Source organism: Camelus ferus, chromosome 10 (assembly GCF_009834535.1).
Source record: "Camelus ferus isolate YT-003-E chromosome 10, BCGSAC_Cfer_1.0, whole genome shotgun sequence".
Classification (NCBI taxonomy): domain Eukaryota; kingdom Metazoa; phylum Chordata; class Mammalia; order Artiodactyla; family Camelidae; genus Camelus; species Camelus ferus.
In genome coordinates this window covers 2022100-2310457 of record NC_045705.1, presented here as the reverse complement: position 1 = coordinate 2310457, position 288358 = coordinate 2022100, and the positions used below count along the sequence as shown (strand labels likewise).

Genomic DNA, 288358 nt, shown 5'->3' with positions numbered 1-288358 from the left:
TATCCTTTGAATGACTGTTCTGCTCTCATAATAGTCATTTAGCAAAGTCATCAGGGGACCACACTATCCTCATGATGGACGGTTCAGGGGCATACATGGCAGTGCGCCAGGCATACTGAAAGCCACAGGATAAACACTGCACATCATCCAGGAGTTTTAACTCCACCCTGAAACTTCGAGGTGAGAATTCAGGTAATTTAATCTAGCATGAAATTTAAGCCATTTTTACAGTGAAACAGATAAAGACACGTTATGGGAGGGTAATCACAATTTGCCTGCTTTTTTAAAGATAAAGCTTCAGGCTTCAAAAAATGTCCCATTTTTATCTAATCCTTTTGGGGATTGTGCTCCCAGACCCCTTACACAGTCTTCTTGGGTTATGCATGTACCTTCCATTGCTTTGATGGAAAAAGTTTGAGACACACTGCCCTAAGCTATTCCAGGATTAGAAGAAATGAGATATTTTTCAAGGATGAGTCTGGGTTGGTGTGCAAAGGGACAAGCCAGGGCGCTCCAAAGTGTTGATCCTGAATGGAAATTGACTTACTACTGTAAAATAACCTTTCCTTTTTTTCTGCACTAGGAATCACTTTACTTCAAAAATTCTGTACACCTGAGCTCATGGATAGTTAACAGGAGGTGAGAGAAGATTTTTACCTTACAGTAGGCATGACAGGAAGGAAAACGTTTATTTACGGAAGTTAAGTCCTAAAAGATCTTCTTAGCAAGTGAGCTAGGATATAGTATGGGGTAAGCTTTTCAGGCAGGACAAGGCAACCCATGACACACTGTGTGGACAGAGGTGTGTTCTGCCTCGGTCCAGTGGAGGCAAGAAAACAGTCTATTTGGAAGAACCCAGGGTTATCGCATGTCAGGGAATGACAAGATATGGCCTGTCATGGGTCAGGGTCAGGAAACAGACCACAAAGCTGAGCCAAGATGATTGATTGATGAAAAAACCGACTTACTGGAAGAGAAGAACCATCAAAAACAAATTATTCAAGACAAATGAAATGGTTTGGGGCAGAAATGGAAGCAGTGGTGCCTGCATCTCAAATTCCTCAATTATAAAATGGGATAATGCCTCCTTTGGAGCCATGTGGTTTAAAGAGAGAATTCAGATCATCTGGGATGGTGTCTGGTACTAAGCAGTCATTCTGGAAATGGAAGCTACTGTTATTATCATTGATATTTACTTATATGAAACCTACATTGGCTTATATGTGGCAGAATAAACCCAAGGGTTTAGTGATGCATGTAGGAAAAGTGCGAAAACTGTCAATAAGATACCAGCTATGAGTCACCAGAAGGGCTCTGTAAAATTCGTTGCAATAAGGACCAGTCACTTGCCGAGTCTTGTGTGGCCCAGTCTGCAGCCAAAAATAAACTGGAAGATGCTTTCTTCTCGGCTGCTCAGTCCTCAGGTGGCTTCCTGCAATCACCTCTACTGAACCTCAGTGATACATAGATGTTCATCCTTAAAATTCCCAAAAGTCTAAGCATAGTTTTATCTACAAATGAAGTCTCCCTTTTACTTACCAAGGTACCTCCCTATCAAGTTATCCACCCTCTATGAACTTCTTGGTGAGAAGGGCTGTTAAATTTTTAATGGCTCACCTGTGCTTCACATTTATTTCCAGTTGCAGGTCATTGTGCCACTTTTTTGATACTTCTTCCTGGTCACAGGGATGGCTTTGAGAGCCCAGGCTTGTGGGCACCACATGCTTAGACCAGAACTTCTCAAACTTCCCCATGTGTGCAAGAATTACATGGCATCTGGTTAAAATTTGGACTGTGACTCTCAGAATGAAACCTGAGAGTCCACAATTCTCACAAGATCTTAGGTGTGCAGAACACACTTTGAGAGCAAGGCCCTGGACTCAAGAAGGCAGGTGAGCCATGCCTGTGGCTCGTCAGCTGCTGGAGAGTAGGTTCCTCTCTGGCCCAAGAAAGCATCCAAGAGCGAGCCATTAGTAAAGTGAAAGCAAGTTTATTTAGAAAGATACACACTCCATAGATAGGATGTGGTCCAGCTCAGAAGAGAGTGGCCCCAGGGCATGGGTTATCTGGGAAAGTAAGAGCGGCCTGAGGTGTGGGGCTGGTTAATTTTTATGGGTAGGGTAATTTTATATACTAATAAATGAGAGGATTATTCCAACTGTTTTGGGGGAAAGGGCCAGAGTTTCTAAGAATTAGGCCCTGGCCCAATTTTTGACATTTTATGATCAGCCTGGGAACAGTCATGGCACCTGTGGGAGTGTCACTTAACACACTGTTGTATCACAGTGAGCGTGTCATGAGGCTCAAGGTCTACTGGGAGGTGAATCTTCCACCATCTTGGGCCCGGTAGGTTCTAACCAGTTTTTGTCATATCCTCAACAGGCTATGTCATTCCTTTCATGATTGTGCCCTGCCCCCTCCCCTCCTGTCTCAATTCCTCACTTTGTGAATTTTATGTCATCTGTGAGCAGCTCAGCAAAATTCCTACATTGGCCCCCAGAGAGTCCTACCGGGATGCAATATTTAATCATTATTCAAAGACCCAGTTTTAAATTTAAAAAAAGGCCTGTAACTCATGCGGAAGGGATTTACAGATGCACAGTGGGTTAAACCTGTGAGAATGCGGATTTTGCTAATTGGTAAGGTCTGCCCTTATGCCAGTTTACAGGAAAAATGACATGCATATTTTATGAAAGTACATTGAATTATGTATCTGTGATTATAAAAGATTAAGAAGAAAGTCAATTCCAAAGAAAATTCTGTTTGTTAGCTACCAAGAATTTAGCTGACTCACTTTGTCATTCTTTTTTTTTTTTTTCCTTGTATCTTTTGGAAAAACTTGCCCAACCGACCACAAAATGGCTCTGGGAGACTCAGCTCCCAGCAGGACAAGGAGACAAATATTCTCCTCTGTACAAAATGCCCTTTCTTTCAAAGGTATTTATTTGAAATGTCTCTTTGCTGTTTTCACATCAACCCTGAAGTTATTTTCCAGCAGAGTGTATATACATTTTAATCAGCATTATCTCAAGAGGAAATGCTATACTCTAATTAATGGCTCAAGGATTGTGTTCAGTATAACAATTGCCTGACAGTTGAAGTTTTGTGTTAACCGTATGATTGCTGTTTGCGCTTCGTATATTCAAAAGTCATGTTATTATCATCTCCAGATAATCAGCATTCAGAGCCTAAGCAAGGGAGTGCCACGTCGGCCCACGATTTTGTTTAACATGCCGCATTGCAGCATCTCAGGCTTCGGTGCAAGGAGGTCTAGCCCATTTGCTATTTCTCTGGATGATGGAGATTAAGATGATAACAGGTTACATTTTGTGATGCTTTAGGGAAATGTAACAAATTAAAGGGAAATCATGGTGTGCTCAATATATTCTACCAAACAATACTTGCCCTGTCTCTGTTCTTATTCTTCCTGTATTTCAGCTTCACATGAGAGAAACCACCTCTGGCTTATAGAGATTATTATATGAAAAAAGAATATTGAAGCATAAAGCATCAGAAGGCAGCGTCATTTACCAGTGATGTGCCATGACACATAGAAGTCCACAGCAGAAAGAGAAGTAATACTGATACTGTTTTTATTTAAAATATCGCCATTTTAGTCCCTTTTATAAGGGGTTATTTTTGGCATTAATTTTGATTTTTAAAGATATCACATTAAAACATTATCTTGATGTTAGGTTTTTGTTTTTTTTTTTTTAATACCCCTTTAAATTTTGCGCCCAAGACTAGTCCCTCACCTTGATCTTGGCCCTTTCATTAGAGAGGAGGTAATATATTTAACAGCCAAGAAAAGAACACTTATCAAAAGTGCTGAGCTAATGTCATTACAGACCAAGCAAATGGGGAAAAAGAAGATGACGAGTTGGGTTTTCATGAACTAAAAATCAGAGCTAGTAGTGTGTCTCATCCTTGAAGCTGAGCGAGCAGAGGAAGTGCTGTGAGCTCCTTCTCAAAAGGTTCTTTTGGGTTTTAACTTAAAATCATCTCCTAAGAGAAAAGTCTTTGTTGCGATTTGACTTCATTAGTTTATTCTAATTTTCTTTGGCTTAAAAGGTCTTCTCTATAGTAATTCACAACTTGTATCAAAGCCGGCTTGTAATGCGCGTGATTTAGAGGCTGAGATCCAACGGAGGTGGTTACAGGAGGTAGCTATTCCCCCCAAATGCCAGGCGATAGGATTGCTGTGTGATTACTTGGAAACTGAAGACTTCATCTTGGCAGTTGCGGCCTCCTTTTCCATTTTCATCTTGAGCTAGTCCTTAGCACAAGCTTAGTGAGGAAGCTGGGCTCGGTGGAAGAAACACAGGCTTCTGACTCACCGTTCATGTGATGCATAGCAAGTTAACCTCTAAGCTCACTGTGTCTGTTTTCTCTTAGGTTAAGTGGCAGGAGTAATATGTGACTGACACACATATCTCATCGTGTTGTTTCCAAAATAATTCACATGCAGTTGCTTTGTAAATTAAGTATTGCCTCATTTATTATCGTGGGTTGACCATGAAGTCACTAAGCTGTACATTGAAAACACTCCTCCAGATTTATCCATATGTAGTAGGTTGTAATTAAGGAGTACATATGGTTGCAATAAATGGATAGTAATTTTATGTACCATCCTTCACCACCTCCTTTCTCTAATTAGTCAGGAGAGACACAGACCACCCCAGTTAAGCAGAGTCAATTTCTACCTAATCAGTTTACTGACCAAGCCACCCCTGCCCTCTTCCCTTACATGGATTATTGCAGTGGCCTCCTGGTCCACCTGGCTCTGCCCTGATGTACACAGCCCTTCTCTCCCCACCCCAGCCCCCAGCCCTGCTTACAGTTTCTTCTCAGCCCAGCAGGCAAAAGAATGATTTTTAAATGTGAGTCAAAACACATCACTCTTCTGCTCAAACGCAGCCCATGGTCTAGCATCTCACTCAGTGTGAAAGCCACATTTCTTACAAACCCTAGAAGATCCTCCAGACCCTTCTCTCTCATCACTTGTCCAAATTTATCTTCCATCACTTCCCACTTGTCTCCTATGTTCCTGCCACATCGGCCTCCTCTCTGTTCTTTGTCCCTTGGACAAATGCTTAAGTTCTCAGTGGCTTGGTTTCCTCATCTTTAAAATGGACATAATAGTAGCAAGGACTTCAGAGGACCATTGTTAGGATTAAGTCAGTTAAAATACTTAGGACAGTGTTGACACAGTTACACGTAGAATATTTGATATATATTATTTCCGTAATTTTTATTACCTTCCTCTGACTTTTTCAGAGTGTCTAATGTTCTGACTCCTGAATGGACAATAATCTCTGAGGAGGTCAAATTACCTTGTTCTTATTCATAAGAAGCATCTTTAAGAGTTCCCACTGCAGATAAATAAAACTCAGAAACCTCATATAAATACTGTCGGATTTTCCTGGCCCTTGCTGCCATGTCTTATGAGCACACAGTTTTCCCTTAATTTTCCTTTAATTATTCTTTGGGGAAAGTTTTTTTTTTCTGTTTTATCTTGTGTTCCTTCTCTCTATTTCAGTTTAATGTCATTTTCCACTTTGCCTTCATATTTATAATCCAGCCCCCCCCCAACACTGGGCACCCTGCCTTTCACAGTTTATGCTCAGTTCTTCCCACAATTTTCCCTATGTCTTCTTTGCTCTCTCACATGGAGCCAGGGCGTGTTTATTTAACCTCTCTGGAAACCCTGTGTTTTGGTAGGAAAAGACTGGCTTTCTGGCAGTACTAAAAATAGAGTAGTTTCTAAAAGGAATGCACGTTGGGGCCAGATTGTAATCTGATAAATGGAACTTGAAGACAAGGTAAAGCTGTGGTCACAAGGAGAGCAAAGACTCGCACACCTGGGTCCAGGGTGCTGGGTCAGGACATACCCAGCAGCTAGGATGAGTTAATTATGAGCTTCCAACCACAGCTCCACCAGTCCTCGTATCTTCTGAGCCTGGAAAAGAGCCTGGAGGTGGGTAGGACCCAAGCCGGCCGGTGACACTGAAGCATCCTCAAATGTGAGACAGGCAAAGCTGGGGAAGGTAGTGGGTGTGGTAGGGACAGGCTGGTGCAACCGAGCAGGACCCTGTGGGGCCTTTCCAGGGTCAGAGCCCCTCATGCCCCGCACCTACTGTTTAGAAAGAAAGCTCTAGGCTCCTAGGCCTTCCCAGAGCTCCAAAGAGTAAATGTAATCAGAGGAGTGAGAGAGAGCAGAAACAAAAGAAAACAGTCAAGCAGGAAAATATTAACCGTTTAGCCATAAACACAGTCAAGGGCTTTAGTTCCTCCTCAAAGGCCAGAAATAATATCTGAGCCTGTCCTTGAGTTGTTTTGCAGATGCTAAAACCCCGGCCAGGTGGAAGGAGTTAACTACGTGAGGACCGTGAGCACATAGCCCCCAGACTGGCTGGATCCTGAGGACTGACTCTGCTGCACCCTGTGACATCACCCTGACCTCACCATCAACCCATCTGAACTGTGCACAAGCTGATCAGGCACCCTGCACCCCACACTCCTAACCTTACCTTTAAAACCCCTTCCCTGAAAGCTATCAGGGCACTTGGGCCTTTGGAGCATGAGCCGCCCATCCTCCTTGCTGGGCACCTTGTAATAAATGCTATACTTTCCTTCACCACAGCCTGGTATCAGTAGACTGGCTTTGCTGCACATTGGAAGCGCAGACCTGAAATTTGGTTTGATAACAGTGGGAGCAGTGAGCAGTCACTTATTAGTGCCTTTTCATGTTTTAAATAGGAAGAACAGAGCTATCTTATTCAAGTTATACTTTGTGAAAGAGTTTAAGCTTAATAATTTTAATGCTCAAGTCTCCATTTGCCTTTCAAAAGCAAAATTAAATGGAAAACAGCCTCCTCAGTGGCTCAGAACTATAAGACGCCAAATGGTTTGGATCAAAATACTTTTACCTCATCACCAGCATCAGCCTGTGTCAATACAATTATAAGAACAGAAAGAGCAGTTCAGAAGAAAAAGCATAGCTTAAGGACCAGTCTTAGAAATTCAAAAAAGTGAGAGTGAAATCTACAGTATGTAGGGAATCAGTTCTCTTGTTCACTGAGCCAGGCTTCAGTTTTCTTGTGCTAGCAATGTACCTGGTGATTACCTCAAGAGTTGTGGTAGGAATTAGATGAGACGATACAAGGAATGTCTTTGCTGTAATGTCCAGCATGTGGATGAGTGACTATATTAATTTTCTGCTGATATGTAACAGATTATCATAAACTCAGTGGCTTAAAGTCACAGACATTTATTATTTCACAATTCTGTCGGTCAAAACTCCGGGCACTGCATGGCTGATTCTTCTGCTCAGGGTCCCAGGAGGCTAAAAATCAAGGTGTTGGCTCATTGCACTGCCCTCTAGAGACTTAACTAGAAAATAATTCCTCTTCAGGCTCATTCAGGTTGTTCAGCAAATTCAGATCCTTGCTAGTTTCGGCTGGGGATTGTTCTCAGCAACTAGAAGCCACTCTCAAGTCCTTATCACGTGCCCCTTTCATATTCAAAGCCCACCGCAGAGACTTCCCCCTCACAAAGAATCTCTCTCATACTTTCAAATTTGTGACTTCCAAAAGAGCACACCTGATTAGGTCAGGACCACTATCCATTTTGGTTAGCTCAAAGTCAACTGATTGATAACCTGGTCACCATGGGAGTGATATCTCATCATATCACTGTGAGGTCCACCCACACTCAAGAGAAAAGAGATTATACAGGCAGATATGAGGGAATGGATGTGGGGGTAGGCAGATATCTTAGAATTCTGCCCACAACAGTGCCCATTCAATGACTGGTTTTTTTTTTTTTAAATCTTTTATTGAGTTATAGTCAGTTTGCAATGTTGTGTCAAATTCCAGTGTAGAGCACAACTTTTCAGTTGTACATGAACACACATATATTCATTTTCACATGACTGTTACAGTTTTTTTGTTATTGAGGTATCAATTAAGTAGACTCCCCAGGTGGGGGCAGTATTTCTAGTCAATAGGAATTCCATATTGATGGTGAGGGATTCGACAGATGTAAAACATGTATTAACAGAGTCTCGTAGGTAAAGATGCTTGGAAAAAGTTAAGGGGGATAAGGCTTCTTAACTCAGAGGTCTGAGAGATGATTTAATGATGACCCAACAAGCAACCGTATGTGAAATCACATTTGGCTTTAAATCCGCCTTGGGCAGGAAAGGAGAAGACATAAACTGGAGCACACGGTTCTTAGCTGGAGCACAGCAGAGGGGAGGAAAAAGCTAAGGGTAAAGACCGTAAAACTAAATTCAGTTGTCAAGGGGGCTCTTCAGTGTCTGTGTCCGGAAATCTTCTAAACTAGGGCAAACCCTCCTGTGCTTGAGGTGGATTTAGTAAGCGCCTGCCTGAAGCCAAGTGGGAGACTAAGTGTTCCCTCCCAGCCTTGTGACTCTGTACCCAAGGGGGCAACACACCTATTGAATCAGGCTCTCCCCGGATCCATCCGCACGTTGAACTGCGTCTGCGAGAAGGAATGAGTTTAAGTCAGGATTCCCTGATGAAGGCCAGCGAATGTAAACACTGAAAAGCCCACGTACTACCAGCACAGCTTTTGGCAAGACCAACAGAAAGAATAACAATCAAAAGGACTTCCAATCTTGCCTCGCCTTCTCCTCCCCTCCAGCCCCATTTGCTGCCTGAGGATCAGAACTGCACAGCACTTGGATGCTTTGCTGTTTCATGTTGCTCTTGTATCGACCTTTTCCAGGCAAGTACACAGATGATGCTCAGGAGGTTAATTTTCCAAAGCCAAAACGTTTGACCAACTTGAAATCTGTTTGAGGAATTTATTATTATTTCCATCACTGAACCATGAAAAATCAGTTCAACAAACAGCGTTCTAATACCCCCGCCCATCTTGAAGTGTCTCTAACTTCTTAAAGTGTTCAAGAGTTAGAGCTGAGAGATGTGTCATTTCCTTAGTCTCTTTGCATATATTCTTTTCCTCTTTTTTTCTTTTTTAATATCTGTGATTTTTGATTTGAGACAAAGGAATTTCTGGTCTGATTACTGTCAGTGTCTTTGGCTAATGTGGTTTTCTTACTTGAAGCCTTAAATAGTTTTCTTTTTAACTTGATAGCAAACAGAAAAATTGTTTTCTTTGACATGACTTGGACAAAAAAAGAATCCACAAATTAGTAGAATAAGGAGACAAGATGACACTGTATAAAAAAACCGACTATGTTTGAGTTTGGTTTTTGTTTTTGTTTTTGTGTTTTTCCGTTGGAGGACAAAGAACCTAATTTGTTCCTTCTGAGAATTTTTAGTATTTGGAAAACAAATGGCAACTCCTGGATGAATACTGAGAATCATCTTGAAAGGGAACATTTTATAGTCATTTTATAAATACGGTGAAAGCAAAAGATTAAAGTCTATGTGTATATATATATATATATATAAATATATTTAATTGTGGTATAATTAACATATAATATATTAGTTTCAGGAATATAACATAATGATTCAATATTTGCACGTATTGCAAAATGATCATCACAGTAATTCTAGTTAACATCCATCACCACACATAGTTACAAAATTTTTTTTTATCTTGTGATGAGAACTTTTAATATCCACTCTCTTAGCAACTTTCAAATATGCAGCACAGCATCATTAACTAGAGTCACCGTGCTGTACATTACATCCCACGACTTATTTATTCGTAAGTTTGAACCTTTGGAGCCCCTTCACTCATTTTGCTCATTCCCCCAACCCCCTGCCTCTGGCAACCACCAATCCGTTCTCTGTGTCTATGAGCCTGTTTGTGTTTTTATATTCCACATGTAAGTGAGATCATATGTTTCTCCATGTTCTTGACTTTAACGACGTACATGATTTTCTCCTACCATTGAAAATTCAAATATCTGGTCTTGAACTTCAACAAGCATTTATAACTTGTTGCTCTACTCACAGAACTAAAGGAAGCTGTAACAAATATCACCCTTGCCTTTAAGTAACTGACTAAAGACTTACAGAAAATGGAATGTTAATATGAACATGACAATCAGTAAGAATTTGTGAACCCTGAAGAAAACCCCCTAGATAAATGACCCAACAATGGGTTCCAAATGAAAACTAGCTAACATTGGTAAAATATCTACAGCCTGTAAAATCTCTTTTACTTGGACCATCTCACTTAATGGAAGGCTGGTGGAGAGAAGGCATGTTTATTGAGAGTCAGTGATGTGCAGACACATTGTGAGGAACTTTTCAGATACCATCTCAGGTGCCACCAGGTTCTCACAATGACCCTGTAAGAGTGGTCATTACTTCGATCTTAGAGAGCATCTCCCAGAGCCTCAAAGTCGTCGAGTTGCTCTGATTACTACTGCTGCATAAGAATTTGCCCCCAGATTTAGGAGTTTAAAATCACTTTTCTCTCTCTCTCAAGATTGGTTGGTCAGAAATTTGGAAAGAGGTTGGCTGGGTGATCTCACGTGGTCTCTTGGGTCATAACAGACAGATGGCAGTGGGGCTTCAGTTCTTTGAAGGCTACGCTGGGCTGGACCTCCCAGTTGGCCCACTCGTGTGACTGGCAGAGGCTACTGGTTGTCAGCTGGGAGCTCAGAGAGGACTACTGACCAGTAAGCCTACATACAGCCTCTCTAAGTGTGGTGGTCTCAGTGTAACTGGACTTTTTCCAGGTGACTGGCTCCCCCCAGAACAAGGGCTTCACAGGACCAGTGTAGAAGCTATGTGACCCTTTCTGATTGGCCTCAAGAAACGCTGGCATCACCTCCGCCATATTCTATTGGTTCAAGCCATCAGAAGCCCATTGGGACTCCAGAGAAGAGGATATAAATCCTACTTCTTGATGAAAGAAATGTCAGAATGTGTTTTAAAATGACCATACTTGCTCTAAAACAGCCACAAGAGCCCCCAAAATTTATTATAAAGAGCAAGACCTCCGATTGCAACTTCGGATGTAGAGTAAAGGGGTATTTTAATTGACAAATAATAAAAACTTAATGCTAATCAGGGTGAGGCTAAAACTGGTTAGAGGTTTGTGGGTCAGATGACGGGAAAAGCAGGGAGAATCTGGCTTCAGTCAAGAGCGGTACCAGTACCACTGTGGGAGCTTTATCTGTAAGCTGCTTCTGCTTCCGCCTGCATGTTGGCTGCTTGTCATGCGCTGGAGATAATGATCTTTCCAATCCTCCTAGCATCAGCCAGTGCCACCCAGAATGAAGGATTTCCTGCCCCTTGGTTCAAGTCTGGCATATTTCAGGGAATGGTCACACCTGTTCAGCCCCTCTGGTAAATCCTATTTGAATCATGTGGTTAGAACAATCATTACTAGAGGATTGAGAGTTGGTTGGAATGGGAAGAAAGACTGAAAAATTGTTCACTGTATAGGAATCAAGAGAGTTTGTGGTAATTAATGAGCTGCTGACTTCTTTGGAAGAGAACTGCTTTGGGAAACTTCTGGAAACCTTGCACAGAAAGGAATCAGCCTGCAGCTCTCACTACACCTTCCCTTGTCCACAGAACCCCTGGAAAACTGAGTGTGAGGCTATATGATTTAGCTGGTGGAGAAATGAGCCAGAGGCAGAGCTGACAGACGTGCCTTCATCTACACGTCGTTTTTCACGTATGTTCACTCCATTATCTCTTTTATCCACACATCAGCTAAGCACCATGAGGCAGGTTTTTTCTTCACTTTGCAGATAAGAAACCTGAAACCTAGGGATTTTAAGTGACTTCGCCCTAATCACACAGGGAATAAATGATAGAAGTAGGATTTAAGCTCAGATTCCCTTCCTAGTCTAGTACAATTTCCACTTTGCCATTGAGGCTCCTGATGCAAAAGTTCAGGCTCCTGGATGGCATGATAGATGGAGAAAGTCTCCTCTACTGGAGGGTCCAACCACTCAACTCTTTAATCTCGGGGTGGCTGCCCATTGGGGCATTTTGGCTTCTATAGACCAGAGAAATCCTGCCATTTTCATGGATGTGATTTTTAAAAGTAAATTTCTCTTGCCAAGATTATCCATCTCAAACATATCACCCCCTTTCGTAGACACTGTTGACAACCTCCCTTTGTGCACAAGCTAGGATCCAACCTCCTTAGCAAGGTGTAAACCATGGTAGACAGCCCTTCATCATCTGATCATAGCCCACTGTCAATCTTGTTCTCTTATCCTCACCTCACCCTCTTCAATGGCCCAGTCATGCAATCTAACATGCCAAGGGAAATTCTAGGCTTTCTCTTTATACCCTGTCAACCTCCTTAGCTCTACCACCTAGGGAAAAGACCTCTGTATAAGTCAAGAATTGAATAGGCGTTCAGGGAAAACACTGGACACCATGCTTTGAGATAGATCTTCTAGTAAGAAGAGTAAGGATTTTACCATTTCAACTGAGGGCAATGCTTTCTTGACTCTTGTGGATTGCTTACCTTCTCATCTATTTTTTGTTCACATTTGACTCTGGTGGTAAGATGTGCCTTGGACACCTGCTGCCTAGGATGGGAATCTGCAAGTCCTAATAGGACCAGGGTAGAATGTAGGGGAGACGGCATGGAGATCATTTCTTAAGGTAGCTTTTTCTAGGTCTCACAGAAAACATAAATAAACTTTCTTTCTCCATTCCTTTGCCTTTTCTTTCCTCACCAAAAGAGCAGTAAGACCCGGAGGACCAAAGCCTGAAGAGAAGAGCCCAAGGTGCGGTCATTCAGTCCTGACCTAGTTATAAACTCTGCTAAAGGGTCAGAAGGAGGCCCATGGATGTTTACAGACAGAAGAGTTCACTCGAGTTGGAACCACAAAGGGCATTAAGGGCCAATATAGAGCTACAAAAAAAAAAAAAAAAACAAGTTCTTTCATTTTTGAATGTACTATGTGCATATATGTTTCTCTGGAAAATACAGAAACAGCTGTTTTTTTTTTTTTAAAGAAAATGAAGTAAAGAAAGATGCAGCAATTTTGATTCACGACGTGTTTATGATTCCAGACACCCAGTGCTTCAGTGTGTGTGGGGGTGTGTCCCAGAATATAGTCCAAAACTGATTTGTGTGACTTATAAAAGTTTGTTGGATGTATGAATCAACAAATAGCAAATAAGTAAAATGCAGTTGCTTCAGCTTCTCTTTGCCTGGTCCCCCAGCATACCAGATCTGGTCAGTTGGTTTCCATGGCAAGGTGAGAACCTGGACTTGGGCAGACCTGTCAAGGTATCTGTAGCTCCTGAAGTCAGATGCTGTTGGCTGAGGACCACTTCACAAGTTCTTAGGTTCTTAACCAAAAATGAAACCAAGAGATCCTCTAAACTTTCTGTGCTCAAATTAAGGAACAAGCTCTCAAAACACTTTATTTGCTTGTGAAGACACAATGAAAAGAATATATAACTGCTTTTGCTCCCACGGGTTATAGAAAAACATAGACTATGTTTTATTTTCCTTTGGAAAGATTTCTTAAGAATCAAGTGATTAAAAAGTGACACATATGTATGTATATGTACAATGGAATCACTTTGCTGTACACCTGAAACTAACATTGTAAATCAACTACACTTCAATCAAAAAAAAATTTTTAAGTGATTGATGGCAACTTTGATAGAAACACAATTATCATTGAGGCTTTCTTAAGCTCAAGTGATTTTATAAAACTTTTAACCCATGAATCTATAAGAGTGTTAGTTTGGTTAACATAAGCCAGACTAATGACCTGCCAAACAATGAAGTTTTTCTCTGGTGTTTCAAATCTCCCTTTTCTGCAAACCACTGTCCTTATTTCTCTCTTCTGTTACTGCAGGCCCATTCTCCACTGGGGAGAAACTGTTCCAATTAAACTCATGCACAGGAATGATGATGGTGGTGGTGGTGGTGATGGTGTTGGTGATGATGGTGGTGGTGATAATGATGGTGGTGGTGGTGATGATGATGTTGGTGGTGGTGATAATGATGGTGGTGGTGATAATGATGGTGGTGGTGGTGATGATGATGTTGGTGGTGGTGATAATGATGGTGGTGGTGATGATGGTGGTGGTGGTGGTGGTGGTGATAATGGTGCTGGTGATGATGTTGGTGGTGGTGATAATGATGGTGGTGGTGATGATGGTGGTGGTGGTGGTGGTGATAGCACCTACTTTTTATTTAGTGTTTACCATTGACATGTTATTAACTCAAAGCTTATGAGCCAGGTCAGGCTTTACCTGCACTATTTCACTTAATCCTATCTACTCTATGAGATCAATAATCTATTTTCCCTTTTTCAGATGATAAATTGACACTGCCAGATGGAAATGATTTGTAAGAAGGCCCACAGCTGGTGGGTGGTAGTGCTGAGATTCAGTCTCCTATTTATGTGACTCCTGAGTCCATTTCCTTTATTATTCCAGTGAAGGTAACAATGGGCTGCTATGTCCATCTATTACCTGTCCTTGCAACATTTTCATTTTCAAAAGAGGACCAGTAGTAGAAAGTGGTGCTTGATGGGAAGTTAAGAGTTAGAAGTGGTGCAGCTCCGAGCACGAGTTAACAGGCTAGTGTAGAAAATATTTTCAAATTGCTGAGAAAGAACTTTTCAGACTCTTCCAAATTACAAATCACACCATGTAGAGAAATTTTCTGTGCTTTCCGTGACTGAAACGGGGATTAGGAGGCGTAAATGATGGCACCAGTTGTGCTGTTACCTAGCTCCAGGCTTTGAGTGTCTCATCTGTAACAGGAAGAAGGGAGACTAGGTCATCTACAGGAGTTGTTCCAGCCCCACCACCCCAGTTTTGAAGGACTGATTGCATATTGTGAACCAATCTTAGGGTTTTCTGGTAATCCTAAAACCCTAGTTTCCTTTCCTTTCAGAACTCCAGTTTTTTAGCCTTATAGAAGTCTTCTTGGAGGTGAAAGATATCCTGTAAAACACAATGAAGGCAATTCTTCAGTGAATGTCATTACAGCCCTGAAACTAACTCATCTCTCAATCTACTTTCTTAGGAATTGGTAGTAAGGACTCAACTGCTGTTTCCAGCCCCTTTCATCTTGAAAGCTCTTACTAAAACATCTAATTAATCTTCAAAATATCCCTAACATAGGCACAGCGCAAATGACCCTCTTGCATTCCCTTCATATTTCCTTGTCAATCGTGTTCTTGGAGTGTTGGCATCAGAGGATACCCGGAAGGTCATTCAGTTGAAAATCCTATCTGATGCTTGATTCTTACAAATAATCATTCTTGCAAAGTGCTCATCCAGTGTAGTGGATATTTTTGGGGTGTAGTCCCAGAACAAGGACCAAGAATTTTCCCCTCTGCCTATAAATTGTCATCCAGACCAAGTAGAACTCCAAGCAGCTTAGTGAGGACAACACAACTCCTTGCCTAACTGATATTGGTTGGACTTAGGCTGAACACCTCCAGCGAGCTGGGTCAGAGGACCCCCCTCCATAGCGAGGAATGGGAATGAAGCTACTACCATCTCAGTCTGAACCATTTTCTAGAATGGAGTTGATAACCTTGGAAGTGGTGGTACATCGCCCTTCTTCTGTGAGCTAATCTGCAAAAGTAGAAAAAGTGAAGCCAGCTGTGCAACAAAGAACAGAGGCGGGATCTGGAGAAAAGCGTAGTCCCTGAATTTCTAAGTACTGTTCATTTACTGGTTCCAACTCTTGGCTGAACCTTTGGATTCGTGTCAAATTAGTACCTCATAACTATTCTCTGCAGAACTGTAATAGAAAATGTCAACATAAACCCACAGCCTAATTGGTTTGCAGATAGTCATATAAGTAGAGAGAATGGAAATTTTAAAATAGTAATGAATACTAAGATTTTCTCACATTTCCCAAATTATGCTTTGACCTTTCTACTTAATTGAATCAATCCTTTATGTTTTTAGGTTGTGCTAAACCATGTCTTAAAATTATGGATGGTCCAACTAAATCAAAAGCGGAACATTATTTAAAGTGTACACAACTGTAAATAATCCCTTTCTAAGTCCCCTGCCTGATGCAGCTTGGAAATGGCTATCAATAAAGTCTGCAACTGGCAGCATTGACATCTTAATGGAGACTGGAAATTTAGTACTTAACCAATGGTTAGGTTTTGGAATGCCCGTTTCCCTGACCTGAAGGGAATTGTTCCCTGCATCTCTGATTTACCACTTCCACCTCCATCCTATCCCTGAGGGTGGCCTAGGGGGCCAGGTCTGGGTGGTACCACTGTGGGAAGGGACTGGGTAGCATGGGACTAAAGGATGTCAGGAAAGGTAGGGGATGGTGGAGGGGAACGCTAAAGAGGAGAGGCCTCTGATGTCGCTCCTATGTGGAATCTAAAAAAAAGAAAAAAGAAGACTCTAATGAATTTATCTACAAAACAGAAACAGACTCACAGACAGAGTGAACAATTTTATGGTTACCGGTGGAGAAGAGGGGTTGGGGAGGGATAAATTGGCAGTTCAAGATTTGCAAATATTAACTACTATATATAAAATAGATAAAAAAAAAACAAGTTTCTTCTGTACAGCACAGGGAACTATATTCAATATCTTGTAGTAATGTATAATGAAAAAGAATGTGAAAATGAACATATGTATGTATATGTATGACTGAAATATTATGCTGTACACCAGACATTGACACATTGTAAACTGACTATGATTCAGTTTAAAAAATTAATTAATTAAAAGAAACGAAAGAAGCCTCTGAAGCCAAACTGAAATTCAACGTCTGTCATGGTTATGCCCTGTGCTAGAGCACTGTCCCCAGTATCTGTCTAAAATGTGTCATCTTGTACTGGGAAGTCGAGAGTTAAGCCTACCATGAAGTGTTTCTTAAAAAACAAAGGGTAAGAAATTCACCTACAATTATCCCCTCAGAAGACACTAAAGGATTTAGCATTATGACATTCCATTCACTCACTTGGCTCATCAAAGTATTCTTATTTTTTTAATTTAATAACATTTTAACTTGATAACTCATTTATTACACTCACATTTCTACCTGGGCTTCTTGATTTGTAGTTTCCAAAGGGGATCTGACTTGAGAATCTATGACAGTTTTTTTTTTTCTCATTTGTTGAATGGGAAAGTGGTTGAATTTTATTTTATTTTATTTTTTATTGAAGCACAGTCAGTGTACAATGTTGTGTCAATTTCTGGTGTACAGCACAATGCTTCCATCATACATGAACATACGTATATTTGTTTCCATATTCTTTTTCACCATAAATTACTACAAGATATTGAATATAGTTCAATGAAGTTAGAACACTCCCTCACACCATACACAAAGATGAACTCAAAATGGCTTAAAGACTTAAACATAAGACACTATAAAACTCTTAGAAGAAAACATAGGCAAAACATTCTCTGACATCAATCTTAGCGATGTTCTCCTAGGGCAGTCTACCCAGGCAATAGAAATAAAAGCAAAAATAAACAAATGGGACCTCATTAAACTTATAAGCATTTGCATAGCAAAGGAAAAACCATAAACAAAAGTAAAAGACAACCTATGGAATGGGAGAAAATACTTGCAAAAGATGAGACTGACAAGGGCTTAATTTCCAGAATATATAAACAGCTCCTACAACTTATTAACAAAAACAAACAACCCAATCCAAAAAAGAAAAAGATATTTTTCTTCAAGTGAGCACTTACCATGGGCCCTATTGGCTTCTTACTGATAGAACTGTCTTATAGTTCTCCAAGCGTGGTCCCTGCATCAGCAGCAGCCCCGTTAGAACTTGGTAGAGATGCAAATTCTTGGGGCCCATCTCAGAAATTCTGGGTGTGGGGTTGAGTCATCTGTGTCCCAACAAGCCTTCCAGCTGATTTCGACGCCCCCTGAAGCTGGAGGCCCGCTGCCCTGCTCCAGAGACCATCGGTTTCAGGCAGGAAGTCTGTTTCATCTTGTCCCTTGAAATGAAACTCCTCCTCTTCAGCAGAACAATGATGAACTCTATGTTTCAGGCAAAAATGGAAATCAATAAATTGACTCCGTCTTTATTTAAAATTTAGATATTTCGTTCACCGTCCAAATTTTGCCTTAGTTTTGATTTTTAAACATATTTGTCTTGGGTTTTTTGGTGACCACCCCTCACCCTCCACTACATTTTGTCCCCGGAATGAATGCCTCGCTTGCATACCCTGGCCTTACCCCTGCAAAAGCCGTTCGCATGCAGGAGAGAGAAAAGACCTTCAGAGCAGTCAGCTTCATGTCGCCCTGGATTGTGATGGAGATTGGGACAGTCTGGGAGGGGCCTTGTGCACACAAACCTCAGAAAGCCCTCAGCTAGGGGCACTCAGGGTGAAACTTTGATAGAATTGCAAGCGCAGGAGATTTTTTTTTTTTAATTTCAAAGATTTAAAGAATACTTTCAAATGTGGTCATAACATCCCTTAGACCTCCCTACTCATGAGCACAGTTTCAGCCAGAGGTGATGGTTAATTTATTTGCTTCTGAGTGACCCATGCTAATCAGGACGAACTAACCTGATTTAATGTGAGTGTCATGTGTGCCTAGAGTTACTTTCCATTTTCTTCTGTAGTCATGGCTGATTAATCACTGAACTGTGACAAGAGGAAGGTAACTCATGCTGTGGGCCTGGAACTCACAGCCACCTTGACTTTTACCTACAAAAGGACACAGTCACCAAGGAGCGGGCCTGACTGCCCAGTGCTCAATAAACCAACCACCTGTCTTCCATCTTCCGTCTTTTCATTCCTCTTTCATTCCAAACGGGAGCAAAATGAAGACAGAAGCCATGCATGTAAAATTTATAATTTAATTACATTCTGTGACTCTTATATGAATTAAATGATTCGTTCTTAATAAGTTTTATTTGGAAAAGATGCAAGCTGTCAGTCCCTCATTTACCCAGCTAAGCTCACCTGTGGGCCCTGAGGACATCAAACCTACTGGCTTATTCTAGAGCCATTTCTGATCCAGACGGGCAGAAAATGTAGTAGGACCTGGCTGGGCAGCTGCTGGAGTAGGAAACACTGGGCTGCTCCTCCCAGACCCCTCTTTTAGGTCTAATTCACTCAGTCCCTGAATTCCGGGACTATTGGCTACTGATGGCTTGTGGCTAATCGCTCACTGGAATTGCCCTCAGTGTCCGGGATCAGCCTTGCCTGAAGTTATATCACCTCCCAGGAAACATCCTACGGCCCAAAATCTGCTGAAATAAGGAGACAGAAGCCTTCCTGGAACTCAGTGTAGGACACTCTGAAATTTAGGACACATCTCAGCTCCAAAGCTCTCAGCAGAATCAGCCGAGGCCTCAACTGCACATCAGCAGCTCTCCTGCCCAATCCTGCCTGCCTCACTTCCTTAAAATTATGTCTCCTGAGAGTCTCTGTCCCCCTATCCACACTGACCCTCACTGTATGGCCAGAGAGAGAATTTGGGGATAAACTGAGCCCGTGGCGAATCAAATTTGAACTAAGACTTCGCCTATTATTTGACCACTTTAAGCCCCCACTTGTGACCATCGGGCCATAGTAACATCCTGAGTCTCCAGGAATTAGCATCAATTCAAGTCTCACAATCTCTCAAAGACCAGATATATTCCCCAGTTCACTCCCACTCTCATAAATGGCTGCAGAGTCCTTTTAATGGTAGGTAATTGCAGCAGTGGCCAGGGCCCCACATCCAGTTTGCTTGGCCTCTCCCTCCATCAAAGGTCTCTGGATCTGTGAATTGACTGTGGGCTGGAAACTCACTGACAGGCCATGATTATTCATTACGGGGGCTCAAGTCAGGGTTTTGGCTCCAGCTCTAGAATTTCTTTCCTGTTATGTCAGTCAAAAAAACATGTTAGTAGGTTATCAGTCTTGTATAATTCCTAGGCACACTGTGACCAATCAGCTCACTGCTGAAAATCCTTGTGGATGAAGCATTTTGATTACTGTACATATGTGCTACCCTTTATGGATAAAATTTTCCACCTTGTCTCTGTGGTCAAGTTCTGCACTTGGTCTAACACCCTCAGAATTCACTCTTGCACATCTTCCCCACAATTTCTGCCCATAGGTAATAGCAGAGCCTTGCAATTCTTTGACTTGCCAGCTGTTGTCTCCTGGTTTATAGTGTGTCCTGGCTCTTCAGAATATGATGAGATTTGGCCAAGGATCTAATGGCAACAGAGCATGGTTGTGGTGAGTTCTGAGGCGAATGAGAATCCATTTTCAAGGTTTCTGTCCCATGTGAGGTTATCACAGCTTTTCAAGGAAACGTGGGCTATTCTTCTTAGACGCTGAAGACGAAGCTCATTCCTTTGGCAAGTGAGGCCCAGAATGACATGGGGACTCATAATTGTCAGCTTTATCTGGGTCCAAGCAGCGGTCCCCCTTCTAAGTTTCATGATTCCATTCTTTCCTAATCAATGTCCTAAATTTCACATGAGAAACTTGATGAGACGGTGAACTTAACTACTGTTGTAATTCAGCACCCCAGATGGCTAAGTGCTGCATTTTACTTTCAGGTATAGTAGCCCTGTAGCTACAAGAAAAGAGATGTCCTTTCAAGGCTGTCATGGGTGATGCTGAGACAGTAACTTAAGCTAAAAGGTAAAGAAACTGAGAACGTCATTTTCTTTTTGTAACTGCTAAAGTGCACTGGGAAAAAGTCAACCCTACATCGCAGCCCCTGTGTCATCATTACTGCCATCTCCAAAGTCAAGTGCACCGACCGTTTGGGACCCTAAGGCACTTGTTTCCGGTGGTGCGTCATCAAACTCAAACACAGGTTGTAACCTGATTAATTACAATGATACCGTAGGCCATGGATTACTGGTATTCTGTTCCCCCTGGTCAAAAAGCCCCACACTGCACTTCAACCCAAGACCATGACCAAGCGAATCCCCAGTCCCCACGTTTGTGGAACTCCTCTACTAAATCTTTATCAACCGCGTTCCAGTTAGAAGGCAGAAACCACACAGGGGAAGTGTAATATAAAGCATTACTCATTGTAATAGAGGAACAATTAAAAATACGTAAAAAGAACTCTAAAGAATCCCTTCGGGCTGAGAAACAGCACCTAGTGAAGAACAGAGAAGGAGGGTCTTCTCCCCAAGCCTAGGATTTGGACCTTGTTGGAGGCTGAGGTGTGGTTCCCATCCACTGGGTGGAGAAGTTCCCTGGGTTGGTCCAGTACCAGGCAAGCAGGAGACAAAAACAAAGAATCTACAACAGGGACCCATTCACCAGTGGGGCAACGTGAGGCCTGGGGTGCACGTTGTCCACACTGATATATCCATGGAAAGCTGATCACCCGACCAGGGTCAGGGCAGAGGCTACAAACTTGCCAGGTGACTGGGCGCTCCAGGAAGTGGCTGAGGAAGAGTGCCACTGGATTTGCCTCACACGTATCCTTGCAGCTAGGTGACAGAACAAGAAAGAAAAGAAGTCAAAGTACTACAGAACCAGAAGGAGAACCCCTGCCTCCTCCAGTACCCTCCCACCCCCAAGGCTCTCTACAAACAAAAGGGAAATGCTTAATAAGGGTCTAGTTCCATTATTACAGAAGCAGGTGATAAATGATGGATTTAGAGCTGAGAGGCAATAAATTGATAACCGGAGTAGATTTCTGCCTTTCCTGCTTTGACCTTGACCTTTGAGACTTTCCCTTGCTTCCCTCCCCCTTCCTCCACTCCACTGTGACCTTGGTCTAGCCGCACACACTATATACTATCAATGCTCTAGTTTTCTGAGTCCAATAACTCCTCACCTGAAAGGGGAGGTTAGAGGGGAAGTGGAAGTAGGGAGGCCCAACACATTAGCTTATTTCTTTAAATATATATTTTCATTATGTGATACTGAGACCACATTCAGTGGTAAAAATTCGGTTGCAATCTTAATTATCTCTTTCCATGACTCTTACGTTGTACCACAGGTAATGCAGTTCTAAAAACTGGAAGATGTCTTTCCCATTCCTTCTGATTTGCAGTAGCAATGGTTGGAATTTAGCCCAGAAATAGTGTTACAATTACCTGGTTCCCGGCTGGCCTGTGGAAGTGTTATCAATTTAACAAGAGGGATTTTCCTAACTCTGGATGCCTGTTTAAGTAAGTCCCAAAGGACTGGTAGGAGTGTTTGTCCAGCAAAACTGCACTTGAACTTGGCCTGGCACAAGCCACTCATAAACCTTATAGGAATTATTTGTGGGCGGTCACAATTGAGAAGAGTTTGCCGAAGATTTCTGGGACATGTCTTTTCTGTTAAACTGTGTTCAAGGTGAACTTGAAATCAACAATTTCCAGTTTCTGAGTCAATAAGCAATATGGTTTTCTAGTGACGGAAACCATTCTCTCTGATGCCCAAGCTGAACTCTTATTTCTATGTGAGTGAATTGTATAGAGATTTCAGCACTGTACTTATGTCACTAGATAGTGTCTGACAATTGATCTAGAAGGTAAAAAAAAAGAAGTAAGATAGGACTCTGGGTGCTGTTTTGGCTTTTATGGCAGCTAGGGTTAATTACAAAGCCATTTTCTCTCACTGCTCTTTGATTTCAAGGGACTCACACAATTTGGATCAGTCAGAGTTCTTGATAGCAACCTACAGAAAATACCTGGCAATCTTCAGCCATAAAGGGAGTATGCTGGAGCATAATTAGGACTCCCAGAACTAAGAGAGGACTGGAAGACCAGACGGAGAACATGGGTGGACACCACGGATACTCTGGAGGTCTGCAGCAAAGATTATGCAGTAGATGCAAGCTGATCTGCTGCTCCTGAGAAGACCTCCAGCCAGCTGTGAGTCCCCATGTCGCTCATTTCAGACTCACGTGATAGGAGAGTGAGTCTGAGCGGCTGAACTTAAGAGAAACATTGCCACTGGCTCCAAGGAAGTGGACCGAGCCAAGGGGCTTGGTGTCTTCCTCCGGAGAGAAGGGCACCTGCTCACTGAAACTGCCCTTAGTGTGGGATTACTAAGAGACTTCAGGTGCTAACAGGCATGGAGAATTGGATGCTAGACAGTGAAAGAATGATATAAACCCCTTAAGATGTCTCTGTTCACTCTACCCCCATTCAGGTGACTAGGAGATAAAGGTTCCAGGAATTGTTCAGTTAAGTCAAGGTGTGGTAGACACAAAAAAAGTCAGCTGAGGTGAAACAGTTCCTCAGGGGTCACCGGTCAGCCAGCCAGACAGTCAACAAACATGCAGTCAACATGGACATGGTGTCAAATCCTGGGTCAACTGAGCCCCAGGGCACCTGCTAAGCACACGCCTGCCCTCATTCTTCTCATTCCTGCTCTTAGACTTTTAAAACCTTATATAACAGGGCCAACAACTTCTCAGTTATCCAAGTGCTTCTGGATATCATTAAAGTCCCTTTCTCCCCCCGAGACTCGCCCTCAGCCTTCGCCCTGTTGTCCAGCTTGGTCCTTTGGGGGTTGGTTTGACCCTCTGTTCCAGGAAGGACAGGAAGGGAAATGAAGTAAAGCCAGGCGCATCTCCAGGATGCCTTTAGACAGTTTTGGCAGGATCTGTTAGCATGGGACACTGCATAAAGGAGTGTTCAGGGGTTATTTTGGGATTTCAGTGACCTGTGTTCTCTGTGGTCCCTGTCGTCAGAGTTCACTGAGAACTCGTGTTGATGCAGAGTTTGTTGGTTAAAGCCACAGCTGGAAACACAGCTGGAAGCCCTCAGGAGGGCTCCAAGGTGTCATGATGAGTATTGTTGCATGGGATGTTTTATTGCTTTTTGAAACACAGTCAAGTGTAGTGTGCAGACACACACACATTCACATGCATGAGCACATGCATGCACGCAGGCATGCTTATTTAGGGACAAAAGCAGTAACAGATGGTCTCAGTTAAGCATGTGGGGTCTGGATTCAGATGCACCTGTGCTCAGCTACTCTGGGCAAATGATTTACCTTCTTTATGCATTCATGTCTACAGATACAAAATGAGAATAATTATAGTACCTATTTCACAGGGTTGTTGTAAGAATTACAAGATAGAATGCATGCAAAGCTCTCGTAATTGCTTGGTACATAACAAGCATTTAAGAATAAACAGTAGGTACTGTTACATGCATACACATACCTGTCCTTGAATTACTGACTTCTAACCTTGAACAATCCCCTGAACCTCTCTGAGCTGCCTTTACAGTTTGGCATTAATAACTACCTGCCAGGTTTGTTGTCAGAATTAAAGAAAAGAGTAGCTCCCATGTACTGAGCTCTTATTCTTGGCCATGAAAGGGCTTCACACAATACAAAGTGCTAGGAGGTAGAGGGTATCATTGTGCTCAGCAGCTGGTTAGAGGAGCCTCAACAGAAGAATGAAAACCACATTCATCTCACAATCACCTCTGATTAAAATGGCACTTGGGAAGTACAGACCTTTCGTTCGGAAATGATCCACGTTCCAAACAAAAGGTTAAGTAGGAAGTCACCACTCTGACGTGGCAATCAAAGATTAGACCAGTCTGTCCGCCCGTCTTTATGAAGAAGAGAGGGAGCAATGACAATACTCCGAAATGATGTTTGTTCATTTCGCTTGTTCAAGTGGCATGTTCCTGTGGAACACCGAAAACAGTCCGGGGAAGTCTCTGGCATTTTGAACTCTCCCGCCAGGTGACAGGGACAGCACCGCTTAGGGGCAGTGCAAAGGTCTGAGTGGGCCTGGGGGAAAGATCCTGAAAGCAAAACAGGCCTTCTGTTGATAATTCAAGTTATGAAGCACTGTCACCTCCCAGGTCACTGAGCTGGGCCCCGGAGCTGTGCGGGGCAACATGAGCCGCATCAGATACAGGGACTGTTAACGGATGCTTATGGACTGGATGGGCCATTAGGAGAGCTATGAAATAGTGTCTTTGTCTTTTTTTTTCTAATGAACTCATCTACAAAACAGAAACAGACTCACAGATATAGTAAATAAACTTACGGTTACCGGGGGAAAGGGGGTGGGAAGGGATAAATGGGGAGTTTGAGATTTGCAAATACTAACTACTATATATAAAATAGATAAACAACAAGTTCATACTGCAGAGCACAGGGAACTATATTCAATAGCTTGCGGTAACCTATAATGAAAAAGAATATGAAAAGGAATATATGGAATATATGTATGTACATATATGACTGAAGCCTGCTGTACACCAGAAATTGACACATTGAAACTGACTATACTTCGATTAAAAAGAAAAAGAGAGAGAGAGTTAAGCAATAACTGTCCAAAGCCAGCAAGCAGGCATGCAGTGCTGGGAGAAATCCAGAAGGATGGCTTGTGTCTGCAGAGAAAGCCATCTTCCTCTTTTGCCTAAAGGTGTCAGGGGGACGACACGTCCGTGCACACCTGGCCCGTCCTCCCTCTCTGTCCTGGCGAGCAGGTGGGTGCTGCTGAGCGGCAGCCTCTCGCTTTTCACTCCAGAAACACGGGAGATGCGGGGACTATCTCAGTCCTGTCTCCCCTGTCAGTAGTTCATTATCTTCACTCTAAACTAAAAGGGGATGTTTTAGTCAGGTGCATTAGGGTTATCCAGAGAAACAGAACCAACAGGATATCTATCTATCTGTCTGTCTATCTAATACATATACAATATAATATTACATTTCTATATGGAGGAGGGAGTTATTTTAAGAAATTGGCTCACACAATTAAGGGAGCTGCCAAGTTTAAATTCTGTGAGGCTGGCTTGGCAGCCTGGAAATTCAGGTAAGAGTTGATATGGCAGCCTTGCATCTGAAATCTGCAGGGTAAACCTGCAGGTTGGAAACTTAGGCAAGAGTTCTAGGTTGCAATTGGGGCAGAATTCCTTCTTGAGGCAACCTCAGTCTTTGAGCTCAAGCCTTCAACTGATTAGATGCGGCCCACCAGCGTGATAAAGGGTTATCTGCTTTCCTTAAAGTCAACCCATTGTAAATGCTAATCACATCTACAAATCACCTTCTGGCAACATCTAGACTAGTGTTTGACCGAACAACCGAGCACCATAGCTTAGCCAAGTGGAGACACAAAATTAACCATTATAGCAAGGGAGAATAGTGACTAACTTTGCTTTTGGGGGTAATTAAGAGAACTTACAGATAGAGTGATATATCAGATTTCATCTTTAAGATGTAGTAGGGGAAGTACATTCTGTAAGGAAACCAAGAAAGCAAAAAATTCCGGGTTTTGGGGAAGCCACAAACCCACAGAGTCATGATCAAGAGATCGTGCTCCATCCAGCAAGACGCAATGTCTCAGTGTGGCTGATAAGTTTCACTCACGAGTTGTGGGAAAAGGGGACCAGAGAGGCTGTGTGGCACTTCCCTTTGTGAGTGATGCAGAAGGCTATTTTTACCAGTTAGAATTTGCTTGACACCCAACAGCAAACCATCTAAAGTATTTAAGCCTGAGAGCAGCATGGTCTGATTTAAATTCTAGAATAATGGCTCCCCAACTCGAGAGCATACAAAAATCACATCATCATTGATGAAAATGCTGATTCACAGGATGTTCACCTAGATTATACTAGCCTTTCCATGCTGTTGGAGGTCTAGTCATGGAACAGACTTTGAACAAGCATCTTATGATCCCTAGGCAAGGATTCTGGAGACCACCCTTTGAGGAGCACTGTTCTAGAAAGATAACTCTGGAGGCGGAGTGTGAACTGAACACAGGGGAGCCAGGCAGCAGGCTGCACTCACTCAGTGGGCTTTAATCCTGCACATGACCTCTGCTCCTGCGCCTCAGTCCTCCAGGGCTCAAGGGAGTGGTGACATCCTCAGGAGACAGACCCCATCATGGGTTCTCTGACTGTCTCTCCTCTCCTGGATATCATTTTATTACATGTCATTTCTATAAAGTAGTGTTTCATTTGCTTCAGTGTCTGACAGAATGGTCAGTACAAACATCCTTTGACTTTTTACTTAAAACTTACCCCCTCAGTCATAAGTCCTTAGAAGGACCAGGATGAGAGGCAAATCCAAGTGGCAGAAGATATACTGAAAGCAAAATCCTTACCACCCACCCAGCTCTGTCTAAGGCTGTGAATGAGCAGCACTGAGTCCCCTCGGTTCTCTTTTTATAAAATGAGTTTTCCCCCAGATTCCTTGGCTCCTGGTTCAAATGAGTTCCTGGAGATCCTTTTCTCCTAGTTCATCCAAAATGACCAGACGGTCTGAATCCCAGTGGGGAACAAGAATTAGCTTTTAGTGGGCAACTTCCAGCCCACAGGAAGACGAGTAATCTGTATAGTATGTGCTGAACGGACATGCCCTACTGTCTTTTCCATAGATATGTTCCTGTCTTTCCTCTAGAGCTAATCTGGTCTAAGTATGAATCAGGAGGCTCAGACCCTCCATCAGAGTTGGTCTTGCCACCAGAGTCCCTAGGTTGAGCCCTCAGTGCAGCTTGACTGGCCAAGTCTTGACCTTCTTCCTCAGCCCTGCTATGGCCACCAGATTGTTGCTTGGGCCATGCTTGGCTCATGGGCTCTCCGATTTCTTCCTTGAGACTAGAGCTCTGTCCTGAACTCTGTCCACTTATTCCACTTATTCAGGGCCCTCACTCACAGCCCAGCTCTCCAGTTCCCTCCCCAAAGGCTGGACTCTGCTCTAAGCCAGGAGGACATCAGCATCTCCATACTGTGATCTGTCGCCTGTGGGCCTGGTCACTGTCTGTAGCCATACTGGGTCACAGCTCTTGGATGGTGATGTTGGCCTGGGTGAAGCCATTTGTTTATTTAGTTCCCTAAGACGTTATAATTTGCATTTCTGGTCACCCAACTCCATAGTCATATTAGTCCCCAGAACAATCTCTGCCTTTTCCCAACTCCATCCCTTACAAAAGGTGGAGAAGGAGCTAATGGATTTCCCTTCTAAGCCTAAACAAGATATGGTACTACAGGAATGATCAAAATGCTGTGGTAGTTCAAAGATAGTAAATTTTAAGTAGACTCACTATTCAAATGCACATAAAATTTCATGAAAGACTTCAAAGAAAGTCCAAACTTGTACATGGTCTTTCTGGGAAGACTCACTCAGAGCTAACTCTATTCCTGCTTCTCCCTTTGCAACTGGGCAAGTGCATCAGTTCAGAACAGAACCTGCTCTATAAGCTTAATTTTCTTAAAGTTAAGGGGGGAGAGAGAGGGGTCTCCAGTTAGACTTCCTGGTCTGAATCATATGCTCCAGCACAGACGTTGTTAATAAAATGAGGTTTTTCCCTTCTGTTTGGCAGTTGTTTCTTTTTTTCTTTTCTTCAAAATTTTTTTATTTTGATTTTTTTCATTGAAGTATAGTAAGTTACAATGTGTCAACTTCTGGCGTACAGCATAATGTTTCAGTCATACATGTACATACATATACTTTTTTTCACATTCTTTTTCATTATAGGTTACTACAAGATATTGAATATAGTTCCTTGTGCTGTACAGAAGAAATTTATTTCTATCTATTTTGTAGATAGTAGTTAATATTCACAAATCTCAAACTCCCAGTTTATCCCTTCCCACCCCGTTTCCCCAAGGTAACCATAAGTTTCTTTACTACGTCTGTGAGTCTGTTTCTGTTTTGCAAATAAGTTCATTAGTGTCTTCATTTCTCTTTTTTTTTTAAGAGTCCACATATAAGTGATATCATATGGTATTTTTCTTTCTCTTTTTGGCTTACTTCACTTAGAATGACAATCTCCAAATCCATCCATGTTGCTGCAAATGGCATTATTTTATTCTTTTTATGGCTGAGTAGTATTCCATTGTATAAATATACCACAGCTTCTTTATCCAGTCACCTATTGATAGACATTTAGGTTCTATCCACGTCTTGGCTATTGTAAATAGTGCTGCTATGAACATTGGGGTGCAGGTATCTTTTCAAATTAGAGTTCCCTCCAGCTACATGCACAGAAGTGGGATTGCTGGATCATAGGGTAAGTCTATTTTTAGTTTTTTGAAGAATCTCCAAACTGTTTTCCATAAGGGCTGCACAAAACTACATTCCCACCAACAGTGTAGGAGGGTTCCCTTTTCTCCACACCCTCTCCAGCATTTATGGTGATAGCTTCCTTTGCAGCCAGCAGTTTGGGTTAGAACCCTGGTGAAAGAAACAGGGTCAGTGGCAGGATTTGGGTACCAAAACATGGCTCTGAACTCTAAGATTATGAACATGCATGCAATTTGTGAACTCCAGCATACTTTTCAAATTGTGATGCTGCAGTTGTTTCAGACTCAACATAAATGCACCAAGAATGACCAATATGTTCTTGATAATATTTATTATTATCTATTACTTATTTATTGTCTCTCTGCAAGGTTTTGGCTGTGCCCCTTAGCTCAGTCTTTAGAAGAGAGAAGATTGTCATTTTCTGCAGAGTCCTAGAGAGGGTTAATAAACGCTATGAACCCTTTGGCAGGAAGCTACCATATGAATAACAAGTTTCATTATTACTTTGTAACTTGCACAAAGGAAACCCGTTTGCACTAGCGCCTTAGGGGCAGGGATGTGATGCTCTGCCACAGACTCCTTCTCCAGAAAAGCTGCTACTTTTTGATAGACCATCAGTTTCAGCTCTTGGGCAATTGGCTTCCACCTAAGCTGATGTGGAAAATCAATCTTCATTCCCAGAAGACAGAGCAACTGTTACCAAATGTCACAGAACAACCGCAGTTGCTTTTCTGCAGCAGTGAGTTTGTAAAAGGACTTCTTCCAGTTTTGGATAAATGTTATTTCTTGACTTTACCTTCACATGCTTTCCTGGCCAAATTAGGAGAAGGAATGATGGAGTCCAGATCACTGATGGTGCGAAAGTCAAACAAAAGACTCATCAAAAAAAAAAAAAAGAAAGAAAGAAAGAAAGAAAGATAGACAGAATAAAACCCCAAACTATAATAGAGGTTAAACTGAACTTAAAAATACAGAAAATAATGCTATTTCAAGTTTCCCACGTAGCTGCCATGGATTCAGACTAAAGCCAAATTCAATACAGTTCAGCTCTCTTCAACACCCTGATTTCTGACAACAGACACTCTCATTCCAGCAGGGCACTTAGCATCAGCAGGGGCTTCATCTCCGTACTTCCTTTACTCAGTCCAATAGGCTGCTAATTTCTATCACTTTTTCCCTCTTCAGAACATCTTTCCTGTCCATCCCTAGTTTTCCTTTCTTTCTAGTGAAATAATCATCAAGAATCACATCTTGATTATTGAAATAACTTGCTCAAAGACTCCCTCCTTCAAGGCTCTCCCCCTCCAACCCATTAATTATTTTTTTAATTGAAGTACAGTCAGTTACAATGTGTCAGTTTCTGGTGCACAGCACAACGTCCGAGGCATGCATACACATACATATATTCCTTTTCATATTCTTTTTCATTAAAGGTTATTACAAGATATTGAACATAGGTCCCTGTGCTATACAGAAGAAATGTGTTTCTTATCTATTTTTATATATAGTGGTTATTATTGCAAATCTCAGACTCTCAGATTTATCCCTTCCCACATTAATTTAATACACCATCACAGGCCTGCTTTGCTCCAGGGATTTTCCCCCCACACCTCGAATGCTACATTTCACTGAGAAAAACAGTAAGGCTCAGAGACACTCAAGAGTCACACACCTAATACTTGGCAGGTCAGAATTTGAACCTGGGTCTGAGGATGCTCACGGCTACTGTTTCCCCTCTGCCACCGCCACGCCCCTTCCAACTGACTTTCCTACTGACCTTCTGCAACACAGTTTGTTATTTCACCACCTTCTCAAAGCTTTCCAGCAGCTCACCCATTGCCAAATTCCTCTCTGCCATTACTATAACGCAGTGCCAAAGTCTCTCAGAAATCTTGTATTCCTTTCCTCTTTCTTAGAGACTTTTCCCCCGAAAAGCTGGTCTACAAATTGCCACACTGGACAGTTCGCATATTTTCCCATTTCTGGACCACTGTTCATACAGTTCCTCCTTAATTTGAAAAGTTTTTCCAACTCCTTTCTATGTATTCAATTCACACTCATCACTCACATTCAAGCTTCATCCCACATCTCCTGAGAAAGCTTTCTGATTTTCCTGATCCCTGATGCCTTTTCCTTACTCTGAACCCTGGACTTGCGTATTATCTATACAGCTTGATTCAATTTATATGGAATAGGTCTCACTGTAGATTCTTCTTGGGGTCCATCTTGCCAACAAACCCTCACTGCCCAGAAGTCATCTCTATCTGGACAGCTGATGTTACTTGACTTAATGCGGACTAATGATTTCTTAAACCCTACTTCCTGCATTCCCCACAACCTGCTCCTTTTCTCATGATATATCTTTCACTGATTTCCAAGAAGCTCACCCACTTATAAAAGAACCTCCACAGAGATCTCTCAACCCTTCTGCCATGTAGGGACCCAGCAGGAAGGTGGCCAATATGAGGAAGTGGGCTGTCACCAGGCGTCCAAATTTGATGGCACCACGATCTTGGACTTCTCAACCTTCAGAACTGTGAAAAATAAAAATTTTTGTTGTTAGAAGCCACCCAGTTTATGGTACGTTCGTTACAGCAGCGCAAATGAATTAAGACACTGATGTTCCAGGCAGGATAGCAGTTGTGTTTGTTGTGTGCAAAAAGGGTTGCAAACCACAATGAAAGATGACAGTGCACCGTATGCACACAAGAGCAAAAAGTGACAGAATTTTTATTTTACCTATGTTTCCTGATGATTCAATTTTAAAATGTCCCAATTGATAGTTGGCTCAAAAATCCAGTCCTCGAACCGAGCCGAGCAGAGTCACATGTTACCCAGGGGCTAGGCTTTGGAGACAGCATGTAAGGTGGAAACTATGCAGGACATTCCTCAGAAACTGTTGGACTGACACACAGTCCCTCCGTATGTTGCACATGGCTGTTTTTCGTCTTATGATTTTTTTTAACTGGCAGCTAGACGAAGTAGTTGGCTTGAGTTTAGGACACATGTTGTAGAAAAAAATTGTGACTTTAAATAACTTGCTCCATTTAGCCCAGCAGAATGCTCACTTTATGAAAGTCACATGAGCAGTGATACTGGCCTTGGGAAGAAAAGGTTTACGTTTATTTTAGAGCATCAGTTCGTCTTCAGGGATGGCGAGCTTTGCCCGGTTATCACCCTGCACAGAGAGTTGGCTGCTGTTTCTTCCAAAGCATCGTGCAAGTCACACAGCAGCTACTCCATAAATGCCTGTGATGAAATGCGTTAGTGGATAAATCCCCTGCATCCCTCCCTGATCTCTCCCGCTCTCCCGCATTTCCCACCCCTGGACCATCGCACCACTGACGGCAGCAGAGATCCCGCAGTGCCATGGCCTTTGCAGCCACGCAGAGCACTCCGGCCCCAGGCCTGGCATGCATGCTTCCTGTGCAGCCTGACAGGATGGGGACATTTGCCTTCATTTTCTTCATTCAAAGCCAGAAAAAAAAAAAAATGAACTGAAGACTCTGCAAGGAAGTACTTACTAAGGAGAGAGTGCTTTATGAAAGTATGGCCTGTGATAAAGCTCTTTAATAATATCACAGGCTTATGGACCTTGGAAAAAGCACATTACCCTCATGTGCGTGCTAAAAGCCCATGGCATCTTTAAATCTCCTAACTCTGAGCACTATTCATGTCGTGATCATACCCTTACATTTTCATTAAGTTAAAAAGAAATGTGTACTCTTGTCATACGCACATAGGCGGGCCCAAGTATGGATGAAGGAGTCCCTCAGATTTGCCTGTAAGTCACTTCTTTGGAATTTGCGACTGTTTCCCCATAGCCACAGTGTGACCCATGGTGGGTCAGGTCCCAGGCCGGCCCACAAGGGGCTTTTTAACCCAGGATGTAGGTGAAATGGGACAGAAAACACACCCTAAACCTTGAGTAACATTCTCAGACAAATACTGGGCACCCAGCCCCTGAACCTCTGTTCTTGAGCCTTGAACCCTAAGGGGGATAATATTGAAGGCTGCCTGCAGTGTTCCTCAGTCAGCTCTCAAGGCAGCAGGAGAAAAGGCTCAGAAGAATCTGGAGGGATGGAGCAGCAGCTGGGGAGGGTCTGGTTCAAGGTAGTGACTTCTCTGCATCTAACAGATGCTCAAAGTTGCACAATGAAATCTCCCATTCTCTCTCTCTCTTCCACGTTGTTTTCTTTTCTTGAAAGAACAGAGATTTTGAAATCTTCCCTTTCTAGTTGAGTGACTTTATTTACCTTCTGGGTGCTCGGGTTTCCTCATATGGCTGGTCATAATAAGCAAAATTTAGTTAGCCCATAGCAGTCTTTAATCCATATTAGCTAATGTTATTAGAATGATGTTTTACCTACTAAACTGTAGAAGAATTTTTTTTTCAACCTAAGCAGTTTTCACAGGCAGGCTGCTTCACTATTGTAGTATTTCTCTAAGTTGAAAGTGTTAGGTACTAAATCGATACACTGGCAGCCCTGGAGAGAAAAGGACAGACTCGTTTGGAATGCAAAATGTGCCTGTTGCAACACCCTCACTGAGCACAACTCTGCTGACCTTGCTTACGACGAGTGACCTCTTCAAATGCAAGAGACGGTCCTGGTCCGAATACAGGTTCTGAGTTGCTCCTCTGTTAGGGGCTTGGGTTGACCAGAACCCTCCGTCTTTGCGATGCAGCCTATCACTGACATCGTTTGTAAGATGAAGACACAGATCCACAACCTGGTCTCATTCACCCTCAGTGTGATCTCACCTCCTCCACTGCCCTTTTTGAGATGCTGCCCAGGCCCGCCTTCTACACCCTGAATCCAGCATCACGGAATTTTCAGTTTGGCCTCTGTCCTACAGGCTGATCAAAACTCTTGCATAAATAAAACCTTTGCTTCTGGTTGTCCTGTGTCAGGAAGTCCTAGAAGCCACAACTGTTTCCTGCCTTGCACTCTAGCTGCTGCTCAGAATTCTACGTCTGGCTCTGTTGCTTTTCAATCAACTTGGCCATTTCTACTAACCTCAGAGACGGGGCCATTGCCAGGGTGCCAGTAGGAGTCTTAGGAACTGACGCATCAGAGTGGCTGAAGCAGATGCTGGTGAGCCAGCCCCTTTTACTGTGTCAGCTTTTACAGTTGGTAACAGAACCTCAAGTGGCACAGAGATGACGGAGAGATGACAGGTCACAGGCATGCGGTGGCACAGAGCAGTTATCAGACAGCCCACTGCCCACGGGAAAGCGGGCTCTAATTCGACCACTTCTTAAGGCGTGACCTTGAGCAAGTACTTGATCTCGCTGGACTTCCATTTCATTATCTGGAATAGAAATAACACCTGCACTGTCTCTGCGCTGTTTCCTGAATCAGATTAAATAATAGGTAATAATATAGTTTGGAGAGCATACGGCATATTAAGCAAATACAGTGAGTGATCATGTTGATCATCATCGTCACTTTCGGCCAATGCCGTAGCCCTTTAGCTGCTCCGAAGACAAATGCCGGGCTGACCTCCACGTACGCCAGCTACTTTCCCAAAGGATACACTGATTTTTTGGACACAGTTTTCTATTTCTTGGTCTACTGCGTTCCCTGTGTACTGGCCTACGTCCTGCCTTGTCAGCAGAAAGCAGACTTCAGCTTTGTTTCTAAACTTCTAATTCCACTTATTTTTCTCTTGCTGTATATTGGCATCAATTTGTAAATGTTCACTGAGCACCTCCTACATGTGCCAGACTCTCTACGAGTCCTTGGGAATTCAGAGATGACCAAGGCACAGTCCTTGAACTTAAGAAATGTGTAGGTGCTCTCAGGTTGCCACAGTAAGACAAAGAATATAGGAGGCTTACTGGGATGTTCTCAAGGGCCATGTCTGGGAATTAACTTCCTTTGCCTCCATTAACATTCTGTTGGCTAGGAGTCAGCGTGTGACCCAATACAGGTTGGGAAATTGGGAAATATGTTCTTCCTGTGAGTTAAGGTAAAGAAAAATGAGACAGAATGTGCTCACCACTTAGCACTGCCTCTGCCATATGATCATCTAATAAAATATGGTATCAGCTGTAGTGTGTACATAGTGCTAAGTGAGCAGAGAGGTGCAGTCATTTAAATCTGCGGAGGGGTTGGGGAAATTGACATTAAAGTGGAAACTTGAAAGATGAGTACTCTTTGCTTAGTTGATCAAAGTGGCAGAATGGCACCTTTCACAGGGGAAGAGTCTGGGGCCACTGCTGAGGCGCGGGAATGCATACACTTTTGGGGAGAAGATTTATTAAGTGAAATTGCACAGCTTCATAGAATACTGAAAGATAGGTTGAAAGTAGGATTCCAAGGTCCTTGAATGTCAGGTTAGAATTTAAATTCATTTCATGCCATGAGAAGCTATTAAAGATTTTTAATGAGAAACTTTGACATAATTTGAAGAGAAAAAGCCCATGATGGCGGAGTTCAGGGGGGAACTTAGTGTGGGAGACTAATTAAGGGATGGTTTACAAAGCTAGCCACACACTAGAATTTCTTCAGGAACTTTTTCTTAAATTACTGAAGTATAGTTGATTTACAATGTTGTGTTAGTTTCAGGTGTACAGCATAGTGATTCAGTTACACACACATGCATATATATATATATTCTTTTCCAGATTCCCCATTATAGGTTATTATAGGATATTGAATATTGTTCCCTGTGCTATACAGTACGCCCTTATTGTTTATCTGTTTTATATACAGTAGTGTGTATATGTTAATCCCAAACTCTTTTTTTTTTAATTATTTTATTTTGGCAGGGAGGGAGGTAATTTTGTTTATGTATTTTTGGAGGAAGTACTGGGGATTGAACCCAGAACCTCGTGCGTGCTAAGCATGTGCTTTACCACCTGAGCTATACCCTCCCCAATCCCAAACTCTTAATTCATCCCTCCCCATTCCTTTCCCCTTTGGTACCCACAGTTGGTTTTCTATGTCTATAAGTCTATTTCTGATTTCTAAATAAGTTAATTTGTATTATTTTTTTAGATTCCACATATGTGATATCATATGATATTTGTCTTTGTTTGATTTACTTCAGTTCATATGATAATCTCTAGGTCCATCCATGTTTCCTCAAATGACATTATTTTATTCTTTCTTATGGCTGAGTAGTACTCCATTGTATAAATATGCTACATCTTCTTTATCCATTCATCCATCCATGGACATTTAAGTTGCTTCCATGTCCTGGCTATTGTAAATAGTGTTGCTATGAGCATTGAGGTGAATGTATCTTTTGGAGTTAGTTTTCTCTGGCTATATGCCCAGGATTGTGATAATTGGATCATATGGAAACTCTATTTTTAGTTTTTTAAAGAAGCTCCACACTGTTGAGAAACTTCAAAAATACAGATGCATGGGCCCTTCACTGGACCAATTCAATCAGCATTTCTGGGGCAAGGACAGTATTTTTCAAAGCTGCTTAGTTAATGCTCATGTAGATCCAGGGCTGAGGGTCACATTTATATCAGTGGAACTCTAAATGCTTTAAAAAGCAGTCTTGTTTATTAGACATTTTAAAATTCTGAATTTGGCAAGTAATAAAAGACCACCATACTTTAGTTGGTTGACCGATGCATACCTCTGGTCATAAGTAGAGTTTTCCTTGTGCAGGCTGGTGTAAAACCTTGGTTTGGGCTCCATTCACAGGAATAAATGTCTCTTGGCAGCAGTTCCCACTGCGTGGAGGGAGCACTTACAATGTCCATACACTGTGCTAGGCATTTGCACATACTATTGATGCCATTCTCGAATGTTCTTTTGTGTGTGCATTCTTAGATGGCGTTAAGTGTAGGATTGATTGATAGTATACAGACACTTTCTGAAGTCTTGTCTGTTTTAAAATTTCTCCTTCAGTAACAAGAACAAAAAAGACTCATCAAATCATTCTGACACTCCATGAACTTCTCCACACCTTCTCGCTCCAGGAGCTGAAGTGACTGCTCCAGCTCACACCCTTCACACCTCTCCCGGGTTTCTGGATCCCCGGTCCTCCTGGTCACCACCGACCGCTTCATGGCGACACAGCTGGTGCCCTCCCCCAGCGCGATCACAATCAAGAAGCACTGACGTACATTTGCCCCTTAAGAACGGGGCCCTCTGAGTCTGGGGCCCTCTCTGGAAACTCCTTAAGCAGCGGAGGTCTAGGTGTTCTTGAAGGGTGCCTTTTCTCCTTGGACACTGCATCACGTCTTTGGATGGCTCTTGCTACCCTGTTTACCTGTCTGCTCCATCACAGGACCCAGGTTCACTTGTAGTACCCAGCACCCCCATTTACCTTCTGGCTTGGAGGGTCTCTCCTCCACGACGACCCGTTTGCAATTAGACTAGAGCCTTACTCTCTCAAAAGCAGCATCTCTAAGGAGTTCTCGGGGGAGAGAAGCAGGGCTGCACAGCTTTAAAATCATGGAAGTGTCCTAAGTCTCTATAATTTCACTAAAGAATCCAGCTTGTATTGTGCCACATGGTCTCACCTGCGGGGCCATCCGCTCAGGACCAGGATGCTGCGCCCTGGGGTAGGGGGGAGGTATGTCCTTCGTCTCGGTGGTGCCTGCAGTCCAGTACAGCAAGGGTCACACGCCTCTTCTCCTCCCCACCTGGAACACCAGCAGGCATCTCAAGCTTCCCCACCGCAAGCAGGCAAATTAAAATTCCGCAGTGCCCCTGGTTACAGCTGTATTTCTCTATTAACACGCCACTCTCTTCTGCGGGGCTGCTGTGTATTTTAAACTCTACACTATTGCCACAAAGCATGGGGACTTGATGAACCGACTTTAAATAAAACACGGTCACCCAATTTCTTACCTACATTTCTGTCAACAATTCCTGGGGAACTGGATTTGCTTTCTAAAAACAGCCACCTCCCTATGCAGATGGTCCCAGTTGCTGCTTCGGCTGCAAAATGTGCAGCCCAGTGTGAGTGGTCAGTAGCTTGTGACTGGTTTGTCACTTCTCCTTGGCTTTTTTCCCCTCCCAGGGGCGTGAGATGTGGGAAAGAGCTGGGGCTGCCGTATATCCGCCCCTCTGCAGAGATAACTTGATGACTGTTGCTGGATTCAGAGGCTTTTTGCCAGCAGCAGGGCTGAGCAGCCGGAGATCAAGCTGCCAAAAATTCTGACTATGGTTTTGCAAAATGTTATGGGTCTTCAAGTCCTGGGTCTTTTGAGAAAACACGAGTGGAATACTAATCGTTGACATCATGCTTAACATCGCTGGCGATCTTTCAACACTGCTTTCAAAGCAAAAAAAAATTCCACTTCACAGGACTATGAAGCTGCCAAGCGTGAAGCCTGGTGTTCTCATCTGCTCATCAGTCCCAGAATGCTTTTTCAGCGTTAGTTCTCCTGCGCTGGCTGTTTTAGGCAGAATAAAAAGAAAAGGTTGAGGTGCCCCTGTCCTTTTCCAATTTCATGTAAATTATACCTCAGATATGCACCCAGGACAAGCAGAAAGTTTTCCCTTTGCCCTAAGCTTAGCGTGACTTCCAATGAAAAAATAAGAGTGTGGAATAAGCAAGAATGGTATGATTGGCCGCTTATCACCCCTTGGTAACCTTTCAGTGGTTGATTTCTAGTTAATTCCAATCTGTTCTTTCATCTCTCATTTTAGCTGCATGTCTCATAGATTCAGAGATGCTGAGAACTGGGCAGGACAAATCCTCTAATGTGGGGCATCTCCAGTCAGCGGATCATCCTCGCCTGTGAGATCACAGTCAGCGGGGGCCATGTCTCACTGACACTGGCTCGGTGACCGGTAAGTACTTTTGGTCACGCCCCCACCACCACTTGCCTTGTAAATGTACAGCTTTAGAGACACGAATCTCATGTCTCTACGTCCACGAAAGAAAAATACAACAGAGCTTGATCTTGATTGTTGTTATAAAGAAAAATACAACAGAGCTTGATCTTGATTGTTGTTATAAAGGAAAATAACTGAGGCCAGGATGGTAAGTCCTCCCCAAAGTTTTATGGACAGTTGGCAGCAGTGTTAGGACATAAATCCAGGTCTCCGATTCTTAGTTCGGAGCTGACGCTGCACTCTGTATAAAGTGGCCACCAGTCCTTACCGTGTCCCAGGCGCTGCTCCAGGCCTGGAGATACAGCGGTGACCAAGACAGAAGGGAAGAGAGCTCTGTCTTCAGAGGGCTTGCCCTCCCGCAGCAGAGATGTGAGTTACAAGCAACGGGCAATCAACGGTGACCAGTGCTATCACAGTTGAAATGAGTTGATTTTTTTTTAACCCTCTAAGTTCCAAGTAAAAAAGAGAAAATCCCTCTGCATTTATGTTTCTTACAGACAACTAGAAAAAGCACGCAGCGAGTGAAATACAATCCTGGTGACTCAAGTGCCAAAAAGACAATGATTTTCAGGACATTTAATTGATTGTCCAATTGACTCAGTTTATTGGACACTTTTTATTTGTTGCACACTGAATTGGGCATGAGGAATTCAAAGGTAAGAAAGATAGGGTCTCCACCCTAGAGGGCCCAGAGGCATATGAATGAACGGATGCTTAGGATGGAAAGTCACGACCGCTTTAAGAATGAAGGGTTTGAAGAGAATGCTATGGCAGCATCAGTGAGAGCCCAGTTCAAGAGGTGGGGGTAAGGGGGACACAAAGGACTTTGTAAGGGGGTGGCACCAAACAGAGAAGGGATAATGGGCATGAGCTGGATATTGAAAGGAGAGAAGCTAGACGCATGAGATTTGTTCACAGCCCTCCATTTCAGTCTGAATTCTCCTGTTCTAAGTCCTTCTGTACGTACTCCCAGAGACAGGAAGAGAGACCAGAGGAACAGCCTCTTCTCTGTGTGGTGGTGTAGTGTTGGGGGACACGGCAGGCCGGTGTTGCGGGCGGTAAAAGAATTTACAGAAGACAAAGAATAGTTTAAGAAACAAAGGGAAAGTTTAATAGGCGACTGTGTACAGTCTTTTATTAGGGAAGGGGCTGTGTACACAGGGGTAGGGGCGGCATGATCAGCCCCGCGCAGGCGCCTGATTGGTTACAAGTGAAGCAAGGCTTGCCAGGTGCTATTCTAAGTAACAGGATTTATGACTCTGGTAATAGCAGGGTGCGCAGTGAGGCCTGTCCACCGGGGTGTTGGGAGATTAGGCATTTCTTGGGACCATTAGTTCTGCTAGGGCAAGCACATATCAAGGAAAAATGCTCTTTTATCTTGCGAAGGAATGCAGGCGCATGGAGGGTCCAGGAGTGGGGGTTGAGGGTGCCAGTTGGCTCCAGGCACATGCAGAACCCAGGAATGGGGGTTTGGGGTTTTGTGGACTTCAAAGAGCCTCAGCCAGCTCCACATATAGCTTGGCGGCTAAGAGCACGGGGTCTGAAAGCAGACTTCCTGCATTTAAGTTCTGGCTTTGAAGCTTTTTCGCTTTGTGATGTAAAATTTTCTGTCTCCTGTTTTTCTCATCTTTAACATGTGCATAATCAAATAATAAGTTTTTTTTTTTTTTAAATGAAGGGGAGGTAATTAGGTTTCTTCATAGATTTCCACTGGGAGGAGTTACTGGGGATTGAACCCGGGACCTCTTGCGTGCTGAGCATGCGCTCTGCCACCTGAGCTAGACCCTTCCGCCAAGGGTAAGGTTTTGTAAGAGTGAAGTGCTTAGAGCAGTTCCCAGCACGTACTCCTTGCAGTTAGTGCTGTTGCTCGGACCTCGGTGCGGATCACTGGTATTAAATGCTTCTGGCTCCCGTTCACATAGGGTAATGGTACTGGAGTGTCTTCTCCCATGGCCCTGCAGGACAAGGCGCTATGGCAGAGGTCATGGGTCAGCCAGTGCCCTCTTTGGGGGAAGCTGGAGGCATGTCGCTTGTCACTTGTAACTTGCTGCTGCCAACGTGGGGGCAGGGCTGGAGGGGTGGGAGGGTCCTTTTCTTCTTCCCCATTTCTATTTTAGCTCATTGTTTTTACCTCCATCTGTTTACAATGTAAAAGACATCTAACAGATCTGCGGGCAGCTCAGAGGACCGACCAGAGGGAACCTGGTAAATGACAGGTCTCATGCGGTCACTGCCTGCTCTGCTCAACTCTCGGCGGTGCCGAGGCTCTCCCACCCCTTCCTGTCCTTCCCAAACCCACTAAAATAAGTTTTTGTTTGGTTTGGTCTGTGGTATTCTTACCCCAACTCTTGCTGTCTGTGGTCCATAAAAGATCAGATACTCTGTCAGCGTGTCAGAGCCCTGGATTCTTCCTTGGCTTCAGAACAAAACTGACCTTATCATGGGTCAGTCTCCTGGACCAGCCTCTTGCCCAGGGCTCCCCACTCCACTCCCCACATCACTCCTTCCCCTCAGAGCTCCCTCCCTCCCTCCCTCCCAGACTCTCCTCAACATCACCATCCAATGTGTCAGCCCAAATTTCACATACATTCTGTATCAATTCAATTGGCAGTAACTTCCCTGTATCTCATAATTCACATTAGCTGAAGCTACTTTACCATAATCAATTTTTAAGGTTTTTATAAATCCATCTGTGACAAAGGGAACACAAACTATTTTTAGAAAGAAACAAAACTGACTTTTTATCAACAATAATTTCCTTCTCCAGACAGGACACCTGATAACCCAGCTTTTCTTAATAGGTTGCCAACCTCTCCACACCTTTGGTCCAGATGCCATTGGCTCTTCTTGGATAACGTTTAACACAACCATTAGCCTTTCTCCAAATTAAATGCTTGGTCTTGGCCATTTGGAGGATGATTTCAAATCAGTATAGAAGTTTTGGAAGATTGAATACCCTTTCAGAGGATTTTAAGCCATGTTTTTATATGTATATATATATAAAGGGATTGGTAGACTGTGAAAATACGGTTTAACACAACTGCATTTAATCAGCAATACGGAAACACACCGCAGTCCTACAGATACAGCCTATCTGGAGAGATAACCTTGCTTTGTGCTTTATAGAAATCTGACCAGTTTATTTTCCTTAAAATTATGAGTACTATTTCACAGAAAAATTGCAACACTTTGTACAAGATGAGCTTTGAGAAAGGAGCATCCTTGAAATGGTGATGAATCACGTAGCTGGTAAGAAAAATGATTACAGGACTCAAAAACAATTTTAAAAACTCCTCAAGCCTAGTAGTTCTCAAGAGAAGTTTGTTTTGCCAGACAAATAAAAAAAAATCTCCAGCATTCAGTGTTGTTCTTCCATTTTCCAAAGGTGACTTTGAACATTTCCCTTAATAGCTTTTCCCAAGTAGGTGATGAATCTACCATGACCTGTGATGTCAGGTCTCTCTCTCTCTTTCTCTCACTCACACACATTAAAAACAACAACAACAAAAAACAAAATAAACAAAGAAAAAAGCAGACAAAGAACCCTAGCACATAAACCACTGGCTTCCCCAAGACGTGACTTTTCCAGCTTACTGTCTTCTTATGACTTCCAGGTCCCATTTCTTGGCCTCCAGACCTATCACTTCATGAGGTCCCTGGCACATAGTTTTTCAGAAGCTCTCTGGCTTTTGTGACTTTCAGTTCTGATGTAGAATTACAGTCAGTGCTCATGTTCAGGCAATGAATTCAACTTATGAGTTTTAAAGTCAGCCTGGAGAACACAGTGTACAACAGCCACACGGCAAGGGCATGCTCTGAGTGGGTCACACACAAGACCTGAACTCAGATCTTCCATGACTCTGATGCCACCCTAGCCTTTACTTCCTGTCTAACTTTAAGCTGGTCGATTAATCCCTCTGTTAAGTGTGATTTTTATTTGATACAAAAGAGAGAAATATTCCATGTCACTAACCACCAAGACCAGTTCTTTCACAAAGTGACTAGTGAGAACTCAGTTACCATAAGTTGTCCAGTACTGTAACAGGGCTCTCATTTTGTTGGGATGTGGTTTGTTACATATACTTATAGAGTTATGCATATTTTGATGAGGTTATAAACTTTGGAAAATATGGTTAGTTACAGCTTGATTTTATTTGCCTCTTATAAAAGTCCTTGTAACATGAAAATCAAAAAAAAAAAAAGCAAGGAATTGTACTACAGAATTTATGGTTTAGCAAAATTGAATCCTGACTGCAACATATCTACATTAATTTTTGACAGCACGTTATTGAGAATTTCTAAACTCTAAGGGTTTAAGCTGGGCTTATCCAACCCTCTTTAATTTTTATTATGCCTGTGACATCAGTAGCTCACTGGGATATCAGTTAACCAGGGGATATATTGTCATGGTTCTTTGATTTTTCTGGTCAATTGCAGGTTAACTGAGAAATAGTTTTGCTTCTTATTGAAATTCTTACTAAAATGCCCACGTTTCTGACATAATACAGGACCTTTCACTCATTATTCAACAACTAGTGGTTGAGGGCTTGCTCTCCTGGGGGCCAGGTACAGTGCTGAGCACTGGAGACAGACACAGATCTGTCCAACTGGTGGTAAGAGATGACTTGTCATCGTGAGTCTGGGGGCTCCAGGGTCGGAGCTATGTGACCTGCAGTGCCTGTCAGGGGATCCCAGGGAAGAGGGCGGTGTCTGCTCAGCCTGGGAAGTGGAATGGCTGAGACACTCAGGAAAGAACCCTCCAAAGATGGAGCAATGCCATGTGTGGGCAGCATTATATTTGGGGAATAATTCAGCATGTCTGGAGCGTGATGAGTGGGACATGGTGAGAGGTAAGAGTGGAGAGTTATGCTAAGGGGTCTGTTCTTCCTAAAGACCACAGGCATGGAGCCCTGTGTTTTAGGCAAGGAAACTATATCTTAGAAAGACCTCTTAGCATGCGGGGAGGAACAAGGCTAGGAGCAGAGGGGTGTTTGGAGGGTGTGGTGGGAATTCAGGCAAATGTCATGAAAGCTTGGACTGGCTGCAGATGGAGAGGAAAAGTAGGAGAGGAAAAATCTCCAACAGGTCAGTGATTTCTAAAGCATGTCTCATTACCGGCTACATTAGCATTGCCTGGGAATTTGTTAATGCAGAGTAAATGCAAATGGCTGGGTTTCATCTCAGACCCACTGGGCCAGAACTCTGGGGTCCATCATTCTGGTTTAACAAGCCTGCCAGGTGATTCTGATGTACCCTACTGTTGCCAGTGGATATAGGGTAGACGTAGCTGGTGTCCAGATCCTTGTCCCACCCTAGAAAGAATTCAGAGGCAAGACGCAGAAGTTAAGCAAGTAAAGTGAGGATTTATTAAGTGATAGATAGCACGCTCTAGAGGGGAGAGCGGGCAGGCCCAGGGGAGCAGCTGCCCTGAGTTTCTTTGGCAGGTTGATTACACGGGGTGTAAAAATGAGTGGGTGGAATATTCATTGGGGAGGGAAGGGTATGGGGTCGTATTCCCTGATTTTCACCCCAGCTCCACCTTCCTGAAGGGAGGAGGGATTTTTGTCCTTATTTAGTCTGGATCGGAAGTATGGTGTTGGTGCATGATGGGTACTTCTGATCTGCAAGGCTGATTTTATTGAAATGAGGGCATAATGAGAAAAACTTACAGTCAGACACTGGAGATTCCTGCCTTTTCCCACCTTTCTTTGTCGGCCTCCAGGCCACTTGTCACCCCAAATTGTGTGACCGCTTATCAGCCCAGAGGTTCCTGCTTGTCTTTCTCTGCCCAGGGACCCCTGATGCTTACATGATGTAGAATTTCCTGCATTTGGCCTGCGCCCCTCCTTTCTGCCCAGTTCCTGCCATTTGGCCTGCTTTCCCCTTTCTCTGCATATATCTAGCCATCTGCCCGCTCTAACACTACAGATTGAGAACCACTGCTAGACTGATTTACAGGATTTGCTAATTGATTTGACATTTGGAGAGGAAGGGTGTAGGATGCCTCACAGGTATCTGAGCATCTGGTTCAGTGCTTAGCAAACTGAACCACCCATGACCCAGGGCTTCATAATCATTGTCCTCAACATTAGTTAGGATCTTTGTGAGAACTGGCTTAATCTGCAATCTATCCCTTCTACCACTCTTTCTCAAATGCACCCTCATCGGCCTTTGTCTTCAGCCTTCCATAAATGACCTCCAAATGCTGAACGCAGAGGTCATTTTGAATCCTCATCCTGTTTGTACCTCCAGCAGCATTTGACACAACTGGCCACATACGCCTTTTAAAAACGCTATTCATTTATCTCCAGGACTATATCAGTGACAGTGTTGGCGCTCTCAAATTAGGATAATTCAAGGAGGGTTTACTTACTTACTTAGAGAGACTAATTACCAAGATATGCATAAGATGTTGGGAAAAGACAGGTGATTGGGCAGAACCTTGGGGCCATCAAAAATGGAGCTGTCACCATCTTTGAAAAGTTGAGGGCAGGAAGAAGTTATTAGAATTCCAGAGGAAATAAAATCATGTAATACAGGCCACGGGGGAGGAATGGTGACCTTCTGTTGAGGGTCACAGCCAGGCTGAAGTAATCTTACAGGGAAGAAATCAGAGGAAGACATAACCTAACCCAATGGTTCTCAACCCAGCAGCATCAGCGTCTTCTGAGAACGTGAAAACACAAATCCTTGTCTCCCCTAAGAACCAGACAAGAATCAGAGACTCTGAGGATGGGGTCCAGCACTCTGTATAACCAACCTTGCAAGTGAGTCTGATGCATTCTTAAAGTTGAGAGCCATTGATGTAATCTTCTTCCCTTCTTTCCAATCCTCTGTCAGGGCTCCCTCCCGAAAGTCAAACCCACCCAGAAGCTGGAGGGAACAGGAGTCAGTTCCATTAGGATGAGCCTCCTGGGACAGATCTAGGTGTAGAATGTTGACAAGAGCATCTGGAGGTGCGCAGGCAAGGCACAGCCTCGCACTCGCCAGTTGTCCGTCTTCACCGGTTATTCACTATCCCTTTGCCTCTAATCAATGATGTACCAGGGTGTGAACTTCTTCTCTATTTACTCTCAACTCCCCTTGTGATTTCATCCAATCTCCTGGCTTTGAATGCAACCTCTATCTATATCCTCAAACAGCCAAATCACATTTGCAGCCCCTACTCCTCCCTGAACCCTGGACTGGCAAACCCACCTACTCATCTTGACTTCTATGTGGATGGTGAACATGTCCAGAATTAACCCCCAGATCTCCTCCCTCACTCAGCCAAACCTCTTCTCACAATATTCCCCATGTCAGTTAGTGACAACTCCATCAGACTGTTCACTCAGCCCCAATCCTTAATTCCCTCCTTCTTCTAAAGTCCTTCATCCTATCCATAAATAAATATTGTCAGTTCTGTTTTCCAAATATGTCCAGGACCTGAGCAATTTTTAACTTCCCTATTGCTACCATGGTATTCCTAAGCCACCATCATCTCTTGCCTGCATTACTGTTGCATTAACCACTTCCCAATTTGTCTCCTGGCCTCTGCCCCTGCCTCCCTCAGTCTATTTTTAACAGAGCCAGAATTGTTTACCTACGAGTCAAAACAGATCATTTCTCACTGCATCAGACTATGTCATCTTTCACCTCAAAATCCTATGGAGATTTCCTGTCTCAGCCAAGCTAGATATCAGCTTCACTATCAGAAGCAGAGACATCAGCTAATAACCACAGATTTTTCTTTCTTTCTCAGGCTATGTATCTAGAGTGGCTCACACGGGTTCTGTTCAACAGCTCAGTGTGGTCACTCAGGGTACTGGGTGATGGAGGCTCTGCCTGGGCATACACTTTCATCATCACTGCAGCAGTGGGAAGGGGATGGGAAAATGTGCAGTGGCTTCTAAAGACTCCACTCCCACTCAGAACTGACACGTTCTACTTCCATGTTCATTTCATTGCCAAGAGGTGCCTTGCGGTGCAACCAACCACTACAAAATCTCAGTGTCCTACCAGCATTCATGTGTACGCATCTGCGGGCTGGCTGGGAGTCAGCTTATCTAGACTTGGCTAGGCTGGGTGGCCTGCTTTAAGCTACAAGTCATCTGGGATAGCTCTGCTTAATGAGTGTCTCATCCTCCTCCTTGGGGTTGGTGGGCTAGCCAGGACATGACTTTTCATGGCGACGGCAGGAGTGCAAGAAGGCAAGCCCATCTCAAGCTGTCACTTGCATCATGTCTGCTTGCATCCTGTTGGCCAAAGCAAGTCACATGACCAAGACCACAGCCAAGGGGTAAAGAATATACTCTGGACAGAGAAGCCAGGGCATGAGTGTGGATGCAGAGGGGTGAAGATTTAGGGCAAATGACCCAATCTATCACACATGGCCACAGCTGGCTTTAAAAGAGCAGGGAAATATAATCCTCCTTGTATGCGTAGAACAATGATTGAAAGTATTTGATGAATACCACTAAAAATCTTCAGTGGTATAAACCAAAGTCCTTACAGTGGCCAAGAGGTTTTGATAAAATCTGGCTTCTACTATTTTCCTAACTTCATCTCCTACCACTCAATCTAGTCCATGGTATTCTAGCCTCACACCAAGCAAGCTCTTACCTCAGGGCCTTTGCACTTTCTCTTCATACTGCCAGGGGATACTCTTTAGTATTTATTCGCATGGCTTTCTCTCTTATGGCCTTCGGATCTCTACTTCAGACAAACATCTTATCTAAAACTGAATTCCCTTCTACTGCTGATCCTCCCTTTTCTGCTTTTATTTATCTGTAGTCATAATACTTATTTCCTTCTCACATGTAATATACATCTTATTTATTTATCGGCCTCCCCTCACTATAGGCTCCCTAAGGACAGAGGTTTTGATCTGTTTTGTTTACTAGTCCCAGAATCTATCAATGTGTCTGGCATACAGATGTGCACAGGCATTTAATCACTTTTCATTAAATAAATGGACTATCTGGGAAACTGATATTTTTTGTCACCAGAAAGTTACTGCCTTTGTATTTCAAGAGTGGACTGACCGATTCTGTGGCCTCCTCCAGCCCAGTCTGACTGACTGGCCCCTCTACCTCAGCCGCAGTCTCCTCTCCAGGCAGTATCATTTGGCAAAGGCAGCTTTAGAGAATGGATGGGGAATTTGAGGGAAAGCCAGGATCGTGTTGCTAATATCATCCTCCAAAGTCAGTGGTGCTCACACGGGGATGAATTTTTTCCCCTGGAGGACATTGGACCATATCTGGAGACATTTTTTGATTGTCAGTAATAGGGGGCAAGTGCATGTAGTCAGTGGAGACCAAGGATGCTGTTAAGCAGCCTGCAATGCCCAGGACACCCCCCCTCACCTCTTGGAAACAAAGATAATCCCACCCAAGTGTCACTAGCTCTGAGCTTGGGAAACCCTGTCCCAAGGGAAATGGAGTGACCCTGATCACACTGGTTCTGAAAGCTGCTTCAGATAATCAATGTTTTACTTCCTATTAGTGTTAGACTGTAAATAGCACCAGGGCAGCAACTGAGAAGATGCTACCCATTGGTGCATTCCTAGCCTGAAAAGTAGGTTCTCAAAAAATTACTGTTGAAGAAATTAACAAAAAAAGATGCCATCTTAAAACACTAGATATTCTAGACACAGCACTATGATGGCGATTAAGCTGTGCCTGGCTTCCTTTATTCTATTTTAAGTTCAAACTCAGACTTGTACTATCCATAGCTCTGTGGCTTTTAACCTATTTTGAGTTTCTATGAGAAGAAACAGGAAAGCCATATTAATCCCAGTCTTGTGCAAAAGCTTATATATTTGTTTAACATGTCTGCTGAAGGAATGTTTCCTCCTATGGATAAAACAGGAAATGGTTTTAGTTCCTGGAGAACGTAGAGGTGACCTTACAGTTTTGGAATTCAGAGAATTATTTTTAGTTTGTTTTTGAATCCATTTTGGGGTAAACAGTTGACCAAAACATTTCCTCCTCCTTCTCCTTCTTCTTTTTTTTTTTTTTTTCCAATTTATACACTTGCTGATTTGGTTTAAGTTTTTCTGCACTGCAGGCTTCAGATGCATGCCAGATGTATTTCTCAGCAAAGCTAATTTGTCAGAGTTTTAGATTGCACTCAAGTGTCTCCATTTAAGCATGTGCATATATGGGGACAATTAGTTTGTCACACCAACCTTCAGTTTTTATTTATGTAATAACCAAGATCTATTTGGTGCCTATATGAAGTTTACTTGGGGAAAAATCAGGTTTTTTATCTAACAAAATGAGGGTTTCAGTGCATAACCAAGGTGACTTATTCCTACATATTGAGAGCACACTTTGCCCAGAGACACAGCAATCAAATTGGAAAAAAAAAAAAAAGGAAAAAATGCTCAATTTCAGAATCTAGGATTTAGTGAAAGACTGTGGCTTTGAAGAAAATTGCTGGATCTTCCATCCCTCAACCTCCCTTCTACCACTGTCTTCCTCATGATGGTAAAAGATTCTAACGTTCACCTAGAAATCCTGGATCCTTGGAGACGTCCTAGACTCCTCTCTTTCCCTCATGCTCCGTATTTAAAGCTCTGCTTTCCAAATATATCCTGAGACTGTCTGCTTCTCACTCCTCTGCTTCAGCCTCCCTAAATGGGGCCTCCTATCCCCCCTGAGCCTGTTTCCTTAAATGGTCTGTCAGCCTCTACTCTTGTTTTCCTGGAATCATTCTTCTGCACAGTGTGAGGTCTTTTCATAGCTTGTCATCTCATCTCCCTCCCCTGCTCAAACCTCTCTCAGAACTTCCCAACATACTCAGAAACTCCAAACTCCTCACCATGGCCTACAAGACCCCACGTGAACTGGCCCCGCCTGCCTCCTTCACCTCTGTGTTCTCACCACTGCTTCCTTGTCCACTCCACCCTACCCCTCTTGCTGTTCCTCACACCATCCTTAGCTCGTTTCTGCCTCGGAGTCTTTGCACCTGCTATTCCCTTTGCCTAGAATGCTCTTCCCTGAGATATTTTTACCTATTATTTCCTCAATTCCTTTAGATCTCAGCAAAAAAAATATATATATATATTTTATATATATATATATATATATATATATATATATATATATATATATAGCCTCCTTAGGATGGAAAACTTCCTTTGTCCCACTTGCTTTGTTTTTCTTAACAGCACTTAATATAAGAAATTACTTACGTGTGTATTTTCTGTTTCTACCTTGGTGCAGATTCCACAAAAGCTGCAGCACCGTGTCGCTCATTATCCCTGCTGCTTAGCATTGTGCCTACCTTATAGAAGATGCTCAATTATGATGAATTAAACAAATGAAGCTGGACCAGAATGCTCAATGATGACGTCAGGGTCCATGTTTGGGATTATAACTGAAAAGACTTTATGGAGAAATTATTTAGTTCTGCCTCCTGTCCTTGGACAGATAGTGTTGCCATGTGATGAAGGATGCAGGTTGCCTAGGAACTGCCTGGAGTTTACTGCTTGTTGACCTTGAGTAATTTATTTAAACCTTTCATGCTTCACTCTTTCATCTTTATGAAACATGCTAAGCGTGATAACTTTGCTTTATAATAAAAATGTTATATATATTAATTTTTAATTTACTAAAACCCATTCATTATTATTATGAGAATTAAGTAAATACATGCAAGCATCAGATAAATTCACAGCACATTGTAAATACTCAATAAATGGGCACTGGTATTACAGTCAGTATCCATTATTTGCAGCTTCTGTATTTGCAAATTTACCCACTCCCTAAAATTTATATGTAACTCCCAAATTAATACATGAAGTTTTTTTTTTTGTGGTTATTCGCAGACATGTGTGAGTGGTGAAAATTTTGAGCTGTCCAACACACGTGTCCCCAGCTGAAGCTGAACAAGGCAACACTTTGCCCTCTTGTTTCAGCTTTCATACTATAAGTAAGTGTCCTTTTCATGGTCTGTTTAGTGACACATTTTTCACATTTCTGTGCTGTTGACCTGGTCATTTATAATGGCCCCCAAGTGTAGTTAAAGTGCTGTCCGGTGTTCTTGAGTGCAAGGAGGTAGGATGCACTTTATGGAGAAAATATGTGTGTAAGATAAGCTTCATTTAGGCATGAATTATAGGGCTGTTGGCTGTGAGTTAAATGTTAATGAATCAATAGCATTTATTGAAGTGTCCTTAAACAGAAACACACATAAAACAAGGTCATGTGTCAGTTGATGAAAACATGGCGATCAGAGGCTCCTAGGAACGTAAGCCTGAATTTCCCCTAGGAGCTCTGGTTCAGTATTTTTGCTAATTCAGTGTTCATGGTGACTTTACAGAACGTAACTGCCCTGAATAATGAGAATCAACTGTTTCTCTTCCCTTCCACTCAGCTAATCAACTTCTCCAGCAAGCAGTTTTTCATTCAAAATCTCATTTCATCACAATTTTTCCCTCCACGATATTTCATCATCTCCATCATTTGATATTCTCAGAGAACCCAGGGGAGGGATCTGGCCAGACGCCCAGACCCACAGGAATGAGGGGCTCCCTCGGGACTCAGCCACCTTCGGTGTGCTGACGTCATTATTTGCTCTCCCATTGAGGATGACTTTTTCGGGTCTTTCTGGTCTGTGTGGAGGGAGTGTGGCTGCCAGTAGCCATTGACTTTTACATCCCACCATCCAAATGACTGAAGAGAGACTGTGACTCTCTTAGTTTCATACACCCTGAGGAAGACTCAGGTCCCTTCTTAGATCAGGTGCCACAACCCTGGATATTCAGCTGAGGCTTGTGTGTGCGTGCGTGTGTGTGTGTGTGTGTGTGTGTGTGTGTGTGTGTGTTACTGTGTCAAATCTTATTGTGGATGCAACTTTGTGGGTGACGTCTCGAGTCTAGAACCACATTGTCTGATACAATAGCCACTAGCCACATGTGGCTATTTACATTCAAATGTAAAATAATTAAAGTTAAGTACAATGAAAAAGTCTTCAGCCATACCAGTCACATCTCAAGGGCTCAGTAGCCACGTGTAGCTGGTGGCCACAGTACTGGACAGGCAGACACAGGACACTCCTGTCATCACAAATTCCTATTGCATAGTGCCACTCCAGATAAAGTGGCTTTTCCCAGAAAAGGCCTGGAGGTGGGGGTAGGGAGGGGTGTTTCTGGGCAGTTAAATCAGTAGATTTCTCCAACATCTTCTCTGCAATACTTGATAAAACTTGCCCAGTCCCTTGGAACAGTTTCTTCCTCTGGCACTCAGGATATTTTTACTCTCGCAACTGCCCTGTGATCCTTTTTCTCCTCAATCTTTACCCTCCTCTGCGTGACTCAGCCATCTCTGGGGCTTTTAATAGCTACACATTGATGACTTCTAAATTTACAGCTTTTCCCCGGACCCCTCTTTTGTGCATCCGTCCCACAGACCTAACTGATATTGTCAACTGGGTATGTCAAAGATCATTTGGCATTAATGTCTGACATTGAATTCTTGATGTACAGATTTCCTCCTCTGCCCCCATCTCCAGTCTCAATAAATGACATCTCTAACTGCCCAGCCTGTTATATCAGAAGCTTTGGAAAAATCCTCGACATCTTCCTTCACCTCCCTCAACACCCAATTCATCACCACCTCTGGTCAATTACATTCAAAATATTTCTCTAATCTAGTCACGCTTTCTTTTTTTCCCATTTCTAATGCCATGTGCTCCTTTCACCTTCCCCCTGGTTAATATTTACTTAATATTTATTCAACTTTCCGTTTCTGCTTCAAAGTCATCTTCTTAAGGAATCCCTCCCTGCACCCGATCGAAATTCTGCCTTTTAATGTCATCCCACACTATGCCTCTCTTTTCACAAATACAGTGGATGATTTATTTAATTCCTTGTTTAGTATCTACCCTTCCTTCTCTAGTTTGATAAGAGCAGGAAACGTGGCTGTTTTATTGTTCTCTAAATCTATTAGTCTGGCACTTACTGGGAGCTCGTTAGCCCTCGGAAGTATTTATCAAGTTTTTGGGACATGCATCTGTGAGCTTTTTTCCTTCTTCTCTATGGTTATGGCTGTCCTTCAGGCTCTGTCTTTATCTTCTCGTGGTCTCAGCTCTGCCCCTCTAAGGATGGCTCCCAGTCAACATTACAAGCCCTGGCTCTTCCAGGAGGCATGATCTCTCATCTCAAAATTAGCCTCCCCTTCCTGCCTCCCTAGTTTTCTGAGAGGAATACTCTCAAAATTCCAACCCGCATGTCCCCTTCTTCCAGCACACCCCCAGCCTGCCCTGCCCTCCCATCCACTCTTTAAGATCCTTGAACCCTCTTTTTAACCTCTCTTGCGGTCTTAGTCCCTGCAATCAGCACCTCCTGGAGGTTTTCAGTGCACAACCACAGGGGGCCTACTCGCCTTCCTGTCTTGGCGGTCTCCCTTTTGTCCTCACATCTCACCTCTAGAACGTTAAGAGCTTCCTAATTTGAATCCCTACCATTGTCCTTCCTGCAGATTGGCACTTTCCACAACACGGAATTACAGAATTCTTCTGCGGGAAGGACCTATGGAACATGTTACCATTCTGATTTTGTAAAGCAGGAAACATAGGTCCAGAAAGAGGCAGAGCTGTCACTGTACTTAAGGTCTTCTAATTTTCTCTCTGATGCTATGACACTTGCAGCCCCCACTGTGCTCAGAAGCCCTCATGGCTGCTTCTCCCACGTGTGACAGACAAAACTCTGCTAACCATCCGCAACTTATCTAACATTTCAAAAATACCACCAATTGTTCCTCTATATAGATTCCTTTCCTTTCTACCACATTCCTCTCTAGTCTTTGAACTGCACACATTTACTATATATATATATATATATATATATATATATATATATATATATATATATATATATATATATATATTTTTTTTTTTTTTTGCTGGAAGGATCTTTGTTTTTGTTTATCTTGCCTAGAAAATCTATCTCTAGTTTTATCCTCTGTGAATCTTGTGTTTTGAAGCCCAAAGCATGCCTGATACATGTGCTTTAAAACATTTTGTTGTTGAATAAATGAAACATTTAAATTTGTCAATTTCCCCCATATTGATTGTGGCTAAATTTTCTTTGATAGAAGTCAATAAATATCCACCACCACATTCTGAAGTTTACACCACAAAGGACAATATTGGGAAATATTTACTTGATGTGCTCAACTCTCAAAATGCAGTGATTTCTTGGCAGTAGGCAATTTTAGCCTCTTAATTGTTCATTTGGGAAACCATGAATTTGATCTCCTCATTTCCTCAAATGACCCCACCTCCTGTGCCTCCTCAAAGGACACATCCATCCTGATTTTCTCTGACTTGAAGACTGGTGGGTAGAGGCTGGTGAGAAAGAGAAGGAATGCGGAAGTCACAAGGAGAAAAGAAAACCTAGAAGACACTAGAAGAAAACGAGTTTGTAACACTGCCTCAGAGATACAGATTAGAGAATGCGACCAGGGGACCTCAGTTCTTAAAAGAGAATTTGCATTGCAGGCATTATTGAAAATACACATGGAATCCCAGAGTGATTTTTAACATTTGGTTCCTGGCCACTAAACCTGGAAACCAGTATCTAGGAGTTCAAAATAATTAGATAATCAAGTGCTTTTATTAGAAAATGAAGATTTCTTGGCTTGTAACTTGCTGCACTGAGTACATAAGCCTTTATTATACACTCAGCTTCATTCTCTTCTAGTGTGATCTGCTAAAGAATTTTTAAAGCTTCTATAGAAATAACATTTATTTTAAAAAGGTACAAATTAACATGCAAATTCAGAACTGTAACATAAACTGCAGGTACGAAGTCTTAAATTAAGTGCTTAGTTGCTTATCCATTGTCGATGTCTAACTATGGTACTTGGGAGATATCCGTGTGTTATATTAAGTTTTAAAGGCCTGTGTAGTCTCTAAGTTGATCGTTAAAAAACAACAGAATTTAAGTGAATGTCAATAAAACCAGTGAATTATAAATAATCTCTTTTCAAGCATATTTGATCAAAGCTGTCAAGAAGCAAAATTGTATTTCCTAAGATTTCAGGCATGAATGCTAATCTGTGAATTTTAATTTCAAGTTCTACCAGAGGACTTTAGGAGAATATAAACAATTTGGACATCTGTTGAGTTGTTCTTGGAATAAAACTGGACAGACACATGTAAAAATCGAAGTTATCTATATGAACTACTCTGCAGAGCATTATGTGATCCGTCCCCCCCCCCCGCTCTTCCCCCCACACCGTGACTCACACATTCGCTGGTATTTCCGATGGTAAAACTGATTCTTGCCACAGGATAAATGTCTCTACTCCCTTTCCCCAAACAACCCAGAACCACTAAACTAAATAAAGTGGCAGAGTTTCACCCAACACCGTGCAGCTGCCGTCTTGTCTTCAGTGGGATGGAGAATGAAAACTGAGCTACACGTTAAAGCAAAAGGTTTTTGGAGCAAGATGAGCTCTCTTTTTGCTTTGCACCTGCCCCCAACAAGTCACACACCAAACGCCATGGAAGCACAGCCCCAAAATGGTCCATAGAGTGGCAGACTTGTCACCATACCCAACGCCTTCTTCTAGCTCTCTCTCTGATGCACCATGAAACTTGCAGCCCCCTCCTGCTGGGAGGGAAAGCCGCCGACGCCCACAGATCACGTCCTAGGAATCCTTACAAATGCCACCAGATTGACCATCTGCCTCAGCGTGACTGGATATGGTCTATAACTTACTGTCCATCTGCAAGTGCTCATGTGATGAGGGAAAACGACATAGGGCTTTCAAATCTATTATTTTAAAATATTTTGGACATTTGAATGTATCTTTTAGTTCAGGCATTACCTGGAGGGGGTTGTTTGTTTCCAAATAATGAAATAAACTCGTATTGCTTAAAAAAAAAAAGAAAAAAGAAAAAAAAACTGTGCTGGTGACACTGACCTGCCAGCTGGGGTGTCCATGTAGGTGGGAAGAGGTGAGAAGGTGGACCTAAGGGAACTGTGTCTGTCTTGTTACTGATTTCAGGCTCACAAGGAAGAGAAAGTCTGTCAACTCTCTGAAGCAAGGAATGTCAGAAGAGAATATCTCATAATGAAAGAATATCTTTCATTATTCAGTGGGGGGGTGGCGGGGGGGGGGCAACAAACAGTCAAAGAGCAACCACAGCAGCAAGAAAACAAAACCCAAGTCCTGCCTCACTTCCGGTTTCCTGCGGCTTTCAGGACAGAGACAGAGTCAAAGCTTGCTGCCAAGGACTGATGTTCTAAAAACAGGCTCCCCCAAATCACCCCATCTTGTCACTCCGAACAGCTCTGTGCTTTTGGGGAAGTAAGTTTGTAACGCTGTACACCTTTGAAAACTGCAGTAGAATACGAAATAATGGAGTCGTTTTGTTCATAAGCAATATTTATTTTTCATGAAGATAAGAGGCATATTACATTTACTACAGAAAACGCTATGTGAGGAAAAAGCTGCATGTTACCGATACGACCAAAAAAAAAAAAAAAAAAAAACCACCACCAAAAACCAAAACACATAAAAAATTCCACTTACGAAAGTGTTCTGCCCTATTAGAACATATCAAATGGAAGGCATGATTCCAGGTGAGTGAGCCATGCAGAAATGTGGATTTATTAGGGTTTGTTTTGAAATGTAATTTGTACGGCGGGCTTTTTATTCCTTTGATGGCAATGAAACAGATTTATTGGCTACACGTTGGAAGGGCAAGAGATAACAGATAACCAAGGGAGAAGTTTTAATAAAATACTCAGGAAAGGAAAAAAGAAGTGAGTGAATATGCCTGCGTACATTTCAGCTAATAAATAAAAAGTACAGATAAGGCTTTAGCTGAAAACCATCCTGGTTATTGCAGCCTGGAAGGTTTATTGAAAATTGGGTAGAATGCTCTAATTTTTCATACTTAACAGCTGAACAAGCCAGAGGGACGGAACATACGTTTTGATTTTGGTACAGGAAGCCGATGTCCTCATAGGAAGCCAGCAAGTGGCCGTGGAAGGGGAAGGGTGGTTCCTGACTGTTGAGAGTGTCTGCCTCAGCTATTTCTGATCATGCTCTGAGATTCTGGACAACAGAACAATTAGAGTGGGGTTTCTTTTTACGAGTCATCCCCTGAGGGGAAAACTGGACGCTGGTAGGGAATTTTTGAAAGCACGTCTTCAGCAAGCACCAGCCTTTCATCTCAAAGAGCCGAGCAGAAATGAGCTCCCGGGGAGAGTCGTGAACCTGGTCCTGAGAGCACCTGCCCAGAAATCCAAGTGTACTTAGGCCACTCATCTGACACTGGGGCTTCACGGACCCGGGTCCCAGACCCCTCACTCAGCTCGGCTGTAGTCAGCAGGGCCTGGACTCAGGGAAGCATCTGGCTCTCCTTTTTTCTTTCAAAGTAGGAAGAAAAATGTCATTCTCTCTGAGCAGCTCCTGAGCTATTTCGATTTCAGTGTTGCTCTCTGAAGAGTCTGGCTTTGGAGAAGGACGGATCACTTCCCATGCCTGGAGTCCACCTCTAAAGTTGTAACAGACTCTAAGGGGTCAGGGAGGAAAAATCACTCTAAGTACCAATTACTGCCACCAATGTAAAACCAGTTTCCTAGTGGGAGGGCAGGGCCAAACTTGCGTCCCCACGATCTGCAGCATGGCTTCTAGAACAAGCTCCATAGATTTGGAAAGAACCAGAGACCTCAGCTCTCGTTTCACTTAGTTCAGAAACAGGAATTCATCTGAACTGGATGTTGAGCATCTGATTAGGAATTTACATCAATAAAAGTGGGTTGTTTTAATACACAAACATTTATAGGCTATAAATAATCCATGATGGCTTGTCAAATATAAAAGGCCATTGTAAATCTGTCTGCATATGGGAGACAGGCCCACAAAAAAGCAAGATATATAAAATTTATCGGCATGGTTTGGAGAGTTTGAATCCATTATGAAATAAGGTCTCTAATCAAATATTCCATCTGATTCTCAGTTACGTTAATATTTCAGTGCTCACTTTTTGACTTTCACCTGCCCGAATTTTTCAACGAACACGATTTTGAAAGGCTCATACAGAGTCCCCATGCCACTCTCCCAAGAAGTTACTTCGGTGGAGAGGTTTCTGAAAAGAAACAATTCAAAGTTCTGCTGCAGCTTATAAACTGTCTCTCATAGGATTATAATAATAAACCTTGTGAGAAAGTGTTTTTGAGACGGGTGGTAATGAATTTGCATGCCTCAGCAAGATACATAAAAAGAAGACTTCATGACTTTATTTCGAAAGCACCTATATTATTATGGCATGCATTGGAGACAGGTAATTATTATCTACACAGGGAAGCATGCACGTAGTACATCTCACGGGAAAAATGCGCAAGAATGTGCCTTTTGCCAGACACCACATTTTTCCTTTTTTATAATTAAGATGTATAATGAAAAAAGCTCATCTATTGATTCTTAATATACAAGGTCCTTTCTTTAAAAGAGCAAGATTTGAAATTGTTTTGTGATTCAAAACATCAAAATAAACAAATGAAGCTTCCAAATCTTCCAAAGACACGTTTTTGTGTATTTACATCCCTTATTTTGTCAGATTTTAAGGGGCTAAATAACTCAACCATATGTGGGCTCTGGCAAACCTGGTGATATATGATGAATAAACCATTTGTTCTATTTACACATAGATGTGGAGATATATATATATATATATATATATATATATATATATATATATATAAATGTGTGTGTATATATATATATATATATATATTCTCAGACACTATTATTAGATGTAATCTTATATTCTCGGATACAGAGATGGACGATATACCTTTCTACTTGCCATGGCACTAACAAAGCTAGGCTGGAACTCAGCAGCCACTTGCGTTCATTGCTTTGCAGGCTAATAGTAAGTTCGGCTGCTGGTGGGAAAAGGATCTCTTACCACACCCTCCTTAAAATAAAGGTTCTGTCATGCTTAATGTAAGTACATGCTCGTTCTTTTATCGAGGTGGTCTTGAGCTGCAGATACAATCGCACCGCTCATGGTGATCCAACTGGATGTCAACGAGCGCCATGTGCTTGGCTCTGCCCCTCCTCTTGAAATGGCCAGGCTCAAACTTTAACACCTAGGACAAGAAGCACATTTCCTGTTAGAAAGCCTCTGGTGCATAACTCGACTACATACTACTTACTTTCTTTATGACAACTGGTTTTTAAGCCTTTGAAGAGCCAACGAAAGCTATGGGCTTGCTATGAGAATGCACACATGTAAATATTGTTGCAGACAATCATTAACTCCTTGAAGTAATGGAGTCCACTGATCACAGAGTAACGCCTCCTGCATGGCCTACCTGCAGCACCAAGGTGGCCTTGGGTGTCCTAGCAGGCACTTATCGATAGCTTTCTAAGGGCCTGTTTTGTGACAGGTGCTGTCCCAAATAGTGCCAGAAGGGTTCTTCTCCACAGCATGTGCCACAGAGAAATAAAATACCGAGCATATTATTACCTCTGTAGACAGGAGGACAAATAAAGTCACGAACCCAATATGCTGGTAGATGTAAAAAAGCATTTTACCCTGATGAAGGGCATTAGTGGCCATAAGTCAATGAAAATGTGTTTATGTTCTTATGTCCTTACATAACACACATATTATGTTAAGATATAACACCTTTTACAGTTCAAAACAGATCAAGCTCCACCAAAACCTTTTTACATTAACGCCTGTATATCAATACAACATATTCAGTTATATATACACACGTATTTATTTTTTCTCTTTAGATTCTTTTCCATTACATGATTATAAGAAATTGAATATAGTTCCTTGTGCTACACATTAAGTCCTCACTGTTTGTTTTACATATAGTAATGCGTGTCTGTTAATAATACATTTCTTAAATTCATAAAATACATCCTTAATTTTTGAATTAAAAAGTTTAAACATAATTTTGCAAATTATTAAATTTAAAGCTCACTCTTCTTCCCAAGCGTGACCTTGACTGGAGTCAAACATCACATTGTACATTACACTACACACTTGTTTTCCATCTACTCTGTAGTCAGTTTAATTGCTTCTTTTCTTGATGTTCTTAGGTTCCTGTTAGCCTTTACTTTTGATTTTGTTCTATTTTCCTTTTTTGACATTCAACTCTGCAGGACACCACTATACAATTATGTAGCATTTTACAGTCTTTAAAGAATTTGCACAGACACGCTACTTCTTTGCCCTCGGACGAACCACGTCACACTGTTAGAGAAGGTGTCCTCATTCACACTTTGTAGATTGGAGAACTGAGATTCCAAGGAGGCCAAGTGACTTGTCCCGGGTCTCCCGGCCCCTTGGACCTGGGAGCAGGGCTTTGTCTGCTAGGCTCCGAGCACACTCGGACCCAAGAACCCAACGCCTCTCTAATGTGGCCACGATTTTCTTTTGTGTCTCAAAGGTGGGTTGGGTACCACATGTGAACTGGGATGGTGACCTGATGGTTGGGTCTAGGTGAAGATGAGCTGCGGGGAAATCTGACTTTCAAGTCTGTATAACGTTTCATGGCATTCCCCCAAGTTTTTACTGTAGGTTGTTATTCCCAGCAATTTTCTCATCCTTACATCACCTGCCTCAAGTCATAAACAAACCCAAACCTCCTACTAGGAGAACCGGGCCTCGAGTCTCAGGCCTCACACATCCCCTTGACTTCAGCATTTAGCTCCATGGAAGTTTCTGGTGCACTGCATTTTTCAGTGTCAATAAAACTAAAGAGCCTGGATTCTGCAAACACAGAGTGGAACACCGAGTCCTATTTGTAGAAGAGCTTCAAAAGAACACTTAAGAGTATAAAATGGGTGGGGAGGGAAAAGAACATTCTAGGAGTGTTCATGAGGCAGGGCACAAAGACTCAAAATGATGTGATTTTGGTAAAGCTAGTCCAAATGCCAGTTTTTATAGCGAATTATATTGTCCAGTCCCCCCACCGCAATTCTACTGAATTTACAATGTATACCACACAATTTCACGTGATTTTTTAGGCTTTCTATTAACTGTATTATATACACTTTGAAGACAAGGATAGCAAAAATCATCACTAAGATTATTGAGTATTTTACTAGATGCCACACGCTGTTGTAAGTGACTTTGCAACTATTAAATATTTTGGACTTCACTGCAACACTATGAGATTGGTACTTTTCTAATCTTGCTTGCAGATAAGGAAAGAGAGAGATTAAGGTCACAGAGCTAGTCACTGATGGAAGCAGTATGTGACTCCAGGTGGCCTAGCTCGTGCCCTTACCTAGGAAACTGAAATTTCGTTTGCTCAGGTCTGCAGCATGTTGGGGGCAGCTGCTGAAGAAATGCACCTGCGTGAACGTGGTGCGTGATGCCGCCAGCGCAGACGTGTGGGAACGTCTGCTCACAGTCTCTCTTTCGTGCCTCCTCTGTCTCAGCCTCCAACAGACAGAGTGGGCAAAGCAAAACCAGCCAGGAAATAAAGCAGAGGCCAAAATAAAGGGGTCCATGCTTTGCACCACTTTTAAGCCTTTCACAGCTTTGAAATAAAATTACACGTCCTGAGAGCAGAATTACAACATTTGCCTTTCTTTGCTCCATGTTCTCTCCTGCTGGGTCTCTGCAGGAAGGAAAATTGCTGTCTCTCCGTAACAAAATGAGTAACCAAGACAATGGATGAAGCGTATATTACATTTGGGGGTTGGAAGAGCCCGCGCATGACAGACATGAAAGCCCCACGTGCCATATTTGGTCCGAGTGCCTTGGAAGGGGTTAGGGGTCGTACTCCTACAACTCTGCCAAGAATTTCCCCAATATCAGTCACTACTGTCCGAGACTATCTGCCTGTAAACCAGATTTGGAGATTGGCAGATGCAGGGGAGGAAGATGATTCCGAAGAAGTTGAGCATATGATAAATAGTCCCCATTTAAAAAAGACCACTGTCAAAGCCTAGTAAGTTGCCGTCACCAACATCTGCAAAACCAGTGCTCTGCTGAGTTGCTTCCTCGTTTGATGGCAAATGAAGTGTGTGCTTTGGGACGAGAGCAGAGCCCGGCCAGTTTTTCTAACTGGTCGCCTGATTGTTCAGGGATTTTTCCCTGTGTTTTATATTAAGCGGTGTGAGCACAGTATATATGTGTTTTGCTGATAAGAGGAGAAAAATGAATTGGCAGACCCTTTCCTAGACAAGACAGGAAAGCACTGTTTGAACAAAGTGGAAATTGGACTGCTTTACTGGCTGATCACAGCACTGATGTTCAAAGCTTTCAGACCATGTAATAGTCTTAGATTCAGGTACACAGCATTGAAAGGAGGAGGAAAGCAAAGCTGATTTGAGACAGTATGGAAAGTTAAAAGAAAAATGAAAAGCCTTTATCTGAGAACACAAACTGTCTAGCATGGGTTATCTGGTCACCTTTAAAGGGAACGAACCATTGAATTAATTAAAACTGGTGAAGGACACTTACTAATAGGCACCATCACAAAATGCTTTCCTATTTTCTGAGCAATGATTCACAGCTGCAAGCACACACACACTCAAATAAAAATCCACTGAGGAGCAGCCAGCCATTTCTTATCACCTATGGCTGAAAATGGCAATCTTGACTCTTCCGCCACCCAGAAAAGCGCACAAAGCCAGGGACAGTTGACTTTACTAAATGGAGGATGACGGAGCCAGTTGGTGGTCTTCATACCACTACACAAAAATCAAAGATGCTCAGTTTGCAAATTACCATATTTCAAACGATATTTAACTACAGTTGCTCGCCTTGTTGCCAATAAACCACTGAATGAATCATTGCCATAAAGCTATTACACTAATAAAACAATATGGGCAGAAAACCTATCTGCTGAGTTGGGTTCTTGTTTATTGGGAATATAAAAAAAAAGGTCATTAAGACCTTGTAACAGTTCTCAAATCAATGGCTGACATAGGAACACAGTTCGTATTTCAGGACATGTGTGTTGTATAAACCAGATTCATTAATAAGAGTTTAAGATTCTATCCAACTCAAGGCAGGCAGCATTCAGTACACATAATTTTTTACCTTAAGAAAAAAAGAAACACTTCACATTTTTGCTTCCATTTTGACTTCTTTCATGCTTACAGACTTGATGAAAAATGTACACAGCATTAAGATTTTTAAGGGCTGGTACTCAATTTTTCTGAAACCCGAAGAGACTATAGCAGACATATTTTGAGAAAGGAACACATCTTATTTTCTACCTGGGTAACTGCTCAACTTGCAGGTGATGGTTTCAAGGGAGGATGAAAGTTGTAACAGAGTGAGATCCTGAGTCCTGAGATACGGCACTCAATAAGAAAGGCACAGATGACAGGGCTCGGCTACATCTGGCTGACAAGCTAAGTATGACGGCGACCAAAGGCTGGGAATGATACTGAAGGTCTATAAAACTCTCTTGAATTTTGACAATGCAATCTTGACGTCTGTGGACATTTATTTCTATCAGTTTTCTGTGAGTGCTCTAGGTGCCTTTAGCTACAGTTCTACCTTTAGAGAACTGAATAGGTAAATGATTTTGACATAACTTTAGAGGATTAATGACTACATGTTCAGTCTACCAATTGCAGAAACCACAATGGATGCCTAGCTGGGCACCAAATTTCAGGGCATGGCATTAGCACTGACCATCCATTCATGTCCCAGAGGGGTCTTGTCTATCTGAGGAGTGTCATGCCCCAAGGTATGTTTGCTGAACTTTGGCGGGAAGTCCTGATGTGAAGCTTGGTTGACAAGGGAATCAATGCCTGCATTTTGCAGTTCTTAGACAGTCCCTTTACCCGTGAGTCATCGGGGCTGTAAGGAAGTGAGAACTGAGAAAGCCAGACCATGGTCTCAAAAAATTCCACCCACATCTGTCCTGTGCTTCAGCACCTTCAGACGCTTTCATTCACCCAAGATCCCCAAAAGATGAGGAGCACAGGTGTTGCTATCCATGAGTGAATAAACTTTTTCATAAGCAGACTACATGTAATAGAAAAGAACAAATCTGACTCCATATTAGATCTGATCCTTTGGCTCTAACCCTGTGCCCTGTTTTCTAGGCTTAGCCTTGCTGTTTCTGCATCTTTTGTAAAAGAATGTTGCCTTTAGCCTGAAATAGACAGGAGAGCCTGTTTTCAAGGCTCTGGCCTTTAAGGGTATTAACACTTTTTGCCCTTATATAAAGGTAACAAGTTGCAGAATGGAAAATAATGTTTGTTTTGTCGGAGGTTTACAGGGACACCATGACCTGATCCACATGGACAGCTGCAAGAACAAAGGATTCCAAGAACAAAGAAATCCTACACCAAGAAGTTTGCAACAACCAACCACACCCCCGCCCCTTTTTAGTATAAAAGGAGCCTGCAGTCTGACTTGAGTAGGATGACTCCAAGACATTAGTCTGCCATCCTCTCAGTCTGCCAGCTTTCTGAATAAAGTCATTATTCCTTGCCCCAGCACCTCGTCTCCCAATTTACTGGCCTGTCGTGCGGCGAGCAGGAGTTTGGACTCGGTAACATATACACATTAACTATTCCAGATTATCTTTATTCTTTTGCATTCACTGAGCACGTCAACCACCAATCTCTTTATATTCCTTATACAATTTCAGAAAGAAAAGATTTGGGGAGTAGGACAGAGTGTAACAGTTCATGGATATCATATAATTTTAGATCTGAAAAACTAAAAAAATGTAGGTTATCGAGGGGGTTAAGTGAGGAGACCCGAGGCCCTGGGAGGTTTTGGGGCTGGCTCTGGGTGGCCTCCTGTGTGGCAGAGCTGAAACTTGAACCTACATCTAGTCATGTGATTTTTTTTCTTCTATTGTCCTCTCTCTTATAGGAAAACACAGGAAAGGCCCACAAGAGAGTTGTCTCATGGTCTCACTCAAAGAGGGAGAAAGGGGAAAAGGAGGGAGATTCTATATGGCTGTAGAAATGCTGTTTCCAGAAAAATAATAGAAAAGAGATTTTCTTTACTTTTGTTACAGTTAATTATTATCATAACCCCAAAACTCATCGCCTTTGCCAAGGAGTTGAAATGCTTTCCAAAAAACTGTTTTCCTGTCTTCCTAATCTCAATTTGCAATTTTAGCTAAATTTGTTTCAATGACATATGCTTAAAACATGTAAAAATTAAAAGTACTATTCTTTTATCTCAAGTCTCAAGCTGAGCACTTCATTACCTCTAATTAATATTTTGTTTCATTTATAGTATCTGCTAACATCTTTTAACTCTTAAGCTGTAACGGGCAGCACATTTTTAACATACAATTCTTATATTCAATATAAAATTAAAAAGAAGTCTCCAAAGTCATTTTTCATGTTTTCGAGAGATGGGAATGGTTCTAGACGTTGTAAATGTGCCAGAGACAGAGATGGGTCTAGGCTTAGGCTATTTAGTATGGTAGCCCTTGGCCATGTGTAGCTATTTACATTCAAACCAGTTAAAATTAAATAAAATAAAAAATTCAGTTTCTCATTTGCATCACACCCACTTCAAGTGCTCCTTAACCACGTTCGCTGGTGACTACCATCCTGGGTGGTACAGGTCTGAAGTCTCTCATCACTGCATAAAGTTCCCCTAGATACCACGGGGATGTCAGCATCCTGACAAAGCCATGAGAGGAAGGATGGACAAAACTAACTTCTGTCTTTCTTTCTCTATTGCCTTTTAAGTTTTTGGTTGTTGAGCAAATGGACCCAGCTAGGGGCCCAAATTACTAAAAAAACAAAAACAAAAAACAAAACAAAAAAACCCCAGTAAATATTAATTAAAAAGCTCACCATATTTCTAGGGAATTTTCATTATGCATTGTCAAGGGAAGATGAGGACTGGAATGATAGCATCCTTTAACTGTCTACACAGTATTTTCTGGAAACTTCCCTCTTTAAATGTCACCTTCAGAAGTATTTTTTATATTCTATATATGTCAAGAGGCCTAGAATGGTTGCTAAGAAAGTGGAAAAATACTTTACAAACTTTTGAGAGCAAGAAATATCACAGATGGTAACCTTTTACTGCACAGGGAAGAATGCTCAAATTCTTACAGGGGAAGTTGCATGGCCTGTGAAAAGAACAATATTAGCTTCCTTTTACGTATCATTCTAATTATTGATAATTTTATAACTATACATTTTAATTTCTTAAATCTTATTCCTTCAATGTTGAGCCTTGAAATATCTGTGGAGAGTCCTACAGGCTTGCCTCTGTGACGAATTCCAGTCACCCCCTTCAGGGTGCTCATCTCTCGTAAAATCTCATTTCACATCTCATCAGTTACAACCAGGAGCTGGGTAAACCGGTTTCTCATTTCTCTGAGTTCAGCACACAGACCCAAAACCAAGAGACTAGAGGACGAAGATTTTCCCCTAATGAGAGTGAGCTCAAGCAATCCCCACGTCTGGAAATGGCACAAGCCCACTGCCCTTTTCCACGGGGCGCCCGGCACAGTGAGCACTGGGACGTGTTTGCAGGGTATTTTAGGAATCTGGGGAAAATGTGCCAGCGCTGTGGGCTCCAGGCGTGCAGTTACTGACCGAGTGATTGATGTTGTTCACTCCCTTTGTCCAGAACTCGGCAGTGATTTTGTTCAGAGCTCTGTAGACTCTGAGAAGTAAAAATACCATCACACGTTTCAAAAAGATGCTTTAGACAGCAATTTCAAAAAGATGGCAACATTTTAGACCCACGCATGTGACTGAACAAAGAGATCAAGGGCTTCCTCCTTGTCGGTATTAATTGTGAACAGAAATCTACAGGTAATAGCCCCTGTGTAGAGGGACGAGAATAGAACTAAGAAAAGAACCCTTCAGATTTTTTCTGAGTTAATTGTCAGGGGACGCAAGGGTCCTATTGGGTGTATATTTAATTCTTCTGTTTCCACATTAAGCCATTTAAGAAATCAAGCTATAACTTCTATCTGAGGAGAGAGTCAAGATGAAAACAAAGCACTCTACAAATGCACCAAAGGCCTGAACTCCCAGGTTTTTCCTCACTGTTAAGACAAGGTAGAGATCTTGCCACTTCCTGGTCTTATTTTTAACTTGAACCAAATTATTGCATTCTGCACTTATCCTTGGGGAATGACTCAGCGTTACAAAATTCAGGTTCTTAGACACAAAGACAAAGTCCAATCTAGAGTTCATCAGGTCATACAAAAATAAAACACAATGAACACAGACAACAGCATTCTCTGGCTCTGAGAACATTTTTTTTTTCCCCTTTGAAAACTATGGGGTGGAGTTAAGAAATTCTTGTGACTAAGAAAACACGCTCTATGCGGGTCTAAAATCGTGTGTCCCTGTCGGAGGTAAGCATGGTGACTGTGGCCTCCAACCACCTACATTTCCCAAGTTGAAAAATACCATTTATGACGTAGCCCTTTTCATTTAGCTCAGAGATCACCTCCTAGCTTATTTTTGTTGTATTGTTTTCAGGAAGACAAAACAGCCATATAAGGCTGGAGATTTTATTCAGGGGGCACCATCCAGTCCTTTGCTCGGTGGATACTAATGCAAAGCAACTCAAACAGTGATTCCGAAGAAAAGTGTTTGCTTCGTATGTTAGTTAATGTTTTTAAACCCATTTTCTCTATGATGCTTCACCTCTCACAGGTGCACTTCATGGGCACTATTTTCTTTGATCCCCAGAACCACCCTGCAGGGGATTATCAGATACAATTGCTTAGTCCGATCTCACATACACGAAAACTGCGTCTCTGAGCTGCAGTGACTCGAATGCGCTCCCACAATCAGGAAGTAACGGAGCTGCCGCCGAGGTCAGGAGCTCTAACTCCCCTGAAGTCTACTCTTTCTTTAATTCTTAGTAAAGTGCTATGTATTTATCCAACTCTTTGGTGGGGGTAGGAATAAGATTTATTTATTTATTTATTTATTCTTAGAGGAGGTACTCCGGGGGATTGAACCCAGGACCTCATGGTTGCTAAGCATGCTAAGCTCTACACCTGAGCTATAGCCTAACTCCTCCCTTCTATATTTAAGAGGAGAGAGTGCAGTATTACTAGTGATAAGAACACAGACCCCAGAACCAGCTGATCTGAGTTTAGGTCCTGGCTCTGTGAGCCACTGACCAGGTCACACTGGTCAGTCGACTGCTCCTCTTAGGGCTCCGTTTACTCATCTATAAAAAGAGAATAAAAATTGCAGTTCCCTTGCAGCATGGTTGAGAACCTGCCAAGAGAGCTAATGACTGCTTGTAATGATGTCTTGCACACGGTAAAAGCTTATGTCTGTTTGCTGTTATTATTATCGAAAATTACTGCTCTCCTTATGAAGGGGAAAAACCACAAAGGGACCAGGCAGGGCCATTGCCTTCCTGCTTTTGTACTTCTGTAAAATGGCTTGCTTCTAGGAAAATGAAACTTACCCCTAAAATTCCACTGGGTCCCAAAAGCTCACTCCTGGTTGGTCCATTTCTAACACCTTATTTGCATATGGCACAAACTTAATTGAAACCTAAAACCCTATAAAAGCCTGTGTAGGCCTACAGACGGGGTCCAGAACTTGGAGTGTTAACTCCTCTGGGCCCGCCGGCATAATAAATCCGAGTTCTCCAACCCTATGAGTGTCGCTTGGTCTCTGGATGGGATTCAGATTTCTATAACATTTCCATTGTGTTCCTCTTATCTTTATATTTACTTTTGTTTATTTTTGCACCATTTCAGAGCAGAGTTCCCAGAGCGTTCAGTAGTATTTAGCAAATTTAGTACTTTTAGAAGAAAAAATATTTCTGTATTTCGAGACTGAAAAAGTCTCTGACAAAGTATATTTTCTGACAATTTATATTTTGTTATCTTTACTCTGCTTAATTTTTTAAGTGCTTGAGTGAATTCAAGTTTTTACTTGCTTAAAGCAAAGTCAGTTTTTCAGTCATATCCAATCACATTTCTACACGGAGGCCAAGCTCTCAGATTACTGCATCACATAGTTGATGATATATTCTTAACAAGACTTTTGTCAACCTACATGGCATATTATAAGGCTTAGAAAAAGGAGGCGCTTCTTCAGGATGGAATCACACCGTCCCCAGGGCACCTACTTGGCAAATTTAGCACAAGTACAATTTCCCAATCACCCCTGAGCTGGGGAGGTGCCCTTGTGCAGTGAACAACCCCAACAACCAAGGCGATGGTCCTGTTTCCCAGAACCACAGCTGAAAAAGGCTAAATGCAGCCCTGCAACAAAGACGTCTGAAAAATGACATACCTCGTGGTACTTTTTCACAGTCTTCCCTGAACTGCACGTGCAGGACTTCCAGTTGACAGTGCCACAGCCACAATTTCCTCCGCAGCGCTGCACCAGGAGGCAGCGTGGAAAGAAGACGACGTTGGTCAGTTTCAGCTCCTCTCGCAAGTTGACGGAGTAATTCCTGGGGGTGCAACTGTAGCGCTTGACATCGTCATTGAGCCTGTCCAGGTCGACTGTTAAGAGACACATGCACTTGGTAAGCAAGCATGGGACGGGAGCGGCAACACAGCATGCGCTCTGGAGAACAGGGTGGGAAGATTCTGTGATGACAACCTTAACCGAGGGACTGAATCTGTCCTAGGGATCTCAATAACTACCCCAAACACCAGAGGCGGAAAAGCTGATTTCTCTTTTGAGCCTATCTGCCCTTCAAAAAAAAAAAAAAAAAAAAAAAAAAAGGACAACAAAATGAAAACAACAAAGCCCCTCAAAACCTTAGTATCTTGGCTCAAGTTTCCTTGCACTGCTTTAAATGCAAAAAAAAAAAAAAAAAAAAGCGCAGAGGAAAGAAAATGAAACATTCAGCAATTTACAGTAATTGTCTTTATCTTAAAACATATATATTTGTGTATAAATATTTCTTCTTGATTCTAAATAAGTCCTGACTTTAAGCCATTACTTAAACATAATTTGAATTAGAGTGAGGACACATTAGGGACAATTACTCTAATCCATTTACCTGGCGGTGAAATTTTACAAGTACATGAAGGGAATAAAAAGGTTTGTGCTTCATTTTAACTCCAAGGTCAAGCAGAATGTCAAAGAAAATAGCATTTTTTGGGGTTGCGAACGTGATGTACATTTGTGCCTTGGGTCCTAGATGGCAGTATAGCATAGTGGTTAAGCGCCAGGGCTCCGCACTGAAGTTACAGCTAAGTTGGCATCACGGCTATGCCTCCTTTTTAGTCGGAAAGTTCTTGGACCACTCAGAACCTCTGTTTCTTCATCTATAAAATGTAAACAGTATAACCTTACCTATTTCATAGCAATAATCAAGGACTGAATGCAGTGTGCCTGGTACTCAATTAATGCTGGTTATTATTATTCATCTTGATTTATTTTGATTTCCCCCCATTTTTTTTCTCTTTAAAGTCAAATGGTCAAAAATTAAAAGAAAAAAAATTGCAGACCTTTCTCCTCTGTTTCTCTCTTCTGGCCATTATTCCATGTAAATAATTATCCAGGGAGTTGGTTATTGGGACTTCTATGAATTAAGAGCATCACCCTAAATTTTCAAATTTTAGTCATTAATATTTATGTGAATTAAATATATATTATTATATAACAGAGACTACCACTTAATTGTGGTCTCAAAATCCATCTAAAAATCCACCTATTTGGCACCCGAATCTTCTGGTGGGTGAGCACCTACATGACTATTTTCTCACAAGAATGCAGTTAGAAGAAAGTCCTTTGTCCCCACCGGCTGCCCACCATTATCTAGTACACCTCCCTTGTCAGCAGCCAGGCCACCCCCGGAGGAATCCCACAAACGCTGGGCAGTTATCATCAGGCTAACCCTGGACTCCAGCCCCATTAAATATCTTAGTCCTAAACCAAAGCTGCTTGAGTAGTAAAGAGTACTCTTTGAGGGCAATGGTCAAAGGCTAAGGATGCTGTCAGTAGAACGCGTGTGGGGGAAACAGAAATAGAAGGAAGCAAGAGTGGGTGGAGCCCACTTGACCCCATGAAGTCAGCTAAAAGGCTGGCCATGTGGTCCATGGCCCCTTGACTAAGGAATTAAACGGCAATTGGACTGATGCCCTGTCCTAAGAGCTTTTGATCCTCAAGGGCAAGGATTTTTCCCCCGACTGGGTTATATGCTGAGCTCAGGACACTGGGGGGGGGGGGCTGAATAAATGCAAAATAATTGCTGTGCATAATTTATTGCTGCTTTTTTCCCCCTTCCTTTGTAAAGACATGTCATAAGTTTACCTCTAATCAATCCAGATTTAAATTGAATGAACTCTGTCTTGGGAAAGGAACCATTTTATTGCTGCTAAAGCCCTGAAAACAACTGCAAGCAAAGCAGAAAGGATTACATAAATGGATTAAGAAGCGCAGCAACCATCCATTGCAAGTGTCACCTTGAGATAAATACTGATGCTGGCTGTGCATGCCTGGGCTGCGGACGGGGCTGACGCAGAGGCCAAGGCTGCTACTGCTTGTGGGGATGGGAATCTGTTCTGCCTAACACCTGGGAGCAGAGCGGTGCTTCTAGCAGGAAGCCGACGTGACGCATGGAAGGCAGGGTGGGCAGGAAGGAAGTAACAGGACTGCGTGTACTTGAGTGTAGCCTCCACAAGGCACCTGACACACAGGACTCCCTGCCGTTGGCCCCTACCCTCTGCAGGTGGGCATTACTTACCCAAAGTGAAAATCAAGTGGGAAAACTGGTCTGGAAACCATTCTCTTTTGCCTCGGGGTCTCTGTCATATTAGGCAGAATGGGGGGATGGCAGGCAACTTAGAACTGAAGAAAGAGGACGGACTTCCCTGGTGTGGAATCAAGCCACCAAGCTTCCCTGCATGGCGCTGTACTAGGACTGGAGTGGTGGACAGCTACCTCCTCATCCCCAGGATACGCCCAGGCCAAATCCCCACGTGCTTCCCTATGGGAATTCAGCCAAGTCCCAAAGCACCACTCAACAGATAGGACAAGGCAGCAAGCCTTGCTCATCTTGTAACAGAACTCTTCACAGCGTGCAACTGTGCCACTGACTAGCACTGAGCACTGCTGACTTCCGTTGCCCACCTGCCCCAAAGAGATTCACCATGCTGTCAGCGTCATGCACCAATTCATCGTGATGCGACTAAGAACCGTGGCCCAGTGTGACTCCTGTGGAATCCGGTTGTCCTGCTTATCAGGCGATTGAAACCGCCAAGGCACTCAATTCAGAACTAGAACTAAGAAGCCCTTCAGAGTGGATGCAAATAACTTCAAAGTACCATTGCAGACTTTCTGCAGGGGAGACTGGTTCTCCCATCAAAGAAGGCTGACTGGGCAGGGCAGCAGAGCAGGGAGCCAGGCAGGGGACTGAGCAGCAATTAAGGCTTCGGTCAGAGCTCTGGTCCGAAGGGAGGCTATGGTGGGAGCCTGGGGTGAGGGAGGCAGGCCACACAGTGCAAACCCAGGGAGAGGGGCTGCCTATCCCATTCCTGCTTCCATCTCCACAGCGGAACACTGCACAGCAGCAAGGATGTTCCCAATTTAATTCAAAGGCCCATTAATTTCGTCTAATTTCCCTTACTTCACCCAGGTTACATAAAGTTATAATCCTTCTTTGGCTATCTTTTTCTTTTTTTTTAAATGGAGGTCCTGGTGATTGAACCCAGGACCTCGTGCATGCTAAGCATGCATTCTCCCACTTAGCCATAACTTCCCTCCTCTTTTGCTGTCCTTTTGAATTTGGGTCTTGCCTTCTCATGGATCTTTGACATCAGTAAAGCTTTTTGGGCTGTGTGTACTGACAGTCTCCTCCAGACATGTTAATCCAACATGGGACACTGCACAGTGCCGTAGGGAACACCTTTTTTTTTTTTTTTTCCCAGCACTAGCCTCAAAGTGCAGCCTAGTCACAGAGGTTCCTAGGCTGTGATCAGAGTTCTGGGATCTGAGCACTGGGGTGGGGAAGTATGGAAAAGTGGTATTTTGGTGAATGCACACCCTCATTCAGTTTCTAATCTGTTTATGTGTAGGTGTGGGAGGAAGGAGAGTCAGCCTGGTCTTTTTAATCCTGGCCATCTTACATTCCTAAGTACCAGGTAACGTGGAAAGTTACTCACATATATGGTTGCATGAAATCCTTAAAAATGCTATGAATTACATACCATTATTACCCTTACTTTTACAGTGAGAAAATTGAGATTCTGAGAGGGTAAGAAGAAAAATTGTCCACAGCCATACAGCCAGTCACTAGTGGAGCCAGAGCCTGAATCCAGGCTTCTCCATCACTCCTGCACTTGTGAGCCCCAGTCTGAGGATCTGAAGGAGGCTGCAAAGAGCAGCTTCCATGAGCCCCGTTGGAGCTTTCCCACTAGAGGGCCACTCTCTGTCCAAACGACCCGGCTTCCTAGGTGCATTTCTAGGCAGTGATCTGTCATTTTCAATATGTCAATTACACACACCCAAGCATGTGTCCCCGTGCACACACGTGCATTTATCAGATTCTACTGGAAAAGTACATCGTGTTGTTGCTCATAAACTAGGCAACTGCACAGAGCCCACTTTTTCTTTGGTACTTTGAAAAATATAACGAATTTCATCTTTTTCCACCTGGAGTGCGAGGACTTTTGTCAACTCACGATCTTCATTTTGTCCTCATTTCTCCTCGATCTCCTTCTTGCCCTCACCTACCTGCAGTCTTTGTTATGTAAACCAGTTGGAGGTCCACGTAAAGAGATGGACAGACTGATAGCAATGTTTTCAGGGGGAACAGATGATAAGATCCTAGAGATTCTTTCCATTGGGCAGATAAAACCAATACTATATTTCACGAGCTTGGCAAGCACAGCACAGGTGGAGATCAGCTTGTAATAACACTTTGAAAGTCTTTTCCAAATTGATCATTTCCATTTTGTGTTGTGTGTGAATACAAAAATTCACTGTGAAACTAAATAATGTCCTCACATTGAATGTAGGAAAATGCTTTTTTCCCTCCCCATGAATGTTTCATTCACTGCTTGTTTTGTTCAATGAGAGGATGGTTTCACTGGGTCAGTCCCTGGGTGTCAAGTTTATTGGTCATCTGCCACTGTGCTGGTCTTTAATTCATCTTTACTCTGTTCCTACATTTCAACCCCAATCTGCAAGTGCAAATAAATCTAAAAATAATAATTATTTTATAGCTTTTAATGAGGGAAGATCGGGGTATTTTAAACCTAAATCTTTATTCTGTTATGTGTGTTACCAGCCTTTTTCTCTTTCTGAATCTGCTAGTCTCCAATTAAATTTCCATATATTCTTGGAGATAGCCAGGAGTCATCTTAAAACAACCAAATCAAGACTTTACAGCAGTAAAATTCTCTATAAACTCTTTTAGCTGGCACTTGCCAGCAGCCTACGTATTAGAGCAGGTTTAGCACATGGTAATGGGATGAGAAAGACAAGTTCTCGAAGTAAGGCCATGCCTTTTCTAACACCATGCTTTTGTCACTCTATTTCACCCTCTCTAGCATCTCAGTCCACTATGTCATTTAAAATTCTTCTAGGGCCTAAGTCAAAAGGCACATTCACCTTACGTCTCTTTTTACCCCTTGTTTTATATTCAATACACATTCTCTGCCTTCTTTTATAAAAGCACTTAACTTTGTTGACCTTGTTTTACCTTTTTCTTTCTTTAGGCATTTCTCTCCCACTGAACGGTAAGGTTCTTAAAAACAGAGTTAATCACCTTTGTATCTCCCCCTTTCCTAGTGCTTTGGCCCTAGAAGAAGGACCAAATGGAGGTCATTTAAGTCCACCTCTTCTAAAACCACTTGGTTTCAACAATTAGAAACAGGTACCACTGAAAAAAAAACATTTTTTTTTTTTGCAGTCTAAATACATGTGCCATTTCAGTATTTGAAACAACTAATTAAATCCAATGGAAAAAACAGCTGGAGTCACTAGGTCACCCCCCAGACAAACATTTCTGATTTTCTTTGAATATCCATCTTTTGTGATTCCGAGTGGATACTCATAAACACAAAGCCACGATTAGAAAAAGTTTAAGCCCTTTAAAGACCTACTGGTCAATCCGAACTTCCTCTGCAAGGAATAGGTACTCAATAACCACTGTGGAAATGACTCAAACCATGGATGGTTGTCGGGTTAGAATGGAGAACGTAGGGTTCTAGAACCAGCTCTACCAAGGATGAACCACGATGCATGAAGATGACTGGCCCCAGGACCCAGGGGACCTAGAAGAAGCACACACAGGGCAAAGGGTGGCATCCAGGAGGCTGGCTCCCCAATCCATGTCTCAGGGGCTCAGGAATACGTCTTGCCACAGCCTGTTATGTAAAGGGCTGAAAAGTTGACTTTGATGTTAAACACCAGATTTATGATGCTTTAGGTGGGGGTGGGAGGGGGGGTTATGTAAGAAATTGCAGTATTTTTATACCAAGCAAATAGGGACTCTCAGCCTTTTTCAAGGATCATAAATTTCCCAGGAGGAGTTTGTTCATCTTTATGGACATTACCACCTCACTGTGATTTTCAGTTTCCCCGCTTCTATAAATCAGCACATAATTGTGAAGACTGTTTCTACATTTCAACCCCAATCTGCAAGTGCAAATAAATCTAGAAAGAACAATTGTTTTATAGCTTTTAATGAGGGAAGATCAGGGTATTTTAAACTTAAAATCATGTATCTCATGACCCATTTGCTGGTTTAATTTCTGAAGAATGGAAATACTTACTGCTTTTATTTATAGAAGTTAAGCTAAATCACAGTCAAAGTTCCCAACCAGACAATGCCTAATTGTCAGGGTTGAAAAATATTGTTAAGCAATGAGCGAACAGAGATTTACCGAGCACCTACTATGTGCCTGGTACTGTGTGAGATGCTTTCACAAACTCAGGTCTCATGGAATTCAAGGAATTAACAAACCCTTTTCCCATTTGACAGATGTGAAAACTGAGATGCAGAGGGGTTGCGTAGCCTACCTATAGTCACTGGACACACAGTACGCATTTGACAAATATGTACTGGAAAATGAGTGGATGAGTGTATGGGCATCTGCAAGGTGCTGGATTAGACATGAGAGCAGCTGACCTCATCATAAGGCAATTCTCAGAACTCTAGAGGGATGTCTGAAGTACATCTACCACATGAAAAATAAGAAAGCAAGTTAGATGACTAAGAATCAAGGCGATCTTTAAATGTCTGTCTTTCTCTCATTTACTCGACTCTGAGTCTCTGGGCTTTAAGCACCACCGAGTCCAGGTTGATGTCATGTCTCCCTGCTTTGCAGCTGTCACTGAACCTCCCTGAATTTGTTTCATTTACTAGGTAAAATGGGACTAACAGTGCCAAGAAATTCATTAAGCTTGAATGAGTTAAGAGCGCTTGAAGCACAGTCCAGATCCGAGCTCTCAGTAGGTATGCCTCATATTACTGTGAAAATGAGTTAAACAGATCAATAAGTAAAGTTAAGACCAGAATCACCTAAAACCAGAAGTAGCTAAGATTCTGCAATTGGTGATCACTGAGAAGAGAAGGTCATGACCGCCTTGATCAAAATGTCAGAAAGCAATGATTATGTGTATTCCCTTCAATTTCAAGAGACGTAGCACTTAGCACAGTCCTCTGCAAGTAAAGACACTTAATGGGCTAGCTCTCCCGGTGCCTGAAGTTTCTGCAGGAGCGTGTGCTCTGGGGAGGGGGTGCCGTCTCCTTAAGTCCATCGGGGCACTGAGCACAAGGACGCTGCAGGGTTTCCCCAACACTGTGCAGGAAAAACATGGGTATAGAAACCCATTCATCTTCAAGAAGAGTGACTGTGTGCAAAGGCGTATGTGTCCACCCAGGCACAAAAAGTTACCTGTAGTTTTCTATTGCCAAATGGATTTTCCCAATCAGTCTGCATTTGAATCATATCGCCAGCTGGGAGAACAGGCTTGGGACAGCCACCAAGAGGGGCTCCTACAATGGGGAGAAACGCGGAGGCTGCACTGGCACCAAGAGAAAAAACAAACAGGTCCTCGTCCCTGTGCCGAGGGTGCCTTCAAACATTTTACGTGTGTGTGCTGGTAGATGGACGCGACACGATAAACAACAGTGTGGTTTTTACTAATGCTTGCTGACAACATGAGTGAGTGGGGACTCTGGACACTTACAGATCATGTGGGTTATAAAAAGACTGGCTGAAGTCTAAACGAAAGCTTTGCAGAGGAAATATCCAAAAGGCAAAATGGTGCCAGAAAGTTTCTATGGTATAATAGTAACACAGAAAATTTCAGTAGTTGGTAATTATTTTGTAAACTTTCCATGCGTGCACCGATTATACTGATACTTGAATATGACAACGCTTGGATCCCCTGGAGGAGGCTCTCCAGATTACTGATGATTTTAGAGCTTTCCAGGGAAGGGAGCAGATCTCACAGAAATATGCTGGTTTTGTGCAGAGTTTTGTATTCAAGTAAAAATAGTAGTTAGTATTTACGAAGGGCCAGCTAGGTATGAGATACCCTGCTATTACTAACCCTAACACAACTTTGCAAAGTGGTTATAATTAGTCACTTAACCAAATGTAGAAATCAGACGCTCAGAGGTCTCTGCACATAACTTCTCCATGGACACTATTCTTAGGAATTAAGTTAGAATTTTATTACAAGTTTACATGACGCCAAAGTCCATACACATTCTTTCACTTGCTCTATTTCTATCAAATTTATGGTAAGCAATTTTAATGTTGATAAAGAAAGCTCTGACTTGGTACATGCCACATGGTTTAGGAAATGATGAAGCTAACCTTTGTGCAACATTAGAAATCAGAAAAGCACATCTGTTTTGATTTAATGTCCCCAGTGCCTCTGTTTGCGTAATTTACAGACAGTTACAGAAGGACGACCTTTTAAGACTGACTTTTCTGATTGATCATTAGCGTCAGCCAAGGGCCTTTTGCAAATTCTTACCCAGATATCAAGTAAGCAGAGAGAGAAGTTACAAGCATTCAATTTATGGTGACTTCAGCTCATTCCTAAAATACGTTCATGTCCCGGTACACTCTGAAATTATTTCCTACATTCTAAATCATATTTGTCTCTTTCTAGTTTGTATGCAACGGCATGGCAGAGAAACAGCAATACATGACCAATTAAAAAATAAAAGGTATTTGGGTCTAAGAGAATTCAGAACCAATTCAAACGTTTTGATATGAAACATACTTATTTCGTTTAGTCCTCCCTTTGTATGCCAGTTATTTACTTATAGTTCTCAAATTAGTGAGTCAAGTATTTTAGATCTTATAGCTAAATAATGTTATGTAAGAAGTCACAGAATTGATATTATATCCTGGGAAATGGGTTGGTAATTGTCCCAGAGTTACAACATCCAACCATTTACAGTCTGTGAAAATCATACATATCAAACCCTGTCATTTGGAATCAATTTAATATCAATAGGTTGGCTTCACTCAATATTAAATTATTCACTTTGAAGTGCGTATCAGTTTTGGCCTGTGCATCAAAAAATAGCAACTCTTTTGGAAAAAAAATATTTGTATAAGCATTATGGCAGTTCAAAACTATTAAGTTGGAGTGCATCAACAATTATATCCATATTTGAGTCACAACACAAACTGTGAAACTGGCTTCCCTCTTGTTATTTTGTGTTGGTTTTTCAATGGCAAACTCTATTAATGTGGGAAAGTCAAGTTCTTCCAGAATAAGTAAAAGAACGCATCTAACTTCCGTTGTTAATTTCCATAAACCACCTCTCAATGAATGTCCAGTATAGGGGTGTTTAAGGCTGGTCATTTCTTAACTTAGAGATGTCAGATTCCATGCTATATACTTGAATAAATACACATTGTCCCTAAGTTCAAAGCATTGTGTTTTAAAGGAATCATACTATTGCTCAGTTGAACTACAGTGGTCATGCAATGGTTCAGGGGGGTAATTAAAGAGTTTGCAGAACACCCATATAACTTTTCATCTAATTGTGTGTAAATTTGCTATGTCATTAGCAAGTTCATCAAAAGAAGTAAATGCAACTTCAATTTGAAATGACTTCTTTTTTTAAACTTTTGGGCAGCTTTGAGGTTGAAGGCATGAGGTTGAAATGACTGGCAAAAATTGGGTTTTAGAACCGCAGTTATCATCAGATTTCAATTATCCATGCTACCCTTTCCTCCTTACCCCCTAGGAAACTGGAAGTTGGATATTTTAACTTGTTATATTATCTTCAGGCCAGAAGCTTTTGCAGACAAGTTTGCGCTTATCTATAACTCATGAATTTGAAAAAAAAAGTGGACCTCACACACTGAAGTTCTGGCTTCAATACTTGGCAGTGTTATCTGTCTCTTTTCTCTCCCCCTGCTCCCTAAACTTTTACTGTTTCCCATTTCCAAGTCTCTTCTTAAAGAGAACTAAAAACTCACTGTCACGTAATCTCCCTTCAAATAAGCAGCAGAAGCAAAGCACAAAATGTTTCCGACTTCACTACGTAAATTCTCCATCCAGTGTGTTTGTGTTTTATTGTGTTTTATTTTAGAGTTTATAAACTCTAACGTGATTTATATATTCACATTCAAGGGCCATCTTAGAATTTCGCTCTTTAGTCTCATGAAAAATGCTACTTTTGATCAGTTTGGGTAAACAGAACAATGGATGCTCAACAGATATTCACAAATGCCAAGTCTGTTTCTGCATAACGTCATTAAGAAATTATTATACTGACGGTCGAGCACCTTTTTAGGGATTCTAAAAGTTCAGATTTTTTATTTGATACCTAGTGGACCTCCATCAACTATAATCAGTTTTCAGTTTTCACTTTTATTCACTTCCCCCTTTCTTACACATCAGGATAACAAACCATGAATTTGTATTTTTAAGTTCTAAAAGCTGAAAACAACAGCTGAAATATGAAACCTGCCTTCCTTTGCTTTTGTGACGCAGGCAGGTGGGTCAGCGTCAGCGGAATGAGAAGCAATTAAGTCAGCACATTTATACAGTGCAGAGAAAGTGGTGGCTGGCCAGTGCTAAACGAAAGGGTCCAGATCTGCCCCAGGGCCATTGTAAACAAGAGATTAAGAAATGGGACCTAAGCCCATGGGGAGAGAAATATTTACTTTGTCGCAAATAAGTAGAATGTCACCTTGAACGCTCTTGCGAGGACATTTCAGTAACCAAAGGCACTCTTAATAAAGCTACACTTCTTCGTCTAGATACTTTAGAAATATGCTGATTCTGAATTATTGGTATCTTTAGTTCCACAAACATCAGTTGAGCATCTAACATGTGTCAGAGTCTGTGCCAAGTGCTAGAGATATAGGGTGAATGGTCTCTAAAACAATGGCTCTCAACCCTGGCTGCCTCTTCAGGATCGGTCTCAATGTCCCAGGAGCCACAAGATAACACCAATACTCCAGCCTCGCCCTCAGAGAATCCGAGTCAGTGTGGCTGGGACAGGACTAGGCACCCATAGTTTTTTGGGGTTTTTTTCATAAAGCTTGCCAGGCAATTTAATATTCAGCCAGAGTTGAAACCCTTAGATCCTAGGATCTCATATTCCCTTAGAGAAACCACAAAGACACAACAATGAAAGCCATGGACATATAAAAGCTGTGACATCGTAGGAACTCCAAACCTTACGCAGAATGGTAGTCTTCACAGGGAGATGACAAGGACAAGAAAGACTCCCCAAGGAAGTGATGCAAATACATTTCCGAATTCTCACGTTAGCCAGCTAACATTTCTTGAACAAGTGCTATGTGCCAGATGCCTCTGATGGCACCACCGACAATTCCTGGAAGTAGGTGTTACCACACACACGTTGCCAAGGAGGAAACTGAGGCTTACGAGTCATCAGTGACTTACTGAAAAAAAATCACAAACTCGTAAGTGGCAAGGTTAGGACTTGAACCCAGACAGACACCTTGCCTCCAACTCAACATAATTTCTGGGGGAAAAATAAGTAATAGATTGAGGTGATTTTTAAATTTTATTATTTCAAAAAGTAGGGGTCAAGAAAGGGTGGTCCCGCAAATAGCCAGAGTGGTTAAGATACCTGAAGACAGACTCAGATTTTATCATGTGTCCAACACTATTTTTAATATTTTTTTCTAGGGCTTTTCAAAACATTGGGAGTATGCTACCTTTCTTCAGGTTGATCTAGTCAAGATCCAAGGACGGCAACGCCTTACAGAAAAGCAGTTTCTTCTTTGAGTTGAATCTAATCTGAGCTCTGGGGAAATCTGAGTTACACTGATCTAAACATGGCATATGTCCGTAACATTAGGGCCACCGGGGACTTTGTTGTCCCCACTTAGATGTGCACTTTAAGTATGTATGACCATGACCTAAGCCATAAGCGACAGACCCAGGCAGGAGTTGACTAATTGGTCATTTCAGCCTACACGTTTTAATAGGTCGTGCTTACCAACACAAACATTGTCTATAAAAGGCCCCAGATTCCCAGTTCCTGAAAGCACCCCCAATATCACAAAGTATCAGAAACAGAATGTGTTGTTCTCAACAACTTTACATCTATGATGAAAACCTGGCTGACAAAACTTAGAGAAAATTTTAACAAAGCAGCAAGGACATAACAGACTAGAAATTACAGTTTTATTCAGTAAGCGGTAACTACAATTTATTTCCCTACTAATTTGGGTTAAACATTCAAATAAACATTCAGTAGCATGTTGTGTAGTCTCCATGAAGTTTTTTTTCTCTCTCTTTTTTTTTTTTTTTTTTTTGGTTGATTTCTAGTTTCATGCCATTGTGGTCAGAAAAGATGTTTGAAATAATTTCTGTCCTCTTAAATTTGCTGAAGTTTTCTTTTGTGTCCGAGTATGTGGTCTATCCTAGAGAATATGCCATGTGCCCTTGAAAAGAATATATATTCTGTTTTTGGGGTCCTAAAAATGTGAACTAAAAATATGTCTTAAGTCCTAAAAATATGAACTAAGTCCAACTGTTCTATTGTGTCATTTTGTATCTCTGTTGCTTTATTGATTTTTCAAATAAACATTCACATCCTAAGATCATATCACTCAGATGCAGTACTAGGACATTTATTTTTTTAAGAGTTTAAGTATTATTGTTTTAACGCATGATATTTTAACTCTGCCAGAATATTTCTTTCTTTTTTCCTCATTTTGCTTTCCTGAACCTTCCAATTGAAAGCATGGCCTCACACATGTCCAGAATACCCCAGACCTTCTTTGTTTCTTCCTTGGAATATTTCCATCCTATGAATCATCAAGGGCACCAAGCACACACCTCATACTACATTTCAGAATGGACACTGAATGAGTAAAGTGGAAATCCTCCAGCATTTTGACCATTGTTTTACCAGGAGCGCCTCCTGCCAACACTGACTGAGCCCTGGGCTAATTCAACATTCCTATCCATCATGGCGGCACAGCAGACTATTACATATGCACTGCCATTGGAGGCAAGAGACTGTGGTTCCCATTTCCTCTCCATTGCCACACAGCCTTTGGCAAATTATTTACCTCCCCTGACTTTGGTTTCTCCACTGTTTCTGGTGGGACAAACAATGCCTTATTTGCCAACAAGCACAAAGTTGGGCCAGATAGTTTTATAAGGTCTTCTCTAGTTCCAAACTATGACTGATCTTTGACTAAATCAAACCTTTCTTAGTCCCAAACAAACAACTCATTTTGGGCAAAACACTGAACTTCATTTGAAGGTGTCATGAGAAAGATACGTGACACTGGACTGACAGTAATCACCTGATTTAAATGAATTCAGTATGGTGCATTGCAAATCCTTACTTATTGCTATTAATACTTATCTGCTTATGAAGAACCTCCAAGGCTGTTTCTTACCTTTTGACTTTCTGTCATGATATGACCTGCCTCGATAATGAGGAGTGTCCAAATACAGATTCTCAAGGTCTTCTTGCCATGATTCTGGATTGAAGTGCTTGAGCAGATCTTCCACAGTATCAAATTCTGCAACTGTTTTGTCCAGAGCATCCGCGGTGAGAGTGGGGTCCGTTACTGATGGAGAGTGATAGGATACCCCCTAAGAGTGACATACAGCTCAGTGTACTGAGAAGAAGTCCATTACTATGAAACATAACAGTCACACAACTACATGGAAGAGACACAATCAGACTTCTGATTATAAGACATCATGTATGTACATCTCATGCTAAGGCATAGTCTTGCCATGTTGCTATTAAGAACAATTAATTGGTAAATCATAGTCATTCACTCTTTTGCAAATCAAAACCAGGCAGATCATAAAACTTCCAAATCATTTGAATCAGAATCATTAAAATAAGTTACCAGTTAAATGGAAATATCAGAATAAGTCATCCAATCTCTTGGTTCAAGGTCCCAAATCATCCATATCTGTATCAACAAATAATGGTGAGCATTCAAATTCTGAACTCCTTCTATGCAAGTTTTGAATAATCCATCTTATTCTCCCAGGTTTAGCTTCCATGTCTCCTCTTTATAGCTCACCTAGCATTGTAGAGGTTCTGTGAGCAGTGTTTGAATTTCCCCTTGGTACAGTTTGGTTTTAACCAGTTAATATTAACTGTCAACAAGGATAATTAGCCATGAAATGAAACTGGCTCTCTTAAGAGTTCAGAAGATTCACGTGTGTGTGTGTGTGTGTGTGTGTGTGTGTGTGTGTGTGCGCACCCAGATGTTTTAAGTGCTGTAGTTTGCTAGGGCTCCCAGTTGCCATTAAAACATTCCCAGGAATACTCTTTACATGGGGAATGTAACGTCACTGAACGTCTGGAAGGGATTATGTATTTTGCCATGGAATACATCCCCACGTAAATTTCCAAGCACTTACTTCACTAACCCTTGTATAATCTAGAGGTAAATGAGCCATGAGTCAAACATCTCTGTAAAAATTCATGACCCATTAACAGGGAAATAGAGAGCACATAGTCTCTCTATTTCTAAATGTCTTTAAAGAAACTGCCAAACAAATAATATCCCCCAAGGGCAAATATCTCAAATCACTACTGGAAAAATGGAAATTAATGAAAGCTTGCATTCCTGAAACTTAGCCACAGTATCCTACAGAGAAATACCATGCATATGTGTTTTGGAGTCCCAGACAGCAAAGTGCATGTTTTTTTTCACTCTCACATAACGCTTTCTCTTTTTAACCAAAGGACCCCAAAAGATCACTTGCTCTCAGAGGAATACTCCCTCGTTAGCAAAACTAAGAGGTTTTTATAAAAGCATAACCTATGATTGGGGTAATTTAGGAGATTTCAAACATGCCCTGTGGGGGAAAGGGAATAGAGGAAGATGGGATTTGGGGAGCAGGGTGTGAGCCATGAGGTAGATTGGTGAAGGAATCAGGTCAACTCTTTAATCTAGGACTGTGTGTGTGTGTGTGTGTGGCTAATGGAAGCTGAATCCTGTTTGAAGCCACCACTTCTGTCTTTCACATCCCTCTTGGCATTGTCCGCTAGAGATGGATGAATTTATGATTCAGTACCAAAATTCTACATTCCTAGTCAACTTTGCATTGTCTGGTCTAAATTCCACCTGGCCCATATTTGCCAGATGATTTACAATTTGCCCTGTATCACAATAATGTGGGTCTAAGATCCAAAAAAAAAAAAAAAAACAATCAAAATGAGCTGGCCGAAGTTAGACACATTGTAGTATATTAAAAAAAGCTTTGAAATTAAAATTCTTCCCTTTTGTTTTGAAACAAAAGCAGGGGCATCACTCAAACCATTCAAACACAAGCAAAAGCTTCTTACAATGGCTCTGAGGAACTCCTGGCAAGGTGTTTCCTGGGGTTGGTCCTAACAGCCCCAACAGTGTAGTGTGAATCCAGATATCACTTCAAGAGAAAGCTGTGGAGGGGATCTCAGCCCCTGAATGGGAGGCGTAAATCTAATCTCTTGTAATATTAGTCTGAAGGGCAAACCCAAACCATAGGTAAAATGTAGAAGTGTCTTTGTGTGTGAGCTCGTTTTTCAAGTTTTGACTTGAAACACTAATGATTGTTAAGAAAATACTTGTAAGTGATTAGGGGACTTAATAAACCCACAGGAACACTTTTGTTTCTGCGGCAGCTATTTAAAAACTATTTTTGAGAGGAAGACTAGTTGGGTGTGCCTCTTCCCATTGGTTTGTAAATTCGATCTCATTCAGCTTTTGTTATGTGTTTATAAAAACCAATTTTAAAGCCAAGTGAATTACTTTAAAATGACAACAAATTGTAAAAAATAGTCCGAAAACTGTAAACTGGTTTCAACAGAAACAAAGAATGATTGATACAGAAGTAAATGGTAGGTCCAAAGACCCTTGCTCCTACTCCAGAAGGTTCTTGAAAATCAGAATGCTGAGAAAAGAAGTGAGGTCTCCCTGGTCTTCCTAGAGGACTCAACAGAACCTGGACTTGTAACGCAACCCAGAGGAGATGTCAACGGATGCGGACTTAGTGATTGAGCTTCAGGAGGTACTTCAAATGGATGGGACAGTCCTCCTTAAGAAGACCCGGATTATCCTGAATTAGTTAAGCTTGTAATTTCCCCCTTTGGGGCAGGGGATGATTAGATAACCCTGCACTATTATGTGTAAGATACTTGAGAAGCCAGAGGGTCTCTATGAAGTGGGAGGAAAGGGGCAGGGCACAACCAGTGAAGGAATGACACAGCCACTGAGGACAGGACACACTGGTTAGAACCAAGATGGCGGGAGGTTTGACTTCCAGTTGACCTTGAGCCTCATGGTGCTCCCACAGGTGCCACGACAGTTCCCAGGCTGACCATAAAAGGTGAAAAAGTAGGTGGGCTAGGGGCATTTCCTGGAAATCCTCGCCTCTTCCCCAGAGTAGCTGGAATAACCCTCCTACCCATTAGCATATGAAATTACCGAGCCCATAAAACCTAGCAACCCTGCACCTCGTGGTCCCTCTCACTCTCTCACTTTCTGAGACGGCCCACACTCTGTCTATGGAATGTGTATTTATTTTTACTTTAAACATCCCACCTCTCAGCTTCTCTCCCTCTCAACTTTCTGAGATGGCCCTCAATCTGCCTATGGAGAGCGTGTCTCCTAAGCCATTTTCTCTTTTGAGTGAGACAGACCGCACTCTGTCCATGGAGTTTGTATCTCTCTAAATAAACTTGCTTTCACTTTACCATGCCTTGCTCTTGAATTCTTTCCTGTGTGAGGCAAGAACCTGTTCTCCCCCAGCATCTTGATAAAACAGCGCACTAGGTCCTGCAGGCAAAAGCTGCATCCACCTGGAATTGTCAGTCTCAGACCGCGACCTGCCCCAGCCCCCCGGCTCCCCAGCATCACCTGCTTTAATTTAATTTTCACCTGCTTACACTTAGTGAGGTTCAGAGCGTGCATTCTTGACTGTCAGAAATCAAACAAAACACTCAATATCACCATTAGAGACTTCACTGATCCCTTGATTGGATCTTGTTTGAGTCCAGCAACCACATCGGAGGAACCAAATAGTCACAGACTCCATCGCTGGGGAAATCCCTGGCATCTGAGGGAATTTTTTAAAAAATCCCCCAGAGAACAAAAGATAGAATATAACTTTTGGAAAAAAAAAATATTAACCCTGACTCAGCCTCACTAACCCACTTTAGAACCATGGACAATCTCCACGCTCTTAATCTTTTAATAAACAACTGCACTTACTATCTTGCATTTTATTGCTACATAAGCGCTACACGTAGGATTGGTGAGAACAAAGTCTGCCCTTCCGTACAAAGCAGATAAGCAGACAGAATACTGAGAAATGACTAAATTTGGAGGAAAAAATTGGGGCATGAAACCATTCTCCGGTTTCAGGGTGAATTATGTTTTATTTCCCAGTCAAATAGAACACAAGCCTGGCTTGCACTTAAGCTATCTTACCATAAACATTGGGATTTTTCACGTCTGAAAAGATCTTTGAAAATGCAAAGGTTAAAAGCTTCTCCTGGAATATTAAAAAAAAAAAAACTATTTCAAAATTCCCCCCTTGAGCTTGGGCCCTGGATCAGTTTCATATATTTGATATGTCTGGACAATCCTTTAGTTGGAATGTTCTGCTTTGAAACTGATAAATGCTGAAGTCATTGTCTATCTCGTGTTCCTACAATGGGTACTGACATTTCCTGGAAACTGTTCCGAAAGAGAAGGGAAAAAGACATCTGACATAGCCTACTGTACCCTAAATGAAATGGAAGAACACGTCAACGTTTGAGATCTGGCTTCGGGTCAAGCCATAGATACTTAACGCAGCCGAAGTCATCCCAGGGTTGACCTTAGCTACTACTTCAGTTGTTTTTGCAGGCAACAGAAAAATAAATTACTTACTGAGATAGAGCTTGTGACCGACTCCCAGTTGGTCTCTGAGGCTGCTGCGGGTTGGAAATCTTCCTAGAAGGCAAAGAAACATCCATGTGAGCCAGGCCAACCTCTGTTCAATGTATTACATGCACAGTTTCATCTCAGTCATCTGAATCTTCTTCCAACTAAGTGACAACACGAATATGGGCTGCCTTCCTGCTAAACAGGTCACCATCTGTCTTAAGCACCTCTCCTCAAGAACCCCTGTCATTCAAGCCATGGGCAACTGCATTCACGCTTACTACAAACACCAGTGAAACGAGAAAATGTGCAGACAGGAGTTCAGATTTTAACTTCAGCCATCTACTGGCTGTGTGAACTCAGGAAATCTACTTAACTTCTCCAATCCTTCTCTTCTTCTGTAAAAGGCTGGTTTGGGATGCTTAAATTACAGGGTTGTTTTGAAAACTGAATGTATTAATTCTGTAACTGTAGCTAGCACTTAATGAACCACTTAAAGAGAAATAGTAATTATTATCAGTACTGACGTTTATTTGGTTTGAACTACATTTTGCGTCATGTTCAATCCTGCCTGCTGAACTAACTTACAGTATCAGTGATCTTTTCGAAGATAAATTAACTAACAAGGTGCTAAGCCTGATTCTTTGAAGAAATGTGAGGAAGAAGATGGCTGTGGGAGGGACAAAGGACTACCCACTCGAGGAAAGGAAGTAAAGAGCAGACTTGAGGAAGTTAGTTATTTCAGAGAAGCCTTAAAGGATCTGAGATAGCAATGGACCTCGGAGAAAGGCAAAACTTCTTCCCGATTTGTCTGTGCCTTTCACGATACTCTAGCACCAGTCTAAGTTTTAAAAACATAATGGAAAAGGAGAGCGGATTCTACCACGTCCACAAGTCCCACGTGCTTTCTTGACCCTGCTGAAACAAATCACCTTGGTTAATTGCTTCCAGCCTGACCAGGGAGTAAGGAGGTGTATTAAGATGTTGCTGAGAAACAATCAGCCACTTAAATCTGACAGCTTATTTCCCCAAGTACCCTTACTGAATGAGGGCTAAGGATCAGGTCTAAATTTCATTAACATTTTGAGAAGCTGGAAATGCATTTGTCAATTGCTCACGATGAGACTGGTTTACATATAACTGTCTACGCTGAAGAACGTTTTAGTTGTTTACCAGAGGGAACTGAGGCAAATGTGGGTTTCAAGGAGTGAACATCTATTAATAACTGGCTGGACACCACTTCCTAATCTCAGCCTCGTGGAAGATAGGAAAGAAAGAGAATATGTGGCCCCTGCACTCTGCAAGACAGAATATACATGAAAAAGACGCTGAATTCTCACAGCAGAAGGATATGTGCAGACAAATTAATGGTGGCTTTTATGTGTCTTTGTAAATTGATGAACAGGTAGAAAGCCAGTGGCTTCTCGATGTCTTGAAGAGTCTGTTGGTGGGAGGGCATATATCAGGTAAGATAATAAGACACAAGCATCCTCAGATGATAGAATTTTCAGTTTACTCATTCATTCCATCTACTGTGATGAATTCTAAGCTGAGGGTAAGCTCATAAGGAAATAAGAAACTATCTCTGCCCTTAAGGAGTTCAAAATGGAAACACATAAATTAAGCAGGTGTCTTGGCTATTGTGAAGAATGCAACTAACATGGGGCTGCAGCGAGCTCTTCAATATAGTGATTTCATTCCCTTCGAATACATATCCAGAAACGAGATTGCTGGATCATATGCTAGTTGTATTTAAATTTAATAGTGGTTGCATCAACTTACATTCCCACCAAAAGTGCATTAGGGTTTCCTTTTTTCCACAGTCTCAACAATACTAATTATCTCTTGTCTTTTTGATAACAGCCATTCCGGCAAGTTCAAGGTGACATCTCATTATGGATTTTTTTTAAATTGAAGTACAGCCAGTTTACAATGTGGTGTCAATTTCTGGTGCACAGCACAGTGCTTCAGTCATACACGAACATACATATATTCATTTCCATGTTCTTCTTCACTGTAAGCTACTACAAGATATCGAATATATTTCCCTATGTTATACAGCACAATATTTTAAAATCTATTTTATAGATACCAGTCAGTATCTGCCAATCTTGAACTCCCAGTTTATCCCTTCCCACCTCGCTCCCTCCTGGCAACCACAAGCCTGTCTTTATGGCTTTGATTTGCATTTCCCTGATGATCAGTGATGGTTAGCATCTTTTCATGTACCTGTTGACCATTTATATGCTTTTGGAAAAATGTTTATTTGGGTCCTCTGTTCATTTTTGTTTTTTTGATACCTCACCCTGTCCGCCACCTCCGGCCTCCCATGCCCAGTCCCTCTCCCAGGCTCTGCTCATTTTTAACTCATATTATTTGGGAGTTTTTTGGTATTGAATTATATGAGTTCTTTATACAGTTCTGATGTTAACTTCTTATCAGATATGTAGTTTGGAAATACTTTCTCCCATTCTATAGGTTGTCACTTCATTCTGTTGATTTTTTCTTTCTTTCTTTCTTTCTTTTTTTTGGTGGGGGGAGGTAATTAGGTTTGCCTATTTATTTATTTTTAGAGGAGGTGCTGGGGATTGAGCCCAGGACCTCATGCATGCTAAGCATGCACTCTACCGCTTGAGCTCTACCCTCCCCCTCTGTTGATGATTTCTTTGCTGTGCAGAAGCTTTTTAGTTTGATATAGTCTGGCTGCTGCTTACTTTTTGCACTTACTGCCTTTGCTTTTGGTATCATGTTAAAAAAAAATCAGTGCTAAGACCAATGTCAAGGAGCATTCTCCCTATGTTCTCTTCTAGGAGTTTTACGGTTTCAGGGCTTAACATTTAAATCTTTAATCAATTGCAAGTTAGTTTCTCATGAGTAGTGTAAGAGAGGGGTTCGATTTCATTCTTTTGCATTTAAATATCTAGTTTTCCCAACACCATTTATTGAAAAGACTCTTTTCTCCATTGAGTATTCTTGGTTCCACTGTCAAATATTAGTTGACCTATTTGCACGGATTTATTTCTGGGCTCTCAATTCGATTTCATTAGCATCTTTTTAAACTATAAATCAAACCACTTCTGTCTTCTGCTTAAAATACTCTAGCAGCTTTCCACTGCACTCAGGATCTGGTTTTATAAGAGCTGACCACGGCCTGCCTCATCTCCTGGTGTCCATCTCTGATTTGATGTTCTAGGTTTCTCACTATCCACCCCCCCCACCCCGCTACACTAGCCTTCGTACAGTCTTTCAAACAACACCCCAAGCTGCTTCTCCCCTTGGGTCTAAATTTGTTGCTGGCTCAGATGCCCTTTCTCCAAGTCTTCAGTGACTGGTTCTGCAACATCTAGTTCTCTGTTCAAGTATCAAATCTTGGAGAACCTTCTTGGAACACTCCACTGAAAATACTGCCACTCTTGGTCACTCTATCCACTTAACCTGCTCAATTTTCTTTAAAGCAGTTATGATTATCTGAAATTATTTTATACTCGTTTCATTGTTGATTATGTCTTTCCCCAACGAGAAAGCATGCTCTAGGATGGCAGGGACCTTGTTTATTCTTCTCTGTTCTGTCCCAAGTTCCTAGCTAGTTTTGGCACACTTTCCAATTTCTCTGGTTCTCAGTGTTCATTCAGGCATGATGTTTAGCTGCTACCCCCCCCCCCAATAAAAGCAAAGCAATACAGATGGTCTCCAACTTAAGATGGTTTGACCTTATGATGGTGCGAAAGTGATAACGCATTCAGTAAAAACTGCACTTCAGACGTTGACTTTTGATCTTTTCCAGGGCTAGCTACATGCAGTGTGATACTCTCTCCAGTCAGTCACGGAATCACGAGGGTAAATAGCCGATACACTACTGCCATTCCGGTTTTTTACTTTCAGTACAGTATTCAATAAATTACAGGAGATATTTGACACTTTATTATAAAATAAGCTTTGTGCTAGATGATTTTGCCCTATTGTCGGCTAATGTCAGTGTTCTGGGCATGTTTAAGGTAGGTTAGGCTGAGCTACGCTGTTTGGTAGGTGAGGTGTATTAAAGGCACTTTCAACTTGAGATATTTTCAACTTATGATGGGTTAATTGGGACCCAACCTTATCATAAGTTGCAGCAGATCTGTAGTTTGTAGCTCGAGTCCTTTCTGAGCAGTTGGTGCCTGTGTCATGTTTGTTACATATTGTTAATATCATTCTGGCTAGACTGCTAGTTTTTTCAAGCTCCAGGCTCATGAAAAACAAACTCCTCTTTGACGGGTACTCTTAGCAGAGCAGTGTCCTTAGCATCACTTAGAACAGTGAGCAATCATTTACAATGTATCAAAGCAGTCCAGTTTACAAAAATGCATTTCTGTTCTTTGTTACAGCAAACTCAGGTAAGTGCTTTAAAAGCCATGTCCCATTCTTCTGAGGGGAGATAACTGTTTGTTAGCTCAAAGAATTCGGCACAATTTCAGCCCTTGTTTTCCTGAGCTCTGGCCCCTGAAATGCAATATGTTGCATTTTAGAAGAAAGGAGCTGGTATTTTGGCTATTTTGTTCCCTTAGTCCATGTAGAGAGTCTTGGCCCTTTGGTGCCCAGAGTACCTTCCTGAGGTCATCCAGGGGTCCAATGCCCTCCCTAGAGAAAGGAGCAAACCGAAGCTCAGTCAAATGAATTCCCATCATCCCCAAACCAATTATTACTGGAGTCAGGACTAGAATCCAATGAGCTATTGTGTACCCCTTAGTCACATGCTCTTCCCAACTCACCAAATTATTCTATAATTACAGGCATCTTAATCTGCATTGCCTTAATCTAATAAGAATTCATGCATTTCATTATAAATTACAATAACTTACTCTCAGCTTATGGCCTCACATTAAAATAGTTCATAATTGTATTTTGGCAGTGAAATTCATTATTTGGCATTTTGTATGAGAAAAGTGTCATAGATTAGGAGAGTTACGCAAAAAAATCTTACAGCACTGCATAAAAATACAAATATTTATATAATTGTAGTGTGCAAGAGATATTTCTAAGCATGAACGCTAAAGTCATAAAACAAAAATGGATACCCCTCACATACAAAACCACCGTGTGAATCCAAAAAATACCAGAAACAGAATTGAAAGCATAATGACAAACTAGCGAACATACTTAACAGATAAAACAGTTAGCATCCTTAAAATAACATAAATGCTTATAAATCAAAAGATTAAAAAGTGTATGTTCCATATAACACAATTTTGCTAGAAAAACATACAGACATATCTGACTGAACCAGGACTGAAACAACAATGGAAAAGAAAAAACTGGATTCGGGGTGAGGGGGTGTGATCTCTTACCCTAAAGACTTGTAATGTTACCTTATTAGATCCAGTGGTGGCACTCCTGTATTCCGTGGTGGGAAATAAAGCCATCTTATAGAAATGTTTCTCACCAGTTACTAAATAGAGAATTGTACGAAGATGGAACAATAAAGAATTGTTCTAGAATGATCACATTTGGCTCCGCCTAAAACATGGCTAATGCACCACCAACTTGTGATGTCTTTAAAAACAGCTACAGAAATCTGCAGTCAGCTATCCTGCTCAGGCTCAGACAGGCATTTGTCTGGCTCTGTTTGAGGACAATTTACTCCCAGGCTGAAAGCAAATATAGCTGGGGATAAAACAGCACTATAGGTAATGAATATTCTTGACAATAATCTCCTCTACTAATGAAGGGGAAAACCCACAAAGGGACCAGCAAGACCTCCCAGGCAGGGCCACTGCCTTCCCGCTTTTGCACTTCTGTAAAACGGCTTGCTTCTAGAAAAATGAAACTTACCCCTAAAATTCCATTGGTTCCCAAAAGCTCACTCCTGATCGGTCCATTTCTGACACCTCATTTGCATATGGCACAAACATAATCAAAATCTAAAACCCTATGAAAGCCTGTGTAAACCTACAGATGGGATCCAGAGCTTGGAGTGTTAAGTCCTCTGGGCCCACTGGCGTAATAAACCTGAGTTCTCCAACTCTCCGAGTGCTGCTTGGCCTCTCGAAGGGATTCAGGTTGCTGTAACACTAAAAGCTACGATATAAATGGGAATTTCCATTTTCAGAAAGGATATGTGCAGACAACGAATCCTTGCCATCGGTGACCTTGAGCCCATCCCAGAGGCCAGGTGGCATATCACAAGCTACTAAGTGAATAACTTACTCGTTCCTCCACCGAGGCAAGCTTGCCCGCATTTATTCACTGAATGCCTGCACCCGATGTTCAGAAGGGTCCCTCTCCTGTCCCTTGATGGTGGAGCTGGAGACACTTGTCTTTTGAAATCGTGTTGCCAGGCCAGTATTCCAAACACGGGGGATGACCACTTGTACCACTTGGTCCTGGATCTCCTGGAGGACGGCTGCTCATTTTATCCTGGGTGATTATGCTGTTTGTGAGCAGATGAACCAGGAATGGGTCACTGCTCAGAGGGATCTATTCCACTGTCTCTTAAAACAAAACATATGCAGCTTCTTGGAGTTTTTAAAGGGCTTTCAACCAAAACAATCTTTAACTTCTCAAGGATGACTTATTTGGGGGAAACTCTGAAGAGACATTTCCCTAATTTTGAAAATTTTTCTTCTGTTTGCTATTTGCTGTTCATTCCACAGAGGCAAAAAAAACAAAAAACAAAAAGCAACCTCTCCCTCCTAATTGTATCTGTGCTTCCTGACGGAGTTAATGCTGAGTGGTGTTTCTTTTGGAATGCAAACGAAGCCCAGGGGGATTTGTCAGGTTTCATAAAACAATAACGAGCAAATACACTACAACAGTTATCCCTTTAGTGAATTCTTCATTTTATGATACTCTGCTCAGTTCATGACCCATTGAGAGAAATTCACATAACGCTAAACTTGGAGCCCTGTGCCCGAGAATCACTCTATGGGTGAGATCCGTTAGAACAAATACTTTTGATGCTCTGGTACTTAAATTTCTGGCATGCAGTCCAAGTGTATGTGGAAATAATGGTACATCGATGCCCTCAAGTCTATAGGAAGAATAGAATAAAGCAAAAATGGAAAACTCTTAGGTTCGATAAAACTCTGTGATCCAACCAAACCTTTACAAGTTATATTTCATTACATGCTCATCATTAGACTAGCTCTTTTACAAGTAATCTGGGAAAAGCCTTGGCTGGAGGCCAGCTTTTATTGGCAACAATATTTAATATAAGGGTATAAAGATTTCAAGGATCAATAATTAATAAGAATCAAGGAGCATCTTTCAAAGTTAGAGAATCTGCCTGTGAAATTTAATAACATAGATTCTTAGAGCTATAAGAAGCCATGGGCATGAGTCATCTATTGTTGGAAATATAATTTTAATAAAATAAATAAATCTTTAATAACGAACATCTGTCATAGATAAAACATACTTGCAGATTTCCACTGATTTAAGAGTTAATTTTACCACTTTTTCATTTATCATTATTGACAATAAAGGACACACAGTATTGTAATTTAGAACTTCTAGGATTTATCAACTTATCACCCATGTATTCCTGATGATAATGTCAAGATATTTTTTAGAAGTTCATTTTTCTTCTTATGATATGAGATAAACTTTTTATACTTGTTAGTTTCTGATTTCTTCAGAAAGAACTTAGTCTGGGAAGTTGTTCTCAATAGGATAAGCAAAGATTACATTTATATATATTATATATTATACATATATATACACACACACACATGACTGGGACTTTACGCTGTGCACCAGGAATTGACACACTGTAACTGACTACATTTCAATTAAAAAAAATTAAAAAAAAAAGAAAACTCTATGATTAATTGTTTTGTAGTAACAGCTCCTTTTTATGGAGCAGAGATTATGTGACCGGCACTATGCCTTTCTATACATTACCCCAGTCGTCATTTCTGCGGTTTTAAGAGGTGAGGAAGCAGCAGGGAGACACGATGCTTAAGCAGCCCGTCCCTGGAAGGGCGCCTGGTTTTTAGGAGGCTTTACAGACACCTGACCTTGACGCTGACTCTTCAAACCCTTTCATCTCTGCTGAACTCTTCCCGCTTTCATTTATAAAGAATCCTTTTATCAGATACACAAAGATCCTTGATTTGTGCTAAGTACAAGTTTTCATACATTCCTTAAGCGCATTTCAAAGAGAACATTTGGTTTGGCTCATCAGTAGCCAGAAGATTATTAAAGATGGTACTCTTGATATTGCTAAGCTAATCTTAAAAGACTGTTTACACTTCCAAGCTAAAATGGACGGCTGAGGAAATTACTTTGCCATCTTAGGAAAATTACAAGTTTGAAATAAAAAGGAGAAATATTGACCTGAGGTATTCATATTTTCACTTCCTTGCACGCAGCACAATGCTTGGTGCATAGCAAGCACTCTTTGTTTCTGTTTTTTTGTTGTTGAGGAAATGATGTCATACTCAAAATTCAACCATTTCCCTTTGATTGGATGACTCTGCTGAAGTTCACACCCCTAAGGACAGCTAAACCTCCCTGAACTGTGGCGTTAGATAAATGGATTATCCTCATTTTGACCAGAAGTTATATGCTATTCTATACTTTATTATATTTTAAAACAAATATTAGAGGAAAAGGGAATGAGAAACACTATGATTAAGGTCACGTAGCCAAAATCCCTTAGCTAAAATAATTTCCTCTCTGAACTCAAAATATTGCATTGCTCATTAAAACTTCTAGGGTTTGACTTTAGGGAGAAAATATCATTTAAAGGCCAATAGTCAACTCAGCTTTTACGACGAAGAAAATAAAGTACTCGTGAAATGTGACTCAGCAAGTGACAGGTGTGCAAAGAGATTGCGTAAGAGAACTGGGCAAGTGGGCAAAGCGCATCCAGAAAACCGTCCATTCTTTCCAAAAATATAAATATTGCCTGGAGGGGTGGACTCTGTGTTGTTGGTGACACATTTTCCCTGTCCATATTCATCCTTATCCTGTGAAAGAAAAATACTGCAAACCACATCAGTAAACACAGAACGCTGAAGCCATCAAGTCACCAGCAGCTGCCACCACCCCCCAGTGGGGACAGACCTGCAGCCCGGCCTCTGCAGCCACTCACAGTGGTGCACCCTGAGGGGACTCAGAATAAGAAAGGGCAGGACACTGGCCCTAGGTAGCTAGGTGCTTGTCAAGGGATGAATTCAATGAGCCCAAATGTTTGCTTCCTCCCACACATAGAAAAGGGCTAAATTCTTTAACTTGAGATGCCTGGTTTTCTTTAGTTAACAAGTAATCTTTTATTGTTCCAACTACCTGGTCTTTGTCGTAAAGCTCCTATATATCCTAGCTCCTCCCCGACCTCTTCGGAGCAGTCCCTCAGAGCCATCTGAGAGGCTGTCATCCGAGGTCGAGTCCTCCCGCCAAATAAAACATAACTCTCAACTTTTAGGCTGCGCATTTATTTCAGTCGACAGCCCTAACCCTCCTCCAGTACGCGTGCATCAGAGCTGAAACCCAGTATAATTACCATTCAGTACTACAGGAATTGTACAGTATTTAATAGACATGTTAATATTATAAAACTACATATAGGAATTAACAGTCCATTCAAAGGACAGCCTTTTTCTCGACCTGACTGTAAGGGGGTTTCCAAACTCATTTAGGTGGTTAAACTGTGTGGGGTTACTGTAAAGTCTGAAACGGAAGTGGAGTACCCATTCCTCTGCAGATCACACGTCACACAAGGTGAGACGAGCACAGCCCTGACCTTGAAGTTCCTCTTTCCACTTCCCACTCAACTGAACAACTAATCAACACAACTCATCTGCAGGTTTCGGACCTCAGAAGCAGGCTTGTCGTCTGCGGCCATGAGCCGAGCTGTCTGGAGCCGAGTGCCAAATACGCAGGTCGTGGGTTTCACTCTTAAGGCTGGTAAAGCTTCACCCGGAGGAAACCTCAAGACCGTGGCCAGACTCTGGTTAAGGTCAGAGAAACAGACCCCCTAGGAACACATGTGAGGCTCAGCCCATATCCCTTCGTGGTCGTTCCTGAGTAAGCAACTCAGCCATCTCCTACTGGACAGGAAAATCATTCCGCGTAGGATAAATGATGCTTAAGTGAGAGACTGCGATTTGAATCCTATCATTTCGTGTTCGTGGGCTTTTACGATTCCTTTTTACTTTTGGTTATCATCAGTTTTTTATTTGGCCCATCATTATGTTAGCAATATTCCTTAGCATTTTAGTGAGTGAAAAGGCTAGACTTTGCACAGCAGGATTTTAATCTTACATTGACTCTCCTTTGCTTCCCGCAACATATATATATATACACACCACACATATATATATATATATATTTTTTGCATTACCACAGGCTGTGTACTTTAAGAATTCACTGCCGCATTCATCTAAGCCAAATATAATTACAAAGATATTTTTTGCTGCCAAAAGAAATTACAATGCATTCCAAAGTCAAAGGGAAAGTACTCCAGGGGCTGGGTAAACTGTTGCCTCTCCCTCCCTGGATTGGGAAAAGTCAGAGCTGACTGTGTTGTTGCCCAGGCCCAAGGATTAGCTGCATATGGACTTTTCTAGGCATACTTCATGTCTCCCACTTAAAGCTTATACCAACTTCTTACTCTCAGCGGCACCATTTTAGAGCTGGAAGGAACCTTACAGATCACTAGGTTCAAAGCACTATTCTCTATCAGACTAAGAGTTTTGAACAGCCAGAGTCTGTAACTCACTGTACTGGGGACTGGGTAATGCAGAGATGGAGAGGATGTACTGTTGTCCTTGAGGAATTTACCATCTAGATTAACTCTAATCCCCCACTCTCGTCATTCCCTCTCACATCAGCAACTTTTATTTTCTTAATGGCTTATCATTACATGAAATTATCTTGTTCACTTATTTCTGTACTTAAGTCTGTGTCTCTCCATTAGAATAAAAGCCCTGGAGGGTGGGATGTTTCTAACTTTCTCACTGCTCAGCCTCCAGCATTTACAACGGGGTCTGTGAACGAACACGCTTTCAATAAACACTGGTGCAATGAGAGAACGAATAGACACTGGGTTACCGCGAGGATCAAATGAGGTGATCCACGTAAAGCCCTCGCACACTGGCTGTTACGCAGCTGAGTGTTGATAAATATCCGTGAAATGAATAAATGAATAATACAAGATCTACAGAAACAAATGCTCTATATGGTCGTAGGCAAAGTTCTGCGGGCCTTCAGAGGAAGGAATGATTTAAGAACAGCTAGGAGGGCTGTTCAGAAGAAGTGGCCCCAGGGTTGCCCCTTGGATGATGATCAGGGCTCCCGCCAGTCAGCGGAGTAGGCAGGTGGAAAAGAGAGCGTGTACAGAGCCAGAGAGGGGCATGGTCTTGGCCTGAGAGTGTGCTATGTGCCCCAAGTACCAGCCTGGCGATGAGGCTGAAAAAGCAACAGGACAAACCAAAGAATCTTGTATGCCAGGCTTGGCTTTTTCTTTTCCTTTTTTTTTTTTTTTTTTTCCTTGGTAGGGTATTTAATTATTCATTCAACAGGTATTTATGGACTTCTATTATTCGTGACTACATGATTCAAGTTGCTGCAGATACAGAAATGAAAAAAGTGTCATCACTGCTCTCAGAGAGCTTTCCATCTCACCATCCTTTCCCTACTCGTGAGGAAATCAAGCTTCCCAAAGGTAAAGTGTCTGCATCACCAGCAGATCTGATGCCTGGAGCACAGATCTCTGGACATACTGTCTACTGTGTTGCATCCACTTGTCGGGATGTGGTGATACAACCACATCTCTCTTGCTCCTGCTCACGTACATCTTTGTGCATGAAAAAAAAAAAAAGAAAAAAAGATTTTATCGTCTTGAATTCAGTGATTTTAAGCAACATAATGGAGTTCCTAGAAAATAAATCATAAACAAAAGATAGCTATTCTGAGAGAAGAGAATAGAGGGAAAAATTCAAGACAAGAAATTCAATCCTGCTGGTTTGAAGAAAAACTTTTCGGAACGTTGATAATCTTCCAGGGCAATCTTAGGATTAGGAGATAGTCCTTATTTTTGGTAATCAAACTCCTAAAATGATAATAGCATTCTCCACTCAAATACAATTTAGTTCTATCTCATTCCTCAGCAGGATGCAAAATTACCTTTCTTCTTCAAAGACGAGTTTGAATGCCTGATGAGCAGATTCAATAGATGAGAATCCCTTAAGTATTTTATGATGACCCCTGAGGCTGGTCAGCAGGCATTGATTTGGTGAGATTACTAAAAGCTATGCCTAAAGCCAGCAGGGACCATAAAGATGCTAGAATACAAATGGGCACGGATGGCTTACGGCTTTCATCAGAGTATCTCTACGAGCAAACAAAATAAAAGCAAACCACATGTCTTTAAATGAGGAGCAGGGAGGTTGAGAAACTCCTTTGCTGTCCACCTTGCTGAATAAGGATTGCAACATTTTTGATTGGTAGAAGAGATTTGATAATCTGTGTGAAAGCACTTTAAAAAAAAAAGTGGAGACAGAACACTCAGAATCTAATTGTACATGGAACACTGACTGTGTGACCTTGGGCAAGGTCAGCTCTCTAAACTTCAGATTCCTGATCTGTAAAATGGGCAAACAACCCACCCGCCACCCCCACGCCAACAGGGTTAGTTGAGGACTAAACTAGATAACTCATGTGAAACTAACTGGCCCCGGTGGACGTTTATTGCATTCTTTCTGAAACAAGGACAGTCTTTCCCATGTATTATCTTTCTAGCTATATTAATACCTTGGAAACCATCTTGTACAAATTCCGGAGTCCAACAGTGGATTCAATCCCAACTCCACCACTTACCGGTTAGAGTCCTTGCACCAATTACTAAGTTTCTCTGGGCCTCAGTATTCTTATCTGAAAATGGAGATAATAGGAATTCCTATCTCAAAGGGTTGTTCTGAGGATTAAATAGCTCACTATATGGAGAGCTGTTGGAAAAGCGCCTGATACATAGAAAACTTGATGTAATGTAAAAAAAAAAAAGGCAACAGATACATTAGATAAAATAACTGCGTCTACTCAAAGAGAAGCTTTTCTGATTTTCTGTCTGGTCATTTCTGCAACCGTTAAGCATTCTGCTTGGGGATAGGACATATTTCTCTAGAGCCATAACCAGCTCCACCAGCCTCCCTACAAAGGGAGTTCTGCCCCACCCCACCCCACCCCCCAGCAAATTACTGACTGCTTACTGCTTGCTAGGCACTGTTCTGGGCACAATCTAGGGAATACAGAGTAAATAAACATGGTCAATTTGGTCATAAGAGGGAGAGACGAGAGAGGACTAGATATATGCAAAATTTCTTGGCCAGCTGTAAATTACTACACATATGTAAAGGACTGTTATTTATGTATTCTTCAAAATATCAAACAAAAATTTCCAAAGGATAAGGACTTGCTTTAGAAATAACTGAAGGAATTTAAATATAAATCCTCTCTATGCTTGTGTAAAATACTTATGCCCGCAGCAGTTCAGCCCATTCTTGGACTGGGTCATCCTTTAACCAGTCTCTTATCTCTTGGTGAAATATTTCTACATCCAAAAGAATTACTGCTATTTCTAACTCATAAATTGGATTTTGCCATTTTGGAGCTGGAAAGGTCTTTATGAATCACTGACCAGTACTTGCAGCTTCCAGGCACTGGGTTGCCCCTCTCCACTGGGTCTGTCTTATCAGGGCTTCTCCTTGGTGCCTTCCTCCAAGAAGTATACTTCCTGTCCTCTCCAGGCAGGCTTGGTCATGTGACTTTCTTTGACCAATGGAATGTGAGGAGAGGCTTTAAAATACACTGTGTGGCTCTACCATTGCTCTTTTCTTTTCTCTCCACTGCATGTCCCACATGGGACTCATCCTTCAGGTCTGGACCCCTCATTGGAGAAGAAGCAGGGAGCGCACAGCTGCAGGGGATGAGCAACTGCAGGTGATGTGTAACATGAATGAGAGGTCAACTATTTTTTTTTTTTTTTTTTTTTGGTAAGCAACTGCAATTTGGAGGTTTGTCTATTTCTGTGGCAGAATTTAGCAAACCATGACTATTCCAGGAATCTATGTCCAGAACTAATACTTCTCAATAAGGACACATCTAACTCATGAGTGAACCAGAACTAGATTGCATGCCTCCTGACCCCTAGTCTGGATTTTTTTTCCCCCACTCTAGCACATGCTTGAAAACAATCTAGTCCTTCTCTGAATAGTTGTTTAGACCTCTAGAGTGATTTCCAGTCACACCTTTTTTTCTTCCTCAAATCCACCAGTGGCAATCCATGAATATCACCTTACTCTCCAAGACTCTCCCAACTTCTACTCAGCTCTGCCCTAAATCTATCAATGTTAAAGAAAGACAAGGACACACTCGTTTTCAGAGGCAACAGAAAACACTGGAGGGACTGATGGCTGTCCTTTATGACGTACACAGGGAGCAGGTGAAGATCAAGTGAAGAAAGCCAGAGGCAGTGGTACCCTTGGTCCAGGGTGGGAGTGAAGTACACATCCACCTTGAACCCAAGTGCTGCTACAGAGTGTAGCAGTCTTCGTGCTCTGACCCAACGACACTTCTCATCATATTTCAGCCCATATTATCTCAGGTAATATTTACATTTATATTTTCAAAAGGCAGAAACTGTTATCAAGGGTGGAAGAATGGGGCAGGGATTCTAGATGTAGCTGAAAAGAACTAATTCTTCCTCCAGTATTTGATCAATAACAAAAGTAAGTTCCCTGAAGGAGAAACCATGGCATTTAAAATAATTCCTCCATTTAGGAAAACTTCATTTTGCATAAAATGATACATATACCTTTAAATACAGACACTGAATGGTATTCACTCCGCTCTCTCTGCATGTAACATGTGAGAAGCTAGCGGAAACTTTGTAAAATTTAGGATGTCTTTTTAAAATCACCTTTGAAAGAAATCTTTTGAAGATGCAGTAAACACATCCTATATCACCACATGATCTTTCCTTCTACATAAAATCTTATGTCAGGGAGGGCATTATGGGTAATCTAGTTCATAATCCTACAAAATGCAACAATTGTTTGTAATCATCAAAAGCGTTAGTCAGTGGTCTTTATTTCCAGTTATGCCAGCTCTCCTTTTAAGATAAATCTAACCACTGTAAAATTGCCCATTGATTTTATTTCAATTGGATGCAAGGTTTTGTACAATACTGTGTACGCTGCAATGTCCATGGGATACCTATGGGTAGAAATAGCATAATTGAAATTCAAAGCTTTTGTCTACATGCAGAGAAGAACCCAGTGCCTGTGGAGAGGCTTAGGGAGGGCTGGCGGTTGGGTAGAGTTAAAGGTCTAGCTCGCACCATCTACCATGTTCAAATGCTGACCTTAGTAGTCTCAACCCTACTGTGAAGTTCATTGCCCTTGAGAGGTCTTTGGTGAACTCCTGCCATTCTGACTGACAGGTTTAGAGGAGGCTTCCTTAATAAGAGGAACATCTCCACTAAGCAGAATGGAAAACACCCTGCCATTTCAACAGCTTCTTGATATCCAGGTTGGGGGAAAGAAAAGCGCCCCCTACCCCATCTCTCCCCCAGGGGACTGGACCGGAAACAGTGGCGGCGTGCATGGCTGTTCTCAGGCTCTCTCTCACAGAACCTGATTCAGCAACTCAACAGTACTGAGTGCTTCTGCCTTTAGCGCTTAGCTGTTCTTAAAGAGAACAAGAAAAAGGAGGAGACTCTTAGCATCTCCCTGTGATATGGAAAGAGAATTGTGCAATAACATTTAATATGTAAAAGCCAAAGACGATTTGGGTCAGGCAAAACCCATCTAATGAGGATCATTTTATTCTCCACTGTGTCTAGGATGCTTCCTATTGTGGCAGGTGGAACGGGGATGGGAGAGGAGGGAAGAAAGACTGTTCAAAGCAAAATCACTTCATATTTAACCACAGTGTCAAATAAAGCTGCATTAAGGAAGCGTGATGTTTGCTTTGCTGCTCTCTATGGCTCTGTTCATTTTTGCTCATCCTCAGTAGGACTCGCCAACCACCACAGTCACTATTCAGCCAATGCGTATATTAGATTTCATCAGGATAAATACGAGGAGAACATCCCCAACTCTCCTGTGTTAAGTAGAAGACACTATCCTTTCAAGACCAACAACAGCCAAAAAAAGTCATAAACTTTTACAGAAGATAAGAATGTACGTTCACAAGAGTCTTGGCTCTCCTGAGAACACTGCATTATCTTCCGCCAACTTTTTAGTTTACTGATGGGATGGAAAGCTGGTGATTTATTGTGCACAGTAAAGAATACTGCTTTGGGGAGCTGGTTTAGCCTGGACTCCACATTCTCTTCAGAAATAAAAAGGAAACTTTAAATTGGATTTCTGACCGGGGTTGAATGCTTTCAGTCAGTCTATAAACTATCGAGTTGATTAATTTTAAAGCAGGGCACCATAAACACAGTGCCACCTCTGACAGGCGTCCACTGCGTGACGCCTTCTAGGGCCGTGCGTTACTGCGGACAAGTTCCCCAACGTTCCCCAACGCCCAGAAGCCTTCACTGACCACTCTGTCCTCTTCTCCCCTCAGGACAGTCCTTCCCTCCAGGCCCACCGATGAGAGACCCCACTCTGAAAACCCTGCCAGGCTGGGAAGTAGGGTGTGGACTGCCTTCCACTGGGCTCTATTCTGGCACCCCCAGACGACTGGTGTTTTTAATACGATACATTCGTATTGAGTCAGGATGGAAGGGGGCAGGACACAGCCATTCAAGGAATGACAGCAGTTAACATCAGAGTGGTGGAAGATTCAACCCCCAGTAGGCCTTGAGGATCAAGATGGAGGGAGATTTGACCCCTAGTAGACCTTGAGCTTCATTATACGCTCATTGTCATATATTAGCATGGTGAATGACACTCCCACTGGCACCAGGACAGCTCCAAAGCTAACCATGAAAGATCAAAGAGTGGGTGGTGGTCCAATTCCTGGGAATCCTAGCCCCTTCCCCAGGGTAGTTGGGATGGTCCTCCCACTTGTTAGCATACAAAGTTACGGAGCCCATAAAAACTGGCAACATGGTGCCTCATGGCTGCCTTTTTTTGGACTCTCCTCTTCGGAGATGGCCCACACTCTGTCTATGGAGTGTGTACCTACTTTTACTCTAACCTGAGCACCCACCCCCCCAACACCTCACGGCCTTTCTCCTGCCGTCGGAAACAGCCTACATTCTATGCAGTATGTATGTCTCTAAATAAATCTACCTTTACTCAACTGTGGCTCACTCTTGAATTCTTTCCTGTGCGAAGCCAAGGACCCACACTTGGGGCACATCCAGGGGCTCAACCGAGATCTGGGACACAGTCCTGCTCATGCCCCACATCCATTTTTCCTGCATCAATATGACCCCACATTTAACAGCTATAAAAGGGATGCCACTGAGAGGCAATCAACATGAGCAGCTTCTTATCAATTCTTTTAAAGATGTGGCAGGCATAACAAGTAAACTTATAGTCACCTCCTCTGAAACACAGGCCACTCCCCTATTATTCCTTGAGTTCTCTCTACCTATTGCTGTTTCTGTTAAAGTCCTGATCACTGCCTCATATTTACTAAAGGCCAAAGCACCCGTGTTCCGGTATTTCTCTCCACCTCCTTACCGTCATCCTGGATAATGTCGGTGTCCATGCAGAGAGCACAGAGAATACCCTTGACTCTCTCAACTCTAATGTCCTTTCTTCCATACCATCACTTCAGTGACTCCTTCTTTATCTGAAATGCACAGTGCACTCTGTGGCCATGCCCTCCGTGTCTTTGCTGTTCTCTGTCTCTCTTCACTCACTGAGCCCTCCAGACATTTAGTACCTCCATGTTCCCCCAAGTTCTCAGCCTTTTATTGGCCTTAGAGACCTGACAATCCATCACTTCAAGTCCTCTCTTATGAATACTCCCTCTGGCATCCATTGGGCAAAAGCCCTACCCTAGAGCGGTCCAATCATTCTTCAGTATCTGGACCCTGCCATCCAGATTTCTGCTAGAGAGAAATGATAAATCCACCATACTGTGGTGCCTACTTTCCCCTGTATCTTGACCCTTTCCTTGTCCTGTGTAACCTATAACAAATGTTTGAGTATCTTTATCATTGAAGAGTTATTTCCTTCATCTAACCTCTCTCGGTGTCATTTCTTTAAATCTGTGGCCCTTTCCACTTAAGCTTCTTGAAATAGTAGTTTATACTTGTTTGCTGCAAATTTGATTCACTCTTCATCTCATGCCTGGTTCTTGCCCCATCGCTCTGAAGAAAAGACTCTTATTAATATTTTTCATAGCTTCTGAATTTCCAAGCCAAAGTACCCTTTCCAGCCTCTGCTTTCCTAGACCTTGTTCTTGCCTTGAACATTGGTGATGCCTCCCTCCACCATCCTGTCTTCCCTTGAGTTTTGTTGCATTATGCTCTGGTGTTGTTCTTTGATGTCTCAATCCATTTCTTCTCTAGATTCTCTTTTCTTTTACTGAAGTATAGTTGCTTTAGGGGAACAGCATAGTAATTCAGTATTTTTATAGATTACACTCCATTTAAAGTTATTACAAAATAATAGCTTTATCTTCCTGTGCTATGCAATATATCCTTGTTATTTATACACAGTATTTTTTGTATCTCTTACTCCCCTATCTTGCCCCTCATCCCTTCTTCTTTTAATGTCTTCCTAAATGTCAGTGTTTCCCAGGACTCTGATACTTGAGTCTTGGCACTTGAATAAAATCACTGAATTTCCTGGCCTTAACAATATATACATGAATGATGCCGGGCTCCATAACCCAAGCCAAGAAATCACTGCTGAGAATCAGATCATTTTGCTAAATTCCCTCTGGGGACCTCCCACTGGATGTCCCATAATCTCACCTCAACATGTCCAAGATGGCACTCATCAGTTTTCCCACAAAACCTGCTCATCTGCCTGTGTTTCCTTTCTTAGAAAAACACAACCATCTTCACCTAACTATGTACATCACACATTTAGGAATCATGCTAAAATACTCCCCAGTTAGTCACCAAAGCCATCAGAGTTCTTAATCCTTCAAAACCACGTCTTCTACTCTATGCTTTAATTTGAGAGCTTATCATCTCTCTTCTGGAGTACTATGATAGCCTCCCTAAGTAGGCTTTCTCCACTCCTGCCCAGCTGTGATCTGCCCACCATCAGCCTGCCATATTGGTCTTCAAAATAAAAAGTGGTTCACTGTCTATGTAACTTCCAAGCCCCAAATGCATCAGAGGTTTTGAACAGCTTGCCGTCCTTTGATGAGTACATCAAAACCTTGCACGATCTGGCTTCCGTCTTCTTCTCCAACATATTTTCTAGCCAGTCACTCATACTTCCCCAAGCTTTCAGAATTATTTCATGCTTCATCAGTCCTCTCAAGTTTGAAGGGGCTGTTCCCTTCGCTGGGACAATTCTCCCTACACTTTCCCATTTAGCTAACTCCACCCATCAGTGAGAACACAAATTAAATCCTTTCCTTTGAGAAGCACCATTAGTTCTATTGTAGATGCTCCAGCCTCTGTGTTTCCAGGGTATACAAAGACTTGTACAATTTTATACTTGATCTTGATTCTCATGCTTCCACAGCAGCCAGTATGGTGCCTGGGACACATGAGGCTGTCGATAAAGACTTAAGAATGACTGGGATCCTGGGGCACAATGTGACACTTGTCTTTCTCAGATTCTTAATGAGGATCCATTATTTATCGGCTGGGAATTTAATTAGTAAGCTTAAAGACCATATTTTCAGGTGGCCAACTCATTTATTTAAACATTTATTATTACTATTTTTAGTATTTAAACTTTTGTTGTTGTTGTTTTGTGTGTGTGTTGGGGGGGAATAATTAGGTCTATTTATTTACTTTTATTTATTTTAATGGAGGTACTGAGGATTGAACCCAGGCACTCATGCATGCTAAGCGTGTGCTCTACCACTGAGCTGTAGCCTCCCCACCAGGCCAACACATTTTTAAGCTATCTTTATTCATAAAGCTGGCTTAAAATTAAAGGTTAGCTTATGGGTTAACGATCATTTCTATTCTTACACATTTCTAAATGTGTGATAACTAACTGTTCTATAAAGCCACCTTTTTGGCAGTGAGACAGCAAATGGCATTTAGTTTTATCTATAAAAGTGCTTTTCTTCTTGGTAAACTATTGAGGTATGGTCCTTAGCATGAATTCTCCACAGGTGAGGTATAGCAGGTGACTAATTCAATTATTTTAAGGTTATCATGAAAAAAATTTTTTCTCTATATTTCTGTCCTTTGATATCAGAGCTACCCCTTCAGGGACTTTTAGTATTAAAATTCAAGATATTGCAAAAATTGTAATAGATTCAACTCTGCTAACAGAGCCAAAGTCTTTTAAAATTTATTCATGACCTATATTTGGTTTAAGATGAAAAATACAGATTCTGATGGCAATAAAATACTCAGACAAAACAGCAACTGTGGTTTTCATAATAAGGTTAATTCTGGAACTGGAGAACTCTAAACGTGAATGCTGTGAAAAGGAAAGACCGTCTTATAAGATGGGAAACATTTATATTTAAAAAAAAAAACTTAAGACATTTAAAAGAAAATATTTTTCCCAGCATAGATGATCAGGCCTAATGTATTTGGTAAAAAAAAACAAAAACAGAAAAGATGGCTGAGCTAATTACACACACTATACATTTCAGAGAGATTAAGTTATTTACCTGATAAAGGTCCCTCAGTAACTTCAATGACTTGCATAACATACATGTACAGGGCGTCTGTAAGGGCAGACTGCAGCACATTTCAGATCCTGTTTATTTGGAAAAGCTGCTATTACATTAGATATAGACCACCTCTGAGTTGAAAGAATAGAAATTAGTGAAATTATTTCTCCAAATGTTAACAATTGATGCAAAGTGGCTGTTACATTGTATCATATGTAGTAGAAAGTAAATGAGTTTTAATTTAAAAAAGTTGTTATGACTCCTTTGCTACCTGAAATTTCAAAGGGGAAAGTTCTATACAATCTAACAAGTGATTGAAACAAAACAAACCAAAAGTATGGAGGGAACTGTTAAAATACTGCAAAGGTGCCAAGATACAGGAGGGCTCCAGCTGAAACTAGGAGTCAGCTGCTGATGTGAGCAGTGCATTGGGACAATGCAATCAGATTACCACATCATTTTGCGAACATTTTAATATAAGATGTTGACAAACTTGTGGAGATTTAGAGAAGAGCTGATTGATGAACAGGCTGAGAAAAATGACTTACGAGACAAGGTGATAAAAACTAAATGTATCGACAGAGGAATTAAGTACTGGATGTACACGACATGTAAAACACTTTGGAGAGTGACAGGGGTATGATACAATTATCCAGGAATCTAAAATGCATCACCAGGCAGGGAAAGAACTGTTGACAATGTTCCCTGAGGGCGATAACCGGAAGTCAAGGCATGAAACTGAGTAACAGAAAATGTGGCCTCTGCGTCCTACAAAGTTTCCCCAGTAGTGATGATAACCCATTAAATTGTGAAATGGCCTCACAATCGAAGTAGCAGAGAAACCATCCTGTAAGTCATTTCACACCAGAGTGGACAAAGTATTCAAAGATACACCTTTGGAAAAAAAATCTACCCCACCGCCGTGCTGGAGAAGTTAATAAATGACCCGTGACAGCCTTCCATTTCTGCGTTTAAGAGTGTCACATGTTTTTCACTGAGCATATGTCTTCTATTGTGAAAATATTCATATCACAGCTCTAGTTTTATGTTCATTGCTTCAATATCCTTTTGGTTTTATTTTCCTAAAAGGTCTTTAGTTTGTAAATATGTTGGTTTACCTGGGCCATATTTCATGAAAATTACATTTATCGTTGACATCCTGAACTCTCTATAAAGAAAGTGCTCTGAGCAAAAAGCAACAAAAAGCTAGAATGTTAATCCATTTTATAATGCATCTCAAAATGTATCCATCTAATCCTAAATTTGTAGCTGTTGAAAGTTTGCATCCTTTGAAAAGGAATTTTTGTATTCTATTTATGGCTGTAAATCCCATATTAGAAGTCTTCTTTTTTAGCCATTCATAAATTAAAGATGTAACTTTTCCATATTTTATTGAACCCCAGTTCTTTTGCTCATGGGTCTTTCACTGATGAGGAATGGATTAAAGGTAGTGGATATAAAGAGAAGGAATATTTGCTGCTTTTTGTACATTGAAAATAGCTGTTTAATCATTTATATGACTCTCAGTTACGCAACATATCTCACAATAAAAAACACTTGGCTAGGTAAGAATTTACTGTAAATTTAAAACAACTGCCAAAGAGATAGGGACCTAGGATATTATCTTGGTGTTAATATTCCATCTCATATGTCAGATCCATTTAAAGCTATTAAGGAATTCTCCCACTGTAAAGCCGTTTCATACTCCACAATTATTACAGCAGCAAAGAACACTTTAGTTGTAACAGTTACCACACCTCGAGGTGCTCTGTTAATTATACCAGTTTCAGACTGCCCACTTTGGGGATCCTCACAGCATGAACATACAGCATAAAGCATTCTCACACGAGAAGCTTGAGAGAGTCTCACAGAAGTGGAGAAATGGTGACAGGAGGTCGTGGTTTGTGCACATTTCCCTCAGCTTTCTGTTCCATTACATAACCCTGCTGCTTTCCATCATCTTGTTGAAATCCTAAAAGACCCACTGCTGTTTCCATGTCTCTTCAAACTCCCGTCTCCAAAACACTCTGGGAAAGCTTAAGGGTAACTTTGGGCAGTAAAATGTTTACAAGCTCAGTGCTATTGACACTCTGGAAAACCCCTTGTTGGGGCTGAGGAGAGCAGTGGTCTCTACACTGTAGAATACTGACCAGCATTCCTGGTCTTTACCAACTAGCTGACAGCAGATTCTGCATCTCCACCCGCATTGTGGCAACCAAAAATGTTTCTCGATGTCATCCACTATCTCGGGGTGGTGGGGAGGAAAGACCAACCCCCCCCCCCCACCCTGGCTGAGAACCAGTGCTAGAGCAAGGTGGCAAAGGACAGGAGGAGACACTCGACTCACTCACCTTTTCATTCCTCCTTTTGTACACTTTCAAGGTGCTAAGGACAAGGTGGTTAGTTGCAAGAAGACTGGACTGGGATTGGCTACCAAGAACATCAGCAGTCGATATCCCGGTCACATGGCATCAGAGAATGAGACCGTGAAACTCAGTTTTGCGAAAACTCAAAACTAAGTATAAACAAGCTGACGCCCAGCACCCCTGAGAAGAGACACCCTGTACCCTCTTGCTGAGAATGTGCTGCTGATAAGCTCACATCTAATTTTACAAGCCAGTGATGGGAAGTGGAGTGAGATGCTGCAAAGATGAATACATGCTAATACATACACACTTACAGGCGAGGTCCACTGTCTAGCAGGATAAAGGTGGGTGCACTTCCATTTCATGGACTACGGTGTTCGCAGCTGCAACCCAGGGATGCTGAAGGGAGGATTCTAAAGATTGCTCCTAGTTTTTTGTCTGTTGAGCGTCAATGAACTGGCCAATGTCAAAAGAAACTTGTAGAAAAGTCTGGCAACAAGAACTCATTCATTTGACCAATATATATATTGTTGAGTGTCAACTATGTGCAAGGAACTCTGCCACGGAAATCGACAAGACCCTTGCCTTCGTGAAATTTCAGGGTTAGACTAACATGTAAATTAGTAACTGTCATGAACTGTTACAGATGCAGAGTAAGAGAATACAGGGGTGGTGTACAAAGTCCTTCTTCACCTGTAAAACCAGGGCAGGACTGGGAGGGCCAATTACACTCCCACTTCTAACTGGGGAGTGAGCGGAGGCCCAATGTAAGAGGTGATGCTTTGCGGGGAGGGTGTAGCTCAAGTGGTAGGGCATGTGCTTAGCATGCACGAGGTCCTGGGTTCAATCCCCAGTACCTCCTCTAAGAATAAATAAATAAATAATAAATAAATCTAATTACCTCCCCCCACCAAAAAAAAAAAAAAAAAAAAAAAAGAGGTGATGCATGGAAAGGAGATTTGAAAGATCAGAAGTAGGTGATAACCCTGCATACCTACTATGTGCCAGCCTCTCCACGAGGACATATTATCTCTGGTCTTGACAAGGACTCTGCAAGTCACTATTTGCACTTTAACTATGAGAAAACTCAGGCTTGTAGAGCTGAAAGCTTTGCTGATGATCTTACACTGAGTAAGCAGCAGTCTGCAAATTCCAGAGTCGTTACGGGGCCTCCTCTATGCAAAGGAAGCTCAATTAACTTGCAGAGACTGTGAACATGCCTCAACTATTTCTAAAGTTCTGTTATGCTCAGTGTGGCTGGAGAGAGGGTGAGACGTGAGCCAGGGAAAAGGATAAAGCTCAGGAGGCAGAGACAAACCACAACGCATGCTTGTCGCCATGCTAGGGTTTGGGTTTTACCACAGATGATGGGGAGCCACTGCAGGGCTTCAAAAAGAAGAACGGTAGATTTGCTTGGGTTTGAACCTTAGAAAGATCGCTTGGCTGCTGTGGGGAAGAGAGGTTCAATGACAATCCTCTAGGCAGAGAGACAAAGGAGGAAAGAGATTCTTGGGTATTGCCCAGGGAAAAGCTTATGGTACCTCTGTCCAGACCAACAGAAAAAGAGGGCTCATAGAGAGAGCTATTAGGACTTAGGGAGGTAAAAAGGGAGTTAGTTGCTCATTAATAAGGAAAGATCTTGGCACTTTTCAAAATGGAAAGAGAAATAACAATGCATGCACCCTCATGCCCAGTGTTTTTTCTTTTTTTCCCCTACAGCCCAAACTACACCAGGACAGCATGGGGACTAAAAATGGTGGGAGATCAGGGTTCTGTGAAGCAGTGCTCCCCTCTGCTCACTGACACCTCCAACAACAGAGTGGACTGTAACCCCAGACAGTGACCAGACAGCACTTTCCTGTGCTTCTTTCAAAACCCCTGTTCCATCCTAACTGATAATACAGTCAGTATTGTTTTTCTTCTTCAAAAACGGGGCTAGGTCCCCTGAATCCCCCACAGTGCCAGGCACACAGCAGGTTATCCATAATTATTTCTCAAATCAGCCACTTCAAATCCTTCTTGATAGTTACAGTATATGAGCGTACATAAATGAATCAATGTATGTAATATTTTGTTCTATTTTGATGACATTTTCATTCAGATACATCAGCTGTGTCTAGAAATGAACCTTAGTCCTTCTTCACCTATAAAATCAGGGCAGGACTAGGAGGGCCAATTATCCCTTACTACGTATTTGAGGATAGTGGGACATATTATTGTGATACTGTGATTTATAAGAAATACACAAGTGGTCATTCAGATGACCAAAATGCAGTTCTCATATTTATTTGGTCTTCGTCCACAGTTCCTGGCTCACAGCTGCCCAAGCTCTTGGAATTTCCTAAGTGTTGACAGTGATAAAGGTGTCTTCTGTTATCTTAATGAGGTGACTTTCCCACCACATCTAAGGATGGTGGCTGGTCACTAGGAGACTCAACCAGGGGATCAAAGGGTTGGAACTTTCCGTTTTACTCCCTAACCACCAGGGAGGGAAAAGGGTTGGAGGCTGAATCCACTGGTAATGGCCAATGATTTAATCAAGAATGACTCTGTAATGAAGCCTCCAAAAAAGCTCAAAAGGGCAGGGTTCAAAGATGTGGAGACGTAGGGAGAGTGTTGCATTAGAAGAGGGCATGGAAGCTCTGGCCCCCTTCCCATATACCTTGCTTTCTGCACATCTTCCACCTGGCTATTCCTGAGTTATGCTCTTTTATAATAAACTCGTGATCTGGTAAGTAAAATGTTTCTCTGAGTTCTGTGGGCCACTCAAATGAATGAATCAAACCTGAGGAGGACGTCATGGGAACTTCTGATTTATAGCCAGTCTGTCAGAAGCACTGGTGAACACGCTGAAGCTTGGGGCAGGGGATGGGTGGACGGTCTTGTGTGACTGAGCCCTTAACCTGTGGAATCTGATGCTATCTCTAGGTAGATAGTATCAGAACTGAGTCGAATTCTTAGATACCCTGCTGGTGCCCAAGAATTGTTTGTTGGTTTAGGGGAACCGCTCCACTCTGTTGGAAACTGGGTCTTAGCATACCCAAAAGGATTGTGTAGAGAGATGCTGATTATCCTTTAAAAATATGGTTGGTTGCTAAGACCACCCATCCCATTAATAAAGTGAGGCAGTAGTCATTCAAACTGAAATGTGCTGAGAAGCTGAGTTTATAGATATTAAGGCAGAAATTATGGAGTTATTAGAACAGGGGAAAGAAGGCTGATGACTGCACAGGAAGTGCTCTGAAAACAAAGTCAAGGCACTCCACAGTGCAGAGGAGGATGGGGAGATGCAACACTGCAAGTGCAACTGGTACCCTCATCATAAACGGTGTCCTTCTCACTGTTAGCAGCTGAGCAAACAGGCATACTGTTAGGTGTATTTTCTCTGTGTCAGCACATTTTTTAAATTCTTTTTTTGGGGGGGGGTAATTAGGTTTATTTGAGGAATCTCCATACTGTTTTCCACAGTGGCTGCACCAAACTGCATTCCCACCAGCAGTGTAGGAGGGTTCCCCTTTCTCCACAGCCTCTCCAGCATTTGTCATTTGTGGACTTTTGAATGATGGCCATTCTGACTGGTGTGAGGTGATACCTCATTGTAGTTTTGATTTGCATTTCTCTGATAATTAGCGATACTGAGCATTTTTTCATGTGCCTATTGATCATTTGTATGTCTTGGAGAATTGCTGTTTAGGTCTTCTACCAGTTTTTGGATTGGGTTGTTTTGTTTTTTTCTCATTAAGTCATGTGAGCTGCTTATATATTCTGGAGATCAAGCCTTTGTCAGTTTCATCTTTTGCAAAAATTTCCTCCCATTCTGTAGGTTGTCATTTTGTTTTGTTTATGGTTTCCTTTGCTGTGCAAAAGCTTATAAGTTTAATTAGGTCCCATTTTCTTATTCTTGCTTTTATTTCTATTGCTTGGGTAGACTGCCCTAGGAGAACATTTTTGAGATGTATGTGAGATAATGTTTTGCCTATGTTTTCTTCTAGGAGGTTTATTGTACTGTATGACCCAGTAATCCCACTCCAGGGCATATATCCAGAGAGAACCTTACTTCAAAAAGACACCTGCACCCCAATGTTCATAGCAGCACTATTTACAGTAGCCAAGACATGGAAACAGCCTAAATGTCCATCGACAGATGACTGGGTAAAGAAGATATGGTATATTTATACAATGGAACACGATTCAGCCCTAAAAATGACAACATAATGCCATTTGCAGCAACATGGATGTCCCTGGAGAATGTCATTCTAAGTGAAGTAAGCCAGAAAGAGAAAGAAAAATACCATATGAGATCACTCATATGTGGAATCTAAAAAAAAAAAAAAAAAAGAAAGAAAAGAAAAAGACAAATGAACATAAATGCAAAACAGAAACAGACTCATAGACATAGAATACAAACTTGTGGTTGCCATCGGGGAAGGGGATGGGAAGGGACAGACATACATACAATAGATAAACAAGATTATACTGTATAGCACAGGGAAATGTATACAAGATCTTGTAGCTCACAGTGAAAAAGTAGTCGACAATGAATATATGTATGTTTATGTATAACTGAAAAACTGTGTTCTACACTGGAAATTGACACAACATTGTAAACCGACTGTAACTCAATAAAATGAAATTAAAAAAATAGCTGTGGGAAACGCAGTGCTACTGAAGTGGGGCAGCAAATAAGAACTTGGAGATGGTATCGTCAGTGAACAGTATGAATTCTGGGGCTCTGCTTATAAATTAAGAATTTTTACTTTCTTAATAATTTGGGATAAATGGGGAGTTTGAAATTTGCAGATACTACCTACTATATATAAAATAAACAACAAGGTCCTACTGTGTAGCACAGGGAACTTTATTCAATACCTTGTAGTGACCTACAATGGAAAAGAATATGAAAAGGAATGTATGTATTTTTATGTATGACTGAAGTATTATGCTGCACACCAGAAATGGACACAACACTGTAACTGACTATATGTATCTTCAATAAAAAAGGATGCAAACTTAAAAAAAAAAGAATTCTTCAAAGGAAACAGATCTTAACAGGGCAGCACATTAGAACCAGGAGCTTTAAAAAATAGCTTTGTGGTCCCTTTCCCTGAGATTCTGATTCAGTAAATCTGCGGTGAATTCTGGGCACCTATCTTTTTAAAAAGTAAGCCTTAGATGGTTCTAATGCAAACACTTGATTAAGAATCATTTTCTTGGGAATGTGATGCTTCATGCTGTCTAAATTATAGGCTACGGTTTAAGTCTGAAATGCCTTTGGCTAATTGTTTTCCTTTTAGTTTTAGGATTTATCACTTTTAAATACAAATCACTGGGGATGGGTAGGGCTTTAAGCTGCTATCAGTCAGTGACTCATTTTGGACTGAATGGTTCCCCACCTCTTCCTTGGGTCAGCCGGGTCTTCGTCTGTGAATCACTTCCTGACCACCTTCTCTTTCCCTCAGACCGATTACTTCCCTCTTCTCCCGTCCTGCAGCCTTTCAGTGTGTGTTTCTGTTACTGCTTGTCACATCACGCCTGCTTAACTTTACTGTCTTGAGGGCAAGCTCCCCATCTTATTCACATCCTCAGGACCTAGCTTGGAACTTGACACAGAGATGGAGAGCCCCAAAAATATATGTACAATGAATGAGTGGCCAAATTAACTAGAGAATTAACTGAAGCCTGATCTATACGGAAGATCTGCTGGTTGTTACGATTTCTGAGGAAAGAACGTGTAGGCAGAGGTGGGGTGAGGTGGGCTGGGTTAGGGTTTTAGATGGTTCCAAAAGGAAACTGGGAACACGCAAAATTATATCTATTTGGCAATTCTGCCCACAGCTGGCCTCAGCAATAACCATTTTATTTTCATATTGATAAGAACGTTCAATTGATAATGACACTATGTATTTTTGTTACACAAAGGAAGCTGTTACAAAAGACACAGAAGAAAAGAGATCTCTTACAGCTGTTTAGTCTAATTGTACTGGTCTGAAATTTTAACTCAGAGTTCCGCCTTTTCTGATTTCCCTTCAGAAATGATTGATTGCTTGGTTAAACTTTTATATTCATATTTTATATTTTTTAACAATTAGAAAAAGCACCCTTTCCGTACTTAGGTTATTTTCCATGGCTAAATTAGTTTCTATTTTAAATTCATATTTTTTCTTTGTCGGTTGCAGAGCTATTTATCATAGTGAGGAAAATACTGGAAGGTTTAGTGTCTTTTTCTCCCTGTAAAAATAGCTGGTTTTAGCATTTTAGGAAAAATAAATGCCAGAAGATCACATGGAGTACTTGTGGCCTTGGAAAACTGTACACTTCAGAGACCTGGCTTATGTTTGAGCCCAAAGAATATTTTAGGGGTTCTTTGCACAGGGTTTTGTAGAATAAGATGAGGAATGAGTATGTTCCCACAGGAGTGACGTCAAGGAACTTTTCAAATCCAAATATGGCACTAAAATCAGACTGTTCATAGTGAAGGGAGAGTTCAAGATATTTTTATGGGCAGTTCAAAAGGGATGAAGAGTGTATGCATCTAATGACATAGCAGAAGAGAGCTATTAAGGCTTTTTGGCTTTCTGTCCTCCCAAATCTGCCTCAAGGGGTGGGTTTAGCTGGGGATCGAATCACACTGCGTCACTGCTCCTAGGCCTGCCCTTACTGTTAGTCCACACATCTCCCCAGTGTCCATCTGGCTCCAGCATGCCATAGACTGGCTGCTGTGTTCCCCCCGAAATGAGTATGTTGCCTAACCCTCAATGTGATGGTTTTAGGAGGTGGGGGCCTTTGGAAGGTGATCAGGTCATGAGGGTGGAAATCTCATGAGTGGGATTACTGCTCTTACAAAAGAGGCCTCAGAGAGCTCCGAAAAGCCCCCTCACCCCGTTTGCAATGTGAGGTTGGAGCAAAAAGGCTGTCTGTCTACAAGCCAGGAAGCAGGCTCTCAGCAGACACTGAGTCTGCTGGTGCCTTGAACATGGACTCCCCAGCCTCCAAAACTGGGAAAAGGAAATTTCTGTTGTTTTTAAGCTACGTGGGCCATAGTACTGTGTTACAGCAGCCCAGGTGAACGGAGACACAGAATCTCTCACAGGACCTCAGGCATACCTAATTAGATTCTAATTCTCCAGAGGCATTTAGATGTTAACAGTAATAATAACAGTTCCATCCACTGTACAGAGAATGCTTATTAAGCTCATATATTTTCAAGGTAATCCTCAAGCAGCATTATGATGCAGGTGGATCCTTCCCATTTTCCAAATGAAGAAATGGCAGCTTGGACTGTGCTGTGACCAAGATCTCACAGATAATACAAAGATTTATATTTGAGTGTTTCTGACTCATCTATCCTCTATCCTGTAAGGAAAACCTCAAAAAAAAAAAAAAAAAAATCAAACAAATAGCTCTGGAGTATCTTAAAAACTTGGAAAGAAAGCTCTTGAGGCCTCAGCAAAGACCCCTGGAGTGACAGACACCAGGACTTCAAAGGGCTTTTTACAGTTATTAAAAAGCCCTGAGTCTTCCAAGGCTGGGACATTCTTCGTGAGGAAGGGCCGCTCAGCGGCTGCATCACCAGGGGACCCGAATCATGTCTGTTGTGATGTCACTATTGCACACTCTGATGCTAAACTGCTGAAGTCAGGCTGTTACTGATGCAATTATTTGCTCCATGTGTTCGAGAAAACAGATAACTAGATGTGAGCAGAGAAAGAGGGACGCAGGCCAAATGGCAGGAATTGGGCAGAAAGGAGGGGCACAGGCCAAATGCAGGAAACCACACATCATGTAAGCACCAGGGGTCCCTGGGCAGAGAAAGGAAAGCAGGAACCTCTGGGTTGATAAGTGGTCACACATTTTGGGGTGACAAGTGGCCTGGAGACCGACAAAGAAAGGTGGGAAAAGGCAGGAATTTCCAGTATCCGAATGTAACCTTTTGCTCATTATGCCCTTGTTTCAATAAAATGAGTCTCGCAGATCAGAAGTGCCCATCATGCACCGAGGCCATGACACTTCTGATCCGGACTAAATAAGGACAAAAATCCCTCCTCCCTTCGGGAAGGTGGAGCTGGGGTGAAAATCAGGGACTATGACCCCAAACCCTTCCCTCCCCAGTGAATATTCCGCCTATTCATTTCTACACTCAATGTAACCAACTTGCCAAAGAAACTCAGGGCAGCCGCTCACCTGGGCCTGCCCGCTCTCCCCTGAGAGTGGACTACCCATCCCTTAATAAATCTCCACTTTACTTTCTTAACCTCTGCATCTCTCTGAATTCTTTCTGGAAACTGGTTACATCTACTGGCAACGCTTGAGGTTAAAATGTAGTAAAGGCAGGCTTTAGAATCAGGATGCCTGGCTCCACTCCACAGTTCCCCTGACGTCTGACCCCTACAATGGCCCCCACTGGTCCATCCTCACCCCCATCCCCTTCAGCCCCAGGTGAGCCCTAGACGGCAGCAGCTGAGGTCTACCGGCATGTCAGTATGACCGCAACATTACAGGGGGAGGGAACACGTCTTTCAGGTCCTAAGCCTGGAAAAACGTAGTCAACGGTCCCTTTACCCCTCATCAGGGATTGCTTTTACTCCAAACTAGCAAGTGCATCACACATCACAGGTACTCAGTGAGCACTTCTGGTTCAGCTCAAACTGTCAAGTCCTACTTGGTACAATGCCCTGTGATAGACCTGGAGGAATACTGGCACTCCTGACCCTCAAGGAGCTTTCACTCTAATGGAGACAGTGAGATAAGTACATTGGTTTCTATGGGTTAAAAAAAGACTGGAAAGTAAGGTCCAAAATACTCCTAGTGGTTGAATTTGAGGGATGGGAGCAATGAGTAAGTTTTTTCTTTTCTTGTTTACTTTTCTATGTACTTCAAAAGTAGCTGGGATCTGTGTACTTTTTCTTTGAAAACCCAAAATGTTAGAATATGAAAATGAATGTATATGTGTGACTGGGACATTATGCTGTACACCAGAAACTGACACACTGTAACTGACTATACTTCCATTAAAAAAAGGGAAGAAAAACCGGAATATTGATAAAGAACAGCACTGTGGATGCTTGACAAAGGGAAAGAGGATGTGTGGTCGGGGAGTTGAGGACAAGCAGTGTCTTTGATATGATATATGTCTTTGACAGATAGAAGTGGGCTTGGATTCTTGAAGAAAAATATGTAGGAAAGTTAACTGTCAGACATGAAAGGCGGAAAACCATAAGGTAGCTGGGCCATCAGGGAAAACTGCTGTTTCCCTGGACTGAATAATATGGAGAGAGGGAGGGGGGACGGAAGCCAGCATGTTACGCTTGAGATCCGAACATGGAAGGCTCTCAGCATCAGAGTGAGGCTGGACATTACTCCAGGAGAAACTGGGAAATTACACAAGTTTTCAGCTGGAGAATTATTTGACTCCAGCTCCATCTGAGCTGGGAACCATGTGCCACAAAGACTGAAGGTAGGGAGGCAGGAGTTGGGGACACCAATTAGGAAATTATTAGCAGGACCCAGCCTAGAAGCAACGACTACATGATTAGTTATTCATGTCTCCCTCTTTATCCCATGCCTTTTCAATCTTCTTTTTCCATTTTCTCTTCATGTTTGGCTCTGGATTTTCAATTGCAAAATCAAGGAAGAGTCACTTTGAATACAGAGCTCAATTTTCTCCCAGGTGAAAGAAACAATGTTGAATGGAGGTCAGCCTTAATCTGTCACATTCCCACTGACAAAGGGAACATCAGAGAATGTTATTTTCCGGGCTGGATGAGTCCTGTCTGTATGATTGATTACTCATTCCTTCAAGAGAGTGGAGTCTCCCCAAAGTTCCAGGGGTCTTCAAGTTCCCAGTCAGAATGGCTGATCCTTTTATAGACGAAGTGTGTCACACTGCTCTCCTCAGAACCAGAGGGGGGCAGCACTGAGTTCCCAAGGGCCGTTACCAAACATGACTGATTGAAAAAAGCGTAAAAGTTACTGTGGGCTTAGACCCTTCAGGGGCACGAAAACCTCTGCCTGCTCCACTTGCAGGGGGGTGCCCTTCTCTCCATATTTCTGCCTCCGCCCACAGACAGGGAGCCATCAGCAGATGCTTTTGATTCCTTCCTTCCTGGACTTCTTTCCTCCATCACTTCTTCCATCTTCCCTCCCATCCTCATCCCCACTGTCTTTCCCCATTTCTCTCTTGGGTTGCCTGCTTCTGACACCGACCACTGGGAAGGGTCTCAGATCTCTGCTCCCGGGGGTCCCTCTGCTAAGCATAGCTGGGCATGAAGCTGGCCATCCTCAATGGCCCTCCTGCCTGTTTGTGATGATCTGTGACCAGACCTGTGACCTCCCATGCAGTGGGAAACGTTGTGTAAGTGTACCCGTAGACCCCTCGAACAAATCCTTGGTTCAGAATTTGCATCCGAAGACTGGTGTGTTGGGTCCCAGCGAATTTCTGTATTCCAGTTTTGCAAGAAAATCCCGAGCTTTGGCATTTCATGGACCATCATTAATACAGCTGCTATTTTGATGATCTTTTGTTTCTTTATATCTCTTTTCTACTTCAGGAATACAGAATGGATAGTAAGTAGTTTGCACCTTCAACCTGCAATACTTTGAATTAACTCATCGGAATAATCCAAAATGCCTTGCTTTTCTTGAATTTGTTAGCATCTTCCTTTCAGGGTGCTCTTCCCCCCAACTCAGTCCAGTGAAGGGTAGTTGAAAATGTCACCCTAAGATACACCACTCTGGCATAAGAATTATTTTGAGCAGAAGGCAACTGAGAAAAAGTAGAGGCGGGAAAAGCTCCCTGTCCTCTACCTACCTGCCTAGAAGCACATACATTTGTAAAGGTTGTCTTTTCTCCCCTCTCTACCAGGAAGTTTAAAAATTAGTCACCAGAGGCGACTTTACACCCTCATCAGCCTAGGGAGGCAGCAGAAGAATCTACGTAACAAACTTGACTCACAAGTCCTTAACTTCCATGAGTCCTCCTATGTATTTATCTCCCCCAAATTTGCTTCCCTAGAAATTTAAAAGTCCTCTCCTTTGTCTCTAAAAAGTTACTATTCCTTCTGGCAATCCCACTCCTGGGCATATATCCAGACGGAACTTCAATTTGAAAAGACACATGCACCCCAATATTCATAGGAGCACTATATACAATAGCCAAGACATGGAAACAGCCTAAATGTCCATCAACAGATGACTGGATAAAGAAGTTGTGGTATATTTATACAATGGAATACTACTCAGCCATAAAAAATAATAAAATAATGCCACTTGCAGCAACATGGATGGATCTGAAGACTGTCATTTTAAGTGAAGTAAGTCAGAAAAAGAAAGAAAAATACCATATGATATCATTAATATATGGAATCTAAAAAAAAAAGACAAATGAACTTATTTACAAAACAGAAACAGACTCACAGACATAGGAAACAAACTTATGTTTACCAGGGGACTTAGGGGGTGAGGAGGGATAAATTGAGGGCTTGAGATTTGCATATACTGACTACTGTATATAGAATAGATAAACGATAAGTTTCTCCTGTACAGCACAGGGAACTATATTCAATATCATGTAGTCACCTATAATGAAAAAGAACAACATGTATGTATATGTATGATTGAACTATTATGCTGCACACCAAAAATTGACACAACATCATAACCTGATTATACTTCAATAAAAATATATTATATAAGCCCAAGTTCTACCCACCACTCTGAGTTACGCATCGCGAAGTGCTCCCATGTGTGTGGTATGTGTATGTTAATAATATTCTGCTTGTTTTTCTCTTGTTAATCTGTCTTTTGTCAGTCTCATCTGCAGGGTCTAACACAGAGAAACTCTAGGAGGATAGAGGAAAAAAATACTTTCTTTTCTTTCCTTACACTAGCAAACCCCATCTTCACAAGGTTGAGTGTTCCTTTTCCTTGTGTGCCCAGAATATCCCATACACATTTCATCAGTGCCATTCAGAGTGTTTTATAATTACATGCCTTTCTCCCTCACAGGAACATCATTTTCTTCTTTTTATCCACAGTCAGTTTTCAGAGATATCTATTGAATTTGTGAGTGAACGTTAGGTAGAGGTATTTTTTTTTAGTGAGGTTCACTTCTTCACAGCTTTTTAAGAAAGAAATACTGCTCTGTTTTATGCATATCTTTAATATGAAAGCTACTTTCTAATACAGTTGAATAGCTTTTTCCTTCCTTGTTTTTTCATTTTCTTTACCTACCAAAATATCAGTACATCAAAAAGCACAGTTACAGAATGAAAGTTATATAACGTATAAAAAAGAGGCACAATCATTGCATCTTTCTGGTTTGCAAGGATAAGAGTTTACTTGTAGCATGTCCACATAACTCAAGTCTAGGTAAACAGGATACTGCACTGTCCAAGTGCCATTAAACAGCATCCCTCCTAAAGCTGGGGAATGTGTTTACTCAGCATGTGGGGAGTCGTCTGCTCATGTGATTAGCACACGGGTTTCATGAGGAAAATTAATGACAGTAATAAAACACTATTTCAAACATTGCTTATGTTAGAAGGGACTAGCCAACCAGGAAGAAACCATCCCCAGTCAGAGAGAACACAGAGGCAGTATGTGTGGAGCTCTGAACTGCATCTAGGGGTCATCCTAGATAAGATCTGGGGGGCCCCCCGACATTTTACACAAAATTTTAGACAGGTCCAAAGGTCCACAGCTCTCATATCTCGTGGGTAAGACAAATGTGTGAGCTCTGTGACCCAGGAAGAACTCATAACCTGTCCTCACTGTTTCACTGATAAAATTACCCAACCTGTGTCTATTGCCTCACTCGTAAAATAAGAGGCTGGCCAGGCACTGGATCTCTAAGACGTTGCAGCTCTAAATTCTTTATTTTTCTTACAACCAGTCTTCATGCAATGCATAAATTAAGAGCAGCAGACTGATTATTTACAATATGCCAGGTGCTGCATTAAACACTTCACATACTTTTCCCCATAGGATTTAATCTTCACAATAACCCAAAGGATCAGATGCCATTATTTTTTTATTATTATTTCATAATGTATTTATCATGATCATGATCATCATCCCACACCTTGTTGAAGTAATTGACTAAGAGTGTACACTAGACGTGGTATTCCAAAAATGCTCTAAGCATGGACCATGTGGATTTGATTCCAGTGCAGTGGGCTCCTGTTGTCCTGGGCACATATCACTTACAGACTCGGGAAGTCCTTGTCCAACTGGAGAGTCAATGAGGGAGGAAGAAGAGAGATGCTGGATGGGAAACTGAGACGTGGAAAGTTAGATATGAGAAGGGAGGTGGTCTTGAGCTTTCCAAAGAGCTACGTGCCATTTTCCAAGAGCACTTTGATTGTTCGGGAACAACTGTGAGCTCACATTTCCCCAGCAGTTACCAGTCCTTAGAGGAGAGACTGCAAAACAGCTGCCTCCACACCCTAGAGGTTTCACAGGGCTTGTGTATCATTTAAAAAACCATTATTTAAAAACACTTAGAGAAGGTTTGCCATCTTTTTCCAGTTTAATTAGATATGATGGGCATGCAGCACTGTGTAAGTTTAAGGTGTAGAGCATAATGATTTGACTTACAAACACTGGGGCCTGCCATTTTCAATCCCCTGCCTCCCTCTAATTTTATACCTGGCCCACTTTTAGTTTTAACTCTGACCTCTGTAGCATTTGCGTGTATAAACTCTGCTTTAAAGTCTCTCCTAGAAACATTGAAACGTGAGTAAACTGATCTTCCTCAAACACTGGTCAAGCATAAATGACTGTCCATCCCTGCTGAACAAGAAGCAAATGGAAGAGTTCTATCAAAAAGCCACACCGATGTAGACTCCACACACACCTGAAGGTCAAGCTCATTCCTCCTCTTGGAATTCAGCCACCAAAGCACTCTGGCCCTGACTTGAACATATTTAGTGCCAGAAGCGTATATGGAGCTGGAAAGAGAGCCTGGAGCTATTTGCAGTGAATGCAGACCAAGAGGCTGGTATAACAAAAACGTTATTAACTGTCATCATTTCTAAAAAACACAGTTGAATGTATTGGTGGAGGTGAATAAGTGAGTGAGTGGAGAGATGCCAGTTTACATCCAAATCACAGAGGCAACCCACTCTTCAACCTCACATCAGCCTTGGAAATGAGGGCTCAGCCTGCACTGTAACCCGAAACCCCTCGAACAGAAATAGTCATCCTTCCCTAAATCCATATCTGCACGGCTTCTTCTACCCAAAAGGCATTCTTTTGCCTTAAAGATGCTGTGTTAAGAGTTCAGGTGTTTCTAACTGGATCATTCACTTAAGTCATAACCAAAGCTTCACAAAGAGCATATACATTAGCCCTAACAGCCCTTGATATGTTAAGGGGACAAAAACGAATCCTTCACTGAGCCAGTCCAACATATAACCATTCCACAACGCTCAGCTGCTTTGTGCACGCGCAACGGAGGACAGATGCCTCACTGAACACAACGAATGGCAAAGAAAGGTAGAAACCAAAGGTTCACACTTTCATTTTCGTGCTGAGCAGCACTGCATGAGTTTGCAATAATGTATATCATGCTTGACTGGAGTATTTTCAAATTAAAACTGGAACCAATATCACTGCGCGCTATTTTTCATTTATATGTATTCTGATGTAGAACTCATGGTTAATGACTCACCATAAAGAAAAAAAACACACATTAGATTAAACAACATTTTCCTACTCTAAATTGAATGCATAAGAGGAAAAAGCCCCACAAATTGACCCCATTTATAGCACTGTGTTCTATTTTGACATCCACACTTTGAAAACGGACAGCAGTAAACTGACAGAGAGTTAAAAATGTTGCCAGGAGAGCGAAAGGCAATATGTTATGAACAGTTGAAGGATTCAGTGACATTTAAGGTAACGTATAGGCAAAGTTACCCCAGTAGCTCACTGGGCTCGATCTACAACACCCAGTACTTCTGCCTTATTACTCACCATTCTCAGTTGTCACTGTTGATCATTTCCACCAGACCCTCAGCTCCAGGAGGGTCAAGAACCCTGCCTTCTTGCCCATCTTTGTACCTACTATACCTATCAGAGTGTCTGACCATTAGCAGGAACTTTATACTGTCTTATTAATGATGAACGACTGAGTAAAGAAGACCCATGTATGAGCCAACAGCAAGACTTAACTACAAGGTAGATTATGTCTCGATATGTGGTTGATATTTTTCTAACAGTCAGAACAATTTAAAATTGGAAATGGCTGCTGAGATGTTTAAGTAGAGGTGAGGCCACAAATAAGCATGGGTACAGAAAACAAAAATCAACTCTTGGGTCCCGAATTGTACCTTCCAGTCTTTAAGAAGCTTGCTAACCTTGAGGTGCTATGATCATAACATAGACCTTCCCAAATGGGGGTCATAATTTAAACTAAAATCATCAGGACTCTTCTGTGATTTGAATCAGATAGTTTTTCAAACCAGAGAGGTTCCACTCCCACATACCTTCTGCTTGGCTGTACATTTGGCTTCAGTTGGATCAAATGTAATATGGTATATGCTTTACTGTAAACCATTTTACTTTATCTAGCTACTATGCTTTCTTTCAAAATGCATGGGCCCAGAGGTTGACTTAATAGATTGAAAATATCAATCCTTACTAAAGAAGACTTTAACATGTTGGCCAAAATTAGGGACAAAGCTTTACCACAGACAATTAATACAGTTCATTCACTCCCACACCACTGAATTTAATCATAGAAAATACACTTCATGAAACCAGAGTCTGCTTTAATCAAAGGGTGGTTAAGACACTTACCACAAAAGAATAATAAATCTTGAATCCAGGTTTAGCCACAAAGTAGTCATCAGACTTGAACGTTATTTTAATTTGGTTTGTTCGCGACGTTATCCGTGGAGGGACTTCCTTGTGTCCACACCATCGTCCTCTAATAACGGTACTGGTTTCAGATATGTCTTCAACTTCCACAAAATCATACCTGGTACCAATGTGTCATAAATTAATTTTGATTCAAATAGACTTTGAAATTCACACTTTCATCGAGAAATTAAGACTAACATCTGTGATTTCTCATGACCTACCTACCATCTGAAATGAAAATTATAACCTACCGACATTTTAGAAGAAAACCTAATTTTTGGATTAAGTTTCTCAAATTCAGTCTATTCTGAGAAAACCCACATATTTATTTATCCATAACTCTTCCTAAATCATCAAAAATCAAAATGCTACTTTCTGATCATCTAGCTTGTAAGATTTTCCTGGAAAAAACTAACAGCTGTAATCTATTGTTACATTTTAGGAGTTGTAGCTCTAATTATATACCCAAATATTTACTCTATCAAGTTTTTCAAACAAATTCCTACTTTGAATTAATTTACCACATCCAGTGTTTCATTAAGAAAGGAAGTGATCTGCATCCACACAGCATATAAAATCAGCACCCTCATTACAGAGAATAAATGATAAAAGAAAATACACAACTATTTTCTCTTTTTTGGAAACTGTCTTTTGGAAGGACTGTATCATAAAATAAGACATTTATCATAATGGAAAGCACGTGACTTTGAGGAGGGACGTGCGCTAACCAATATTGGAAATACCTGGGCTGTGTGTGAGTGAGCTTAGGACCATGGGTTCACCACTGGCATTGGTTTAGAGAAACACAGAATCCCAAGTCTGAAGAAGACAGGAGAGGGAGAGACTTTTTCCATATTCCATAAAGCAGTCTGATCCTCGAGGTCCCTCACCTCATTCCATTTTTTTTCACATAGCATTACATCTTCAGTGACAGAGCTGGCATCTTCTGGGGATCACTTATTCTATTTCCAGACACTCAGATCTTAGAACATTCCACTCGAGAGCTGAACTATCTGCCTGCCTGTTCTGGGCATCAGTGTCTCCCTCCTCCGAACTACCTCCCCGGACATGGCCGCAGATGCGGAAGCCACAATACAAATGATGAGCATTCAGGGCGAGCAATCAGGGTGAACAGGGCCAACATCCTCACATCCATTTTATATTGTCCCTGTCACGATTGCCAAATGGAATCAGCATGAGAAACATCATGTCTGAATATGAAGAAAATCCAATATGGCTTTACTGGTTTTACCCATGCACCTCAGAGCTCTTAGTGGATCAGGTAGGGTGATCTAAGGAGGCGGGGAGCATAATGAAACTAGGACTGAATTTCACTGACAGTGATTTGTGAGGTCCTGTTATGTCCTTTACCTCAGTTTTCTAATGAGCAAATAAGAAGGGTTCTACAATTTTACCAGCTGACTATCTCTTGGGTGCTGTGTAAATTAATTTCTTAATATATGGTGCTTGGAAAGCAGAAAGCACTAAGAAAGAATCATTATTCAAGCAATAAAATATTACGATGTAAACATCAAGGAGACGTTGGAACTGATGGTCGGAAATCAACAGCATTTCATTTTATATACAATGTGTGTGAATCATATTTACTGCACAGAGATGAGTATACTAGAAACTTAGTAACACAAGAGGTCACTTCTATTTTTAAAAAATCACAACATCAGTGTAATTTTTACTCTGGGTCTGAAGTCGGAAGAGCACCATTTTGGTTTTTAGGAAGAGTCCTGAGGCAGGTCTCTGATCTGCCGCTTTCCCTTTGAGACAGGAGGGAAGGGGACAGGGCATAACCGTTAAAAGAATGATAACAGCAGTTAGCACCCAGATGGTGGAAGATTCAACTCCCAGTAGACCTTGAGCTTCAATATAGGCTCACTGGAATGCAACAGGATGCTAAATGGTCCTCCCACAGGTGCCAGGACAATTTCAAGGCTGACCACAGAAGGTCAAAGGATGAGTGATGGCCCAGGTCCTGGGAATCCCAGCCCCTTCCCCAAAGTTGTTGGAATAATCCTCCCATTTGTTAGCATAGGAAGTTACCAAGCCCACAAAAACTAGCAACACCGTGCCTCGTGGCCGCTCTTCCTTCTGAGTGAGGCGGACCGCACTCTGTCTATGTAGTGTGTATCTACTTTTACTTTCAACTAAGCACCCAACCCCGCACCTCGTGGCCTCACTCGAGACAGCTTGCGCTCTAGAAGTATGTATCTCTCTCAATAAATGTATCTTCATTCAACTGTGGCTCGCTCTTGAACTCTTTCCTGTGCGAAGCCAAGGACCCACGCTTGGCAGGGCGCCTCCCAGAGACTCAACTGAGACCTTGGACATGGCCATCCTCTCACCGCACATTTTCTTGTAACACTTTCCTCTTCCCTTTTCCTCTTCCTATGCCTCTACCTCCCTCCATAAATTTTGAGCGTTTGATGAAGAGTCTGGAAAAGAAACCGTTCCTAATTTCTGCTCCTACTTTCAAGGCCAAGATGCCAAAGGGCCATGACCAGATCAACAGCCTGATCACTGCATCCCTTCTGTGACATCACCTTGAACAATCTTGTGTTTCCACAATCTGTTTTGTTTCCTGCAGCACAGAAAATTAGTTCTCCCTTTCAAGGTTGAAAAGACACAAGATCTGCCCAAGATTATTCTCCCTGTAAATATTAGCTGGTTCTTCCAGCGTGTCCGTCTCCCCTTTCTGGCATACATTACCCTCGATGGTCCCGCAAAGTGATAGTCACTGCTGCAATTCATGAAAAGGAAGCAACCTAATAAAGGCTGTCAGCATAATAAACATGCGACAGAGGACAGCCAAACTTGAGGCCCCCTCTTTTTATTATTCAGAGTAAAATCAACCTGCTGAAAGGATTTAGCTGTTCCGTAGTGGCTCATTGGCAATGCAGAACAAGCACATGCAGCAAAAAGCACAGAAAGGGAAAAAAACCCTCCCCCATCTTACACATGCTAATTAAGTGGATAAGATGCTGTGAGCAGGCAACTCAAAGAGCAACAGCCAGGGCTTCCTCTGTTAAGTATGTTAAGAAGGAAGATGATCAGGTACAGCTTTTATCTTTTATTGACCAGAAACTACAGGAAACAGGGCTTTGAGGAGCACATAGACCTTGGGAAGTTGCTTTCTCTTCCTTCTTAACGCACATTTTAAGCCTTAAAACTCTGATTTCAGGTAAGGCCCTGACAGGGTCCTCGCCATCATCACCACTGTGTGTCAGTTACAACAGCCTGGGTCAGGTTCTGGAGCCCAGCAGGGGGATACACTCCTTAACCCCACAGCAGGCCGGCACCAGAGCCATGCGAGATGGCTGGGGGTGACCTGGTGATGCAGAAAAAAATGTGCGGCGAGAGGATGGCCGTGTCCCAGGTCTCAGTTGAGGCCTTGGGAGGTGCCCCACCAACTGTGGGTCCTTGGTTTCAAACAGGAAAGAATTCAAGAGTGAGCCACAGTTGAGTGAAGGGTACGTTTATTCAGAGAGATACATACTCCATAGACAAGAGTGCAGGCTGTCTTGAGAAAGGCCATGAGGTGCGGGGCTGGGTGCTCAGTTTAAAGTAAAAGCAGACACACACTCTGTAGACAGAGCGTGGTCTGTCTCACTCAGAAGGGAGAGCGGCCACGAGGTGTGAGGGTTGTCAGCTTTTATGGGCTTGGTGACTTCCTTTGCTGACAAGTGGGAGGATTATTCCCACTACTGCAGGGAAGGAGCTGGGAGGCCCAGGAACTGGGCCGCGCCCACTTTTGAAGCTCTTACGGTCAGCCTAGGAACTGCCATGGCACCTGTGGGGGCGCCATTTATCATGTCAATATATTCCACTGAGCCTATAAGGAAGCTCAAGGTCTGCTGGAAGTCAAGTCTCCTGCCATCTTGGGCCTCGGGGTCTACCGGGAGTTGAATCTCCTGCCGTCTGGGTGTTCACTGCTGTGTCATTCTTGAATGACTCTGCCCTGCCCTCCTCCCTCCGGTCTCACTGGGATACTGGATACCTGGACCGGCTCACAAAGGCTGCTCTAGGCCTGCAAGATGTGGGGCCCCAGATTCCCTCCTTCTCTGGGAGTCACGAAGCCTGGATCTGTCAGTGGCGGGAGTGAGTTTCTGTCGAGTCACGCCAGCTAACCAGGCCCTCTGCAGAAGCGGGCTGCGCTCCAATTTATTTTGTCTCTTAGGACTGACATAAAAGCTTTTTAAAAAAGAACTTGCATACCTCGGGTAGGTCCAAAGGGCCCAAAAGACAAGTGATGTTTTAAAGCCATCATTTTTTCACCTTGAAATTTTACCCTAAAATGGATTTTCTTTTCCCCCCACTTACCTACAGATATCATTTTCCGCTTCTTCTAATCCGAACTGATTGTCGAAGGCTAGCTGTATGCGCGTTTTCTCCTGGGAGTGCAGCCGCCAGGTCAGAAGCAGGTTCCTGGGGTAGCTGTTTGGGAAGCGGGGACTCTGCACGTGGCCGTGTCCTGTCACCGGGATGGTCTCATCTCTTCGGTACAAGTCTGTGAGGTGATTGCTCTCTGTTAGTAGTCACAACTTGTTTAAATTAGTATGTTGCTCCAATTACAGGAAAGCAAAAAAAGAACAGTTTAAAACACATCGCATTGCAAAGCACTTCTTGATTTTGTTTAAAAACGGGAGGCCAAATGGCAGCCTCGTGGTTAAAGAAACAACTTACACATTTCTTCTGTTACCCCCTCCCTCCCCCAAATCTTCACAAATTGAGACGTGATGCCTCATGGTTTGCACTTTGGGAGCTCTCTTAACGTTATTTTTGACAAGCAAACTTAGTTATCTCAGAACTTAGGTTTACTCACGTTGAAATTAAAATACGCACAAATCATTTCAAATCCTTCGTCCTTCCTCTTTTCCATGTAATACAGCTGACCCTTGAGCAGCATGGGTTTGAACTGCGTGGGTCCACTTTAATGCAGATTTTTAAACAAATACATGTACGTACTGTAAACGTATTTTCTCTTCCTTATGATTTTCGTAACTTTTTTTTCTAGCTTATTTTCTTGCAGAATACAGCATATAATATATATAAGATACAAAATATGTGTTAATCCACTATTGATGTTAACAGTGAGGCTTCTGGCCAACAGTAGGCTATTAGTGGTCATGTTTTGGGGGGAGTCAAAAGTGATATGTGGGGTTTTTGACTGTGTGGGGTATTGGCACCTTAAACCTCACATTGTTCAAGGGTCAGCTGTACAAATATATATATTTTTTTACATTGACAGTGTGACAGAATGTCTTCAATGATTAGCGTAAGAGGTACTCAATAAACACTGATGAATGAACGAACAAGTGAGTGAAAACCAAATTAAAAGATTTTAATGGTGTTTAATGACTATTTATTTTAAATTCAGATGACATTTTCCAGTTGTTTGTCCATCATAAAAGTCATAATTTTCTGGCCTTAGTTTTTGGTGACTTAAAATAGTTCCAATTCTTATTCTATTTTCTGTATGTTGTATAATACAGAATTTGTCTGATCTTTGTCCTGGGTTCCTAAGAGGGAACTTTTAAACCCTGAGAATTTCCCAAGTGACCCAAGCATCTTTATTATTCATGTGGGCCCCTGGGGCCACACCTGAGTTTAGGCTAATGCAGTGATTCACTGTGGGCCCCTAAACAGCTTCTGGAGGAGGACTGGATGTAACAGAAGGACTAATCCTGTGACTGGAGGGTTAGGGCTTTGAGCCCGTTATCAGCCTGACTTCCCAACCTCCTGGACGTAAGGGGTCTTGGACACTGAGCCCTATCCTGTTGCCAGTGATTCCATCAATTATGTCTACAGAGTGAAGCCTCAATGAAAGCTCTGGTGACTGTGGCCTGGGTCAGCTTCCTGGCTGGTGACACACACTGACTTCCTGAGGACATGGAAACTTCACACTTGGGACCTGCCCAGGCCTCGCCCTATGTGTCCTGTTATTTGGCTGGTCTTGATTTGCACCCTTTCTAGGAAAAGTAATTGTGCTTGCTTGAGCTCTACAAGTCGTCCTAGCAAATGACCAAACCCGAGGGACTGATGGGGAACCCTGAGCTCACAGCCAGTCGGTAAGGTGCCCCGCAGTCATCAGCTGGTGACTGAAGTGCAGTCTTGCACGGACCGGGCCCTTAACCTGCGAAATCTGACCTAAGTCCCGGTAGCTCGTATCAGCATGACACTGCATAGTGGACCCATTTTTCGTCTCCCAATGTCCAGAGTTCTTTGCATTTTAGATTTCACCTTTTTAGGCCCCTCCAGAAGCAGAACTCCAGCCACAATCTATTTGCATCCTACGGCAGAGAGTTCACTCCGAGGCCTATAATTCAGTGAGCCTGGTCAGGGAGGTTTAAATTGCTGGTGGGAACCACTGAAAGGCTGGGCTGCGGAGGGTGACTGTTAAAGCTTCCAAAGTAAGACATGAAGAGTGAACAAGGAGCCAGCCCGGGCAACGGGAAGGCTTTGCTCTTTTTATACGTGTTATGCATCTGTGGGAGTTTCAACTTTTTTTTTTTTAAAACTCATTTCAGTGTTTAATATGTTGCACTTGCCCTGTTAGAATTTTGAGGGAGACAGTCTAGGAAGAGCCGAGGTAGCCGGAGGAGCTGACGCCCCCACGCCCTGCCTTGGGACAGAAGACCAGAGCATGGGGTCTGGAGCCATGTCACCAGGCTCTGGCCCCAGAGCTGACGCCCTTAACCACCGTGTAATCGAAGAGAGTTTTCCTTCTTAGTCTGAAATTTGCTAGAGGCATTTTTACTCTGATATCTGTAATTCACTTCGACTTTTGAGTCACATTGTTTACATATAATTTATAACTTCATGCCAAACTGAGGGCCACTCTTAGCAGAAGAGTTGTAACGAATTACAGATACAGAGAGCTACCCATCAGGTGTAACCTGAGGTCACTACCAAGTGTTATATATAAAGTCACGTTCCTGAATGACGGCCTTGACTTTAGTGTTCCAATAATAACTACCACTTCCGGAGCAATAATTATGTGCCGGGCACTCCAATGAGTTGTGTAAATTCGCGATTTCATTTAATCCTCACAACGACCCTAGGCAATTAGTAATATCCTCAACTTCACAAAGGAGGCTGACAGAGTTTAAAAAAACTGATGACCTCAGCACAAAGCTAGTGATGGAATCAATGTCTGCCTCTAGGCTGTCTGTCTTCAGAGCACACACTCTTAACCACAGCGCTGTACTAGTTGTTAAAACTATAAAAGCGTGAAATACATCATTTTTTATGGAGAGGGAATAATTTTCACTCATGTTTATATGACAAGAATGTCAGTTCTTCTGCTACATTTTAGTAAGTAGGAGGTTCACGGCGGGTAGAGCTCAGGGGTAGAGTGCACGCCTAGCATAGACAAGGTCCCGGGTTCAATCCCCAGCACCTCCAATCAATCAATCAATCAATCAATGAACCTAATGCCCCCCCAAAAAAGAAGGAGGTTCACATCCTCACAACTCTGTATTATGTATTTGATTTTTTTAAGAAAGCCAATCAAAATGAAAAAAAAAAAAGAAAAGCCAAAATGTTTTGTCTATTCTGTCCCCAACCCTTTAAGGAAACTCCTCTCACCCAACCAAGTATCCCAGGAGCTCATCAAGGTTCTGCAGGCACCATCACTCACCCCAGGATATACCCAGAACAATCTTTGTTCTCGAGGTGTGGTCCCCAGACCAGCATCACCAGCTGGGAGCTTGACAGAAATGCGGATTATCAGCCTTCACCCCAGACCTACTGAAGCAGGAAAACTGGGGGTGGAGTGAAGCACTACTTGGTTTTTTTTTGTTTGTTTGTTTGTTTGCTTTTTAATTGAATTATAGTCAGTTTACAATGTTGTGTCAATTTCTGGGGTAGAGCACAATTTTTCAGTCATATATGAATACACGTATATCCATTTTTACATTCTTTTTCACTGCAGCACTATTTGTTTTAATTAGCTTTCCACGTGATTCGGATGCTCCCTTAAGTTTGAGAACTACTGACCATCTATACTTTCTACTCTTTTACTTCTTATTCTCGACTTCCCTGGCTCCTTTGCCACCTCGTTTTAACTCATAGCTCTCATCTGATTTTTCATCTCACCTCCCTGACTGATGGCCTGTCTTGGACTCGCTTCCCTGTCTTTGACCTTGAAACCTTCTCTAGAACATCATTTTTGGAAGACAGTGACCTAGAGTAAGAGCTACCATCACAAATTCTAGTGTTTAAGGAGAAACGAAATTACAAATAATGGCAATATTTTATTTCTTCTTCCCAGATTGTAATATTATCTATGATGACATAAGATGCAAAGGGTAAACGCTGAGTTATTGCAGTAAGCATTAACATACTTCATCAACTATTACATAGAAACATATCTCTGCAGACGGTGCCACTGCACACAAATTCAGTGAGCAGCATACACATACTCATTTGCCCCGCTGTCTCCGTAAGACATCCAGGAGGCAGCAGCATGACTGAGGGTCACAAACCCCATGTTATGCAGCTACAAGCCAAAAGCAAGGAATGCTCATTGAGTCAGGAAATTCCCAACTTGCCAAGAGATTTATTATAAAATTTCATTTGTAAAATGGCTGTTCCATGATCACGTGACAGATCACAGGAGCAATGTTCGCCCAGAATGTAGTCCAACGCTATATAGACTAAACAGTCCGACTTCTGCTGCTAAACCACCCAGATACAACCACCCACTTTTTGTAGGGTGCAACGTAGTCCACAAGCATCCACTTTTGTGAGTTCATCATAAATATAAGCTGACAAAAAGTAAATATCATTGCAGTAAATACCATTGCTTTCATTCTGCCTTTTCCTTTAAATTTAATTTTGTTTTGTTACTTTGTAACAGGTAATGACATCGACACAGAGATGTTAAAGTGACTTGTAAGTGAAAAGAATGGGGGGCTGGTATATGGAAGAGCGGAGCCAAGTTCAGCTTCATCATATTCTAGCCCTGGTAACTTGTCCGGCTGCAACCAGCAGCAGCTTTGGACACACCGTATCATCTTTCTGGCTTCTGTTTCCTAAACATTAGTTTCAGGGGCTGGATAATGTGGCATTTAAGAGTCCTTTCAGGTCCAAATAACATGACAGCTCAACAATTTTCTTCCAAGAAGACAGAACTGCAGGTTGTTTGACTGTGACCAGCAGACGCGAATGAGGCAGTGATGGGACAATGGAATCTGAAATCCAAAACCTTCAACGGGATAAACAGACACTTTTTCCATCTAACTATGATTATATATATAGTCGCATGTTGTCATCTAAAATCAGAGTACCAATAGATACTTCGACAAGTTGTTCAAATATATTATTTATGAAAATCTTTATTTCTCATCAGCTAGAGAAGTGTCCTGGGCACAGAACTGGCCACTTAGTCTATCAGATTTCTGCAGAACACATTAAGGAGGAAAAGTAAATAAATCTGTTAATGTAGAAACATTTTTTCTTTTTTAAACTCTTGCTTAGGTACAAGGATTAAAACTTAGATACTAAAAGGTGCTTTATAATTTTTTGAAAGTTTCAGAGGAAATGTAAAAAAAAATCACATGCAGAATATTGCATATCTTGAAGGAAAGGACTATGTCTTGTTCACCCACGTAACCCCAAAGCCTGACCAGTCTGGGCATATGGAGACTCCCAAAATATATCTGTTAAATGCATACACAGATGAACGGTTACTGCAAATAGTGCATATGCAGAGTTCTTGAGACCTGAAAGGCATTTGGAACTAAGATAACAAATAAAAGGCAGTTTTATCAGTAAAAGAGTTGAAAAATGCCCAAATATTTTATTTCTAGGAAATTCAATTTTGGTGTAGTCGGCGGGCCTGACATTTGCGGGAACGTATCTGGCATGAACACTGAAGGATTATTTTGGGCAGAGTTCCACTGAAATAATCCTGCTTGTTCTCTGGTTCACACATTAATTATGAAATGACTACCTCTTTTTCTGCACTATTTCCATCAAATATAAGCTTCATCGGAGCCAGGCTTTAAAAAGCTGTGACCAAGAAAGGAAAGAACCATGCTGGGCTAAGAGCAAGACACTCTGTGGCTGTAGTTGTGGTCTACTCTCAGATCTATTAAGCAGAATAGGAAATCAGGTGACTGACAAATCCCCCAGGCTCTCGCTCTATGCAACCATCGAATTTAAAACAGCAAACTCAGCAAGACTAAACGAGAATGGGGTCTATGCTTTACCTAATGCATTATTATTATTATCACTAAACTACCTCAAGTAATCATTGCACTCTCCCGCAACGAATAACAACACAGCATACAAAAGTGTTCTAGAATGAAGACAAAACCATCCGGGAACCTGGCGCAGTGGGTTATAGGAGACAGAGAAAGAAACAAGGGAGAGATGGAGAATGTGAAAGACTAGAGCAGGGGTCCCTAATTTTAAATTTTTTTCAACTTTCTTTTTTGGGGGTAATTAGGTTTATTTATCTATTTAATGGAGGTACTGGGGATTGAACCAGGACCTCGTGCATGCTGGGCATGCGCTCTACCACTGAGCTCTGCCCTAATTTTAAAATGAATAGGTTAATTTGGAGAGAAGACTCTCAAATATACAGTGGGGATAAAACTGAATTGAATTTGATCATTTTCCATACATTATCTCCTAACTTAAAAGCACAGTCTCACCTTGGGAACCGCTGAAGGTGAAAATTAGACTTCATTAACAGTGTTAGTTTAAAAATCAGCGTGAAAGCATTTTCAACGTTTTTCTTTCCCCCCCCTCTGTGTTTCCTAAGGCACTGAAGTGTGAGGTCAATGAACGAAATTCCTCCTGGGACTGCTAGTGGAAACAATCTTCATTAAGGAATTTTTGGTTAACACCTGGCACATGGTCCTGGCAAGAACCAGTCTTCCAAAAGCCCATAACAGCTCTCTAAAAACAAGTCACTCCGCTTTTAAGCGACTCAAGAGCAAAAGTAATTAAACGTCAGGTATTTATTTAGAATTCTCCAGCAGAGATTTTTCGAAGAATCGGTAGTAATACAAATTCTTTCTGCTTAGAAAGCTTTGGGGAGGAGTTACATATCTTTTTATTCTAATTACAGTTCCTTTTGGCACAAACCAAAGCGTTAATGTTTTTTATATATATGTAACGTTTATAACCTCCCTCAGAGTAACAATTTGGAGACACTATTTTGGGAGAAGAATCAATTGTTCATTCCTTGAGCTCAAAATTATTCTTCTTTAAAAATCTGAGTCCCTCAAAAAAGAAAAGAAAAAAAAAACCAAAAAACAGGCTATCTATCATAAAGTCCTTCTGAATATTTTCCAGTAACAGTCACAGGAGTGTAGTAATGGTCAAAGTACTGCATTGATGTCTATTACTCCTCACCTCACTGGATCTTATAAGGAACAATTATACCCTTTCCTTCAAAACTGCTTGTATTTGACAGCTAGGTTACAGAAGTGATTGTAAAATTGTATCAAAATGGAAATAATTTTTTCTCTTAAGTTTTTAGAAAAGTGAAACCAGTGAAAATAAAGATTGCCCTAAAATAGCCATGGTATGTTTCATCACATTAGGATAATTCAAATTAATTAATTCTCAGACAATTCCCTTTTCATCCATGACAGTCTTGGTGCGTCATGATGCTGTTGACAGGTAAAGGATGTGATACAGCAACACTCACAAGTGTGGCAGATGGGGAAGGGCGACAGGGAACGGCGTGACAGAAAGTGTTATAGATTAGGCTGCAGAAAAGTGAATCTTTTCAACCCTGCAAACTCAACACCCAGAAAACAAGAGAGACCGAATGACAAAAAGTACCTGCTCTCCCCACTGCCAACGTAGCTCCAAGATACAGAAGGTGACAGGCTAGGATGCTTTAAAGGATAAATCGGGAGTTTGAGATGTGCAGTTACTAACCACTATGTATAAAGTGGATAAACAACAAGGCCCTACTGTAGAGCACAGGGAGCTGTATTCATTATCTTGTAGTGACCTACAATGGAAAAGAATATGAAAGCGAACATATGTATACATATGTATGACTGAACTATTATGCTCTACACCAGAAACTGACATAACATTGAAAACTGACTAGACTTCAATTAAAAAGGAAAAAGAAAAAAGGAAAGAAGGCACAGATAAAGGGTAACAGGAATATAAAAGATACAACTACATAAACAGCAGATATTAAGAGGAAAAGAAAACATTTTGAATTACCGTAATTGTTTTCTCTGTCGTAATTACTTGATGTGCCCATAAACGTAGCTAACAAATTTGAAAACTTATATGAATTAAATTTCTGCAAAACTTTTTTTTTTAAAGAAAGAAAGGTAAAGGCAAAATAGAAAAGTCATACCAAGAAGGAAGTCAATCTGGCATTTTTGCTAGAAAACACTTATTATAGGAAACACAGCGCTGTTACAAATGTTGTCAAGGAAGATGACTTAAATTACGGACTTTGAGTATTTACAAAGAGGGAGAGTTTTCTGAAATTACTTTACAGGGCAGGTTTCTGGAGGAAGTCCAACAAAGCTGACTGGGACTGAACAGTGTGCAACCAAGAAGATGATTATGAAATATCCTAATGATTAAAAACTTAATTTGTGTGCCAGAAGAAACATTTTCTTAATCACAGCTGACTAAAGGGCTCATCAAATCCTAAGAGAAAACTAACCGCGAGTTAAAATGATAATCACATGGTTGATTATTTAAAGTTTGTATATACCTATACAAGTGTATATTTATTATTGAAATATAAATTAACACAGACATTAATCATATCTCATACAATATATATAAACAATATATATAAAATTACATATCTATAATTATACTTAAACATTTATTAAATTATATGGCTTTAGAGCTACTTATGGATTCATTTTTCAATACCAAATCTCACTGAATTCCAGAATACTTTTTTCACATATTACTATTTTAAAATGGGGAAATGCAGAAGGAACCCTACTTCAGGATGACACCTGCACCCCAATGTTCATAGCAGCACTATTTACAATAGCCAAGACATGGAAACAGCCTAAATGTCCATCAACAGATGACTGGATAAAGAAGATGTGGCATATTCATAGAATGGAATACTATTCAGCCATAAAAACTGACAACATAATGCCATTTGCAGCAACATGGATGCTCCTGGAGAATGTCATTCTAAGTGAAGTAAGCCAGAAAGAGAAAGAAAAATACCATATGAGATCGCTCATATGTGGAATCTAAAAAACAAACAAACAAACAAACAAAAACAAAGCATAAATACAGGACAGAAATAGACTCATAGACAGAGAATACAGACTTGTGGTTGCCAGGGGGGCAGAGGGTGGGAAGGGATAGACTGGGATTTCAAAATTGTAGAATAGATAAACAAGATTATACTGTATAGCACAGGGAAATTTACACAAAACGTTATGGTAACTAACAGAGAAAAAAATGTGACAATGAGGGTGTATATGTCCATGTATGACTGAAAAATTGTGCTGAACACTGGAACTTGACACAACATTGTAAAATGATTATAAATCAATAAAAAATGTTGAAAAAAATGAAAAAATAAAAAAGGCAATTCTTCACATTGAAAAAAAATAATAAAATGGGGAAATGCCTCATGATTACTGTTGAAGGTGACTGTCCAGATGTTAGAGAGTACAGCAACTTAGGATGCAGTTGTCACAGCTTTTGTGTACGCAAATCTAGTTAATGCTTAGGAGAGAACTGTTCATCTGATTTCAACCTCAGATATTTTCATTGGTAGCATCCCAAAAGAATGGTAGCTTATAATTGCATATTTAATTGTCATTTAAAATACCTTTATATAAAAGTTGTACTATAATGCAGCACTAAGATAAAAAAGGTTTTGTGCATATAAATGAGTATGAAGGAAAGTAAGTATAAATATAATAAAATAATGGAGATACAGTATCTCATCCATATGCTCTTGTGAAGAAATGATCAAGTAGTTTACGGGACCAAAGCTAAGAAAATGAATCCGAGTAAATAAAGTTGAAGTTTGGTTTGTCATTGAGATTCAAGAAAACAAATTCCTTTCCCATCTCAGACAACACAAATAAAGGCAGTAGAAATTACCATATATCTCAGAATAGGTCAAAGAATTGTCAAAGCTATGAGATTGATGCAAACAGTTCATGCATTGTGATGGTGATAAAATATCTATCTGTCAAAAGCGGCTGGCTTTCCATAGAATTGTTTCATTCTAGTGATAGGTCACTCACCTAAATGAAAAATGATACAACAGGTAATTAAACAAAAAATACAAGTGAATGTCCAGTATTCTTCAATACTCCTTAAAGTTCTCTTGGGCTTAAAAGTGCTAAGCTAGTCAAATCAAGGTCTCTCTCTCACACACAGGTTATGAAAAAGATCATGTGACCTTGAAACTATGTATCAGTGCTGAAGGACAGACGTGATTTTGAAGACTTTTGAGTCTCAATTTAAAAAGGCTTGTACTTGGACTTTCACTGAGATCATGAAATAAAAGACATTACACGTTCATGGATAAATTCATGCTATTACCATTTCATTAAAAAAGAGTTTTGTAGAGGTTACCAGGGGGTAAAGGGAGTAGGAAAGGATAAACTGGGAGTTCGAACTTTGCACCTCTTGGGGAGTGATGGAAATGTTAGCTATCTTGATTGCCGGTGGTGGCTTCAATGATACAATGAATCAAAATTCATCAAACTGTACATCTGAAATATGTGTAGTTTCCTGTTCAGAAATTATACCACAATAAAATTGTTTAAAATAAATAAAGAAATAAAAACACATCTTTCCTTGTCAAAAAAAAAAAAAGTTTTGTGTGCTTTCAGTGCCAATCCCTTTTCCCCACTGAAGCTATTACTAAATCAGTGCTGTGTTTTATAATGGACAGCGTTTTGGAATGAGACAAGACTTTTCTTTCCCTGTCAAATCTCATGCTATCAAGTCTCTTCAATTTGTTGCCTTGTCTGGTGAGCCTCCTCCGTGGATTCCTCCCTCGAACCACCCATAGTCAGAAAGCGGTGCTAGTCACGAGAGGTTAAATTACACCTACATCTCAGTGGTTTTGGCAGCAAGATTTTGTTTCTCGCCCACACTGCATTTCCCTTTGTGTTGACGGGCTCTGCCTCCTGTTTTATCGGAATATCAATATTTAATGTCGTTGATTCCAAAGTGAAATCATTTGGGTTCTTTTTTTTCTGGATGTGAGTCCATTAATTCCGATGTTACATTTCCTGTAGCCTGGTGCAAACCCGAGCTATTGAAGCATCGTTATTGTAATATTAACAGTCACAGCTGGGGGAGCCCAGGAGATGAAGAATTACCCATCATTTTTAAAACAATACTCCTGTTTATATTTCCCTGGCCAAAGCTAATCACATGGCCAGACGTTAACTTCCACCAGGGTGGGTAACCCGAAGTAGAGGAAAATTAGACTCTGATGAGCACTGCCAGGAACTGCTTCAGTGGTTTACCTGCTTCCTATATCTGAAGTGAACGCTTGACTTACTTTTTTTCTCAACTGGTAGCATGATCTATCCACGTGCTAAGTAACATCTCATTGTTATTTTACTATAAATCATTGCAGTGATGGTGGGAGACATGGTCAGAGGAGAAAAACAGGGGCAGAGGATTCACAGATGGAGACTTGGTGACCACAGGGGAAGAAAAATTGTACCGAGGTGCCAGAAAACATATCTGAGTAAGGGAGCCTGATGTTCCTTAGAACTTGCTGTCTTGCTACAGATGGCAAATCGTGTAACCAGCAGGTAAATCTGAGGGCATTAGCTTCCTGCAAAAAAGGATTCTGAGCCTATTTCTTTAGTAAATGGGGAGAAATGGAAGTGATTAACAATGTCTGGTAAGGACCCAGGGACACAGAGATAGAATGGCATCCTTTGCTTACATCACTCACTTCAACGCTGCATCTTAGTCTACATCTCCTGGTCACTCAACACTGAGCTTTTTTCTTGCCTGTTCAACAAGATTATAATGGAGTATTATTCACAGTGGGTACCTAGTAAATACTTGTTGAATGAATATTTGCTTGGAAGTAATGTAGAATAATTGCGTGGTTTACCTGTCTAGGAGCAAAGAAATTTCTGTGCAAATTAAAATTATACAGCACATCATTTCTGTAATCTTCAGAATATCAATGAATGTTGGGTTAAAATAATAATTTTCACAACAGCTACTGTTTACTAAATATGTTCCAGGCCACTACAATGCTTAATGTTTATCAGTCTATTTAAAAGTCAAGGGAACCTCAGGCATCAGTCTTCATTATCACAGCGTACTTGAAATAGAAGTCACTTGCTTATATGTAGCAGAGATAAATTTTATTTTATTCTTTATTGACATCGTGACTTATTTTAATTGCATCACCTACTCTAAGTAGGAGACAATCAGATTTCTGTAACCAGTTAAGCAGATTAAGAGGGAAGAACTGAACAAATGAGGCTAACAGTCACTGGATTTTCTTCTTCTCATTTCAATACTTTGTACATCCAGTTGCTCTGGTGCTGGCCACCACCACAGGCAAGCTTATCCCTGGTCCTAGCACCATGCGTGGTCCCCTAACAGCTAGCAGATCTTCACTGTTTGTTGCAGGAGTTAATAAATGAGCCAGTAAATAAAGCCATCATGTGAGTTGATAGATGATACTTCAGAAAAGATTGATTCCCATCTCAAGTAAGATCACACTGCTTACTCTCTACAACCGTTAACTTTCAAGCAAAAATATGGGAATGAGTGAAATACATGAGGGAGATTGGGACCTACAGACTTCCAGTCACAAAATAAGTGAGTCTTGGGAATGAAATTCACAGCATGAAACACAGTCAATAACATTGTAATTTAGATACAACATTGTAAAATGATTATAAATCAATAAAAAATGTTAAAACAAACAAACAAAACATTGTAATTTAACTTCACATGGTGACCGACAGTAACCAGACTTAGTACAAAACGATCGTGGTGATCATTTTGTAATGGATAGAAATATCAAATCACTACATTATGTACCTGAAACTAACAGTGTTGTAGGTCAATTACACTTCAATTAAAAGCAATAGTGGCAAATAACATTATTTTTGAAATGGAAAACTAAGTTAAACAACTAAATATATGTTTGGAAAATACATACTGTACATGATGGAGTCAGACTATCAAATTAGGAACTTGGAAACACTTTAATACATATTACCCTTTAGAGATTATTCATAATGCTTGCAAAATGTGTGAAAATGGTCAAAAGGTACAAACTTCCAGTTATAAAGTAAATAAATCCTGGAGATGTAATGTATAGAAAGGTAACTATAATGAACAATACTCGTATATTTGAGAATTGCTAAGAGTAGGTATTAAAAGTTCTCATCACAAGAAAAAAATTGTAATTATGTCTGGTGATGGATGTTAACAAGACTTACTGTGGTGATCATTTTGCAATATACACAAATATTGAAGTATTATGCTATAAACCTGAAACTCATATGTTATGTCAATTATTTGATAAAAAATTCTTGTAATATACCCTTGGCTTGCAAAATATATGTCAATATAAGGCAAACTTGCTTTCCTGTTGGACCACTCCTGTTGTAATCTAGATTTGTTTTTTGTTTTTTTCAGATGAGATAAGAGAAAAGGGCTGGCCTTTAATAAAGGACAATCCATACTAGTATTTAATGAATATTGAGAATGATGGAACTGTGCTTCCGTAATTTGTTAAAAGGAGTCTATTCAGGCATCTAAATAGACATCTTCAGAGTCCTACTGTGGTTTCTGCTAGAACACTGGAAGACAATATAGGGGAAAAAAAAGAATGACCAATGACATACTAGCATCTATCTGGCTTCCCTGGGAATCCACATATTGATAATAATCAGATAATAGCTTAATGACAAGCAGAAAAAAATCTGAAGTTATTTTTCTGGGGCAAGACCCAAAGCAGTCCCTCACTTTGTAAGCACTGACTGAGACCTTACAGAATGCCTGATGGGAATCGGAAGCTGCATGTAGACAGCGGAACAGGTTCACGCTTTCATCCTAAGTATGATGAGGTTCTTCTGTTACTGTTGCTTCTGCAAAGGAAGAGAAAAGATGGAACTTTCTACTCCCATCATCTTAAGTCTTCAAAGGATATTGCCAGTGTGTCTGTGGCTCTGAACTGTTATTTTATGATATTTTTAATTTTATTCATAAACTATGAGTAATTGCTTTTAAACCTTATTAGATTTCATTCTGAAACACATTCAATAAAATGCTAACTTTATTTTTTTTTAATTTTTTTGGGGGGAGTGGTGGGAGGTAATTAGGTTTACTTATTTAACTACTTTTTTTAATGGAGGTTCTGGGGATCGAACCCAGGACCTCTTCCATGGTAAATAAGCATGAGCTATACTCTCCCCCACTACATAAAATGCTGACTTTTAAACTGAGCTAGACTTACTAATCTCCTGTAAGCTTGCTACAGGTGCCATGCTCGGAGAAGCCAGTGACTAAAACAAGGTTCTCTTTTCCTCTTAGACTGACAGGAGACTGCTTGAAAAAGACATGCAGATTTTGTTTATTCTCAAGGGGTCTCAGGGTGTGAGCAAAGCTACATTTTAAGTTGGAAAAAGATCAGTTTCAGAGGCAGGAAGAACTACGGGTCATCTCTCTTGGCACTTCAAGATTAAAAAGAAAAGACAAGACAGCATTGCCGTTGCATCTGGAATATAAAAAAGCACCTGTGCACATAGGAAAATCATCTATTTAACACTTCCCTTAAATAAAGCAGCAATTCAGAAGCATGATTTTCTAACTAGTACGTGCTTGTACATTTTACATACACACACACACACAAAGAGAACTAAATGGGGTTTTGGGCAGTGTGAAAACTGAACAAATTAAAAAGTACCACAGTATTAGTATGCATTAAACTCGTTTGAGAATTTGCATGGTTGTCCAAATTAGCTATTTCTATGTTCACTTTTGGTTAAAAACAGTCCCAAAGGTAACCCTTTCATGCATATGAAGAGCTCATAGGGAAAATACACCGAATACCAGCTGGTGTTTTACTGTCCACCTCATGTTTGTGCTACAGGGTCCAAAACCTCAATAGAAACACATTCTCTCTCAATTTATCAATTTTTGAAGAGTCCTAAGCTCTCCAGAAATATTTACTGAATGGCTCCTTCTGAGATTTTACAACTTATTTGCACACCATATGTTTAATCAACCCACTGATCTCATAGGCAAATTTAGGCTCCAAGTAACACGTGACTGAACTGAAAATGACTTAATAAAGAAAACGTGTCATCTCACATAGGAAGTCTAGAGTCAGAACATATTCAGGGTTGGTTAACTCAAGGTTTTGTGATGTGGTCATGGTTTCCACCTTTCTGTTCTGCCATCCTGGGTGTGTGGGCTGTTCTCAAAATGTGACAGATGGCTCCAGAGAGCTCCTCCTCACAAGGTGAGATTTAGAGGCCATCAGAGGGCTTTTCCCAATCTGTATCTCCTTCTAGGAAAGCTCTGACCTTTCTGGAGCCCCACGCCCACCCCGAAGCAGGCATTCCGTCCACCCCACTGGACACGTTCCCAAGCCTGCTCTGGTCCTGGCAAGGGGAGTGGGGTTACCACGCCTGGCTCACACTCACACAACACACTCCTGGGCTGGAGGAAGCTGAGCCTCCCCTGGAGCCCATGTCCACCCACCACGCTTCTGTGAATACAAACAAGCGGCAGGAAGGCAGTTGCAGAGGCCACTAATGGTAGTGACTGAGCAACCAGAGTGTTTGTTTTCATCACGGGATAAAAGGCCACTTGAAATACACATTCAACCCCTGAGTGTAGCTCCTTCAACGTGGACAGGGCATCATAACCACTGTTGTAATGAAAACCTTAATATGACACGGTTCCTGCTCTGGAAAGTGTGTTTTCTCATCTGTTTGATGTGAAAGGAGGTTAGTGCAAACATTTCCTTCCACACTTGGCATGTAGCGCCACGTAAGAAATATGGGTCATATTAAAGCGAATTTTGTACGGAAGTCTCTGACTTTTTCAGTCCTCAGAAATCTCTCCCACCTTTAAACTACCTGCTAACATTCCTTGGGGGTTTTTCCTGTCTGTTTTATTATTCGGTGAATAGAAGCAAATGCCAAGGACATCAGGCAGGAAGATGTGACTTCTGTCCATTGGAGGCTGAGCCTCATCCCACTTGGGTCAAACGTCAGCCCTCACCACCTACTTTCTCCAGTTCCAGTTTCCAGCCCAGCACCCAACACAGCTTTCATCACTGTCCTGTCCAACTCATCTCTCACTATTATAAAAAAGAGCGTTCTTAAAATTAGTAATCTTCATCAACCCCAAATACTCAAACATGAAAATGTTCAATAAACAATAATGGAAGTTTGGAAGTCTTGATCTTTTCTCTCACCTGCAAGGTTTCCTGTGGGTCCCTGACCTATGTTTTACAAAGACTTCTCCAGCTGACATTGCCTCCATCTTTAACTTATTACACACATCAGGACGCTAACTTTTGTGACGAAGAGCTGAAGTCTCATACAGCTGTACCCATTAGAGCCTTACAGAAAGTAAACGCACAATATTTAATTGTTCCATGTGTTACAGACGGGATCCTTGGCGTTTGCTTAGGGGCCGTTTTGTGCAGGTGCATCACGTCATTTCTCCTTCTAGAAAGGTTTGAAAACTAACTCAGTGACACCCACTGTTCTCACTGGCCAGGAATTATGGAAGAGATATTTTTATATTAAAAGATTAACAGCGTATCTTATAATGATATGGTAAGTGGGAACTGGGGGAGGAAACAGCATTTCCTGGGTCAGGCATTGTGACAACAAACTTAGCCTGTGCTGCTTTATTGCTTTGCTTAAAATGCTCTTTCATTTCCTGCCCTCCACTCCCCAGAGTGAAAGCTTCTGCAAAATAAAGACTTGGTCTTAAACACCTGCACCCACAATGTTCATAGCAGCGCTGTTTACAATCGCCAAGACGTGGAAGCAACCTAAACATCCACTGGCAGATGACAGGATAAAGAAGCTGTGGTATATTTATACAATGGAATACTACTCAGCCATAAAAAAGAATAAAGTGCTGCATTTGTAGCAACATGGATGGACACTGAGACCCTGGTTCTAAGTGAAGTAAGCCAGAAAGAGAAAGAAAAGTATCATATACCATTCATATGTGGAATTAAACACACAAATGAACTTATTTACAAAACAGAAACAAACCAACAGGCATAGAAACAAACATGGCTGGGGGGGGCGTAAAGGGTGGGAGAGGATAAATTGTGAGCTTGAGATTTGCAGATACTAACTACTACCTATAAAATAAATAAATAACAAGTTCATACTGTATAGCACAGGAAACTATCTTCACTATCTTGTAGCAACCTATAATGAAAAAGAATATGAAAAGAAATATATGTATGTATATGTATGACTGAACTATCATGCTGTACATCAGAAATGGACACTACATTGTAAACTGACTGTACTTCAATAAAAAATTAAATTAATTAAATTAATTAAATTAAAGACTGGGTCTCGCTCACTATTACATCAAGACCTAAGGAGGCTAATAGGCTGCTTTCAACCAATGTTTTTTGAAAGAATGAAATTCATAGAATTCTGGAAGCAAGAAACTTACCCATATTTACATACGAGGAAGCAGTGCAAGAGAAGTTAGGCAATCAGTCCATTTGTTGACTTAACAGGATCATCTGCAGTTTTGAACCACAATTTACAAACCCTGCAGTCAGACCTAGGACCTCTGCTCCTGCTAGACTGCTTCTACAAAGTAAGACGTCTTTGAGGGGTTTGCCCAGCTCATGTAATATCCTTTTCCTTGTGAACTGTAAGCCAGGGAGTGCCCAGGTGGCCCTCACTCCTCAGGGGTCAGCTACCACCAGCAACGTTTACAGCCATCGTTGGGCCCCTGGCCCCCTGCACATTCTGTCTGCTGTGGTATGCCCTTTTTCCCTCCCTTTCATGCCCCAGTGAATAAATTAATCCCTCAGCCTCCAATGCACAGCACAGTGCCTGGCACAAGGTGAGGTCCAGTAATACCTAGTTATTCAGTGATAATAAAAGGAAAAAGTCTTCCTTACAGTCAACCAAATTTTATCACATTATGACTTACACCCATTTAACCATAAATTATGGACATTTTTATGTAGCCTTTATTATTCTGAGCAAAGTTCAATGGTAGGTATGATGGAGCACAAAATACAAAAGACATAAATCCTAACAAAGCAAGGTATGGACATGAAAAATCAAATACATTGAACTGAATGCCAAGTCCGAAAAATCAGGAGACCCTTCCTGGAGGAGAGCACTGGGAATGTTTCTTGCACTGCAGACATGGCCGGGGGAAAGGCACCATGTGTAGTTACTAGCACCTATCCTGAGTGTGGAAGGGAGAGAAACGGTCACACACACGTTATATTTGCCACCGTTATTGAAAAAGAGCTAACACGAATGAGCTTTCTTAAAGTAAGTGTGCTTGAATGGAGTGTTCTGTATGACTACTTTCTAGCTGTGCATCTTTGGGAAAAGTCACCTAATCTAAGTGGCAATTGCTTCATCTGCAACGTAGTGACAATATTAACTTCTCCACAAACTGAATTATAGAGACCCCAAACAAACAAGAAACCAAATAAACAAGAAAGACACGTGGAAATGCTTTATAAAATCTAAAGCAGAAATGACAGAAATGTCATTTAGTGAAACAGACTCACAGAAAAATAACACAAAGGAATAAACAATGAATTCTAAGCAGCAAACACATCAGGAGTTCAGAGGATGAAGCTTAGCCCAACTTACTGCTTCAGAGAGAATAAATAACGTATGTGATAAAATATAAAGATGGATACATATATTTCATATTCTAAATTTGGCTTTCCTGGGCGCTGTTTCCAGAAATGTTAGGTCCCAGAGCTCTTTCGCGAGCTTTATTCTAATAAGTCTGATACGACTGTGGCTGTTGGTGTAATACTGAAGATATAAACCCCAAAAAGTATGACCTGATTTTATCCATTTAATCTCCCAAACACATTACAAATTATTTATTGATAGCTCCTAAATGAAAATAACAAATGGAAAAACTGTTCTAATCTAATAAGAATGAGATAATATGTATGACAAAGCACATAAATATTAATAATGGTAGTAATTATTTTATTTTATCGCAGCTGTATTTTGTTAGGTACCTTGCACACCATCTGGGAACACAATAAATGTTTCTAGAGCATGTTGAAAAAGGTAATGGAAAACACATTTTTCCATTGAGACCTAGGATAATGACTATATCATAAGAGTAGTGAGCTTAGGAATATGGTCACACCTTGTACTACCTTTTTCTCATGCCTTTATGTATAACTGCCAAGTTTCACATCTATCTTAATATTATCCTATTGTCTGAATGCACCTGTACCACCCATGGAATCATTTCAAAAAGACAAGATGATTAATGGCAAGCTAAAGCTATTGAATTCATTATGTTTTAACTTCAGTTCTGGAGATTTGAGTGTGATCTATAATTAGTGAAAGAACCAAAAGCTTGGACTAAGAGATCCATTTTTCCAGGCAAACTCTAGAGCAATGCTATTCAAAGTGCCTGTCTGCCACATAAAGAGAACCTTAAGCTTGGTTGAAAATCAACATAGTGCTTCCTTTGTCAAAAATTTCTTGCTATGAAAAACAATTTTAGCAAACTAACAATGTACTCAGCATTACAGCTAATCTACCTATGGTGCCAGGTCCTTATTTTATTGTGGACTAATAACAAAGGGTTCCTGGGAATAGCAGAGGTCCAGGGATCACGTTTGAGCTTCACTGGTCTAGGGAACACTAGAAATGGATTGATTTTCAAGTCTGATCTACTGAATCACTAGTCTAATTAGTTCGAGAAGTGTTCCAGAGCTTCCTCGCACAACACTGTTTTGAGACAGAAAAGGGTCCTGGGGCCAGTTCTTAAGTGTCAACTTTGAGAGATTTCATTATTGTTCCAGTTCTTCATCCTTCACAGGTTCCTCATTCTTTGCCATGTGACCTTCCAGCAGTCCCTCCAGAGTCAACCACTTCATTTTCCTGTCCCACTGATGCTAGGCTTGGGAATATAACATGATTAAGACCGCAGAATGCAGGAAGAAGTGCTGGTGTGCCAATGCTGAGCCTAGGCCTTGTATTTACTTCTATTCTCCTAGCTGTGCTTCTGCTATTGCCTGTCGGCTACCAAGGATGAGAGACACAAGGAGCACATGTGGATCCAACCTGAATGTACAAGGCAACACCATATAAGCCTAGTCTAGGTCTGTCAAACTTCTTCTGACCCCAAACACATGAGTGAGAATACATAATTTTTTTGTTTTTTGAACCACTGAGTTTTGGGATGGTTGTTACACAGCTATTCTGCAAATAGCTAACTAATGCATATGAGGGGAAACTTCCAAGAGTCAAGGTGGAGGAGAGCTGCTGAGATAGATAGTGTTGGAGAGAGTATACTCACACCCTGGCTAAAGGCATGGTGGAAAATTTATGAATAAACATGTCTGTGAGCAGCACATTCAGCAGATGTTCAAAGCTCCTGATTTCACAAGTGCTGAGAATCTCCATCAGGGCTCTGATACAAAGAAGGACCATTCTTCCTTATTTTCTTCCCCAGTGAGTATAGCAAGGGACAAACACAGAATGTAATGCACAAGGATCAGAAATTTGTTAATGAAAGAATGGTTCAAATTAGGATATAACAGACTTTAACCATTTACTAAAGAGGAGGAATTTTAAGCTAATAATACACATACAAAAAGTTGTAGTCTTCAGTCTGCCTTCTTAAAATAGTTATGCTAATTTGGCAGACTCAACTGATTTCCTACTATACTTTGTATTCTCTTTTCAAGTTCTAACTTAATGGATCCCACCAGGATAGTGCTCAAGATTGACAGCTGGACTCAACAGCTCTGAGAGAACAACTACATTAATTTATTCTGTGAGTAGATTGGACAAACAGGACTGATCATAGAAAATGCTTTCGTAACTATTATTTAGAGTGCTGATTTTACAATAACATACAATTTCTATAGCACTAATAAAGAATGGCTTTTACCCCTGCAATTCCTTAGGTCACTTTCCAGACACTTGGTTCCAACCACACTTTGAGTTAAGAAAAATTTGACTTTAAAATTTACCAAAAAAGAAAAAAAAAAGTGAAACAATATTTTATCTTGGTTTCTGTTTTTACAATGGCAAGCCAAAATTTAGTGTACATTTCTGAAACTTAACAGATATCATTAAATTGAGGTCTGTACACACACACACTAAATTTCCAGGCCATTTTCGTTGTTGTTAAAATTTCCTGTATACTCTCTGATACCATTTAGGTAATAACTATATAAAAATGTAAAAACTGTTCTTATTTCTTTGAAGTTTTATTGGTTTGTACTTCCAGTTCGTCAAAAATGAAAACTATGGAACAGCTATCACCTGAAGGAACAACACACACACACACCTTTGATTTAGCAGCCACAGCAAACGGCGGCAACTCACTTAACAAAGTGGCTACAGACATTCTGGGGCGCTCCCCAGGGTGAAATGTTCCACTTTGTATAGCTTTGTGTATAATCAAAAACCTGCCGCAACTATGACCTTGAATATCTTCTGGAATGGGTATAATTAAATAACCAGCATCTCAGGTAAATAACAGCTTCACGATAAGCAACACAAATGTCTTTGGAGCACAGTTTTATTTACGTCTTTCTGAAATACAAATTTCTTTGCTCCATGCATTTCAAATAGATGATCAGCCACCCTGTCTATTCAGGAAGCTCTTGATCTCAAAGGATTCAGTCGTCCTTTAGCAATTAAGGCAAACTGTCTTCAGCTCACTCAACTCACCCAGGCAGACTTCAATAATAATTGTGGAAATGCTCCTGCCTACTGGGCAATATTTAAGAAGTACTGATTTTGAGCACCGGGGGAAAAAGATGGCACCGACGATTCTTTTATCGATAGTTTTATGAAAACAGTTTTTTTTTTTTTTTTCATAAAAAAAGTACACTACTGATCTTGGCAAATTTCACAATTTCTCCTAATGTCTAGTCTTAATATCATGTAAAGACAATCCTCTGTTAAGAAAGGTCACATATCTTTTACACGAAACACATTATATAGCCACAGACTAAGGATTATGTGACTATGATTTGGAGATTGGCTAAACAGATGCTCAGAATGATCTCTTTCAACAAAGACCTAGGATTATAGCCACTGTGGACTCTCAAATGGAATTTGACAGGTTGGCAAAACGCCTATTACAATGTACCCATTTGCTGCAGAAATTCTCTTAGAAACCATTTCCCAGGGGGGAGGGTTATAGCTCAAGTGATAGAGCGCATGCTTAGCAAGCACGAGGTCCTGGGTTCAATCCCCAGTACCTCCATCAAAAAACCCCCAAAATAATGAACAGTAAATAAATAGACCTAATCACCTCCCCAACGCCCCTAAAATAAAATAAAATTAAATTAAATTACAAAAATACATTTTAAAAAGAGAAATGATTTCCCTACTATGTCTAAAAGCTATATTCAGAGTCAAGTTGCCACAGCCTGTGTCTTTAACATGAGCCATATTAATATTCTAACATTGCTAAGCCAAGACAAAAAAGGTGTAGAAACTTGGAACACTTTGACTAGTGTTAATATGATCCCAAATCTATTGTCAATATCCTTGCTTTTGACAGCCTCTTTTAAATTGTCATACGTGTGTGGAAAAAAATTGTCACCTGCCCTATCAGTAAACAAAGGATGCTACAGCCCTCAAGCCAGCAGCCACTGCGGCCGCCCCCATCAATGCATCCTGAGAGGATTCAGGATGGAGAAAAGCAGGGTACTGGCCTTAGATGGTTAAGGTGCATTTCAAAGGAACTATTTTAATGAGCCCAGACTCTTGTATATTCCCATACAGAGAAAAGCATGCTAAATTCATCAACTTGAGATGTCTGGTGTTCCTTAATTAACAGTAATCTTTTGATGTTCCAACTGTGTGGTTTTCGTTGCAGAACTCCTAAACATCCTGGCTCCGCCCTTACCTCTTCAGAGCAGTCCCTCGGAGCTGACTGAGAGGCTGTCTTCCAGGCTCAAGTCCTGTTTTGTCCGCCAGAGAAAACATAATTCTCAACTTCTAGTTTGTGCATATGTTTTCAGTCAACTCATGTAACGTTAACTAAGACCATGAGGAAAATAATCACATGAGTTAGGAGGTTCTTTCCTTTGGGACCCTTGTGAACCAAAAGGTTTCACAAAATACATAATTTGGCATTTAGTCAAGAAGGAGTTTTCATCTTGGGCTATACATTTGGATAACAAAATAGCTAAATCAAAAGAATATCCCCAACTACATGCTTAAGAATACAATTGAACATGACAATACGATACAAAGAAAAATGAAACAACGCTTTTATTCATTACCTATTATGCTGTTATTCTATCCCTATCTCACATATAAAACAAATTAGTCAGAGAATATGAATTTTCTTCAAAGAACCACAGTAAGTCGGCTGAATTGCATATAAATAACTTGATACTTAAGTCGTATCTCTCTAATGTTTGCTTATATTGTCAAAACAATGATACACACAAGTCCTCTGTCAAAAATGTGCATACAGATTACCTATTTGCACATATAAGTGTCAAATCTGTATAATCTTTACTGAAGAGCTGATTTTAAGAAGCTGTGGGCAGACTATGGAACACATCCTTAATCAAGTATCATACCACGATTGATGCTTAAAAATAAGCCCCCAAGCCAACACCAGGTGGACTGCCCAGAAGCCAACAGATTATCAACATTGAGACTCTTGTTCAAAATATAAAGACATTTATGCACGGAACTAAACGAGTCAAAGTGGAGAACTGAAGCTCAGGATCTCCAAAGTCCATGTCCTTAAGACCTATGTCAAACTGCCTACATTTTATTATGGACTGTAGTTACCAAATATATAAAAGCTACACACTCTCCCTGAACCTGGATCCAGGCACCAAGCTTCTGACCGGATCATGTGAGGTATACATCCAGCGTGTTGATCTTTTTCTAGAATGCACATGAATTGTTTGCGAACCCAGAAGAAATGACTGAAGAAAAACCACACACAACACAATAGATACGTATGTGACCACCCCCACCCCCGCCCACCCGCCCACATTCATTTATGGTTCTTTCTGCTCAGACATTAGCACCGAGACAGGATGTGGGAGCAGATGGCCTTTATCTGGGAGGGTATTCCAGGAAGCCCACGTGAGAAGTGAATACACTGAGACAAAGCAGGGAGAAAATCTAGTGAACACATTATTGCCGTGGGCCACCAAGGTTAACACCTCTGAGGAACCGAGTGGAACGTACCTGAGAACTGCCCCACAGAAGGATGGAGATGTTGGGATATTGACCCACCAAATCCCATCTTTTGCTGCTTCCGAGTTCTTCCCGGGGGCAGTAAAGCCCCAGCACTTCCAGGCTGAGGAGGTCTGAGCAAAGCGCCCCAGAGGCATGGAAACCAAGACCCAGGGGCACGGGGAATGGGGAGCTACCAGCATTTACAGAAACGCAAACCTGGGTGCACTGAGGTGAGCTGGGGCAGCAACAGTAACCCCTTCACAAGTACCAGCATCACAAAATCACTGTCTATTCAGCAGGGCTGTCTTTCTAAAGCACCAATAAACCATCGCAGCCACTGGGCAGCAAAGGTAAAGCCTTTCTGAATCTGCTTTCCTCATCTCCCTCTTCTCTCTTGGACCCGCCCTCAACATCTGACTGTCAGGTCCCACATGGACTCTCTACAGGGGCCCTGAGATGCTCATTGCATTTTTGCCCCAGAAGCCAGTAGAGCAGGTGGGGAGCTAGGGCAGGTAGAGTGTGTTCCTACCTGCTCCTCCTAATTCTGCTTTCACTCTTGACTCAGTGGCCGTCACTGTCTTCTCCGGACCCCCACCTGGCTGAATACTGGGTTAGAAGAGGTTGGTCTCAGTCCACGAAGTGCCGTTATATGCATGGTTCTCTGCAATGCCGTTCAAGGTGAGGCTTTCTTTGGATTCTTGCCTTCCTATTTGGATCCTAACCTATGCCATCCTGAAAGGAAGCCTGCCCCTTGGCCACACATTCAAAGCATCAGAGACTTAATTTTTTCTAATAGTCTCAAAAGTAAGGTTCCTGTATCTCAAGATGCATTGGCAAGAGCGGACAAAAAGTAGTAGACTTTCTGTTTGTATTTATTTTACTGGATTCATATGACATATCTATCCTTTTATGTTTTAGGTCATACAGATCCACATACAGTTTTTAAATATACACATATTGAGAATCTGATGAAAGCTTCTTGTTTCTTTTTAACTAATGAGGTGCACCATCGACAAAGTCTGAAGGCCCTGCTCTGAGAGACTGCAACTGTTGTCACATGGCCACGTGCTCAGTGACCTCTGTCAAAGAGCAGTTCTTCAGAGGAGCTTCTACGTGGCTGTTACCAATCGTCCCGAGGAGCCCCCAGGTTTGCAAACCCCATGGCCTCATGGTGACACTGTCTAGGCCAGATGATTCGGGGCATTCCCTCTGAGAGTTTGATTTATTTAGCCCCAAAATTTGCTCTGAGGGTTTGGTTAATAAAAACTGTCTTTGAGGAAGGGATGCAGAATGAGGCTCTCTCAATCGCTCCATAATACATGACCATCTACAATAATGATTCCAAATCATAATTTCTGGGAAACACCATACTTACGTTCTTGGCCTCAACCTCAACCGTCTGGTTGCCTACTAGGTTGACTGACTTCACGACACTTTTAATTCTGGTGAACGGATTGTCTTTTCATTACGTTCTGTCTGCTCAATAATTCTGTAAGCACCTTCCAAGCAGAGCCTTGCTGTCCACTTCCTTTAACCTTGGGAGAACATCTCACAGACTACTATGGTTAAAAATGACATTAAATTAATTGTTGAAATAATGCACTATGAATGGATTTACTTTCAGGTTCTGAAGGGGTTTTGAAACAGATCAGTGGCCAAATCTTGATGCTATCCCGGGCAGCCTGGAGTGCAAAGCTGAAGAGAGCAGTGACAACTCTAAGACCCCAAGAGCACCCTGTCTTAGTCAATAACCTACGTATCACCTTTGGGACTTATAAATGCCATCATCTCTTACCAACTCTTCCAGGTTGTTCATTATTGCTTCTACTCAGAGGAGGAAAAAAATAGCTTACTTCAGTAGAGTGCTTTACCATTTACAGGACAAATTCAAATTATCCATTAAGCCCACACCCAAATCCTATAAAAACAGATCATTGTTATCACCCCCATTTCATATAAGAGAATGAGGCTCAGAGAAATGAATGCTTTGCCCAAGGGCATTCAGATGACAAGGGACAAGTCCAGGGAACATGAACTCTACTTTTTTGACTTCGAAGCCACAACAGGGTTTTATCTTACTGATGTGTGTATCTTACCCGGGTCTGTGTGTGTGTGTGTGTGTGTGTGTGTGTGTGTGTGTGTGTGTGTGTGGTTTATTTGACTGTTTTCCTGGCACTACAGATACAGAATACTGTTCTAACCTTCATGCAAGGTTAGAACAGCGTATCTTGATTACATTTTTGATACTAGTGTTTGAAGATACTTGTATTCTGTTGATGTTTCCTGGTCACAGAACAGAACTCACAGCCTTCTTTGTAAGAAGTGATTCACTTAGAACCTACTTTATTATAAATACAGCATAAATTCTTTTTCTCTCATTGGGGTATCTTGGATCCAGAATGAGCCTCATTTCAGAGGAAGAGTTTAGTATCATAAAGGAATGATCTACCTAGGACTATAAAAGAGAAAGTGGAGATCTGAGGCTAACTGCTGGATAAATCTGCTCCATAACCATCCCAGCAAACACAAATTACACCACCTACCTGAAACTGTCATTGCCTTTTTATTGAGGCTGGAGCTAACGATTCTGTTTGGTTTAAACTTTTCTATAAAGAAATAGTTTAAGCCCAATTTTAATATCAGAAGCCAGGACTTCAGTGGGGCTCCACTTTCTGATGCCAATCGAATGCCAGTCTATTTCATGTTGTAGAAGCAGTAATTTATGAGTTATCCTTAGAACATTTGGTCCAGTGTCTCAACCACAGACATGAAGGGCCCACCACAACTCTACATTCTAGATGAAAAACACTGCAGCAAGAACACGAACGCAAACCACATGTTTGTTCAAGATTAACAGTGATTTAAATTGCTTTGCAGAAAAATAAGGAAACAAAAATACAAGACTCAAAAAAAAAACCAGTTTTGTTAGGGTTGCCAAAGACATTTCTGTTTCATTTCATTTATAGTTTGTCAAGAAAAAAAAAATCAATGATCTTGTCTTCTTTTCCTTCAACATCAGAAATTGGGTGTCTGATTTTGAAAGGCAGGGTATGTGGTTTCCCTGATTAGTTCTTGCCGTTTGGAGACCGAAGAGACACAACTCATGTTCTGTGAACGGGCAGCCCTGAAATATGTTACCAGTATATGAGGAAACAAGAGCTTATCAGCAGGTAAGTGCATTTTATGAGCTGAGTGAAACAGAGTACGGAAGTTGAACTCAGATGATGATGGAATAGAGGATGGATTTGGGAGTTCCATGTTTCTCGGAACAGCCAGCCTGTGGAGATATTAACACTCCTGAACCATACTAATGATAAAAAGGACAAGGCTCTGGACCTGACATCACTTAGATGGCCTAAGAAAGAATTCTCCTTCAACCTAGGCTGCTGAATTGAATCTACCTGAGAAAAACAGAAAGTGAGTTAACTTATCTTTTACTTGCTATTTTTTTAATTGCAGCTTTTGTTTCTCAGGCTTTCTCATTTTCATGGTTGGAATACAATTAAATTCTTGTAGACAGATGGGCTTTAGTCATGCTAATTACCATGGTGACCAATTAACTCAGCTGCTGTTTAGAACAGAGAAGACTGCATAAACAGCAACCTGGACATTGCGTCCTTTAGAAGACGGTTGTGGAAACATCACCTGTCATGCATATAATTCACAGAATATCCAAATGACCATGCAGTTGTGGTCCAATGGCTTCCTTAGTAATTTGATATCTTTTCCATGTACCTCTGCCCTATCAGGAAACATACATCCACTCAGTGTGACTCAGAGTGTCACCATAAGTGAAGTGACTTGCCATATAACTAGCCTTTGGGACGGCATGACTGGCGGCTGGAGGGATCATCAGATCCAGCCTATTTGGGCAGACTGTGTGCTAGGTCTGTACCCTGCGTCATGTATCTCGTATGTCAGAAGTGAATCTATGTGAACAATGCAAAAAACTGGTCACTTTTAGAAAGTCTTGCATTGTATTATGTGCGTGGTACCATCAACACCTTTAAAATTAAAATATGATCTCCATTAATCATATACATTCATATTAAAAGTGTGTACAAGGAGTTTCAGAAATTTATGATGCATCTTCTATACATTCCCAATAAAATATCTCCAAAGGCTGGAGAGGAACACGAGCTGAGACTGACAGGCCATGCAACACCAAAGTCTTGAAGGAATCGTCACTAACTGTAAAGCAGATGAAGGTGATCTGAGAGAAAGGCCTAGACAGATTTCAATCCGGGCCCTTTTTAAGAAGGCTAGACTATTATCCCCTCCCTGCCCTAGTCCTACCATCCTACTGCATCCATTTGGTAATAACACCTACACGGGAAGAAAATAAACAGTAAAATGTATATGTGTGTGTGAGAGGAGAAAGGAATCAAGTCCGTGGTATGATGCTTCAAGAAAAGGACTGTTGCTACAACTCAGGTAAAATTTAATTCGCTGTGCGCAAATCATACGTCCAGGCTGAACTCAATGGCACTTTGACCAGTGAGTTTTCAGCAAAGTCCTATCCACTCCCTGTACCCCCCCATCCAAGCAAGTCACCTTATCTCCTCTAAGCAAGCACAGAATTTTATTTACACATCTATCATGACTCCTGCTATTTCTATTGCATGAAATAACTCCAAGTGCATGAGTCTTCTCTGGCCTCCATATCTTCTTCTTTGGAGGAAAGTGACTTCCACTCATGTTTCTGTCCTCAAAGCCTCCAGGCCACTGACTTGCTCATAGGAATTGGTCATTAAATATTTACTATAAGAAATTACTAACATATTTCTGAGCTCATCTTCAAATGGTAGAAACTAAACAAATCTGTAACTTTCCAAATATACATAATTTTTGGGTAACTAATTGGACCAAGCCGAGACACTTCCACTGGTTTCCCACTAGGACTGACTTTACAGGAAGGACCAAGCAGAAAAGTACAAAAAACACAAGTAAATTAGAACTATTAAAGTGTACCTAAACTTATAAATAGATGTCACTGGCATTTCTAAACTATAGTGACCGTTTTTGAGTTGAGTTGACTACAAGTCACTATAAAAGAGTAAACAGTAAAAAAGGGTTTGAATGATTTTCCTCAATCACAGTTGAATTCAAAACATAAGACCCTATTATCATTCTTTTTTTCTCCTCCTTTTTCAGTTTTATTAGGTGGAATTATTACAGTTTGACTACACACACACATTATACTGCATGTAAATACATATACACCGTATACTGCCCACTTTTTTTTCCAGTTTACAGATATGTACTAATTATTAGATTAGATCTTTAGCTTTTTAAGCTTACATAGTCATGAAAGGAATAAAGCCAACTACAAAATAAGAATCAACAGAATGCCGTAATCCAACCATAAAGGACAGTCAGATGTGCTTATACATATTCAAGAAATCAAAATAATAATTAGTTCGTGTCCCCATTATTAGTTATTATTTCTTAGATTCCTCATATAAATGATGTCAAATGGTATTTTTCTTTCTCTTTCCAGCCCACTTCACTTAGAATGACAATCTGCAGGTCCATCCATATTGCTGCAAATGGCATTATTTTATTCTTTTTTATGGCTGAGTAGTGTTCCATTGTGTACATTACCACATCTTCTTTATCCAGTCATCTGTTGATGGACATTTGGGTTGTTTCCATGTCTTGGCTATTGTAAATAGTGCTGCTATGAACATTTGGGTGCATGTGTCTTTTTGAATTTTATTTTTCTCCAGATATTTGCCTAGGAGTGGATTGCTGGATCACATGATAAGTCTATTTTCAGTTTTTTAAGAAACCGCCATACTGTCCTCCATAGTGGCTGCACCAAACTGCATTCCACCAACAGTGTAGGAGGGTCCCCTTTTATCCACACCCTCTCCAGCATTTATCATTTGTGGACTTTTGAATGATGGCCATTCTGGCTGGTGTGAGGTGATACCTCACTATAGTTTTGATCTGCATTTCTCTGACAATTAGCGATGCTGAGCATTTTATCATGTGCCTATTAGCCACTTGTATGTCTTCACTGGAGAATTGCTTGTTTAGATCTTCTGCCCATTTTTGGATTGGGTTGCTTGTTTCTTTGATATTAAGGTGTATAAGCTGTTTGTGTGTTTTGGAAATTAGTCCCTTGTCAGTCACATCATCTGCAAATATTTTCTCCCATTCTGTAGGTTGTCTTTTGATTTTGTTGATGGTATCCTTAGCGGTGCAAAAGCTTTTAAGTTTAATTAGATCCCATTTATTTTTGCTTTTATTTCCAGCACTTCAGAAGCTGGTTCAAAAAATATATTGCTGTAATCCTATTATTATTCTTAATACTATTTTGTGTTATGTGGTTATTCTCCCCACAGCAAGAATAGGAAAATGAAAACATCCCTTATCTATGGTACACTGAGAGTTAAAAAACAAGCAACTATCAGCCTGCAAGGTCATAAATTATTTTTATCCTGTTTTTCATTTGTTACACCATATTTAATCTATAAATGTCTCTCTCACAAATTATAAGTCATCTTCAACCTTTCAATAAACAAGTGTGCACCTCACAGATCAGAAGGCTTTTTATATTCTTAAGACACTGGAAGGGACCACAAAGCACAAAATCACAGCAGCAGACTTTCTTAAAGATGAATAAACACACACACACACACGTATATTTAGATTTGGAAAGTACATATTTGGAAAACACTGAAACTTATCAAGATATTGTATCGTTCTTAACATGCAAAATATAACTTAAAATGCATCTTTTTTCCTATTAAATGCTAAAACAATAATCCATAAAATAAAGTACTAAATAAAGGCATGATAAAAATGCTCCCTGCTGGAAAGTACATTCTTTCAAATGCATTCTCAGAGTAACTGAAAACATGTCCTGACTGTGCACTTACACTGTCTCTCCAGGCACGTGTGCGCACGCGCACGTGTGCACCCATGTGTGGGTCTTCTGTCCAGATTACCTACTTTTCTTTCAATGAAGAAAAACCACTAGCTGAGTTCTCATCAGGCTGATACAGACTCAATTCTCAGGTCTTGTAAGTTTCTTCAATTACATATGTACATATTTATTTAAGAGGTCTTATCATGGGCTTTAAGCGTCAAAGATGAGCAATACTAAATCTTTTTGTATAGAGGAAACCTCCAAACAAACTAATAGAAGCTCGAACTTCCATCAGAGTATTTTAATGTGTCTTAAATAATTAACTGTCTGAAAAAATAAATGTTATTCATTAGTGAGAATTCTGATTCAACATACTGTACTGCAAAAAGAAAAACAGTGAAAAAATTAGGTGTTTAACCTATGTGAATAAAGCTTTAAAAATTCTGTATCTTCCCCTCAATTGCACTGAAAATCTGAAGTGATAATTTAAATGCTTAATAAGCCTCAGTTACACTTTAAAGTGATACCAGGCATGTGTTTAAAGGAAGGAATCAAAATACAGCAAGTTAATATATTTGCTTAATGTCGTTTAATTATTGTATATGCTACATAATAACATTTATGCAGCCCTATTGTTTTTTTTTTTCCACATTAAGTTTTTATAAAGAAGCCAATTATAAAAAGTAGCATTGTGGATTTACTGCAAGAAATAACTTTGGGGTTATTTACTCGGCCAGGATGAAATCAGTGTCATCTTTTCTATTTTCTGGGTATTTAGACTTTACAATGAGAACTGATATTTCTGAGCGATAGCCCTGAGACCTTGCAGGAGTCTTACTTATCAAAGAAAAGATTCAATTATGTTCCTAACATTGTACTTGCCAGGGAAGAAAAGTAAGGGAACATACTTCACAAACCTCCTGAAGGAAAGTTGCAGTAACCTTCAGTTACCCAGATTCACACACCTAGATAATTCAGGTCTCCCATTTCTAAGTGATCTGTACAATAAGGATTTATGGTACAAGACCATTTTACATGGTGGATTATTTTGATCTACTCCCAATGATCCCCAAGTTTATTACAGAATCAGAAGAGGCTTTTAATTAAAATTTTCAGGTAAGAGAATTACACATGTGGTATTTGAATCACCAGGAATGCTGAGTAAAATGAAAGAATCCAGCAATAAATGAAGGACTAAACACCCCCAGGAGGCTGGGTTTATCTTTTCAGACTCCAGGCTGCTTTGCAACAGAGGTTTACGGGCTGGATGGGCGGCTGGACTGGAGAATCTGAAGGCTGCCCACCAATCCTGACATCCTGGGATCTGTGGAATGATGACAGTTAACTGGCCAGACCTTGAGCCTCTCTGCTTTCCATTGTGCGTTCTCAGTACAGGGTGAAATAGTAAAAAGCACACAAATGCAAAATGCCACCAAAAGTAAAGAATCACAACGAGATCCTAAAACATACTGCATAAAACTCAATTATGTTCAGTATCAAGGCATTGATGAAAAAGGATGTTAGCTGCTTTGTGAATCCTGAATTCTTGCTTGCTCCTCTCTACCCCTCCACAAAAAAAAAAAAAAAAAAAATCTTGTTCTACAAAGATGATTTTATCCACTGTTTTTCAAAAAAAAAAAAAAAAACAAAACCCAAACCCTAGTGTTATCTCCCTGACTTACTAAGATTTGAAGAACCACTGTCCAAAGCTGGTTGGGGTCGGGTGGAAGGAACACCAACGTTCCCAGCTGCTCCTTAGCAGAGTAATTTGCATACGACAGGCCTTACATTACAGTTATTCCCAAACTCAGGAGAAACCATCAAGTGAAAGATAGTTCTAAATAATTCACAATCTTCCTGTAGAAACAGGTAAGGTTTTCCCCCCTTAATTTTTTTTTTTTTTTTTTTTTTTTTTACAAAATTCTCCTTATCATGAAGTGCTGCCTTTCTAGTTAAAGATTCCAAGCCACGCCGTCTTCTCTGCCTTAGTTCTCCACTCTGGCCACCCCCACGCAGCTGACTTCTCTCTCTAACACTTTCAGGGAGGCTTCCCTGCCCAACAGCCCTCTCCATATTCTGTATCTGTTCTGCAGATACGACTAATTTCTCCCACGTTCTGCCAGCTTCGGTGGTACTTTCTTAACCTTCCAATTTGTGTGTGTATGTGCGTCCTCTGTTTTAGACTGTGAGCTCCTTTAAGGACAAAGCCTGTATTTCCCATTATTCACGTGTATCCCCGAAACTTAGCTCGAGCTTCACACACACTGGGCAGTCAGTCAGCATTTCCAGGGTAAATGAATACGAGTATGAAACACTATGATAATCAGAGCAATAACTGAGATACTGTTTTCCCTCTGAGACAGACACATGAGAACCAGGAGCCCCCAAAGGAATTCTTCAGGCTGATGCAAGATCCTTCTCTACGTACTGATGCAGGACTTCTGACAAAATCTGAAATAAGCAGAGGGGACGAGGCAGAAGATGTTGACTATCTTTTGGGTCATAAGAAGAACATACATGGGAAGACGAAGCTAAGAAAGCTTGAGCGCTTTACAGGACAAAACACACTGTGATATAAAACAAGGCAAAGCAAAACAAGACGGGCACTCCAGGATGTCTACCTCATCTCCATTTGCCCTGAAGGACCACTTTCCACTTTACCCTTGTCCTGTGAGCCTCCACTCTGGTAAGGGGTGGGGGCTGTGCCCTAGGGTCAGGGAGGGAGGCATATCGGCCTCCAGTGTGGCACTCACCATGCACTTCACTACAGGACTGATGCCCAGCTGGTCCTCTCATGGTTCCTCTCACTCACCCATCCAAGGTAATCGCCTATTTCCAACCAGTCTCCGGTCTTAGAGACCCTCCGTGGCTTGTTCTGCACTCCCCACATCCAGTGGGAAAAAAAATCCTGTCCATTCTAGTCAAGAAACACTATTCCCCACTGCTTCGTAGGTTTTCATTTTCTCGCAACAGCTCCCTCTTTGAGCCACTGAGAGAGCCTGTACCTGACCCTTCTGTTACCTCACACATCTTCCGTATGTTGCAAGAAACCTCTTTCTTAAATCAGTTAAACAAAACAAACATCACAAGGACCTGCTTCAGATCTTTCCTGTTTCCTTCCCTCTTTCTTTTTTTCTCTTTTCTCTCTCCTCTTGATGATTCTTGATGATTGATAATATTTAAATTCCTTGGGTTCATCTACAAACTCCCTATAAATTGGCTCCAATCATTTTTCTCCAGCTTCACATCCTGCCACTCAAACTCATAGGCAAGTTTCTCCTATTACATTTACTGTCTGACATTTCTCTGGACATAATAGGACTTGTCACGAATTCTTTATTTGCACATACAAGTAATTCTTTTTTGTCAGGAGTGACCCTCACCACTTTTCACATGGAACACCCTCAGCCTTCATCATCACCTGTCTCCTCCTTAAAGACACGTCCTCTGTCCTGTCGGATCTCCCAGTGTGCTGAACACGTCTTTGCAAAAGTGCTTACCTCCAGCTTCGTGATTTCCCCATTTTCCATCAGTCCCTCCCCAGCGTGCGAGATCCAGGTCTGACCTCTCTCTTATACTAAGCACACAGCCTGACACTTGCCCTGTAGGAAACAAGCACTCACTGTTTGAGGGATAAGTAAAAGCACACGGCATCCAATTCTCAAAGGAACAAAATGAATGTTAGTATGTTGTTCAGTTAGAGCGGAAACGATCTTTTTCAGACCATGGGTTAAACAGGCTTCGGGGGGCCAGCCTTGGAACCCAATGGGGGCTCGAGGGACTTTGTTCCTATGGCGACGGGCATTCTCAGCTCCGAGCAGCGCACGCACCAGTGGACTCTGGAACACGACGCGTGCCCTCAAGGTTCCAAGAGGCCGAGCAGCGGGCACCGAGCCTGGCAGGCGGCCCCCAGCCCGGTGCGTGGCTGCGCCTCTCTGAGAGGTGAATGCACCTAAAAGAAGACACCCAGTCGTGAGGAGCAGCCGAGCCACCAGCGGGGACCAGCTGCAGGCCGCCAGCGCGCAGCCCAATGCCCTCCACCCACCCGGCCCGGCGGGGCCCGTGCCATGCTGCTCACTGTGTACTGTGTGCGCAGGGACCTCTCCGAGGCCACCTTCTCCCTCCAGGTCAGCCCCGACTTCGAGCTCCACAACTTCCGTGCCCTCTGTGAGCTCGAGTCTGGCATCCCCGCCGAGGAGCTCCAGGTCATCTACATGGAGCGGCTCCTCACCGACGGTCACTGCTCCCTGGGCTCCTACGGCCTCAAAGACGGCGACATGGTGGTTCTACTGCAGAAGGAGGACGCGGGGCGGACCGCCAGCCTGCCTCAAACGGACTTCCCCGGCACCGCCGTGCCGGGCACGTCCAGCCCCCGGCACCAGCATCACCAGCACCGGCACCAGCACCAGCACCAGCGCGCAAAGCCGGCGCAGCGGGCCCGCGGCCTGGGCCCCGGCGGGAAGGCGACGTCGGCGCAGGGGCTGGACAGCCCGGCCCTGATCCGAAGCATGCTCCTCTCCAACCCGCACGACCTGTCCCTGCTGAAGGAGCGCAACCCCACCTTGGCCGAAGCCCTGCTCAGCGGAAACCTGGAGACCTTTTCTCAGGTCCTGATGGAGCAGCAGAGGGAACGGGCGCTGAGAGACCAAGAGCGACTTCGCCTCTATTCTGCCGACCCATTCGATTTGGAAGCTCAGGCCAAAATAGAGGAAGAAATCCGGCAGCAGAACATCGAGGAAAACATGAACATAGCGATGGAAGCGGCTCCGGAGAGCTTCGGACAGGTGGCCATGCTCTACATCAGCTGCAAAGTGAACGGACATCCTCTGAAGGCCTTCGTGGACTCGGGCGCCCAGATGACCATCATGAGCCAAGCTTGTGCGGAGAGATGTAACATAATGCGGCTCGTGGACCGACGATGGGCCGGCATTGCTAAAGGCGTGGGCACGCAGAGGATCATCGGCCGGGTTCATCTGGCTCAGGTCCAGATCGAAGGCGATTTCTTACAGTGCTCTTTCTCTATACTGGAGGAGCAGCCCATGGACATGCTTCTGGGGCTCGACATGCTCAGGACACATCAGTGTTCCATCGACCTGAAGAAAAACGTGCTGGTGATCGGCACCACTGGCACACAGACTTACTTTCTTCCCGAGGGCGAGCTACCTCCCTTTGCGAAGCTGGTAAGTGGAACTGGGCGAGAAGAGTCTTCAGACAAGGAAGCAGCGGACACTAAGAAACACCCAGCCATGGATTCAGGACGAAGAAAGCGTTGAGACAGGTTATATATGCCACCACCTTGAGGGAGTCTCGGGTTTCGGGAAATTATAAGGCATGAGCTCACTGGCAATGTAATCATTAAAAACATCAGTACCAAGTGAACCTGGCCTTGGCACTAAGTTCTCAGAGCCATCACTGCGTGAATTGTGATGGCTTGTTCTTGGCCCCTCCGTGTCCCTTACCCAAAACCCACTGAACCTTGCCCTGGGAAGGCTCCCCAAGTGATTTCCAAATAACCCACGAAAGGAAAACCAGCCTCTTTAGACACACTGTCCTATGAGGTTAGAGGGTGGTTTGTCCAAACCTGTGGCTGTTTTGCAGAATTCCCTGGGAAAAAAGCCACTGCGACAGATGCTGCAATGCACCCACACAGAATTATTTTAAATCAGCACTAGCAATTTCAGAGAAATGTGTTTACTTGCACAGATTCTGTTTTCTTTAGTAAAGGTATTAGCAATGCTTGGTCAATCACATTCTTGCCTTGATTAATACTGACAAATGTCTGTTTTGGACAGAATAAGGGCCAGTTTCCTCAGATTTTACATCTTCCCTTCCTCTGGACTCCCCTGAAGTCACGCTCACTGTAATCCACTCCTAAAAAGACTCTTTCTGCCATACTTGAGGAAGTTGATTTTATTTCTTCTAGGATGTCCTAAAATAATTTCCTCTCTTCTCTCCATTCATAGAATCTCTGGTTGTAAAAGAAAAGCAATCAAGTAGATTTATTTTATTATTTTTTCTAATATCATGCTTCTTGGGAGCCTAGTGGTTGTACTGGAGCAGGACTGGGAGGTAAAGGCAGGCAGTAGTCCAGGTCCCCAAATAGTCTTTCTGGTCCTGCTTTCTGTATTAAGCTGCTGCATAAATATTGCTTGAACAAAGGGTTTCAATTTTAAAATAACATCTGAAGAATTCGGGAGGAGATCTCTAAGGCCTCATTCAGTGCTATGGTCCATGCTGACAAAGCTTACTCTCCATCACTTCTGATAGTGAGAAATGCAAGGTCCCAGACTTAATTACAATCTTGTGGCTACAACACCTGAGAAAAGGTTCTGCTGCCTGAGGCCGTCAGACTCAGAGAAAATGTTTCAGGGCAGTAATCCATCAAGACTAGTGCTAGAACACTGGATTTAAAGTAAAAAAAAAAAAAAAAAAAAAAAAAAGTATGTTCTGATTTTAGCTCTGTGTTAGTCAGGCAAGCCAGTTCATCTACAGTACAACTCGGATTTCTCCGAAAGCTGTTTCGAAGGGGAGGGCCATTTTCAGGAACTAAGATGACATTATGAACTAGGATGTCCTTTATCTGTTTTCCCAACAGGATCTAAAGCCACCCAAAGCATTCCCAAAAACTACGGGAAAAAAAAAAATCCTCCCATCTCATTACCATATGCCTTTCTTGGTCTGCTTCTAGGTTAAGACTTGACATTCTGTTTCTATAGAGTCACCCCCCACCCCATACCAGCCATCATCGGTTCACCTCCCGGTATTTCTTCCATATTAGGTGTTCCTAGGCTCATATTATTTCCCCAGCTTGGTCTATATTTGCACCGAGGCTTACATCCAGTAGAGCTGCTTAAAGTGACCAATGGCAGACTTCTTTTCTTCTACTGTTTCCAGGGGACAAAAGTAATTGACAAAATGAAGGAAGAAATTCAGAGTAAAGCCAGGGATAAGCAATTAAACGCCTGCAAAAGATGGGAACTGGCCTGATAAATGCATGGATTCCTTCACAAATGAAAATAAACAAACTCCTCAGTATTTTTTGCTGGACTCAGCTTTCAGGGCCATTTATGCCAAAAAAAAAAAAAAATTCATTTGCCTATGTCACATGGGGCATCTCAACTAAAGGTTCAGTATATGGTGTATCAGGATACTTAATCCACAACAGCCAGCCAAAAATCACCAAATCTTTAAATGGACACTTTATATCACTTCAAATTTGACCACACTCACTCTCCCTTCTCAGGAACATCACTTCTAAAGTAGCTATGATATTTCAGGACTAGTCTCGGTTATAATTCTTTATTTCTTATTTTGAGTTGAACTCTGTTATTCCATAACTTCCAATAAGTTGGTCTCCATTCTTCCTTTTGTTATGAATACATTTAATTTCTCTGGCATGAGACAGTCCTTCTATTATATGAAATCAATGTCACCTAACATAGTCTCTTTTGCAGACTTTCACCAGATTCTTTAACTGTTCCTCACTGGATAAATCTGGACTCAGCTAAAAATTCCTGTCACGTTCCTTTGGACACATTCCAGCTTCTAAAAATATTACTTAAGTGAGTGGATTGGTAAATGAAACATACTTTTATTGAACTGAAAAGCAGTGATCTCAAAGAAAAATCAATAAGCAGTGTGAATTAATTAAGCAATGAAAAAATTCTTTAAATATTATGAAATGTTAGATTATTTTCTAGTTTAGTTCTTTAAAAAGTTATATTTTATTATTTTAAAATATTTTAGACATGTTCCACTAATTGTACCCAAGGTATCCTGATCCAAAATTTTAAAAATATTGACTGACCTACCGGATCCTGATTCAAGTCTTTCTGATTTAAAATGCCACATTTTTTCTAATGCATAACCTTCTTTGCCTGATACATTTCAACTCTAGATGCTGGCGCAAAACTGTTACAAAGTTATTTTATGGAGACTACCAAAACATTACCAGTTAAAATGGCATCAGAGTAGCAGTAATCAAAATAGACTCTACAATTATTTATTGAACACAAACGATTTCATAAGCACCGAGTCAGGCTTTTATAAGCATAAAAATGAATAAGGTACAGTTCCAGACCTCAGGATAATTACAACCTGGTAGGGGCAGGAGAAAGTCTTATAACCAACTAAGAACAAACCAGGGAGACATGCAATCAGTACTGTGTTGGTGCAAATGAAGAAATTAATTTTAATCAGGGGGTTATTTTTAAAATAAATAAGCAAGCCAGTAAAATGTACTTTCAATATGTCTAAAATGACCATCATTGATGCTAGGAAACAAACAAACAAAAACAGCACAGCACACTCTGCTCCTAAAGTTCAAGTTGCTAATATACACACAACTTACAAGTATCTACTCTTGGGAATTCACTACCTGGAAAACGACGAACAACTTTTCATTTTCTTTCTTCCTATTAGAAATCACGATAAAATAGACCACGTGATGAAACAGACCTCACCTGTTTAAAATAACAAACCATTTTAAAATTCCATTAAACCCTTGGTTTCACCAATGATCATTTAGATACCCATCTCACCTAAAAGAAAATCACTGTTGTTAATAAGCATGCATTTGAAGGTTGCAGCAACGCATTCTGCCACAGTTAAACTGGAAGACGGATAACATCTGAGATTAGCAGAGCTTTCATACAATCTTAACTTCTTTCTTAAAATATTGGCTCAAGATTTCTCTCGCTTCTAGAAGAAAATCCACTCCCCTCAAAGAAAAAGGCAAATCGATATTTTGTACGACTTCATCTTAGCTGCAAGTACTAAATGTTGCCTTTTTACGAGAACATTGTACTTCTTTCGGAGGGTCATTTGCTGACATCCAACATTCCGTAAAGAAACACTTGAGTAAATGATGAGTCATCTGGGATTCACACCAGTTAACTGTTGATGAAGATATTAATCGATGCTAACATGTTATATAGTTATTCTTTGAGGTGAACAAGAGCCTGGAAAGTCAAGGAAGAGGAACAAAGCTAAAGAGAAGTGAAGGAGGAAAAGGGGAAAGAACTGCAGAATTCTGGGTTGCTTTTAACCAATTCTCTCTCGGCGGAAGGAGTGTTTCATCAAGTGGGTGGGGACTGGGCTGAGATGAAGGACTGGCTTCCCTTCCACGATACTTCATCCATCACTGGCAAGTTATGTAAAAGTGAAAACACTTCTAATGAGTAAGGTTTATTTTAAAAACATCACTAGAAAAATTACAAAGTAAATTCCTCCTACGTTGAAGTCCATAGAAGGCAACATGGGGGTTGTGGTCCAGATAAGAGTGAAGCTTGCATTTTCCTACTGTTAATTGATACACTGCAGCTGTCTCCAATTAAAATAGATGACAGTGACCAATTTAAGCCTATTCTAGGTTAAATCATCACTTAAATACATCAAATTCTTATCCTACAACATCAATCACCATTCTAAAATCTTACTCTGCTGTCACTTTACTATAAGGACCCCTTGAGACAAAGAAAAATCAGTTTAAAATTACATTAATTCACATGTTCCCCTTTTCAAACTCATGTCATGTCTAGGGATTCAATTAGTCTATTGGTCAAAATGTATTAGTGTTTTGCATTCACTGATGTCACTAAAAATTCAATTTATTTTTCCATGAGCCTTGTCATTGTCCTATGCCATGATAAGGAAATATAAGTTATAGTCATAGCCTTTAAAAAAGTTTAAAAGTCCCATTAGAGGAACTAGAAAAAGTACAAAATAAATAATTCAGAAATAGTATTTAATTCAGTGCTGAATCATGAAATACATGATATGAGTTCAGGGGAATGAACCCCTGCTCCCCATCTGAGTTGCTAATTGCAATGGAACAGAATCCACTGTGCAAAGTTTTATGGAGCACCTACTATATGCCAGGCACCATTTTAGAGGGGGGTTTCCTTGATGTGGGAAGAGTCTTCTGGTGCTCAGCTGGTACTCTGAGTGCAGCCAGTTAGGAGAATGTCCCCTCCTCAAGGATGAATCACTCAGGGTCCCTTTGAGATGACCCAACTAAGAGAACTAGAGTTAGCACATGGCCGATTCTCAGGCTAAACTTGAAGGGGAAACTTCTGGTCTCCTGGCCCTGCTCGTGTTTCCTATTATGGGCTTACCCTTGGAGCGCTGTTCAGCAACTGTAAACAAACACTTTGCTTGAAACAGTTTGGGGCTTATACAATGGATGAACAACCAGCAGTACAGGCAGAAGAAATTATCTACCAGAGATGAGTCAGTCTGATGGAACATTTGTCACATATTTAAATTCCAGGGAACCAGAGAACAGGGGAATCTCATGGACAAGATACCAACCCACATGGCAGTTATATAAATATTTTGGCAATTAGAAAGCCTAGAATGGGGTCCAGAATTACCAATAAAAATCTAGTAAGTGCTGAGATTTCTGGAGTGATTATAATCTTGTTCATAATTACAGCTTTAGTCTTTAGCATTTGATGTGAGGCAAACAGTACCTATTTAATAAAGAGAGATTATGTGGATGAATAGGTGGACAAAGTTCCATTGTTATTAATACGTGGACATAGAAGAAGTGTGGCTTTTTATTTGACTGGTTTTTATATAAAAATTTGTAAGGTAAAACTGAATCACATCTATAGAGTAAGATTATCTTTGTGTAATTAGAATAAACATGTTCTGGGTTAAGAGCATGGCTGATATTTATATGTACAGATCTAAGTGTATGTGATTCAAGAAGGAAATCCTTAACATGCTTTTAGTCTGCTGGAGTTGCCAGTTGTCCCACACTAAGAGCAGTTTAACTAGTATTTGCAGTGGCCAAATCACCCTGGTTTGCCTGGGACTTGTCCTCATTTTAAAACTGAGAGCTCAGTGTCCCGGCAACTCCCTCAGTCCCAGGCAATGGCATATGTTTATGCAACTGAAAAAAACAAAATGAGTAGAAACTGACCTCAGAATTCAGGGGCATCATATAATCAAAATAGCTATGTAAATTATCTATGAATTTAGATTATCTTGGAGAAGCACTGATAAAACTAAATTATACCTTTTTTTTTTTTTAACAGTTAGATTTAGCCTATCTCCATCCTTACTCTAAGTCTCCGCAAGTAAATCCTAGGTTTGGAGTTTTTAAGGGAGTATCTGAACAAAGGAGCAGGAAAAAACTTCAGTAAGAAATACAAATGATAATAATGTTACCTCCAGGTTTTGTTTAACTATCACGGTGCTATTGAAGGTCCAGATGTAGTGAACAGGATAGAAGGCAGGTCTGTACAATGGGAAGCAGTAAAAGACAAGCAGGTTTTGGGTAAAGACTTGTGCTCATAGGCTGCAAATGATGCCTAGAAGCAGCAGCTTTGCTGAGCATCTAGTTGAGGGCCCATGATTCTTCAGTAGAAAGCTACTGAACAGTGCTGGGGGGCTGGGAGGTAAGAAGAAGGAGCATGATGAGATCTGATGCTGCCATGCAAACAGAGGTCGAGAAGGTTCTAAGGAGAAACAGGTCAGCCACTAACATCCAGGGTGCCAAATAATTTGAAGAAAAGCAAAATGGCAAAGTGAGACCTTTACCGTTGCCACCAAAAGGACAATACAACGTGCAACAAGGGCGGCACAAAAAAGCTGACCGCATCAGCGGAACATCAGAAACATGTATAAGGCAACTTTGGTTGTCAGCTGAACCAATGCAATTCAGTGTTTAATGACTTCAATTCAGTGTTTAATGACTTCAATTCAGTGTTTAATAACTTCAATTCAATGTCTAGTAGCTTCCCTTCCTGCCCATATTATCAAGAATTTAGAAATAAACAAGATTAAGAAAAAAATTACATACATAGACTGGAACCAGTGCTTTAAGCTTCGTTCCATCAGAAATAACTGCATAAAGATAAAAGCAACAGATGGGCAGTTAGAGTAAAACAGAAACAGAGATATTCTCTGCTCAAACACCGCCAACTGCCATCACTCGGCCTCCTAGGCAGTAACTGACAGAAAACAATCTCATTGATATTCCATAAGCTAGAGGAGTTTATGTGCCATATGGCTAGGCTTCCACTGTCAAAGCTTTCTTATATAACAATTCTCAAGTGTCTGATCAGAAAATGTCTCCGTTAATACGAGAAACGGAACCAGAGCTTGCTCCTTTTCTTTAAGTGCTCCGTAACTAGGAAGTCTGTTTAAGTTTTATAAAAAATGCAAAAACCTTTCCATGCCATCCACCCAGTCTCAGTGATCCAGGTTAATTAATTTTTTAAAAGCGATTGAGCAAAATTTCCAAAGAACAGTGAGTATACACTACTAAATGCTTTCTTGTTTTGAAAAACCACTGAAACGTATTTCAGGTTGTAGCCAAGTGCTACAAAGGCACGTGTGGGAGTTTCAAGTTTAACATCCGCATTATAAATTTCCATATTTGTGACGTCTAAAAACCTTGGCAGCCAAGTTCACTAGAACAGGTTAGTGATTCACATCCTCTAGTTGAGATGCCATGAAGCACAGGTGAAGAGGACGGATTAAATTCTGTTCGTTTATAGTTGGCCACAATGGTGAGTTCACAGCCAAGGTGAGTCTGCTATAATTTTGATAGTGCTGAAGAGGCACTGGCTTACTTTACTCTACCAAGACATAAACGAACAAATGGAGCACACATTTCTGAGAGGACTACAGAGATTTCTGGACTCCATATGGTAATGTCTCATCAGTGCAAAGCTGGCAGGGTTTCTCTTCTAGGAACATTTTCTGAATTATATAGTTGTATTTTAATAACTTTATTAGCTACTCTAAAAAGCACAGGCATTCAAAAGCTCTGTTTCTAGGAGGCCCTGTCTTCATCTTGAGGATAACTTGCTGACCCAGAGGAATCTGACCAACTAGGTAGGTAGAAAAAAACAACTCTAAATAGAACATATTAAGGGACAAATTGCTCGAGAACATTTACAAGATCACAGAAACAGACAGGTCAGGCTAAACACTAGAACTCTGATTCTAAACCTGTCACAGTTATCTTTCTGTTATCTTCCTCCTCAAATGAACAAAACTCATATTTTTAACTAACTGCTCACTGTTCTGACTCTGAGTTCACCTCAAACATTTTATACCTTCTTGTTCTCTCTACAGTGTCCACGGAAGTGGAAACCAGTCTCACTGGCAGGCCACCAAAACCCTACTCACGGCCAGGCAAATGTGTGTGTTTTATAAGTACCCCACGTCACTTTTAGCTCCCGAAAGACTATCATCCTTTGCTGCCGTTCTCAAAGCTACCTTGTTCTCAGGCCACACAAATATAACGTGAAAGTATGCTGACAGGTAAGTCCAACAGGCTGCAAGTTATCCATTTGTTCATTGAATGACTAGTCAAGAGTCCACAATGCTGAGTCCCAGGTGCTGGTATGGCTTTAGGAGTTACAAAAACAGTGGTACCAACAATGACAAAAGAGTTGTCCCCTTGAAGCTTATTTTCCAATGGAGGTTTCAAATGATAATAAAATATAATAATGATGATGCCGTCATTTACATAGCTCTTCTTCCATGAGCCATTTCTCTTAGGCACATTATACATTTTAAGCCACTTTATCTTTTTAACCATCTGTAGTTATTAAACAATATCTCCGTTTTAGAGGTTAGGACACTGAGGAAGAGAGAGGTTAAGTCAGTTGTCCATGGTCACAGTAAATGGCTGCATCTAAGAACTTGGGATCCAGAGTTGATGCATTCAACCCCTCTACCGTATTACTTCTCGATAAACGTCTACGATGTCAAGTAGAGAGACATCCTGTGAGTAAGAGTAAAGTATCAGGACGGAACAGAGAGCAATGGAAAAGTGTGTGCAACTTCAGCTAAAATGGACAGAGCAGGGCTTTCCGACGAGACGGTACCTGAGGAGAAGCCTAGATGTCAAGAGAGAGGGACGCTTGGACTCTTGAGAAGATCTGGACAGCCAAGACCAAGGCCGTAAAACAGAAACAAACCAGGAGTGCCAAGGAAGAGCAAAAAGGTCAATGTTTCGGGTGAATGAGGGAATAATCCAGAAAGGGTTCAACACGCAAGGCCTCATAGTCTGAACAAAGGCTCTGGATTTCATTCCAGATGTTGTGGGAAGCCATTTAAGGGGTTTTAAGCAAGAGAAGACATTTGGTTTATTTTTTTATACTTTTCTCTGTTTGCTTTGTTTAAAACAGAAGAGCTCAGGACTTGGCCCTTGAGAAGTCCAGTATCTACGGTCTGAGCAGGGAGACAGGGGGGTGGCCAGCAAAGAAGCCTAAGAAAAATTAAGAACATGGGAGGAAAATAAATAAAATCACATCCACGAAGCCAGACGAAGAAAAGGTTTCTTGAAGAAGGGTGTGATCGCTGTGTCCAGGACTGCTGGGAGGTTAGGAAGAGGGCTGGGGACGCGTGACCAGATTTGGAAGGTGGAGGCTGTTGGTTATGGACAAGAGTGACTTTGTGGGCGTGCTGGGTAAAGAAATCTTAGCCTGAGGAGGTTGACCAGTTAGTTGGAGCAGAGCAGGGAGAGCGAGGACTGCCAGTTCTCTTTGGAAAGAGTTCCTCCAGGGAAGCAAAGAAACACCAGAGCAGATGAAGGGGCCAGGAGGGTATTTCCTTTCTAGGAAGGTAACTGAGGATGACCCAGTGGGAGGGAGGAACTAAAGAAGCAAGAGAGAACAAGGGTAGGTCAAGAGGCACAGTCCTTGGAGCCTGTCAGTCATTCTCAGTGAAGTGAGCCAGAAAGAGAAAGAAAAATACCATATGAGATCGCTCATATGTGGAATCTTTTAAAAAAGGACATAAATGAACTTATCTACAAAACAGAAATAGACTCACGGACATAGAGAACAAACTCGTGGTTTCCAGGCGGTTATGGGGGTGGGAAGGGATAAATTGAGAGTTTGAAAGATGGACCTCTCGGGGACTGGTGGAAATGTTAGCTGTCCTGGTCGTGGTGGTGCTTTACCGGGTGTAGACATCTATCAAAATTCATCAAATTGTACATCTGAAATATGTGTAGTTTACTGAACAGGAACCACACCATAATAAATGTGTTAAAAAAAAAAAAAAAAAAGCACAGCCCTGGCACACGAGGGAAGGACCGGTCCTCAGACAGGAGTGGAGAGTTCACTGCTTGTGATGGGAAGGCAGGGAGAGCACACTGGGGTCAAGGCAGGCAGGCTGGTGGACCTGATGGTGCGAAGATGAACTGCTTCTCCTCTATCTCCTATTTTCCCAGTGAAATGAGAAGCGAGGGCACCTTAGTTACGGGTAAGATGAAGGAGGGAGTGTTGAAGGATTGAGAAGTAGGGAGAAGGTATGAAATAGTCATTTTAGAGCATAAGCAAGTTGCTCAGCAGGAACCACTGGATAGGGAAGGTGGGCGTTTTAGTTCTCGCAACAATTTTTTTTTTTATTGAGGTACAGTCAGTTTACAATGTTTTGTCAATTTCTGGTGTACAGCATAATGCTTCAGTCATACATGAACATACATACATTCATTTTCATATTTTTTCACCATAAGCCACTACAAGGTATCAAATATATTTCCCTGTGTTATATAGTATAAACTTGTTTATCTATTTTATACATACCAGTCAGTATCTGCAGATCTCGAATTCCCAGTTTATCCCTTCCCACCCCCCTTCCCCCTGGCAACCACAAGTCTGTATTCTATGTCTGTGAGTCAGTTTCTGTTTTATATATAAGTTCATTCATTTTTTTTTTTTTTTAGATTCCACATATGAGTTACATCATATGGTATTTTTCCTTCTCTTTCTGGCTTACTTCACTTAGAATGACAATCACCAGGTCCATCCATGTTGCTGCAAAAGGCATTATTTTATCATTTTTTATGGCTGAATAGTATTCCATTGTATAAATATATACCAAAGCTTCTTTATCCAGTCATTGGTCAATGGACATTTAGGTTATTTCCATGTCTTGGCTATTGTAAATAGTCTAGCGCCAGTTTTTGCCACTTACTGGACACATACCTTGATGCAAGACACCAAACCTCTCTGGGCCAGAGTTTGCTACTAAGTCAAGTGACAAGGTGTGAATGTGCTCCACTCGAGGGCACCCACAAAGGTGTGAGGTGCTTTGGGTTGTCCAAGTGACTCGAGCCATTCAGAACTGTAGGTCCAAGGTGCTCCATGTCCTTTATGGAATAATCCTGTAAGACAAACGCCTGTTCCTCCCGAATCCCCAGCAGTGCTCACCCCTGGTGAGAAAAATGGGTGCAGTGGGTCACACCAGGCACCCTCCCAACTCTAAGACTGTGACTGCAACTAGGTGTTGATGTCAGGGGAGGAAAGCTCCTAGGGATGGATAAACCGCACGCCCATCTAACTCACCACCAACAATCCTCACCCGCATCCCCCAGAGCCTTTTTGAGACTGAGAATAGGCTGCTAGCCAGACAAAACAAACAGAAGTTGAGCTTGCCCTTGTTACCTCCTCAGGCCTTCAAAGGTACTAATGAACATTGTAACAGTCTACAGATTACAGCCAAGAAAAGAAAGAGCCAGCACAAGGTGATCCAGAAAGGAAAAATCAGCCCTCCATTATTACAGAAACCATTGTCAAGAATGAGCACAGTAATTAAACAGAAATGCTGCCGGCACCAGTGCCCAGTAGTAGCTAAGGAAGTTAGGTACCCAGTATTGCCAGTGTCACAGTAGCATCTCCCTACCGTAAAACAAGAACAAATTACTTTAATTGTATTGACCACAAGGCCCCCAACATGAACTGAGAATTGGTTGACAAGGACAGGGCAATTTTTAGAGGCAATATATCAAACTCTACTCAGAGGACCAGTGGGGTGCCGTAGGCATGGCTGTTAGTGACCTTTCTAGTTGACACCTTCATTAACGATGTGGAAGAGGAAACCCAGCATGTAGATGGATTTACAAAAATGATTCCACCTTGGGAGTTGTTCCAAGTGCAAGCTTCCAACCTCACAGTAACCACTTAAGTGGAAACGAATATAGAGTTTCCCGGTAAGATTTAAATTTCAAGGCAGTCAATTATACAGCGAGATAACACAATCAGATACGAAAGATTCCAGGTGAAAATCTTAAAGAGTAGGATGGTGATTCCCATGGGGGGAAAAAAACCAGTGATCACAGTTTCTCAAATAGTTTTAATGCTGACATTTATTGAATAAAAATGCTTGCCAGATATGACAAACAGTACTGTTTTACCTATAGAATGTAATCAATATAGTAAAAATACATAAGTAGCGAAGTGCTTATCTTTGGATTTTTCAAAAAATTTAAAAAACATTTTTTGGGGGGGAGGTAATTAGGTTTTTTTTTAATTTTTGATGGAGGGACAGGGGATTGAACCTGTGACCTCATGCATGCTAAGCACACGCTCTACTACTGAGCCATACCCTTCCTCTTAAAAAACATTTTTAGTACCACCTTTTTTATTGAGGTAAAATTCATTAACAGGAAATTAATTATTTTTAAGAGAATTTAGTGGCAGTTAAGTACAGTCACAATGAGATGCCACCACCACCTCTATCTAGTTCCACAACAATGACACCGTTTCATCGCTCCACAAGGAAAGCTTGCACACGTTCAGCAGTTGCTCTACCTTCTGCCCTCCTCCTCGCCTCTGCCACCAGTGTGTTCTGTCTCTATGGATTTATTCTGGCTATTTCATTTAAATAGAATCATACAATATACAAACTTCTGTGTCCGTTTCTTTCACTTAGCATAATATCTCCACCTTGAAGCGTGTATAGGTACTTGGTTTCTTTCTATGGTTGAAGCCTATGGTTACATTATAATTACAATGTTAATTTCAAAGTATTGCGCGGCCCGACCTCCCAGTTCTGATGCCAACAATAAACAGAACCCAGCAGAAATCCAGCAAGACCTTCCTTAGTCTGATTACTGGAACTCTTTACGGAAAGAAGAGCTCTTTTGAGCTTATTTTATTAATCTTACCATCAGGAATTTTGCATGAAACTGAAGACTTTACTGCTGGAAAGCCCTTTCTTTACTTCTTAAGTGATATTTAGATCTTTAATAATGAGACATAACAAATATCCATGAATTATTGACCAGCTGGAAGCTTCGGAATTCCCTAGTGGGGCTGTAGCAGGTGCGCGGCAAATGGCTATTGAGTGAATTGCGGTAGGTATCAAAAAGACTATGTGGAGGTTCTTGGTGTTTGTTTATCTGCTTGTTCTTTTCTATCCAACTAGGGCTAACACAACGTGGCTGACATGAGCAAGCTGAGAGAGTTGTTTCTTTTTCTAGTGTCAATCACATTGATTCTCAAAGTTATCAGGAACCCGCTTCCAAACTGGTAGCCGGATCCACACTGGAGCTGGTGGAACAGACTGCTTTTGTATGAAATGCCCTGGGTAGGCTACTGAAAAAATAATCAGAGATCTTTTCTTCTTTCTTTTTTAATCTACATCCCTATCCTGTGGGATCTTCATTCTAACTACATCTAGCACAGAATTTCTATGTTCTATTCACTGTCAGAGGCACAGTAAAGTAATTTATGAGATAGAACTGTAGGTCTCAACTGAGATTTTCCATGCAATGATTTTTAACTCATACTTTCCCCATTATTTGGTTTATATACTTACGATTTAATTGAACAAATACTTTCTTATTAAGAAACGAGGAAGAGTGAACTTCTCTTAACAACCTCAGTCCACTGAAGAAAGACAACAACCTAACTTGAGTTCCTAATGATACCTTTAAAGAAAAATATGTGTCCTTTTTGTATTGTAAGAGTTTTCAGAAAGAATACTAAGAAGCTTAGAGTCCATTTATAATGTATAATTTTCCTCCAAGGAGACATTATTTTGTTCTGTCTGTACTTTAGATAGTTAGGCATAAACACTAGGCAAAATAACTGAAACAGAACTCTTCTTTGTGTCTGTCTTTCAAATATCTGCATTTTAAAAGCTGTGATCATTTTATTTACTCAATTTAAGTGAGATGGTAATTCATTCCTGCAGAAATTTAATAGTTGCCCAAAAGCTTCTAGAATATAATTAGCTTACCATAAAAAATGTTCCAGATCGGTATGCTATTCCTATGGAAATGTGTTAAACGGCTGTAATAGGTATAAACTGAAGATAAAATTAGTTACATCCGTTAATGTAATTGCAGTCATCTATAAAACCAATTGCATACACATAAAAATGAAACTTTTGAACCACATCAGTTATTTGGAATATAGTTTATAATGGAACAAGAAACATACTCAACAGAGCAGGGTTTAGAAATACTTGCCTAACCCAGAAAAATCAAGCCAGATACGGTGCTGAGACACAAAACAACACATGCTCAGTGTAAAATTTGATGAATCTATAAAATTGCTTGGAACAATGTCCCCCTCTTCTGAAGCTTCCAAATTGCAGGGCAGTCTTGGTTATGATGGGATTTTGCCATAGAACAGAGAGAAACAGACCCACATACAGCCAGGGCCAGAGCAGAGACCCTTTAGGGAGGTAGAAGACGTAGGAATTACAGACGCAGCAGCAGAGGCCAGCAAAAGAAGCGGCGTGTTGCTTTTCGTGAGGTCAACTTGCTGGAAGCCCACGATGTCCACCACGCCAACACCACCAGGAGGCAGACGGAGTGTCCCCAGAGCTCTGCATCAAACACTGCACAGCCAACACTGCCGTACCTGGATTACACGTTTCCTTCACAGATGGATTTTGACTATTGGGAAAGAAAGACTGGGAAGGAGGAGGAAAGCTTCATGTTTCTGGGAAATAAAGTTCTGGGGAAACGACAGCTGCGCATCTGCACTGCACCCTTCGCAGTCTGGGTGTTCGGTGTCCTCACCCCCACATACACGAATGCCTTCACTGGTGATGCTCTAACTCCTTACTTCTACCTGACGCTGGTCAAAAGTGACGAAATAATCTATTTTCCCCACTAAATATGTGATAAGTTAAAAGAAACAGAGCAACCATAACAAAAAAACAGACCAAAAAAATCTTGAGTGGAAAACACAAATGTACATATGAAACACGGATAAAAAGCATATACAATCATATTAGAAAGAGATTAAACACAGGAGCAATGAGGTATCACTGGTAACATCAGACTGGCAAAGTTAGACACTGAGAGTAGGAAAGGAGCGACAAGTTTAAGACACAGGAGAGGGGAAGGTAGTGACAGCAAATGTAGAGAATGTTTGCTAACTGTTTTTAGTCCAGGGGAAGAGCAACAGAGCGCTTCCAGAGGACAATGCAAGGACAAAGGAAGAGTGCTGATTTGGTTTTAGGTGGGAGATACCAGAGTCAGTTAAAATGCAAAAAGAAACCGCAGGAATGGTGAGAGAGAGCCAAGACAGTAGGGGTACCGGGCAAGAATCCCAGAGAGGAGGAGATGCCACAGGGGGACCAAAGCAAGAGGGGGGCCAGGCCTCAGGCATAGCAAATTCCTTAACATCCCTAAGCCCCATCTCTTAACTTTAAATTAAAATCAACAGTATCTATCACTTAGAATACATTATGCAAATAGCATCTGACACATAAAAGTTTATTTTAATTAAAAATGTTTAATACGCACACTCCCTGTTACCACTGGTGGTGGCTTTTATGCAAATGTCATATTACGTTCAAAAGCGAATTTTCTAGCAGGGGAAAAGCATGCATTACCCTGCTGTAACACAAAACAGCAACTCACTTCAAAGAATTCATTACAAGGGATTCACATATGCAAATGTTATTTAACCTATAAATAACATTTATGTTTAGATTTACATCGCATATGCTATATATGTGGTACACACACATACAAACACACACACACACACACACGTTAACAGTCTGGAGAGCAAAGTCAGATTCAGCAGCAAGAATTTACCGGGAAGAACGTAGACGCTGGAATCACAGACGTGGGTTTGGATTCTGGCTCTGTCAGTTTCCAGCCCTTTCTCACTCCTTGCTATATGTTTGACATTTAGTCTGGCGGCTGACTTAATAAATATTTGTTGGAAGAATAAATGAAGAAAGTTCCTTAACCCCCTGAGCTTTGGCTCCCTTATGCGTAAACAGAACTAGTAACACTTCTAACTCAAGTGTGTTTCAATGAATCGAAGTAACATGTTTAAGCAGTAATACAGTGCCTGGCCCACAGCTGGGGCTACCTGGTGAATATCGATCTTTAGCAGTGACAGTAAAAAAAAAAAAAATCATTATTTGAAGAATGAACAGAAAGGTTTAATGAGTCAGAGCTGTACTATTAAAATCTTAAATACACTATGAATGTGATCGGTTTAAAATATCTGTTTACTTGGAGTAACTTTTCCAGATTTTTTACTACAGTGACATCATAGCTGCTGACGTGTTATTTCCTGAGTTTGAGTCCTTCAGAGGTGCCGACCGCAGGGACTCTGTGCTACAGAAATTACTACCGAGCACAAAGGTAACAGCTCCGTTGCCATAGCAACCGCCTCTCTCTCACTTGCTCTCTTCATTTGGACGTACTTCCTTCCTAAGAAAACACACACACACACACACACACACACACACACACAAATAAAAACCCTGAGAGTAATTTCTATTTTTTTTGCCTTTTAAAATAATATGCCAACTTACTTATAACTTAGATGACTGATTTCTTGAATATGTGTGAGCACAGGTGACTGTCCTTTATGCATTAGGTCCTTTACCGCATTCTGTTGATTCTTATTTTGTGGTTGGCTTTCTTCCTTTGATAACCATGTAAGTTTAAAAAGCTAAAGCTCTAATCTGATCTTAGAAACAATGATCAGCACATGTATGTAAACGAAAAAAATTGCAGTGTACTAAATATGTATTTACATGCAATATAATGTGTATGTGCAGTCGAACTAATAATTCTACATAATAAAACTGAAAAAGGAAACAAAAATGCCTAATAAAAACCGCAAGTCAAGAAGCAGAGCCCGACTATCCACCTCAAACGCCAAGTTAAAAGCTGAATCTGTAATCTGATATAAAACTGGCAAAACCCCTCTTTACCCCAAACTGATTGTTGTTTGTCTTTACCTGCACAAGTCTATCAAACAGTTAAGATTTTTTAAATGTAGACTGGGAAAGAGGGATGAAGTAATCCATACATGTGTCAGATTATCTACAAATATAAATCCATCAAATGTCCCAGTTGCATTTTCCTATATTCTTCCCCTGCGTTACAGATGACAGAATATTGAATACGGCGCGGTGGCTTTATCTGCACTGTCACGTTTTGTCTGGACATGCGCAGTGAGTTGAATAGTGTCCCCAAGAGAGATGTTCAGATCCTAACCTCCTGTAGCTGTAAGTGTGACCTTATTTGGAAACGGGGTCTTTGCAGATGTAATTATGTTAACGATCTTGGGATTATGTCACCCTGGATTCAGGGTGGGCCCCAAATTTAAGGACTGGTATCCTTGTAAGAGAAAGGAGAGGAAGATCGGGGACACAGAGACAGAGAGGGGAAGTCCACGTGAGGATGCAGGCAGTCACTGGGGTGACATGGCTACACGCTAAGAAATGCCAAGCAGGGATGGTGGCAGCCACCAGAAGCCCAGAGAGGGGCCTGGAATGGACTCTCCGTCCCAGTTCCTGAAAGGAACCAGCCCTGATCACACCTTGCTTTCAGGCTTCTGCCCTCAGAGCTGTGAGACTACATTCCTGTTGTTTTAAGCCCCTCAATTTGTGGTAATTTAATAAAGCAGACCTGGGAAACTTACACAGCCTTCAACAAGCTAAGGAAAGTGAAGAACACTGACTTTTGTTGAATGCTGACTGTGCACCAAAAGCCATACTAAGTGCTCTGCATTTAATCTCACGAAATCCTGGGGAGAAAGAACTGTTCCCTTCTACAGAAGGAGAATTTAAGGCTCAGAGAAGTCACAGTCTCTAATATTACTACCACTCAGGTTCTTCTAATTAATTATGGATTAAAGTGAAACATATTTTTGAGTGGTATTATAAATATTATATACTTGAGCAAAAATATTTTTCCCTCTATAGCATGACAGCTACTTCTAAGAAAATTCATCAAAAATTGCCTTTTAAAACAATGATTTCTTTCCATATTTATTCAAAAATAAAAAGTTTAAATAAAGTTTAATAAAAACCTTAAAACTACTATTCCATACAAATGTCAACTACATTTTACGTACTAATGAACACTTAGAAATTGAGTTTAAAACTTCTCAATATTATCAAAAACCACGAAGTTCTTATGTATAAATCTAACAAAATGTGTGTAAGATTTGTACGCAGAAAACTGCACAACACTGATAAGAACATTTAAGTACTGGAAGATCCAATACTGTTAAGATGTCATCTGTAATAATTTGATATATAGAATCAAAGTAATTTCAATCCAAACCCAGCAGGAATTTTTTTGTGGGTCAAAATTGATGATCTGATTCTACAATTTATACAGAAAACAAAGGGTCTACAAAAGCTAAATTTTGAAAAAGAAAAACAAAACTGGAAGTCTCAGAATATCCCATTTCAAGACTGATGACAAAGCTGCAGTCATCAAGATGGTCTGATCAATCAAGGCAGCCACATTGATCCATAGAACACGACAGAGAGCCCAGAAATAGATCCTTACATACACGGCCAGTGGATTTTTCAACACAGATGTCAAAGTGATCCAACGCAGAAAGACCTGCCTTTTCAACAAATGGTACTGGAACAATAAGGCATCCATATGCTACACAAATTTTTTTTTAACTCAAAATGGATCACTGACCTTAAGTTAAACCTCTGAAAATTCAAGAAGGAAACCTAAGAGAAAATTTTCATGACAAAAATTAGGCAAAGATTTCTTAGATAGAGCACAAAAAAGCGTGAACCCTAAAAGTAAACAGAATTGATAAATTTGCCCTCATCAAAATTGAAACTTTTTCCAAAAAGCACTTTAAGAAATCAAAAAACTTCAGACAGGGAGAGATTATTTGCAAAATACATATCTGAGAAATATTCATATATATAACATTGAAAACCTTTTACAATTTAATACTAAGAAAAACTAAAACCCAATACATACTGGGCATTAGGTCTGAAGAGACAGTTCCCCATAAAGGTGTGAGTGGTACCAAAGCACATGGAAAGATGCTCAACATCCTTAGCCACTAGGAGAAAGCAAACGAACACCACAATGAGACAGCAAGGCACATCTGCTAAAATGGCTGTGATTACACAGCGTCAACTGCTGACAACACCGAGTGCAGGCGAGGATGTGGAACACCTATCGTCTCATACATTTTTGCTGGGAATACACAAAGAAGCAGCCGCTGCGGAAAGTGGCTTAGGGTTTCATATAAAGTTAAACATATACTCACCGCACTCGTAGACATTTATGCCAAAGAAATGACATCACAGACCCATACACTAATGTTCATAGTAGTTTTATCCACAGTAGCCGAAAGCTGGAAACCCCCAAATGCCCATGGGCATTTAGATTGATAAGCCAATGGTTCGCCATGGAGAACCACTCAGCAATGAAAATGAATGAACTATGGATACTTGCAAGGACATGGATGAATCTGCAAAGCATACGCTATGTGAAAGATTCCAGACACAGGCTACACGCTGCATGACTCCATTTATATGATATTCGGAAAAAGGCAAACTATGGAGACAGAAAATAGATCAGAGATTGCCAGGACATGGGGTCGGGGGAGAGGACTGACTACACAGGAGCATCAGAGAGTGTTTTCAGGTGACCAAAAAGTTCCATTATCTTGATTGTGGTGACAGTGACAACAACCATTTACATTTGTCAAAACTCAACCTATACAGCTAATGGTGAATTTTACTGTGTGGAAATTATACCTCAATAAATGTGCTGGAAAATTATTTTAATGGCAAAAAGGAGGGTTTGGAGCTAGGGAGCTTCTAAGTAGTTACAAAATAGCATTTGTCCTACTGAAATTGTATTAACACCAGTGTGTTCTTCAAAAACTCTATGATATTCCTGAGCAAATACGAATCCCAAACATTCCTAAACAAATACAATCTATATCTGTATCTTTTATTAAAAAATGAAGACTTTAAAAAATAACTGTCAGCACTCTCATCACCACAGGATTGTTCAAGATCCTGTTCTGATAAACTCAGCACCAAGTACCCCTTTACAAGTGAGACACCCCCTCCCAGGTGAAAATTTGCCATAAGGTTTAGATCTAGGTTGTTATGGTTAGCTATTATTTTAAGATCAGTTAATTCAAATCGAGTTCTCTAATTTTTTGAGCTTTTCCAATTGACACTGTAAAAATTCTCACTTTGGAGCAGTTTCTTACATTCTCTGCAATTTTTTTTTTCTTTCGTGAACTTGTCTACCTGAGGAACTGCAACTAGTCCTTCAGGGCTGTTGGAGCAGCCTCACGCCCGGAACGCTGTGGTGCTGCGTCAGGCTGATTCACCTGTTTCTCCCCTGAGCTCCAGGGCATCTAATCTGTTTCCAGGATAGCACCCCTCTGCCATCTATTTGTCTCTTCTACTAAAATGAGAACAGGGATTCTAGTTTATACATCTCTGTTTGCCCAGCTCTCAGCAAAGTGCCTGACAGCTAGAAGGTGCTAAATACCAGTATGCTTTGAAAAGATATCATATCTTGAATATCAGCTGTCATTTCAGTGGGAGATTTAGCCCCTGCAAGAGACTGGCCTAGATGGGCAGTAGCCCAAGAAGGGACTTCAGAATGCAACGGCACTGGAAAGACAATAGACTAAACCTTCATCTGACTTTGCTTGTCTGCTGTTTGTTTCTTTCTCATCCCTGAGGACCAAGTAATGGGGGGTTTACATCGGAAACATGCAGGGTTACCGCTGCAAAGGATTACACAGACCCACTCTGTTATGAATCACATTCTGACCGTGTCCTGGCACCTTCACTTCTAGATCTGAGTTTTGCCCAGACCAGCAGCCAGCAAGGCCCCAGGCGTCCATGTTCAGACGCACTTGGGTGTAACTGTACCTCTCAGAACTTGCGCGCACACAGCGACACCATTCTGACACGTGTCGCTTCCTCCTCCCTGGGCGAGGTTTCACCGCCTCCCACAGGCCAGGGAGGCAGGGTCCTCTAGGCCACACGGCTGGCCTGCAAGCTTGGAAGAGCACAGCCCTGTTTACCCTGGAGCGAGGTCCCCGTCTGGGTGGGATGAGCACAGGGGAAGCATCACCTCTCTCTCCCTACTCACTACCCTTCCCGGATGACCGCTGCTGGGTTGCTAATTCAGACCTACTTACGCTGCCCATGGTCAAGTTCTAGAGGGGGGCAATCGAGGGGAATTTTGAACAGCACACTAACAGAAATATCTATACACACGTCATCATATCCAGCTTACTGGCAGGGCAATAAGAGCTAAATACATATTTATTAGGTGAATGAAGAAACCTATTATGTATTAAGACCGTTTCGGGAACTTCATTTCCCATATGGCATATCTGCATGTGTATTTTTGATACTTTTAAATTGTTGGGGTTTTTTTTCATTTTGGGGGGTAGTTAGGTTTATGTATGTATGTATGTATGTATGTATGTATGTATATGTATTTTTTAACAGAGGTACTGAGGACTGAACCCAGGACCTCATGCATGCTAACCATGCACTCTACCACTGAGCTGCACCCTCCTCCCCTAAATTAAGTTTTTTTGGTGTTTTTATTGCTTCAAATAGTTACAACTTGGAAACCAACATGCCAAGCCAAGGTCAGTAGGTGCTGATCTCCTAATATAACGTAGGCTTGTCTACCCCTCTGTTTTTTGTTCACATATCTTTGTCCTGCTTTGCAGAATGGTTTCTAACTGAGATAGTAGCCCTACTAATCAAACCCAAGCTTTTTAAAGGCAGGGGAGGAGGGGAAGGGGAAGCTTTTCGGTGACATTTTGTCGGACCTAAGGAGTAACGGCTAGCAACTGCTGACTCCATCCCCCGCAGCTCCCAGACAGCTCCCAGTGTTCCCTCTGTCACATGGAAATGAGCACCTTCGGCCGGCATTCCAGTTAAACCCCTCGGCCAGTTCTTCCTGGGATGCTGTTCATCCTTGCTGTCCTCCTTGGGACAGAAAAGGCAAGCTCTCTACCTGTTCTGTCCCAGTCTGTCCTCTGGTCTCGCTCTGCGCATCCTTTCTCCCTGACTCTGTCTAATAAAAAAGATTTCTCTGAATTCAAATAAAGTATGTGAAGATGAATAATCAATGCTATCAACTTGGTATGTAATGGCCCATTTCAGATGTGAATTCAATTATAGATTTTTCTGATTAGTTTGGAAAAACATCCAGGTGGCAGATCAACACCTCAAAATACCTTAGAAATAATGACCTGTATTAATTAAATACGCTTATCCACCCATTTCAGTCCTTAATTTACTATTGCTCCGAACCAGCTGAGAATTAGCGCACAAAGAGAATAGATCATTATGTTACCACAAGCATCCTCTAAAAAACTGCAATAAAAAATAGTAAATTCAGACCTACTTCCTGGGGACAAAGGGGCGTGTTTGAAAAAAGTCATATTAAGAGAAGAAAACAAAAATGTCTTCAATCAGATTAATCACTATTACCCACAACAGATATGCTAATGAACTTGCTGATCAGATACCCAGCCTCCTCCGGAGGTACACATACAGCGTATTTGTCAGGGCTATTAATTTTTTCTCCCACGTATTCTTATCAAACTTGGTGAACATCTATCATCCCTGAACAAAACAAAACCCTCTCATTTCAAACCTCCATGTATTTGGGTTACAGAGATACCAGATGAAGCACTTCCCCTGAGATCCAGCAAACTGGGGCAATTGCCCCAGGCTCCAAGCTTTGAAAAGGACTAACAGACATCCACTCAGTTATGCTGCTAAATATTACAGAATGAGGGGGAAGGGTAGCAGCCAGGAAGGAAGGTAATCTTTTCCTAAAGCAAAAGATCTTGAGGCCTTTCTATAAATACATGTACTCAGGAAACAGACTCCAGCATCATTACCAACGTTAAGTAAAACAGGATACCTCTCAGAAAGTCGTTTAATGATCTGTCTCCCCTTCTACGCTGTGCTCTGTGTATGTGTGTGAGAGAGACAGACAGACAGACAGAGACAGAACAGAGGGAGACTTGACTTTGACAAAGAAGCAGAGGTAGGAGAGTAATGACTCCAGATTCTGCAATAATTAGACAGTGGATCCTGAGAACATTACTAAGTCACAGACTCCCCATTCCTACAGATTAAGTACATTTTTTTTTAAATTACTAAACCCAACCCCATCAAAAGTTCTGTGTTGCCTCAAAGGGCAGAGGATGAGAAGCGTGGAGGACCAGTGGAGGGAGGGAGGAAAGAAGCAAGTTCAGAAAATGTGGGTGACATGCTCGGGGCTTTATGGTCAGTGGTGGAGCCTGGACTTGGGTCCAGTGGCTGGGCTTCAAAGCCTTCGCTCCGAACATCCCTCACAAAGGCCATGACTCTACGATTTTCAACATGAGGGCAGTGATATAAGTACACGTACACTCATGACATCTAAGATACACTCTTCATGGTTGATTTGACTGTGTGTTTTTAAGACAGAAGATAGAATAGTGTTGTGTTTACAAGGTGTCCTTTCCCACCGAGCTCACAGTTCAGAGCTGTCTATGCTCAGCGTGACTAAAGCTGACCACGTTAGCGTGTCAGGTGAGTCATTCCATCTCTACGTGATAAACACCCTGACGGTGGTTACAAGGCAATGCGGTGGCCGTGCTGATGGACATCTTCAGACAGATGCACAGTTCAACTCAGAAGCATGTGCAAACAATGACATAATCGTCCTTCCTGCAAGGCTGGTCGGCGCACTCACAACACCCTCACGGGCAGAGACACAGGATCAGTTAGGACGGCCACAAGGTCGACCCAGAACACAGGCCAGGCGGGCCAAGCACTTTCCATGAAGGGAGTTGCATTTCTAAGAAAGTCTTTTGGATTTTTATGAGTTTAGAACATTGTTATATATAAACTAAAAGGAGCACTTCCCACTCCACCCTACTCCCCCCCCAAAAAAGCCCATCAAAACCAAAAAAAGAGGCAAAAGAGAATTGAAATGGAGGAAAGGAGGGACCCAGTAAGAGAGGGAGTGTGACTCTCACTGGGGACACCACTGGGCCCAGGGCCATGTTCTGGTCGCACTGTATCTTCACAATTCATCCTGTGACTGTTACCTCTCTGGACATCGCACACTCTGATTCTGACTTGAAACCAAGGCAATAGTTGTTCATTCTACCAACTGACAGAACCTAAAGTTACCATAAAATACAATTCCTGGGGCACCGTTTCTAGACCTCACGTGTTCATTTCTTCAACTTACTCAGCTTTAACAAACTACTGTTCTCACCTCGTGCCTTATTAAAGTTTTAGAATTTTTACAGTTGTAGCATTAAAATTTAAAACCGTATCAAAAATTAACTGGCAACAGAAAATTCTTAAATCAAATTCAATATGGTAGTGATCATCTAAAATGCAACCTCTGAGTAAAGCCATTTTTTAATGTCTGTGTAATTCTTTGTCCCACCTTGTAGATCAAGATGTCGGGAGAACTAGCCTCAAATTATTTGAAAACAAGAAGCACTGACTCTTCCATATATTTCGCCTTGGCTATTTGCCAGGGAAAACTTCTGTTAAAGTGCTGGAGACTTTTCAGTCTGTCCTGAAGGAACTACAGCATATATTTAACCCAAATTGAAGATGTGGGAAAAAACAAGTCACTCTGACCAGTACCTAAAGTGTAGAAAGTCAAAAATGCAAATAATTCCAAACATCCTATATAAGATATTCAGCGGCTGAATTAAAATATTTTAAATTTTATTTGAAAACTATGGTATCATATATACAAAGCCTTACAAACTGACAAGATATCAAGCACGTTTATCATTAAAACGTAAGGCAGCAACAGGAGCATCGTCTACCGTGAATGTGGGAAATGACTAACTTTCGTGGAAGAATGTCATACCTTCTTCATCTTCTAGAACTTACGGTATCTCTCCTCACAGGAATTATAAGCCATGATTTCTTAAAACCACTCAAAAACCCTTTCTCTGGAACTCTATAACAAAAGCACAAAATAAATTTTAAAAATAATGGGGGGAAAAAATCCAGTTGAGTTTGATTGGATGGTGTGTTTTGTCATATATAGTCATAAAGGTTAGCAATAATCAGATGCTTCAACAGATAAAGAAGTACTAACAATGTATTTCTCTCAGGAATCTATGCCGAGCCTTGTGTTATTACTGTAAAACTTGAAGAGTGATTACTCAGTACAACCTCCTAAGTGGGATGACACAAACACTGTCACAGCAGCGTTCAGACAACTGAGAAGAAACAGCCCTTTACCCAGTAGGCAATACACTCCTTGAACTAACACCCAGAGATAACACAGTATAAGGAAAATGCTCCGGTAAATTAATGGCTGTTATAATCTTAAGGGTTCATGAAGGATGCTGAGCATATCTGGAGCACACTTTTAAGCACATCTCAGAAGGAAGTGATGTAAAATTCCTAGTGTCATTGTATAAACCCTGGGCTCAGTGAGCATCACTGACTGATCCCAGATATATTGACATAGTTCATTGGGTCAGATCATATGATCAAATTCTACTCATCCTTGGAGGATCAGTTCCAATATTCCCCTTTACTTAAGTCTTGACATAAAAGCACTTATGCTATCAAATACCAGGAGAATTTGGCTTATACATCTCCAAATATTTTCCCTGTCACCCCAAGTCATATATTCGAACTCTTCCTGTGGTTACTGAGCACCAAAGATGGGCATGGCATCTAGATGCTGGTGGGCATGGGTGAAGGGACTACAAAGATGACATGTCTCAAGACTGCAAAGGCAAGGATTCTGTAGTTTATTTAGTCTTCCCTACAGAAGCCATGCTGAATATATACACACACTATAAATGAAATGAAATGTGTGCGTGAGTGTCATATCAGCTCCCATGATTACATACACAAGTTCAAACATTTCTTTAGAGACAAAAATGCCTTAAACTAAGGAAGATTCTGGGGAATATAACTGATTTTTTTTTTGACACAGGATCAAAAAAAGTCCTTGTGGTGGTCCTCAATTGCTCATTTATTTTCAAATAGTAGACACCTGTTAAATGTATAATAATTCAGTAACTGTTCTGCCAATATTAAGACAGCCAGTTGAAAAGGCTACTAAGTAATTTTTTTGTTTCATACATATTAAGACAAAAAGATACTTCAAAATTCAAAATCTTTCTTGAAATTCAAGCAAATTAAATACACACACATTCAAGTACCTTTAAATTCTATTCAAAGTATTGCCAAATGTATCATAAGAAATCTGTTTTCCTGTTGGTGAGATAGGAGACGAGAAGAAAACCAGGAGGTCAGCCAGGTGCCTCATCTTCTTTAGCAAGCCAGGATAATTCTAAAGAATATTAGATTCAAATAAAAAACAGAATTTTAAAGATATTTTGAAGGATAAATGGCCTCTGCTCATGCCCATGGCCTAACTAGAACTAAATGAATTTCTAGTCTTGAATTTCCTTTCTTTGATCAACTAAAAGATTCTGAACACACAGAGCAGTTCTGCTCATCTGGTATCTGCCATGGTGGCAGATAAAGAAAACGTTATTAAACCTGAGTTAATTAAAATGCTTTTGCTTTATTCCTTGAGTTGCTTCATGGGAATAATTTTAATAAGATTGCAGGAGAAAGAGAAATTATCTACGAGAAACTGCCACGAAAATTTCAGTTAAGTGAAAGAAATCGTGTGTTATCACACACTTTAATGTTTTTAATGTTAACACATTAAAGAGTAAGTTTCTCTTCCACGTAATTGTTTTTAACATATGAGATCAGGAAACAGCTAGTTTGATTGTATCACTTCTCTGTTTAGCAAACTGGAACAATAACAGTAATGGAAATGTTACAGAAACCTGAATCCCATGGAGAGACCGAGGCAACACTTGGAGGGTTGGAGAACTCAGGTTTATTACACTGGCAGGCCCAAGCTCTGGACCCCATCTGTAGGCTTACACAGGCTTTTGTAGGGTTTTAGGTTTCGATTAAGTTCCTGCTGTATGCAAATGTGGTGTTAGAAATGGACCAGTCAGGAGTGAGCTTTGGGGAACCAATGGAATTTTAGGGGTAAGTTTCATTTTCCTAGAAACAAGCCGTTTTACAGAAGTGCAAAAGTGGGAAGGCAGTGGCCCTGCCTGGGAGGTCTTGCTGGTCCCTGTGTGGGTTTTGCACCTTCAGCAACACTGCACCTCTTTAGATTATACTGTTAAATGTACCCACACCCTATGTGGGAGAGATCAAAGTGTCCATTTCAGAGATTAAGAACAGAATAAAGAATTGAACCCAAATCTGTCTGGCTCCATAGTTTCTGTAACCAATCACCAAACTGCCTGACTTCCGACTACTTTCTTCAGGCAGGGAACACATACATACACCCAAATGAGGGAACACATTTTCATTAAAGTATAATCAAATGCTAATAATTATCTTCTTTTTTGGTTTTTTTATCCTGCTGTGACTACCTCTCCTCTTGGAGCTTGTACAATTTAGGATTTTAAAAAAAGTCTCAAGATTTCATCATGTCCAGGTATGCTTGCTTCCAAACTGAGGGTGAAGCTATAGTACAACTTATATCTCTCTCTTAAGTTCCCGATATTGTAATAGAAAAGAACAAGTATGACTCCTTATTACATCTGTTCCTTTGGCTTTAACCCTGTGCCCTGTTATCTAGGCTTAGCCTTGCTGGTTCTGTACCTTTTGTAAAACAATGTTGCCTTTAGCCTGAAATAGACAGGAGAGCCTGTTCTCAAGGCTCTGACCTTTAAGGGTATTAACACTTTTGCGCTTATATGCAGATAAGTTGCAGAATGGAAAATGATGTTTGTTTTGTTGGAGGTTTACAGGGACACCATGACCTGACCCACGTGGACAGCTGCAAGAACAATGGATTCCAGGAACAAAGCATTCCTACACCAAAATGTTTGCAACAACCAACCACACCCCCTTCTGTTTTTAGAATAAAAGGAGCCTGTATTCTGCCTTGAGGAGGATGGCTCTCTAAGATGTTAGTCTGCCATCCTCTCGGTCTGCCGGCTTTCTGAATAAAGTTGCTATTCCTTGCCCCAACACCTCGTCTCCCGATTTATTGGCCTGTCACGCCGCAAGCAGAATGAGTTTGGACTCAGTAACAATATGACAGTAACATAAACATCTTGGGATATTCATAGAGAAGATATTAACTATACCCAGATTATGATTTACTGAATTAGTGTCTGACCTGCAAACATCTGTGCTCCTGTGCATATTTTAGCAATGACTGGAGGTATATAGAGCTAATGCCCACTGGATGTCTCTGGCAAAAAAACAAACAAGCAAACAAAGCAAAAGCATGTGGCTTTAGCAGACAGAGGGGTTCTGGGGAAAGACGAACCCTACCACCCACTTATACAAAGTCTCTTCTCTCCAGAGGTAGAAGGGGCAAGATCTGGGGTGCCACCTAAATTGGGACCAGCTAAATATCCCACTCTCCAGTTTAATATTGCTGGCAACAGTAAATAGCTATCCCAGCTATCATATGGTTTCTTCAGTTCATATGGTGTTAAACTGGGATTGATCAACATTGATGAATTGATTCATGATACTGAGGAGCCATGGGAACGTACATATTTACATGTTTGTGGTGATCTATCACTTTTTAAAGTATTTGGATATACTGTGAAAATTACAAGAACCTGTACAAAGAATTTATGAATGACCTTCACAGAGGTTCTGGCATTTTATGACATTTACTTTAGCCTTCCCTCTCTCTTTTCTCTTATGCAGATGTGTGTATTTTTTTTCTAAACTATTGCAGAGTACACTGCAGACATAATGTCCCTTTACTCCTAAATATTTCAATGTATACTTTTTTTTAAAAGCAAAGAATTCTCTTACATAATCATAGTACAACTGTTAAAATCAGGAAATCGACATGGCTACAACACTTATCTACAAATGTTAACAAACCTTATTCAATTTCTAAATTGTTCTAATAATGTCATAAAGAGCAAGTGAAAAATCCAAGATCACGCCCTGCATTCAGCCTGTCCTGCAACTTGAGCTCCTTTTAGTCTGAAATAGCTCGAGTCTTTCTCTTTCACTGATACTGACATCCCTGAAGAGCAGAGGCCAATTATCCTGTAGGACAACCATCGACTTGGGTTTGTCTGATGTGTCTTCATAATTACACTCGGTTCGTGCACTTTGGGCAGGAACACCTGCAGACTGTGCTGGTTCTGTTCCCTCCAGTGCATCATTATCAGGAAGCCTATGCTTTCAACTAGATTCTCAATTAACAAAGTTATTTTTTATTATGTGGCTAAGGTGGTGTCTGCCATGTTTTTCTACTTTAAAACTATTTTACCTTTTAAAAGAAACATAGTATCTTAAAAAGATATTTTAAGACTACAGTACGTGTTCTGTTACTTCTTAAACTTTCACTCATTTCTTTTAACATCCATTGATGTTTCTTACCTGAATGAATGATTATTATTATGGCTGACAAATGGTGCTTTTCTAATTCCATCTTTCCCCCTGCATTTATCAGATGGTTTTCTGCTGAAACAAGCGCTTCCCCAGATAGGCTCCCAGATTCTAACTTTATTTAATAGTTATAATTCTATAAAATCATAATTTTGACATTCGTACCATCCCTGGTTTGGCCAGTGGGAGCTCCTTCATATTAGCCCGCCGTGTTTTTTTTGACATGGCCCCACCATTCCTTGGACACCTTTTGGCACACAAAACCCTCCAGATTAATCATGAGCTTTCCTGGCCCCAGTCATGGAATCAGCCATTTCTCCAAGAAGCCCTGGCCCTTTTAGCAGAGAATGGTATATAGAGATCACGTTCTTGGTACAAGTGTATTCATTCCATAGTGTCACGAACGCTAGGTCCTCTCAGAGACCCAAGCTGGGAAACAGATGTATCTAGCTATCAAATAACTATAACCCATTAGTTCACAATGGTAACTTAAACACAAATCTAACACCACAGGGTTCGTTCCGTTCTTCCTTCTTTCTATATTTGTAACTCCCTTCTCCAACGGTGAGAAACCTGGCTGCCATTATCCACAATATATTTACTTGTTCAATTATATAATGAATAGAAAGTAGTTTCATAAGGTAAATGAGACCTGATACATTATATTAGTGGCAGGCTGCAAAGTCTCTTATTCACATCATTAGTCAGTACACCTCGCCCCCAAAGGCTATTGCTTTGACCAGCGGGCTAACAGCAAACTTGACATAGCAGAGGCATGGAAAAGTGCTTGCCCATTTCCATTTCTTTGTTTAGACTCCTGTTAACACCATAAAAAGTAAGCCTGAGCTAGTCTACAGGAGGATGAGTTATGTAGTCCCAGCAGAGTTGGTCCTAGACCAGCCAGTCCTAGGCAATTCATCATTTGGTCACAGACACCTGCCTGAGCCCTGCTGAGGACAGTCGATCCAGCCCAGGTCAGCAGAAGCACCCAGCTGACCAATGATCTTGTGAGAACAATAAATAATTGCTTTTTAAGCCTTTAAATTTTGAGGTAGTTTGTTTTACACTATTATTGTGGCCATGGAAAACGGATAGAAAAATGCCTAAGATTTCCTCTAAGGAAGGACATTTTAAATGTTTCTTGGTGCCAAGATCTCCAAAACACTGTGCTATTTCCAACAGAGGTTTCAATGGAACTTACTAATGTGATTATAAAATTTAAGTACAGAAGTAAGAAACCACAAATTTACCTGTGAGGAAAAGCAGATACCAAGACTGGTTACAAAGAAGTATGGCTCTGGCTCAGGTACACACAATAACCAAGGAAGGATAAACTGCAGTGTATTCGTAGTTGTCAATATCGATGAACTAGAGCAACAGCAACATTATGGTTGAATTTTAAGACAAAGTGAAAAAGTAAGAATCCAGAGAGAGTATGTACAGTGTGATTATAATAAAATTGCATAAAAAGGACAGTAAGGCAATTATGTGCAGGGGGTTGATTGAGGATGCTGCTTGCTTGGGTTGGAGTGAGCTGGTAGATGGGGAAATATGGTTAAATGTAGGTCATTATAAAACTTCTGGCTCTTGTTTTGTGTGGTGGATTCATAAATTCTTATTTCGTTATTAAAATCCTAAATAAACTAACTTAAAATAAATGACTAAGAAAAAGCCGTCCATACATGGACTAAAAATGCTCTGCTGTCTAAGAAAGCTGACAAACGTGCCACAATACACAACATACATTGTATACAGGCCGCCATTTGCCTCTTAATGACACATGATCATTATTTTGTATTATAGTAACATGAAAATACAGCTTGCAAATGTGGCTGGGATAAAACTAGCCAATGATCACAGAAGGGTCTTGTAATCTGCTCTTTTTAAAGAATCCATATATTTTTATCATTTCTTTCTCACACTCTCAAATAACTAAGTGAAGTGAATATTGATGAATTTGCAAACCTTGTTGTGTTACAGGACTCGGGTTCAGCTACTTGCCGCTTGAAAGCCAATACCTGGAGACAAGCGTTGGTGAGAAAGGAAAGGTTGCTTTATTTAGGAGGACGGCAACCTGGGGAGAAGGAGCACTTAGAACCAACTCCAAGAACCAGCTACGAAGGTTCTGCTTGACCGTGAACGTTTTTAAGGCAGAAAGGGGAAGTTAATTGCAGTTGATCATTTGGGGTGAAGGCTGTACGGTGCATGACTGTCTTCTGATGGGTCGGTGGTGAAGTAACAGGGCAGTGTTCCAGGAATGTCATGCTCCCCCACCTGGGATGGCCCCACAGAGTCCTGCTTGGTTTCAGCTGCTCTAATGAACCATTAGCTGTATCTGGCTTTATAAAGCTTATAAGCAGAAGCCTTTGGCAAAATGCATATTAAGTCTATTTGAATTCACCATTCAATTTTCTAGCTTGTTTATTTTAACCCACACTAAATCAGAGGGAGACTTTTTCTCTTTCTTCCCATGAGACTGTGCTTATGTGGTAGAATAACTGCCATAATTTAAAAATCTTGGTATATACCCACAATCAGAGCTGACTGCCACCTGCCCCTCTGTTGGGCTGCCATTGTGCTGGTGTCTGCTTCTCCACACTCACCGCCAGGTACTACGATGGTCTCTCTCTTCTAGACTAGCTCCATGGTGATTCACCCATGCCTTTCCTTTCTGTTTGGCACACAGAACTGCCAAACAGTAAGGGCAACAGCAGAGGAAGGGGGCGGGGGCAATCAAGAAAGTAACAGTACACCTGCGCTCAGGATAAGGGGCTCCAAAATTTTTTACTTTCTCTAAATGAAGGCCAGCAAAGAAGCCAGCTAGGATCAAATGCTGCAGCTGAGCAGTAGAGAGAAGGACCCAGCTTAACTTGACCCAGTGCTCATTATAATGTAATTACCATTGCAGTTTGAGCCCCTCCTGTAGGTTTCTCTGTGTGCATCATGGGTAAGAACATGCGTAAAAGAAATGCGCGTGCCTGAGCACAAGGGATGAGAGCTGTGAATCAATCAATCACAAAAAACGCCCCCTAAGCCAGGATATAAGGATAGGAAAACCAAAGGAGCGGTGCCATTTTTCCCTCTCTTGGGGTGGCCCACCCCCAATTCTTGGGGGTGTATTATATTTTACTGCCTTTTTACTTCACTCATAAAATCTTCTGTTTGTATCATACTTTCTATCTCTTGTTAAAAATTCATATTTTTCAGGTGACAAAGAACCGAGGTATCTTTTTTCTCCCCCTCCTCCCAATAACATTTCAATAGCATTAACGCCTAGATTATTGCAAAGGCCTCTTAAAAGGATTTCTCCCCAATAGGTCTGTGCTCTCTGCATCCACCATTAAAACTATTCCCAGAATTACTACTGCTACTCCTCCTACTGCTGGTTCTACTTCTATTTCTATTGTTCCTATTTAGTGTGATCACATGATTCTTCAGCTTACACACCCTCAAAGCTTTTCCATCAGGGGCTTGAATAGTTTCTCTAGTTCCTTGCCAAGAAGTATGGGGTTTATAAGGACTAAATGAGAATTTTTACATTTTGTGTTTTCACTTCAGATCCATCTCTTTAAAAAATATATAAATTCTGAATTATCAGGACCATTCTTTTTTTTCTTAACCTTGCATCATACTGGAATCTCTAAAAAGGCTTTGCAAAAATATTAACCCAAGGAGGTTCACATCCAGATATTCTGATATACTTCTGTTGAAAGACCAATGCATCGCACTTAAGAATTTGGATTATATTCTCTAGGTAATGGGTTGTTCTGGAAGGATCTTTAAGAAAGGGGCCAGACAAAGGCAGATCTACATTTGAAAAGCATTCCTATTGGTTCTGTGGATGATGGATTACCTGGTGACAAGCCTGGAGGCAGGGAGGCCAAGAAGAAGGTACTCAGTATGGGATTTAAGGCAGTACGTGTGGAAACAGAGATTAAATTATAAGAGAGAGGGATGTATAGGATTTTAAAAAATAGAGTTAGAAGGACTCTGGTTTTGGCAACTGGTAGTGTTTTTCCCCCTAAAATGAGAACAGCAGAATAAGTGGGGATTTGGAGAAAGGTAAATGAGAAATAGTGAGTTCAATGTTAAATGCAGGTTTTTATTATTTTTTTATGGTTTTTTATGGGGGGAGGTAATTAGGTTTTATTTATTTAATAGAAGTACTGGGAAGTGAACCCAGGACTATATCCTCCCCCCCATAAACGCAGACTTTTGACATGTCTGCGAGACACCCGAATGCAGAAGTCCAGAAGAGGTTAGCATTAAAAATACAGAGAGAAATAAAACTTTCCTTGCAGTGTGCATGATTGTGCAAACTACTGTAGCTTCTTTCCTTCTCTGTAACTGATCTAGATTGTCTCATGATCTCTTATCCCACAAAAACAGTTGGAAAAAAAAATTCCCTTGCTAGCTAACTGTATTTCAGCATTTTTGACAAAAGCATTATTTTGTACTAATCAATCTATTATGGGGGAATACCAATCAGTTACAAGTTCAGAGTTCCTGAAATACTTTTTGGTTTTGTGGTTGCTGTTTTTTACCCTTTCCCCTCTCCATCCAAATGGCATTTGGGTGAAGGGGAAAGCGTCCAAGTCTTGGGATCCAGGCTAGAGCTGATCAGTGCTGTCCTGTGGTCTTTGGAGAAACTGCCCCCCGGCCCTCCTGCCTCTGAGCATCACCCACAGGGGCTGGGCTAGCAATGTCATTGGTCCTCTCTGGCCTGTTCTGTTCCACACTGGTCTGCATCTGCTGCTGTGGATTTCTGACCTCGTCATTGACTCTTGAGTCTCAGCCTTGGTGTCCTCCTCTTCTGCACTATTTGGCCAGTCCACTAAGCACATCTTATGTCGATGGCCAGAGGGTGGGCTGGGGCTGGTGTAATGGGGGCGTCTATTCCAAGAGCACAACCTATGGGCACCACCTAACCAGCAGCATTAGCTCAGGCTAGATACCTGGATATTTTTTTCCACTGCTGCTTCACTGCTGCTTCTGAGACATGTCGGACAGCATCTCTGCAAAAGGCTGGCACACCTACCAACACTGTGCCCCGGGAAGCCAGCCACTAAGAGCCAAATTATCAGGTTCCTTCTTTTCTGTGTAGGCTGCTTCCAAGCTCATGGGTTCCCCAAGTCTTCTTTCTTACTCATCCCCCCATCCCATCAGTTTCTCCCACTCTTCCTGATTCAGACTCTCTTTTACTTCCTTCTTACGTCTTATAGGTGCTCCACCATGACTGCCTCCTTCTCAAGATGGCATTTTCCCTCCTTCCTTCCTGGGGCCACACTACCAATGAGGTACAAAGGGAAAAACAAACTTATCCATCAAAAGAGATAGCCTGGAAGGTATTTCAAAATTTTAAGTATCTTTATCATCTTCACAGTAACTTTGTAAGGTTAAGTAATTTAGCCTTCTTTTACAGATGAAGAAAGCGAGACTTCACATGACTAAGGAGCTCCCCGCTTTTGCACAGCAGAGTAACACAACGAGGCTCGCAAGTCCATCAGTAGCACACTTCGCCTAATTATTTGCGTGTAAGAAAGAAATGACCAAGATACATAGACTCTTTAAAGAGAGCAAATTACAGGGCCCTCCTCTGACCATTGGCTGTTTTCATGTATTTTAATACTGATTTCCAAGGTGATTTATTTCCCTGCTTCCTGCTCTGTTTGATGGACCACTGAGGGAGGACGTGGCTGGTCGTGTCCTTCTGGCTCCTCCCCTTAACCTCACACAGAAGGAAACATGGCCACTCCAAAAGGACTTCATTGTGCCACTGGCCACTGGCCCTCTTACGTGCCCGCTTGCTGCTCACACACAGTAAAGATGCTCCGTGCCTTCACCGCCTGGCCTTTCGGGCCATCTGCTCCCCCTTTGGACCACCTATTTGAACGTATCTATTTCTGATTTCTTCTTTGATGAGTTATTCTTTTATATATATATAATATATAAATATATATATATAAATATATATTCCATGTGGTTTAGTTCTACAACCTGAAAGGCCAATAAAATTCATTCAAAAATGCTTCTGAGTATGTAAATGTTAACTAATCAATACGTCATTCATGTCGATTTTGAAAGGAGTCCACTAAAATATTATTCCATTTTAATAAACAGATCACATTTTGACAAAAATGATCTTCAAAGTAATTATTCCCTTGAAGTATTTAATGCTTAGGCAGTCAGCTGTTTATCAATGAGGGTGGAAATATTAATGACAAGGCACCTTATTCTGCTTACATAACTTTATATACGTTTCCTAAATAAATGCCAGATTTAACGTTGTCCAGGTTTACTTGCACGTAAGCTTTCACTCAGCAGTTTGGTAGATTAGGAAATGCTTCTCCATGTGATGCTTCTTAAGGTCTACTTTGGCTATGGCTAAAAATAGTTGACTAAATTGCTATTTTCACTTTAGCAGATAATATAATCTAATTTTCTCAATTCTGACAAAATCAAGAACAGAGCTGAAAATCTGAAAAAAAAAAAAAAAAAAAAAAAAAAAAAAACCCAAACACACACACATCCAGTGACTTCAAAGCAATGTAGATGCATCAGATGAATAATTCAGGACCCACTATCCATGCAAATGAAATAAGTGATTTGCTTTAGCATCTTCCTATCTTTAATGACCTCAGCACAGTGAATAGATGATAGTATTTACTCAAGAAAGATCTATGGAATGACAATAAGCCTGTTTGTTACCTCGGTCTCCTAAAATTATAGGTTGGTACCCCACATTTCTTATATAGACATGCTAATTCTGGACTAAGGCCCCCTTTCAATGTCCATGGATTCCCTTTATGAATGCTCTGTCTAGTTTTCCCAACACGTGTATAGTGATACTCTTAGTTTTAATCTAAAAAAATTAATCTTTACATACATACCTATATATTACCACAACCATAAATGAATTATTAATGAGAAGGTTATAAAGAAAAACATGCTGAAAATATGATTTAATGGCATTTATGCATAATATAGACTTAGATGTTTATTTATACTATTCACTGCAGAACAATGATCCTCTATAAATTTGTATGTTTTGTACATGCTCTGAAGTATATGTAAGACCCTTTGAATTGAGACAATGATGCCGCCAGTATTATTGCCTCTGCATACAAAATGAAAAGCCTGATAAATCACCTTTCATTCTCCCCACGAATTCTACAGGACCTGGGATTCAATGAAGTGAAAAGGATTGTTACAGTGTGTCCTTTACTGAGAGAAAAGATGGGCCTTTTTATACCTGAATCATTAAAATCTGTTGTTAGCTAGCGCTGCCCTGACTTGAAGGCAGTTTCCAAAGACTGGGGTTCACGATCTCTTTGGTCTTTCAACACTGCAGCCTTTTGATGCTACCAGCAGGGGGATAAGTTATGATATATGTGCTTATAAATGGGAAATATCATTGCTTAAGCTAGAAAAGGCCTCTCAAGCAATAACAACCATCACCTCGAGGCCACAAATTCAAGTACTTTAAAATCACACATGGCGTTCAGTAATTCAACTATCATGTATGATCCATCTAATTATTCATTCATTCATTGAAGGAAGGAAGGAAAGAGACAGGGAGGGAGGCAGAGAGGGAAGCAGGGATGGAGGGGCAAAGAGGAAGAGAAAGGGAGAGAAGCTGATTTGAAAGAAGCCATTTAAACAAAACAGAAATAAGCTTTTAGTAAGAAAAGTAAATTATTTTGGTCGTGCATAACTTGTGCAGCCAAATGAATCAACAAAAACGTACTATATTTGGTGCTGCAGGAAGTCTAAAGAACAGCCTTGTCTTAATAATATTTCATTGTTTAATTAGGGAACCAAGAATTACTCAAGGCAATATTCAATTTAACTGTTAAATGGGTGGTACAAGCAGCAAGTTCTACAGAAACTAACAGAGTAATCACTGTTATTCCTTTTTTTAATAAGTACAACAGCATGACTAATATTTCTGTCAATGAAAGCAATACTGTGGATTATATGAGAATAAAGAACCAAAGTAGCAAATCCTCAATGTAAGAAAATCAATTAAATTCTAAACTAAGATCAATGAAGGATAAACTGCAGAGCTGAACTTTTTAATTTGTGAGTTTTCTCTTCCTCAAAAAGAATATTAAAAAGCATGGCACGAAAGACCTGACCTCCACATCATGATAACCAGTGCAAAGTTTTTTTTTTAAATTTAAATAAAGTTTTATTCATCACTTAATGTGTTTGTTTGTTTGCTTGTTTTTATTGAGTTATAGTCAGTTTACAATGTTGTACAGTGTAAACTTATTTATTGAGCACAGATTTATTTCAAAAAACATACATTTAACAAATCGTTACTGCGTCTCTTACCTGTGACTATGATATTGCAAGAAGTAACTAACATTTTAAAGCAGCAGAGTAAAAGCTACTACAGGAAGAATTTCAAACACAGCTCTTGTCTCTTTTAACTCATCACCAACTCCCTCTCCATATACAACCCCATCCATTCAATGGCCTGCACCCCACCCCCGGGGGGACAGGAGTGGGAAGGCGAGAGAGGGCTATGGAGGGAAAGGCTTCGTGGAAAACAAAGCATTTAATCTTGGCTTTGAAATATGGAAAGATCCAGATACCTGTAGATGAGAGGTAAATGACAAGAACTTAGGCTATATGGAATTACAAAACAAAAAAAAAGACTCGAGAATTATGGAGAACATGTCTAAGAACGTTAGCATGAACAAACAAATAGTCTGACACTGCCCCTTTTTAACTGAGATATTCAGAATTCGTTATGCAGCCGAACTGTCTAAAGAAGAGAATTCCTTAAAGTGCTTCCCAAACTTCTCTACCAGAGAGTTGTTAAAGTCACAGGAGATGAAATGTCTAGGCAGCCTGACCTAAATATGACCCCTTTCGAAAGTCTCCTAGAATTCTCATTTACAACTTGAACTTGACTCCACAATATATCAATTATGTCTTAATATTGAAATGAAGGCTTAAAATGCCTTCTGGAAAACAAACAGAAATTTTGGTATCATTTTGGTTAATATGCAAGATATGCTTGCACGGCACGTAAACTCTGAAAACTGGACTGAATTAAAATGAGCTGACATTCACGGCATGTCAGTTTCAGCACTAGTCACTTTCCTATCTCCATGTTGGGATCAGGATATTTCATGATTAAACTCTAATGCGTTGGGGTGGCCAGCCTCCAGTGCGCCCCACTCCACCATAATCCTCACTTGCTCCTTTTGTGTTGTACCCTCACACATCAAATAAGGATAGCTTGCAAGTTCAACGCATACTGAAGCAGTTACGGTGTGACTTCACAGAATATGCCATAAAACAGGTTGCAGCTTCCAGGCTGGCCTCTTGGATTGCTCATTCTGGAGAAAACCAGCTGCCCTGTCAAAAGGAGACCACTGAGAAGAAGCCCACATGGGGAAAAATTGAGGCTTCCAAACAAAACCAGCACCATCTCACTAGTTACGAGAGTGAGTCATAGACAAACAGCTCCTCCAGCCTCAGATACATCTGCAGACGACTGTAGCCCTAGATGGTATCTTAACTGCAATTTTGCCAAAGAATCAGAGTCAGAAATGCCCAGCTAAGCCACGTCTAATTCTTAACTGACAAAACCTTAAGAGAAAATGCATATTTCTTGTTTGTTTTTAAGCCTTTAAGATTCAGGATATTTTGTTACACACAATTGATAAGTAACACACAAGTGGATATAGATGATACATTATTTTTTACTTCTTCATGAACTATATCAAAGCAATACCTGAAAAAAGGTGTACAGGGTCCCAACAATAAGCTGGATTATTAACATATTATTCAAGCTCCTGTTTATAGAAAATTCACTGAGTTATCTTCTTGGTTGAGAGGTAAAGCTGCTTGTTTTATGTGACAGATTGAAATATTCTCTGAATCACTATTCAATTTGTTTTTTAATGTTGGAAAAATTATCAAAAGCTATTTTTCTATCACCAAGAAATCTATAATTTCTGTCAAATCCAAATGAGCTAAGAGCCACAAAGTATACACAGTCCATATGATTAACTCCCTTCATTCAACTATAAAATTTCATTTTTATTGTAGTAATGTTGACAGAAACAATAAAAAAAAGTTTGGGTTGCAACTGCAGCTGTTGATAAGAAAACTCAGCTATAAAAATATCTGAAAAATAAACCAAATTTATGAGAACAATGAGATCAGCCATGAATCCAAGTCTTTGCGTTTGTCATGGTATCTCACGTTGTCCCTTTCAATGAAAAGCCACAATTCAAACTCAAGTGTTGGAGCATTTTAACCACCTTTCTCACCTCAACAGACATATTCACAGAATTAGTTTTTGAATTCATCCTGTAGCTCACCATAAATCAGTCTAAAATCATAGGCATTTGAAGCACTTGATTTCATAAAGTAATTTTTTTAACCATCCCACTGAAAACACTTAGAGAACCACAGAGCAAAGTATTTAAGGCAGGTCATTTTTTTAAATTTCTTTTTTTTATTGAAATATGGATGATTTATAATAGTGTGTTAGTTTCATGTATATAGCAAAGTGATTCAGTTATATATATATTATATTATATATATATATTATACTATATATATATATTTTATATATATATATGTATATAAAAACGTGTGTGTGTGTGTGTGTTCTTTTTTAGATTCTTTTCCATTACAGGTTACTACAAGTCACTGAATATAGTTCCCTGTGCTATACAGCTAAATCCTTGTAGTTTTATCTATTTTATTTATACTAGTGTGTATCTGTTAATCTCGGACTCCCAATTTATCTCCTCCCCTTTCCACTTTGGTAATCGTAAGTTTGTTTTCTATGTCTGTGAGTCTGTTTCTGTTTTGTAGATAAGCTCATTTATATTATTTTGTTATATTCCACGTATGTGATATCATATGATAATCATCTTTCTCTGTCTGACTTACTTCACTTAGTATGAGCATCTCTAGGTCTATATGTGGTGCTGCAAATGCCAGTATTTCATTCTTACGGCTGAGTAGTATCTATGTATATATGTATCTACTACATCTTCTTGACCCATTCATTTATTGATGGACACTTTAAGTTGCATCTATGTCTTGGTTACTGGAAACAGTGTTGCTATGAATACTGGGGTGCACATATCTTTTCAAATTAGAGTTTTCATCTTTTCCATATGTGTGCCCAGGAGTGGAACTGCTGGATGCAGCAGACTGGTAAGTCTATTTTTAGTTTTTTAAGGAACCTCCATACTGTTCTCCATAGTGGCCGCACCAATTTACATTCCCACCAACAGTGTAGGAGGTTCCCTTTTCTCCACACCCTCTCCAGCATATATTATTTATAGACTTTTTGATGATGGCCATTCTGACCAATGTGAGGTGACACCTCACTGAAGTTCTGATTTGCAGTTCTCTAATAATTAGCAATGTTGAACACTTTTTCATGTGCCCTGTTGGCCATCTGGATGTCTTCTTTGGAGAAATGTCTATTCAGGTCTTCTAAGGCAGGTAATTCTTAACAAATGTACAAATAGTCTGCTTATAGTTTACTGAGTTTCCAAATTTGTGCTTTTTATAGAGCTGTCAATTATTGCCCAAATTTTTTCTACTTGCTTCCTGTTTGGGCAATATGAAGTTTAATATATCTCTGCTGAGGCCATTATATATAGGAACAAAGTCCATTAAACTGTTAACTCTAATAGCTCTAAAATCATAGTTACATGGGCAAGAACTCAAGCTCTCAACTAGTTGTTTAGATATATAGTATCTGATGGTGTTAATAATGGTGCCTTTTTTCCTGAGTGGCTACCTCGTTTGACGAAGAAGAATTTCAACTTTATTCATGGCAAGATTTCACAAAATATTCTCCCATTATGTGACTATCACTTTCAAAGGTCATTCTGCAATTGGCCTTGAAGGAAGTACCAAGAAAAGTATTTTCTGTATTTGGTTGTATTTTTCATCATATAGATTATAGTCATGATTTCTTTTACTTTTTAGTTACCAAAAAAACTAGTGACTTTGGTCCGAACTTTGCATGCTTGATCTTTTGGTTTACCCATTTTAAAGACCAGTTCAAAGCATTAAGGATTAGGTTTATTTGTATCCTCCCAGTTAATTAAAACACATAAATAAGTTTTAAGAACATCCTACAAATAAACTAGTTGTGGTTGATTATAAACACATCCTCTTATAAAAGAGTCCTGTTTCTGTTAGTCACTATCCCTGTATATTTTAGGCTGTATAAACTGCTCATAAATGTACCGGTTTCATAATATATTGGCTTCATATTTCTATTGCTAGTAGAAAATAAAATCCATGAAATTTCTAAAAATTAGATGAAGAATGGAATAAAATTTTCAAAAATATCTCAGCATCCTGGTCATTTTTTTTAACTAATGGCATGGAGAAGAGGAATGAACAATATATATTGGTTTGCAAACACAATATTTGATGTGGTCAAAGGTGCAGGAAAGCTGAAATGATGTGTGGAAGCAGTATTTTTGATAGAAAGTATGAAGTACCTGGCTTATAAGAGATGAAAGTATAATTTAAAAATTGTCTGTGAAGGTTTTTGAGGGCATCCAAAGAAATGGAACATTTCACAACAGGCAGAAGTCCCATTTTCTTTTATTTTCCAGAGTTCTGATCACTTTTACCCTAAAGCTCGGGTTAGTAGCACTAGATTTCTTGATAACACAGAAACATCAAATTTTCCAATTGCTAATTACACAGAAAATTTGTCTGTTCTCCAGGCTTTCAAACAACCAAAAAACCCAAACAAAATATGACATTGTACCAACACAGAAAAACTGGATTGTGCTGAAATAATCAGAGCATGCCTATGACAAGATCTTGGAAGCCTGCAAATCCTAAAACATATTCTCAAACTTTATAAACAAAACACTGACAGTGCAGAAGATGTACCATATCGTTCTGAGCTTCATATGTTTGCTGACAGACTACCACTCAGGCAAGTCAGTCCACCAATTTTGAAAAGGAGCACAAGGTAATCCAGTATCCTCTGAGCAGTGTTGTTGGATAAAATACAGGACAGTCAAATTTGAATTTCAGATAAGCAGTAAGTATTTAGATTTATTATGTCCCATATATTGCATGGGACATAAATAAAAATTACTCATTGCTTATCTGAAGTCTAAATTAGTCTGTGTGATGGTTAATTTTATGTGTCAGGTTGGCTAGACCCTGGATTACCTAGATATTTGGTCAAATATTATTCTGGTTGTGTGCGTGTGTGAGGGTGTTCTGAATGAGACCACAGCTGAACCTGTAGACTGCACAGAGCAGAGCATCCTCCCCAGTGTGGGCAGCCCTCATCCAATCAGCTGAAGGCTTCAGGAGAACAAAATGGCTGCCATTACAATTAGTTAAGTGAGAGCATCTCTTGCCTGACTGTCTTTGAGCTCAAGCCATTGGTATTCAATGGTTTTTGAGCTGAAGGCACTGGTCTTTTTCTGTCTTCGGACTTGAACTGAAACATGGGCTTCTCTTGGATGTCAGGTCTTCGGGCTCACACTGGAACTGTGCTGTTGGCTCACCCAGGTCTCCCGCTTGCCAACTATAGATCCAGGGACTTCTCAACCTTCAAAATTGTATAAGTCAATTCCTTATAAATCTCTTTATAAATATATATATATATATACACACACACACACACACATATAAATATATATATAAATATATATATGTGTGTGTATATATATATCTAGATATATAGATATATAGATGCCCCGTATGTTTATTTACTAAATCTTGGAACCCTACCTCTGGGTTAGCATTCTCATCAACAGTGCTAAGATTCAGAATAATACTAATAATGCCTATTAGTAATAAAATTGAAACTGTTCTTCTTCTTGGCTTTCTCAGAAACCAAGAATACATTGATCTACTCTACTGAGCAAAACGTTTTGCTGTAGGGCCATCATTTTAGGAAGCTACAGGTCCATGAATGCCTGAACTCCAGTCATACAATACAGAAGAAAATGTACCCACAAGAGTTGACAATGGTAGGCTCTCATGCTACTCAAATCTAAGTACTGCCACCAGATGGTTGGGTATGGGGACGGTAACTTCCCCAAACTCTTGATAAATGAAAATTTTAAGTAAAGGAAATGCATTTGTCAGGGGATATTGTGACTCACAGCAACTCACTGTTTTATAATTCAGTGTAGCTCCACTAACGATGACCACACTGACACAATTTTAAGACGCACTTTGTCTCAAAGTTTCCAATGTCACAGTGTTTATTATAGGCAATATCAAAAGAAACTTGCCTGACGCCAGGCATGTGAGTTGCGACCTACTTGAGACTGACTAGACGGGTGTGAAATTAGCTGTATAAATTTACTGTTGCATAGCAACTATTGAAGTATTTCCACGAGGAATGTCACATAACTTAAATTAAGATCTTTAATTACAGCATAATACCTTCAAATAGAGGACTCACTAAACGAGTGCTGGAATACAGGACAAGTTTATTGACAGCAAGAGAAAATGCCAAATCTCTCAGAATTAGTCAATGGATTCTGAAAATGAAAAAGAGGTCTGAATAATTTACACATCAAAGAAAAGATGTATTATCCAATCACTAGATTTTTTTAAATCAAAACATTTCAGATTATTTTCCAAGTAATTGTGTTTTCTGCCAGGCATACATAGTTAAGAGTTGCAACACAAAAAACAAAACCAACAAATTTAATCCAGAGACCATAATCTGGAAACCCAGATACATGTTTTCCCACTTTTCTAAAAATTTAAACTCATTGATAATATTCTAAAATTAGTAGATTTCCACAGAACACTAGATTCCTGGCCCTCATGAGGAGTCTGGCCATTATGATCACTTCCATATGGTGACTTTGGTCCTGTTTGTGCTCCACCCCAAAGAGTGCTCTCAATTTACACAGACTGCCTGATAGGCAATTGGGTTTGTAGGTCTGTTTTATAAGAAAAGAAATGCAGTTACAGCTGCAGAATTCTTTAACGTGCTTCAAAAGTACACTGTCGATTCTGAAGGTGCCCAAAAGGTCGATTCCACATTAAGACTGAGAAAAGCAATCAAGTAGCTGGGAACAAACTGACTGAACCCTTCAGACACAGAGCTGCCTGTGAAGGAAGCGTGGCTTCACACTCTGATGTGACAGTGAAGAGGACCACGTGCAGACCAGTGCAATCACATTCACTCAGCAAAGGCATGTTTAGTTGCCATGATATTTTCAGTATTCCATGCACTGGGGACAGCGGAGAGTGCTCAGAGATGCCGGCACTCATGGAGCACACAGCCTAGCTCACAGGCAACAGACAATATGTAAATAGGAAATGTCAAGGGGTGGGAAGCATTAGGGTGCAAATCTAAGAGTAAAAGCATTTTTGACTTTGTGGAACCCTGGAAAGGTCCCAACGGCTCCCAAGATTTCCTGAACAACTGAGTTAATGTCTTGGATGAGAGAGAGGTTGGGCTTTAAGGGAAAGGAAGTTCCATATAGTTTTAGCGGGCAGTGACTTGATTTGATTTATAACGTTTTGAACGCTCACTCCTGGCATCTCTGTGCAGAATGAATGCCTGGGGTGGCTGGTGACAGCAAAGAACGTGGCAGGGGATTTGGAGGCGTTGACCAGGAGATTCCTGACTCTCTCCAGGCGAGACGCTGCGGTACTTTGGACCAGAGGTGCGGCAGTGAGGGGGGCAGTAATGTGGGGCATCTTTCAAGTGTCTGTGATGCAGCAGATGTGGGAGCAGAGGGAGAGGAAACATGATCACTCACATATTCGGCACCTGAGCCCTGGCGTCTAGCTAAAGCTTGCAGGAGCAGCACGTCTTAGGTTGAATTTGGCAAAAGAGAAGAGTGTATTCATTTAATGAGGCATATCTTTTCCTTTTTTTGCCCCTTCTTCCAAAGCTGCTATTAAATCGATGGTGCATCTTAAAATCAATACATCTTGTATTTTAGAAACTACCCATCTTCTCTGTTTCACGATCGACTAAATACAGATGAGAACCAAGTACAGATTGTAAAAGCAGCTTTATAACAAGTGTTATGATGAGGAATGCACAAATGTTTCATGATTCCATTTTCCACTCCATGTTGTTGGTACCTACTTAGAAATAAACGTAGCAGAGTTCAGACCAAAGGGTATTAACTCTAGGCAAACACATCACCCAAACCCTGTAATAATATTCACTTTTTTCCCCCCAGATACTCATCTTGCCCAATTCCCTTAAAAGATACTACCATATAAACAAATGTATTTTATTGAAGTGAAAACTGAGGTAATGTTTAGACCCAGATATAAACAGAGATGCCTCAGTATGAGCAACAGATAAGGAGAGTGTCCCTTGTGTGCCAAGGAATGTCCTAATAACAGATTCCAAGTTGTGCGAGAAGCAGTACCTAAACCCTTCAAGGATAAATTATAAACAGTTGGAATTGGTGGTCTTCAGCGTATGATGTGGTGACCATCTCTCAGAGAGAGAGAGAACACAGTTCCCCTTTCACATCCCAGCCCTTAGGCTCCTTCCCTTCATCTGTTCAATGTATCTGACACATGGTGTTAAAAACCAAAATCTCAGTCTCGCAGACATAGAAAACACACGTACGGTTACCAGGTGGGAAGGGATGAATTGGGAGTTCGAGATCTGCAGACACTAACTACTATATATAAAATAGATAAACAACAAGTTTCTTCTGTAGAGCACAGGGAACTGCATTCAATATCTTGTAGTGACCTATGATGAAAAAGAATATATGTGTGTATATATACGTATGACTGAAACATTGTGCTGCACACCAGAAGGTAACACAACACTGTAAACTATACTACAATAAAAAAAATAATAAAAAATAACAAAAATTAAAAAACAAAGTCCATCCCTAAATTTTCTTCTTACAATCACACAGCATCCAAAGGCGAGCCCACCTGCCCACAGATCGCTGTTTGCTCAGCATTTTCTTACTTTTTCCTGAACGACTACTTAGTGCAATCTTAGGTTCGGGAGGCCCAGGGACAACTTTTGAAATATTTGACCCCCCTCCGTAAAACGAGACATGTTGCTTCACCTTGGAGGGTCTATCTAGTTCATGCCTGAGGGTTGTGCCCCAGGCAGGTAATTATTAATTACCTGTTACAAAAAAGACCTACCCTGTTTTTATTTGGAATAATGGGCACCAAGGCCTGGACTAGTTAATAACAAAGCCCCATGATGCGGCTTCTTACGCACTGCGTGTCCAGCCAGACTGAATACCTTATTCGCCGAGCATGCTACGGCCTGTCACATCTTGCCCTCGAAAAAAGTAAGTGAAACCGTATTTCTTCCATCTAAAGGAAACTGACGCTTCACGCTCTTTGTGAAGACATCTCTTTCCTCCACAGAATTAATCCATTTTGCCTGGGCTACCATCACACTGTGTTAACAACTGCCTCTCTCTTGACTGTGTTCAAACGAGTATAGCGAGCAGCGCGAGCTCCTTTAAGGCAGAGCGTGTGTCTAGTCACCTCTGGGCCACCTGCAGCGAGGACCAGCTCCCATGCCTGGTGGGTGACCAGTGTGCTTCCGGTTAAAACACACACACACACACACACACACACACACACATATGCACAGGGAATTTTACCAACTCATAATTACAGTTCAATAAACAGTTACAAGTTTCTCTGTTTACTCTGCCTCACTGAAAGTTCTCCGGAGGGAGAACTGTATAAACCAACTGTCTACATACACCTCAAATGGGGCTCAATGCATCACTTACTTATTGACTCAACAGTTTGCTTCTAAACATTCAATTCATCTCTTCACACTGAGAACCTATGATATCTGGAACAACAAATGCATGAATATGTTGATGCGTCACAAGAAAGATGTCGGAAATCTAAGGGAAATTGTTTGTTTGTTTGTTTGTTTGTTTTCTAAGTAAGACATTCCGAAATTAAAACTCTTGAGTTTGGACTCCTTGTCTGGATATTACAACTTGTTATTCAGGTCCTCCCGAATAACAGACACCTCTCTGGGAGAAAGAGAGGCAGGGACCCTCAGGGCACAGTGATGGAGGAAGGTGGGATCTTCTTGGACCAGCACCCAGATCAGCCGCATCAGCCTTGAGGATGAGTGAGGCTAAGAGAACAGCCAGATTACTTTCTCAGCTGAGTAAGCACTCAGTCCTCAGTGATGCCAAAGTCCTCGCTCTACATCCAGGGAAAGTCCAAAGGGTGCAACTGCCGATGAGCTCCATTGTGATCAAAGCACGAGCATCAAGTGGAATAAAGAACTACAGAGAAGGAAAAAAGTATCATAAGACACTCCTTCTGTCATTTAGGAACTCCAAAAGCTAACGCTAGGGAGGCAAGACAAACCATCTAGAGAGTAATAACCACACGCATCCATAGGTGATAAGCTGATATGCTGGGAAACATAGACTGCCTTCAAAAATGAAGCAGGCAGTTGACCACGGCGTCATCAGAGACCATTTAGTGAAGAGATGAGGTTTTGAACGGGACTCTGAAATTTGAATAGGTGATGAGAACTGGGTTCATCTGACTGTCAGGGAATTAGTTCACACTGGGTTTGGAACCACAAGGATTAGGAAAGTCAAAAGACTGTCTCCTCTCCTCGGAGGAGCGCACAGAGTCCAGGACACCCTGGAGGCAGTCAGTGCCCTGCCAAAGCTAAAGTGGTTCAAAGCAACACTGTTAAACAACCATTGACAGCAGACCACAACAGTCTTATTTTCTAGATGCAGAAGATTATGCCTTTGCTATGCAGTTTTGATGGTAGAAATCCCAAGCTTATACAAAGCAAAAATTCCATTGTAAGAATAGAACAATACCACACAGACCTTTAATCATATCGATTCAGAATTTAGAGTTTACCAAGTGTTATTGCAAGAATTACACCAACTGAGCCTCACCAACCCTCACGGGGAATTATCCTCTCCACTCTGTAGATGAGGAAACGGGTCTTGGCACGGTTAAGATACAAGTCTGTGGTTGGCCAGCCAGTGAGAACACCTGGACTTGAAATGGTATTCATTTTCTGTCACGAGATGCAGCCTCCTTAACTTTAGGAAAGAATTTACTAAAGAATGCTTTAAATAAAAGCCTCCCTGATACAGGTGAAGCATAATCTATTTGTCCTAACAAAAGCGATACAATGTATCAGTAACATACCTACCATAATATGGCAAAAGAAACACAAATTATACAGATTTTATCGGAGCTGCCCACTCTCTCTATACAGAGGTTTAAGAGTCAGTCCACCTGCCTGAGAGTCAGAGGGCAGCAAGCAGAACATACAACCCCCTTCCCCAAATTAATTAGGACCAACATTGAAAAACTATTAATGTCCCTATCAATAAATTTATAATATAATTTTTAGAAGATTGATTGGAACATCCCCTCTTCCTCAAAAGACAGAAGTAGAAGGTAGGAAAAAAACAGAAGGAATCTTAATTATATTTCCTCTCTTTCTGCCCTCCAGCCACTTGGAACCATATTATGACACCTGCAACAATAAAAAGTTATGAATCTTACAGAAATCGATTTTCCATTTTCACATTTGGGTTAGCAGCGTTCAAAATTTCCAACTAAAATTCAGCGTTAGTGAGATCACTTTTAGCACTCGGTCAAAGCCAAAAATCAAGGGACAGCAGGACAAAGCACAGGGGACACATTTGCAAAGTGAAAGGAAAAAACTCACACCACTATTTTTTAAAAATATAATGTTTCAAGAAACATTTGCCTGCGATGGAGACAGACATCGAAATGGAATCAATGGCTCTGGTTCTGTTTGCGTCCCATTTCCAAGGCAGGCCCAGGGCTAAGCCAGAGCCTTGTCCCAGCTGCCTGGAACATGCACGTTACCCATCTCTCGGGTCTCACCCAGGAGCAGCGCCATGCAAGCTGCAGCAGACCCGGTGCCTCTGATGTAGCTTCTCTTAAGGCTTTAAAACAGATGAAGCAACTTGGCCTGTGACTAGTCTCTCAGAAGCCCCTTAGGCAAAACACCAGGTCTAATGTTGAAATCCTAAAGCATTCCCCAGGGCCTCCCAGCCGGCTGAAACAACTTGATTTCCACAGACACACAGCTGATGCCTCAGGTGTGCAAAGAAAGAAGCACTGTAAATTAAAGCAGACTCTCCGACAGCCTTTAGCCCAAATCATGCTTGCTTATATGTGTATAAGCACATTGCAGAAATAGTTGTATAAATGGTTTTCCCGTTGAACACATTTAAATAGTAAGATCATGTTGATAATCACCTTTCCTTTCTTAAAAAAGGAATGCTTAATACTATAGAATCAACAATGAATTCCTTTTCTTTTAAGTGACAGATACTATAATGTCCTTAATTTGTATCTCAGGAAGAGAAGCTTCCTCCATGCAATACGTTTCCAATTGCAGCCCTTCTCTTATTTGTGCGGGACCCAGATAGAGCAGTGTGATCGAGCTGACAGCCTCTAGGGCATGGATGCTAAAACTGACTCCCATTTTATTCACTCCAGCAACAGTGCTCTGAGACGTGGTACTGTGTGTGCTTGCTGGAAAAAGGCTAACGAGCTGTCTTTACTGAGTCAGTTTTCCCAGCTGCTGAAAAGGTCCCCAAGCTTGCCCTTGAATGAGGAGTAAGCTAAGACTTACTCTTTAGAAGTGAGGTCTTACGTACTTAGTACAAAGCCAACATGGTTTATATATAAAAAAAAATAACAATTAGCATTATGTAACTAATGGCTTCATAACCTGGATTTTTGACTTGTTTCAAGATCTACCCCTCATTGCAAAAATGATCTAATTATTCAGGGACTTGTAGGTGCAACAGACCATGAGGACTGCGTAAGCTGTCAGAAATAACTACAGTCCTATCTGTCAGGATGGAAACAAATCTGGCTGGCAATACAGGAGAGGCTGACATCACATAAATGTCCCCAGCAACTGTTAAACAAACCTGCTATATGATGCTTTCGCATCTATTTTCTACATTATCCCACATAATGGTCACATCAGCCCAGTGAAGGGAGGATGACTATCTCTAGTTTGAAAATGAAGAAATTAAAGCGTAGAGAAAAAGGCGAGTTGGGGGTGGGGGTGGGTATCGCCAAGTTAGTAAGATTAGGTAAGCCAAGACTCAGAGAGCAAGGTCACATTCCCGAGGTCACAAAATCGGTGCCAGAATTTGAATAGCTGGAAGTCTGACTCAAAGACAGTGATGAGTTTTCATTTCTATTATGTGGCCTCCCAGTAGGTTCCATAGCTTCATCTCATGTTTACACTGGTTTATGACTACCGCTTGCAAAGCAATAGCTGAAACGTTTGGGGGGTATATTAACTCATTAAATCCTCAGAACAACCTCCTGAGAGAGGTCATTTTCTTATTCAGATTTTACAAAAGTGGAAAAACAAAGGCCCTGTGCTCAGACCCAGTGGAACTCCCCCAAGCCCACTCCCTTCACCCCTGCACAATGACAGCGAAACAGCAAACTGGACCCACTGCTTTTACCATTTTCAAATCAATTAGAACCATCTTCTGAAAAATAATAGCTTTTCTCACAGATTAGAAATGTCACTGCCAAAGGACAAGTTTTTAGAAGTAATACTTCTAGTTTCACAGTAAGTAAAAAAAAAGAATTAGTGCTTTTTCCTGGAGACATATTTCAATTATAATTGTAAAACATATGTCCAGGAAAAAAAGCACTAATTCCAGTCTTCTTGAGGGAAAATCCTATCACTGACAGATGCATAAGTAATTATTATAAACATTTTGAGAAACATTAGTCCTCCTTTTAAGAAGGTACATCAATGGCATTAGCTTTTTCCAACCTGAGTAAATGTGCTGAATAACATAAAAACAGAAAATCAATAGTGGTTACAGGTAAAAAAAAAAAACTGCATGATCGTCTTGAGATTTTAAAAATGTTCACAGCAGCACTGTATACAATAGCCAAGACATGGAAGCAACCAAAATGTCCATCAACAGATGATTAGATAAAGAAGATTGTGGTATATTTATACAATGGAATACTACTCAGCCATAAAAAGAATAAAACCTGTCATTTGCAGCAACATGGATGAAACTGGAGAATGTCATTCTAAGTGAAGTAAGCCGGAAAGAGAAAGAAAAATACCGTATCAATGTCACTCATATGTGGAATCTAAAAAAAAGAAATGAAAAGAAAAGAGAGGACTCTAATGAACTCATCTACAAAAGAAACAGACTCACAGACATAGTAAACAATCTTACGGTTACCAGGGGAAATGGGGTGGGAAGGGATCAATCTGGGACTTTGAGCTTTGCAAATGTTAACCACTATATATAAAAATAGATAAAAAAAACAAATTTCTTCAGTATAGCACAGGGAACTAGATTCAATATCTTGTGGTAACCTTTAATGAAAAAGAATATGAAAATTAATATATATATGCACAACTGGGAAATTATGCTGTGCACCAGAAATTGACATATTGTAACTGACTATAGCTCAGTAAGAAATAAAATAAACAAAATTTTAAAAATAAATAAAAATGTGTCCTCTACTCTCATTCCCGCTCATGTTTTCAACGTTGACCCAAGAAGAGAATGTGTCTCTCCACAGATGGGCTGAGAACATACCAGGTCCTACATTTTCCTGTGACATTCACAATCACTTAGAAAAAGCAAGTTCAATCTACTACAAAATTATAAAGCAGATGGAGTTTGCCTCGGTTCTTTTCCCAAGTGCTTTCTGGGCGGCTCTCTTCCCCACTCGGGGGTCTCCCAGGTCACAGGTGTGGGCATTCAGTGTGCTTTCTGTCAGCTGGAACCTAAATGCTTCTAAGTTTCACCAGCTAGCAGCTCTTCTAGGAGAGTTTGATGTTTCCCTGGCAATTCGGTATGCCTGGCCAGGAACATTTTCCCTGGTGCAGGTGTTTTCAAATGAAGCGCTTTGGAACCTGACAGTTCCTCTGGGGCTGCCCCAGAAGTGCTGAGAAAACTGAATGGCCAAAACCCTACTCCTCCTCCTCGTCTTGAAACAAAACCTCTCTCCTTCCATCAGTGTTATTTTATACATCAAAATTCTGTGGAGTAGTTCGCAACTGGGTACACGACTTACAAGGTTCTACTAGTAAGCTTGCTCTTTCCTTCCTCAAACTTGCTTAAGCCTTTCACCTCTCACCCTATTATAGCATCAAATTATAAAACATTATGGGTTTCCACCTATCTTCTCTTTCTCTTTTCTTAATAAAGGCCAATTCCTCACATGCCTCTGAATCTTATTATTTAAATCTCTGTGTAAGGTCTCTGCTCTCAGGGTTCACTTCTCTCTTTGCGTTCAAGCATCTTCCATATGTTTAAAAAAAATCCTCTTAATCTCACCATCTCCTCCAGCTATTGCCCAATTTCCAATTTCTCTACTGCTTTCAGAGAAAAAATCTTTAGAGTTGTCTCTACAGTCTGACAACCCTCTCACTCCCGTTCAGCCTTCGTGCACCTCCATCCAGACCTGCATCAGCCTCCACTACTTCCCCTTTCTTCCTACCTGACACACGAAGTGCTCCTCCTGGTGTTAAATGTAATGGGACATGCTTGGATTCCTACATTAGCAGCCTTTTCAGCAGCATCTGGTGCACTGGCCACCTCCTCTACCTTGACATCATCTCTTTCTTGGTCACCAAATCACAGTAATTTATTGACTCTCCCCACTCCTCATGTGGTTTTGTTAGAGTGGGCAGATTGCTAGCTACGAGCAGAGAAAGGCCAAATGGCAGGAATTGGGAAAAAGGAGGGGCACGGGCCAAATGCAGGAACCCCTACATCACGTAAGCACCAGGGGTCCCTAGGCAGAGAAAGAAAAGCAGGAACCTCTGGGCTGGTAAGAGGTCATGCTTTTTGGGGTGATGAGTGGCCTGAAGGCCGACAAAGAAAGGTGAGAAAAGGCAGGAATTTCCAGTGTCCGAATGTAACCTCATTGCTCATTAGGCCCTTGTTTCAATAAAACTAGCCTTGCAGATCAGAAGTACCCATCCTGCACCGACGCCATGACACTTCTGATCTAGACTAAATAAGGACAAAAATCCCTCCTCCCTTCAGGAAGGTGGAGATGGGAGGAAAATTGGAATAAGATCCCAAACCCTTCCCTCCCCAATGAATATTCTGCCCACTCATTTTTACACTCTCTGTAACCAACTTGTCAAAAGACTCCGGGCAGCTGCTCACCTGAGTCCGCCCGCTCTCCCCTTGAGAGTGTGCTATCTACCCCTTAATAAATCCTCACTTTATTTTCTTACCCTCCGCATCTCATCTCTGAATTCTCTCTGTGGTGGGACAAGAACCTGGACACCAGCACATCTTCCCTCGCTGTCTTTCAGTAGCATCTGTTGGCTCTTCCTCCTCTAACTCAACCCTAAATGTTGGAATTCCTTGGTAATCAAACCTGGCCCCCTCTTCTTTTCTTTTGCAGATAGTCTCCTTAGGTTGTCTTGTCCATACAATACAATTTCTATGCCACGAATGCCAACATTTATGTCTGAGGACCAGAATAATATATCCAAAGACCCACTTGAGATACAAGCATCCTAGCCTTACCTTTTCCTAAAATAAATTCCTCACTTTCCCCTTCAAAGCTTGTTTTCCTGCTCAGTAAATGGCTTTTATCTACCCTGTCACTCAGAACAAAACTTCTAAGCTTCAACTTTGAGATCTCGCACTCTCTCACCATCTCTCCCCATTCTCATCCAATTGTTGGCCAACTCTTGTCTAATCCATTACCAATACCTACAGCCACATATTCTTTGTCAGTTTTTTTTTTTTTTCCCTCCAACTTAACTGCCATTAGCCATGACATCATCCCCTATGTGGACAAATGTAATAGTCTCCAGGCTGGTTTTTCCAATGCACCTTACCCCCTCTGATGCACACTGCTGAATCACTGTCTTAAAATATACATCTGGTTATGACTCTCCTTTTTGCAGCCCAATAGGCTTTCTACTGAATTGAAAACAGAATCAGAACTTCTAAATATGCCCACAAAATTTTGCACGATCTGACTCCTGCCTTGGCCTCCAATCTTCCTCCCAGCTTGAGACAGGAGGGAAAGGGGGTCAGGGCACAACCATTAAAAGAAAGATACCGCAGCTAGCACCAAGATGGTGGAAGGTCCAACTCCCAGTAGACCTGGAGCTAAATGGCCCTCCCACAGGTGCCATGACAGTTTCAAGACTAACCACAAAAGATCAAAAAGTGGGTGACGGCCCAGTTCCTGGGACTCCCAGACCCTTCCCCCCCAGTAGTTGGAATAATCCTCCCACTTGTTAACATATGAAGTTATCAAGCCCATGAAAACTGACAACCCCCACACCTCTGGGTCGATCTCATTTTTCCTAGCCAACCCCATGCTCTGAGTCTGCCACTGTCCATTCTGAGTGAGACAGCCAGAACTCTGTCTATAGAGTGTGTATCTAATTTTACTTTAAACTGAGCACCCACACCCCACACTTTATGACCTTTCTCTTGCCTTCTAAAACAGCCTGCGCTGTGTCTATGGAATATGTATCTCTCTGAATAAATCTACCTTTGCACAACTGTAGCTCACTCTTGAATTCTTTCCTGCTCAAGGCCAAGGACCTACACTTGGCAGGGTGCATCCCAGGGCCTCAGCCAAGACCTGGGACAAGGGCATCCTCTTGCCCCACACTGTTTTCCTGTATCAAGCTCACAGCACACTAACCAGACTGTGTCCTGTGAGTTACTCAAATGCAACAAGATCTTCCCCGTCTACTAGTTCTTTTTCTTGTAGATTCCTCTATGTAGAAATGCCTTCCCTCTACTCGTAACCTCACTCACCTCTACTGACTCTTCAGATCTTAGTTTAACTAGTATGTCCTCAGATGCCTTATCTGACCATCCACCCAACCTAAATCAATGCCAACATTCTCTTACTACAATATAAATGCATTTACTTTTATTTGTTTTATGTCAACTATCATCTCCATGACTGCAAGAATCAGATCTTTATCTCTTTAAAGCTGTACATGGGGCACCTATCACAGTGCAGGCAGGAGGTGATAAAGAAGTATGTGTAAATATATAGACAGAAAAGATTTTGACTGTTGAAAACCACTCTTCCCACAGAAGTGGGCAGCCTGCTCAGCCCTAATCCAGGCCTGTAAGTAGGAGGCTGGTGTGGGATTTACAAGCTTCTGCTTTCGTTCTCAGTGAGACTGCCATCCATGTTTAAACTCCCATTATAACATCTATTTCTTGTTACATGGTCACTGACTGCTTAGAGATAAACAAAAAGACAAAGAGAAAGTGAGAGGAGGAGAGGGAGGAGCGGAAGGAGAAAGAGAAAAAAAAGAGTTAGTTTTTGAAGCTGAAGCACATTTGATGTGAAAGAAATAGCCTCACCATTTTCCTTTAAGATTTGGTCTATAAAACACACTCCGCAGCAAAGCCTATCGTCTCTGTAATGAACCCTTGCACATACAATCTCCATTACTGTTAATGTTTGCAAAGGCCAGATACACAGCTCCAATCTTTAGCAGGAAGCATCCTACCAACTCTAGGATCATATTTATCTCTTCATATGTTTCACACTGGAAATGAAATCCCTCTTAACTGATATACGAGGAGATAAAAATGTGCATTAGCTCTATTAGTTCTGGAGCAGATTATTTCACAACTCACACTTTGCAAGAATAAGTCATTCAGTACTCCCCCAGTGGCATGAAATAACGTAAAACAATCTGCAGATGTGCCTGAACATATTCCCAAGAGAACTGCTTAGGCAGCTGGAGAATCCAGCACTAAATTCTAAACCTCTGGTTATTATTATAGTTAACTTTTTGTAACATGTACCTTGACAAATAATCATTTCAATCTAAAATTACTAATTGAAGTTATACAATGAGTCACAATTTAATTTGAGTTCTCTCTAAGCACTTGTTCAAGAATCCAAATGTTCAGTAACTATCTTATTTTTCCTGCCCCCAAAAAGGCTACATGGTTGTTGCAAAAAGGAAAAATGAGAGAGAGACACAAAAGCAGCTCTCTTATCTACGGCTACCTTAATGTGGATACTGGTCAAAATATCACAAATGATAGAAAAACTGCAAATGGAGAGCACTGCATTTATTGTGTAATTTAAAACCAAATGTTAACAAAAATTAGAAATGTGAATGGTGTATTTATTCAATGCTTGATTTCATCCTAGAATGAAAAAAAAAAAAAGAAGCAATGGACAAATTACAGTTACCAAGAGTCCCTGAACTCCATTTATCCATTCAGCAAACATTTTTAGACTCTACTAAACACAAGACACTCTGCCTGGAATGAGAGAAGATGCAGAGAAGATACACATGTCCTTTCATTCAATATGCATCATGCAAAAAACATCTTTTACAAGTGTTTTATTCTTTAGACGTTTCCAGGATCACTGATTTCAGTTACTTCATTCAGGAGTGGTCAATATTTAATAACCTGGACAACAATTCAAACTATCTTTTGTAACCAGGCCCACATTTGTATATGAGGCCGGTGTCAGGTGTAATTATTGGGGAAGATATCCATGGTACAGCTTTATTCAATAATGCTTTAAAACTCCTTCACCAATGGGTGCAAAGCCCTAGTTGTGCTGAGAAGTAGTGATGTGACCAGATTATATGGATTATACGGTTAGGACCTGAATAATCACAAGTCGACTTAAGTGAGGTCACTATTTATTTCCTCTTAATACAGCTCTTCGTGCTAAATAGCTTTGTTCTTCAACAAGCCAGCCTTTACAGTGCTTCTGGAAACCATTACTCCTCTACTCTTGAATGAGAGGGTAAATGAGGTCAACAGGTTTGCCCCAGACCTCAGCCAGAGCCACGCACTCAACAGAGCTGTTGATTCTTTGTGCAGGGTTTAGATGACAACTCAGAGAGGTTCAAAATAAAGTTGTAAGCACACCAGGCCACCTACCGCCATCAAACCTGCCACACGTGTAGGGCCACTGTTAATGGTGTTAGTACATCAGCAGTTTTTATATCATAGTTATTTATATCTTTCAAGACAATAAGGACACAAATGAACTGCTTATTATTTATAATTTAGATGACAGATTTCTTGAATACACGTAAGCGCGTGTGACTGTCCTTTATGATCGGATTACCGCATTCTGTTGATTCTTACTTTGTCGTTGGCTCTATTCCTTTGATAATTACGTAAGTTTAAAAAGCTAAGGCTCTAATCTGTTCTTAGAAACAATGATCAGTACATATATGTAAACTAAAAAATGTGCAGTGTACTGTATGCATGCATTTACATGCAATATAATGTGTGTGTGCAGTTGAACTGTAATAATTCTACCCAATAAAATTGAAAAAGAAAAAAAAAGACATGACTTGTTACATAGAGGCATCTTCAAATGTTTCAAATTCAGCAGTCACAAATGAACAGTTTCATGCTAACCGGAAACTAAGACTTTGCATTCCTCTGTCCTCAGGACCCATCTGTGACAAGGATATGATGCTGGTTAGTGTTGCTGGGAAGAACAAAAAATGTCTAGAATAATACCTGGAACAAGCAGGGCAGTCAGTATCGGTTAGGCTCCAGGCCCCAAACAGTTCACAGAGGCTGTCACTGTCTCAGACTACTTCAGTAACAATATTGATAACAATGGCATTTTTGTAAATTAGTTATTATGTTCTTCAACTATGCTAAGTACCTTGCACAGACTTTGCAAAGAATGCCCACCCCAGCTGTGAGAGGAGGTCGTTCTCCTTATCTTATAAATGAAGAAACTGAGGCTTAGGGATACTCATTTTATAAATGAAGAAACTGAGTAATCCGTCCAATTTGGAAGCAACTGGGCTCTGACCTGTACCAGCTCTGTTCTTACTTTAAACATAACTGTATTAGCTTTTCCAAGTGTTAACCACTCAAGGGGGCCCTATTATAATTCTAGAGCAAATTTCAGACACTTAAAATAGTGCATCTATCACTTTAGAAGGAAAACTCCAAACCTGCTCACCAAAAACCCCGAACACCTTCATCCTGCACCACCTTCAACCCTCACTCATTCAAAAATAGTGTTGCCCCCTTAAAATGCCACCACAAATAGTATTTTGCATGAAAACATTTCTATCACTATAGAGATGAGTCACCAGCTTCTACTGAAAAACAGGTCACTTCAACCTCATAATTTGTTTGAACTTAGTGACAAATATCAAAGTGTTCACCTGGTGCCTACTACATGCCCAGTTACGGGCTAGGCTTTTGTTTGGTAAGAGAAGAGCAAAGATTAGACATGGCAGCTACTCCTCCTCAACTCTCAAACCTCTTTGCTGGGCTTGGGGCTTGAGGCCAAGGAGCCTGGACCTTCTAGAAGAAATGAAAGAAGGAGAAGGAAGAGGTGTACGCTTTGTCTGTGGCGGAGGGAAGTTCCTTTTAATTTGCATTTTTACTTGCTCTGATAAGAAGTATTCACTAATCCAAAATGGTATAAAGGCCATAAATCACAAAAATGCAGGGGGAACTTTCTTCTTCTGCTTTTCTTGATTTTATTCACCAAATACAAAAAGAAAGAAAATGCAATATGCTTCACAGAAATGGGCAAGCCACGCAAAAATTATAAAAGCTGCTGTAGAAAATTTTTGTCTTAAGTTTGAGAAGGTCGGTGAAATTCCTCATAGAAATTATTGAGTAATTTTTTTTCTAAATGGTCATATTAATAAAATAGCTGAAGGCATTGAAAATTCAATAAATTAACAACACCTAACTTCCATAGGGGGTTTTCTTGGGGCCAGTTCTCAAATAATACTAGACAGTGGGCCCATCAGACCATCTTTTTCATGGGTAAATTGAGACAGAGGAGTATAATAGCTAATTTGAAGAATAACACACAACTAGGAAGCAGCCTAAATGTCCATTGACAGATGACTGGATAAAGAAGCTGTGGTCTATTTATACAATGGAATACTACTCAGCCATAAAAAAGATAAAATAATGCCATTTGCAGCAACATGTATGGACCTGGAGAATGTCATTCCAAGTGAAGTAAGCCAGAAAGAGAAAGAAAAATACCATATGAGATCGCTCATATGTAGAATCTAAAAAAAAGAAAGAAAGAAAGAAAGAAAGAAAGAAAGAAAGAAAGAAAGAAAGAAAGAAAGAAAGAAAGAAAGAAAGAAAGAAAGAAAGAAGAAAGAAGAAAGAAAGAAAGAAAGAAAGAAAGGAAGGAAGGAAGGAAGGAAGGAAGGGACGTGCAGACATAGTAAACAATCTTATGGTTACTGGGTGAAAGAGGGAGGGAAGGGATAAATTTGGGAGCTTAAGATTTGCAGATGTTAGCCACTATATGTAAAAATAGATAAAAAACAAATTTCTTCTGTATACCACAGAGAACTATATTTAATATCTTGTAGTAACCTTTAATAAAAAAGAATATGGGAACAAATATATGTACATACATGCATGACTGGGACATTATGCTGTACATCAGAAACTGACATATTGTAACTGACTATATGTCAATAAAAAATGAAAAAAAAAAGATTAATATACAACTAACCATCAGCAGAGCCAGAAGTTGAACCCAGGTGGTCTTGGCAGTAGGGAAAACCTGTGTTCTCAAGAATTTCTGAAAAAGATATTGCTCCTTAATTTATACAACCTTGAAAAACACAAATAAATGACCAAACAAACAAAAATGATACCTACAGGTACTCGCTGGGGTAGAGAAGGCGAAATCTGGATTTTACAGGGTCTCCAGTTTTCCTTTTGAATATTCTTTCCCTTCCAAGTTCTAGCATAAAGAAACCGATTCCCCCCCAAAAAGGTGAAAAGATAAGAAAACCATGTCCTTGCTACAGTTCAAACTCTATCAAATATTTAGTTACATGAAACAGGCCTGTCCTTTGCCCACAGCAAGAGTGTAAATGGAGGTCGATACACCATAAGTCTAAAATATTTAAAAGTTAAAAATAAATTAATTAAATTAAATTAAATTAAATATTTAAAAGTTACATATTGTTCAATGACACATATTTCATCTCCCTACCTCGAAAATACAGCTTAAGTTGCTTTATTGGTATTTTGAAATCTTAATTAAATCGTATTAGATCTTTGTAATTATTACAAAATAAAACTACTTGCAAATCTAGTATTTCATGTCCATCTAATCATCAATGTCAGGCCACATCTAAGCTTACATGTCTATTTTAAGAATAACAGGGATTGCTTTATTTCACAAAGAACTAATTAGCACGTTCTGAATACCATGCTAGATTGCTAATATCTCTTGAACCTCAGATCAGAACATGCGCAGAAGCAAGAAGATGGAAGCTCACAGCTAACAGAGAATGTGCTATGTTTCAAGGCAATAATTTCCACTGCACGCATGCCACCTGGGGAGAAGGATTTGGTGGGTTAATTAATCTTCTCCATCACCTAAGCATTTCCACCACTGCAACCCTCAGAAGCCGTGTTCCTCTGCCACTGGCAGCCCACACACCTCGGGACATTCAGATGCAGGCTCCCTGCCGAGGACTTGGGATAAGAAATGCCCGGCGTGGTTCCTGGAACCGCAGTGGGCTGCAGGCTACACTTTGCCAGCACAGACCAGGTGCTCATGCGCTATTTCAGGTGTTTCTCTGTCTGGTGTGTGTATGCAAGAATCTATCTGAAAATGTGTAACTATTCAATTAATGATTTACCACATATCTACACAAAAACCCCTCCAAAGGAGAAGTGTTCTGAGTGCTACGCATCACTGGAAGCAGGTGGTAATATTCAAAAGTGCCTTGTAAAACAGCTGTCTGTTACCTTAAACGCCAGATGCAAATTTGCATACATCTACAGGAACGCTATACAGAAAACTCATTTTTCACTAATAAGGACTTCCTTCTTGCTGCTCATCATATGTACCAGTATCCTAAAAGATAAAATGTAATGATACTAACAGTTTACATTTAAGTGGAACAACTTAGGTGCCCATCAGTGTGTTAAGTACTTTACATGCATTACTTGGTGATCCATGATCATCATATTATAGGATGAAGAAACAGAGATGAAATTAGCCTAAATGGTAACTTGCCTGAGATCACACAGAGAGGTAACAGCTGGGCTAGTCCTGAACCCAGGTCTCTGATCTAAAGACTGCTCCCCCATAGTGGCTGCAGCCAGGAGGAAGGAGAGCGAAAATTAGGGCTATACATTTTACTTCTCCTTATCACCCACTGTTTATTTTATTATGTTCTGTTAGCCATAGTTTTCTCTAGTCACACGAGCTAACTGATAAGCCACCGGCCCTAGTAAAATGCCTGCTAGATTCAGTCACCTCACTTAGACTAAGAGATCGGAGCTGAGAACAAACCTTGGGAAGGAGAAATGAAAAGCCTGCCTACTAGGGTCAAGGAGAGTACTGGTCAGTTATCTGTCTGATCCACATGAGACTATTCGTGTAAAAGAAAGGAGAGGTGTGTGTCTCCAGTTACTCAAGCTGTCTTGTTGTAAATGCTTCCATATTTTCCAAATGCTCATTCAGCTTCACATGCCATTTCTCTACCTGAAGTCAGTGATGCTCTGCAGAGAGGCAATGAATGGCTCATAGTCATCTGTGAAAGCCCATAATTTCCAAAAATGACATAAGAAAACAATTTTGTAGGAAGATAAACAGCAGGAACAGTAAAAGAAGATGAAGTACAACATTATCACGTAGAAGAATTCTTGGAAATTTTTCTTGGGTATTGATGAAGAACTCACACTTCTTCAAAGAAAAAGTAAACTTCTCAGTTTGTCATATATAAGCAGATGTTTGTAATATCATGAATTAAGGAGAAAAAAAAACCTTAAATTTGAGACAGGACTACAAAAAAGTACACCATGGCATGTGTAGTCAGAAATTCCTGATATAGTGATGGTTACAAAAAAAAAAAAAAGGTGTGATGTTTATAAAAGAGTAACTTTTTACATGTTTTGATAAATCTTCACTTAAACAATTAAAACCAGCACCATAGAGATTTTTAAATTATGCATGTAATAGAAACATGCACATTTCTTCTGAAAAGCAGAATAAATCCTTGGTACATGACTTAAAGGCATTCAGATGATGTGCTTTGTAAACAATGTAATCTCAAACTTCCATGAAGTCCAGTTGTAAACAAGATGAGGTAATTCCAATTTTTCAGCACTTTGGCACTATTTATTTGTAAAGTTCCTCATGAACCCACTAATTGATAGCATATGCTTACATTTTTGAGCTCTGAAGAATGTTAGCGTACCACCAAGAAACACAGCCAGACAAATCACAATACACGCTGGTGTTTTTTCAGGCAACAAAATCACTACCTCTGCATTAGCATAACTTCCAAACACTGACAGAGAGACCTCTGTTTCTGTCTCTAAAAATAGGCATAATTTATACTAACATAGATCATATGCCAGTAAGGACTGTAGGTGAAATGCTGGAGCTGCTACACAAAAGATTAAAATTTCGCACATTCAACCAAGTCAGCTACTACTGACTGCCTATTCTGTGAAAGGCACTCTGTTGTATGCAGTGGGTAAAATAAAGACTGCTGGTCCTAGGCCTCTCACAATCTTAAGATATAGCAGTAGAAATGAAGCAAGTCCTTCTCATTATACGTTGTGGTAGCCATAATTCTAAAATGACCCCCAATGACCCATGCCTTTGTATAATCCCTTCCCCTGTGTGATATCAGTCCCATGATTATGTTACAATATATTATAAAGAGAAACTTTTCAGATATAATTAAGGTTCCTAATCAGTTGACCTTCCACTATTCCCAAAAGGACTTAATTGGGTGAGCCTTTCATAACAAGGTCTAACCTAAACAAGCATTTCTCCAATGAAGACATACAAATGGCCAAAAGGCACATGAAAAAAATGTACAATATTGCTAATTATGAGGGAAATGCAAATCAAAACTACAATGAGGTATTACCTCACACAAATCAGAATGGCCATCATTAAAAAGTCCACAAACAATAAATGTTGGAGAGGGTATGAAGAAAAAGGAACCCTCTTACACTGTTGGTGGGAATGTGATTTGGTGCAGCCATTATGGAAAACAGTATGGAGATGCCTCAAAAAACTAAAATTAGACTTACTATATGGTACAGCAATCCCACTCCTGGGCATATATCTGGTGGGAACTCTAATTTGAAAAGATACATGCACTCCAATGTTGATAGCAGAACTATTTACAATAGTAAGACATGGAAGCAATCTAATAAAGAAGTTGTGGTATACATATACAGTGGAATACTACTTGGCCATAAAAAGAATACAATAATGCTATTTGCTGCAACATGGATGGACCTGGAGATCATCATTCTAAGCGAAGTAAGCCAGAAAGAGAAAGAAAAATATCATATGATAACACTTATATATGGAATCTAAGAAAAAGACACAAATAAACTTACTTACAAAACAGAAACAGACCCACAGGCATAGAAAACAAACTTATGGTTACCGGGGGGAAAGGAGGTAAGAAGGGATAAATCAGGAGTTCAAGATTTTCAGATGCTAACTACTATATATAAAATAGATAAACAACAAGTTTCTTCTGTACAGCACAAGGAACTATATTCAATGTCTTGTAGTGACCTATAATGAAAAAGAATATGAAATGGAATATATGTAGGTATATATGGCTGAAACATTATGCTGTATACGAGAAATTGACACAACATTTTAAACTGACTACACTTCATTTAAAAAATAAAAACTAAAAAGATCTAGAGTTAAAGATAAGAAACAGCAGGGACATTCTCTTCTTGGTCTTGAAGAAGCAAACTGCCATGTTATGGAGAGGGTCATGGGGCAGATAATGGTGGATTGCTTCCGGTTGCTGAGGACCTCAATCCTACAACCACAAAGAATTGAATTTTGCCAACAACCAGTGAGTTTGGAAGAGGCCCCCAAGTCTCAAATAAGACTCTATTCAGGGCTGACACCTTAATCTGCATTTAAGCAGAGGACCCAGCAAACCCTTGCCCAGACTCCTGAGTCACCAATGCTGTGAGATAATAAATGTGAATTGTTCTAAGCTGGTAAATTGGAGATAATGTATTTTTCAGAAACAGTAAAAAAAGATACATAAGTCAGTGTAAGCTAAAAACACTCTAGAAGAGATGAAATTTGGTGAATTGAAGAGACAGTAAGATACTTTATTTCTATCATAAAATTCACTGCTCTTAAAGAACTAAGGAGTCATTTAATGGTGTGATGTTTAACAAGTTACTCACTTTGTGCTCAGTTTCTACACCTAAAAAATGAGGACTATTAAAAATGAGGGTTCAGTGAGAGAATGCATTTCTAATGATAAGCCCAGTTCCTGTCACATAGTAAGTGCTACGTAAAACGTTATTATCGTTACTGCTCTAATTATTATCATTACTACCATTACTAATTTAATTAAAAGAAACATGTCTGTTTTGCCCACCACATATTTGATATTTATCCCCAGCTGAAGAATATGTATGAATGAATGAATGAATGAACAAATGAATAAATGAGAGACAGAGAGATGGAGAGACAGTTAGAGAGAGAGAATTCTGGAATGTCTTCATGGAAATTGCAAACGACTGTAATTTTGGCAGTCAACCATTCTTTTAAATCATTTATTCATTAAAACAAAATTATCGAGCCATTCCTAATCCTTTTCATCATAGTGCCCAGGGTAGGTATTTACTAAGTGAGAACTGCTGGCAACTGAGATGAAACTGAGATGTCGTATTGGAACTAGAGACTGGACTGAGATTGAAAGCTTAGGAAAGCCTCAAAAGATTTGTCAGGACCCACAGGAGCTTGGGAGTGGTTTTTTAAGGGTAAAAGAAACTGTGAAACAGGCCATCTGTACTATGTCTATTTCCTAAGCCCTTACCTGCTGCTCCCTAAAATTCACTGCAGTTACTTTAAAAGCTGCTGCCTAAGTATTGGGCATCTAATTTAGCATTCATCTATAAAGGGTGACTAGGATCCTCCCTGGAGACCAGGGAAGCTGGAAGGCACCAACTAGCCCATGCTAAACCACCAGTATCTCCCAGGAAAAAGCTTGTATATACATCTGGCACCCTGGCTGTTGTGGTGGCCACTGGAGAAAAAGGCCCCTGGACTTTTGCCTGGCTCTGCCAAAAGGACTTGCATTCAGGAGTCCCACAGGACTGTAGCAAATAAAGACGTCCTTAATGGGCTCTGGAGCACCCCCTCCCCCAAGCTATACACCCAGACCCAGCTCAGAGGGAACAGACAAAATGCCCATCTCCTAGTTTCTCCCTCAAAGTGGCCTAATTACGTATTTTCCCAGCTGCTGCCTGAAGGTTCAGCTTCCAACCAACCTGCATCTGGGTACTGAGTGTAATCCTCCCCTTTGAGACACTGGTGGGTCTTGGCACACTCTCCACTACTGAGAGCCACTAAGAACAAAAAGCCAGTTTAGACAATCAAAAGGTTCGAGAAACAACCAGCAGCATGGGCTGTGATGATTGACAAGGTCCATCTCCTATACAAAACCACTTGCTCAAGACTGGGAGAGACACCTGTTTTATCTAATGTGCAACAGTAAACACAGAGAGTCAAAGAAAAATGAAGAAACAGAGGAACATGTTCCGAGCAAAACAAAACTCCAGACAAACAGATTTTAATGAAACAGAGGTAACTGACTTACCTGATAATAACTGACCAGGATAAAGAGTTAAAAAAAATGAGCCATAAAAATGCTTACTGAGGTCAGGACAACAACACATGAACAAAGTGAGAATATCAACACAAAGACAGAAAATATGAGAAAGTGAAACAAAAGTCACAGAGCTGACAAATGCAATAAATGAACCGAATAATTCAATGCTGGGGTTCAACAGCAGACTAGATCCAGTGGAAGAAAGGGTCAGCAAACCCAAAGACAAGGCAGTGGAATTCATCCAATCAGAGAAGCAAAAGGAATAAAGAGTGAAGATCGCTAAGGGACTTAAGGGAACATCACAAAGAGGATCAATATATGCAATAGAGAAGTCCCAGGGGAGAAGAGAGAGGAAAAGGGACAGAAAGCTTACTTAAAAAATAGTGGCTGAAAAAAAAATAGTGGCTGAAAACTTTTTCTCCAAAAAAGAAGACTCCAAAGAGACCCATACCAAGACATACTATGTCATGAATGTCAAAGGCCACAAAAGAAAAACAACTTCTTATGCACAAGGGAACCCCCATTAGATTATCAGCAGATCTTTCTTTGTCAAAAAGGCAAGAGGTAACAGCTGTTGGGGAGAGTTTGCAGAAACGATGACCCTTGTGTACTACTGGTGGGAATGTAAATTGGTGCAGCCACTATGGAAAATAGTATGGAGTCTCCTCAAAAAATTAAAAATAGGATTACCATATGATTGAGCAATCTTCACTTCTAGACATATAGCCAGAGAAAATGAAAACAGGATTTCGACAAGATATCTGCCCTCCCATGTTCACTGTGGTATTAATCATAATAGCCAACATATGGGAACAACCTAAATGCTTCATGGATTAATGAGTCAAGAAAAAATATATATACACACACACATATATAATATAATATAATATAATATATAATATATATATAATATATACATTATAATACAATATAATATACGTGTGTGTGTGTATGTGTGTGTGTGTGTATATGTGTGTAGTGTGTGTATATATATATATACATATATATATATATATATCTGTTGTGTGTGTGTATAAAACCACCATGAGAAAGAAGGAAACCCTGTCATTTGTGACAACATATATGGACCTTGAGGACATTAAGTTAAAGAAGTCAGACAGAGAAAGACAAATACTGCATGAAATCACTTATACATGGAATCTAAAAAAGTCAAACTCACAGAAAAAGAGTCTAGAATGGTGATAACCAGGGACTGGTGCTGGAGGACATGGGAAGGTGCTGGGCAAAGAGTGTAAACTTTCAGCTCTTAGATGAATGAATTCTGGGGATATGATGTACAGAATGGTGGTTACAGTCAATAATACTGTCTTATATAATTGAGAGTTGCTAAAAGAGTAAATCTTACATGTTCTCACCACAAAAAAGAAATGGTAATGATGTGACTTGATGGAGATGCCAACTAACACCAAGGTGGTAATCATCCTGCAATATACAAGTGTATAAATCAACATGCTATACCCCTTAAACTTACACAATATTATAGTCAATTGTATCTCAATAAAGCTGGAAAGACATAAAAAATAAAATAAAATAAAGTAAAATAAAATAAAATAAAGTAAAATAAAATAAAATAAAATAAAATAAATCACTGAAGTGATGTTACAGAACCCTGATCACGGCTTAGAGATGGTGGCATCTATGAAGTTAACTGCTTGGTCTACTTGCATTTTTGTCCCCCTTCTTAATAGTAAGAAGATTGTGAAAATTTTAGGAAAGATTCCAAGAATAACTAGAATCTCAGGATAAGATATTTTGAAAACAGCTGAAATGGAAGAAGGTACAAAAGCAAAAGAAATTCTCTTTAACCATTACACACATCACCAAAAATGCTTTTTCTATCCTAGCGCAAACTATTTCAATTCAAGGACTACATTCCTTCTGTTTATTGAGTGAAATTCTATGGGAGGAAATGTTCCCGTGGTGTTATTTAAAAGTAGAAGAATTCTACGTACTTTTTATATAACAATAACATTGACTATAACCGCACAAACAGCATGAGTTCCCATTTTATTTCCTATTTTTCTCTGTCTTAAAATTCCCACTCAGGAGAAACTAAATTTTATACATAAACAATGTCAATAACAGATCCATCCTATAAGATCTGTTTATTGTTTATTTTTCCATGAATGAATAAACCTCATGGTTCATTATTAAGCTCTGGATAATTTAGACAACATTCTACTGAAGAATCTACAGCTGGGAACAAATAATGGTGATGATCATGCAGATTTTAGACATATGCTCATTCTACAGTTCAGATAAATTACCCACTTTAGGATTTATAGGGACGTGGGGTGAATAATTAGTGACTTCTTGAAATAGAGAATCCATAATTAAGTAGGAATTATAAAATTAAGCATGGATATTTAAACATCTATTATTACCACATCTAAACTGTCTCCAAAAAGTAGCTTGTCACTTGTATAACTTGCTACAGAAAAAACACTTCGATGAATTTGCAAGCCTTCAGACTAAGGATTTTCTTGGTCATATCCTAATGACACTTCAGTCTCAAACAAGAATGTAAGACCAATGTGCTTTTTCAAATAATTGTTGTCATCTGCATGATGGCTGCCATTTCATAAAATTATAAATGTAAAGATATTTATTATATTTCCTATTACTTCGATTAATGAAAAAAATATAAAGCAAAATTACAAAGATGAGAAACAGCGATGAGACTTAAAAATTTAAATATAGGACATAAACCTGAAAGAGAGCCTATTCAGTTGAAATGTTTGGCCAGTACTGACATAATTTTTCAAAAGGGGCAAGTTTTCAAATTAATTTCATACGGGAGATTGTCTGTACCAAAGGTTATATAACTTCCTCAGAAATCAAGAAGGCATTATTAACTCATTTTTCAATCGTTAAAAAAAATTTGATTGAGCACCTTTTTGCTTGACATTATAATGGACACTGGGGATGCAGCCAGGTCCAAGCCATAAAGCTTACACTCCACCGAGGGAGACAGACAATAAACATTTAGCCCCACGACAGTCTAACAGAGAGAGGTATGTGTAACATGGAAGCATTACACAGATTATGATGATGGAGAGTGAAGAGTGGCTGAACAAAAGCTGGGTAGGAAAATGGTGATTGGCAAGACCTGCCTGAGGAAGCACCAGAATCCATAAGCAAATAAGTAATATGCAATCCTACAGATCAGTCAACAAAACCACTGCCTGACTCAATTTTTGGAATAATTTGAAAAGATTCTATAAAAATCATTTGCCAAACCAGTAAAGATGAACCTTCCAGCATTATACTTACTAATACTATTTAGCAAGAATCAACATCAATGTGAAAAGTTGTCAAAGACGACAGAATAAGACTAATTTTTTAAAAAAAATCAATGATCACACCACTGATTTAAGAGTAACACATGTGTATAATTCCATTCAATTAACATAAGTTTCATTAGGGCAGAGATTTTTGTCTGTTTGGTTCATTGCTATGTTTCAAATGCTTAGAATAGTACCTGGCAAATAGTAGGACCAAGAAAAATATCTGTTGAATAAATCCAACAAACAGAAAAATTTGAACATCTTTTGTATATACAAAACTCTAAGAATAAGGCAAAAAAAAAAAAAATACAGGAAACCATTTCTTCCATCATGTAACTTACAAGCCAGTCAGGAAAAGCAGTAACTATTTATAAAACATGGAAGAGTGAAATAAGGACGGTCCTGCAAGCACAGGGAAGAAAAGAAGAGGGAGAGAGGAAGGGAGATTTATATACTGACTGATTTCAACAGGGAAAATCAAGAATGACTTCAAAAAGGAGGTAGCATTTACACAGACTGTGGGAAAGGCAGGATTTTGGAAAGCATTGAGGGAAGGATAAAGGGTAAGACAAACACTCTGTCTTTGGCCAATTTTTTCTTTAACAGGTGTTAGTATACCAAAGGGAACATATTGAAAAGCACAGGGAGAGAATCAGCAACGCCTATTCAGGGAGGAGAAAGCAGTGAGCCATGACTGGGTGCACGTTATACGTGAGGGGGTGGCAGGGTGAGCTATGGAGGTCCTTGAACACCTCCTCGTGTAATCGGAGATGGAGAGAATTCTAAACCAGAGCTGTTCCCTCAGAGGTCTACCAAGGGAAAGCTCTCAACTTAAAGTGGCATCAAATACATATTTCAAACAAGCATTTCACAAAGTGTATTTCAGAACACACCACTTTCCGGAAGTTTGTACCCTGAGATTGACAGGTGTTCCTGTGATTCTGCCACGCCCCACATCACCCCTTCACTGATGAAAACAGAAAACATCAAATCCTTAGTCTAAGTCACACTGTCAAACTTGGGAAGTTCTATCTGGTGGGATTAAAAATCCCAGTAAATCAGTCACTTGCTTATACACACCATCAACAGATAAATATAGGAACAAAAAATAAAAACTACTGAATAAAGCTCTATCAATCCAAAGGGGAAACGCTGATTCAGAAGTGATGGCACATTTTCTCCCTCTGGGCCTCACCTTCCTTAGCAATGTACGCAGCAGGTATGATCTCTGATGTCCACCCAGCTGAGTGAGTCGCCAGTTCTGTGAAACTTCCTACCCATGGCTAAATGAAGGCTCTGATCCATTTCTTCTGCTTTTATTATAAATCTGGTGTATCAGTTCTTTTTTTTTTTATTCCAAGTAACATTATTCTCTACTTTTCCTTCATATTTTAAGAAGTTCTAATGCTTATTAAGTTCAGTTAAATGACAAATGAGTAGGAATTTCCAAAATGACCAATTTTAAATCAAACCATAACTACAATAAAAATGAATGAAAAAAAAAAAAAACCAAAATCAAAATGAAACACGCTTTAAGGATGTCCATCTTAGCTGAAGCCACAGAAAGCACATAGGAAAGCTATTTCAAACAGAAGCGGGTCTGAAAACTTCATCCTAGTGTAAAGCTGGGGCCTGTGGGAATACAGGTTTTACTCATGGGATAATATGACCCGTGTTTCACAGTTACTTCTGTTTTTGGAATTTTGGAATCATGGGTTGGAAAAATGTCAAAAACAAAAGAATTGCAGAATTCGGCCAGTCTATGGAACTATGTCCAATCAGGGATGTTTTTACTGAAAGGTTGATAAAGTTTCCAGGTCCCTCCCTTGCAAGGGCTCCTTCCAAGGCCCCAGAAGAGCCCTAGAAGTGAGTTTAGCAAGTCCTATGTTTTAATAAAACATAGCAAAAGTAAGATATTTGAATGCAATCACGTAAGACCATTGTCTCTTTCCATTCTTATTTATGCTCCGTTAGGCTCCCTCTCATGTTGGGTGGTGATGGAGTGTGTGAAGGCACTGTGCACCCGCTAAGGAAAGCTGAGTTGGGAACACATTTCGTTTGGGTTTAATGGGCTATACTTAAACTGGGTGCTCCCCAGCCATGTCTTCATAGAGTTAAGTCGTTGACAACTGCCCTGGTGTAGGAATGGTTTCCAGAAATACCCTACCCCCTACTGTGCTGACGCCCCCACACACCTGCTGTCAGGACACAGAGTTGCAAAGTCTGAAAAGATGCTCCTGTGCCATCTATTTCTCGTTCTACTGAAGAACAGAGGTAGTGGAGGAGAAGCAAGGTTTGAAATGTATGGAGCCAGCAACTAGGCTATGGAAAAATCTTATAAATCATTAAGCGCTCATATGAAAGACACGATGGAAGTTTGAAACAATCAAATATTTGCATAGCATCATTAATTACCAAACTATCAATCAATGAAAAGAGAAAAACCCCAAATTTTAATTAGCCATGCTAGAAGACAGACTGTATGATCTTCCAACTCTCTTTACAGAAAAGGAAATGACAAAATCATAGTCATATAAAGAAATAATCCAGAGTATGTAGTAAAAAATATAGGAAAAATATTATAAAGACTTCAGCCATTTAATTTAAAAATTACATATTATTTTCTAGTTTTTTGATATCAGTGGTACTTACTAGAATTTTTTGTTTGTGATTTGTTATTAATTCTTATTCTAAATACATATTCATGTTCATACTTTAATTTCCATTTTTTTTCTTTTAAATAGATGCCCCCTCGCCAACTGTATAAATTTACAACTACTCAAAACCTGGCAAAATCTGGATTACTTCTTGCCCTCAGGTCAATTTATGGTTTATATCTCTCTTGATGACTTCATATAAGAAAATCTGATGGGTCATTTTAAAAATAATTTTTAATTCATACATAGATGGAAAAGAGGTGGGAGAAAGGGAGAGATGAGTACATTTCTGCAGCTCTCTGTTCAGTGACAGATCACCTGACAAACATTTTGGAAAGAGAGCATTATTTCTGAGCCCAGGGTGGTATATCTCCCCCTGGCTGGGCTGGTGGCCACGTGTGAAACCAGAAGGGAGGAAACAGCAAGTCTCTGGTAAATGCCCATCTGCGGCATTTTTCCATGGCTACTACAACACATTGCCATGAACTCTGTGGCTTAACACAGCACAGATTTATCGTCTACAGTTCTAGAGGTTAGAAGTCCAAAATGGGCCTCACTGGGCTGAAATCAAGGTGTCAACAGAGCTGCATTTTTCTAGAGACTCTCGGGGACCCTTTTCCAGCTTCCAGAGGACTTGTATATTTCCTGGCTCCTGGTTCTCTTCCTTTCCTCAAAGCCAGCAATGTTGAGCCAAACAGTCCTGCCACCATCTCTCTGTTCTCACTCTTCCAACTCCTTCCACTTACGAGGACCCTTGTGATTACACTGGGCCCATGAGACACTCCCTGGGAAATCTCCCTTTCTCAGAGGCAGCTGATTAGCAACCTTAATTCCAAACTAACTCAAGCACCCAGAGCAGGGCATTTAAATGATAAGGAGTGGTGTTTTTCACAAGTAAATGAGTTCCTTTTCAATCTAACAGAATCCATCGGTGGCAGAAAGTGACAGCATGTGTCACCATCATTTTGTAATCTCCCACTGCTTTTCATTAGAAGCAGATCTTTGAGTCCAAATAGATTAGACTTGAAAGAACAAATTGAAAGTTTAATTTGGTTGTCAACAATGCAGACACATTGCTCTTTTCCTCAGGCACCTCTAACATCCTTTTTAATCCAGGTGACAACGTGAATAAATATTAAGGGGTACATGCTTGAAATTTTAATTTAGGGAAGCTATTTTCACTAAGTGAAATATTTTTAAAATATCTGTATCTATTGTAAGTACATTTCACAGTGCTTTGAAAAATACTGTATAGTTTACCCAGAATTATAGAAACTTAGAGCTAAACAATTATCTCAGAAGTTATCTAGTCCAGGGGTACTCAAACTACCTCTGTGCCTGGCTTTTTTTTTTTTTTTTTTAATTTTCAATCTGCCACTAATTTTAATAAATTATAAAAATAAATTACAGAAAATAAAATAACAAAAAGCAAAATCTATAATAATGTATGTTCCCATTTTTAATTATTATTAAGTTATTAATAATTATTAAGTTCAATAAAATTACTCTAGCAAATTATGTAAGATTTATAATGCACACTCTCAGTTTCTGTACATATACAGAGATGAGTCAGTTCATTGGTCATTACTGGTTCCCAAAATGTACTTTGTGTGGCACTGGTAAGGTCCCCATATTTTAGAGAAGAGCAAAGTGAGAACCATAATAATTCCTTTTTTCTTTTCCCCCAGCACCGATTAAGTAACAAGCAACGATCCAGATTGTTCACATAATTTATTTAGTCATCAAAAAAATCTTTTAGGAAAACATTATCTTCGTTTTACAGATGAAGAAACTAATGTCCATAAGATACGACGCATCACGTAACACAGCAACGAACCCGGGGATCTCCAAGTACCTTTATCTGGTCCTATAAGGTACTTAAAAAACATCTTCAACAAATAAAAATGGGTTCTTTTCTTCAGCTAATCCAAAAAGTTTGGGAAAGGAAAAATAAACTTGCTCTGAATTTCAGTTTTCAGACTTTTCGATCTTAGAATTCACACAGTTTGGACCTGTACCTTGGTGCTGAGGATTCTGTCTGTATAAGAGGAATATGGAACAAAGGATGAGACAGAAAAAAATTGATACAAAAATGAAAAATGACTCTTAGCGTCAGCTGGGGCCCCTAATGACAACAGCTGTTGATTCAGGACCCTCGATCTCCTACAAAAACTCCATGCAGCTGTGTTTACATTTTTTTCTTCTAATGTTAATCTCAACAATGTAAACCACTGGGGAGTTTGGCGAGTTTTATTTCTCTCCTTTTTTTAAAGAGTGTTTTCTCGGGAACTTCCATAGTAGTCAATATTTATCAAATATGGTATCCTATTTGGGAAAAAAAATTCACTTAAAAAAATACAAACATAAAGTAAGTAAAAGAATACCAGCACAGCATTTTTAAGGCTTCTGACCATGAGAGTGACTATTTGGTGTCCAGGAAATAATGCTCAAGGCCCTAGTTATTAGCCTGGATGTTGCTTTTGGACAATGAGAGCTTGGGTCTTTTTTCCCCTATAAAATGGCCTTTAAAAAAAAAAAAAAGAAAACTTTATATTCTATCTCTTTGCACATGAAAAGCAAACAGGGCAATTATCTAGACAATTCAAGTAAAAAATTCTTGAAATGTTTAGTTAATTGCCTCAAACCACTGCTTTATTTGTCTATGGAGACAAAACTATGGTTGCTCAGTGAATGTGAGATAAGGAATATAAAACATCTATTATTAATGTGTTCTATCAATTTTTAATCCTCGTAAACTATGAGTCAATGATATCCTAAAGCCCTGAATTCCACTAATTAAATATGTTTAAAGTGGCATTCATTTGTCTTTATTCTGAATTCATGAATCCCAAGGAAAAATAAATAACTTGTTAGTGAAGCTTGCAATTTTAATGCAGACTTCGAAAGATTTTTCAAATGCCCTTTGTTGCGTACACACCTGTCTTCCTTTGTGCTTCCTCCTGGGATTCGGTGTTTCTCTAATAGCACTTTTTCCCTTTTCTCTGTTTTAGTATCTGCAAAGGCACTGGGTGCTGACTCCAGATAATTAAGAAAAGTAAAAAAATTTGCTTCTAACCGGCAAAGGCCCAACTCGGCTCGGCTCTCCTGTAGTTGTTTACTGTATTAAACTTTGCGGTCTTCTGTCCTCTTTGCTTGGGTAAGGCCAAATCAATCCACTGAGGCTCAGTTCAAAAGGCTGATCATTTTTGTTCACAAGAAGTCACTGGCTGCTTAGTCAGACTCCCTGCTGGGCAACAACGGTGGAAAGGTTGTCCTTCACTCATGGGGGTGATAGTTGAACTCTAAGAAAGCAGCCACTGTACTGTAATTGTGACTGCGGAAGGGGTAAAGGGTCCCTAAGGGCAGTGAGGCATGGCTGAGGGTTTCCGCAGAATGAAGTGTGCATGAAAGACCTAAGTTAGAAATGAGCAGGAGATATTCAAGGAACTGCAAGGCTCTTCTGAAGCCCGCATGGAGGTAGAGGACAGAGCAGGTAGCTGGATCCTGTAGGACCCACAGTGATGCAGCTTAGAGGTAAAGGAGCTCAGACTAGGATGGTGTCTGTGCGGATGGAGACAAAGCTTTGAGGTGAAATGGTTTATTGACGGATAAGAGTGAAGGAGAAGGAAGCATCAAGCAGCTCTCTCAGACATACAGTTCACGTGGTTGGCTGAGTGGTCGAGCTGCTCAGTAAGATACGAAACACAGGAGGAGCATGTTTGGCAGGAAAAAAAAGACTGCTTTTTGTCACGTTCAATTTATACAATACAGTGATATTTACATGATATGGGTGAAATCTGCAAACAGAGAAGTCCAGTAAGCAGTTAGATATAAAAGTTCAGCTGAAGAGGAACCCCCAGGAACCAATAATAAACAGATGGTAATTACAAGGATGAGCATGAATAAGATTACGACTACGGAAAGTATGCAGAGTGGGAGGAGGAGAGGGTTTAGACAGAGTTCTGGAGAAGCGTGGCCTTGAATTCATCAAACCTTTCTCCGTATTGTGTCAATAGTGCTCTCACGTGGCCCATCCCAAGCTCTGAAAGCTGTGCTTTCCCAGGGATTTTGTTCATGGGCTCAAGCTAAGAAAAGTCCGTACCTTCTACCTCTCCTCCCCTCTCGGTCACAGTGAACCTCTGTGTTTGTCTCCTCCAGCACAAATGTCACCAGTATAAAAGTCGAAAAACAAAACAAACACCGGTATATGTTAGGAGCTGTCAGGATGGAGGAAAGGGTCACCTTGCCTATTCAGCTGCTAAGTCAGAACGATTTGCGGGCATTTCTAGGAAGCAGATTCCACTTTGAGGCATGAAAGGACTTACTTCCTACTGAGTCAACAGCCATGAAAAGCCTTTAGCTACGGTGGCAAGTCCCCTTCGCTGGAAGTCCTGTATCAACACCCGTTAGAGTGGTCAAACCTGTAGATACTGTAAAACCTCCATAGACTCTTTAAGGCTCTCATCTTCACCAAGCACAATTACTATAAATGTTTATATTCATTAAATCAGGTGTGTTCATGTTCATTTGCTTCTCATTTATTCAGAACAGCTTCACAAAATTCACTTATCAAAGTGGCTAGAAAAAATGTAGGGCTTTGTACTGGTTTACAGCAAAGGAAAAGTTTGGATAGGCAAATGTAACGGTTTTCAATGATGTACTGAATCTTTTCCAGTATTCTCTCTAGCTCAAACCATATCTTTTTGTAAAGCCTTTGCAAAAAAATGTGGGTTTTCCCTTCTCCAGATAAGCTGCACTACATGCAGGCATTTCTCTTCAGATAATTTGCTTATGAATTAAAAATAAAGGATCTTAAAGAGACCAGAAAGGTCAGTAAAATAACTTTTTATACATTGTCAAGCAGAAAGCAATAAAAACAATCATTTAGCTGGCATTTCTTTTAAAGCAGATGAGACAGAAACACTGATTTTTAGACTTATTATTGCCTTTTTTACTATTAAAATGGCTACAACAAAGAAAATACTCTGATGATCTTTATTACTAAATAATTTCCAGCTTCTTCTGTGGGCAGTCCTGCTGTTTAGGGAATAGCAAGAACGTTTAACGTAGTAACAGGAGAAAAACAGGTATGAACCAATCTGTTGGTTGGTTATAAGCCTCAGGGATGGACAGAAACGTGCCTCCCTCACAGCATGGCTTAGGCATCAAGAAGCATGTGCTCTGGTGTCTGAATCTCCTGCTTACCAGCTAGTTGACCTTGAAAAAGTTAATTAACTTCTCTAAATGTATTTATCTGACAATAGGGCTAAATACATACCTCTTAGGGTTGTTTTCTGGATCAAATATAGTAATACACATAGAGGGCTGTACATAGCAAGAAAACACTCATGGCCTCTTTCGTTTTATTATTACTGTTACATTTCACTGAGAGAATTTCTACACTAAGGAAAGCGCTTGTCAGGATTCTCAATTTCAGATTGTTTAAGTTCACATGAAAATTATCAGGGAGACAGTTACTGTAAAACAGTAATTATGGATTACATGTATTCAGACCTAGGTTCAAATAAAACCACAGGACATTATCCCCAAATGTTTCTTGTTTATAGACTCTCAAGAATATCCTACCATTGGGAACATTTTAAGAATCAAATTACATGTTATTATATGATTGTGTATTTACCAGTGACCCTTCCTAGGAACACAGACAATTCTCATAATTTTATTTGTGAAAATATCAAACTCCTTATAATTTTGTTAGCAAACGTATGGCATGAGGACTTCTGACACTGAAGTTAGGCAATCTTTGCGGATCATTTACTATGTGCCAGGCATGATGCTGGTTGTAAAAGAAATAATTAAAATGCAATTCGTGTTCCAAAGGAGATTAAGGTCTAGGAAGAGAGGGCCGCATGTGTACAGCATATCAACATCACGTGGCAGGTGCTGAACATCTGACACTCTCGTGCCAATCCGTTGCACAGTCTGATGACAGAGGCTGTGAGATCTGCTCACTTACAAATACCAGCTACAACTCTCTCCATCTTCCTTCTACACAGCAACGCACATTGCGATGCAGACAAAAGGAGTCACAGTGTAATAGAAAAGAACAAATCTGACTCCACATTAGATCTGTTCCTTTGGCTTTAACCCTGCGCCCTGTTTTCTGGGCTCAGTCTTGCTGGCTCTGCACCTTTTATAAAACAATGTTGCCTTTAGCCTGAAACAGACAGGAGAGTCTGTTCTCAAGGCTCTGACCTTTAAGGATATTAACACTTTCACACTTAAATAGAGATAACAATTTGCAGAACAGAAAATAACATTTGTTCTGTTGGAGGCTTACAGGAGCACCATGAGGTGGCCCACTGGGACAGCTGCAAGAATGAAGAACTCCTACACACAGGAAGTTTGCAACAACCAACCACACCCCTTCCCTTTTTAGTATAAAAGGACTGAACTCTGACTTGGGGAAGATGGTCCTCCAAGACATGAGTCTGCCATCCTCTCGGTCTGCCGGCTTTCCGAATCAAGTCGCTATTTCTTGCCCCGACACCTTGTCTCCTGATTTACTGGCCTGTCGTGTGGGGAGCACAACGAGTTTGGACTCAGTAACAATAGGAAAAGCTGAAAGAACTCGACTTTAGAAAACAAAATCATTTGCAAACCATAGGACCCTTGGGATGAGAAACTGCATGAACACTCCCAACGGCGCAGGAAGCCGTATTTGAAAGTGAAAAAGCCACAGCGTGGGTGTTTAAACTCCACTCTTCGGAGTTTTTTGCTAGAGGAGGGGAGCTTTTTCAGACCTCCAGGGGTGCAAGGCCCTCTGACAGTACAAATGCCATGCCCATCGCCACACTAGCTCCGGTTTTTTCCTATTTTATATACTGTGATTCTGCAAAGGAGTTCTTCTAGAGAAGAAGAAGAAAAAAAACTAAAGAAATACAGAAAAACATTATATAAGAACTTAAGTATCAGGTAGGAAGTGGCAAAAGCCGAGGCTGGAATGGGGGCTGGAAGCCAGAAAATGAAACCTACTATCTTTCTCGTAAGCGATTGCCAAATTTTGCTGCAATGTTGAATTGCCTGGGCATATTTGAGAAGTACTGATGCCTACATGGCATTTTTAGGCTTTCTGATTTAATTAGCATGGGTGTGATCTGGACTTTGAGATATCTGGAAGTTTCTAGGTGATTCTAATGTGCAGCCAGTAAGGGGAAGTAAATGACAAAACAAGACTCACTTTTCAAAGAGGTCAATTTGTGCTGTGTGGAAGCCTAGAGTCTGATCTGGTTCTAACAAGCATTTAACATTAAACATTCATTAAATGCTAAACTATCAGTGCAAAGGTAAACTACATAGAATGGCTTTTAATGTCACATCCCAGTCCTGGTACCCCTGTACACTAGCCAAGGTTGTGTCTGCTGGTTTTGCAAGCAATTAAAGTGATTATGGCTCAATTCGAAAATACATGTGTGTAGTGCACATATGTAGATTATTTATATATATAAACTCAGAAAGAGCTCAAAAACTGAGAGAAGAACGTGGACCATCAACCAATGCTGAGAAGGACAGGTTTCAAGGATGCTCTGAGAACTTCAGCACAAAAATTCACGGACCCTCTCCCAGTCAACAGCACTGACATTTCTTAGCGATTCAGTTTTAGTAGTGGTATTAAATTGTATTCCCATGGATTTAGTCTCCATGCCTCTCTCAATTCCTGTTACAGAGTCTGAGGAGACAGGTAACAGTCCAGCTCAGGTCACAGGGATTCCCACGGATCAATCAGTCACGACCAGGAGCTGTACTCAGGCAATCGCTATGCGCTGTGAGGTCCTCCAACCTCCCGCCACCCTCACCCTCCCTCTCTGTCCAGGACAACTTCTTAGTGTTGACTCCACCCTGGTACGCCCCAGAAGAGGAAGAGAGTATAAAAGGAGCACAGGGATGTGACCACCCCTCAGTAAAGGCTATGAAATCCCGAAGGGAAAATGCCTCTGCTCGTCACAGCAACCAAAACTCCCCTCGTGTTTACAGACACCCCCAGTGGATTAAGACCGCCCCAGCCGAGATGCTCCGGGCACGTGAAAAGGCTGTCGCAGACGGACGGGTCCGTGCACAGACATGAGTGTCTCCCTCCTTTCTCTTACAAGCCTGCCATAAACAACAAACAAGAGAGACACACTATTAGCCATGCTGATCTAGAAGAGGCAATACAGTACCGTTTTATAATGAGAAAAGTCTGTATTGGAAGCATGGCTTCTCTTTTAGGAAATTTCATTTACTGAACTCTAAAAACTGCTCAATAAATGGTGAGGATTATTATTTGAATTTATTCACATTATTATATTACTTTATTATTACTTTTGCTCCTGCTGTTCTTATTGTTGCTCATAATTCTTTTTTTTTATTGAGTTATAGTCAGTTTACAAGGTTGTGTCAATTTCTGGTGTGCAGCACAAGTCTTCAGTCATACATGAACATACATACATTCATTTTCATATTCTTTTTCACCGTGAGCTGCTACAAGATATTGAATATATTTCCCTGTGCTATAAACTTGTTTATCTATTTTATATATTCCTGTCAGTATCTGCAAATCACAAACTCCCAGTTTATCCCTTCCCACCCCTCTCCCCCTGGTAACCACAAGTCTATATTCTATGTCTGTGAGTCTGTTTCTGTTTTATATATAAGTTCATTTGTCTTTTTTTTAAATAACTCTTACTTACAATACTGTATTCAGAAATTAAAGTACCTTCATGGTAATCTAAAGGGCAAAGTCCAAACAGGCAGTGATTTAGCAGTTTCCAAATAACTGCCATGACCACCAATTTTAGAGCCCACATTGAAATGTTCTGCAGGTGTATCTCGAAACTTTTGGAATTTAACTGGAAACCTACATAAATCTTAAGAAACTGCCAGGAACCCATGCAGAGAGCCGTCTCCAATTCAAGCTCCATATTTCCCCCAACAACTGAGGTCTCACCCTATCACTGTCATCTCCTTTTTTTTTTTTTTTTTTTTTTTTTTCCTTTCTTCTTTTGGCAACTTCAAACAATCTTTCAAAAATCTTTCCAGGTAGCATCATGCAGCAAGCTGTTTAGACATTCTGGAGAGCTGTTTATCGGTGAGGAAGCCCTGATACGATTACCTTCCATCTCCTGAAAGTAAGGGGCATGAAAATTTTACAGCATTTCTTCTCAACTCTCCCCTTAACCTGCAACACTTCCTCCTGGGATCACCCTGAGTCACGAGCAGACATAGGGAAGTAAACACATGCCTTCATGTCTCTTAGGAACGTGTGGTTTTTCTTTTTTACTTGTAACACCGAGTGAAGGGGGAAAAGAGTAAAATAAAACCTTGCTGCGATGATGGCAGGGACACTACACCCCAGCGGCAGATGCTTCCTAGGAGCTGCAAGGCGCAAAATTTACCATTTTAAAAGCTGGCCCCAGAGCTCCCCTGAAAGAAACTTCACATTAAGAACCTTGATCAGTTTCCCGGAGGTGGGAGGTGAGACATGAAGGCAAGAGGTGAAAGGAGATAATAAAAGGAAGAAATAGCTAAACCACTCCACTTAGGAAAATAAAGAGGGACTGGTGGGGGGACAGAGAATGGGGGGGGGGACAGAGAATGGGGGGGGACACAGCTGGGGGCTGGAAAGCACAACAGGAGGCTGCCGTCTGGTCTGCAGAGATTCATGTGGACGGAGGCTCACAGGGGTTTAAGATGAGGCAGGAAGACCCTCTAAATTCTAAAGCCTTTTTTGAATCCCATTTTCTCTACTAAAACTTCAAGTAAGGTCTCCTGCAGAGGGTAGCCCTCCTGAGACTGGGCTGAAGAGGGAAACACAGGCATCACCCCAAACAGCAGGAACGCTGTGGCTGGTGATGAGTCTCTGTGTTGTGACCTGCCTCCAAGTGATGAGTAACAGCCAGGGCAGCGCGGGGTGTGGCACAGAGAAGCGCTGGAACCACCTGGAGGTGGGCAGGCGATTACCCAACTCTTCTCCAAATGCACCAAGAGTGAGCTCAGCTACGAGTGGGCAGGCAGCATCACGCACCATGCATGACTCTGTGGCTACTGAAACAAACAACAGAAGACAAAAACACCCCTGCGTCAGCCTTCGGGGCCCTCAAGTATACTAGCCTTCTTCGTTGGCTGAATATGCCAGGTGTGATCACCCCAGGGCCTTTGAACTTGCTGCCCCTCTCCCTGGAATGCTCTTCTCGGACCATGGCTCATTTCTGTTATCCAGGCTTTGGCTCAAACATCCTCAGAGAGACCTTCTCAGACTGGCTCTCTAAAGTGCCTCCCCTCCCTTCAATCCAGCTGTTTTCTAGCACCACATCCTGCTTTCTTATTTTCATAGACCATATAACCACTTCATACTTTTTGGTTATTAATTGTATTTCACTGAATCCAAGAGGCCATCAAGTATAAGGTGTGCCATTATTTTGTGCAATGCTGCCAATTAAAATAAGACACGATATTTTCTTACCATTTGAATTCTGACTGTATAGTAATTAAAAGAGGTTCCTTTAGCTGTATTTAGCCATTGATTTTTATCATACATTACTCTTCTAAATACATAAACAGGAAGTTATAAAGGAGATATGTTGTTCATTGTTTTGCAGTAAAATATTAAGTTGTCCTTCTTTCAAAAATGAGTATTAGCTTCATTAATGTCAAATTTAAGTGCTCTGTTTCTGGCCTTCCTGCAGCAACAGTAACTTTGTTTTAATATCAGATCATAGTGTAATCTTCTCAAAAACATTTTAAATGGCAACCAAACTAAACCTGGGTAATATGAACAATACACATAACCACACTAAGTTGGCAACAATATGCCCATTCTTTAACAAGTTTGGGCAAAGACAGAAAATGACAGGTCAGTCAGACTTCCGTGTGGCCAATGGTAGGGAAGACACTTTCAATTGCGAGTTGCATCTGACTTCAAGACTGCTAAAGTGTAAGAGAAGTGTGCGTCTTAGAAACAGCACAATAAGCTACCTGATGCTCCGCCATCCCTTTACTCTGCCCCTCCATCCTTAAAATGTGAGGTCCATGACGGCAGGAAACTTGCCTACACGTCCCTCCAACCTTGAAAGCAGTAGGTAGTCAAAAAATATTTATTCAAAGAGTGAGTTCTCTTCTAAAGCTGATGCTTTACTGTCGAGAATGATGTAGAATGAGGTAACAACTATAAATGCAATTTCTCTGTCAACTTACAACAACAATTGGCATTTCTGGTCTCGTAATTGTGCCTTAAAGGTTTGCTGCCACAATGAGAGGAAATGCCATGTAATCTCCACAGACAGACGGAGACACTGTCCGAGTGCTTTCCTTCAAGTTTAGTAGACAGCTATGAACTGTTAAAAAAAAGAAGAAAAAAAAAGGGCTGCTTGGTGATCTGCTCTCTAATGAGATAACCTCTAGGCTGAAAGGCTCATTTGCAGAAGTAGAAGAGAGTAGGACAAGATTGACAAGTGACAGAGTGACACAGGATGAGCCTTTGGATGTACATAACAGATGCTCCATTAAAAACACACCATCCCCTGCAGGAGTGGGAAATCTACAGATCTAGGGAATTACCAGACATCCAGGTAGTATCAGATAAAACCCTCATCCTTTCCCCCACCTGGATGAGTTAATTCATTCACATCGTTTATTCTGAGGTCAACTTCTCACTGTTTTCTTTGAGGCTCTTTCTTTGTAGTTCCTTTATTAGCGTATACTGAACAGATGAGAGTTCTGATAAAATTCAACAAAAACAATGCATCTTTTTTTCAAAAATTCTGAACAAATAACACAATCTTGACAGGTACATCCTCAGATGAATCTTAGATATTACTGCAAGAACTTCTTGTTTCCCTTTTTTACCGCCTTTGAACAGAGATGTTAACAACAGACCTACTTTTGTGCAGCTAGACATAAAACACTCAGTGACCCCAGCTGGCTTCCCAGTGGCCTCTTTCACGACCTCTTCACATGGGGTCTTTGATCATGGTGATTTTTTCCCTGCCATCTACTATTTGTGTTATCTTTTCTCCTCTTTATACTCTATAACATGCATAAAGCAGGCTCATAAAATCATCCTAGAAGGAAAGTTATCAATGAGCCAGTTACTACAGATAATATAATTCTGTACGGCATTATTCTAAAGAACTCTTTATGATGAATATTTACACTCTTGTTGAAACCGCCATCTTCTCCTCATGCAACCAATGATTAGTCTTACATGGCGATTCTAAGAGTACAATTAGCTGATTTATCAAAATAACGTTCTTCCTTAGTACTAAACCTACCACTCTATGATGTTCTGAGAGTCTATCAAATGGATAATGTGATTGCACAACACATTTCACAGTGATTGTATCAGTCAGGATAGAAAATAATATACTGTGGTAACAAAACAACCCTGACATCTCAGTAGCTTAATTCAAAGTTTGTAGCTCCCCCATTTGGCCCAAAGGTTACTGAAGTAGGGAAAGAACCTGATGGGACAGACACAGTGATTCTTAGCTGTCTCAGCCCAGATTTGACCAATGTCATTTCAGCTGGCGTCCATTAGCTAGAATTAGTAATGAAGATTAAATGAATGAGTAAGTAATTATTTATAAAGTAATACTTAGCGTACAGTAACATTCAATGATGTTTAGTCACTAAATTCATATTAGATTTAAATATTCAACTCATGATTATATTAATATAATATAATACCTAAATATTACCATTTTGGTATTGTTATTATCTCAATATTATTATCATGCTTAAACAACAATTCAGTTTCATGGATTGATTTTGAATCTTGGTCATTTTATTATATTATTTGCCTAAATAATGAACATTGAGTAATATGGATAAAATGTTTCTTGAAATCAATAACACCTCCTACTTGAATAATAAAACATAAAAGTCCTTCAGCTTTATCCTTTGTTAGCGAACTACAACAAGCAGAGACAAATATAAGAGCTTTTAAATATTAGCCAACTTTTCTTCATCAGTCCATCACTCTCTTTACAATGCCTGGTTACCGTTAAATCATGGCAAAATGTGAAATGAGACTTTACTAATCGTCCTTATAACACCTGTAGTATATATATCTGGGGGGATAGAGTTTCTAGGAGCCTCAAAATGAGGAGTCATGCTACAGTTCTCAGGGCAGGAGCGTGGGGACCGGTATTGTCCACAGTGTGCTCTAACCCATTTCCTCAAAATCCATCAGGAGAGGTATTTACTCTGCCCACCACACATAAGCAAGCAAACACAGTGGGCTGAAGGCACCTAAAATATCTTAGAAAAATCCCTTACAAAAGTCACCCGTTTCATACAAGATTTATTTTAGTCTGTTTAAAAATAAAAGAACTGTTAAAATTTATCAGATTGTATTTCCCGTCAGCAGGATGAACATAGTTATGTTGCCCTTAGTTTTATAATTTTACTTACCCTCCCGTCAAGGCAGCTCGGTCTTTAGGTTCCACATCCAACCCATTTACTGAGTTTTGTTGGCTCTCCCTCCAAAATAGAATCTGAGTTCATCTACTTCTCTGTTTCTACAGCTTCCATCCTAAACCAGGCCGCCATCACCTCCTGCTCTGGGCTCTGCAACTGAACCCTGCCTCGTGTGCTCCCGTTCTCACCCCACTCATATGCCCTCCCCACCATGATCTGTTTGAGTCCAGCGGCCAGAAGCCAAACTGATTTGCCTAAAATTCTGCAAAGGCAGGTCCTCTCCGCTGCATTTAGAAACAGTCGAATTCAGCCTACAAGCCCTAAAAAGATCCGCTTTGTCTCCTATCACACCAGATCTCACTCACCATGTATATCAGTTTTCCAAGCTTGCTGTAACACTCGATCTCAATTTAGTGGCTCAAAACTACAGGAACTTATGTCTCACAGCTGCGGAGGCCAGAAGGCCAAAATCAAGGTGGTGCAGGGCCATGCTCCATCCAGAGATGCTAGGGGGAAGGTCATCCCCTGTCTGTTCCAGCTACTCGTGGCTACAGGCATTTTTTTGCTTCAGTCTGCCTCCCTCCCATCTCCGCCTCCATCTTTCCATTGTTGTCCAGAGTCCCCAGCCAGACTTTCAGCCTTGGGAACCTCTTCTCAGCAGAGACCCTTTACACAGTTTAAGGAGACCCAGGCCACCTTTTATTAGGGGCCCTCCATTCTTTGCACAAAATCGCCCATTCTTCCCTCCCAGGTACTGATGGAAACTCAGGGAAAGGCATCTTGAACAGTCTAGAAAGCATCAGAAGTAGGAGTCTGGTTTACTGTTGTTTTTATTTGTTTTCCCTCCTTTCGTTGCTCCCCCCCCCCCTTTTTTTTTTATTATGTCAGAGGGCCTCCCTTCCAAATTAAAAAAGTCACCTATGCTTACATTTCACTGTTCCATCCAATCCTCCATCCCACCGCACTTTTAACTCCCTTCTCCAAGCTGTTTGCATTTTCAGGGGGCGGGGAGCAAAGAAACACAACACAGCCACTTCATTTGGCTGGGGAGGAAAACATATCTTATTTTATCCTTTCTACGGAAGAATTTTACTATACTTTGAAATAAAACTTCCATCAGTACAGATTTTAAAAATCTAAAAATGCTGTGGTCTTCTCTTGTCTGTGTCTAACTCCCCACTGTCTCTCTCTTATAAAAACATTTTGCGATGGCACCGAGGGTCCACTTGTACAATCCAAAAAATAATCTCCCTCGTCTCAAAACCCTTAATTTAATCACATCTGCACAGACTTTACCTTCTCAGGTTAACACTCACAGGTTCTGGGATGAGGACCTGCCATCACTGGGTGGGGGTGGCTCAGTGCACTGCAACAGGACACAGCCTTTTCTTTGATATCATCCAAATATCACTTCCTGAGAGTTTATTCTTCTACATCCCACCTAATACCACTAGCAATCCGCCCCATGCACTGTCACAGCTCTCTGTTTTATGTTTTCCAAGATACTTCTAACTTTACGAGACCATCTTGTTTATTTATTAGTACTTTGCCTCTTCCCCAACTAGAAAGCTAGTTCCGTAAGAGTAGGGGGTTTGCCTTTCTTGGCCATCATTATACATCCAGGGCTTAGAACAGTGCTTGGCACATGGTCAACACTCAAGTATTTGTTAAACATATGCAAAATTAAGTGGCTACCAGCATTCAATAAAATGGCATCCAACGAAGATCATTTTTCTACTTCTGATTAATCTGAATAGTTATAACTCATACATAAAGGAATCGGAATTGTGAATAACTTTATCAGCAAGATTTTTAGGATTTTATAAGCTAAGGCTTCTGTAGCAGAACTTTGGGGCTGTTTTTAGTAAGTTACAAGGGAAGTTTTGACGTTCTCATCATACTCTCGGCCTCTACACTGAAGAGAATACAGCAAAGATGCCCAAACGCATTTGCACGTGGAGTTGTCTTGTGTGTGACGAGAATGCTCTGCATATTCAAGTGTGACGGTGTCAACCTGTGAGACGTTCTCTAGTTCTCCGTGTGTGCTGACCTTACTGACATGTTTCACCACATGCATCCAACTTTTAGTTCACAGTAACCATCTCTCCTTGAGCTAAACAGGAATAATCAGCACCAGTATTTATTCAGATGCTACCATGTATCATATAACCCACTAGATTATACAGCCTAGTCACTTAATGCACGAATGCAAGACTTGCGTTATGAGTTCCATTCAATGTGTTAAAACACAAACCAAAACAAGAAGAAGAAGAAAACTGAGACCCACAGAGGCTGTGTAACCTATCACGTGATGGAGCCCCGAGTCCTGGTGTTCCCCGCAGCCAAGGTCCACACCCGTGCGTATCACTCACCAGGGACGCGAGCCGGCAAAACCGAAGATACCCAGCAGCCACCAGGATAACCACCTCTTAAGTGCTGCCAAGGCCCCACGTCAGAACAGACGTCCGTGCAGGTCACACCTGTGCCTGTCCTTGTTTCACCTTATGAGTCTCTGACGGCCACAGGCATGTCTGTCCCAGTGATCGTTTCCATACCCCGCGAATGAAATAGACAGGAAGCAAGAAAGTAGCAATTACATTTCTGAAGAGCTCCGTGTCTATTACCCTTGGCAAGAATAAACCCAGATGTGTGTATGCAGGGTATTTAGCGGTTACACACGCACAATCACACACACTCACACACACTCTCTCACACACGCAGTGCCACCCTTGGAATACTACAAACCAGTAACTGTTGCAAAACCAACAATGGATTGCACGCAAACATTAGCCTTATTTTTGTCAGAGGCTAAGTGTCTCAAAGGGCACACATCCCATTAATCATTGTTAGAACGTCCTAAGTATACAATTAAAAGGAAATGATTGTGTTGGATTAGAAAATTTATCACACATACCAAACGGAATCCTAAACCAGGACAGTAAGCTGCATGAAAAGCCCCATTAATTGAAGTGGCACAACCCCAGGAACACCAGATATGAGGAGTCACACTACGGCTTTGACTACGCAAAGGCACCCAGTCCGCAGGATACAGTGATTCATCTATACATCCATTCATTCACCAAGCACCTCCAATATGTCAAGCCATCTGCGAGGCTCTGAGAACTCGCACTCCATGTCCTTAAGAAGCTCACAGGCAGTACTGTGGTTTAAGATAAATATCTTAATTAGGGAAGCTTTGGTTTCAAGCAACAGAACCCACTCATTTAGCTTAAGTAAAAAGGAGAATTTAGGGGCAGACCCACAGAGATCTCCTGGAACCCAAGGCAGTATGTTTACCCTGGCCTCATGAGGGGCTGAAACCCCTAACTCAGTGGCAGAACCAGAGGTCTGCGCCCTGCCTCCCAGGCCCCTGGGCTCCGTATGTCCAGTCTCCCCCCTCCTTTTTCTGATTAGCTCTCTTTACTTCCGTAGCCACAGAATGGAAATCAGCCGTTCCTCTCAGCTGAGCTTTCCCCGACCAACTATCTCACTAGGGTCTCTGAGTCCAAGCTCAAGCTCTCGGTGAAAGGGAATCTGGCTGACCCAGGCTGAGCCAAGTGTCTGTCCCTGCCCGATGTCCCGAGGCCAGGGGGGCGGGGCAGGGGACCCACTGCCCTCTCAGCATGGACCGCGGTTAGCCTCGAGGAGGCTCATGGCTAAAGCAGGTCAACAGACAACTGTGCCTGTTGTATTAGTAGTTACACAATCACATTTAGAAGGCCTTATACCCATGGAAAACTTAGTGCAATCCTTGGAACAAAATAAACTCTAAATCAGCAGTGGCTGCCCTTCTCAGTGTCTGTTACACCACAGCATCAGGTGCTGAGGGGACAGTCAGCCCAAAGGCCTGAGAAGGCGCAACGCAGGGGCACCCGGCTCAGGTTTGAAGGAACCCAGAAAAGCCTCTGAGATAAGCTGGTGAAAGAGGAACAGAAACTACGTTCGTGATGCTGAGAGCTTGTGTGGGAGGTGGCGACAAGGGGGGTTTTTCCAAAATGGAGCAGTATAAATGAAATCCCAGAGGTGAGAGAGAAAAGCTGCTATTTTGCAGAAATTCCAAGTTGTTCTGTACGCCAGAAGCCCAGGGCACATGTCTGTGCATAGGCTGCGGGGTTGGAAGGCGTCTGCACTTCCTCAAGGCTACTCAGTTGCACCGAAGGATTTTCAGAGGCGGGGACCTCCTCTGATTTCTCCCTGTGCCTCGCAGTGGTGGGGGCTGCAGATTAGGTGACAGCGGGAAGCGAGTGCGACTCTCTTCGACAGGAGTCTCATTCACCAAGCTATAGAGCACTGAAGGGAGAGCGGCTTCAGAAAAGGTGAGGATGAGTTTCGCCCTGTGCTCAGTGAATCTGAGGAGCCTGAAAGACAGCTGTGAGGTGTCTATAAGGGAACTGAAGGTGAGGGGCCACACTCCGGAGAGAGGTCTAGGAAATGCATGGAACACTAATGAGAAAACATATAAAACACATGCAGCAGTGGCTGTGGGAATACAGAAGGGAGCCATCAACTCTCGGAAAGGCTGGGAGGTGTTCTCAGACACAGAAGGTCAGGTAAAACTGGGTTTGAGTTGGAAGGAGGAGATGGGGTCTCCAGGCAGACAGGTGCAGTGGGATGTCGAGGCAGGCGGAGGCATTCCCAGCAGAGGGGAGTGTGACCGCAAAGGCAATGCCCTGAGCCTCACCTTCGGGATCTGAAGGAGGACCTCGGGCATCACTCAGTTCTCTGGTACCCAGGAAAAGACCTAGAACTGTCTGCAGAACTCAGTCTGAAGACTGGACGTCCAAGAGAGCCTAGGCTACATATAACTGGCCGATCTAGCCCCTGCCCTACAATGATTCTATAGAAACAGAAATAAAACATCTTTGAAGCCACAGCTGCAGGTTTCCTGTCAAGTGTGACAGATTGAACCAACCATGTTTACCTTCCCTTCCTCCCCAAACCCAGTCATGATCACCCGCACTCCCATTTTAAAAGACAGTTATGTCCAAACTGGACAAATCTTGAAATAGGAGGCTGTGCAAAGAAATAACAAAGCAAATGCCAGTTAAAGAAGAAAGCCAGACTCCTTGGGGAATTGAGACTTGAGCATAAGAAGGGACTGGAAGGACCACGGGTCATTATTATAAACCCTGAGAGGCTGCTGTTTGATATTTTTTTAACTCTATACACATCTTACTCTGGCAAAAATAGACATTTTGTAAGTTACAATATCAATGACGTGAGAATGAGATTCAGGTTGCACATAACTTTTCACAAATACACCTTTTCCAATAATAAATAACATGAGAAGCATGGAATGCCATACTAAATTCATGTCAACATTTGCTCGGCCAGGCGCATTCAGCCTGTACCAGCACAAATCTGTCATCACTGCTATGCTTTACTGCAGATAAAATGTAAAGAACTATTCCGCCTGCCAGACCAAGAACTTTTAAGAAATGCTCAAACATCAGGGTCAAAACCCCAAAACATTTTACAGTGATGCTCTATTTACACACATCGTAACATTCTGGAACTAGAAGGGACTTAGAGTGTAACCTGTCCAAGGTCTTCATTTTGCAAAAGGAAAAACCAAGCACCATCCTAGAGAATTTGCTAGACGTTAAACAGCCCAGCAGTGGCTGCACTCAGACAACAATCCAAAGTGCCTTCTTTCCACTCTTTGTTCCGCTAACCCAGCATTTCTCCAGCTTTGGTCCACTGAACACTTCCTTGGTCCATTATACCAAATGGCCTCCTGCACAAAATATTAACACTATTCTCAATATTAAGTGCATTTTAAAATTGGCCTGTTGTTTAGAATTTCAGTAGCCAAAATAAAAAAAAAAAAGGATCTTTGAACACTGGAACAATACAAAATTGCATCCTTAATGAATAAAATGCCCCAGCGCTCTCCTTATGACATAGTTGTGAATAAGAGATTCAATCCTTGCCCTCCTATGGCTTGTCAGCATGCATTCCAGCAGGAGGAAGGGGACATTAAACAAAGAATGCAATGAAGTGCGATGAGCAGCACAGAAAAAACTTCATGGGAACCGGAACAGTCTGCAAAACCCCCCAATCACAAATACGTCTACACCTACAAAATTTACAGCCTTGTTTCTAGACTAAAAAAGCAAGGCTTACTTGGCAAAGTTTATCGTTAGTACAAGGAAGAGCTATGGCGCCGCCAAAAATACGGAGCCTTTTAATACTCCACACTTTATACAGGTCACAGTCTGCTTGGCAATACTCACTTTGTTGCCATAAATGACCTTGGGTTATTGACTGGGTCACTGATTGGCTGCATGTCTTTCACGTAACAAATTCGGTGATGATGGACTATGCTCTTCCTGGTACCTAGCAATGCGCATCACCCTTCCCGAGTGTCTGGAACTCTCTGTCTGGAATTCTGTCGGTCATTCCTGCCCTTCCAAACAGGCTCACTTAACACGGAGCTGGAGCTGCCGTCTGCCGCCCTTGCTGAGCCCAAGCTCCCTCCCCGTATCCATCCTGGTCCAGATCACCGAGCTCCTCCTCTGCGCAGAGATGCCACGGTCTGGTCAATGCTTGTGCACAAGCTGGTCTCCCCAGAAGAAAATGAGCTCCCGAAAGCAGAAAGCACACTCACTCACCTTGTAGCCTCCACCTTTAACCAATTCTTCATATGCTGCAGGCACCCCACAACCTGGCTTATGTTATGGAGTTACAGAATGTTTTCTGAAAAATTTCTGATTAAGAACAAATGATATAAACCCATAATAGCTTATATACTATAATAATTCTGTGTTTTTAACAAAAAAAAAGAAATGATGCAATTACCCTCAAAATATATTTATTGAACACAGAAAAATTTGACAACAGATTCTAATTTATACATCAACTCTTTTTTTTTCCTTAAATTAAAAATCCACTCTTAACAAAACCCAATGAGGAAATCCATGTTTACAAAGCAGTTATTTTAGGCAGAAATTCGCATGACAAGAGACATCACGACAAAGCTCCTTTAAACAGCAAAATCCCTGGTTAGATTAATCTTGTTTTCCAGTTTTTAGAACACTTTGATTCTCCAAGTGGGTTAAATGTTTTCTTTCGTTTCCTCCCAGCCCTGTGTGTATTATCAGGCATGCATCTGGGTCCACAAGTGGTATGAACTTCCATACATACATGTACTTTTACATTGTTGTAACATTTGACTAGGGAGAAATCTACATTAGTTCTCCAGCCCCTTGCTACTGAGTGCGTGCTCCACAGACAAGCAGCATGGACACCACTCAGGAACTCGTTAAATGCAGACCATCGGGCCCATGATAGACTCTTGAATTCCCAGAATCGACATTTCCACAGGCGGTTCACACGCACAATAATATCCTGAGACGCACCAGTTACTCCATCGACCTTTTCTTCTCTGTGGTCTGATGTGTCACTTCAGAACAAAATAACTGAATCTCCGCAGCATTAAACATGCAGAACGATTATACCGTGCATTTTACAGATCTATGAATTTTTTCAGAGTACATTTGAATACACATGACGCCCTGTGATTCCTTCACCATCTGCCCTAACAACACTACGGAACGTGTCCTTTCCAATCGACAGATGACCCAGAAGGACTGTGCCGTTCACGGCAGGGAAGACCGCGACAGCTGATTCCTAACGCGAAACTCCGACGCACAGCACCTGCCACCTCAGAGCAGAATATACGGTGGGGTGAAAAGAGGTATAACTTCTCATGGAAGTAGTTTAAGAAAGAAATAAAAGTAACAGACAACAAATGGGAAGCGCACCAGGTACCCCAGGAGAAATTAACATCTAAGTGGTGAAACAGCAGGTTTACAGGGGTCAGAACGGAACTAAAAGTAAGCTCCTGGGACAACAATCCAACCACAAGCACTAAAAACTAAAGACTAAGACAGAAGTGGCGTGTAGAGGCTGTTGCTTTCAACCGGACAAAGGATAGTCCGGCAACTTTTTCACTTGAAACAACAAACACGTCACATACAGTGACATATTTGGAATCAACTATGTATCTCCTTAGTTAGCCAGGAAAAGTCTCTTCCCTGAAAACCAGTGTTAACTCTACACAGACACAGTGACAAAACTCCGGGCCCTTGCCATGTCTTAGTAAGTAACTTTCTCTGAACAATAAAACACAAACGAAGTACCAGGATCGACAACTACTCAGGCTGGCGTGCAAATTAAATCCTAATTAAACCACCTGACTATCAGAACAAATAGATGCCAATTAGCATTTCGTTTATCAGTCATTACCACAAAACAAAGAGCAAATATAACCATGTTACTTTAATGAGGTCATAGTTAGAGTCAATTACTTTAGCACAAAATGCAAGGCATCATCGCGAGCTTCACATGACAGTACTTCGGCAGATACGACATAAAGAGATTGAGCTCACTTTCAAGCAGTTAGTTAGTGCATGAAAAATCCTGTGAATTAAGTAATCCTCTGTGTCAAAAGTGCACTTTTTGAAACATAAAGAAACAAAGGAAGGTTGGTTCCCCTAACCTCTAAAGGAAGGGGTTCTCCAAGATGGTTCCCTATCCTTTCTTCCTTTGGAAGACGTCCTTCAGCATAGGTTAACTCCAACTCCAAACACCCTCTGGAGATCAGCTCCGCATTTCTATCTGCCATTTTCCTCTGGATGTCATGCTGGAAACTGAAGCAACACATCCAAACCCAACCATCATTTCCACCTTCCAATTTCCCGACTGTCGTTAGCGTCCTAACTCTTTCCCAGTTATGCAGGCATTTGGAATCCTCTTCAGGGGAATGCAGCCCAAACTCTGCTTCCAAACTCCGTTTATGATTTTACTGCTAAGTATCTCCTTTATTCTCCTCACTCATGGCTACTGGCCCGATGGAGGCTTTGGTGATGCCTCGCCCAAGCTGTGTTAATAGACTCCTCTCTGGTTCTCCAACCATCCTGGCACGGCTGCCCCGGAGCAAAGGGCCTCGTGGCCCGGCTCCACCTGACCCGTGCTCACTTCGCCCTCCCCGGCCCTCTGCACACTGCTGCCCCAGACGCCCCTCCTTGTCACCCAGCACGCCTCTCTTTCCTGCCCCTCCATCTCTGCTTAGTCTAGTTTCTCAGCCTGTAATGTCCTTCCCCAAACTCGGCCTTTGAAAGGGTCTCATCTGTCACGGGTTGAATGGTGGCCTCCACAAAAGACAGGACCCCAGTCTAATACCTGAAACTCATGCCTCTTACCTTATATTGGCCTCTGTGAGAAAACAAACTCCGGCAGCTGGCTGGACTTCAGAGGTTTGGTTTACTGTACCTAGTTCTATCCTTGGAGGCGATATTTACATTTAAAAGCAACTCCAGGCACCTAGGGGTAGAGATCTCAGGGAACCACCCTTGCCCTGGACCTGGACTGGAGGTCCCTCCCTTAGAGCTCTCTTGGCCTGTTTACCTCACATCACTTACTCTGCTTCATACAGTCTACTGGCCGAGAGAGTCTCCCCACCAAGGGGACCACCACCGTGGAGAATCATGTCTCTTTTACTATCATATCTTTAGCAGCTAAAGTACCTGGCACATAGTAGATATTCAGTAAATGACTTGATCAATCAAGCAAAACTCATTTCCAAAGTGCTGCTCAAAAACCAGGCAAGGATTTACATTTTTACCCATGGTTGGTTACATTATAAAACTGATTTGTCTCCATTTTATTTACTTATTTTTTTTAAACCAGGCATGTAGAGTAACTTTTTTTTAACTGAAGTATACTCAGTTACAATGTGTCGATTTCTGGTGTACAGCATGATGTTTCAGTCATACATATACATACATATATTCATTTTCACATTCTTTTTCATTATAGATTACTACAAGATATTGAATATCTTCTGCTATACAGAAGAAATCTGTTTTTAATCTATTTTTATATATAGTAGTTAATATTTGCAAATCCCAAACTCCCAATTTAACCCTTTCCACCTGCTTTTTCCCCAGTAACCGTGGCAAGATATATTCAAAGTCCTGAAATGAGAAAAAGCTGCAACCTAGGATACTCTATCCAGCAAGACTATCCTTTAGAACAGAAGGAGAGAGGAAGAATCTCACAGACAAGCAAAAACTAAAAAGAGTTCACCTATCCTAAAAGGAACAGACATAGTAAATAATCTTACTACCTCCATTTTGAATTCAGTTAAGATTATTTAAGGAAGCTTACGTTATTGTCCTTTCTCTTAAGGCTAGTTTGTACACACTGCTTTTAAGTATTTAAAAAAGCTTTGACTGGCAACTCAGAAACTGATGTTGTCCTGACTGCCAATTTCATTCTATGCCAGTAGAGGTTAATGAAATTCATTATCATGAAAATGAGAGCTAGCCTGATGGGAGGCTGCATGCAATAATGATGAGGGGTTGCAAGATCTCAGCTGAAGTCCTGGCTCTACCACTTTCTGGTTATGTATTTTGGGGAAATTACTCAACCCTCTCAGACCTCAGAGATTGAAAGCTAAACAAAACAAAACAAAACAAAAAAACACCTCCACTGGTATAAATTGGATGCTCTATTATGTAACACATGTGTCTTTCTAAGATATTATTTTTTTCTATATACACACTGGAGATTCCTCTTATCAACACAGTTGAAACAGCACTGAATTGATCAATTTAAAACACCAGATAAAACGGGGAGTTTCACATTTTATTTTAGCTTAAAACATATAAATGTGCATTCCAGTGAACGAACTCTGATGAAGTACAAAGATCTTTTCTCTGAGGATGCCTCATACTGATAAAAATCTTTGTAATATTTCTTGTGCGAGCCATGTTCATAAATCATCCATAATTTCCAACTTTTCTTTCTTGAAAGTAGAGGAAAACTTAAAGATACATATAAAGTAACTTATACATGGAGCCCTTCAGCTCCTTAGATTTATTTTATTTTATTTCCACTCTTTGTAGAATAGTTCAATTGTCTGATACCTAACTCAACAATATTTTTTTTTTTTTAGGAACTCACCATTAAAGTCTGCAAAAGGTATCCAATTAAATATTTTTGGAAACAAAACTCTCTGTTGTTGTATCATATAACTTTTAACTAAAGTATGTAATTACATTAACATGAACAGCTGGAAGACATATGTTTGGGAACAAGTATGTTAGTCCCCCTTATCCACAGGGGACACATTCCAAGACCCCCAGTGGGTGCCTGAAATCACAGATGGTACAAAACTCTATATATATACTGTGTTTTTCCTATACATATGTACCTATAATAAAGTTTAATTTATAAATTAGGCACAGTAAGAGATCAACAGCGATAACTAATAATAAAATAGAACGATTGTAGCAATATACTGTAATAAAGGTTGTGTGAATGTGGTCCCTCTCTCTCACTCTGTCTCATTATATAAACTGAGTGCCTTTTCCGTCTTAACTAAACACTTGTCATGCACTGTGGCCTTCACATTCACAGTTTGAGGTGCAACAGTAAAACTAGCAAAATTTCTTTCTCCTCAATTTTACGGGAAGATGATTTGTTCTCACCATAAATCTTAGCGACCTGAGCATATGATTCTTTTCCTTTTTTTCTTTTTATTAAGTTGATAACTTTCACCCTTTCACTTAAAAGAAGTACTTTAAGGGTTCTCTTTGGCAGATCAGAACTGCCAGCATCACTACTCCTGAGCTTTGGAGCCACTGTTAAATAAAATCAGGGTGACCTGGCCACAATCACTGTGACACTCAGCGTAACCTAGGACGGCTACTGACTGACGCCTGGAAGGGCACAGTGGACAAAATGATGATTCGCTTTGCCAGAGGACTCGAGTGAGGACAGCATGAGATTTCACCAGGCTACTCAAAACCGCACGCAATTTAAAACTTACGGAGGTTACTTCTTTCTGGAATTTTCCATTTAATATTTTTGCACTGCAACTGACTACGGGTAACTGGAACCATGGAGAGCAAACCAGTGGATAAGGGCGGGGTGGGGAGGCTGCTGCGCAACCTTGAGAGACACACACACAGAGCTGAATGGTGGGAGCCGAAACGGGAAGTCACACAGAAGGACTGGAATCGCTGTGGGCATCAGGCTGCCAGGAGGCTTTAAATTAAGACTAGACCACGTGGCTAAGCCCACTCCCGGGCTAACGGAGACCCTGCTACATTTACTTGTTCACCTGGTAGAGGATACTTTCACATTTCTTCAGAGCAAACCTCAAATGGCAAGATACGTACCTTAATAACAGGGAGTCATTCAGATTTTATGGGGCCTGGCATTTATACAATTTCTCTCTTTAGAAAAAGATTACCAAATTATAAATATAAATTTAGATAATGGGGTCTTGGAAGGGATCCAAAAGGGAAGGACCCTGAAGCTTCAGCTTCACTCGCAGGGAAGTTGGTCACCACTGCTACCCACCGCCACCTTCCTCTTGCTCCAAGATGCAGCTTCACCTGAACTGTACTCTGCTGGTGTTCATTCAGTCATTCAGCAAACATTCACTGAGCATCTCCTATACGTCTGGTACTATTCCAGCAGCCAGGGACGTAGCAGGAAATAAAAGACAAAGTGTCTATCCTAACAGAGCTTAGGCTCCTGGCAGAAGATGGAACACACACAAATAAAAATGAATGGCATAATTTCAGGTAGAGGTAAGAATGGTGCACACCAAGCACCAAGGTCTGCTAAAAAAATTCATTGTTTTTAAAACCATTTCTTCACTGAAAACCTTTTAATAAAATTTTTAAAAAAAATTTTTTTAACACCTTTATTGTGGTGTGGTTCCTGTGCAGTAAACTACACATATTTCAGATGTGCAATTTGATGGATTTTTATTGATTGATGTATTCATTTATTTATTTATTTTTAAATGAAAGTCTCTCAACAATAGAGTCGTGCTGTGTCCTGACAGAGAGTCGTTGAAGAGACTCTGAGCTCAGGATGCAGTGTCTTTCTGAGACTTCCTCATTAGCCTTTCCAACCCTGGGTGTTTGTTTCGAAGTCTAGGTACATTGTGCTCAGGTCCTTTATGGGTTGAGCCATCAAAAAAGGGTAACCCAGGTTGAGCCCTTTACTAAAAGAAAGAACTTTTACAGCGACGGGAGGTCTACAGGACATCACTGCATAGACGCCTCTCCTGGGAACACATCCAATGAGACGCTTCTAAAGTCAGTTAAGGAAAAACAGGACAGCCTTACAAAACTTTGTACTTGACAGATGTTTTTGTTTGCCCAAATTATAAACAGATTAAAAGGCCATGCCTACAAACACCCAATCAGAACTATGTCACTTAGCGAAGGCAGAAATGATTTATATTCCTTTAATAATTTTTATTAATCATCTTTCATTTCTGGGCCACAGAGTAAATAAATGGTAGATCTGAGATTTCAAAATGCAAAACACCAGTTTTCATAACATTAAATTTTCTTTAAAAAAGACATGATCCAAATGTATGCTGGCCAAAGCTTCTACACCAAAGAGTTAGAAGTTATTTAATAAAAATCTGTATCAAATATGTAACAGGCTAAACCCCCCAAATACATGGCAGGATCTGTTTTCAACAAATCTCTTACTGATCATCCTGAAAGAATATTTTTTAAAAATGATCAAGTGATAAAAGAGAACGTTATCAGTACCTAAGTTAAATTAAATTGTAAATGGAAAAGAAAACAAATGCTGACTAGACAGTTTTTTTTTCTCCCAGCCATAGCAGAGAAATGAAGTGTCAGCTGCTGTTTTCAAAAGCAGCTTCTCAAATATCAGAAATTTTGCACCTGGCATACACACTGAGTAGCCTGGTTAACTGCAAGTTTATTAGATGGTTGCAAAAAAGTTTTTTTAAAGAGAATACATGAAAGTAACCAGAAACATCAATTGAATGGATGTCGATATAATAAGAAAATAGAATATAAACTACATAAAACTTGTCCATGCTGGGTTACCAATCCCCCTGAAAAACAACTCAGTCAATTTAAACACATGAAAACAAAGAGGAAGAGGAATAGTTATTATAAATTCAATATTTTTATGTTGGAAAGATACCAACGATACCTCATCTTTGTCTAAATAAATGATCTTAAGATCCAGTGCTGTTCAAATTGGTAATGATTAGCATCTCGTAGCTGTTGAGTATCTGAAATGTGGCTAGTCTGAAACAGGATGTGTTATATGTATACATTAAACACAGAGCATAGTTAAAGGCTCAATATGATAAAAAAGAATATAAAAAGAAATCTCAATATTTTAAAAATATTAAACATTTAAACAATATTTGGATACAGATTGGGTTAAATAAAATATATTACTAAAATTAACTTCATGCTTTTATTTTACTTTTTTAGGTGGCTACTAAAATTTTTTAAATAATATTGGTTTGCATTATGTTTCTGTTGGACAATGATGGCCTCGAGTTGCAAGAGTTGGGTTCAAATTCAGCTGAGGGTACTGGGCTCAGAAATTCAACTGGAATTCTCGTATTCTGTCCCAAATTCCGAATTTCCAATAATCCTAACGTTTGCAAATATCCCATCTAGAAATATGTCTTCTATGTTCTATCACCCAGCATATAATATCACCACTGCACGGAGACACATACTGAATTTCATGAGCATAATCTACAAATGAGCAAGTCCTATGTGGATGGTGGCTATTACCACATAGTTAACACACAGTTAGTTAACAAAATAATTATTATTATGTGTGTCACTTTCAACACTTTTGCCCTAGAACTTAGTAGAAACTGACACATAACAGACCCACAACAAAAGTTTGCAGCATAAACAAATGATTAAACAGAGGAGCCAGCAAATGCATAAATGGCACATTTGTGTTAAGGGAAAACTTTAAGAATCAATGAAAATATGATGAAATAGGATCACTGTCCTCTTCATCATGTCAGGACTTAATCTTATCTGAAAAAATAGATAAGATTTGGGAGTAGAATTTTCTAAATAATCTTGATACAGAACTAGGGCAAAAGTAAGGCTTGTCTTGCTAGAGAATTCTCAAAAGCAGAGATCAAAATGTACCATTAAACTGAAAAGGCAGCTTTACTGGCCAATGAAACTTTACAAATAGAGGGAGACTGTGGTCCTGGAGTCCTCCAGCTTCTGGTGGCTGCTGGCATTTGTTGGCTTGTGGCCACATCACTCAAATCTGTTTCTGTGGTCACAATGCCCTCTCTTCTGCCTTTGTCAAATCTCCTTGGTCTATCTCCTATAGGGACACTTCTAACTGCGTCAGGGCCCACTCAGATTATCCAGAATAATCTCACCATCTCAAGAATCTATGCTAAATCACAACTGCAAAGTCTTTGCTATATAAGGTAGCAGTTAAAGGTACCAGAATTAGGACACAGCGGCTATTATTTGGCCTTATACAGACCCCAATACACAGTTTTCTAATCTGCCCTAAAGCATTCACTAAAAATGGTCATTTTTGTACACCACTTTGCAATTTTTATTAAAGCTGGATGAACACAACCAACATTTTTAAATGTACAATTACATGGCTATTATATGCCCATAACTGGTTAATGTTGCAATTCTCAGAAACTGCAACATTCTGAAAAGATGACATCTCACTTCTGATATCATAATAATGCTTTTGTCCCCAAAAGTAACCTGTTTTTGATAAACCCATTCACCTGACAAGTAACGAGGAGTCTCTAGGAACTTCCGGCTAGTATACAGTGGCCAACTAGATTGTCACGTGCTCAAAGAAGATTTGTCAACTGGTGGCAATGTACTATTGTTCAGAAAATGATTTTCAATTAATCAATATTTCTAAATTGGACTTTCAAAAATTTCATACATGCTCACAAACTGGACGTATAAAAAGTGCAAAGCAGTAAAACAGTCGTGTAAATTGTTTCAACATACATATGTTGAATCATACCTAAAATCTACTGACGTTACATAGACTGTAACAATTGTATCTTAATGACACATTATCATTCTTTGTAATTTATTTTTTCAATGTATCTGGAAAATATTAATTTCACCTAGTTTAATTGACATTCCCACCCAACAGAGAGAGTCAAAAAACAGGATGCACAAAGCTGTCTTTTTTCTGCTGCCATCCAGTGGTCAAATAATCACAGTGCATCTCACATGTTAAAAAGTTAAACCACACCCGGTTGGTGAGTGAGCCCCTACATTTGCTTTTACAGTTCAGAAGTATTCAGCCTAACATCTAAAATCAAGAACGTATGACCTGCCAGTCCTATAACTAAAAGTTACTTTTCTGTACAAGTCTTACTTGATATAGTAATAGTTACAGTAATAACTAGTAAGGTATTTATCTTTTAGTCTTCAAACAATATTGTGCTTAACAACAGTTTAACCACTATCATTTTTTCCTGAACTGAATATTAGGGCAAACGATTTAGGGTGATAATTTGATGAACAGAATAGAGTCTTCAAAAAAACAAAACACAAAAACCGAAGTCACATAATGTCGCACTCAGATGGCGCTACCTTGCCCTATGTTTTATTCCCACCCGTATTTCATCCCATCAACCAAACTATACGCTTTAACAGAGCAGAGACATGCCTTAGGCTCGACCGTTTCTGCCTCACTACTTCATCCAGAGATTTGCATGTAGTCAGTACTCAATAAATATTTATTGAACGAATGAGTAGTGTTTATGTTTATTGCAACTGGGTTTGGTGAAAAGTCATAAACTACAGAACTGAATCAAAACAATGCAAAGCCACAGTGGCTCTTCCCAGGGTGTTTAAATAATTTACCCATCCACTGTAGTTCAGCTTAATTCAGAATAGCTCTCAAACCATCCTCCTTTTCTAAAACTAGCAACTGTCTCAAAATCCTTTAAATACATGTTTAGCAATTTCAACAATAGATTTTTTGTCTTTATAGGAAATGTATACTTTTTTATTCCATTCAATAGCAACTCTCTTGTTTAGCCCTTAGTAAAATAACATAGTGAGAATGCATTCTCTCTCTATAAATGAATCTTTAAACAGAATGGAGATGCATCATTCTTTCCTTAGCTTTCCATAGTCAAGCAATCTGATTGAACCTTCAGACTTGTTTCATGGTCCTTTATCTCCACTCCTTTCTTTTGAATTTTTATTAAGTAGTGGGAACTTCATGTAAAAGTATTCAAATACTAATACTGGAAAGGAAAGATACACCCAAAAGGATTTAAGTCAGAGAGTATATGAGGCTTTGGGGGGGGGGGACAGTTGAAAATTCTCCACATTTCATTGATATTAGCCCCAAAATAACCCCCCACATCTCATGCTTATGCCTAAAACAGCAGTCCAAAATTACGTGAGCTTGGCATTTCAACAAAGTCATTTGGAAACACAACCAGTCCTTCACCCTAAGCCACCGTCCCCTGGCCATGAAAGTAGTCTGCCATGTTATCAGTGCTCTAGGACTGCCAGGCATGATTATTATATACCCACAGTCATGAACGTGACTGCCTTTGAGAACATGATAATACACAGTCGATTACTTCATGTCCACTGTGCATGCATTTCATGCAAATGAGGGCTGCTCTTTGACCTCCCTCCTCTAGGCTTCATCCACATGGACACTGCACAAGCTCCTAAGCTTAAGTGTCCACAAATTTAATCTCTATTTCCATGACCTTCCCATATCTGTTCTTCCACGACATGCCCCATCCTGTTCCATGATACAAACAGCCACCCACGTAATTAACAGAAACCTGACAAGTCACCCCAGATTCAGAGTTTGAGCATCCTTTCTCCCATTCATGTACAGCCTGATAGGGCTCATGCAGTCCAAGGATCACTCATAAAAAGGAGACACTGAGAGGCTGATTCAGTGACTCTCAAACCTTATTGAGGACAAGTGCTATGTGCCAGGCGGGGAAACAGACAATGAGGAGGCACAGCTGTATGAAACACAGTAAGTGTGCTCGTATCAGCGGATGTCAGATATGTAAATAAATAAGCACCATGGAAATGTGGGAGAAATAAAGGAATAGCCAATTCTAGCGGGGAGGCCTGGGAGTCAGGAAAGGCTGTGTAGGGTGGTACAATTCACAAATCTAACTGGGATGCACAAACCTAAAATGCAGTGACTGGTCAGTACATTCACACAACAGTTCATTCAAAAACAATTATGCTGTGTCTGGAGGAACAGCAGCAAACGGATTCTTATTGTTAAGGAATTCACTATCAGATGAATAGCCCAGTATTTAAAAAACTAATTATTTTACTCTGAGGCCTACTGAATTGGAGCACTTAATTTAAGTACCGGTGGGATCAGCCCCGGGAAGACCTCAAGGAGGGAAGTGAAAAGACAGGTTGAGAGCTCAGTAAAGAGGCAGAGGCAGTAAAAACAGATTTATAGGCCATTCACACATAAACAGCAATTGACACGTTGGACAAAACTGAGATTCTCTGGAGAGTAAGAGTTAGAAAATTGAGAAGGTTAAAGTCAGAGCCTTAAAAACATACCCGTATCTAAAGGGCAGAGAGCAGGATGGAGACCCAGTCAAGGAGACAAAAATAAATAAGAAAAAGAGTACTCAACGACATAAGGGGAAAAAAAAACTATGGCTGTGTTCAATGTTATACTTCTACGGTTATAAATATTCTTCTATTCTTTAAAATACTATGTTTATATATATGTGCATATATGCACATCTACCCAATAATGTTGCAATTGTATAGTTTGATAGGTTATAATGTGTCTTTTTTAACTTCAAAATGCTCTTTCTTGGGGAGAGATGGTACAGCTCAGTGGTAGAGGGCATGCTTAGCATGCACAAGGTCCTGGGTTCGATCCTCAGGAGCTCCATCTAAAAACTAACTAACTAAATGAACCTAAATACCTGTCCCCTCCACCCCAAATAGAAGTCATAAATGCTCCTTCTTTTTATAGAACAAGGTCCCCACCACATTCTAAGATCTTCCTACTTCTTCCAGCGTTCCTAATGCTTACAGGGATAGAACAAAACATAAAACACACTTTTTAAGGCCTTCTCTGATCCTGCTTCTCCAAAGAACCTAAAATAAGTACTGTGTTAGTTCTGGCTTTATTTCTACCATCATTTCAAACCTTCATTTAGGAGTAGTTAAGGCAAAGGAGGGGAGTGTCCAGCCAAAGGAAGAGATCATTTCAAGAAGAGAGCTTTTCTAACGAAAAGGAATGTGAAAGTGAATATATGTGTGCGTATTTATGACTGGGACATTGTGCTGTATGCCAGAAATGGACACATTGTAACTGACTGCACTTCAATTTAAAAGAAGGAGGAGGAGGAGAAGGGGAAGAAGACGGGGAAGAGGAAAAGGAAGAAGAAGAAGGAGAAACCTGCCAATCACAGAGGAGGCTACAAATCCTAGTGACCTCACCCAGAGCAGGTCAGTGGCGTGGTGGGGATGGCTTCAAACTGCAATGGGTAAGGAAGACAGGAAGTGGAGACAGTGAGATGTGGTGAGACTGAAGAGGTTTATATGGTGATAAAATGAAAAAAAAAAATTAAAACAACATACACACGTGGGAGAGTTCAACGAACCTTAAACACACGTGTTGACTAACAGGATGGAGCCAACAAGCAGGGAAAGTTTAAAGATGGGAGAACGGGGAACTCTGAAGGTTTAGGTCATGGATCTGAAGGGGTCAGAAAAGAGGTGGAATCGTGCACAGGAGACAGACCAAGAGCACAACACCCTCGGACACAAGTAAACAGAGTCCAACTTAGAAAAGCGATGCCGCCTCCCTGAACCTGACCTAGTATTCACACTAATGCCGGGTTTACACCCTTGTTGTTGCTTAGCAACCAAATCACTTATTGAAGCATAAGCTGAGTTCACCTAAACCAGCTAGGAGACAAAGATACAGACACTCAAGGAGATAAAGATGTAGATGGGTACTCAATGATAAATCTAAATTTCTTTCTATCTATCTATCTATCTATCTATCTATCTATCTATCTATCTATCCACCATAGCATAAACTGAAGTGGATCCAAATTACTCCATTCTGTAATTATGTAGTTATCTTTATTTTCTAGTCAAGGAGCTAGACTTTGCATTCATCCCTGCTGAAGTTCATTTCGATAGGATTAGCCCATCATATCAACCTAAGAACAGGTAGATGATCTAATTCAGCTGTCAGCAAACTATAGCCTGCAGCCCCACTGGCTGTTTTTTGTAAATAAGTTTTACTGGAACACAGCCACACCCACTCACTTACGTAACTCCTATGGCTGCTTTCATTCTGCAAGGTGCAGAGCTGAGTAGTTAAAACAGAGCTCACCGCCTGAAGAGACTAAAATATTTACTATCTGGTCCTTTACAGGGAAAAAGAAATCAACAGAACTGTGCATCTACTTGAACTTACTAACTATTTTTTCCAGGAAAAATATGCAAGTTTGGTAGATGTATTTTCTTTCTTTCTTCCTTCTTCCTTTCTTTCTTTCCTATTTATTTATTCATTTATTCATTCATTCTTTTTAATTGAAGTACAATCAGTTTACAATGTTGTGTCAATTTCTGGTGTACAGCATAATAGTTCAGTCATATACATACATTTGTTTTCATATTCTTTTTCATTATACATTACTACAAGATACTGAATACAGTCCCTGTGCTACACAGTAGAAACTTGTTTATCTATTTTATATAGTCAGTATCTGCAAATCTCAAACTCCCATTTTATCCCTTCCCACTCCCTTCTCCGCTGGTAACCATAAGCTTGTTTTCTATGTCTGTGAGACTGCTTCTCTTTTGTAAATAAGTTCATTAGTCCTTTTTTCAGATTCCACACAGAAGTGATATCATATGGTATTTTTCTTTCTCTTTCTGGCTTACTTCACTTAGAATGATGATCTCCAGGTCCATCCATGTAGATGTGTTTTCTATATCTTCAGTCAAGTTATTAAGAATCCTGGAATACTATTCAGCCATAAAAATGACAACATAATGCCATTTGCCGCAACATGGATGTCCCTGGAGAATGTCATTCTAAGTGAAGTAAGCCAGAAAGAGAAAGAAAAATACCATATGAGATCATTCACAGGTGGAATCTTAAAAAAAAAATAAATAAACATAAATACAAAACAGAAACAGACTCATAGACATAGAATACAAACTTGTGGCCGCCAAGGGGGTGGGGGGTGGGAAGGGACAGACTGGGAGTTCGAAATTTGTAGATACTGACAGGCATATGCAGGATAGACAAACAAGGTTATACTGTATCGCACAGGGAAATATGTACAAGATCTTGCGGTAGCTCACAGCGAAAAAAAGTGTGACAATGAATATATGTATGTTCATGTATAACCGAAAAATAGTGCTCTACACTGGAATTCGACACATTTTAAAATGACTATAACAATAAAAAAAGTTAAAAAAAAAAAAAAGAATCCTGAACCCGGAAAAGTCTAATTCAAAATGCCAATAAAAATTGCTGTTCATCTCCCTTTTGACTAACACAAAGCTATCAGTGCCACTAAAAGAATGATAGTAACAGTTCATTATCATTCAGGCTACAATTTTTATCCATGTGGAGCTGTATTTAGAGATTTTACCACCAAATTCACTTTCTCTACATGTTATTTGTATGCACGTGGGACTTGGGCATCTTGAAGTAAAATTGTTGGCTTTTACCTTCTCAAAGGACAGCTTTTCCACGACGGTTGTCATGGTAAGTGCTGTCAATTTTCTGGCTGAAATCTATATCTGCTTAACCTAATGCCACCTCCAGTTTCTGATCCTGGTAAACCTATCAAACATACGATCTAAATTTTCCTTTATGACTCAATGGTATCCTTTAAAAAAAATCATCAGTTTTATAGTACAGTCCCTGGTGACATATGGAGCTAGGTTGTGTCTTGGCCCTTTTGGGCTGTGATGACAAAATCCCACAGACTGAGAGGCATACACACAACGGAAGTACATTTCTTACAGTTCTAAGGGCTGGGAGGTCCGAGATCCAGGCACCAGCAGGGTGACATGTCTTTTCACTGTCTCCTCGTGTGGCAGAAGGGACGAGGATATCCCTGGGTTCTCTTTTATAAGGGCTCTGCTCTCATGACCTGATCAATTCCCAAAGGCTTCACCTCCTAATATCACGTTGGAGGGTTTGAATTTCAAAACACAGATTTGGAGGAGGGAGGGCACAAATATTCAGTCTGTTGCAAGTCGTAACTACTCCCACCGTGTCCAAGAAGAAGCTTGAGCCAGCTCTGCTTGCTCAGGTCTTATGAAGCTTTTCAACAACTGAAAGTGTTAAGAGGAGGCAGGAAAGTGACCAGCTGTCACTTCTCAAGGCTCATCGTGTGCCTGTAGCGAACCTGTCCTGCTCTCTGGTCTACCGTGGATGTGGAAAGCACACACATGCAAGTGGATGGAACCGGGGGGAAAAGTCAAGGAAGATGGTCTTTTAGCGTCTACCACACGGACCTTATGGACTCCCTCATACACGCTGTAACACTGATTTGGCTTGAAGTGGATCTGTTACCTATTTATTAGTTTATTTTGGTTGTGTTCTACATTGTTGAGGTTGCTGAAGAGCAAAATTCTGTAAAGGTGGGCTGTTGCCATATTAAGTGTTTCACCGAAATGCTTAAGTGAACATCGTCTTGTTCAAGACCAACACAGCATGTTCAACCCATCCTCCGAGCCCACACCCAGCTGTCACTGAGCTCCCTTGGTCCAGAGAAGGCATGCTAGGTTTCTAATTTCAAAAATCCAAAATCCGAACAGACAAGGTGTCAAATCAGGTTTGGCTCACTTTCACAAAAAGCCCTGCATTTAAAACTATCTGTCTTCATCAACGCTCCACAAAAAAACATCCAAGTGAAAAACCCCGAATCTGAGAAAAGATCACTCTTCACAGCCCCTCTGCCTACACCATGGCGTGTTCACAGCCCTCCCTGACTCCCAATTATGCAAAAACCACTAGCCTGCACACAGCGCAGATCACCGAAAAACACAGTATTCATCTATCAAAATCAAAGCCAATATGTGGATGTCAGCACACCGCGGTGAGGAGCAAAGATACATGACTATATGTAGCAGCAACACTTGTGAGAAACAAGATCTGCTTCATTTTCATTCTAAAAAAAAAAAAATTCCTTTGTAAGAAACTATTTCCTCCTGTTTGTGCACTTGTGCGCTTCAGTGTCTCTTGGGCTTAATCCTTTATTTAGGACTTACATTTGGTCCTGAAATACTGTGTGGGGAGGCAGAGCATTTTTGCTGCAGCATTTGTCTTGGATTCTTTCCTTTGGCTATTATATATTGCCCTCCTACAGTTTTTTGCGGAAACTGTCCTTCATATAAAAGTTCTATAAACATATTCCCTTTGAAATTGTATAAATTCTGAACTGTAGAAGTTTGAAATAATGGAAAACGGTGTAAAACACTAAAGAGGCTACTTTCATGATTTACATTACCCTAATGAGACCTCAGATTCAGTTAACAAAAGTCTACTATCTGTTGTGCTGAGCTACGAGGGGCTTCCAGGGTGAGGGGACCTCAGTGATGTCCAGGCACTGGGCACCTTAAATTTAGACATTTCAGACTTGGCTCCTATTTTCATGCCAAGAAGAATGTTACTGAAATGTTCAGCTACTGCCTTTTTACACTAATCATATCATTTCAGCAAAGAAAGTTCCAGAGTAAGTTCCAAAGGGAAGATGGATTGCATCATGACTCAGCTCTCAAGGACAGAGACATAAATGTGCTTCTGCTGCAGACTCTTGGAATGATGGGATTCTCTGAGACCCCATATGCTCAAGAGTCCCGTGCGACAGCATGTTTATCGCTGGTCACTGGAGACCCGGGAGTCTGGGGACATTGCTCCGCTGTTTGACCCTATTGTACTAAAACAATAAAGTTTTGCTCTCATTCGCTGAAAGGGAAAATCCTGTTTTCAAAAATCACTGTAATTCAGCGAACACACAATGGTTGCTACTGTATCACAACCTTGTGGCATCTTTTACTGGCAGATAATGGCTAAACTCGGCCTCTTAAAAAGAGCCTCTATTAAGCAATACAACCTATGATAGCAAGTCAAAGCCATGCTGCGTTTAAAATATGTCATCTCCATTACATTCTGTAAGATTAGGAGCCTTTGAAACACTTAGAGTAGAACAGAAAATATAAATACAACAGAACATGAGATTCAGACACTAATTTGATTCTCAGTGTTCAGACACCTTAGAACTAATTTGTTTCTATAACTCTCCATTTTGTTGCCTTTCCTTTAAGCTCTGATCTTTGCACCAAAGTCAATGTGCTGTCATCAGCAAGGACAATAGAATACTATGTTATTTAACAAAAAAGCTGGACTACTTAAAAAAAATCTAAGGCCACCATTACTGAAACTGCCAGCCTATCACTAGATAATGATAATGTAATAGACAATTCAAGTCCTGGTATATTACACAACCAAACAGAACTGTATTCAGAATCGTTTACCACCCACACCTGTAACTGTCTGAAAGCAAAAAAAAAACGGTCAGGAAAATGCAGAGCGCGTCTGTAATCTTAGCCCCCTAAGCAGGAAGTTCTGCCTAGTTAGATTTAAAAATAAGTAAGTCACACTGTGAGTTAATCGCTACCTTCTGGATTCGCACTCTGAGCAGCACCAGTTGTGGCCAGTTATTATAACAAGGGCGCCAAGAGCACAGGCACTAAAATAAGAATATGTGGACGCTCCTGCTCAAGGACGGTTTTTCTCCGTGCCAAGAGGTGGGTCAGGAATGGGTAGCAAAAGTAAATGAGTTTGAGAAAGAATAATAAATATGATATAAGGAAGTATAAACATCCAATTAGGCACTGCAAACTATCACATTTTCCTCCTTAGCTGTTGGACCGAGTTTCCTACTGGAGACAGGGACCAAATTCAACCTCCCTCCTCTACTGGGCTGGTTCGCCTTCGGTCATTCTGCAAGTGCTGGCTCAAGGGTTCAGTAGGTAGGCATCCCTTTTAGAACAAGAATCCTCTGCAATGGAGAGTTCTGGAAGGCCAGGGGATGGCAGCAGAGCAGGAGATGACTCTCATTTACCAACCTTCTTACTTTGTTTTCAGTTTGTTTCTTAACTACTCCCGCTATCTGGAGCTATTAGGTACAGGCAGATCAAAAGCAAATTTTTTTTTTCTGTATCCGGTTGGACAGGATCCAACGCACCTCATGCCAAGGACAGGATGCTTGTCCTCTTTGCTCCTTTCTTAACCCCAGTGTTAGGTAGCAGCTGACACAGTCATGGCACTTAAGTGGAAAGACAGTTCCATCATCAGATCACAGTTTCAAAAGCCCTATCAAAGGCCATGTCTAATTTTATGTTGTCATTTCCTACACTTTATAATCTGAGGGCCAGATCGTCTAAGGACCCTAAATTAATGTTTGAAAATTTTCATTTTTCCTTTTCTGTCCTTTATTTTGTTTTCTGTCTTTCCTCTCATTATACTCCCTGTTTATGGCCTCCCCAAACTTTATTCTGCCTTAATCTGATCAAGAATATTGTCTTCTTTAATGAGCCATTAGGGAGAGCACGTTTAAAATGTCCGGAATCAGAACAAGGGTTTACATTTAATAAGTTACTACTTTCTTTTGTCAGCTCAACTGTTGCCATTAAAATTTTTCAGATGATGTCTAGAATTTTTCAAGGAACTTTTGCTCTATAACACTTAAGAATAAGCTGCCTTTTAAAAGTTTTCCCAACTAAAAATCCACTATGTTATTTTTTTTTACTCTGTATGTAATAAATTTGTTTTAATCTGACTACCTTTTCCTCTTTCCTAGTCTTGTGTTTATAAAATGAGATTGACATTGAGGAAAGTATTGAGCAATCTGAACTAATCAGTGTGTGTGTGTGTGTGTGTGTGTGTGTGTACTATGAGTAACTGAAAAACAGCTTCAGCTAAAATATGTAGAAATAAATCCAGGGAAGCTTTCACATTCTTGATAAAATAAAGCATTAGCGTTTCTCATATAGACTAAACAGATATAGAGTTTTAACAACAAAAAAATAAAATGAGACTATGCTTTTCCAAAAAAGAAATATGAGCCGCATGACTAGGTTTTAGTCAGAATCTTGGGTCAGTGGGCAGTGATTACATACTTTTCATTTTCTGTCCTTGACCTCTTGTAACTGATACTTGGGAAGCTAAGGATTACAAAATTATGGCTAAGAAGTCATGCAAAGTATAAATGGCATTTTATTCTATGCAGTTGAAAGGGCATATAAAGTGCAAACAGTAACAAATCTAAAAACTTAACAATAAAAGACTGACTCTGGTAGAAACATTAATAAGTGAAACAAAACTCTAGAAGTTTAATCTTGAGCCTAAACCTTTTTTTAAGTTAAATAAAAAAAAAATGTTGTGCTTTAACTAAGACAGAGGGTTATAAAAATGCACTGCTAGCATATTTTACAGAAAGTACTGTAATAAAGTAAATCTATAAATATTGAGTGATCTTCTGCCAGGAGGTGACTCTGTGGCTTCCCTGTACCCCCTCCACTTCAGATGACTTCAGCAGACTGAAATCTGCAGTCTACTTGCCATCAGAAAATATAATAAAGTTTGTGTTCGTTTGTTTCAAAGTTCCAAAGCCTTTCAGTGAAGTCCAAGTGAAGGACACACCAAGAGAGAAACTGGTAAGAAAATAAGAAAGCTAATATGAGTTTACCAGAGAACAGTCGAACGATGCCAGCTCAAAGGCTGAAGCCATTAAGAACAGCCTGGTGATCTCCTTAGGGGATGTGTGAGAACTTTAAGTGAGCAGACAGAAACACATTATTGACTTAGGAAAAAACAGAAACCTATGGGTCAGTTCAGGTAGATGGCAGGAGAATCTACAACATCCGCTCTACTTCAGAACTGAGGAATAAATCAACTTCAGATCTTGGTGAAGGTCCAGAAAGCAAATAAACTCAAAGTCAGTCGCTGGGATCCAATGACCCAGGTGTCCTCCACAGTAAAGGAAAACAAACAAGCCTGCTTGGGACCTTGATAGCTGCTTAAAGAGCTTTGCTTCTTGCAACCAGTTGGGAAGCCTTCTGTGCAAGAAAACTAAGAGCAGAAGCCGGGTCCCCTCTATGATACAGATGAAACCCCCAAAGCTATTCTCTCCAGGATTCCGAATTTCTGAGCCACGGTGAATCCCATTGGGAAAGTCACTGTGGGGATCCTCAAAATAAATACATAAATAAGTTGCCACTCTGTTTCCGCTACTATTCCCCCCGAAAAGCATCATTGCCTCTCCCCTCGCTAAAATAAACATAAAAATAAACCATCCCGAGGAAGCCACTCTTGAGTCCCTCCACGCATCACAAATGCCCCATCCATCGTTTCAGTCCAAAAGGTTAAGAGCCTGACCGTGCGGCGGCGCAGCCAGCAACTTTCTGCAACTCCTGGATCCCGGTATCAGTGACCGTTGGACACCAAAATGACTTCTCTAGGGTCAGGGAGATGAGCCACCTGACCTATCCGATCACCTCCGGCACGCGTCTCACACCCTCCAGTCCCATTTCGGAAGAAGGGGCTCTCGTAGGTCAAGGGACAGGCACGAGACCCCTTCCGCGCTCCCCCCACCTCCCACAATACAACCAAGGTTCAGAAGAAAAACTGAAAAGGGTGATGGGGGGACGACAATGATGACAACAAAAACCATGGTTATTTAATTAAAAAATAAAATAAAATCGGAGTCTCTTACCATCTCGCCTGAGGTTGGCGTTGCGCAAAGCTTTGATGGATGCGCTCTGCGGGGTTGCAGAAGTGTCCCGGTAGCTGCAAAAGTTTGCGCAGGCTAGCGTGTAGACGAGGATGAGCCGGTGCATTGGGATCAGCGACCCGGGGACAGCGTCGCTCCGAGAAAAAGCCGGGAGACGCTCCCGGGACGGCGGCCGCGCTAGTGGCCGAGCTCTCCCCGCACTTCCTGCATGCTGAGCTCCCCGCGCGGGCGGCGGCCGCACTTCCTTGTGGTGCCGAGAGTTGATAAATGGTGACGGGACAAACAACAGGTTGACGTTTGTTCGCCCCCTCCGGCGGCCGGCAGCTGCAGCACAGGCTGCAGGGGGGCGGGCGGCGCGACGTCCCGGGCTGGGGTGGTGAGAAGCGCGGCCGCGCCCTCCGCCCCGCGGGCGGCGGGGGCGGCGGGGGCGGCGGCGGCGGCGGCCCCGGAGCGGCGCGCGCTCGGGCTCCCGGGCCGGCCCGCACCCGCTCCGCTACTGAGCATGCCCAGTGGGGCCGCGGGCCCGGACACGGCCCACCGCCCCGGGCTCAGCCCTGGACGGTAGACCAGGCGTCGGAGGGGATTTAGGGCGAGCAGGGCGCGAGGAGCAGGGTGGCCGGGAGGAAGTGGGACGGGGTAGAACCCCCCACTTCTCCACCCACGAGACATCGCTCTCGCCTAGGTGATGGTGGGGCGTGGGCAGGGGCGCTGGAGTTGGAAGGGCTTAGTTTACAATAACCAAGAACAGATTCTACTCAGTCAAGATTTCACTTTGTGAAAAAGTGGAAAAGCGAAAAGCGCAAGCGCAGAGGAGCTCGATTCTGAGTTTTCCGTTTAGCGCCAGCAGGTGTGACCTTAGCCAGGTCCAGGTTAATTTCTCAGGGACAAGTAGCGGGTCCTTCCTACGTCACAGCGCCCTAGGTGTGGCAGGCGCAGGTAAAGAAACAGGTGCAGGACAGTAAATGGTCAGCGGTGTTGGTGTAAGTCTCATCCCCACGCCCCGCACAGAAGGGGCCAGAGGTGGGGGCGGGCGGGGTGGGGAACAGGGGTTGAGCAGGGGCAGACTGGCAAAGTGCAGTTGAGCAAAAATTGTGTTGTTTTCACAAAATTCACACGTAGAGGCGAGGAGCATGCAATGCAGGCCTTGGAGCCTCCCGTCTCTGAGCATCTGGAAGCTCCGAGGTCCAGAGGGACTGCCTCTAGATTACAGGAACTTCTAGACCGTGCCTCAATCTGTCGGGGGTAAGGGACTATATTTGAAACAAGAGCACATCGAAACTCTGCTGCTCACTAACTCTGTCACCCTGAGTAAGTCATTTGACCCCCTTGGGCCTTAGTTTCTATACTTAGAGGGAGAGCAGCCGTTCTTAGTTTGTATAGTTGTGGTGAGAATGCCATGAAATAAGTTTTTGTATTTTGCTTTCTTGGTAGCTGAAACCAAGTCCAAATTTACATAATGTCTCAGCTGTTGAAGGATGAGATCTAGAAGGGATGTTTTCAAGTCTTAGGCCTTTAGGCTCTTGAAAGTCTGGGGTATGAGAAGTGATACTCGTATGCAGAGAGCTGGAAGCGCTGAGAAGACTAGGAAGTTCAGGAGAATTTAGACCTGGGATTACACCATCCAGCGTCATCCAGGATGCATGTTCTTTCTACACACTCAAAGATGGATGTGGTTCATCTCTTGGCATTTTTGTCTAAAAGAGTGTTACGAACTGCGGGCTTGTGCATTGTGAAATAAATTTCAAAATCAGCATTACTTCTTTCTATTATTATTTTTTTATTTAGGTATAGCCAGATGTGTCATTTCTGGTGTACAGCGCAATGCTTCAGTCATACATGAACATACGTACATTCGTTTTCATATTCTTTTTCACTGTGAGCTACCACAAGATATCGAATATAGTTCCCTGTGCTATATGGTATAAACTTGTTTATCTGTTTTATATATACCAGTCAGTATCTGCAAATCTTGAACTCCTAGTTTATCCCTTCCCATCTTCTTCCTCCCTGGCAACCACAAGGCTGTATTCTACGTCTGGGAGTCTGTTTCTGTTTTATATATAAGTTCATTTGTCTTTTTTTTTTTTTTTAGATTCCATCTATGAGTAATATCATATGGTATTTTTCTTTCTCTTTCTGGCTTACTTCACTTAGAATGATATTCTCCAGCGCCATCCTTGTTGCTGCAAATGGTATTATTGTGTCATTTTTTATGGCTGAGTAGTATTCCATTGTATAAATATACCACAGCTTCTTTATCCAGTCATCTGTCAGTGGACATTTAGGTTGTTTCCATGTCTTGGCTATTGTAAATAGTGCTGCTATGAACGTTGGGGGTGCAGGTATCTTTTGGAATTAGGGTTCCCTCTGGATATATGCCCAGGAGTGGGACTGCTGGATCATATGGTAAGTCTATTTTTAGTCTTTTGAGGAATCTCCATACTGTCAAAACCAGCATTACTTTTTTATTGACTTTATTTTCTAGCGCACTTTCAGGTTCACAGCAAAATCGAGAGGAAAGAATGGAGATTTCCCCTGTGCCCTCTGCCCCCACACATACAAGTCCCCCACCCGAGTCCCATACATTTGTTGAACTGATGAACCTACATTTATGGTACCTTCTTGGTCACATACGGTACACATATAAGTTACATTATGGTTCACCCTTTGTGTTACGCATTCTGTGGGTTTGGACAAATATATAATGACATGTATTCATCATTATGGTATCATTCTGAGTATTTTCACTGCTCTAAAAAAATCCTCTGTGCTCCAGCATTACTTTTTGAATAAATAGAATGGGAACCCATAGCTTAGACATTTAACTTTTCAAAGTTAATTACAGATAATAACATTACTGTCTCATGACTATTTTGTCTCAAACACACACAGTAGAAACACACACAGGGATCTAAAAAGTATTTCAATGGGGACTGATCAAAAAAGTTTGCAAGCCACTGGGAAAAGAGGTCTCAAAATGTAATCAATCCCTGGAAGAGACACCAAGCAGGGACACAAAACCTGGGTTTGCATTCAGTCATTTATTCACACAGCAAGTTTTATTTAAGTATTAGATTTTTCCCTTTTGCCATGCGCTAGTCTGAAAACACTGGGGATAAAGTAGTGAACAAGAAGAGATAAAATCTTTACTCCCCTGGAGCCTACATTCTAATGGATGAGAGAGACAATGAATAAGTAAATATGTGTCTATATTAATAGGAGAAGAGGATCAGAGATCGATGCGGTAGGAGACTGTGTAATTAAAATATATACCACTTTTATAAAAGTGGTTGGAAATGCTGATTAAATTTCCTACATGGCTCCTGACATGAGAACACAGGAAACATTAGAAAATGTGCAAGTGGCTAATGCTATTATGACAAATATCAAATGTTAAAGGGGATTATTTATCTCAGTATCTTATATAAAATATTGAATTTAAAGTATTCAAAGTTTTGCCCAAGATACTGACATTATGCACTCAACAAGGCATTATTAATTAATAATGTCTAATAATTACCTGAGAATAGGAAAGACCATCACACATAGTCAGCATGGCCTTCATTTTTAATGTTAGTAAATACCCCAAATCAACCATAAAACCAAAAAATTAGGCACCTGCGCCTACCTGATTGTTCTGAACCTGGATTTCAGTGTTACTTAATAATACATTCTTATAAATTAGATTGAGTGTATCAACCAAGGCATCATTGTACACAGAATAGATGTTCGAGAAAAATATATTGAGAGGTTGGCAAAGATCTGGTATCAGGATAAAAGATAAGATTGATGTATTTAGTTTTTACATGTATCTCATACTGACTTACCAAAATATTGAATTTGCCACATTTTAAATGCCTATATTTCAGAACAGGAGGCCACATGATGAAATCCGACTGATAAATATTTATTACTATTTAGAACAATCTAAATCAACTATTCTGTATTTATTTGATCTTCAATGACATTCATATAACTATAAAAGATACCTGTATTATTTAGCAACATTAAAAGTATGAGGGCAAGTAATAAAAAGTCCGTATAAAATGGCATTAATCTCAGACAAATATTCTGGCAGTGATGATTTGATAAAGGGGTAGGTTGAGGTATGACACTATTTGTATCGTCTACTCTTCCTTTGATTAATAGACAAAGAATGATGTTTCCTATTGCATTTTCAAGTATGATTGGTTTCTTTCACTAACTCATTAAAAACCATGATGGAAAAAGAATGAAATGTGACATGACCATTTCAAAGCCTTTTCATTTGTGCAAGCGGCTCACACCAGTGTCTTTTTTTCTTCTAAACTAAACTTCTACCAACTTTGAGTGAAACCTACTTTATTCAAACAGGACAGCCCTACATTATTCATCTACTCAGTAGATCTCAGAAAAGGCAAAACACTTTGACATAACATCCTAATTTCTGTTCTGCTGCTAGACTATTGAGCTTGGTCAAAATAAACTTTTATGGGACCTAGATCCTTTGCTATGAAATGGAAACGTTTTACTAGATTACATTAAAGGCATCTTTCAGAAATCTGAATTTTTTGTTTTGCTTTTTAACTCTTGCCTTTACTTGTAATTTTTCACCATGTGTTATATATGTATGTAATTTGAGCTTTATCAACCTCAAATGCATTTTAAATAGTTATTAGAAAGTCTATGTATAAGAATTATATACAAGAATAAAATTATATGCAAGAATTGTATACAAGAATAAGTTTCCTATAAATTTTAATGAGTTGATATTTTGATATTCCAATAACTAACCTATAATAAAATGATAGCTCAAAGGTTATTTTATTATCGAACATTAATACTTCTATTTTCAAAATTATATTTTCTTTTAAAGAAATCAATGGTTCAACTGTATAAAAACATAGATCAGGAGAATATGTTTTAGAACAAATTACAACAAAGCTAGAAAAGAAATATAATTAACTGATGCTTTAAGATAGTTGGCAAAATAATTTTGACTTATGATTTGCCTCAAAAAACTGGATTAAACTCAGTTATTTTCAAAATTAATTTAAAAATATTTGAATATCCTGAATGCCAAAGAATGAAATTAAATATATATAAAACAGAAAACTCTGCTGTGTGTTTTGAATCATTCTGCATGATTTGAAAGACCTGGAATACTGGCATGGTTACAGAGTATTTTATATCAAGTATATGCATAATATATTATTAAATTATGCTACATCATCAACAAATAGCACACTGTTTTTTTTAACCCATCCAATGACTCAACAATAAAAGTTACCCATTAAAATCCTTCATATTTTTAACTGATTTTTTTGTCACATGTATCACATTTATCCTTTTTTTCCCATTAGTATAAATAATAAAATAAATCATAGAAAGACTTTTTAAGCATCTTTTCTTTAAAGAGGGTTTAAAGAGGGAAAATTGACTGGAATTAGGGCTGTTTGGAGGACTGAAACTTACTGGTTTACTTACCTCATTTCCAAGCAACATCAGTCTGCTCTTCTTTTCAGTCATTGGTGAGGGAGCCCTGCCTTCCTGCGAGGGGCCATGGCACTGAGTTCCTTCTGGCTAAGTCCTTATCTTTGCAACTCTAATTTCAGTGGCACGTACTAAATGTACACCATAAAAATGCATGACAACTGGTAGCGATGTTTCTTTCTACTCAACAGACTCAAATGTGGGACTATTTCTATTTCCCATGTCCTAACTTGAAGCAATTATAGTATATGGTAATATAACCCTAAGCCCAGGTGTGTTCAATTTACACTATACTCTTATTATTTGCTTTAAACACACACATATTGTTCTAGATTCTTACATGGCAATGTCAGATACATTTGACGTCGTGCTTGACACATTTTGAGTGCTAGGTTCCAGATTTGATCTTTTAAAACTGGTGGTGGGTGTGACTATCAGCTTGACTTTTTGACAACGGGTCCAATCAGTCAATGAGGCAGGTGTTCTGTTCTGTCAAACATTAGTTTTCCTTCACTTCATTGAATTAACCAGTGATGCAGCTTAATAGACTGCATCATTAAGTTACGTCTATCATGTGAAAGAATCCTTACATCTGTATTTTTCGGCTTAGTTATAATTTTTTTATTTCCTTTTATCCATTCTTGAGCTCCGTTATTTAAATTTAAGGTTTCAAAGACGAATACGTTGCCTACACAGCAGGATTTCTTCTTTAATTGATCTGGGGATGTCTGCCAGTTTCCTTCAGAATTCTGCACTTTTATAAGATTGGCTTACATCCAGTAAATTGTCATATTTTGAGTTCTTCTTGCCATTTCTTGAGCAAGAAATTGGCATTCAGATCTTTAAATGTTCCTTTTCTGCACTAAGAACTTTTTTAATCAATAAATTATTTTCTTTTATTTATGTCCCTTGAAATTCCATTTTACACATTAATTCTTCTTTTCAGTTGAGCCAATATTAAATGTATAAAGAAAATAATATTTAAAATTCTAGTGTTTAACCCATATTAATGACCAGGTTTTTTTTCCTTTCTCTTCAACTAATTTAACTCATCTAATGTGTATTCTCCTCCATCAAGGTGTTGCTTTTAAGAATTAGCAGTTGAGGCCATCTTTTGTTAAAAAATCTTGGTTACTTTTTCAAGTTTCCCTCCTTATATTTAGTCTACTAAAGAAAATAAAATTGTTCTCAGAAGAGAAGTAAATGTTGACAATGTTGTGCAAAATGAGTAACACAGTTCACTTTGAATAACTAACTTGCTGTTAGTTATCAGAAATAAATCACATCATAAGATAATGACCCTGATTCTTTTCTCTCTCTCTCTTTTTTTTCTTTTTTTTCTTTTGAGGCTACAAGGAATTTGTTTCCTGGGGAAAGATTGGAAAAGTCCCTCATTGGAAAATTTTAAATTTCAACAAGAGAAAGACTGTTTTGATAAAGGGTAGACAATATTCACTGTTCTCATCAACATATTCTTATGAATATTTTTCAGTATTATATACTGATCGGCTAATTAAAGGATCCTCAGGTGAACCTTAAGTGTACTATAACATAGCAACCTTGAAAAGTTATGACATACACTTCATGTTTGTATTCTTTATGATTGAGCATAGCCACTTTCAAAGTAATGAAAAGCCGTCTGTGGTTCAAACTGTGTGTTGGACATTCCTGTTTCAGAGTAGGCTACAGTGAAACTCTAAACCTCTCAGGAAACTCATTGACTTTGTGTAGGACAGTCAATGAGATGCAACCTCAAGAATGGGCTGGACAAAGTGAAAAACAGTAAAAATATAATAAAGTAAGAAGGAGAAACCATAGGAAAGAAGTAGGTTATTTCAAGGTAATGAAGGTAAAAAAAAATCTGTCCAATTAGAATCTGCCCATGTGCCATATGTAAATGTAAAAAACTAATTAATATTCATGCTGATGAAACCATAAGAATAGTGAAGCATCTATGTGGAAACCATGTCTCAAGAATTATTAAAGTAAGGGCTGAGTTGCGTGGGAGTAGAGAGAGTTGAGCTAGGGTTTAGGGTGCAGAGAGACATAAAAATTGTCTCTAAGTACCTGAAGATGTGAAGCATTCAAGGCAGAGTAAATAAACTGCTCCTCCTCTGTACTGTATATAGAACTAATGGACGGAATTTAGCAAGAGGCACATTCCAATGAATACACTGTAAGAAAACATAATTTGAACCTATGTAAGAGTTAAATCTTTTATTTTTTAATTACTAAAAGCATTATCATAGGAACTGCATAAATATTAGGAGTATTGAAAATGAAGTTACTTCACTAAGGAGGAATCTGAAAGGACTTAAACATTTTTTCCCAGCTCTACGATTTTGTAATTCTATGATCATATCTCCCCCAGGATTATTTAGTTTTTGAACAATAATCCTATCATATACAGCACAGCTGGGAATTTTTAATAGTTCTCTTTTAGATCCTTTTCAAATGTTTTTAGTTATTAGCAGTGTTGTGTAGACCCCCATTAGGGCACAACAGCAGTCCTAATATGGTACTAAGGCATATACAAGCGTGATCTTATATGGAGAATAAAAATATGCAAATTAGTTTTCTTAATCTGGCCAGCACTGAGAATAGTGCTGTAACTACACATTTATTTTTCTTTAATGCATTAAATTTGATGTAACTGTTTTTCAAACACAATGTTAATTTTAGCAAGTTTGAAAAGTTGTTGGCTTCACTTTTGAGACCAAATATAACTGCAGAAAATATGAAAACAGTAAATGATAAAATCTGGGATAACTTCTTTTTTCATATTATTTCAAAAAGAACTCATTGAGCAATTTGAGGGAACTAGAGTAACACTGAGAAGCAATCCCTGAACAGCCAAAGGTCTGGCAAGTCTGTGTGCTTCACTGTCTGGGAAACCTGTAGGCCTTAATTCTCAGCTGACTTGGTTTTAATTTGTAAGTAATTTTAACCAGTTTAAACGTCTGATTTCTCCATTGGGCAGCAAACTGGGGGGTAGAACATCAAGAATAAGAAGGGAGAATTGAGAATAAGGGAGGATTTTTTAAAAAATGTATAAAAAGAGGAACCTAAAATCCAACATGGCCGTCTGAGTTTAACTACTATACTTATAAACATCCTGATATAACTTCTAGGGGCTCATGGATATCTATGGAATGTTCCATCGATTGCAACTTACATAATGGAGCTAAATTATCATTAAAAAATTTTAATTCCATTGGCTGTATTCTATTTAATATGATACAGTTATCAGTTAAAGTGATACAGTTAATATGACACAATAAGGTGACGTATATGTATGTGAACTGCAAATTAACTCCAGTTTAAACTCAAACTTTGTCAGAGATCAATAAGTTGAGCGTTAAGTGCCTCACATATCACTATCCAAATATACACAAGAGGATTTTGTTGGTTTATATACAATTATTCACATAATAATAGAAGTGATTTTTGTATTGCTGAAATGAATGGTGTCTTACATAGACGGTTGGTAGGAAATATTGGTCAGGCTTTTCTTCAATGAATGAAGTGTAAGAATTCAGTAAAGTCAGCAGTTGGATGTCTTTGGTGCAGAGCAGGCTTGACCAGACATTAGACCTGCAAATGCCCACTTCACAGAATGCCTTGTCTCCTGCC

General features: G+C 40.8%; 2 protein-coding genes across 3 annotated transcripts; one reads left to right on the top strand and one right to left on the bottom strand.

The window, feature by feature from the left end:
- Positions 1 to 56037: 56037 nt before the first annotated feature.
- Positions 56038 to 279667, bottom strand: PDGFD (platelet derived growth factor D). Of its 2 annotated transcripts, none has more exons than XM_006186200.3 (7): positions 279236 to 279667; positions 130175 to 130379; positions 125780 to 125960; positions 86916 to 86978; positions 82428 to 82626; positions 68884 to 69098; positions 56038 to 58772 (listed from the first exon to the last, which is right to left on the bottom strand). In XM_006186200.3, exons 1-7 carry the CDS (start codon positions 279357 to 279359, stop codon positions 58647 to 58649), a joined length of 1113 nt encoding a protein of 370 aa, XP_006186262.1. In that variant the 5' UTR covers positions 279360 to 279667; the 3' UTR covers positions 56038 to 58646. The 2 variants fall into 2 exon arrangements, with proteins under 2 accessions (XP_006186262.1, XP_006186263.1); XM_006186201.3 differs by having other exon boundaries at positions 130175 to 130361.
- Positions 163311 to 167065, top strand: DDI1 (DNA damage inducible 1 homolog 1). The gene has a single exon (XM_032488238.1). It carries the CDS (start codon positions 165181 to 165183, stop codon positions 166384 to 166386), a length of 1206 nt encoding a protein of 401 aa, XP_032344129.1. The 5' UTR covers positions 163311 to 165180; the 3' UTR covers positions 166387 to 167065.
- Positions 279668 to 288358: the final 8691 nt, after the last annotated feature.

Excerpts from the sequence above, each read along its gene's own strand:
- PDGFD (XM_006186200.3), bottom strand. The coding sequence starts at position 279,359 with ATGCACCGGCTCATCCTCGTCTACACGCTAGCCTGCGCAAACTTTTGC. Across the intron at positions 130,380-279,235 it reads CGCCAACCTCAGGCGAGATG|AGAGCAATCACCTCACAGAC; the intron begins GTAAGAGACTCC and ends GACTACTAACAG. Across the intron at positions 125,961-130,174 it reads GCGGAAAATGATATCTGTAG|GTATGATTTTGTGGAAGTTG; the intron begins GTAAGTGGGGGG and ends CATTGGTACCAG.
- DDI1 (XM_032488238.1), top strand. The coding sequence starts at position 165,181 with ATGCTGCTCACTGTGTACTGTGTGCGCAGGGACCTCTCCGAGGCCACC.